At 40.9% G+C, this 263,563-nt stretch overlaps 1 protein-coding gene across 3 annotated transcripts; it reads left to right on the forward strand.

Annotated features, from left to right (window-relative positions):
• The first annotated feature begins 45,378 nt into the window (after positions 1–45,378).
• Positions 45,379–226,998, forward strand: ARHGAP24 (Rho GTPase activating protein 24). Of its 3 annotated transcripts, XM_021549220.3 has the most exons (10): positions 45,379–45,476; positions 73,915–74,114; positions 108,374–108,461; positions 197,020–197,142; positions 208,648–208,855; positions 218,945–219,077; positions 219,827–219,900; positions 220,306–220,427; positions 222,974–224,045; positions 226,265–226,998. In XM_021549220.3, the coding sequence occupies exons 1-10, from the start codon at positions 45,422–45,424 to the stop codon at positions 226,506–226,508; spliced, it is 2,319 nt and encodes a 772-aa protein (XP_021404895.1). In that variant the 5' UTR covers positions 45,379–45,421; the 3' UTR covers positions 226,509–226,998. The 3 variants fall into 3 exon arrangements, with proteins under 3 accessions (XP_021404895.1, XP_021404897.1, XP_021404896.1); XM_021549222.2 differs by lacking the exons at positions 45,379–45,476; positions 73,915–74,114; positions 108,374–108,461 and adding exons at positions 156,857–156,934; positions 157,129–157,230; XM_021549221.2 differs by lacking the exons at positions 45,379–45,476; positions 73,915–74,114; positions 108,374–108,461; positions 197,020–197,142 and adding an exon at positions 199,962–201,267.
• The last annotated feature ends 36,565 nt before the right edge of the window (positions 226,999–263,563 follow it).

Below are 263,563 nucleotides of genomic sequence, written 5' to 3' on the forward strand. Positions count from 1 at the left end.
CAGAATAAATACATATTATTGATCACTAATAGCCAGGTTTTACCTCCTGTATGCTCATGTGATAAATTACAAATACTTTCAAAAATAACTTAGCAGTAGAGACTTCAAATACCTCCTCTGCAGTCAGTCGAGTTCATAAAATGTGGTAAGCAGAGAAAGTTCTTGGTTAAATTAAATTAAAAACATTTGATGTCTAACAGGGTCATGACTAGAGTCTGTGCTTCAAATTTTTTTAAAAACTTTTTTGTTCTGCTTGACTGAGATGCCTGAAGCACAATTATGGTTTCCCACATTCAAATGAAAGCTCTGAGCAGCCTTTCTAGTGGTGATTTTCTGTGGGATGCTATAGTATAACAAAAAGATGCACCAGTTTGTAATATCATCTGCAGTTCTGATGCAACTTCAGCTGTAAGCTATGGATTATAATTTACCATGGCTTTAATGTCCATACTACTGATTCTAGGAAATGCTGATCAGTATTTTTCCCTTCCCTTCCCCAACAAAGCACCCAAACAAATATTTGTGCTTCCCTTTCCTCTCCTAGAACACAAGGTAATTTCTGAAGTTTAAATGTCTGTAAGGGTAGGTATGAATACATGGATTTTCCATCAGAATGATATATCTGCTTCCATTGGAATGGTCTAATAAATTTTCATCTCTGCAAGGGGAAAGTTAGAAAGTTACTATATTATTGCCTTGTTTTGAAAAGCAGTTGAGGAACAGCAAATAACACACAGTGTTTTCATACTCTTTCATAGAATGGTTTGGGTTGTAAGGGACCATAAAGATCTTATTCCTGCACATTTAGTGGTGGATGAAAAGAATGCTAAAGCATTCATATAATGGGCAGACCTTAAGGATCTGCATGATTTCTCCTGCAGGATCCACGGATCCTGTGCTGGTACCTCAGCTGAGCTGCAGTCAGAAGGGAAGGAGAAAGTGTTATTCATGAGAAGGACATGGACTGCTCACTGCTGGGGGCAGGTGAGTCAGATGATTCTGGCAATTCAAGGTGTTTGCAAAGAGAACAGACAAGAAAGAGAATATTTTAGAAGGGAACAGTCACAGAGTTCATGTTCCTGCTAGGACAAGTTTGTATTGTTCTGTTGATATAAATCATTCCTTAAGAGGTCTTGGGAATGCAGGCAGGCAAAAATGTTGACACCTCAGGATATTTGCCCAGGGTTTTTTCCTCAGAGGCTCTATCTTATTATACTGATCCTGATAAGGGAAAATCTTTCAAAGTAGAAAATGACCTTGCATGTAAACCAACTTTGACTTTTGTTATTCACTCAGTTCTGTGTTGCAGGGTTTAGTATTTTACAAAGTTCTTTTGGAAAGATCAACTGTACTACTTATGTAAGCTTTCTTTTGTCCTGTTCAGCTATTCCTTCTGCTTGGAGGAACATGTCATTTTCTCACTAAGTGCTGTCAGGGATACACTTCAAGGGCTGCAAGGAGTTTAATCAGTTTGGAACAAGACATCTATGAGGCATGATTATATCCAACAGGAAGAGTAGCAAAAGAAGCGTGTCTTGTGTGTTCACAGCAGTGCTCTGTGTCAGTTTTGCAGTTGGCATAATTGTGTATGGGACAGGGCTCCAGAGATGTAATTAGACACACTCTCATAGCTTAGGAGAGAGTATTTTGCATGTAAATAGTAAATAAATAAATCTTCAAATCTAAGGTTTTTCCTTTCAGCATGATCAGGAAAGGATCCTTCTCAGGTGGGTGATACATATGAAGCATTTCTCTAAGATTGTGTGGTCTGGTGACAGTGCCAGCTCTGCTACTGCCCAGCCACATCACCTGAAGAAAGTTGTGGGCCTCAGTTCTGATATATATATATGCATATATAATAGGGAGAGCCACTGCTTGCCTTCTCTAATCCTTTCTGCCCTGGTCCAGCCCATGCTGGAGGAGGAGGAGAGGGCCCCCAACCCCTCTGGGAGTGCCAGAGGAGCGAGTGAGCAGCTGTGTTGTACTTATTTCCCAGCTTGGGCGAAACCACAGCAATTCCACGTCTGTGGGGGAGAACATGGCATAAATAGAAGCAAGAAAAAAAATCTTTTCTTAAGTCCCACAACTGTTGTTGTCACAATCCTCACTTGAAAGTGTAATCTGTGGAAATATTCAGATCTCTGCTCAAGTAAAGGTTACCACTAATTCTGTTTTGTCCTGAGGAGAAGCTTTCTCCTAGAAACAGGAGAATACACATTTTTCTGTGCAGCAGGCTACACTTGCTTGTGGAGACAATGGACCATAAAGGCTTTGCTGTGGTGCTAAAGCAAATTTGAAGTTTCAAATTATTTCCTTCCAGAGTTGGTATCTATTATTCATCTGAGTGTAGCAGCTCTGAAATCAGAGATCTGCTCAGGGAGCTCCTGGCTTTCACTCAAGAAATAATAAAAGACTGGAAGAACAAAAAGAATGGTTTCTACAATATATGGAGCAATGGCACTTTGAGATGCTTCAGTAGACTTCTGTATCTTGAGTGCAGCCTTTTATGTTACCTCTGGCTGCACTCACTTATCTGCAGCCTCTCCCTCTTTGTCCTGGTTTGCTATTCTTCCCTTTGAAAGGACTTATATACATATATTTTTTTTTCCCCTGTATGAATTGTCTGGAATCCACTTCAAAGGCTTATTGATCTTGATGGAGTTTACTTGCTTTGGAACAAGCCTCTGATGAGGCATGATCTTAAGGTGCTTCCTACACTTTATGGTCTATAGATCATATTCTTTAATCTGCTTCCTCTGTAAACTTGCTGTGGCCAGGTTTTCCCTGGTCTCAGCTTGCTCCTACACCTCCACTGAAGTGTGAGGGTGCAGTGAACCCCATCTCTGTTGAAGGTGACTGGAGAGTAAGGCTTGTTTTAAAAGGAGTCATGCCAAGTTCCCCAAGATGTGTGAGTTTTGGAAACCATGCAAAAATGCCTCTTGCCTCTTAGTACTGTGCCAGTAACAAGCTCAAATAAGTTTAAGCTTTTTTTTTTTTTTCCTGCTGAAGAATATAGAAAGACAAGTTCCTTCTCATCTGTTGCTTCTTACTGAATTTTCCAGAGATTTATTTAGCTTCCCAATTAAGAGAAAGCTATCAAAGATTTAAAGAAATGTGACATGCAGTGGCAGATCCCAAACTTGGAGTCATGCAATTTCTTGTTAGAAGGAAAACAGGTTTTGCAGTAAATATTCAGAGGCCAATATATCCCAAATGGCAACCTCAGAGCTGCAGTGCAGATTCATGCTCTGGCTGGGCTGTGGCAGGACCTTTGTGCCACGGGTGGGCAGACAGGGTTGATGGCAACGGAGCAGCTGAACGAAATTTCACACCACAGAGCTGGATGAGGATAGCATGGCCCCTTGGGAAGAGTTCTGTGGCTATTTTGCTTACAGTGAGCATGTATTTTGTTGTTCAATGTTGGTATTAAACTCCTTTTGGAAGGTACAATCAAATAATATATGTGCATGATAGACAGGTGGTTTGCAGGTAGCTAAGCAAGAGATAATAACAATATTATTCAGTGTCAGTATTTCCGTGGCATTGCTGTTTCTGGTGCTGATGAGCAGTCTGCTAAGCTGTGTCCTAATTTCAATTTTACAATTGAATAAGCAGTTACTTGGTATATTTTAATTAATCAGAATTTCCTTACACTGATCTGTAAGATGCTACTGCATAGTAGTGAAGATAACTGTGGATGTGCTGATTAACCTTGCGACAATTCCATCAGCTGAAAATTCTGACAGTTTTGTTCTTTCGAAGTAACACAGTTTGCCTCTTCGAGTTGAAAACAATCAGTTCTTTGCTTGTGGTTTGCAGTGGATGACTCATTAGTGACAAGTGAAGAAGGCATGTGCAAATGTGTGCTCTGCTGTGTAGCACTGCTGTGATCTTATCTGACATGTGATGTGCCCAAGTGGCACATGCTGGATGGAAAAATCTGGTGCAGTTAGAGATGAGCTCATCCTTTTCTTTCACATCTTGTTCCTCTGAGAGAATATTCTGTGTTTTTTCTCATCTACAGCTTTTCTTTCCTTCCATCACTTTACAAATTGAAGAGAATAGCAGGTACCTGAAAAATGTATTTTCAATATCTGTGCTTCCTAAATACTTGAGTTTTTATTGTTTACTTTTTCACTGGTACTCAGCCTGTTCAGTTGGAATTAGGCTATTTCTATACCATTCTTAAAATTCAATTTCTCTGGTTAACCAGAACTGAGCTTTGAGGAGAAACTTTAATGTTAGCCTACAACTCCCTGAAGGGAGGCTCTAGCAAGGAGGGAGTCAGTCATTTCTCCCAGGAAAAAAGTGACAGGATGAGAGGAAGTGGCCTCAAGCTGCACAAGAGGGGGTTTAGATTGGATATTGTGAAAAATGTCTTTTCTGAAAGGGTGGTCAGGCATTGGAACAGGCTGCCCAGGGAAGTGGTGGAGTTTCAGACATCTACGTTGATGTCGTAGCTAGAAAGATATAAGTTATTAACTGTGCTTTTTACAGTAAGCATAGCTGACTTCATAGTTAAATTAGAGATTATTTCATTGATGAAAAATGCAGCTATTGTCTAGTTCACATAGCAAGGCAAGTGTTTAATGCCTTCTTGTTTTTCACACAGCTGAATGTCAAGTTGCATGAAAGATGCCCAGTGCGAGGCTGCAAGTCCCACTGAGCTCTGCGAGGTTTCATGTGTGCCTTTCACCAATGGCACTGAGAGATCAAGCACAATCCTGCAATTACACATTTCTTGCAGGAAGCAAGTTGGTGGGGGGAGGACTGTTTTGTTTTGCTGATAGGTTTTTACAAATGCATGAAGTCTGAGAAAAGTGCGGATTAAGTGTGGTGGATATTTAACTACACTTTAATCTCCTTAGTGCCTGTGCAATGGTCATATCAGCAGGAGGAAATCCCAAGAAGCAGAATTCTATGACATCTAGAATATCCTTAAAACACCAACTTAGCCAGAGGATCTCTGTTTCACCTGCATGGAAAATGAGTTATCATATCAGTCAGGTGTTATAAGTGCAGAATCACAAATGAGTTGTTTTCAGGGGAGGTACAACTGTTGTGTGTCTGACGTTTATGTGAGAGGTCAGACTTCCCCACTATAACTCTTTGTTCATCCTCTAAAAGCATGTGTTCAGGTAGACATGTGGAATTTGAGGGACCTTTGTGCTAAGGTATCAGACCTGGACATTGGTTTTGCACAAAGCAGTACATTCATCTAACACAGATTTAAATTCTCACTGGGAGGTTTTGCTGTTTTTTGTTTTGTTTTGTTTTGTTTTTTGTTGTTTTTTTTTTTTTTGTCACATGTTAATATTTATTCAGTACTCCTGTCAGAAAGTGATCAGTAGCTTTGGGGGGCTGGGGCCTTTGTACTTGAACAGGGTCACACAGAAGAGCAAAGGATGTAGATTGAGAAGTGAAAGATCTAGTTCTGGAAAACATTATGTGAAATAATATATTTAAATATATTTTAAAGAGTGCATGAGAAGCAAGAGTACCTCTAGCTGTAGCAAATCTTCTGTGAGTGCTGGAAGTAAATGGAGCTGGTTATGACTTTCTGCTCTAATATTTGGACTGGTAAGAAGCATTGTAGTCAAGTGAATATTTTTAGATTAAGAGTTTTAAATTCTTTTAGAACTGCAATAAATCTTTTAAATTGAAGTATTTTCATATTAATTGCAATATTTGATCTGGTTTGGACTGTGAGGACTGCTGAAATGCAAGAGTGTCATAAAGTTCAAGTGTGGAATTTTTGTGAGGACAGAAGCCTTTCTCTTCATATTTAGAAAACAGGTAAAAAAACCCTGCTCCAACAGTTTAAAGACAAAAATTAGTTTGGAGCATACCTACAGCTAAAAATGCAGTTTTACTCAGTAAGTTTTATGAATTTATTAAGTGACAATTTTATTCTCCTTGATGTTTTGACAATTATATTAACATTGTAATTTTACTAGATTTATTTGCTTGAAGAAATTAATTTTAATTGTAAAAGACCCAGCTGTGTCCTGTGGGCTTTCTCCCTGGTGTTGTTCTGTGTAGCTGCAGAGTGAGACATCAGTTATTAACCTCTGAGAAATGGGGGTTAGGATAAGGGAAAGGCTGGCACGTTGTCATTAGGGCCACAAGGAGTGCTACTGTAATAACAAGATCTTGTTTAGCTCTGTGAATATTGTGAAAAGAAACCTTCAGCTGCTCTGCTCCTTTTGAAAAACAAATTAAATTTATCACGGGAGAAACTTTGGGACAGGCAGCCCTTAAAGTGAAATACTGGATTTATTCATAGATGAGCTGTAATGTGGACAATAGAGGTGTGGGTTTCTTAGGACCAATAGGTAAAAGATGTGATTTTTTTAAAGGCTAGTTCTAGAGTATCATGGAATCACTTAGGCTGGGGAAGACCTTGTTGATTATAGATCATGTCATGTCATTGTTATAAAAGAAATATCTTGATTCAAAACTTTTTTTTTTTAAATTTTCAATTAAAATACAATGCAGCTTCTCACCAGAAATTATGCTTATGATCTGGTGCTGTGAGATGCAAAGTGAAAAACAAAGAAGATAAATTGACAAAATAAAATAAGGTTATATAACATAAAGGAGGACTGCAAAAACAGAAGGGAGTGTGGTACACTACAATGCAATATGAACAAGTTTAGTTTCAATTTTTGCTGGTAATGGAACTTTCTTTTTTTGGGATTGATGAGTCTCCTTAAGGTATACTTACCATGGAAATTCCATGATTGCTTTTACTAGCACAAATTCATACGGATATATAAAACAGTCTATTGCTAATACCAAGAAAACCTTTCCATTTAGCCTGAGTCTATTAAGTTTTTGTCATCATAGGGGAGCAATGAATGCCTTCTGAACCTGAACAAAAGACTTTTGTCTCCTGCTCTGAGCAAGGTTGGAGTGAGCATGTGCTGGCAATCCCTTTGAATTTCTCCTCTAAAAAGAAGAGAGAGGTTGCAGTAGCTGTATTTATAAAAGTTCACTAGAAACAGAGTGTGTGTGTTAGTGTCACAAAACAGTCTCATGATAGTTCTAGCTGAGATGTCTCTCCATGTTTTAAATTACTAGACTTTCATGGAATGTTTCTGTGATAAATGCAGCTTTTCAATGCATCTGATTTTCCCACCATTTTTTTCTGCTGGATCAAAAGTAGATCAAAGGGGAGATTTCTGGGGAGAAATAACATGGAAATTTAAGACAGTAGAACAAGGATCAGAAAAAAAAGAGGAGGGCTGGGAACTGCCTTGGGGATGATGACTGGACAGCAAGCTGTAGCAAATGTTTTGGGGTTGGAAGTGAATGTGAAGAATGGGAACCATGGTATTTTTGTCTTCCAGCTACTCCAGCCTGCAGAAGAGGAGGCATTTAGGGTGGATAGTGCAGCAATCCAACTGTCTCCAGGCAGAAGCAGGACTGCAGATGGAAAAACTGCCTCTCCATGGGCTCCCCTTGCTGCTTGGGTAGACCAGGCCTGGGAGATTACAGAAGGGTTTTGGAGGGAAAGCAGACTCTCCAGCAGAAAGGGAGGCGTCAATGCCACACCCCAAGAAACGCCGCCCAGGAGAACTTGGAGGAACCTGAGCCAGCCAGCCCCACCAAGAGCCTGCTAAACTGGTACTGCTGTGGGTGAGAGCTTGGCACAGAGCTGCAGGGGAAGCCAGATCCCTGAGCTTCTGTGTGTGTGGCAGTCAATATTTCTCACAGCAGAGAACAGAGCTTGGGGTTGCCCTCGGGGCAAAATGAGAGAATGCTTCAGAAGCCTTGTGGCTCAGCCTGTGCAATGAGTGGGAGTCAGAAAATGAAGCTTTCTGCTACAACAGAACACCAGAGCCCTGGATATTAAGCTGATGAAGTCAATTCTACAGCTAAAGCTTTAGCAAATTAGCAGTTTGAAACATTTTTATGCACCTAAAAGTGGAATATAATTTTCCTGATGGAAGTGGGCAACAGGAGGAAAAAAAAGGCTTGCCAGATTATCAGCAGTATGGCAATTGCTTCAGTTGTCTGCTTTGGTGTCCAGGGCACTGACAAGTGAATGCAGACATCCTCTGAAATGTGCAGACTCTTAGTCTAAAGAGTTTGTCACTTTAATAGTTTGTGCTTGTAATGGTTATTAGCATAAATAGCATGAATTAGTATATAAAAATTAAAGATCCGCTATTTAAATGAGAGTCTGACCTAAGGAAGGTGGTTTTCTATCAATTTTGAAATAATAGTAATATTTGAACATTTTTAGCAGAAATGTTTAAGGGTAAATTGCATTTCAGTCAATGCAATTGTGTATGCAAGTGCATGCAATTATTTTCACCTTGTTTTCATGCTGTTTTGGTGTTGGGCTGAGGGTTCAAACTATCAGACTCAATCTGGATTTCATATCCTGCATTTCAGGGGCACTGAAGTCTGAGGCTTTGCAGTTCAGCAGGTAGCAGACACCAACTTCTCTTTTAATCATTCTTGAGATGGAACTCATGTTTCTGTCCAGTTTAATTTTTTGGCCCTGACTTTTCCTTCACACTGATACTTTAGATGACTCTGTTAGCTCCAGAAAGTCATATGTGAACCATCTAAGAGTGAGGACCAAGGGCACTGTGTCTGGACTGAATGGAAGTCACTCAAAATCCCAGTGGGCACATGGTCTCAGTTCAGTGGTTCCACCCAGCTGCTCACAAATTAAAGCTGGTCTTACTTTCTTTAAAGTGGGGAGACAGGGTAGGGAAGAAGGAAATCAACATGTTACCTAAAAAATAGCTTGGCTTTTAAGCTTTTAATCTTCAAGCTGTACTGCAGCAAAAACAGAAACTCCAGTAATGGATTTCACAAGTACCAGATTTCAATTCATCCTTTTGTCTTGGTTACATAATTGGCTTTCATTGACTTGTTTCCTGAGTCCTTGCAGGGCTGGCTGCTGCTCTGAAATTTAGAGAAACGTTCATTCTTTCCAAGTCACATTCAGGGTAAAGGCAGAACTTTTAATGCAGGTAGGTCCTGTAGGCTGTATTTGCTCTATATTCAAGCAAATGTACTGTTAAAATCCTAAATTTGCTGAATAAATAACAAATTTTGTTATTAAGGTACCAAAGAAGCATAAAAGAAGCATGAAAAGTATTAAAGGGTATGATCAAGGGAGTAATGTTTTCTTTGAAAATGTGAAAATAGACAAAGAAATGTCCTCTTCAGTAGGGATTACCAATTATCTCAGAGGGAAGCAAAAACTACTCAGCTCAACAGGGCAAAGAGAAGGAAGTTTGTCAGAAGTTGCTAAGAACATCAAGCTTAAGCTTATTTAGGTAGCTACCTGTCCTACACTGTCATAACAGCTACAGAAAAACACTAACATAATTAGGTGCTTTAATGGAGTTGATATCTAATATCTTTCATCCTATCATGTCCTTCCCTTTGCCAGAGCAGAAATAAATATTAGTCAATGTGTTCTTGAGCTTGTTGAGTCTAGTTTTAAACGCTCCAAGTGCAGGATTCTGTGTGAACTTACCTGCAGGTAGCATCTGGTAAGTGTGTGAGAAGATGGTGTGAGTATTTGCCATTTCATTAGAAAAACAATGCTTTTTATCTTGTACTTCTCTGTATTAAGTTCTTTATTTTTTATTTTAATTTTTTTTACTGGTATGGTAAAATAATTGTACTTGCTGAATATGAGCACGGCTTAAACTGTTTGAATATGCCCATTTTAGTATTTCCTTTAAAAAAAAACAAAACCCACAACCTTTTAGTGTCTTTTTTGAGGGGAGGATTTGGACTTAGCAGTAGAGTAGGGAAGCTGCTAATTAAACACAGCCATCTTAAGTTTATCCTGTCTCCAGATCAGAGTAGTGGTTAGTTTTGGTAGTGTGTCTAACTAAAGACTATTCAAGTTTATAGTACAAGAAAATTTGGAAAAGAACCCCATTTCTGTGTTACCTGGCTAGCTTGTGAGGCGGACTGTTCTTCCCTGTGAATTCACTAAGCTCGTGTTTGTTTCAAGGCTAAATCAGAATTTTGGAGCTTCAAGCTGTTTTCATGCCTGCTGCTCAGCCTGTGCCTGCTTCTGGCAATTGTACATCCCTTTATCTTTGTATCAACTGAGTCAATTGTGCAGGTCTTGAAAAGAGGCTGGAAGTGCTGCTCACTCTCCTGTGCAGCTGAGACTTTGAGGTTGAATCATCTATTTTTCAGATGAAATAATCTATTTTATTCAGATGGGTCAAGCTTGCTTACCAAGCTTGGCTTTAAATTTAAGAGTAACTGGTTTTCATTTAGTTAATTCAACTTAGGTTTTATGGGATGTCTTCTGAGTAAAAGAAAATGTCATTTACAGGCACTAAAGGTGACAGAGCTAAATTGCTCTGCCTTACACCACTGAAAGGGCAAAAGGCAACAGATAAGAAATCTTTCTCCTGTGAAAGTGGTCAAGAAGGATCAGAGATTTCTCAAAAAGACTCCATTCTTGGAGTGAAATCTCCATTCTTGGGCTATTCAAGCCCCACATGAACCTGGTCCCAGGCAGTCTGTTATATCTGACCTATGTTAAATAGGGGCATTGGACCAGATGATCTCCAGAGGTCTCTTCCAGCTCAGTCCTCTGCTGTTTGGAGCAGGCTCCAACCACTTCCTCTGTAAGCATCTATGTGAGGTTGAAAGCTCATCATTTTGCTACAGTTAAGTGTTTTGTTTGGCAGTGCAAGAAAAAAGGACTCAGAAATGCTGCTCTTTTTTGTAGAAACTCATAACAATTAATTTCTTGTTCCGGGCTATAAAATTAGTTGAGGAATTCTAGGCTTTATAGTTTTACCTGTAAAATAGTCTGATTTGGTAGGATTCCGTACCTGCATGAAAAAGCCTATCAAGCACTGTTGTGATTTGCCACAGCCTGATTCATGACACATTTAAGCTGGTCTTCAGTTTTAAACTTGCAGGTTTTCAGTATCCTTTTCACTGACAGTACTGTTAAAATATGTGCATAAAAGCAGGTGCAACACTTGATTTGATACAAGTGGCTTTTTTATGTGCATGATTTTTAAATGGCAACCTCAGCTAAAACCATATCAGCAAGTCTTTCTATGGAGTTGATGCCTTTTTTACCTGACAATTCTTCCCATGGAATTAAAATTCCTTTAATACTGGTTTGCAGCTTGCTTAACTTGATCTATCACTAGGCTTAAACTCCAGAGTTTAAAGCTGGAGGTGGGTCTTTTGCTTCACTTCCAATATGTGTAGGTATTAAGAAACTTTAAATCATTTCTTGTTGAGTGCTAGCAGGAGATGGAGCATTGTAACAATTATTTTTGTCCTGAAGAGGATGAGTTGAGGAGCCTTAGTTTAGTTTCCAGAAGCATCAAGTAGGCACAAGTTTGCTGTGGTATTGAATTTAATTGGAATTCCATTAACCTCAAAATAGAAGCCGCTGTCATCTGCTATATGCCACTATTACTGGACAAGTACAACAGTGATGCTCCCATATCCTACAGTTTTCCTTCTGTTCTGCTAGGGTTTAAGAAAAATACAGGCAGAGAAATGAATGCTTTTAAGAGTTTGCAATTGTGTGCCTACTGCCTGTAGTGCAAGTCAGTTTGTTCTTTTTAAATAACTGAGGAAGGACAAGGTGATACTTGTATATCTCTTGTGCTTCTCTGAGTGAGGTAGGGTGGAGGTTAAGGTTTGTATTTTTTAAGAGACTTGGTAAAATAATGCAATAAAGAAGTGTAAACAATTAATTGAATATGTTTTCTGTTAAGGGACCAAGCTATTTGTAAGAATGTGAGTGTTGAGGGTTGAATTTGATTCTTAGCTTGTCATTTAGAACACAGCACTGGGCTGTCCATTTCTGCATCAATGCCTCTTGCTATGAGCTCTGCTTTGGCAGAGAACTTTTAATTAATATAATGTTAATTGTAATTAATATAAACAAGGTCTGACCATAGCAGGGCTCAGTTAAAGCTGTTCTGGCAGCACTGACACACAATTGTCTGTTTCTCTTAGTTCATGTTGTAACTTCATAGAATTCTTAAGGCTGGAAAAGACCTCCAGGATCAAGCACAACCTTTGACCAAAAACCACCCCACTGACTAAACCACAGCACTGAGTGCCATATTTAGTTGTTTTTCAAAACACTTCATCGCTCCCTGGGCAGCCCATTCCAATGCCCAATCACCCTTTCAGTGAAAAAATTCTTCCTGATGTCCAACTTGAACCTCCCCTGGCCCAGCTTCAGACTATTTGCTCTCATCCTACTGCTGGCTGTCCTGGAGAAGGTACCAACCCCACCTTTCTACCACCTCCTTTCAGGAGAGTGATAAGGTGTCCCTTGAGCCTCCTCTCCTCCAGGCTAAACAACCCCAGCCCGCTGAGCTTCTCCTGCCAGGACTGTCCTTCAGATCTTTTCTCAGGTCCATTGTCCTTCTCTGGATTTGCTCCATCGTGGTCCCTTCAAAATCTCTCTGTCTTCAAAATGTTATTTTTAAGCTTGTTGCCTTTGGTATTGCTGTGTTAAAGCTGAGCATTTGGGAACATGCAAGATAAAGCATGATGCCAAAAGAACTCTTCAGTACTTAAAGTCAGTAGACAGCTTTTTTGTGGAAATAAATGAGCTTTACTTTTCTTAGGAAAGCAGCAGAAAGTTGTCACAAACCTTGCTATAAACAGTGGGAGATGTATATGTACACAGCCAAGTTATCATTATTTAAATAAAAAAATATTGAGGAATGATTTATAAACATTTTTAAGAGGAACTCACGACATGTAGAATTTTATTTGGAAATAAACAGGAGTTAATATCTTCAGGAAAAAATTAATTCCTGATTTTGAATAACTTCTGCATTGACCCCAAATTATAAACAGAAAGTGTGCATGCAAGGAAGCTGACTTTATGGCATGAGAGAGGTGGAACAAAATGCAAGTTAGGCAGGGATAAGAGGAGAAAACTGGAACCAGCTGAGCATATTTACTGCTGTTTTGCTTGTTACAGCTACCTCATTCTGTTACTAATAGTCTTCAAGGTTATCTGGCCTAATGTTTCCAGTGCCACAGATGTTGGGAGGAAACATGCAGGTGATGAAGGCCTGGTCTTGTGCAGAAGCTTCCCACAAAAGCAAAATGCAGAAAGCATCATGTGTTTCCAAGGGTGTGATATGGATTAATTTTATGAAGGTCAACTTTGAGTGTTTGTAGCTCCATAGGATAAAACAGAAAGTGAAACTGGATCCCAGCTGTTGCACCTGGTCTGTGTATTCCTAGGGCCTCCATAAAAAACCCACAAGGATTGGCAGTAGAAGGATCTGGAAAAATGGTTCAAATGAAATTTAGAATTACAAAATTCCACAGTAAGCAGAACCATTACATTTTTTTCACTAAATGCAACAATGATAGTTGTACTTAATGGGGTATAAAGGTATGTGTCTATATAGCATAACTTTTATTTTACTAGTCTTGCTTCAGTGATATTTGAATTTAGTGATGGATGCAGAAGTTTCTGGCATTGGCTGAGATGATTATTCTTTTAGCTTTCTCAATTACCTAGTGTTTTTGATACAGAAGATAAAGTGTCTTTTGAGCTGATTATTTAAAAAAAGGTACTGAGAAAATGGATAAAGACCTCTTCATATTTTTTTTTTGGATCCATGATTGCAGAGTTGGTATTTACCATTATATTGCATCATTAGGCAGAACATAGAGTAATGCAAAGGTGGAAAGAAAACTTTGCAAGCATTTTTAGATCTGATATTACTCACAATCTTTTAGGTCAGTAATGATTGAGAAGCCTTTTCATGTTATGAAGGCTTGTTTAGCAGCTTGTATCAGGCACAGGTGAAGATGTCAGAGGAGGTCTTTCAACTTTTTGTGGGCAAAATAACCAGAGCTTGCCTGAAGTGATACAACAAAGCAGACAGGAGTTTGCTCCTTCTGTCAAGTAATTCTTCCCAAGCTGCTTTTATGGAACATATTTGTATTTCCATGCTTTCCTTTAGAAGATAAGTTTAGCATCTTGCACATCAGGCCTCTTTTGGGATTAAAGTGGGAGAGTTAAGGACACAGTGAGCAGGGCTCACTGGTGCAGTGTGTGAGCAGCTGCCTGCTTTCAGTGACAGAAAATAAACAGCTTGTGTTAACAAACCAAACACATGCAGGTGCTCCAGAATTCATGGTACCATGGGTGATGGATTTCAAGGGGATGGAGAGGACTCTTAGGATTACAAGGAGACTAAATATATTTTTTTTTTGAGATATTAAAAAAAAACAACTTGAGAAATGAGACCTGTGTACTGCTTAATGTGATGGAACATATGTCTCATTTTAGGAAGCTGTACTAATATACGAGTTTGGCATCTGTAGGTCTAGATTGATTTTGAGGCTGTAAAATTCACAAACAAAACTTAATCCAGGCCCAGCTCTTAATCAGTTTCTGTTGTTTTAAGTGTCTTGCATAAGGCTCAGGCAATTGAATGCCCAGGAAAATCAACAGTTCCACATACAGCTATTTGCTCATTAAATGTACTACTCAGTGGCCAGGGTTTTATCTGATTTTTGGGCTGGTATTTTAGCCCTGATGTACTATAAGGAATAAAAAGTCATGTTTCAGTAGTTCTAGCAGAGGACTTGTAGCAAGGCCTGCTTCATTCTGGGCTGCAGTGCAGGTGTTATCATGGTAACTTCTTAAATATCAAAGTACTATGTGGGTGTGATGCCTATTGATTTTTGCTTTTTTTGTTTTATATATTCTCTGCATTCTTTACACATATATTTGTAATTCTGTAGTCTATATATTGTTTTAATTTATTTTTCCCCCAGGACCCCCCCAGAATCCATCCAGGACCATCCAAAATCCCTCCAGGACCCCTTGACCTGCCCCCCAAAAAGTTCAGTTCAGATGTAATTCAGGGTGTTGGGCACCAGCGACTCCAGCTCCAGAAGCCATTTGGAGTATTTGTTGGGCTATGTGTGGATGAAATGATTTCACATTCTGGCCAGAAAAAGTAATGCCTTGTTTTTCTAACACTAAAAATATTGTTGGAGGGCTTTTGATTTTCCTGCAGTTTCAGTGACAGTGGGAAGGTACAGCCTTCCCAAACCACCTACCACGTTTCCTCCTTGAACCTGTTATTTTACCCCAAAGTTCAGAAGTTCAGGCTTGTGTAGACCCTTGACTGTTTCAGGAGCCAAGTTGTCCTGGCTCTGCAACAAACCTGCTGCCCAAAGTTAGTAGAGACCCATTAGTTAGTTAAGACCCATTTCGAAGACATAAACACCCACACCTTCACCCATCAAATAGTTTAAGACATTAGCTTTCCTCTCACTTCTGACTGCGTCACCTCTTGTGCTCCTAATTGGTGGTTTTTGACAATTATGCTAATTTACTAAACTTGTAAGACTGAGTGCACCATTGTGAGGGGGGAACCTTTGTGGACATTTGTCCATAACTGCCTCTGGAGGCTTCCAATGACGACCAGCTTCTCTATTACCTCCTATACTAATATTACCTTGAAAATGTGTGTTGTTTCATTTCTCAGTTGAAAAGGCATCAGGTGCAGAAACTTTCCCAGGAGAGGTCTGGGAGACACTTGGTTCTGTCCATTTGAGATACACGCTCTGAGATCTATGACAGCTGGGCATCTTACTGAAAGCCAGTGGAATTAGGAGCTAAATGAGCTTTTGGAAAGCTAATTCATGAATAACACGTTTTCTCAGTAGTTAATGCAAGTGGATTAAATAATACATGTGAGGGTGGCATGATTGGCCCTTAACTAAAAGAGCAGTGGGGAAAGGCAGTATCCTTGATCTGAGCCATGATCTGAGGGTTTCATTGGCCAATCACCTCTGTATCCCAAATTATTCCTTGAAGACCTTCTGAAGGCAGCTGTTGAGGGAAGGATGAATGTTTCCAAACCTGTGCTATGCAAGAGGTTCATAGGCTGCCTCAGCTGACTTCCATTTAATTCTCACCGTGGTCTCCAGCAGACTTGGCACAGGATATGGGTAGCTGATGGAAAAGGCAGCACACCTGTCTTCTGCTGACTTTAATCCTTGAAGCTGTTTGTCATTGGTGGAATATGAGACCCCTGGCACATCAAATCCATGTTTGCTTTCCCAGAACACAAGAAAGCTGGCTCCCTGGCAATTGTTATGATCTCAAAAATCATCTGAGATTTTTATGGGGCAGAACATTTTGTGCTGGTTTTGCTGCCACTTGATATCTTGGTGAAGGGACTGAAAAAACCCTGATCTGTTTGTGTGTACCCATGTCCTGTCCAAAACAGGGAGTGCAAGGATGATTTCCTTCCATATGGTAACTGGCTACTAAGAAACACCTATCAAAAGCAGCACTGGTGTAAATGTTCCCAGGCACCCTCTAGAATGCTCTACCTGTGCAGCTCTCTGGGGGTTCTCTCTAAAGCAGGCAGAGCTGGTGTTGGAATAACACCCAGGCTTCTCCCTGCTCCTTCAAGAGGATTTACTGTAGTCTCCCTCCTCAACAGAGGTCAGACCAAGTGAAATCCACCAAAGGATTATTAATGACACTTGCCAGGACAGAGGAGTCAAAAGGCCACAGAATTCCCTCATATGAACTTGTCAGGCCCATGAATGAAACAGCTCAGCCTCCTGATGCTTCTCTGCCCAAGTGTAAGGTTTTCAGTTGTTCCAGCTTCCTGGAATAGCAGCACGACACACAGTGACCCATAGAGATGACTTCTGTCTGGGTAGCCAGAGGGCCCATAAAAAACTGCAGACCTAGTGGGAGATGGTTCATAGGACTTTTGGCTGGTGAGCTCATCAGGTGAAGAGCTGGAGGACTGGAGGTGGCTGCCACCCACTGTTTGCTGGCCATTCTCCCACCCGTCATCTTCTGCCTGAAGACTTCCACATCAGATGTCATGGGAGCACTCTAAAGCTCAGGGCTTTTTTTTGACTAATGCAAAGTTGCTTGACCATTGTATGTTGTGTATTGAAAACTGCTGTATGTCAGTTCAGGGACTTGTTTTTTGCCGTGAGTTCCAGATCTGTTTCCTTGCAAGTGATACAAATTCTGAAACAAAGAATATGAAATTATGCATAGTGCCCTTCAGGTACAAACACCTTTTTACTGTAGGTTAGTGCAGGTTATAGAAGGGAAGATGTAAGGCTAGGGTATTTCAGGTTACATAACCAGCTCTAGGTTAAATGTCTTATGCATGTTTTGGCAAAAAATTCAGGCATTGCTGCTCCTTTTATTAATTAGTATCTGAGATCTCTATACCAGTTATATGTACATTATTTCAAATGTAAGTTCACAGATGGGGGTGGTTTGCATTAATTTTCATACCTGCTCTGTGTCATAATTTTCATACAGTTATAGGAATGAACTTGTTTGAACATTCCTAGTTAAGTGTAAAAAAATATTTTCCCATGAGTATCATCTTTCTGGCAAAAACTTATGTGAAAAGGAACTGATGTGGAGACTGTTCTATGTGCTTGGGAAGATTTTACTTTGAAATCCTTTCATAATGCAGAAAAAAAATTCACTGTCAGTCATGACACAGAAGCTCTGTGGAAATAGAAACTTTACCCAATTATCTGGGGTACTGACAAATAGCACAATATTTTACAAGATTCTTGGGAGTGAAGCTGAAGCTAAGGGCCATCTTTTTCAACAATATCTGAGGAAACCTTGTGACCTATTTGAACAATCAGGATCTGCTTTTTGGTTTTGTATGGGCCAATCACATCTTTTTTTGTTATGATTAAGTAACATAAAATTTGATGCTTGTTTCTTGGGATGGGATGGGTTCAGCCAGGTTCAATTGTTATATGCTAATTTTACTAATGTAAGCACTGTCTTAATAATGGTATCACCATGTGCTACTGTGACTGTAGCTGAACTCTGGTGTGCTTTTGGTTTGTCAGGTAACATCATACTGAGGGAAAGCTGCATTTTGTCTGGGATCCTGACTGCAGTTTCCCCTGCTTTGTTTTTGATCTGAGGTCTCTAGGAGGTCAGTGGGGATGATGGCTGGGAAGAAATGAAAGTGTGCCAGCACAGAAAGCTGCAGTGCTGTAATCGAGCATCTGTTGCTGCAATGTGTGAATGCCTGGCATTCTGAGAGCTGGGACACAGATTGTTGCTAGCTCCTTCCCAAGGTTATTTCGGAAGTGCACAGAGCAGCTGGTGAGGTCTGGGGCAGGTTTAACTCTCTCATGGCTTCCAAGTGCATGCTGCATTAAAAGTTAACTACACATCAAGAAGCAGTTTTTCTCAGCATAAGATTTTTCTCTTCTGTAACTTGTTTGACCTCAACCCTAAATCCTTTGGTCACCATCTGAATCAATTACATAGTGTGAGACATCCAAAACCAGAAAATAGAAAACTGAGTAAGTTTTGATGGGGTTGGGTGATTGTTTTTGAAAGGAGATTGTTGAGCAGAACTGAGGAAAATAATGAGATGTTTATTGGGAGCTAACATTATTGCCCTGGAAACAACCTGTAGGATGCAAGGAGAAAGTTTTCATCAGCCATCACTGTGCTATCCAACTAGATAACTGAGGAGACAGCTTGCCATTCTTCCTACAAAATGCTTATTCCACAACTGCACACTGTCTGCTAATAAGATGTAGACTATAACATCGTTTTCTCTAGCGTTTGATCTGAACTTTTTAGCTGTTTAGTAAACTGATTTGGTATAATGAAATATTAATAGGCAGGAGAAAGTATCATTCATATGGGAAACAAAGTGACATTGCTACTTAATATGCTGTTAGACCTATCTTGTTCCTCTACAATTCAAATGTGGTTGTAGGATTAGTTGCTGAAAAGCTACAGTGTGAAGTTAGGGAGACAGATGAGTAAATCGAGTGAAATACAAAAATTATTAGTGACAGCATTTTTCATGGCTTCTTAAGACTTAGCGCTTTTGAAACTTGAATTTCCTGTTTTAGTGGCATGTTTTTGTACAGAGAATAAAATGGTAGAGAAAAATTGATGAGTGTGACGAGTCACTGTGGACATTTGCTCTGCTTAACAAAGAAGTTGCTCATGGATGTCCCCGCTTTGTTGCACTTTCAAATGTCTTGAGATGATCATGGTCATTAAAAATTTAGAGAGATGAGCAAATCAAGGTGTCTAGATGTGTACAGAAGCCATGAGTCAGTGCATAAAAGAAATGAGGCAGTCTTTCAGCACTCATGTGCTGGGTGCTTTTTATTAGTTGCTTATTGTACAGAATTTTCTGCTGCCCAGTTTGCTTGGAGGCACAGTTGCAGGGTGCCATCTCAGTCCCCAAAGGCTGTTAATGCTGTTCATTCTTTAATGTTGAATATGATCATATTTAATGTGATTTTAACTTTTTTTTGTTTTAATCCTTAGGTAAGTTTCCTGTCTTCTGATAGCATCTGTCTGAACTGTTTGAGGGAAGGGAAGGCAACTTGGCTGGCAAATACTCTACAGTAAAGAAAACTGATTTTCTCCGTAGGTGTTACATAAACACAACGCTGGCCACAGAAGAGCTCAGTTTCCCCATGGCCTGGTCCTGTAGGCGTTCCTGTATCTGATGGAAGCGCTTACATCCCACTTACTCTATTTCCCTGGTGTTTCCATTGAGATCTGTGCTGACTGATAAGAAGCATGAGAATAGTGTGGTGCTGCAAGTACTTCTGCGGTAGAACTGTTTATTTTTCACTTTTTCTTTCTCTAGGAGAGAAAGTTCCTTTCAATACTGTATATAGAAACATATGTTCGTTTTATGCCAAAGGTTTAACCTCTCCTAGGTACTCTTGTTTGACTTGAGACATGAGAACTGAATCCCCACATGAGGAACAAGTTGAAAGTATAAACGAAATTGTTCAGTCAGTGCAGGATATGGTTTATAAACCAAACTGAAACATGGTGGTGGTTCTCTGGTGGTTGATGGAGCGTTGTTCTCTGCATTAAATTTTTTTTTTTTACTTTTTGTTTTTTGCTGCTTTAGGCTCTATTTCTCCCTGTTCTAAACCTTACAGATTGCCTGCAAGTATTTTTCTATTAATAAATTGTAGGCTTTGAAAAAATAAAAAAGATGAAGCACAGTTTATTTTTCATCCTGCCTCTGCTGTAAGGGAAATATAAGCAAAATACTAATTTTCAGATCACACAGTAATTGTCAGCATGTGTTGTCCAGCACCATCTATAATGAGCAACTCTTTGTCCCTTCTTTTTTTCTCAGGGAGTCTCAGGTCTACCTTGCCAGACTGAAACACATTAGGTACATGCGTGATGTGTGAACATTTTGTATTGATATTCTTCCATAAACTTGGAACTAAAAGAAATGCTTATGTATTGGCAAGTCTCAGAAGACATCCCTGTGTTGACTTAATGCCATGCTCAGTAATACAAGAAATGTTTCCAGTGTACTTTCCAAGAAATTATGTACTGGATTTCTTTCTGTATGAACATGACGGAAAAGAAGAGGTTTTGTTTGCTAAAGGTCAGATTATATAAGAAAGATGCACTGTTTTTGGAGGATTTTTCTTGCACATGTGCACTTTTACTGGGTCAGATGTGGGTGGCCTGCATTGATAAAATCAAATATCTGAGTAGGCTGCTTGTGGACTGCTCAGTAAACAGCTCAAGTACTGTGTCTAGAAGTGCCTTAAAACACAGCCATGTAATATTTTTAGCTCAGTATATTGCAAAATCTTTGGTAGTTTCTTTACAATAATCTGTTTGCCCTAACCATACTGTTAAATCTCTGTAGCATTATTGGAAAAAAAGTCTCTCTGGTAACACTGAAAGTAGTTTATTCTCTCTTGATCAACTTTTCATCTTGTGTATCAGAACCCCTTAAAGGGCTATCATGGGCCAGATTATCAGCATATTAATGCAGTGCTCTCCTTCCTAACAGCCTTCATGTTATTTGCTGTACTTATATTTTTTTCCTCTTCCCATTCCCTGAGTGTGCACAGGATATTGCAAATGACAGGCAGCTCTATTTTCAGGCACTGAAAAGTTTCACAGTTTACACTTCTTTTTTCATGGTTAATTTGATGATAACTTGATGTTTTCAGGATAGGTCAAAATATAGGTAACTTGGTAAGCGCCTTGTTTTGTGAGGGAGGAAAGTATAAAGATGGTGTTCCAGGAAACTGTGAGAACACCTAGAATTACTTTTATATGTATTGGGCATGTCTTTTTTTTTTTTTTTTTTTTTTTTTTGTTTTGTTTTGTTTTGGCTTTGTGGGTTGTTCTTTGTTTGGAGGGTTTTTGTGGTTTTGTTGCTGTTGGTTGTCTGATTTCAGGCACATGGATTTTATAATACAGGATGAAATTTGACTTTGAGCTCTGTATTTGATGAGCTGCTCTTCCATGGTGATATTAACACATTGGTGATGCAAGGAGGCATACATTTTCCTTCCTTGTATATCAGCCCAATACATGATCTACCAAGTTAAATATTTAAAAAATTAACTCGACAGCTCACCTGCTCTTACTCCTCTTACAGTTGAGATGCTTGATTATCAAGTGTTACCACAAAGCTGAACTCAAATATTCATGTATCATCAGTGAAGAATAATCTTGCTGCATCTTTCACTGCATGCTTCCTTGCCACGACTGTTTTGGGAGGGATGTTCTGTCTGGCGCAGTGATAGAAGCAGAAAGTCCAGACTACAAACTAAGTTTGGTATTCCAGTAGTGTGAACCATGTAGCAGAAGAAAACAGGCACATTCCACATCTATTGAGTGGCACCAGCTGGAATTAGTTTGAAACTGATGCGGTTTAAACCAATCCTAAGTGGATTTAGGCACACTGATCTTAAGTGAAGATCAAAACTCTCTGTGTCACACAATGGTAAAGCTGGAACAATTTATCTAGGTTCTTGTTTGTTTTGTCAGCATGGTGTTTGCAGCTGTTCTTGGTTATCTTTATTTTATAATAGAGCTCATATTCAGCTGTAACAAACTTGATTCAGTGTGGTTGCTGCCTTTCAATTTTTCTTCCACTCACACCCAATCTTAGGCTGCCTCAAAAGCCTGGGTTAACTGGGGCTGTCTGCAGGAAAGGTGCTGTGAGCTTGAACAGGCAGGGAGAGCCTCCAAGAGTTAGGTGAAAAACAAAAATTGAGTTTAAAAATCTCACAGAAGGCGGAAGTTTGGGCTGAGCCAGTATAAAACTCCGTCTGAACCAGAATCACAAGAGTACTGGACACATTTTAGCTTGTAATTTAATGAAAACTCAAAGATGAAAAGGAAGTTTTTAAAAATCTTTGTATTAATAAAATAAAGTGTTTGGGAAGATGTATCCTGGAGGTAGCAGCCACCAAGAATTAAGGAATTAAATTAAAAACAAACCAACCAAACAAAAAAATCCAATCAATTTACCAGTACTTTTGGAATAAAAGCAATGTAACTAATCCAAAACCCATCCTCTTTGATAGAAAGTTGACCGAGCTTTAAGTATGACATGGCTTAGTGTCATCCATGGAAATAAATAGGAAGTATATCTGTTTTCATCATTTGGGAAATGGATGTTATCAGGTTTGACTTTTCAGATTTTTTGTTCATCAAACACTGAGGCAGGAGCCAGGATGAAAATCTAACTTACTGATTAAAGCAGCAATAACCCTCCCCATAGCTGTAATAATAAAGTTATTTTCTGATTTAAAAGGACAGCATGTTGAAGCATTAAATTTTCCAGATGAAGAAAAGACATTAAAATAAATGAAATTAACTGAGAAGCTTCTGATTTATCTTACTGATGGATACAGAGCTTTAGAGGAATGTCTTGTTCAGAAGCTTAAAATTAGAATATCAGTTTTATTGTGGGAAACTGTTTCCTTGCAAAACTGAAAAGACAAATTCCTTACTAGTGTTATCATCTATTTATTTTTCCTATTATGATTCAGACAAATCAAGGGCTAAAAAGCCAGCATTTAATATTTGACAATCTGTGACTCAGCTCAATTAAAAAAAAATCATACATTCAATGAAAAACAGCACTCTAGACTGCCTTTGGTACACAGAATTCTTAAGAATTGCTGGTTCTTTTTGTGCATACACATGAAAATGTATTAGCTGGTATTTACAGTTTTTTCCTTCCAGGGCTTACTGCCCTTCTTGTGGGTGCCAAGCAAGATTAACTTTTCCCACAAAAAAAAAAAGTTGTAAGGGCAGTAAGGTCAGCTGAACTGCTTGGATGCAGGAGTGTCATCAGTCTTTTATTAAGTAAATGTGTCTTTAAACTTTACTGCCTTCACAAAGAGCTTCATAGGAAATGTACAGCACCAATTAATGGCATTTAGCAAGTACTGTTCTCTGAAGAAATTTCTTGATTTATTTTCCTCTGCAATCAATTTCTCCATTGTACTTTTTAGTAGCATGTCTGATTGGTTTGAATGAAGCAGTAATCATGTGTTCTTCCATTTACTATTTAGAATTGAGAGTATTTTATGAGCATGTAACTTATTATTTTCCTGTCCCTTTACTTATGTGTATGTTCTACAATTAGAAAACCCAACAAAAATTATATACATTAAATTTAAATATATTTTGTGTGCTACCCTGGCATGCAAACTTCTGTGTAATGGAAATAGGGTTAAATATTTTCTTTAGTAAAGGACATCTGTGTAGTTGCATGTGTTTTATAAGCAAACCTATTCAGTTCCACTGATGCAGAGATTATACTGCTGCAGCAGATTTCTCCAGCGTTAAACATTGCTGGCATTTAGCCTGTAGAGTTTTTAGTGGGATTTCAGACCCCCCTTAAATATTTTTTTTTTAGAAAGTCAGAATAATGTGCAATTTTAAAATCTAAAAATGGTAGTTAGGACACAAAATACCAGTTTTCATTTCTAAAAGGATTTACACCTCTGAGGTGTTCTGGTAATTTCTTATATTCCATTTGTACAGGTTAAATGGCTTCATTAAAAGTCCAATGAAAAACCTTGATATGTTTCTCCTGTGTAAAGATAAAGTGACTCCAGTAATAGGAAGGCAGAAAATAAATATTTTACCTAGTAAGTGATGAGCCCAAGTGTCAATCTTAACTGTTTAAAACTCAGCATTATTTGATGACAGTGATGTACATGTGCAAAGTCTGTCCCCCTATTAGAAATAATTAGAAATTATGTTCTTCATATGCTTCCTGAGTTGTTTCAGAAACTGAGAAAACTCTGGGATCACAATATAACTCAGGTTGCAGATTAGTATCTAGTCTAACTATAGTTCAAAGGTTTCCCTGGATTAAGTAGAACGTGAATATTGTCCCATATTGGCATGCCCAGAGAACATTCCTGAGTTGTGTGCTCCAGTACCTGAGGGCTGCTTGGTTAGGAGATGCAGGAGATGTTTTTCAAGAGTAGAAATGCAAATTTTGGGCCTCTTGCCAGCTTTGTGACCCTTTGTCTCCTGCAGTCTGCTTTTTCTGTTCTCATACCTGGAGAGTATTTGGATTTCTGATTTGGTGCAGGTGAATCACACCTGAAAATAAATTTTGTGTAAGAGTTTAATTGAGAAAAAGATTAAGGAGAGGCTTGAGTTTATGCCTGATTTAGGTGACCTGTCCTACAATTGGGAGTGCCAGCACCACCCAAGGGGGAGCCTGCTGTGTGCAGTTAAAGTCTTTTTTTGCTACCTTCCCATTCTGATAAACTGAACTAGCTCTGACTGCTTGCTCATATGCCTCTGCAGTTTGTCTCAGTCAAGACTGCCCTTTCTAAAACAGTTCATGATTTAAGCACCAGATACTGCAGTAAAAAGAAAAACAACTGAACAAGCGAGTGATGGATCCTGAGATGAGATCATTGGGCAAGATAATGAACAACTCCTTTCAGAGATGAAATACTACTGTAATTCAGCAATGTTCTGGCTATCAGAACTGAGTTACTATTGCCTTGGAGGTTTTGCAATCAGCCTGCTGGAGTGCAGCCTCCTGCCTGCTAAAACACTGCAGTCAAGTGACTGTCTCGGTGCAGTTGTGCTCCTTTGTCAGACATTCACCTTCACTGGCAGCAGAGACACGAGGGCAATGTTCTGTGAGGGATAATCACAGCTGGACAGGCAGCATTCGGAGAGAAGACCAGCAAAAGTGGAAGGGTGAAAAAGTCTCCCATGAGTCTGGCTGAGTGGCTGTCTCTGGACCTGCTCCAGAACCTCAGTTTTCCTTCCAGAATGGAGAGGCTCAGAACATCTTGGCCATCTGGTCACAGCGGGCTCATGTTCAGCTGATATCAACCAGCACCCCCAGGTCCTTTTCCACTCATCCCTCAGACTGTGATGCTGCCTAGACTTGTTGTGACTTATCTGCAACCTGGCGTTTGGTCTTGTGCCACAAGACCTCATGCTGTTGGCCTCAGCCTGAGTATCCAGCCTGTCCAGATCCCTCTGCAAAGATTTCCTACCCTACAGCAGATAGATGCTCCCACCCAGCTTGGAGTCATCTGCAGATTTGCTAATAGTAGACTCAATCCCCTCATGCAGATCATCATTAAACATATTAAACAGGACAAGAAAACTGGACACCTCTCTGGTCTTGTGCAATCTGTTGAAGCTGCAGGTTCATCAGTGAAAATCTGTGCTTGAAATGCTCGGTTTTCCTCACCTAAAGAGTCAATGCTTTACATAATTTATGTTTTGCGCTCATATTTTGGTGCTGTGGGATGCTGTAACTGGAGCCCTCATCAACTTTAAAGCAGCAACCATTTTCTGTGTAATGTTGTGAAGTAGAGATTGAAAAAGTCAAGCTACTAATGTAGACAAGGTTGAGGAAAAAAGGTCATTCTCAAATCGTTCTAACTAGTGAAGCTGCTGCTTTTTTGTCTGTATGCTTTGGATGAAGGACAAACAGTAGTTGGTGGGGCCAGGCCAGGCCTGTAATAGAGTTGGGGAATATCTCAAGTTGGAAGGGTCCCATAAGGATCATCAAGTCCAATTCCCTGCTCATCACAGGACAATTTAAAACTAAACCATATGACTAAGAGCATCATCCTTGAACTCTGTCAGGCTTGGTGCCATGACCACTTCTCTGGGGAGCCTGTTCCACTGACCACTCACTTTCTCACTGGACCACTCTTAGAATCTTCTCCTGATGTCCAATCTGAACTCCCAGGATGCAGTCTCAGCAAGTGATTGAGTAAAACAACTGTTAAGACATACATTTGACCTAATTTAAAACACTCCTGTGGGTAACAGACACCTGCTGAGTCTCAGAAATTTGTCTAGCTATACTTGTTCATGTCTGTCTTGTCTTCACCAAGGATTGCCTGTTACTGTAATTTTTTTTAGAACAAGTTTATTGGTATGTATTTCCTCTCTGATGAAATAATTTAATGATGACTGGATGTTGCTTAGTTTTTCTTCTCGGTATGCCTTACCAAATGTTTCAGCTCCGTGTTGTTTCCATTGTATTCTAATGTTAATATAATTCTTGTGCAAGATGATTTTTTTTTTGCCAGCAATTTGCTGACCCTTTTTCTAGTATCTCTTAATTTTTCTCATGGACCATTACTTCATAGACTGCAGGAAATTCCTAATTATGGTTAGACAGAGCATTGAGTAGTTCCTTAGCAGCTTCCAGAGTCAGCTCAGATGATTTTCAACCATGCTCTGATACATTTTTTTACATTTTCAGGCTTCAATTTTTCAGCCAGTTGCATTTGCTTGTTTATTATGTAGATTAAAGATTAGCATGAATGCAAGAGCAGTTATGATTTCTGTAATAGGGATGGGAAAAGGAATTTTGAAGACAAAATGAAATGAGCAGTTCAGGTATCCATGATGCAGGTCTACCTAGAGCCATTGCTTATGTGAATTCCAGTCTTAGTGTGGCATTTTGTAAAGGATAAATCAGAAGAAAACAATTCAACATACTTCAGTGAATTCTAAATCTGTGTTTTACTACATCTTTTCAGAACTGTGGATGATCTGGTCTCCAGCTTGCTGAGGTACAAAGGTACTACTAATTACTGAGGAAAAAAAATGTCAGTGTGTTGTTGTGAGCTAGCAAGGCTTTCTAGAAATAATGCTTGAACTGTAGGTTCTTTAAAAAATATTTGGTTTACCCTTCTCTTTCTTTAAAGCTGAGGTAAACCTTTACCTCTTTGGAAACACTGATACAAAGGAGATTCAGGCTGTTGCTCTGATGTTGTTGTTTTGTCAGTTTTCTTACAGTGAAAATTGCAGTAGAGTTAATAGTCAGTACAGATTAAAAAAAAAATCCAATATTTTACACAGATGAGCATTGAACCCTGCTTTTGCAGAGCACAGCTTAAGACGTGTTTTATAGTCCTGCTCTGTGTGAGTTTCTTGGTCTGTCTGACGTTTCTGAAGTTACTCAGCTCAAAATGGATTCTGTTGGTGAAGTCAAGCAGATGAATGGCCCTCTTCCATTCATATGTGTGCCAGCAGCTCAGCTGAACCACTGGGCATCAGCATCAGCCCTTAAAAGCAGAGCTCTGGAGGTGCTCTGTGTGATGGTGCTGATGGAGGAAGTGCTGTAGAAGAAGTGGATCATAAAAATTACATGTGACAGCCAGTAGGGAAACTGCAAGGCTGAGTAATGCTAAATAACACTGGTGAAATATTGCTGCTGATACAAACAGGAGGCCTGGAGGCTGATCTTGCAGATACTTGTCTGTATACTCTTTTTAATACAAAGAAGTAATTTATCAACAGGAGTAGCTTCAAATGTAGCTAGAAGAGCTCTGCAACAAATGGCCCAGAATCAGAATGTGAATGTGGGCATGGAGTTTAGTCTAATTAGCAAAGACAAATTGTAGCATGTTAGTGCAATTATTGCCTGCAAAGGAAACCATGGTCATTGAATGTTGTTTTTCTTTTTTTTTTTTTTTTTTTAACACCTGGAAGGTGGGGATATAACTTGAGCTATTGTTTTGCTAATACCTGTGAAAGTTAAGACAGAGCACAAAATAAATGAAAAAGATTTTGTAGGAATCTTGCCAATGTTGTCTGTTTCTTGGAAAATGGTAAAGGAGGATATTTACATTTTTTGGTAAGGGACTTTGGGCTGGGAGGAAAATTAGCCGTAATTTTCCATTAAACATTGCTTGAAATTGGAAGAGCAAAGAAAATGGAGAGTCCTAACACCAAGGAATGCTCAGATTGCATCATGCAGACTGCAAAGTTCTTGAGTTACTTTAGGTCATAAAGGGTTATTAAAGCTACATAAAATTATGTTCTAAGTAAACCTCCTAAAATCAGCTATTGGAACAGGCTTACTGCTGTACATCAGCAGTTCCCACTGATAAGGCAATTTCCACTGTAGGAGCCTGTACTAATTAAAGGTGAAAGGTACTGTGCTTTTAGGGGAGCTTAAATGTGGTAGAGACCCCTTACAGAAGAACTTATTCTAAGATGGTAATGATGGATCTAGAAATACAGAGATGAAGAACAGGTGGAAACACTTTTGATGGGTATCTGAAATGTTAGATCATTGTTGTAAGGAAAAAACATGGGGAGGAGTATTTGTGGAAGGAAGATTTTCTGCATTTAACAAATAACAATTTGCATGGCATTCTGAATATGGGATTTTCATCCTAGCTAAGGCCAATTTTTAAATTGCTGTCAGTGCTATCAGAAATATGAATTTTTGGCTCCTCAGGGAAAAGCTGTGTCAGATGTTCTTCCTAACCACAACAGCCATACTTTGATGCTTGGCAGAGCAGAGCTTGGGTACTGTTCCAGTGGCACAGCAGCCCTGGACTCCAAGATCCTGTCTTCATTTTGTTCAAGCTCTGAACTGGATGTTCCGAGTGAACAGGATGGTAAACTCATTGTCATTGAGTAAATGGACAACCAAATAATATCCAGTACATAATTACATTGCTATAGCATATGCTTTTATTTTATTTTGAGAATGGCCTTTTACATGTGCTGCTCTTGTCATGACACAGACAGAAGAGAACCTTATCTAAAAGTCTGTATGATGCACTGAATTGTTTAATCCATTTTAGAGTAAGGGCACAACTGCTGTACAGGGCAGTGTTTTAGCATGTGGCACAGAATGTATGTATTCTTTTTACAGTTTCTGCTGTAAGCATTTTGCTTGTTTGTACATCGTCCCAGGGTGGCACGTGGCTAAGAGAGCAATATACCTGTCTGGGAAATAACTGTTTCCTATGTCCCAAAGCCCAAAAGCAGAAAAATGAAGTTTTTTACTGAACAATCGTGGCTGCATTTGTATTAGCTTTTAAAGCTGACTTTTCTGTGTGTCTGTAGCAAAAGAATACACTGCCTGTGTTGACAGGGTGGCTATAGCATTCAGGAGGAATGCTGAGCTGTTAGGTTGTATAAATGAGTAATGTCTTGCAACAGTTGGCCTTGACAGCCTTACACTTTCTTAAGCGGATTTACAATCATCTAATATTTGCACACCTCCTTTCAGCACTTAAAGCATCAGCTTCTCTTCAGTCATTGTAAATCTAGGGCTTTTCTTTCAGGAGGAAGTTTCCCCCCAAGTGATTTCAATGACCTGATATGCTAAGTGAGATGGCTGCACCTTTAATGAGAGAGATATTTCTTAGTTCATCACCAGTTCTGTCGTAAGAGAACATTTGCATTCTTATTTGGCCAACAAGAGTCTCATAATAGCAATTTCCAGATAGAAAAGAGCTGAATACTGAAGCTCAGCTTTAATTATGTGTGCTACATCTAGCTTAGCTTCTCTAACAGGCTTAGATGAAGAAACACCAAATAATTAAAGGGATAAAGTAGAGTAATGACTAGGAGTTGTAACAAAGAACCAAGTCTGGTTTCTTTTAATCATGACATGTTTTTCTTTTTTTATGAACATTGAACATTTCAGCCCTTGTGGCTCAGTTCACTCAGCAGAAGAAAAAAAAAATGTTATAATGTTTCTGAAGAAGTGAAAAATAGTTGATACAAGACTTTTTTTTTTTTTTTTTTTTTTTTTTTTTTTTTTTTATGTTGCCACAGGGGAAAACATCATATGGTGATGGTATGGATGAATTTATGGATGAATTTTTGAAAGGATAGCACTTAGATGGTTGCTGTAAGGACAATTACAGTTGCTGTGGGTTTGATCACAAAGAAATCTGGACATTTGTTATGGTTTTGTGACAATGCAAATTGTGGTAATCTGTTGCCAGAATTCTCTCATGCTGTAGTTTTCACATTTACTCCTTCATAGTGCAGTTGAAAATTACAAAAAAAAGTAAAAAAAACCTCCAAATGAATATCAGTTGTAGATAAAAGCATCATTGAAATGCTACAATTCCCAATAATTTAGAGACCATAGAGCAACACCATTATTTGATTCAGACATTTCCAGGCTCTGGACAGTGGATTGATTCCAATCTTTCCTCTTTGTTATCCAGATTTTAATTTCATGCTTTGTAAAGTTGCTGTGAGATGCTAATTATTACCTTGTGGTCAGCTTTGGATCAGCTCCGATAGTGCTGTGGCCCCAATGGTTTGCAGGAGCATAAAACATACTCTAGTTCTTTTTTCCAACAAACTGAGTTCTTGCAAGAAACACATCTTCCTGCTAGTGCTCCCACTGTATTAGTGTATTCTAAGCAAAAAAGTCCCAAAGGAAAGCCACACTTCTTTGAAGTTGAGCAAGGGAAGATGAAACACAGATGCTATTGTAGGGCAAGGTTCTATTTAAAAAGAACACCAGCAAGAGAAGTTCAGCAGCATGGATTCAGTCTTTCTCTTGTTTTTCCATCCTCCTGGTAGTGAAATAATTGCAGTAGCTATTTAAATATGTACTATGTCTTCCTGTCATGTCCTGAGGGGGTTCTAGAAGGGTAAGAAACAGAGAGGGATAGTCCAGAGGAAAATGAACAATGGAACAGCACAGAGGGAAGTCACTGTCTACTTAATTTCACTCTGTTGCAAACTGTTGAGGGCTTTGTAGTTTGACAACAATGACAGAGCTGTCATCAGTCCCCACTGTCAAACCTGAGACTTGTGCTTCAACTAGTTCACCACTGGCAACATAAACAGGAGGTTGTGATCAAATAATGTGTTATGTCTTGTGACAAAGCTGAGGTAGACAGAACACCCTGCAATTGTACAAAGAATCATGAAAATATAAAGAAAAGGATCCCAGATGAAAATGAGGACACATTTATTTGCTTAGGAGTTAATTATAGTTTTTAACTTTGACTTGTGTATGTCACAAGTCAAAGTAAAAAATAAAGCACTTACACACCAGTAATTTGCTCAATTTATGCATCTGAAAATCTTATGTGTGGAGCTTGGAGCAGCCTATTTCTAGTGACAGAAAGGGAAACTCTGGTGTGAAGTTTTTCAGCACCTTGGGCTGTAAATGCCACCGGTGTGCTCTCATTTAATGAGGCATTCTGTACTTTATCACAGAAATGGGAGACGTGCACAGTTTGTACCACTGAGATAATTGTCAAACATGTTCATGCTTGGCAGCTGAATGTTAACTAGTGCTGACCTGTGCTGATGAAGCCAACAACTGGCTTTGCTTGACGTTCTGGAAAAGAATATATTTTTGTTACAGGTTCAGAAATATCAATTAAGTGTTGGAAATGTGCTTGAGGCTATGAAATGGCCACTTTGATCCAGGATTCCTTGTTGTTTGGACTTGTTCAAGTGATGGAGTTTGGTATGGCCCCTTGTGGGGATAGCCTGAATAGAAGTAACTGTAGTTTAGATAACAATTATTGTTTTCATCAATAGATCTGATCATTGAGGCATAGGTTTTCACTTAGGTCCATTTCAGTGCTCTTGTCCATTTTGCTTGATCATTAGATTTATTTCACAAGGCAGAAATGGTAAAATACTTAGAGAAGTGATGTTACAACACTGGAAGTGTGAGTTGAGTGGAAAAAGGCAGGAACCAACTGCCCTGAACATCTCAGATTGGCCTTGGAATCTTGGGTTTGATGAAAGGAGAGTGAGAAGAGTTGGGAAATTTTGAGTCTTAGGAAAATGGTGTGTCATTAAGATTTTGAGAGGCTGTAGGTATGTAAGTTGTATCAGTGACTTACATGGTTTCCTGGGATTGCTGCTTTAAGGCAGCAAATCTGTAATTTTAGGAAAAAAAAATGGGATCTACAGAGAAAAGGCTTGAAGAGAGGTGTGAAGGAAAAAAACATTGAAAGGGTCCAGGTGATATTGTAACCCACCAGACCATGTCTGAGTGCTTTATCATGTCACTAAAAATTCCCCATTTCTAGTTTAGATTATATGCTTCATGGAAATTGAAAATCTGGCCTTGAAATATATTTAGAAATCTCTCAGGATTTATTGTCTGATATAACATTAATGTTTTTTTTCCCTTGGCTTGACAAACACCTCCAAAAAAACCCCTGCCTCTCAGCCACCTCAAACCACTGGAGTCTTTCCATCCTGTTCTTGTCAATGAAATAAAAACTTTTTTATTTGACAGGAAAGCTGCTAAGCAAAAGTACCCTAAGCAAATCAATCCTTCCTAAAAAATCTGGAAACAAAATAGAATTGGATATTGAGCTGTGGACATCCTACCCATATTAGGAAATCAATTACAGCTTTTCAGAAGCCAATCTATTTAAAAGTCAATTAAATTGTTTACTTTTCTATCCAGGTCATCTCTTTCCTGTCCATTGCATTCTGTCACAGTTATCACTGGCTGCATCTCACCCCATGCTCATAACAAAATGTGCCATACATCATTTCATACACAAGATATTTGGATTTTCCATTACAAGTGAACAGCCAATATAAATGCATACGTGCTTTCAGCCTGCAAAGAATATAAACAGTTCTTATTTGACAATAATATTCACAAAAGCAACTCACGGAATTACTGACGCCTCAGCCTGTATCATCAAGGAGCACCCACAAAATAGGTGGGTGCCTCTCCTTGTAAAAGGAGACTGTGGACTAAAATTCTGTAACAGTATATTTCAAGATAAAGACCTGGTGAGTTTACCTTATGGTCTGGTGAAGTTTTCCCGTGGACTGTTCCTGGTAATGTGAATAATACTAATGGCTATCTTTTCAGCTTTGAGTGACAAAGGTAAAACAAGGACAAAAAGCTCTTCTCTCATTCTGCTAAAAAGATTTTCATGCTCTGTGATGTCACTGTAGTTTGGTTTGCTTTTTCTTCCCTAGGAAATGTCCAACTGATTAATGTAATTACATTTTACTAAAATCAACGGTGATTCACTCATATTAGATCTTTGCTTTGCCACTTCATCATATGAAGCCAAAGCTTATAATTCACCCTCTCAGTTATTCTATTTACCAGTCCTGTATTTCTTATCCTATATTTCTTATGATGACACATGCTCAGTGTAATTAATAGAAACATTTCCTTGTACAGAGAAAGGTCTGCAGGTGGTGTGTGAGAACACTTAACCTTTGAGTTCATTTGAGACAGGGTGATGGATAAAGTAATTTAAAATATTTTAAAAGTAGTATTAAAGCAGCATCAGGGCAGTGCATTTTGGCAGGAGATAATAGGCCTATCTAGCAGTACATATCTGACTGAGCAGTAGTACAATGATAATGCTTTCTCCTCTGAACCCTGATCTGTGCTGTGGATATCCATTTCCCCTTTGGTAGCCCCCTCCTTTGTCCATTTGTCGGTATCTTTTTAATCATCAGGATGTTGCTGCAGGTAGATTCCCACAGATAGGTCAGTGAAGCACTGGTGGATTTTAGTAGGGCTTTTATTGCCCTCCTGCAGCACTTAGCTGGTTCATAGGCTTTGAACTAAACTGAGTAACTAAACTCAATTTAGTTACCGAGTCCACTTCTCATTTGCTCTTTTGAGACTGTTTATCCCACAAAGTGGGACCAATACTGCGTTGCTTTTTACTTCCCTTTTCCAGGTCATCTACATACCACCAAATATGGGAAAAAATGAATTGTCTCTGATTTTTATGGTCTGGGTAAAAGTTGGCAAGGTATTATTTACTTGTGCTCTATACAGTTACTTGAAGATGCATTGCCTGATCTGTTGAGATGGGATTCACAGTCCAAATTCCTCTTTACTTTGCTTCCAGTGCAATGAGTGGGTGACTTCATCCTGTTTCCCTGCAGGAGAAAATACAGAAAATAAAATCCTGTGCCAGAATCTTTGAGAACTAAGCCTGGGTATCCTATAGTCATGTTATGCATATAAGGTTTTTGTTGCTTCCTAATGGAAGCACGACATGACGGGCACTGTAGCAACAGAGAGTCATTGTCCTGGAGAGCTTAAGTTGAAACAGATGTGTTAGAAGTGGGGGAGGAAGAAGAAAGACATAGAATAGCAGCATGGGTTTCCCAGATCTGCTTGGCTGGCAGAAACTTGGACTAGAACTCAAATCTCAAGGCCCCTAGCTCATTGCTTTTTTTGGGCTGGATCCTGCTCTCTGTTTATACCCCTCATGATATCTGTCTCATTTTTGAGACTTGCCAGGTAGGTTGAAGAAAAGAAATCAACGGGACATTACCACTGCAGTATCCATAAGTTCCCAAAACCACAATTACAATTTTTTTTGAAGGAGGAGAAATAACAGTGTTTTTTTTGTTTTGGGTTTTTTTTAGCATCCAGTTTTGCTGAAAAGTTCCAGTTACAGGATTGACTTTGCATGACTTGTATGCAAGCATCAGGTAGGAATGGTTTTACAGTCTGGGATGCATTTTCCTACCCTGAATTTTTCAGCTTTGTTACCACTTTAGCAGTGTAGCTATTTGCTGGGAGTGGTGGGGAAGGCCAGTCACAAAAGTGTTGCGTTTTCTGTCGCTTCTGGTCCCCAAGGTCTGGCAAGCAGGAAGGCTTGGGTTGCTACAAAGCTCTGGTCTGTGTTTGACAGCTTGGTTCTGGCTGAGAGCTGGCAAGGGTTTTGGCAGCCTCTCTGAAAGGGATTTGAATCCCACTGTGGGCTTAATGGTAGATGCAGTGTGATCTGGTTCCTCAGAAAGTTTCTTTCCTTGTGTAACCAATTACATTTTCTTCCTACTCCACAGTCTGTACTGTTTGATCAAAATCAGATGGGTGATGGAAGCTTGGGTGGGCAAAGGGAACCTGGATGAAATAGGGCTCAGTAAGTATTATCATCCCACAGCTCCTCTGTCACTTATAGGGACTAGTCTGTCATTTATTTGTGTCTGATGGCAGAAGTTTTACCTCAGAGATTCACAAAATACAGCCTCATGGACCTTTATTGTAACATCCTAGCCTGGTGCAGGGGGAAAGTGTTACCAGGAAAAAGAGTTAAAAAGAGGAGAAACTTTTAACTTGTTAGTGCTTGGAATTTCCTGTGAAAGGCTAGGTGTAGATGAGGCATATGATGCTATTTCCTCAGTCAGCCATCATTTGCATGGAAAATGCTTCTTGCAGGTCTCCTTCTACATGGACAATTTCTGTTTGCTGCTGTCTAAAAGTCTTCCAAAACTGCTTCTCCCTAAATGGAGATAAACAGACCTCTAGTAGCAAAGACAGAGGATCAGAAGAGACATGTAAGGCTGCAGAGGTGGTCAGACAGATAAGGAAAGGAAACCTGAAGGTAGTTTCTGAAGTGTAATTTCTGCTTAGTATTATTTATCTGATTTACTCTCGCTTGCTGTTGGGTTCAGTTTGCATTCTTATCCATTAGTTTCTGTTCCTCCACACCAGATACAGACAGTGATACACCATGTAGGCCAGGTGTGAATCACTGTGAGCCTCTGCCAGATCACTCCTTTGTTTTTCAGAATTTGCTGTAGAGTCTAAATGCTGGAATTGTGTATTGGCTTAGAAATATCTTCAAAGAGTGAGAGGCATCAGCTTCCCTCACAATGAGAAAAACTACCTGACCAAGGCCTTCTGGGAGCAGCTGTGAGTTTCTTAATTTTGGAGATACCAGGTGTGATCTCAGTTTTGCCATTTTTGAATCTTTGGATGTTTGCCACAGGAGCCTTCTTCCACAGCACTGAAGGACTGAGGAGCAGCAAGTGTTTGCTGTTGTAGCCTGCTTGTGAGGGACAAACAGTAACCTCAGTGCCTGCAGTGCATACTGCAAAAATGAGATTAAATTAAAAAGAAAAAACCCCAACATAAACTGTAGGCCAGGTCCTTTATATACGTATTTAATACAAACTTTACCAGGTTAAATTGCACGATGAAATAGTGGGGCCAAAAAATGAGGAGTCTGTCATCTGTCCTAGATTGTACTGTGCAAAGTAGTAATCCCCACTGTTTTTGTGACTTTAAAGCATTATTCTGAGTAATTAAGGAAGGGAAGCATTTTTTCTTCTAGAAGAAATAGCTTTAATTACCTCATTGTTACAAGAAGTGACCCATTTCACTGCTTGCCTAGAGGAGGAGGTTGTTTGCCATGACACTTTGATAAAATCTCTGGAATTAAAAACTTTGAGTACACAGGTCATCAGGCATACATTAGGTTCTGGAAAATACTCATAAAACTAAATGAGGCATGTGGAGATTTGTGCAGCAGCCTTTGTCATGATTAGGTATCCAGTCATGTTGCCTCATTTGACTCTCTGACTTCATGTAGCCTCTGCTCATGGCATCATGAAATTGTGACAGGGGCTTAAGATAGACTTCTGTGGCAACCAGAATATAGACACTTTAAAGCATTTAAATATAAAAATCCTGTTCTTGTTGGCATGGTTATTCTTGGGTAAAAGGTCTTGATGAAGAGGGGAGTATCCATAGGGAGCTCTAAAGGGAAAAAGAACAGAAGACAATGGTATTGCAAGAGAAACCCAAGAGCTAGTTGAGTTGTTTTTTTTTTCCTGCTGCAAGGTTTATTAAGCACCTGGAAGGCATAAAATACATCTCAGAAGTACCCGGAGTCAATTGACTGACCTTGAAAACAGCTTATGTGTAGGAGAATAATGGACAGTCACTAGAATGGCTTTTATGTATAGGATAGCTGAAAGAGGTTCCTATTTTTGCTTGATCCAAAGGGAGTGTGCTGAGTGGCAAATGGGGCTTTTTGACTCTAAAGGTAAAAGCCTTACTTTTGCTATTAAAATCAAATGGCTTAAGAACTCTCTCTAGTCTTTTGAAGTAAATGCCAGTGTTTGAGACGGAGGTTTCTCTGTCAGTCATGCCTCAGGATGCATCCAAAAGAAAGGGAGGGAAATTATTTTGGACTCCTGTGCTTTCTGTTAACGCTTAATCTGTTGCTAGAACTATCTGTCGCTTGAACCACCTGCTGGAATTTGAAGGCTTTAATTGGGATATCCTCAGGCTTTCCTTACCTGTAGTTCCTGTGAAATGCATGCTGAGGAATGGCAAACACTGCTGCAGCTTTGAGTGCTCAGTTTCCCAGCACTTCAGGGGGAACCAAGCTTAGCATGAAAATGTGATTAAACTAATTGGGATCAGCAAGCCACAAATATGAATGGGATTGTGTCCTATCTTTTCAGATGAGATCTCACCTTTTGACTTACTCTGTAAGTCTCTGGTCAGATTTACAGTATTGCAAAGCTGTCACACATTAAACATAAAGTGCAGCAAGAACTCCTAGTGGAACTTAGGAAGCAAACAGCCCACTAGTGAAATGCATGCAAGCTGTAATAATTTTATTTTGGTTTTTTTTTTTTTCTAGTCAGAATCACAGTGGAACCGAAGCAGTAGACAACCAAGTCCACGTGATCCATGTTTTGGTGAGGCATTGAACAATTCTTAACTGTTTCTTCCCCTGGATGCTTAACTAGAGTAACTGCAGAGATATGCCTTAATATGTGATGGAAAGAAGAAGTTCAGACAGTTTCACCAATAAAATAAAACTTTAAGAAAGCAACAGCAGCCTTAATGAAAGCATTTTCAGTGCTAGGGTAATAAGAGTGCATCATAACAGCAACAGAAATGGTGAGTCTCCTGGGAGGATTTAGATGAAACAAATATTGTGCACCGCAGATGTCAATCAGTAATGTTAACACATCATGATACATTAGTCAATGGCACACTGACAGGGTAAGCTATTTGGAGGGGTAGAAAATTATAACTTATCTGGAAACCTCTGGTGCAGCAGTAAGATTCTGGGTGTTATTCAGCCACTGACACAGCCTACTTGCATCTGCCTTGAAGGAAGTCCTGATGGATATTCCAGGACCACACTTCAATTATTGCAGAACCATAGATATAGCAGGCAATGTCCTGCAAGAAAATGATCTGTGGTTTTGTTAAAGAACTGAGGTTCCCTTGATATACAATGTTTTGGTAATAGAAGGTCCAGATTTTATGCAAGTACCATATTCAAGACACCTAGGCTGTGACAATTGGTATCATGATGATGCAGAAATGCTAGAAAGGAAACTTGCACCTGGAAGAATGCCTGAGAAAAGGTGAGATTTCCACAATCTGGGAAATGGTATGCTCAATTTTTAAGGCATTGTGCAAGTCCTGATTGTAGCAGTCTTGACACAGCAAGTTTATTGGATGAGTTGAGGATATTTTAGTGCTCCTTTTTGAATCACTCTTTAAAAATTCCTTCAGTAATATGGGACAGAGTAATTTGTTTCCATCATTCTTGCTTTTGCTCACTAATGAAAGCTGACCCAAAAAGCTATTTGTGAGTTTTTTACTGCCTTATCCAAGTCGTCAAGAGCAAAATTTCTAATTTCTCCCTGGTGGCTAAGGCTGTTGTCTTGTGCAGGAGAGTGTTTTGTTGGCAAAGTGGGTAACAATTGTCTTCAGTTTTTGCTCTCTTGTTTTTTTGTTCTGGTCATGGTCATCTTACGTCTGTTGCCCTTTGCACCTTAAATGATGCAGTTCATGAGGTGTGGGGTTTTGTCACTTCAGAGCTGAAGTCCAAGAGGTTAGGACTGACTTCTGGGAATCTGTGTTGGGGTGAAACATGGGTATTGCTAGATCCCCCCTCCTCCCATGCCACCAGGGTAAATATAATGCAATGGTCGTACTGGTTTTCTCAACTAAAAAAAAATACAGACGTTTCCTAGTGCAAATTATTTGAGACACTGACTTCCTATCCCTCTGTGCTTATTCTTTACTGATCTAATGTACCTGTGACTGACTCAGAAGGTGATTTCTGGCTGCAGATATCACCAGAAGCAATTGCTGTGATAGATATGGACTTAAGCATTTTTAAACAGACACAAATTGTGCCTTGTGCAATAACTGTACCTGTACATTTTATACAGGCTTTTTGTTACAAGAAAGCATAGGAATGAGAACATGGTTGCCTGAAGAGTACATGCTCTGTGGTGTTTTCATATTTCTCCTCAGATCAGCCTTGACATGTGAATGAGTGTCCCCTGCACAGGGCATGCAGACAGCTTGTTAGAATGGGAATTGCAAAGCACAGACACAGTGGCACATAATTTCATTGTTTAGGGTTTTCTGAATTCTTTACCTGCTGCCTTAACTGTTAAATTCATCACATTTCTTGCTGTTATCCCTGTGTATTATTCCATGTTCACCATGGGCTGCTGTTTTTCCCTTGTAAATGTACTGCTGCTTTATGGAGTGGCTGTTCCTGTTTTTCCATCCATCCTATTGAGAGGCCACATAAACTGGAGCTGCTGTTTACTGTTGATGAGGAACATGCACTTCTCAGTGATTTGAGAAGATTGCTTGGCCAATGGTAAACTCCTCTGAGCTCTGAGGGCTTGGTTTTTTCTTTCCCCTACTGCTTGCTTTCTACTGCTTTCTTTCCTACTGATTTTCTGCTACAGCTGTAGCTGTGTTGCTTATGAGAGTGAAGTTGCTCAGAGTCTGCATCTTTGAGTAGGTGAGACTATGTATTTAAACATGACATAGCAGGAACATAACTCTAAATTAAGTTATGCTTGTGTTCCTACATATATGAATTTTAAGTGCATCACCAAAAATTAACCCTGACACAGTATTTTTGGGTTTGCTAATTTCATCTTGGCTGCTCCAACTGCTAAATAGACAACTGAGGAGTTTTCTGTAATGTATTGCAGAATATAAGGGTAGATGTTAATTTTTAAGGGGAAGAAGTCTTGTTTTGCAATGTCAGTGTTTCCAAGAGGTACTGACAAACCCCCCTTTATTTCCATGTGAATTTCAGCTTCTAGGAAGATGCCATTATATGGGGTTTTTAAACTTACTTTAAAAAATCACAACATTACTTTTGCAAAGCACCAATTACTCTGCAAAATGCCCATTGTCAAATTTGGAAGAAAACACATGTTATATTTGTATATTTGAGGTTTTACTCTCTATATAGAAAGGAACAGAGGTAAAACATCCAGTTCTAAACTGTCCTGTGCAAACATGATCCAGAATTTGCTGCTTTGAGCTGTGTCCCACAATAGTAAATCAAGATTCATTGATGGAATGACTACATTAGGAAGGGTTTTTAAATTTTTATTTCTTCCTACAAGGGATGGCAGCAGGTAAAGATGTATTTGCTTGTGTTCTCTGCTTCTAACCAAAGACAAGGTCAGTTACCATCTGCCTGTCCTGTGAGTCCAAATGAAATTGTTTTATAGCTGGGAAAGAATAGTATGTTTATACAAGTAAGGGCTAATTCCAAAGTAATATTGGAGAAAAACTGGAAGATGTTTAGGAAATCAAAGCCAAGTGGTGTAATCTAATCTGAGATCCTGGCAACAGCCTTGTGAAAGAGTCAAGTCTTGTAGTGAGTGAGTGCTTTAACAAAAACATTAGTTTTAAAGCCTTGTGTTGATATTCCTGATCTTGGTTGTCTTGTTTTTATATTTCTGCATCCATTTGCCACACTTTATCATCACTTTATCTACTGAAGCTCTATTCTGTGTCCTCTAATGCCTTCTCAGTTATAAGACATTAATGTAATTTGAAATACATATTACATGGGTGACTGTCTTTTCCTCAGTCAGGACACAGGGGAATCAGCTTCCTTCTGTGTGTCCAGAATAACCTTGTTTTGTTTTTCATAATAATTTTAGTATATCTCTAGACTCAACAATCTGGACTTGAAGGAAGTAGACCAGATAAAATTGTTTGGACTCTTATAAGAGGAGGAAAAATTCTCTGCTGAATACTGACATCCAATCTAAACATGAGGTTACTCTGAGCACTTGCACAGAAAGAATAGAGAAGTGATGAAAAGCACTTTTTTAAAAAAATGGAGTATTATCACAATTTCTTGGGATTTGATGTATGACACACACATCTTAAGAGTCCCACATTAGTCCCAGTTATTCATTCTGGAAAACATGTAGCTAGGAATTATAATATTGAGTGTAACTATTGTTGTGTGTGAGGTTCAGTTGTCGAACACAGCGATGGAGCAAGTTATAAGGCAGGGAAAGCAGAAAAATCTACAATCTGGTAAGGAATAGTTTGCTGCAGTTGGAGGAAATGGATATGTAAGTTGCAGGATGCCCATGGGTTATTTGAGATAAAATGATTCTCAGCTGAATAGCTAGAGTTTTGATAGATTTGAAGAACCAGAAATTATTCAAACATGCTTGAGGACTTTGAGTAGAAGTGTCCTGTATGTGGAAGGAAGAACTTAACACTTTTCAAACCATTTTCAACATGTAAGGTTTTGGCCCTGTCTCTGAGGACTTGCATGTCTGTGCTTTATGGCTGTCAGTGTGAGCAACTTTACTCATTCGTGAAACATCTTGCAGAACCTGCCCCTAGAGAAACAGTAAAGATTTAAGCCACTGTTCTGGGTGGTGTCTTTTAATTCTGAGTGTGGCTTGTCCTTTTCTTGCTGAGGACTAAAGATAGAGGAGTATATTTATTCAGTGACCTGTAGTTGTTTTCTGCCTTGTGGCCTTAAATTTTGATGACACTTGCTATTTGAAATTCCAGTTCTTTCCTTATTGTCAGCTGTACCATTGAATAAACAAAGGAAGTAGTGGTAAGCCAGTACTCAAAATCCACCAAAAGTTAAAACACTAGTGTTAAAAAAAAAATACTGCCTCTTCCAAAATAATCCAGGCACTGGGGGAATATGACAGAGTTTGTCTCTGAGTGAGTTAATAAGGTGAATTGATTTCCATTAAAATGAGAATAGGAAGTGACTGTCTATCTTGTTCTATTGAAGAACATAACCAGTGAGAATAGGATGAGAAGATATTTCCTGAAGTGTAGAGTGAATTTAGTACAGTCTTCTCTGTTGGTATCAGACAACAGAATCTGCGGGGGCAGCAGATGCCTTCTGGGTTTAGTTACATTGAAAAAAAAAAGTGGTGTTGTTTCCTACTTGCTTAGACTTCTGCCCACTTTGCTCACCAGACTGCACAGGTGTCTGCAGAGAAGTTGTGTTCCAAATATTGTGTATATGTACATTTATCTGGATACTTGCCTTAGGAACATGTTTGCCCAGAGCAGGGGGATTATCTTTGGAACTGCTTGCACTTGGCCAAGAGTATTCCATGCCTCAGCAGGGCCAAACACTCTGTGGCAAATGCAGATTTCTTCCTTCCTGTTTGATTGTTTGGTAAAGTGTTGCTAGTTTTTGTCATTAAATGTTCTGGAAAAAACCAATGTATTGTTCTTCCAGAGGCAAAGATTCAAAATCTTAGCTCCCTGCCATGCAAAGGTCAAGTCTTTGAAGTGTCTCAGTCTTAGGCTTGCTATCTAAAGAGTTATATCGAAGCAGTTCTGACATGAGCTGGTAACTGCTGGCACCAAAACAGGCTTTTCTTTCCCTGATTGTGCATTGCATGGAGTTGGATAAGCTGTTTCCAGTTATAGGCCTGCTCCTACTGTTTTTTTCCTAACATAGCTGATGAATGACTGGATATCGATGATGCATATGTAAAAAAGACAGCTCAGGCTGAAGAAATTCAATGCTCATAAAACTGCAAATATGAACTGGTTTATGCTCTAGACTTCAGCTTTACAATGGCATCAGCTAGCAAACCATAAACAGAGAGATCAGGAGCAAGTGAACACCCATAAGCCAAGTAAGGAAGGAAAGTTGATTACAAAGGGTCTCCTCATTGTTATTGTTTGTAATTTTGTATTGCTAGCCAGACTTCATATCATCAGTTGTTCAAGGACACGAGTGGCTTTGCAGCTCAGCTTTTGAAAGCACCTGTGTTGTGGGCACAAGGCTGTGAGCTGCCTGCAGGAGTAGGTCTGGCACAGGACCAGGGGGTTTACTCAGTGTTTACCCAGTGCTGCAGCCAGCAGTACCAGTTTGCCCTGCAGCTTGCTTCCTGTGTGTCCCTGTGCTTAGGAAGTGCATTGTACCACTCTCCTTTCTCTACGGTAGCTGGAAATTTCCCTGGGGTTACTTCTCTGTTGAGAGAACAGCACACTAACAGAACAGTAATTTCCTATAATTTAAACAGGAGGTCTTATGTCTTAATATGGCTGTTGTTCAGATAAAGGCAGTACTGCAAAGACAAAATTTACAGAAGTGTCTGGGTTAAATTTTTGTATAATATCGATAAATGTGACACATAAAGTGAGGCTGCCATACATACAGGCCCCTCATCAGAGCAGGCATGGTCCTTGATGGTGAAAGGCTTTCCAGCCCACTAAAAAATGTTTTTTCTAGTGTGTCATTCTGGCTGTTCTCCCTCAAAGCCTGAATTTGGCAGCCAAGCAAACTGAAGGCCAGAATAGGTATCCTGCTGTGCATGTGTTTAATTCTGCTCTCCTCACCATCTAAAGTTTGTGCACGTTTATTTTCACTTCCTGAGCAGCCATGTATGATACACCCTGTTTATCCTTTTAAAATTACATTGGCAGAGAGTCAGTAAGACTCAGTGGTTTCTTCAAAATGGTATGGCTCCTGGGAGAAGCTGAATTTTGGTGGGGTGCAGCATGCTGTTCCAGATGCTGAGGACCTCTGTTAGCCAAATCTCTCAAATTGGCAGGGAGATCACAGGAATGAGCTTGCTCTGCCTCCTCCTTGCTTTGTCTCTGTGGATTTCTTTTCCAGAGCCAGATGCGAGGACCAGCCCTCATGCTTAATGGCTTGCTTAGTTCTCTTTTCTGGCTGGTTATCTCATGAAAAGCTGGGAAGCTGAGGAAAGTGTCTTGGGTATACCCCTTCAAAAACGTAGTGATACTGACTGCTGCAGGCCTCAGCCCTTCCTGTAGCATTAGTAAGAAGCAGAGTTCAGAGGTTTGACTCAGTAGGGTCACCAGGTACCTGAATTATTTTGTTTCTGTTAAAAGTAGAAACTTCTCCAGTGCAGTGGTATTCCATTTTTTACTGCTGCAACCTGCTACACTACAGAAATAATCTTCAGACCTTATCTATTGAAAAAGCTGATAAATCTGAAGAATAAATCAGAAAACGGATTGCCTTCAAAAGGTTGTACCTATTCTTGTGGTACTGAGGACTTTTTAGTGCTTTCACATTGGGTGGAGCTGGAACCAGCAAACACTGAATTGTGAGAAATGGGTCATAGGAGGGAAGTTGGTGGGAGTGTGCCTACATCTGTCCAAGCTGCACTCATCAGATATTGAAATTCTCATGCAAAACTTATTTCTAGCTTCTACAGATGTTCTAGCTCCAGTCATTAGAGGAATGCCACGTGCCTGGGATGTGCTGCTGAAAATGTGCAAGATTTTGTTTTTAGTGTGTACAGTCAGCTGAACCCTGCTTGAGCTTCAAAATGTCATATTGTGCCATCTTTAACTACCATTTTTAGTAACTTTTTTCTTATGCTCTCATGGTGGTATCGTATTAGAAACTGCTTTTTGTCTTGTGATGGGGATCTGAAAGAAGAGACCAGGAAATGCATCATCTCATTTCTGAGAGGCTGTTTCGACCAAAACCAATACTGTGGTGTGGTGGAAGGGAGGACGGAGGTTCCATGCCAGTCACTGCCCTCTGACTGTGGGGAAAAGCAGAGCACAGCCCCATGATTCCTGAGTCACCCGGGAGCAAGCATCGCTCCTGCTGTGCGGGGAGCGGACAGCAGCTCCCGAAACCCCAGCACGGCTGCCGTTTCCATCCTAATTCCCCGATTTCTGCTGTGAACGTGAGTCAGAGTCGGGCCTTTGGACCCTCGTTGTGCAGGCCCTCGGATGGGTAAAATCCCGAGTCCTTCTTAAGGAGCGCTAAGCCGTGCTAAGTCGCAGAGGTGCTGTTGGAAGTGGATGAGTCGGGGCTGCTCAGACTGCGTTCAATCGACTAAAGCCGCACCACAGGCACAAAGGAGAGAGGAGAGGGGGCGGCAAAACTCTGCCTAGGATCTCGGGCTGTCCATGTGTCCCCTCAGGGGGACGGCAGGGAGCCCGGCCGGCTCCCGGCGGGTGTCCCGGCGCTGGCATTCCCAGAGCGTCTGGGCAGGCAGGCGCGTTCCTCCGGCGGCGCGCCCCGGGGCTGCCAGCTGCCCGTGAAACCCGAAACCCGGGGGCTGGCCTGAGGGGCCGGCGCTCACGGCACATCGCACGCCATCCATCACCCCCGCACGCCGCCGCTCCCGGGGCACCGCGGCACCCCCGCGGGATGCTGGCGGCGGCAGCCCCGCCTGCGCACGGGTCGCCTGAGCGGCTGAGGGAGGGGGCGGGAGGAGAAACTTGTGAGCGCAGCCGGGCTGCAAGCGGCTGCCGGCGGTGCCGAGCGTGCCCGAGCCGCGGCCGCGTGTATGGGGAGCGGGGCGGCCCTGCGTGAGGCGGCCCTGCTGCGGCGGGCGGCGCCGGGTGAGTAGCGCGGCTCGGCGGGGACCGGCCCGGGCTCCGCGCCGGCCGGAGCGCTGGCAGCGGCTGTGTGTGAGACTGCTGTGCTGGTCCGCTCTCTGCCTGCCGGCGTCTTGCAGTGCTCTTCGGCGCTGTTAGTTCGTGCCAGTGCTAAAGGCTTCCTAACAGGATGCGTTTCTGTTGGTTTCAGGGGTCCGGGCTGAGTGTGGGTCATCCGGCTGCTTGTTGACTTGAATATAAATCAGACCCCTTTATGCTTTCTGCAGTTTTGGGTTTTGTGATGGACAGATCTTGAAAGGAGGACTTTGCCTAACTCTTTTGCGATTATGGTATTCCATGGATTTTTACAGCCACTGAGTGGATTTCTTTTTAACATGAAGGAGTAGTTGGCTTGTCTTTTTTTCTTCTCTGTGAAGGAAATTGAAGGTAACATTGGTCTCTATCTTCCTTTGCAGTAATATGTATGTATGTTGTCAGTTTGGGAGTTTTCTTCTTCCAGCAGGGTGGAGAGTATTAAATAATTCATGTTTGATGATGATAGAAAAATTTTTCCAAGAGATGACTGGAAGTAAACAGCAGGTTTGTTTTTTTTTTTTTTTAGATAGGTACCTTTGTCCTGAGTAGTCAGAAATGAGAAAACAAATTTCCCGTGTAGCACAGTGACTTCATAACACAGAATTTATCTAATATTAAGCTGAATTCTGTTTGTCTGTTCAGTAGCATGGTTGCAGAGAGAGGATGATGGTAACTCTTAGATCAGCAGGTATTAGGATGCTGTTAAGTTCTTCTGTTGCACAGTAGTTCTGTACCTAGGAGGTGACAGCAACTTCTGAACATTCAGGATTCCTCCTGAGGTAAGAATTATGGGAGTGGGACTGAGCAGTACAGCGAGCAAAGTATTTTGTCCTAGCTAAAAGTCATTTAAATTCAATATCACAGTCACAGAAGACATTAAGTGTTACAGGCAGAGGTAGAGAGAAGGAAGGATTGAGAGTCAAGTGCCTGTTACCAGTCCCATGAAATTTTCATATTGTGGCAGGTTTTGTTATTGCAAAAGGCATCTTCCAGTGTGTGATAGAGTGACTTAACATTAAAAATAAATGTGCTTAAAGCGTGTTTCCTTGTGCATGGTATCTAAAGTTATTAGACTTGCCTCTTCTTTCATTGTTGTCCTGTCTCTCAGCTACATTTTCCTGCTCCTGTTCTTTACTTGACTTTCAGTATTTTATGAAACTAACTAGATTTAGTTTGGAATAAGTGGAGTGCCCATCGCAAAAGTACCCAATCAAACAAACAAACAAACAAACAAAAAAAACCCCAGCAAACAACATGCTAACTAAGTAAAAAATATACAGCCATGTAGAAAATTCAACTGAAAACGTGGTTCTATGTGGAAGGCATGACTTCTTTTGTGCTGTAAGGTGATGTGCTGCTGGAGTCAGGTGAAAGGAAGGCTGTTGTTCCTTTGATGTGTGTCTCTCCTGGGTTTGCAGACTGGTTCATGAAGATCACTTCTATTAGTGGTTCTGTAACTAGGTTCATTTTTCTGAAGATGGAGTTTAGAAGGACAGAAATCAGGATTCTGTTAAGAAATGGACCAGGTAATAGTTTGAAGTCCTGATAAGGTCATGTCTTCAGAAGCAGCCAGAATCAAACCCCTCTGTGACCTCCATGTACAGCTGTAGCACACAATCATGTTTTGCTGCTTGATTCAAAATCTTGGTGGTTTTTTTTAAGCACACCAGGCAGAAGAAAAAAAAAAATAGTTGAAATTCATGGTGGGTAGTTCGAAGTGATTTTTATCTGCTAACTTTAATTGTCTTCTGTGTAGACTTTTTTGTGATTATTGTGATCTGATGGCCTTTGGAAGTATGTTTCATTTCTGGAACTATTAATGGGCTTTCTCTATATTGGACAGAGGGAATGCTTGATGCAATTTTTATTTTAAAATAATCTCTTGGAACAGCGTGTAATACGTAATAATACTCGGTGGCATTTGTGTTCTATGCTGTTTTGAGGGTGAATGTATGTTAGCTTTCAGCCAGGGAGAAAAACAAAAGTTTGTCTTCTCTTGGTGTTGTAAACCAAGAGAAACATGGCAGGAATGTATCTGGTACAGCTCCAAGTCTGGAACTTGGTGTTCTGTTATGTCAAAGAACTCCAGGTAAAGTGAGTGGCTCATAGTGTTGGATGATAAGGAAACACACAGCTTTTAAATGACATTTGCTACTATGCTGCCAGTCCTAGGAGAAACTTAAAAATGCAATAGAGGCCAAATTCCCAAGTTTAGATTATCTTCTTTCATGTAAGACTGTAGAAAGTGTGAGTGGTAGGATTTAGTGTGTTAGTTTCTATTATTACGCTAAAGCAAGGATTTCAAGTTAGCATTGTTTTTAATAGTTGTTGCCTGCATTTATTAAGAAAAATATTGATTAGGTTGCAGTTTTTTTAGCTGAAAGCATTCAAAAATACATGAAAATACCAGGCCTGTCAAAGATGGATGTACTTCAGCTTCAGCAGCATAGCAGTTTCTTGTACATTTCCTGACTCTTTTTTTGTGCTTCACCATTTTGCTAGTTACGTTTGGGCGATGAAAATCGGTTATGGTAAGCACTGGAGTGAAGCTGTAAATTTATTTTGTATTTAATTGATTATGCATCCAGAATAAACCATAATAGGCCTTGATTAGCTTCCATTATAAGCTAGATTGTTTAGTTGTGAAGACTACCCTGTTTTGCCAACAAAGTAATTTGATAGACTCTCCAATATATTCATATGGTGTAATTATCATCAGTCAGCTTTACTGTGTGTTTTTGACCACCAGCTTTGTTAGCTTTGGTTCTTACTAGCTTTTTGTAAGTTTAACAGCCTTCTCTATCCGGATTTCTACTTTCTCTAGAGTTACTGTTTTATTTACCTTCTCTTTTTAAAAGTGGAAAATACAGTTTCTTCATTTCTTCATTTTCTTCTCCCTTTCTCTATTCCAGCACTTTTTAAAATGGTTTCCAGAGAAGATGCTCTCAGGTACTGTGAATTCTCCCCAGCTTGAGCACCTGCTGAACAAGGAGACATGGACTGGTGCACAGACAGACAGATGGCTGGCTGTCAGTGGCCTTTCCTCTTTGTAAATAGCAACTTCTTTGGTATTTGTTACCTGCACAACTTTGCAGTCATTTTTTTTTTTTTTCTTCAATTTTCTTCCGAGTCGCTGGTTACACTGCAAAATAAGATAATTGCTTGGAGACTGGAATCCACCTGCAGTGTGGTGCTTTTTTTTTTTTGTTTATGGTCATGGTCTTTGACTTATCTGTTAAATATTTGAATTAATTTTGTCTGTTTGGCTCAGCTCTACTTTCATTGGGCTTTTCTAATGAAAATGTCATGCACCATCAGGCCAGGGATCTTGCAGGAACACACAAGCTCATTGCTTTTAACTTTAACAAACTTGTATTGTTTGCTATTGTACTTAGTTTGGAGGGGCTCTCATGCTCCATTGCTCAATGAAACAAATCTCAGCACATGCTGAATTCCTTGGCAATGTGTACAGTTTCTTGTAGTGAAATACCTTTCATTTTTCTATATTGAATTTTATGTGATTTTGTGTAATGGCAATTATGATTAGTAGCTTTTTAGCAAAGGCATTTTTCATTTGTGTGACTTCCAAGTAGTAGTTGGTGTATTTCCATGGTTCTTTTCCCACATTTACCTTTGCTTTTAGAACAGTAATTTGTTAACAAAGAAAAGAAAATACAACTTGAATTTTAAGTGGACTGATACTCTAGACCTATCAAATTGAACAATCATAAAGCATTAGTAAAACCCAGCAATTTGCCTCCTTGCAAACAGGTAAATAGCTCAAAATAAGGAAATAGCCAACACATTTTGGCCCAGACCACCCTAATCAAAGAAAAAGCATGTTTGGTTCTCTCAGTGATATCTGGAGGGATCTTACTGCCTCCCAGGTGCAGGCAGGGTGCTCCTGCAGCAGGCAGAGAAAGCCTTGCTTGGTTGACTCGACCTCAGCTCTGGCAGCAGCATCCTGGACTTTCCATAAGCTGCCTTTTCAGTTGTATCTTTGACCTCCCCCAGCTGCCACGTGCTGTGCTGTGAGAAGAAAAATGTGAAGGAGGATAGAGGGGAGGAAGGTTCTGCTAATTGACAGCTGAAGCTGGAAAAAGTCTTAAAAAGAACAAAAAGAATGGTCAAGGACAGCTTCTGTGCAAAAACAGTGCAGCAGGAAGAAACTTTTCAGTGTGGAGATGAAATGACTCAGAAACTTCACTAACAAGTGGCAGGAAAGGGGTAAACAGACAATTTCTTCCTCCCTTATTTTTCAGTAGAGAAGTCCCAGGTTGTGTCCAGGAGTGATGGTGAAATGAAAGGAGGTTAGTACTGTGCACAAGATGTAATTAATAAGTACTTGCAGTGTATGGGTTAGTGAAAAGAAAACCCAGCTTTAAGGGGTAGCTAGCCCAGGGTATTGCTGCTTGCTTGTCTTAGCAATCCTGTTTCCCTGAGATTTTACTTCAGTCACAGTTGGAGATGGGCTGGATGGATTATCTCTGTCCCATTGTAGCCATCCATTTGTTCAGTTCTGACCCTCTGTCGTTTTAATATTACTAATATGGGGTGGAAAAAGATCTGATATTCTGTTTGTGGCTTGATGAAAAGGAGCTGAATGACCTCAGATCATGAAGGGCTGCCTTCTTCAGCTAGGAATGTGTGGACACAAGAAAAGATAAGAGCTGCTGGTGCAAAGCAGGTTGTGGTCTTTAAAAATCAAAAGCAGAAAGATTGATCACCATTTTGTTTCCAGGCAGTGCTGTGAGAATGTGTAGGCACGGTTTTACAGGATGAGTCTTTATTGAATGAAGTACCATGGGTCATATCAATTCAAGTGGAGCAGAGACCCCCTGAAGCCTGCTGGAACTTGGACAAGTAAGGCTTTTTCTGTACCCATCCTGAGAGCTGACTGTGTAGAGGTGGAAGATGAAGAAGCTCAAGTGCTGCAGCAATCCTAGTGTGCTAAATGACTGTTTAGAAAATGGGAGAGTGCTACAGTCAAGGGTGACTTAAAGTATGCTTAAAGCCCCTCTTGAGTTTCTTGAGAAAGAAAAATGATGCAGAGACTGCAGGCAATTAACTTTGCTTCTCATTCTTCAAATCCTGCTTTGTGAATCAGCTGGATGAGGTGACTTCCCTCCATGGCCATATTGGTTGATTATTCTTTCAGTATTTTGGAGGGGGAAAAATGTTTCAGTAATTCCTAAACAAATTGTGCATTGTACAGTAGCTTCAAGATATTGTTGCTGTGTGTACTTAGAAGTAGTGACTTTAGTTGATTATTACTGTAATGGAGTTTTAATCATATTTACCTTACCTACTTGGGCATGGACTGGGAAATAAGAATTGTGCAGTTACCAACATATAGCACACAACATGATAAAACTAATTTTTAATCTATCCTGTTGGAGCATAGCAGATTGCTGCAGTTCAAAGACAAGTATGTGAACACAGACATGTATCTAGGAGATGAAGACAGACTTCTGGAAATCTTGTTTATTTAGTGACATCATTGGCTTATTTCAGACTGTCTTGGAAAGTGTTCTGAGTAATTTGGGGTCTTGTTGTTAAAGGTGAGATAATGATGAAGGGAAAAGCTGTGCTGTACCTTTGCTTAAGATTGTAAACTAGCTACCATGGAATTTTGATTGTCCAGAAGTTGGAGCAAGCAGCTTACTTGCTGTATAAGCTTTTTTGTTGTGGAGCCTCTAGACAATTCTTTCAAGAGTTTGGGTTTCTGGATGCTTTTCTCTGTGTGTTTGTATGTCTGTGGTGGGCTGGTGTTGAGCTCTTGCCTCTTATCCGTGATTGAGATCAAAATCATGTGTCACATGCATGGATAGTCATTGTGATTATCCACTACTAAGTGTTGCAACACACAAACCCAGAAATCCTGGATGCTAGAAAGAAATTATTCCTCTGGCAGTTGCAATATTTGTGCAGCTGTTCCCACAGATGTTTCTTCTTTCTTGGTTTTTTTTTTTTTTTTTTTTTTTTTTTTTAATTTTTAAATTTCTCCTGAGAAGTAAGCAAACCGAGGCAGAAATGTTAAAGGGTCTGCCTGGAGAAGGAGAGAAAAAATGCAATACCTTTTAGTTTGGACATAGTAATTTACGTTCTTTCAAAATGACTGTGAATTCTTGCTTTGTTTGCTGAGTCCAAAGCCTGCTTAGGCTCTGCAGAGCTGAATGGAAGTGTCCTAAAATTGAAGCTTTGCAAATAGACTTTGAGAGTAAGAATCTGCTTGGGGTAATTTGGGATCTTAATAGCATTGCTGGAACCCAAATGGACCCAACTTCAATGTCTAATTTGCTCATTTTAATGAATAGGAAAGATACTGGTCAGAAAACGTATTCTGACAGAGCTCTGCCCTGTGGCTAGAAGTGAAATTTTGGAATGAAAACATCTTGGCGAAAGCCCCCCACTCCTCAGTCAACAACTGATTGCAAGATTGAGGACTAACTCTGTTCATATGTTTTTACTGTTTTGAAAAAGGCAAACACAGTTCTGATATATGACAGTGGGAAGTCTTGAAGCTGCTATTTTATCTACAGCTCAAGTAAAAATTCTATAGACGTCAATAAGTTAATTGAAATGTAGAACATTATTAACATTTGATGCATGATGGTGAAACCCCTTCTTCTCCTAGGCGAATACAGAGCTCAAACTGGAATCTGTTAACCACATCCCCCAGAAATGTTTAATAAATGATATTTAGGAAAATACATATTTGTATCAATAGAAATCTATGTCTTGGTGCCAGCAGCTTTCTTATGTTGGGTTTTTCTTTTGGGGTTCACAACTGAGTAAGCAGGAAGAAGCTCTGAGAAGGCACACGTTGTAAGTAGTGGTTTTGAGGAGTGTAAACCTATGAGAAACAATACATATCTGTCTGTAAGTGTATGAGACCTGGTGCTTTTGAGCTGTTTAGTTTTCCATGTAACCTGGTATGTGTGTGATGGCTGCTGCCTAGACTTCACCAGCTGTGTTTGAGTCCTCTTTCTTCAGAGAAGTTCAGACCTGGTTTTGTGTATTCTGTGAAAATGAGAAAGCAGCCTTAGACTCTACACGTAAATATGTCAGGTGTGTAAACATCAGGGAGAGAAGAGAACTATTTTGGGGTGATGAGGAATAAGTTGGAGTAGCCTGTCCATGAGCATGCTGCAATGAAAGAAAAAAATTCTAACATGGTAAGGAATTCCTGGGAAGCCTTGCTACTGCTGCGCTGGGGGTGAGGGGATATGTTAAAATAGCTGGTGATGTTTTTTTCTGTCAGAAAGTGACTATGTTGCTGGCTTCCATGGGGTTTTAGAAGTTGGGCTTAATGAGTAGGGAGATCCTTTCCTGTCCTGCCTGCTTGTCTTATGTGGACAGCTGGGAAAAATAAGTCTAGTTCTGAACCATGGGAATATTTTACAAGTATTGTAGGATGTGCCAGGACAAAAATATAATTGACATCAACATGCTTATAGTAGGGCCCTTATTATTTTCACTGTGATGATTCTGTCCTGCAGTGAGTCAACTATTAATTAATTTAATAGAATCATAGAGCTATTTAGGTTGGAACAGACCTCCAATATAATTGAGTCCAATTTTTGAACACCAGCCACTGTGCTGACTAAACCACAGCACTAAGACACACATCCAGTCACTACTTGAATGCTTTCAGGGATAGTGACTTCACTTCTTTCTTTCTTAACAGCTTTACTTCTTTTGAAGAATTTCCTAGGTTTTAGCACTGATGTTAGAATTTTGGCCACTTGCCATGGTGATTCAGCTCCTGAACTGGTTGGCTGGTATTCCTGGTAGGATTTACCACACTGGGAAAGGGTTATTGGCTCTGCCCTTTGCAGTGGTCAGTGGCTCTTTGTATGGGAGTCGTTAGTCCCTTGAAATGCTGCCTTCTGCCAGGCGTGAGGGGAGAGAGATGCTTCTGGGCAGTGATAGCTGTGATGATGATGCTGTGAGCTGGGGAGCTTGGGAGTTTCTCATGCACACTCTTTAAGTCTCTTGTGTTTGGCTGTTCTTCTGTTTAGTATGTGTTGAATTCCCATGTGCTGAATTCCTGCCTCTTGCTGTCAGGCTGGGCTCACAGAGCTCCCAGAGCACTCAGCTGACACCAGGAAAGGACTAAAGCAGCCAGTTGAGCGTGCAGCACATGGCAAGTTCAGTGACAAGACTGTTTATCATGTAATGAGATTAAGCCTCTGTGCAGCACTGCTGTACACCTTTCCTTGGCTACTGGGAAAGTGCAAAAGGCGAGCTGGGCATAGGTGTGATCCTCTGCCAGCACTGGAAATAAAATCCTAAATTCTCTCTGACTTCCTCCAGATGTTTGTATCATGTTTGATGGTGTCACTTCTGGGACACTGCTTTGGAGATGTTCATCTCCCAGCACCCACAGGAAGGCTCTGAAACGTGAGTTTTACCATTTCTTACTTTCATAGGGACTGCTAGAAAAAATGGCAGATTAGCCAAAACAGCATAACAGGTATTGTTAGTCCACATATGACTACGCAGTATTTTGTACATTATTTAGGTGTCTAGTAAGTAAGAAAAAAATATTGTGCATTACTTGGTGGAAATACCCAGGAAAGGAAATAATTTCTAGTGTGGCAAGGGTAGGTCTGTGCTGCTGTGCTGTGCACCAAGCCTACCTCCATTTTGGAGGGGGAAGGAAGGGTTTATAGCTCAGAAGAGATATTTTTGAGGTCATGCTGCTCAAAATGCATGCCTAGGTCAAGCCTCTGGTGTCCCATTAGCTCAGACTTCTGAGAAAAAGTTAGCTCTGGTAACTGAGGTCTCCATTGTGGTACTATGATGTACCATGAAGGAGGTGAATATCCTCCTGTGTCTTGGAGCTGAATATCTTAGGCTGGAGGGATTATACAGAAATAAACCAAAACTCAAAACTGTGATACCACTCAATTATGAACATAAATTAATTCATACTTATTTTCTAACACCATAAAATATCCAACAGCTTTCTATACAACATGGCTCTTGGAGGGGGAAATATAAGCTGCAAGATAATTTCTTTTTTTTTTTTTTTTTTTTTTTTCCCCTGTTCTTTTTGTACATTCTCCTTGGACAAAAAGTAGAAAATTTTTCTTCTGAGTCATGGAGGTGCCACATTTTGGACTAATGTATGTGTGACAAGCTTCCCTGGTGTCATGTACGTGAAAAAGAGAGTCACGTGTGTGCAGTGTCATGTTCTGTGCTGACTCATGTGGTTCATTCTTCTCTAGCTGAGGATCAAAGGTCCATGGTGAGAGATGGTTTGCAGGTATTTTATGCAAAGCAGTCTTGTACTCAGAAAATTCATGTGATACTTCTTGTTAAATCTGCATCTTTCTCTCATGGAACACTTTTTACTGTGTTTCTGAGCTTTTAGGTATTAGGGAATTTCCTAGAAACACGAAAATCAAATAGCAGATTTGCATGGGGAGGCTGCTGACAGTTTCAGACAGTATATCCATGTATTTTCCATGGCATGACAGTACAGCAGTCTTGGATGCCTACTTGGAAAATATCTAGTGTGGAGCGGGTGGTAGGAAGGTCCTCTATAAATTAATGTGAAGTTACTATTTGTGCTTAAAAAATAGGGTGAAAACTTGAGCTCAGAAGCAAGCTGTATGTGCTGTTGGAGGTCCAGAAGGAGTAGATTTTAGCTATTTTGGCATCTGATACATAGATTGCAAGCAATGAAGGGTTGAAGTCTTATCACAAAACCAGAAAGAAGATTTATTGGAAATGTCAAGAAATCAATCATAGACCTAATAAGCCAGTTAAGCAAGCTTTTCAGTTTGGGTATGTTTAAAAGCAAGGAGTCTTGAATGGTTCTTGTTGATAAACTTGGATGCCTAGACAGATTGCTTGGAAACTGATAAGAGCAAATAGTTTGTTCTGAGTCTCACTGAAAGTAGAACAAGAACAAAATGATTTTGGCTAGTCTGTAATTTGCAGATTTTTTTTTTTTTTTTTTTTTTTTTTTTGGCTAATAAGGTAGGAATAAGTAAAGTAGTGTGGAAATTGGGACAAGATCCTGTAATTTTTCCCCCTTGATGAGCCATTAAAATTTAACAGAGCTCTTTGGAGAGCATTTTTAAGCTCTAACTTGTCATATTTTTGGTGATGGTAGTGCTGAAACACCTCTACAGACAGTGTTCCATCTCTACAGAACAAGTGTGTGTTTAGCTGAAAGCTTTTGTGAAAATAGGTTCATATTGACCAAGTTGTCATGAAAAGGTTACAGAATTCTAAGACAGAATATACTCATTTGCCATCCTGACAAAAGAGCACGGGTAAAATTGCTGATGGCTTGGAGTGGTCTGAGTGTTATTTTTTTGCTGGCAATGTTTAATATACTTGATGACATAGCATATATATGTTAATAAAATTGTCAGTTTAATTGGTTTAAGTTACCTTTGGAATAATAAAAAAAATTTACTATTAAGTAGCATTTCTCATTAAGATCTTTGGGTTCCTTTGTAACATTAGAATGATTGTTCATTTTTCATAATAAACATGAATTTTGTGGATCAGTAAATAAGGGATGGAAAAATGTCTCATAGTAAGTGTTCTAGAGAGGGGAGAATAATACCGAGGTACTCTCCTTTGAGGTGGGGAACTGGGAAGAAGGCCTTGGTTTTTAAACATTTACACAGGACAGGATTAAATAACTTGATAAAGTGTTCTTTTTCAGATAAAAAGCCTATGGACAAGGTGAGAGGGATTTCTGTGGCATGTTTTGTGTATTTGTAGATGCACCAGAGCTACTTTGGTTTAGAGATCCTCAAAACACAGATCCACAAACCAGATCTGTTGTTGCCAGTTCCTGCTAGTTGCATCTAGACTTAAATTTGGCTTTGTGAATAAATTGCAGCTTTTTTGTTTGACTTGGCACCATTTCATCAGCTAACAAATGGCTTTCAGATGCTTGTGATTGATTCTTGTTGCCCATATCATTATATTTTTAGCATTATGTATTTTCTTATGTGCAGTCTAAAAGTGCTTAATTTTCTAATTATAATGTTTTTCTACCAATTTATCTTTTGTCTCCCATTGGTCTGCCATAGGCAATGCTAGTTTACTCTGGGAAAATCTTGTAAAATTACCTTGATTTGCAGAGAGATAAGTGAATGTGGCTGTCTGCAAAATGATGTGTAAGAATAGGGTTCTACAAAACTCTCTGCTAAAAATGAATAGTGGAGTCTTGAAAACATATTACAGGAAAACAAAGACACTTCTAGTTGCCTCCTCTAAAAGTGTAATTGTTGAACTGTTTTAAAAACTGTTATTCTGGTCGTCCATAGAGATGAAAAATTTAAATGGAATTATGAACTGTGTCATTTGCAGAGCTGAAGGTGGGCGGGGATCTCCTTGGTAGTAGAAAGTCAATAATTCTACATCTTTCCCAGGTTTTGTGCCACTTGACTTCACCTTACTCAAGCTGGCTCTTACTGCATTTGCTTCTTCTTAATTATTATGCTCAATGTCATTTAGTAGCATGAATGTATGACTCCACACTGCTGTTAAACTTTATAAGGCATTTGTGAAAAGGAAATATTAGATGTGTACAGTTTGCAAGTGTTCCCTTGAAAGAAAATAAATTCTCTATAGTCAGCAGACACTGTAGTGTTATTGATCACAAATACCGAGAACAACCAAGCAAAACACTGTATTTTGTCTTGCTGTAGAACTTGGGAAAACATGGCATAGTTCAGTATGATATTTTACAGAAATGCTTCATTAATTTGAGCATGCGGGATGGGGGAATGGAAAGTTAAATAAAGTGATTACAAATGATTTTAAGTGTTTTAATGCCTTGAGAATTTTCTTAAATGTTGTGGTGAGCTTGAAACTGCTGCTTTTTTTGAGCAATGATGAAAACGGGTCCCCTGTTGTTTCAATTAACCATCCATAGTTTCCTGTTACCAGTTAGGATATAGTGCAATGTTTTTAAAGCCACACAAATAAGCTTAAACACAAAAAAAAGATAAAGTATGTTATGAATGGTTCAGTCGCTTCTCAATTATTAATAAGATCTTCAGGATAATTTAGGCTTTTTTGCAGAGTTGTGCTAATTTTGTGGTGTGTTTTTTGCAGTTAAAATGAATTAACTGTGTATGAGGAAAGTTTTACTTGCTATCAAAGTAAAAACATTTCTTGTAAGCTGGTGTGATGGCTAAATACAATATACTATAATAGAGGCAGATTTTCATCATTCTTGACTGGCCCATTTGTGGGTGTGAAGGATTGGCAAATGGAAAAAGCCTTCTGCAGATGGCACAGGATGAGCTTCCAAGAGCCTTTGTGTTTGGAACTACCTGAGGGCTGGTTGGAATTGCAGACTCCATGCATGACAGACCAGAAGAAATAATATTTCATTACTGTGTTGGTTCAGTCAGGTGAGGTACTGGGCACAGGTTTAACAGAGGACAGTGCTCTGAGAATTTCATTAGCAGGTTTTCACGTGTGGTGAAATTGTGGGCCTTTTCCACAGAGCACCTATCCTCTCTCTCTAGCAGGATGTTTTGCAGTTTTGCCACATTTGTTTTCAGACATGTTCTTATAAATTGCCAGAGACTTAGAAAACCCAGTGGCTGCTGTGCAGGAAACTGGGATCAGTTAGGTGTCAATACTTAAGTGCCTCCAGCACTTTTTCTGACTTACTGTTGCTCAGCATGTTGACCTGCTGTAGAGTTTGGTGGCAGCAGCTCTATAATCCATGCTATTGTGCCAATTTATCTTGGCACATCTTTCTTTCAAAAAAGCTGTCACCATTGGACTAAGTATTGATGTTGTTATCTGAAGTGTTGCTGACACTGTCTTGGTGTTCTATTTGCATGAGGGATCTAGTTTATGACCAGAAGATCCATTTGTTCTGGGCTTTTGATAGCTGAGATGATTTTTCCCTAAAGAAAACTTCCATTTATATTGTGTTCAATATCTATTGAAACGAAATGAAAAGGGCAGAAAAAGTATTGCTGAGAAAAAAAGGCAACACATCCCAATAAAAGAAGAATCATGTGAGCAGAGTAAAATAATCTGAGTATTGAGTCAGTAGTGAGTTGAAAAATGTGCAACACAGTTTTTTGGTAATTCCACCTGTTTGTTACAGTTTGCAGACTGAAAGAGGAAAACTTCCTGCAAATAAAGTCATGCAGTTCATGGAATACAAATTATTTTAATTGTTCACAGGTAAAAACGCTTATCATTACTGCTGTTTTGTCTATCACACATCCATGAATTTGTTCATATGCTTGAATCTTTTGGTTTGACCTGTGCAGGGTAGGTGATGTCATAATACAAAACAGTATAAAAATGGGATGATTTCTTTCCATAAAGTGGAATTAATTAGTGAGACGGTTTGTACAATTGTTACTGTCAGCTTTGGGTTTATGGAATTGTCATCTGGATGATGAAAATGTTTGAGTGCTATTCAGGGCACCTTTTTGTAGTACAAATTGGGATGCAGGTGTGGAGCATGGACGAGCTGAATTTGTGTTGCATGGTGTGCATGAATTTCTGGCTCTGAAGAAATGATTTGATTTCAGAGGAGTAGTCCTCACTAAACTCTTGGAGGCTTTTGCTGTACAGTAGAAAGTGGTGCTTGTTTTTGTTCTCTGAACAAGGGGCTATTTGCTCACTCAGGCTTGTTGTGGGAAGGTAACTTTGGTTTCTGTTGCTGCCAGTGATACTTGTGGTGTATTTATTTAGCCACTGATTTGCGTGCCTTAGTGAGCCGACGTGTGTCACCCCCCCCCCCCCCCCCCCACTCCCCCATTAAAGCTGTTTTTGCTCCTTGCTGTTTGCACCCTTCCAACATTTGTGGAATGTTCTGTGTTCTTGGCTGTCAGGGTGTCAGTCTGACCAAATGCTCATCTTCCTTCCCCTGCCCTGAATGCCTGCCAAGCTGGCATTTTTGTGGAGAAAAATGGAACTTGGTAAACAAGATGTTGATGTATTGATATGGCATATTGTTTTCCATATTGAATTGGAAAGCAAGTTTGCAAATAGCTTGTTATATATTACCACTGTTAGGGAACTTAGTGCAGAGAAAAGATCTATATTTATGCTGTATTCCTTCCAGGCTGTTTTTATCAGAGAAGGTAAACAGTATTTTTCAAATGAGAATCTTGTGAGAAATAGGTCAGAGTTGCAGTGTGTTCTCTGTTTATTTTGTCCTTCAAATGTGATTTTTGCAGTTCTCGTGAGGATCAGATTATCTTATAAATCTTAAAGGCAAGCTGTCTATCCAAGAGCAATCACCTCACTGCCTTGGGATAGGAAGATAGGAAGGGAAAATTCATGTTAGTTTTTGCAAATTGTTCCATCACTTCCAAATTACCACTAGCCGAACCTTTTTTTTTTTTTTTTTTTTTTTTTTTTGCAAGGATGTTAGTACAGCTTGTTATGGTTCTGCTTTGCAGATTTGAACTTGAATGGGCTGCTTGAATGGTGGGTTCTTCCAGAAACCTGGACCATGAGATGAATTTTATGCCAGGATGCCCCCAGGTCCCAGACTTGAGATATCTTTTGGGAAACCCCAGGTTCCTTGGCAGTCTCTCAGGAGATGTCATGGTGCTGTGAGAGCTACTTTTGTCCTTCCTTCCTTACAGGAAAAAGAAAGTAAAATTCTCCAGTGAACCAGAATAAAGATAATAAAACCACCTTTGTTCTGGAAGGCTGAAATCTTACAACTGTTTGTGTTGAAATCTTACAACTGTTTCCGAATTTTTAAAAATTCCATTGCACACTGTGCTGCTTATGGGATTTTTTCCCAGCAGAAAATTTCTCCCCTCTGCTCTTCTTTTTTTTTTTCCCCTGGTGATGGTGTTTTTTTGGTCTGTATTTATAAACTTAATCCAAATAATTTGGGATTAGATTTTAGGACATCTAATGCATATTTGCCAAAGAGAAGAACTGGAGATCATGTTAAAAATATTTAGCTTTCATGATATCCAGATGTGTCTAAACTTTCCTTTGTCTATCAGATGTGGTGACATCTGGTTTCTTTTTTTTTTCCTTTCCCTTTGTGTTCTTCACAGTTGAGTAATTCAAAGGATAAATTGTGGCTTAGTCCTCCATATAAACTGTAGCACAGGGACATGGTCAGGTTCCCCTCAGCATCTGCTGTGAGTTGAAGTTGAGTTCTGCCTGCACAGGGGAGCTGTTGTTAAGTGTGTCACTTTTTCATGTTGTTGGGTTCCTATTGGTGCAATCATTGCTTGATTTTGAGAGCATGTTGTAAACTAATATAATAAATAACATAGTGTGTGTTCACTTTGAAGATAATGGAACATATCTGAAATGATGAGGTTAAATGAAAAGTAGGACTCAGATTCAAGTTTGAGATGAGAAAAGCATGAGAGAGGTGACGGGGGTTCTTGACAATTTCTTAAAGCTCAGTAAGAATGCAATAATTGCACTTTTAACAGTCTTCTCAGGAGCTCTTATGTGTACTTGAGCTTGTACCTGGATTTGGCAGTAATTCACATACAGAAATGTACTACTAGGTGATTGCCATGACAGATATAGCTGCTTCTTCTTTATATACTGTTCTTCAGTTTTTTTGTGCCATTTTCTGCCATAAATGGTGTACCCATGACTGTGGTAGATATTGTCACTCTTACTACAGAACTAGCCAATGAAAACGGCAAAAGGGACAGCAGGCAGGTTTTTCTTTTGGGTTACAAAACCTGTGCATTCTTAGCTCATTACCCTCCTTTGAGAAATGAACCGCTTAGTGTGGACAGGAAGATTTTCTTACACTGTTCTTTCTGGTGTGCAGGTCTGGGGGGAGGTGGGGGTAGAAGGCTGGACTGGTTTTAGCTTCCCTGGCACTGTCTGAGAGGACTTTCAGCCCTACCTCCCTTACATTACTGTGCTGTGGAACCAGGTGTGGAGCTGTGGAGGGCTGAGCACAGCTGTGCCAGTGTTGTGGTGGGATCCTCTGTGTGGGTATTTGTGCAGGAAAAGCTGTGTGACTGAGCTGCATGAAAGACTACTAGCCAAATAATTGCCTAGTAAATTCCTGGGAATGTATTTCCCTTGTACAAAAATATTTATAAAGGGAATACTTATTTGCCAGTTTTGAGCAGAAGAAAATAAACTGAGGTGAAATTAGGAAAGAACAGTTTGAAGAGGGGGCAGGGCAAAAGGTGATGCTTTGAAATCCATCACACACTCTCCTCTTCCACCTACAGTTTCTTTGATCCAGAAAATGAACTGATGCCTCATTTCCACTCATAATAGTTTTTCAGAATGGTTTTAGAACAACTAAAAAAAAGTCCTAAAACAAACCTACCAAAACAGTCTATAAAACTATTAAAAATAATATTAAAAAAGATGTTCAAACTTTATAGGTTCTTCGACAAGCTTTAAATAGCAGTGTGTAATTTTTCAGTTTGCTTAGTGAGTAAAAGACGTATTTATTTTTTTTTTTTTAATTAAAACTGCTTACTGGATCTTTTCCCACTCTGCCAGAAGAAAACATTGATTAATTTCAAGCCTAGGGATAACTTTGGTGCAGTCTCTACAGAGATCTGATAATAGTGATGGAAATTAAATAGAAGTACTTAATGGTGATTTAGCTCTCTATGCCTTGCACTTAGCTTTAAAACTGACTGTATTTTTCAGTGAGTTTTGGTGAAGGTTCCAGATGAATTTAGTCATATCTGTCTTGTCACTGGAGTTGAGAAGGAGGAAGAGTTAGCAATGCACAGATAAGTTTTCAAGGATTTTGGAAGGAAATAAACTTATGCAATTTCTTAATTAGATTCATCTTCTGAAATCTGTCTCAGTGTGAACAGGATTATCTGTGTGGCTAAATCACTAATACTTACCACATTAATATGTTTTGGTCATGTGAATTGTTCCAGTGAAGTGTATATATATCTGATAAGAAATATTTGACACTCTCCAAGCATCAGAGTGAGTGTGTTCTTGCAAATGCAGTGGTAATGGTTGAACTTTCAGGCTAGTCACAAGATTTTTGTGCCACTGAAGGCAGAAATAACTGCTCCTTTGGAGCAATTTCAAACATATTCTGTGTAAGGACTAAAGCATCAACTCACAGCATGGATAGACAAAATTCTGAGTAATCAGCAAATACAGCAAGGTATCTCATGAACAATTTATTTCTGCTTCCAAGTGTCCAAACTACTTCCTGCAGAGCTTACAGATAAAACTAGTTCCTGTCAAGCTGTGTGCCAAAGGACGAAGCACCAGAAGAAGAATTTGTTCACCGTTAAATAACTTCTATGTGTAGATATTCAGAATATGGGGTGGAGGGTGAAGCATCGGAAGCTGGGACTTAACTCTGCTTTTCATGTTTTGGATTCAGTCACGGTGGTCACTGTTATGTTAATATTTGAGGACAGACTAAACATTGAGAAAATTAAACGTACATGCTGCCTGCAACACCAATTAAAACAAGAAAGCCACCTACACTTGGTGGAGGGAATGGCTTCTTTTCAAAGCAATAAGCAGGTTACATTAGCAGTGGATGTACAGAAATGTTTTTTGCTATGCTGTAGCTACTCAAAAAAATAGAATGAGCTAAGTTTATGTACTGGTGGCTGAGAGTGAGGACTGCAAATGCTTGTGCTTTTATTTCTCTCTTGGTTAAACATCTTGTAGGCTTGTCTGTCTTGGGGGTGTTGGAAAAGTGATGGATTTTGTCCTTTGGTCCTGGGTTTCCTGGGGCTTCCAGTACTGAGAGGTGTACATTCTTTTCCCTTTTGTCTAATTTCCTCCCTTTGAAGTGGAGATCAGGCTTCCATTGAAAGCAGAGATTGTCCAGATACATGGCACATGAACATCTGACTTTATTTGAGAGTACATGAAAGGCTTTTATTAGTTTCTTTTAACATTTCTGTCTCATAATATCCTCTTAAATCACACTCTGAAATGAAATCATAATAGTTGCTGCCTAGATTCCTTCTGTGTTGTAGAAAGCTTAATGCCTTATGTACAGGATCTCTCAAGGCCTAGCTGAGATTTCAGCTGCCCTGTCTTCCATATGTTTGGAAAAAAACCCTTCATCATCTGCATCCAATTTAGCAGAGAGCTGGAATGCTGGAAACATGTTTTTGTTCCTGGTGAAACAGAGCTGCAAGCGCAGTGCGAGTGAGAGCATCACAGTGGAGCTGTTCCTCTGTACAAAGCGGAGGTGTCCAAGTTTAGCTGCTTGTATTTATTCGTGGCTTTGGGTCCGTATCTCTTTGGTGTGGGCTGAGGTGGAGGGCTGTGGTGAGCCCACAACAAAGCTGAATGCCTTCCATAAACAATGTCTGACATCTGTTATCTCTGCTGGATTGGTGAATGATGGCTCAAGTTGATAAACTGCACAACTCTATGTAAAAATAGCTTTCTATGTGGTTGATACCTAGAGATTTTATTTTCCAACTTAGAAGAGCAGAGTTATTTTCCAAATCATTATCTGATCAAGAGAAGATGAAAAGTAAAGATGTAGTTATGGCTGCAGATACAGAGAAAGAGGAAGTAAGAAGTTACTGCTAGGAGGCTGGATTAATTTAATTGCCTTACACTGGCTTTTCTGCAGTGTCTGTTCTAGACCTTGGTTGTGAGTATGATTCCTTGGGAAAAATTGTCCATAACTGGTAGCTGAAAAATAATAAAAGCCACAGTTGTAGCTTTTACCCAGCTCTACTGAACTGGCTTTGCAAATGGAATAAACTGTGGTGCTGATTGTTTTAGCAGTCAACTCATGTAATTCATACTTTCCAGAATGCACCTTATTCTGCAAAAAGAAATCCTCAAACAATCTGTGCTTTGGCAAAGAAGGAGCTGCTTGAGTTTGTGAGACCCTGATTTAAACTTCATTTGGTTTCCTGCACTGAAGAAACATGTTGCTTTTGAAATGCAGGGTAGTGTTGGTACAGATCATAGATAATCTGAAGGTTACAAGCAAGGCAAAAAATATGTCCTTTTTGTTCTTCGTGAAAATAAAGAACAAAAAATCAAAAAGGCCACAGTGCAGAGCCATCATGGTCATATGGAGAGAGATGGGGCATTTTTGGGGTATGGGTGGCAAGGCTTCTCTGCTGTTTTGACTACAGTAATGTGAAATAGTAAAGCCTGTTGGACTGGAAGTGATAACTTCCTTTCCCTTTGGCATGCTGATGTTCTCCTCTTTAGATGGTGACTTAAAGTAGACACAAACTCTCCTTAATGTGAAGGGAGTTAATAAGAAAAGGGAGATTTTGCTGGTTTGTTCTTGATGCTATTTTATGCTGTTAATGAACTGCGTCATTCATGGTAGAAGAAATTTATATTCTCAGGATACCTTGCCTCTCTTAAATTTGATAAATTTAATAAATTGAACTCTGTAAATATGAACATGCTCAGTACCATCTCAAAGTGCCTACAGATCCAGGACCCGCTATCTTTGGATTACTTTTCTTTTCCTTTTACATCTATTTTTCTGAAGTGTTAGTTCTAGTTAGTGTCACTTTCTCTTTTTGTAGCCTGCCTAAAACCTGGAGAGTGCTCAATGATGTTTGGTACTAGTTGGTGCTTTTTTTAAAAAAAAGAATCTAAACATAATGTTTTCCTTAAGTTTTATGTAGGTAAGTAACATATACAAGTTTGCTGGTTTTGAATCCTTTTAGGTGGATAACTTAACGTGGTTTTCCCTTTTTTCATTTTGGGTGCAGCAGTGTCAGTAAAAGATGCTTACATGTTTTCATCTGGCTTTCAGGTCACTGAAAGTAACCAATTACTTGCTGAAGTGTTCTTGACTCTAGTTCTGCTTCTCCTTCAGCTCACATGGCACAGTAGTGACCAGAAAGAGACACATCAACATCAAATGCTTTTAAGGAAGGTATGCTCACCTTTTAACTGGGGTTATGATGGTGGAGTATAAAGACTGTTGATGCAACACAGCAGAGTTGGATTTGCTCTTAATGGTTCCTTTAGTACAAGCTGGAAAAGTAGATGTTAGCATTCATGCACAGATTGACCTTTTAAAGGATAAGGATCCCATGAATTTATTCAATTTCCCCATATGAATTAATTTTAGAGTCAAGGGATAATGTTTGTGCTGATTTAGGAATTCAGGGACAGTATTCACTTAATGTAGAGCTGTACTGGAAAGGGCAATACCGCAATGGTGTTATTTTTCATTTACTAATACATGATATTTTTTCATTTACTAAAACAATTTAGGTGGCATGACCCACACACTGCTGATTTCTGAAATACATAGGAAGGATTGTGGACTCTCTTTTTCTGATGTAAACTTGGTATTAAAAAAGTGAAAAGTTAGTTCTTTAAGTATGAATTAATGCTTTTCCTGGACAGAAGATGGAAATGTCAACTGCAAAGTAATGGTGCTTATTTAGAGTTGGCTTTTTCAGTGGAAAGACACACATCTGCTTCTAAAAATTTTGACTATATTGTCTCCAGTATTCTAGCATGGAAATTTATGTCAGTATGGTTAATGTTTTTAAGTGACAGAGGCAATTACCATAAAACATTTCTGAACAGCATTAAAAGGATACTGATTCCTGTTTAAAAGTAGGTCTATTTAAAGTTTAGGTCCTGCTGGGGTTGGCACGCAGAGAGGACACAAATCTTGGCTCTGGTACTAAGTTTAGTAGGAATGGAAGCAGATGCACCTCTGAGGTTGCCAAGTTTGAGCCTTTGGTTCTGACTTGCCTGTGTTTGAGTTGGGACAGTGTCAAGATACTCTCTGAGGCTGGGTGGGTGCTCACTACCTGTGTACAGTATGTGCCTACCTGCTTAATATCCTTGTACTCCTCTGGATGCATACAGGACAGCTGGGAAATGGGAATGGTAATTCTGGATGCAGTCAGGCACAGGCTGTAACTCCATCAGTTCCCCTGGTACACTGGGGGCAGGATGTTCCCACATGCACATCTGTGATGCCATGATCCTTCTGGGGAACACATGGAAGTGGGAGAGATTTGCTTCAGAGGAATCTCTCAGCAAATCACCAAGTGCTGCTGCTGCTTTAACTTCTTTTTACTGAAGGGGATAAACATTACATTGTGCATAACAAAGCAGAGGAACTAATTTTGCGTGAAATGTTCATAGCAAATAGGTTCAAAATAAGTCCATGGATTTCTGTTTGTCAAATGTGAACTAATGTAAGACTTTAAAGGTCATTGTGTGTTGAGTTGAGGTGGGTTGAGCCTTCCTTTGTTTCTCCTGAGGCTTCTATAGATGCACCAGAGATAAGGTTCCTACTTCTCTGAACATCTGAGTATCCGTAGAGATGTTGCCAGCTAGTACTTGCCAGTACTTTTTGCCAAAACTGGGACTTTGCTGGGACTACATTTGCTCTGACCAAGAGAGGAGTTTGAAGTGTGCTGCAGGCAGCACCACACTTGTCATTCTTCCTCCCACTCTCCAGCAGCTACAAGCTCTTTCTGCAGAGCCTGTGAGCTCCTTTGATTTGCAAGTACTGCAGCAGATTTGGGAGGAGGTTTTGCTACTGTAGACAAACTGAAATGTATTTTTGCTGCTTGGCAGCATATTTAGTGAATGTCATTTGTAGCATCTTAATTCTCTTGGTCAATTTTATAAGGAATGTGCAAGGTGTGAACTGCTGTGAATGGGACAACATGGAAAGTCCTGTTGTGTTGGATTTTCTAAAAAAGCATTTAGCCTTGTTTCATTCTCAGTGATTCACTAACAGAGGGCTGTTGACATCTGTACTCAGATGTCTTTTGCCACCAGTCTTTGAGAACAAAGAGTGGTGCTAGAGATTATTTTTATACTTTGAGAGATCATCTGTTGAGATCATGCTTGGACACAACTTTTAATCAATTCTTTTGTAAGTGAAGCTGTTATCTGCTGAAGTATTCACCACTCAAATATGGGAATTTAGTTACTTTTAAGCTGTCCTTATGACTACTTTTTCCATGTAAAGTATGAAGCTGTAAACAGGGTTTATGTATTTCCAGTGTCAGATATTCAGAGGCAGTGTTACCCTTTGGTTGGAAGAGACATCTGGGGCTTGAAATGTCTTTCAGATGTTCCAGATGCTGCTTTTGACTTGTTCCCTGACCTTTTCACTGCTCAGTATTTCATCTCCTGAGACTTGTCAGCTGTTCTGCATTTTTTTTGTCCATCTTGCATCACTTGACCCTTTCAGCTATCAGAGGCTCTTTATTGCCTTGTCTGTTGATTTTGAAGCTTCTACAGATAGTTACAGCTGATCTTCTGTTGTATACAGTTTACTTCTAGCATTGCTGGTTGTGCAGAATAACACACTTGAAATGGGAGTCTGGGCAGAAACCTGGAAGCTTAAGGACCACTCCATTCTAGTGATAGAATAGTTTTGTGTTGGGAGGGACCTTTTAAAGGTCACCTAGTCCAATCCTTCTGCAATGAACAGGGACACCTTCACTTTTCCAGTTGATTTGGTAGCAGCAACCTTGTCTTGCAACTGTGTGCTACCATGTGAGGAAAAAGCTGGGGGGGATATATACACAGTGGGTAGCATGCAAAAAAGCGTAACAGAGATAATGTTATCCTTGGAAGCTGTTGCTGAAGTTCTTCAAAACCCTTTCATGTGCTGTGACATTTTGGAGCCACTCTTAAATCAGGTATGGTGTATCTGTACCAGAGAAACGATACCCAGACAGATTGTTTGCAAATGTCTGCCAGTTACATGTCTTCTACAGGTGAACTCCATCTCCAGCCAAAAAAGTTAGTGGGCTTGGGAAGTGATGGTGAGAACCAAATGTCCTTTCTAGGTGTCAGGAGAGAATCTGTGATCAACAAAGTACTCTTTGCTTTGCAATTTTGTCATGACTTCTGCTGCCACAGCAGTGGTGGGAGGTCAAGAATGGAGAAAGCTGCTGTGTGGATTTTTACAGAATAGGACTGAATGGCAAGGGTATCAAAAGTTAAAGCTGTGAAAATTGCTCCAAATGCTGATCTGACAGTGTGATGTGATGCTGCAGTAACAGAAAGGCTGCAATTGCTTTGCTTTTACAAAACTATGTACACGTTTACTAACACTAGTCATTATCACAGAAAATAAATATACACATACAGAAGTGGATGTTTTCGAAAGTCCCTGACCAAATTTGTTAACTGATTCCTGTTGTAATTCACAAGAAGTTGAATGTCATCTTACATTCTTTATAAATCTTCATGTCTCATTTTATTTGGGTTGTTTAGAGCTGTGTCTGAATTCCTGTAAGAAAACAGCAGGCTTGTAAAGGTTTTGGTTGGTCTAAGAATGTGTTAGAAGGTTCTGACATGAAAATGCAAATGAGGTACTAAGAAGTTTTATTTGACCAAACCCTCAATTTTCTGGCAAAGTTATTTGGTCTTGGTTTTTGAACGGATCCCAAAATGTATTGAAAAAGTAATGGATGTCTTTCCCTCAGTTTCACCAGGCAGTGACGATCATCTGCTGCAGTTTGACTGCTGATAACACCTCTCACAGTTTTTTATTGCCTAAGGAGTAATTCTTTAGGCCTTGAAATCAAAATTCTTTCAAGCACAATATATTCAGGCTGTCTCTGTTAGGACAAAAGTGAGAGTGAGGAATGCAGAACAGCCAGATGATCTGTACCTAGGATCGTTACTGCCAGTGCTCCAAGAGGTTTGTTAGATGTCTGGGAAAACCTTTTGCATAAATGTATAATGTCTGTTCTAAAAGTTTGTGGCAGAAAGCTACTGGCAAGTGCACTGCTGCAGGTTTTGGAAAAGAGCAAGAAAGGAATGCTGTAAAATCTCTCCTTGCAGTGACAGAAACTGAGACATGCTCCATGCAATGTAAAAATGCTAAGCACAAACAGAATCAGCTTAGAAAGTTATGAAGTATGTTTTTACCTCTATGACATGTTTTTCCTTCTGTGTGCAATATCCCATTGACACAACAGATGAGTAGCAGTGATTTGAAGTATCCTGATGGTGGGAAATAGGCCAGTCTTCTGCTTCCTGCAGCAGTTGCTTACAAGCTCCTGCCTTTGTTGCAGCAGAGATTCAGTGCCATGGGATGTATTACAAGCAAGATGAATGCTGGCAGTGTTTTCACATACTAAATGATTTTAAGAAGGACTAGGACTAAATAAAAAATAAAGTGAAAAGAAACTCACTGTTTGAAGGCAGCAACTCTGAACCTGAAAGATACCAATAAACTCAGACTTATGCTCTGTGTAGCTTCTTAGGAGAAAGGGAACCCAAAACTGGACATCACTTGGAAAGATGTGTACATGCTGAAGTATTAATACAGTTTTACATAGCACCATTGTATCACAAAGACTTTTATGAATTTTGTGTGTATATGTATTTGGCAGATATGTTCATCAATAACCAAGCCTATTGTTGCTACAAAATTGCAGCCTCTTACTGCCTATCTGTCCATGTGTTTGGTGTAGAGAAGTCATGTTTGTGTAGTGCTGTGTGTACCTGCTCCTTTGTGAAAGCAAGGGAATTACTTGAGACAGGCTGAAAGAGTATGGATCTGGGGCAGGCACTCTAGCAGCTTCCATTTTGTACTGGGCTGACATTGGGCTGCAAAGAACAGCATTTGAGCAGTGGCAAAGATGAAGAGTTACTGGAAGTGAATTCTGCTGATATTTGGCATGCTTGAAATGTGCTATCTTGGCCATGAGAAATTTCAGTGAGAAGAAAAACATTGACTGCAAACCACTGGGGTTTCTTGCCAAACAGATCATCTTCATGCAGTCCTGTGACTACTCTTGTAGCTGGATTTGGTGCGCTTTAATGAGTTTCTCTGACTATTTCCTGGCAAAATGTTGGGATCTGGGGGAGATGCCCAATTTAATAATTGAAGTATTGAGTGAGTGGTAGCTGAGGAGAAACACTTCCCTGCTTTCTGTGCCTGCTGCCGGCACAGACCTTCCACATTGGCAAGGAGAACATAAGTGCAGTTAGTTGCCTTCTGGACAGACCAGTGAGAGAGGCAAGTGGCTTTATGGGAGCAGAAGAAGGTTGGATTGAGGCCAGCAGTGGTAGATGTTGATGGTCTCCGTGGACCAGGAGATGTTGATGCAGAGCCAATGTGTCAGGGAACATTTCTCATTTTGTTTGCTTTGCACTCCTGATGTCCAGACAAGCCCAGGAGAGTGAGCCCACAGGCAGCCCGAAATGAATATATAGTATAGAATTTATTCAGTTCTGGTCATTACCTAAGTTGGAGGCTGGCCAAGTCAGTAGAGTTGACTCTGGCAGCAAGTACAAGTTGTGTTTCCTGTTGAGAAGATGAGTTTGAGGAATATTCTCATTTAGTGCTGAAAATGCATGGTTTTCTGCCTCTGAGAGGACTTGGAGTATGTTGATGTAATTCCACACTTTGTCATGTGTTGTTTACATACTGTTTGCACCTCACTGTTCTCTGCATCCAGTGCCAGCACCCTGATATTTCTGCAATTTATTTTTATGATCTTAGTGTTGAAACAGCTGTAAAAACAAGTAGTGAAAGTGAGCCAGCTGCTGGAATTTCTGATTCCAAGTCTGGTTTGTAGTAGGCAGACATTGAAAGGGAAGGATATATGAAAAGCAACAAATAAACTTAATCTCAGGACTAAATGCAAACAAGTCAGATGGCTGAATTTTTTACTGCTAAAGAGAGTTAAATCACTAATGAATACAGCTTTTTTTTTTTTTTTTTTTTTTTTTTTTTTTTTTTTTTTTGTACAGAGCATGTCCTAGGATATGATATACTGCTGCTTTAAAGGAGATCTTTCACTGTTCTGTGAGGACTTGGGAGCAGTAGACCTGTTGTCTCTTCTACACCGCATGTGTTTTAATATTGCAGAAATAGATAGAAATTTTACCAAAGAGATAGAGATGTATTAACATCTTCCTTAGCTAGATAAAAATCCATATACTTTGTACACCGATATCGGCACCATTGACATGTGACTTCATGCAAGAAGATAAGTTATCTTTCATCCGAGCAGCTAATTGCTTTTGACTTTGGTATTTAGATTCTTGTTTGTGGTCCAAGTGTGATAGGGACCTAATGTCTTTTGCACTGCTGTGATACACATAGATACTGTATTTAAACTCCTTTGTTCCTGCCTTGAGGCTTGCCCTGGCAGCAGAGATGAGCTGATCAGCTTAGCAGTTGTGCACCAAGGAGCAGGGTAGCCTATGGGTAATGATTTTGTTCCTTTTTTCAGTTGCAGTAATTTACCTGCTGTTTACAATGCTTTCCATGAAATATTTCACTAATTCACCTTCTAAAGGTGTGAGTTGGAGGGCTGCTTCTTGGCATCTATGGTTGGTCCAAGCAAAACCTAGCAGCATCCAAAAGATTGCTGCTCGTATTCAGAAGATGCCAGTTATGAGTTGGGTGCATTTCCTTTTGGTGAGAGGGCAGTGTGGTCTGAGGATTTGTCATCAGGTTCATTTTTGTTCTTGCAATTATAACCACAGACACACATGCACACAAAAAATCTTGATCTGCTCTGCAGAGAGCCAGACATGTTTGTATGTTTTGTGATGCCACTTGTCTCAAGTAAATCTCACAGTACAAGTGTTCTGGGTGACTCTAGGTGAACTCTAAAAAGACAGGAGAAAGATTTCCTTTCTCTGAGAAGAATACCAAGTGATTAAGTTTTGATCCTGCAATTTGTACTTTGCTGAAACCTCTGTGCTTGTATTGAGGCCTGTTAACCTCAGTGGCGCAGGGCAGTGAGGAGTTGTACTCATGGCAAGCAGTCTCCAGGATCCAGCCCAGACCAGGGATGTGAAAACAGACTGTGTGTGGGTATTAAAAGAAAAAGCTGTAAACACACAACAGAGGTGGCAGCTGGAGAAGTTGTTCCAAAGGGGATGTGTGAGCAGTAGGAAGGAGGAGCCAAAGGAAAAAAAGGGCTGAAAACCATTTCTGATTGGAATCTATTGATTCCTTCTGTTATTGTGATTTATTTTATAGCGATGTAACACTGTGTATTAATTGTCAGAAGGATGGTCTCATCAAATGAGTGTGTTACCTGTGTTTCTAGTCTACCTTAGAAACTGAGTGCATCCCTTTGCAATGGCAATGCTGATACCCATTCATGATGTTCAGTGAAGGTCTTGTTGCTGTGTAGGGGACCCAGAGCAGGAGTGCCAGGTTTGGACTCACTAACCCACTTTGCCAAAGTGAGAACTTTGAAGCTTCTAAGTGTTGTAAGAGATGTTTGCTGCCTGCAATGTCACGAATATTTCATTCTTTTCCCCACCTGATACTTGGAAACAAAAAGCTATCTAAGAAGTCAGCTTTTCCGGGCTCTAACAGCAGTGCAAGCTCCTGATGAGGCAAGAGATTGCCAGTGGTAGTCTGGAAAGAAGAGAAACATGTTGTTCTTCAAACACTTAGTGAAATTTCATGACTGATTTTGCACACTGCTTTGCTTGTGGTCATAGTCACATTTTATTCTGTTTAGGTATAAACTCTTTGGTACATGTAGGTTTCAGTTTGATTTGTATTTTAACTGGAAATGCCAGAACTTGCAACTCAAAATTGTTTGCTTGTGCTCTAGACTTAATAAGAGATCAGGAAAAGTTTTTTGACTGAGAAGCTTAAGCATATTACTACATGATTATATGTACAAAATCCATCAGGAAGAGTCATGGCTATCCAGAAATGGTTAAAAGGTATAGTTTTAAGAAGGCCAAAATGTTGCATGAAACTTTGTCAAGTTTAGTTCCACAATTCAGCTGTAGTTTTGACACAGTTATTGTGCCTTAAGGTGGGCCAAAATTCTTCATGATTTGCCAGATGACTATAACAAGTGTCTAGGCACACACTCACTTCAATCAGAGGTTGCTTGTATGAGGTGATGTGCAACTATTGTTGCATCTTACTGGCCCCATTCCTTTAAATGAACTTCAGTAAAAGGAGTAACAACAATAATAACAAAATTGCCCCCCTCTTGTCTGGTGGGGTAAGATTAAACTTTGGTGAAGCAGAAGCTTTTTAAACATTCACTGAAAGCCCTAAGCTTTTTTTTTTAAATGGGGACCTCCAGTAGTCAGCTGATTTCCATAGTCTGAGGAAGTACTGTAAGTTCATTCCTTGTTACTGTCTGTAATGCAGCAGAACTCACCCTAAGAAACAGCTGATGTCTTCTTCAGTGCTGGTCAAAATGTCTTGCACAGCAGTTGAAAAAAATTTTTGCCTCTCGCCCGCTTTTTAGCAGTTCATTATTATTTTAGTGTTTTATAGGTGAGTAGTAGCTCTCTCAGCTGATGGGGTGCTAGTATGAGAACAAGCAGGCAGATGGCAAATGCTTTTCTAACACACTTCTTTAGTTGAGGCATGTTTCTTTTCCAGCTGTGTTGAAAGGAGTGAGTTACTGCCTGGATGATAATGTAATAATTTTACCTTTTCCTCTTGTTCGCCCAACAGGAGAGTTGCCTATTCCCAGTATGGAAGAACACAATGGCTCTTCAGAGACTCCTGCCCTGAGCCAAGGGCAGCACGTTGCCATCAAGTGTGGGTGGCTGCGGAAGCAGGGGGGCTTTGTCAAGACGTGGCACACGCGCTGGTTTGTCCTCAAGGGAGACCAGCTCTACTATTTCAAAGATGAAGATGAAACTAAGCCTTTGGTAAGTGAAAGGAGATAGGATGGGAGGTCAGGGAGAAAAGTAAGTTAATGCAAGCAGAATTGTCTGCAGTGTAAAGCACCAAACTTTTCCATCTCTGTTACTGACTCAGTGTTGGATTTGGGATTTTGATTACACTGAGTCAGGCCCTGGCAGTTAATGTGGTTTCCCCATCAGACTCATTTCTATAACTTCCTTTCCCAGGTCAGGTTTTCTCATTTCTGCATTTTAAAAGGAGAGAAATACACAGGAAGTTCAAGTAGCAAAAAATCATCAGTCAGATGGACTTGACTGAGGCAGATGAATAAGTTGTATTTGAAAAGATACTGCTATTTTTTAAAAAAGTTTTTTTTCTGCTTACTATGCAGAGTATCCCTGCTTTGTGTCTTCCCAAAAAAGACCCTAGCCTGAATACATTGCCATGTGTAATATGGAACAGACTGGTGTGTGCCTGGCTGCTTCTGTTGTGGTGATTTACTGCTCCTTAACCCTCATATCTTTTCCTATTTATTTAGCTTTTTTCATCAGCATGCTTCAGGGCTGCCTAGCCCTAGAATGCCATAGGAGTAGGGTTAAATAGTTCTTCCTCTTGGGTCAGGGCAGGCCTGAGCCTCTTTGATAGTAAGGATCTCCTGCTAGCACCTACAGGGGTATGATAGTTTAATGTATTAATGATTTTCCAGATGTTTGTGACTTCCAAAAAAACTTTGACATCTGTGAATTACTTCTGTGCAGGTACTAAAATACGATCATCACACTCATCTTTTTGATGGCTGCTAAATTTCTAATGGTATACGTTTTTTATGGAGTTTCACAGGGAGTTCTCAGAGACGTAAAACCCACCTGACCCTGTTTCCTGTATGGAACAGGCATGACACTTGGCTGAGCTTTACAGCTTGCATTATGGTGCATATAATGAAGAAAAGTATTCAGTCTTGAGGAAATGGTTTCCAAAGTGAGTTAATTTCTAAGTACCTATTTCACAGTCTTGGTAGCTGTTTTCCCAAAAAGTTATCTCAGATAGTATAGGTTAATCAAATAACACACTGTATATTTACATAAACTATATGATATTATGGATACTTTGAATATTAAATAGTTAACAATTTCTGGGAAATACAGCATATCTTCCACTATATATATTTTTAATCAAGGGTGTAAAAAGCAGCCATCAAAGTAAAATGTTTGGGCCAGATCCTCAGTTTCCAGAATATAACTCTGCTTCCTAGTACTTGATATCTGCTAGGATGTTTGCATGCAAAGACTTCATGACTTTTTAAGAGGTAGCATAATGCTGTATTTCATGGAACCTTCTACAGCCCAGAGCCCAAATTATCTTCTTGTCCATCTGCTACTGACCTGTGGAATAGCTTCAGATATATCCTATTGACTTTGCTGCTTCCCTTTTGGATGGAGATGTAATTCTGATCTGATACTTGAGATAGGTTAGGTATCAGCTTGTGAAATAATGAAAAGCTCATTTGAATTTTCCACTTTTGTCTCAAGCAAATTCATAAAGAAATATAAAGTAGGGTGGGAAAAGCACTGAGAGAAGTAACTTAAAGTATGCTGATGGGTTTGGAAAATTTATGGGCCTGTCCAAATTAGATTCAGTCAATAGCTCACCTTGGTGTAGCTTTTGAAATGTTTCCGAAACAAACTGCACAAGTGTCAGTGCCTGAAATATGTCCCAGGTTCAATGCCATATACAGAACTATTTTTTTCCCATTACGTTGAAGGGTTTGCTGCATTAACTGTGACAAGAAAATCACTATGACCTTCTGGGAACCCTGTTGTTCTTGCTGTGGAGAGCAAAAGCAAAGGACTCCGCTGATAACAAGAATTTTCAGTGCATAGGGATATTAGGAAATGGCAAGCATATTTTGTTATGTTGGATCTGTATTTAGGATAAATACCTCTTTGTTTACTACTGGATTGTACAGTCTGTGTAATTTATAGATGTACAGTAATTCTTTTAGACAATAATATAATGGAAGAAAGTTAATGAGGTTTTGTTCCAAATCAGATTATAGTTTTTATTTTGCAAGTTGGTTGGTTGTGTTTGGAAGGAGGCAGAGAGCAGTGATTACTTGTACTGAGGGATATTCTAATTGCACATAGTGTGTGTGTGTGTATATATATATATATATATATATATATATATATATATATTTATAGAAGGTGGAAGAACTATATTAGGAGAGGACAAGACAAACCAGTGAGCTTACGTTCATAGCTTATATTCATGTTAATGTGAATTGGAGAACAGCAGAATCCAGTTTGTGGTGCAAATTCAGCAGGTGTCCTGAGCACCAGTCTGCTTAACATTTGGGCTTGGCTTCTGTTCAGTCTGTAACAGATATTATGCCATGATGTTTGTGTTTTTGAAAGTGAGGGACATGTGAATGGAACCAAACTTTAAAGAAACCTTATGATCTGTCAGACTTCATTCTCCAAGTGATTGTGTATAATGGGAGTAAAGAGAAGGAGGAACATTTTGTGTCTAAACCATCAGTAAACGCCTTGGAATTCCTGAAGCAGGCTCGTTTCCTGCTAGTAGCAGAGATGGGTACCACATACGCTTTAGTCAGTGTGTGTACATCTTCTTGGCATCAAGGCTATTAAATTTAAAAGTCATTAACGATCAGTGTGAGAGTGGGGAATTGCCTCTGCCAAGCTGTGCCTACAGGCACACAGAGCTAGTGAAGAACAGAAGAAAAAGCAATGCACAGCTGTTATAGTCAAGGTCAGTGAATTGTCATTGATTCTTTATTATCATCAAACACATGAATCTTTCCCTTTAATGTTTTATCAATAAATTAGCATCTGTCATTTGCGCTGAAATCCCTGAAATATCTTTGAGGATCTGGCAAAGATGGCATTTCTGTTTACTGAAGATGTGTGTTTGGATAGCAATAATCTAGTTAATTCCACAGGAGAAAAAAAATCTAAAAAATCTAAAATCAAGCCATGTGAAGGAATAAAATCTGATTTCTGATAAATCTGTGTTATCTCTACTGCTTGGAAGTGATACTGGATTTTCCTTTCTTAATTTTTTTTAGTATTTTGTGTTTTAGAAAGCTAGTATTATGCTAGATATGAAGGTCAACTCTTGAAGCTTGAAATGTGGGCAGCTGAAAGAAATCAGAATTTAGGGTTCCCTGTCCAACAGTAAAGCTGTTGTTTAAATGCAGCTCATGAAAATTCATTTCTTCCTTTCTTCTCTCCTATGGTTAACCTCTCCAGCTGTGTCAGAGTTGACATGGTCTTGACTGAAGCCGGGATGAGGAAGTCAGTGCCAGCTCGTGAGACATAGTGCTTTTTCTGTGGTTTTTTGATCAATAGAAGGGAGATTTGGAGCATTTTTGCAGTTTTGCTGTCTCACTCTCCCTGATCTTTATAAGCTCTTAATGGTTCAGCTTAAGTAACTCAGTGGCTCACAGTATCTTAGGCAGGCCTTGGGATGGGACAGGGGATTGAAGTGGAAAAGTGTCAATCTTAAATGTGACATTTGAATTGGTTGTTGACTGAAAGTGAGTTAGTGGCAACTGCAGTCTTAAGTACAGGTCACTGTTCTGTCTGTAAGGGAAAGATGTTTTCTGATGTACAAAAATAATATATTTTGAAGTATTACTTTCTGGAAAAATCACAGAATGTAGTCATAGAATGATCTGGGTTGGAAGGACCTTGGAGATCATCCAGTTTCAACCTCCTGTGACTGATGTCCGTTAGGACTCAGCCCTTGACCACTACTGTCTGGATCCAGCCAATTCCTTATTCAACTAACAGTCCCACCATCAAATGCATTTATCTCCAATTTAGAGAGAAGGCTGCTATGGGGAACCATGTTAAGGACTTTACAGAAGGCCAGATAAATGACATCTGTAACCCTTCCTTGCCCACTGATGGAGTCACTCCATCACAGAAAGCCACAGGGTTGGTCAGGCAGACCTGCCCTCGGTGAAGTTGTGCTGGGTGTCTCAAATCACCTTCCCATCCTCTATATGCCCTAGCATAGTTTCCAGGAGGATCTCTTCCATGTTAGTCCCAGGCACAGGGCTAAGGCTGACAGGCTGGTAGCTCCCAGGGTCCTGCTTTCTGCCCTGTTTGAAGGTGAGTACAAAGTTTCCCTTTTTCCTGTCATCTGGGACTTCACCTGACTGCCATGGATTTTCAAATAGCATGGAGGGTGTCTTGGCATCTACATCAGCCAATTCCCTCAGCGCTCTGGGGTGCCTCTCATCAGGTCCCATAGACTCATGACATTCAGGTTCCTCAGTGGCCATGAACCTGATCTCTACTTGCAGTGGGAGGGACTTTGCTCCCCCAGTCCCTGTTGCTGTCCCTCCACTGCAGAGGTGTGGGAAGAGAGGTTGCCCCTGAGGACTGAGGCCGAGAAGTTGAGTACCTCAGTGTTCTCATCTGTTGTTAGCAGTGTACCAGTGTTGTTTATTGGGGTGGGTACGCCTTCTTTATCTTTTTGTTTTCACTTCTTTCCCTTTTTGATTAACATATTTGTAGAAGCCCCTCTTTGTTATTCTTTGTGTGTCTTGCCAGATTCAGTGCTTCCCATTTAATGCAATTTGCATAAAAATTTCATTGACCGATAAATCCATTTAATAGCATTAATAGAAAACTTGATAAACTGCAGTTGCATTTTTAAATTAAAATCAAGCTTCTAATGAATGCAAATAGAAATTACTATGATAAATACATATTTTTGTATCTTAGCCTGTCTGGGAAAATCCTTCAGTATTAGTATTGAATATGATTAAAGATTGAGCATCAGAATTTTTAGTAAGTTAAAAGGGAGTGGAAAACATTTCTGTGTGGAGGGCAAAAACCTAATTGGGACATGTACTTGAGAATTTCATCACAGGAACTGTGATCTCTCCTTGCTGCCTAGAGCATTTTCAGTCAAGGGAGATCAGAGTATATTCACTCTGATCCTTGTCTCTGCGAAGCAACAAGAACCAGCTTTTGTGTAAATATTGATGAACATCACAGCTATTTAAACTGCTTCTCAGTAGATTTTGCTTTAATTTTTAAGAGCAGCCCCTTCAGTCTTGCTGAGGGAAAGATGTGAAGCACCAAGTCCATGCTTGCCTTCATGGGGCTTGAAAATCCACAAAGCCAATTCAGGGACTTGGTGTGAAAACAGCAAGGAATATCCAAGCCATTGATAATGATTTTTCAATTTTTCCATTTCTAGGCAAAACATTTGTTATTAATCTAGGAAAGTAGAAACAGTTTTGGCATGGACATGTGCTGTAGGGTGAACTCTTGCCTGTACAAAGCTATTGTAAACTTAAAGGGAGAATTTAATCAATTATACAGGTGGCACAAGAAATGAGCAGGTGGGGTTGGGGTTTGATTAAGGGATGATTCTCAGAAATTTCACTAGAAACTTAATGTACTGGATGAAGTTAAATAGGATTTTCATGGCATCAGTACTGATGTTTGCCAGATATCAAGCTATTTACCAGGAAGACTTTATGTTACTGGATAGTGGTGAATATGGAACTTAAAAAAAAGACAAAGAAAAAGCCTCCATGAAAAAAATCCATTGAAAAGCACACCTTAAATGGCTCTGTGAATGCAGTGGAGTGGAAGGTGAAGGGAAAGGATCAAAACTACTTTGGGCTCTTTTATTGGGTGTTACATTAATGGCTCCTCAATGATATGAATATAAAAAGGCTTCTGCAACTAAAGCAGTGAAATCTCTGAAGTACAGGGAAGGTCATCAAAGGATAAGTCTTAGCTTTTATGTGCAGTAGAAAGTTCTACTATTTCTAATATCTCTATAAGTTTTTATGTAATTTACTGCTGCAGATTTCAGCAACTTACTTGTGGAGACATTTTTTTCTTCAATGGCTTATCTAAGTGCTTTTAAAGGTGTAATACACTTTGGTCAGTAGATACCCATGGGAATTTTGTTCATGAGAGATTGGTGTGATAAGACTGAGTTTATTTGATACCAGGGTACTTCTAGTGCCATTATTCTGTTGGTGGGGAAAGTTTTATCAAATTCATGGGACTGAATTTCTGTTCTCAGCCCAAGACAAATAGCAATAAGATCCATCACTGAGGTACTCAACTTGGAGGTGATCAAATTCCAACTTTAATCCTCTTTTCTGCTTCTTTCAGATCAAAAATGCTAACTTGAATTTTCAGTAGTTGTTCTTTGTATTCTTCCTTTAAAAAGTCTTTGGGCTTGGCCCAGTAGCAGTCTTCCAGATTTTTACAGGAATTAAAAAGGTTTTTCATGAAGCATTAACTACAGGAATGTTACTAAACACTGTGCAAGGAGTCTGTGCCAATATCAGGCAGTTCTTGCTCCATGTTTTGTCCCAGCTTATGCAGTTGAAAATGCAGTTCCCCTGTGAAGACGGTTTTTAGGTTTGAGTGCAATGCAAGGGGAATTCAGTGTCTCTTTTAGTAAGATTTGCATGTAGCTGTTGTGTCATTGCTGTGATCATACTGAAAACATCTACAAGCTGCTGTATCCTGCTATTATACCAATTTGTTTAAGTCTGTGCATGCTTCATTCCCAAGGGCTTGAAGCCTTTCATGCTCCCTGAACTTGACTGAATTTTCAAAACAGCTCTCAGGTGCAGTCTTTGTCCTTCTTACATTGCTGCTGTTCCCTTTCTTCATATCCAGCTCTGGCTCCCACTTCCCCTGGTCTTCCTTTGCCTCTGAATACACTGGCTAGTGACATGACTGTGCCCTTCTCCTCTCCCGGTGCCCGTAACATTCATAAAGAGCTGGCTTATATGATCCTTGCTCCCTAACATGATTCAGTGTCTCCCTCCCATTTGAAAGCTTGGAAAATAACAGATTAAAGGGTTGCCTCCCTGTTCCTCATGCCTCTAGCATCTGGCTGCCTGAGTAGATCTTCAGTTTAAAGTAAAAGTTTGTTTTTCTATAATCAGCCTTTTCAATGCGTTCTGACACCCACCTCCCCACAACCTTCAGCCTGGATGCCATGCCAAGCTATGCCAAACTGAGAATGTGTCTCTTTTATATTGGACCTCAGAAAACAGGTCCAGTGACTGAATTTCAGAATTCACTGAAATGAGACAGCTTTGTAGGTGGGAAATGTGAACCTTCTGTGGTGTTTCCACTTGTGTGCTCCACGGGGAATTTTTGTTGTTTTAACCAAACTCAAAATGTACAATGGTAATGGAAAGATGATCCCACATGAGTCTCCCTGTTGTGTGGCAGTCAGTATTGCCCCAAGTCCTCTTTCAGAGCTGTTTGGGAAAAATAAATACATGCTCCCAGACTTCTGTATCTTTAATTAATCCAAAGTGGGAAATTAGTTCCAGTAAATATTTTTATAATAGAACAAAGCAAGAATGCCTCGTGGCACTGACTGAAAGCGCCAGCACCATTGACCCATGTGTGTGCATTCAGAGCTGAAGCTCCCGAGTATGCTGCCATGTGTTGTATAAACTGTATGTGTCATTAGTCTCAGCCAACACCTGCTGTTAGATTGGAAAAGAGAGGCACTCTAATAAGATGTAAACTGGCCAACAGCTTAATTTCAGGTCTTGGCTGCCAGTGCATCTGCCTAGTCCAAATGTTCAGAGGGCTGCCCCCACCTTTCTCTTCCTGGGACCAGGGAACTGGCTTGTTTGTAAAAGCTTGCTAATGCTGAAGTTCATCCCTTGGTGTGCTTCCTTGCATTTCATAGATAGGCAGGACTTACAAATGTAAGAAGCTGCTACATGGTACAGAGCTGCTTTTCCAGTCTGTAGCTGTCTTGAGCTCTGTATTTCCCTTTATACTCACAGCATCTCTCCCTCCCTCCTTTCCTCTCTGTTTCTGACTCATGCTTGGGTTTGGGACAGGGAAGCAAGGGGAGATACTGTCTTTTGGTATTCTCTGTTGGCTGCTGAATGAAAAGTATATTTCTGGTGAATGCTAATGAACGTATATTTAATTGATTAATGAAGTTGAAGGAGTAAGGATGGTGTCAGGCTGGTTAAAAAACATACCTGATGTTATGTTGGATGGTTGTTACTGTTTCCTTACTAACACCTTATTGTCTGAAAGACACTGATATAAATTCCTAATCCTGTCAGTGGTTTATGAACTCCAGTGCAGTGTGCAATGCTTTGTGTCATATTCAGTGAGGCAGCAGTGGTCTGCTCTAGATGGTTCTCTTTATATTTCCTTGCTAAATAAAAGCAGCAAAGCAACTAATGTGAATACTGCTACACAGCATATGTGAGGCCATAGGATGAAATTCTGTGAAAATCAGCCTCTAGATTAATCTTTAAGTAAAGTTAATGCTTTTTCTTTGGAGCATATGTGGAACCTTAACCATTGTAAAATATGATCTTTTTTCACACTCCAATAATTTGGGCAGCAGAGGCTATGTGCTAAGTCTCTCTTATTTAAGGGCAAACATGTGGGGTAATGACTAGATGAGGATGTTTTGTTTTGGAGCCTGACACTTGAAATTCAGTAACATTTGATCAACTCATAACCTAAAGTTTCTCTTCATAGCTTTTATTTTAGCATATACTGTTAAGGGAAAACTGAGGTGTGGAAAAGTTCAGCTGGTTCTGTTACCTTGCACAGGCCACAGTTAATGTCCCAAAAGAAATCCTTCGCTTTTTTCCTTACATGTTGCTAAGGTATGTACTTAATGTTGTTGCTGCAATAATTGAGAACTTATTCGAGCAATAATTTTTAGCCTCATTCATACAAGTCCACTGATTTCATCTTGATTCAGGTGGACTGCATAAATGCTTTTGTATGGAAAATGACACGAATCCTGTACAAATTTGAACACATCAGTGTGGTGAAGATGTGCTAACATGGACACTCTAGGCAAGAAAAACCTTCCTGTATGTGTTGATTGTTAGAGCTTTTGGGCTGCCATGTGTTCCCTGATGAGCTGAGACAGACATTTCAAATCCCTTTGCATGGAACAAGTTTATGAGAATGGCCTTCACAGGTGGTATTTGTGTTGGCAGCCTCAGAAGGGAGTCCAGGAGTTGAATACTAACAGAAGCAGCTAAATTAACTTCTAATGATATAGGGACATCCTTTCCAGCAGGCTTGCAGCACAGAAGTTGAGCCAATGAGAACTTTTCTCTTTTACTGTTTGGACTGCAGAATGAAATCCATTAAAAGTCTATGCAGCTACCCACAAAGTGCTCCTGCTTTGAGTGAGTAATTGCAGTGTTTCCACTATTTTACTCTTGAATAATAACCACAAGCAATTGAGGAGTACTAAGGAGTTTCATGGACACAGACCTGTGTTTTGGAAGCTGGTTGACATGAACTGGGCATTAGTGTAATGATCTGGTCATGCAGGTGATAGAAAACAGACACAGGGCTGTGTTTCTAAGTATATGAGCTGATGCTTTAGTAAGCCACTATATGTGTATTTGCCAGAGTACAGTGGGGATCTCAAAAGAAACTTATTGAAATAAATAGAGAATTATTTACACTTTTTGGAGCCCAGTTAGAATGAGAGATGTGTGCAGTTTTTTCCCACTTCCTTCCTTTCCTTTTCCTCACTTAAAGAGCAATAAATAATGCTCCACATCTGAAGAAGAGGTTTAGTATTCCTGTGGAAAAAGGATATTATTAAAAACTTCAGCCTGTCATTCTTATTAGTTACTGTTTGCCATAAGCTGCCTAGTATTTAGATGCCAGATTTCCCAGTCCCCCCTGGACTTGGAAGTGATACCTATCCCACTGTGTACCAGCCATTACTGAAACTGCTGAGCTTTTGCAAGCTAAGCATGTATTTTGCAAATAATATATATATTGTGTTTCTCCTGGTATCTTTTCTGCAAATTAAGTTGTTGGTCAGTACACGTCATTATAAAACTTTTAATTTCTAATGCAGAATCACTAGCAGTATCTTGGAGTGAGCTTCACTGCTTTTCTTGATATCTTTTGTTGACTGCAGTATTACCTCTTCATCTGCATACTCTCAGATCCCCTGTAATGATGCAGTTTTATGTGGGTGTGACAGATGATTTGCTACATAAACCAACTTTTGCACCTTACAGAAATAATCCCTTTCAGCAGGGAAAACATTGCCTAGAGGGACTTTTTGAGAAAACACCCCATGAGAAATGCTAGCATGATTGGTGTTTCATAAAGGTCCTGCTAGCACATCTCTGAAAAAGACAAAGGAAAAAGACAGATTGAGATGATCTGTTTTCACAATTACTTATATAAATGTTTAAGAGCAGAGAGCTTGGCCATGGGTAGAGCTTGGATGAGGCACACAGTGGTGCTGGGAAAGGAAAGATGTAACAGTGTGAAGTTTGCTGTGCTGTAACCTTCTTCATACCTCTCAGAATTGCCAGATCAGTCTCAGGAGCACCAAACTGGCTTAATTTCCTTTAGTGAAGTTGTATTAAATTCTGTGCAGTATCCAAACTCTCCTGCCACCAAACATCTTTCCTGAAGAAAAAGCATCTTTCCTGTTGACAAAGAATGAAAAGCTCTCCATGAGGGTGAGGCTTAGCAAGCTCTGTGTGATGGTGGGCTCCTGAAGGGATGATGTTGGCATGAGAGTTCATGGGTTAGTCTAGGAGAAGCCTAGTGCTAGATTTCATTCACAGCCTAGGCTGTAAAGCACATGTTGCATTTAACTACCTTCCGATCAACAGAAGATCTTTTTCCTTTTGCTTCATAGGTTTGATTGTTATTCCAGGTGTGTTTCTTCATTTTCTTCAAGTATTTATATAACCAATGCTACCTGGGAAGAAGTATGAGTCATAACTGAAAAATAAAACACACAGATCCTATGTATCAGGTTTTTGATGTACTGAAGTTTTTTTACTTTAAATTTTCTGGCCATTTCTCTTGGTTTTTAATAGGTTAACCTAAGCTGAGGGTGGATGGTACAGAGGTAAGTAAATATTTGGCATTTATAAGAAGACAATAAGAAGAAATGCATAAGGTAATTTTCTACCCTCTGGTTTATACCAAGGAGAAGGTAAAGCATTCTCTGAGTAATCAAACTGTTCTGAGCCAGTTGGAAACAAAGGTTGATGTACTTTATGCTGAAAACACACTAGAGAGGAAATGGGGAGGTTTTTTCCCTTTAAAATAGTCTTCAATTTCAATTAAAGCACTTGTTCCAGTAAGAAGTCTAGCAGAAGTGAGTGTTATCACTGGTGGCTGTGGAGCAATTTTCACTGGGAAGATAAGGCCCAGTCCTTCTCACTTCTCCTCTGCAAACTGGAGGTTTATATTTCCCAAAGCACTTGTGAGTTTGGACTGTGAAAACATGGATTTTAGTCAAGTGTGAAATCACGATTTTAGGACCAGTGCACTATGACCCTTATTTTTCTCACAAGGCCTTTTTGTGATTGCAAGAAACAGACTACAACCAATTCTAAAAGCAAACAAGTGTGCCTGATGGCCTTTTTTAACCTCTTTAGTGTAACAGTTAGTTTACTAAGCACAGTGATTATATAGGTGTCCTTTTGTTACATTGGAAAGAACTGTCCAATTAACTGAGTGAAAAAAAACCTCATCCACTACTCTGAATGTTACAAAAGGCTGATTTAATTCTCATTTTGAGAGTATTTAACATTGTGAGTAGAGCTAATGAAGCTGTTAAGCTGACCTAGGAAGACACAAAACCAAGATTCCCATTCTTGACTTGAATTCACAACTCAGCTGTATTATTGGACTTTTTAAATATGAATCATAAATAAGTACATAGTTTTTCTAATAAAGCATTTAATTAAACAGAAGGAAGGTCTGCTACGTTAAGTTGTTGGTGCTTTTCTTGGTCTCCCAAAAGATGACAGTGTTGAGACTTCTTACAGTTATGTCCTGCTGAAAATATCCAGAATAGCTGTATATGTGAGTGGTTATTTGACTTGAAGCAGTGTTGTGTATGGACTCTGTACTACAGATGTGTCTCTGCCCTCTCCCTTGCTGGGGATCCTGCTCAGTTTGCTGCCTCTGGATATAACTGAGTTATAAAAGCAGCTGTACCAGTACTGCTGTTTGAAGAGACCTGTTTTTCAGAAGTTAAAAGGGTTTCATTAATTCAGTGATTCATGTTTGCTGTATTTACAAAAAACAATTAATTTATCCAAAATATTCTCACATTTCTCAAATACCTTCCTTCATGAATATGCTTAAGTCTGAGACATTTAGTGCAGCTCTCAAAAGTGGTGCATGGTTGCAGCTGTGTGATGTTCTCTGTAGTGGCAGCAGTATGACTTGGATTCGGCACAAGGATCAGCAGTTGTTTGTCTCCAGTATGCTACAGGACTATGAAATGCAAGATGCTTTCCAGAGCCTCTTCTCTTACTTTGAAGGTCTTGCGTTCATCACAGGTGAACTCATATTATTCCTTTTAAAGCTGTCAGATTGCCAAAAGAATGTACTACTGCTGAAATGTACTTGACTGACTGTTATGTAATCTGCTAGACAGTGTCCATTCTGTAGTTATAACTTGTGTTGCTTTTTTTTCCATGTCAGACATCCACAGGATGCTGCTGCTCCTCTCCCTCTCTGTCCCACTGCACTGTGCTTTGGGAGAGAAGCAGGACTGGGGAAATAGGAGCCAGGCAAGAGTGAAGGGCCGTTAAGCATTGGTCACTCTTGGCTTCCCCTGGCAGCATCCATGAATCAGGACTGATCAGGACTGAGACCATATGCAGGGCATGGATGATGGATTTCCATCACCCTGTGCTGCCATCTCTTTGCTGCTGGGAATGGAGTCCTGGTGCAAAGACAGAGGAGATGCTGCCCAGTACTGTGATTGCAGCACTAAAAGTGCTTTGAGGATATAGTTACTCAAATGTGAGCTAGTCAGGTTGGTGTTTGTAGCTTACAAACCTGAGCTGGTAGGGTTGAGGGGATGCAAGCAGGAATAATTTCAGAGAGGCTAATTACATGCATGTAAAGCTGTGCAGTCTCTTTCAGATCAGGGGCTTGAATGTGGTGCTGTGGGAGCTTGGACACATAGCATTTGACCTTGGGAGAGGGAGGGTGAAGTGGTCAGAGGGGGCTGTGGGAGAAAATTCAGCTGTGCTGTGTAGGCTCAAGGAATGTAACCAGAGCTCAAGGGAAGAGCGTGTTAAATGAGGGGCTGGAGAACTGCACCAGGGCTTCACAGCAGGTGTGAGGCGGAAGAGCTAAACTTCCAGATCTGAAATGTTGGCAGGACTTCCATTAATTTGTTAACCACTGTTCTTCACATTCTCTGTTTTCTTCAGAGGATAATTATTTGCTTGCATTATTCTGCTTGGCTCACCTTGTGAGCACAGAGAGCATCTGCAAATAGCATTTACATTCAGCATTTGACTTGTACTGTTTTCCCATAAAAGACTTCAGCTCTGTTGTTTTTAAAACCTTCAATGGCTCACAGTAGAGCTCATGAACGTATCCTCTATGGAAGATACAGGCAGAAAAAGGCTTTTTTGCAGGGTGGTCTCTAAATCTTGATGTGTAGGCACTTCTAAATTTGACAGTAGAAAAATAATGTTAAAGCAGACAGTAAAATGAGTTTTTAGAATAATTCCCATGCTTCTCTCAAATGGTGATATCGCCAGCAATGGTACATGACGCTGCTGGAGAATGAAACCAGCTAAAAGCAGCCCTGCTGCCAATTATCCAGTGGGCTGTGTCCAGCAGGTCCCCAATGTGCTGCAAATATTCAGGAAGAGCATAAAGGCTTTTTATGTAGGGTGACTGTGAATAATGGATACTCTCCAGAAAAGAATTGCTGTGCTTTGTGGAGTTTGCTAATGCCTCTGTAGTCAGCAGGAAGGTTCAATGATAGATTTCTCTATTAACTGCTTACACAGTTAATAAACTAACCACCGTGTGCACAGCAGGAGCGAGGTAGTAGAAGGTCCCTCAGAGAAAAATTCTGATGATCTGATTTGGGATGTACAATGGTCAGGGTTGGGAGAGAAAAGAAAGAGATATCTGCAAAAGTAAGTACTATGAGATAGCCTCTGACTGGACACCCAAAAGGTGATGTTGCAGGAAGGTAGGGTTCACTCTGTCTGAATAATTTCAGGAAGAGATTACCTAAGGGGTACAATTATCTGTCTGAAATTTTGAAAAGTTGACATAAATTACTGCATTTCTCTCAAATAGTAACAATGTTGCAGGCAATGCTATTATTGCCTGCCTTCTTTAGGGTATTGCGTGGAGGAGATGGGGAAATGTTCAGAAAGGGCTGCTGATCTCAGACTGCTGGTGAGTCTGGCTGGGTTTTGGGCAGTGGTGGAGTTGAGCTGGGGAGGTGGAAAGAAGCTGTTTTTCTTTGAGAGAATAGCTCTCATGTTAAGGACTGTCTGAAAAGAAAATGCTGAAGATAGTAGTTTAATGGAAGGGTACTGGAGATGTGTGTTTTGATTTCTTACCTGAAGTGAGAGTGATGCTTTGAAGATGTAAGTTCATGTTACTTTCAAAATGAGTCCAGTGTTTTTGTGGGAAGCCTTTCTAAGAAAACGCAAATTTTTGGGACAAGCCATTTTATATGTAGAGTCTGGTAAAAAGACTGGAAATAATTTTAGAACAGAGGCTCTAGGAAGCAGGTAGGTAAGAAGCAACCTTTGGGTTTTAGCCTTGTTTGTGTACATAAAAGCAAAAGGAAAAACTAAGACACACAAGTAAGAATGGGGCATGAATGTCAGAATAGATCACTACAACTTTTCCTGCATACTAGCAAAGGGACGGGAGGAATAACCACTGGAAAAAGGCATGCTTCAGGTGATTTCATGTCTGTATTTGTCCTGAGTGGCAAGCACTAGAATGCCTTTGTCATGTAGCTCTGGTGTCAAGTCCCATTTTGCATCTTGCATAGTGTGCAAAGCATGCTCAGGATACAATTGTGTTTTACTGTGGAATTGCTCCAAGTAACACTGTCCTTTCATATTCTTCCTACCCTTGTGTTGTTTAAGTGGAGGGGAAGGACAAAGTGCCAAAAAAAGCACTTGGGGTTTAGAGAGTATTGGGAATGTTCATAAGGAACAAAAGTGTCATGGGAGAGAGAAGGGTAGGAAGCCTAAGGGTATAGATCTGGGCAAATATTCATCCTTAAATGACCATCTGCCCTACCAAATCCTAGCAGGTATCTGAATGAACAGCAGGGCTTCTGAACTGTAGTTTCAGAAAATTTTACCTCTTGTCTGACTTGCAAAATACATGGAGACTTGTGCAGTCTTTCTGGGGAGGAATTTAGTATCCCAAAATGAGAAGCTTAGGCTTGTGGTTTTCAGGTATTTTCAATTATCCACAGTTTTAGTGTATGGATAATTTAATAAACACTTCTTAGCTTAAAAACACTGCAAAATTACTAAAAGCAGGTAGAGATAGTGTTTTAAATACAGTTTGGAAAGAAAATTCAATTGCATTTGGTATTTTGCAAATACACAGACATTTGTGAGGGGTTTGTAGAATATTAGAAAAATAGTTAAAAGTAATTGATGATCACTAATTTAGTTTCATTTGTAGATTACGTTCACAATAGGATGCACATATTCACTCACTGTGTGCATGTATTTTTGTTTAAGGTGATTTTTGTTTAAGAAAAAGGTGCAGACTCTGTCAGGGGCATGCTAAAACTTAAATAAGGTAAGAGCTCTTCAAAACTGTCAGATGCATAAACAGAAAAAATAGGTCACTTAAGTCAGTGGTGTTATAAAAGATGAGACACTGATTTTTAACCTAGGTTGGGATTGTCATTTCAGGAGAAATTGCAAATGCTAGGCTGTCTTCTGCAAGACAGGCAAATAAATATCCCTGGATTTTTTTTTTTTATAGTGAGTTCTGGGAATTACATTTTTGTTGTTGTCTCTTGAGGCCTGCCTTTTAGTGGAAAATAGGGGAAACATTCCTCAGAAGAAGGAATGAGAAGTTTCATGCATTCAGCTCTTGTATGTATAAGCAACCTAACGAGCCCTGTGAAAATGAGCAGATCAGTGAAGATTTTTTTATTCACATGAAAGAACTTGGGGATACTACAGCTAGTTGCTTCCTAGAAGAAAAATGTCATTTTAAACCCAAGGAGTATGTTTTGTAAGGAACAAAAAGGGTTGAGCTCCCTCTGGCTCAGAGAATGGGGGCAGTTTGTCACATAAAGACTCAGTGAAAATGATAATTATTCATTGCAGCCTGGCTCTTGCTATCCAGGATATCACCATGGTGGAAATGGCCTTTCTATATTTGCTTAGGAGCACATGGATCTGCATGAGCTTGGATGTGCTTTGTTGACATCTTTATGCTGACTTCATTGTGTTCTTAGTGGGTTAGGGAGGGTGCCAGAGCTGGGGAAAAGAAGTGGGATGAGTTTGTGCTTGAGGATAATAATACCCTCTTCCGCAGCGTGATAGGGTGGCTGCTGGTGGTGACAGTTCTGTGCCAGCCACCTGTGAGGAGAGCTGTAACCATTTTAAAGATGAGTAAGATGCTCTCTGTATTCTCTCTAAATTAGCAATAAGTTGGATATAAGCACAGCTGGCAGGAATTTAAATTTGCATTTGAAGTTTTGCAGCTCTTTGCTAGAGCACCTTCTTGTCTGATGATTGTTTCTTTGGTCTCCATTGCTTACTTCACTTACCTGTAGGAGGGAACCTCAGGCTTTATGTGGGGTTAACTGAAAAGAAAACTTACTGTAAAGTCATAATTTCTAATTTTTTGGAAAGAAACATTAATTACCCTGTCTAGAAATAAATGAGGGCCCTGTACCTTAGGGTACAGGGGCAGTAAAAATTAAGGACTTCTTATAACTTTCTGTGAGATTAGAAATGATATTTTACTATGAAGTGTAATGGTAAGTTACATTGGGCTTTACACAGTGTCTCATGGAGGGAGCTAGTGACACAGTGAAATAATACATGTATCAAGTGTTTGCATATGGGCAATTATGTGAAGTGTTTTTCTAAGATATGACATCTGTAGGAATTGCATAATAATACTGGGATGAATGCAGGCACTTTGCATCAGGTGAGGCCCATCTGCTCTGGTTTTGCCTCCTAACTTTATTGGTGGCTGACCAATAGTGAGTGACTGACTCTGACAGTAGCATATGAAGTGAATGGGCTGGGGAAAATCACATGAATGTAATGGAGCACTGCTACTGCCAGATCCCTTTCTTTGCCAAATGTATCCACTAATTTGTGTAAATATGTGCTCTTCAAGTCTAAGCCTATGTCATAAATGAAAATGAGCCTCTTCTCATATGCATGGTGTTACAGATATTACCACTGTGATATTAGAGACTGATGAGTAGATTTTCCTATTTTGGCATATACAGAGAATAATGAGTATTGTGCAAAAATGCTTTCTATGTAATGCTGAAGTAAAAGGGACATGACTTTGGGGTGTTAACATGTGTGGTCCAGGAACCTGCCCACTTCTTCTTTTCCTAAGACTTAGCACTTCTCATCACAGGATTTTTCTCTTATTTTTGTGTAGGTGAATACTGCTGCTGTGGTATTTTATCAGATTGTGAAACTGAGGCCTTGTTTCTGCTTAAAGAGAGGAACAAAGATTAACATTCAAACTTATTAGCCGTTTATTCCAACTATAAAATTCTTCATAAGCTTTATGGAAAGGTTGTCTATCACTTAAAAGGATGAAACAGAAATTTCACTGTTGTTTTATACTGGAAGTTTCTTGGAAATATACTGAAATGTTTCATGACCTCCAGACATTTCTATATAGAATATATAATCCCCTGTTGAATTCAGTGGAACAATTTAATCCAACCATTAACCACAGGATTTTTACTAGCACCTGCATGAGTTTTTCAGAAGTGTCTCCCTTGTCCCTTATTTCTAACACATAGAAAATGAGTGAGCAGGTGACAGCTCCAAACAGTTCTGCATTGAGAGAATAACAGTCCCAGTAAATTAGAGGTGACTTGTCACCTTCATCGTCCTCAGTATGAAATGAAGCTCAGTGGAGTAGAGGGGATGCCCTTGATTGTGGTGATGAGGCTCGTGGCAGGATTCCTAAGATAACAGGGAAGTGATGGGAAGGAAGTGTTAAAAACAAGGGGAGCATTCTTCCACATGACCCCCTGCCCTGAGCAGAGGCAGCGCAGGCACTTTCTGGGTCAGATCCCTTCTTGTGGGGAACCTGAGATAACACTGTAGGTTTCAGACAATACTCACAGTTTACAGACTGCTGGTTTTGCCAGATGGATTTTAGTAGGTAACTGCTATCTTTTATAAGGCAATTTTGATTTTGCTTCCATTTCTACTGCACACCAGAGGCTGATGTCTTCTCATAGACTAATACTAATTTCTTACTATGTTTACACTGACTCGTGAAAGACTACCTCAGTAGCCTGTGCATTCAGATTGGGAGTCAGATTGCTCTTTGCTTATTCAAAATTGCTTACCTGAATGTGCAAATGAAATTTGGGATAAACTTGTAAAGGTGTGGTTGATGAGTTTTCAGTGTTCAGGGGAAAACAGACAATATAAAAAAGAGGCTCCTTTCTCAGAGAAATTTAAAAACTAAAACTACAGTTCACTGCTTTATCATCTCAGCCCTGATGCTGCAGCAGATAATTAAAATACCTCAGTAAGTAATTAATGTTGAAAAAAGAATTCTTGGTTTGAAGAAAGCATGTGACCATGTGGAAATTATTCTGTATAAAATTGAACTAGTAAATGCTCAATGTCTGCTGAGCTGCCTGTCATGTTGGCTGGCTTGAGCTTCAGCAATGGCTTGGACTTGAAAGGGAGTCTTTCAGACATTTGAATTTCCCTTTTACTATTTCTTGATAATATTTCTGAAAATGGTGACTGTGTAGTAGCAGCTTTAGAGTCTGAGGACTTTGCGAAGAACTTTAGTTTATTTTGCTGTGAAAATTGATGGGAGTGGGAATGAGATGAAGCAAAATCGGTAGAAAAATATTTCCAGGCCGTGTGAAGCAGCTGAGGTGAGATGGAATGGTGGTGCATTTCTGCCACTGGCCATCCCTCTGCTCTCCACTCTGTGCAGGCATCCTTCACAGGCTGCCACCTATGTGCTGTAAACAGCCATGAGGAAAAGAAAAAGTGGCTGAAGGATTTCAGGTGTCAGGACTGAGCCAGCAGGAAATCAAATTAGGCTCAGAGAGCCATTTTGTCATGGCAGAAGAGAGAGGAGGGATCTGAAAGTACGCTGTGCATTGTGTGCTGGGCTAGCATTACATGTGGAACAGCCAGACGGAGCTAGAGGGGCACAAATCAAATAAGAGTGGCTTGGGAAATGGAAGTTTTATTTTGATGTCAGTAGCTTGAGGTGCAGCACTGAATCATGGCGTCTTAATTTGATCTTTTTGTTTGTTTGTTTGTTTCGTGTTTTCGGTAAAGCATTAAGAAGTTTTAGCAGCAGTACAGGCCGTATCATCAGTACCTGACTTAGCCAGGACTTAAATAAATTTGTTTAGTAGATGGAGAAATAGAATATAGAAAGTGCACAGATATTGAGAAAATAATAGGGTTTTCTTCTCCACACAAAATAAAGGCTGTCTTCCACCTTGCTTGAAACCCCAGAAATAATTTTCTGTCCTCCAGGGATTAGCAACCAAACCCCTTGTGTGCTTAAGTTTTTAAAGGTGTGATGGGAGGGTTGCGGCAGTGAAGCTTGGGTGGCCACAGAGGAAGATACAGTGGGTGTGTCCTCACAAGGACTCGAGTAACAGTGGTGCTGTTCCTTGTAATCTCACATAATCTCTTGATCTTGTTAGATAGGAGCACTTGTGCATTAGACTAATCATGATCAAGTCAATTATGAGTGGCCTGAGAAAACCAGAATTAAAGTTTGTTCCATCCCACAATCAGTCTCAATGCTGTAAAAATTTCCAAACAAGTAGGGACGAGAAGCAGCTGTGTGATAATCAGTCTTTTCTACAGCTTGACCTTTGTATGGGTGATGGGCTTTTGATGATCTTCCTGCCTTCCTGTTGGAAGGGAGGTTCAGCACTGTAGGAGGTCTGTGTCCATTAAAAGGGCCAAGTCATGATGACTTTTGTCTTCCTTCCTTTTATTTACTTTGATGTGGTACAAGTGTGCGTGGCTCATGGAAGTAGCAAAATGAATAGCTCACAGGAGAGCCTCATTAGTCTTCAAATTAAAATAATTGAGTTCTTTTAGCGTATTAGTGCTTAAGAATAGCCTTCTCTAAATCCATTACCTCTGGGATAAAAGCTGTATTTGCAGCTGAATAAGTAGCATGTACATGACTTGTTGCTAGGGGAAGAGGCTTTCTTAGTTCTTCAACAGGCTTGTGTAGTAGAGAAAAACTGAATGACCTCAAACTACATTCCTGAAATCCTCTTTACTCTTCAGTTAGCAGTCTGAAAATATTTCCATAAGTGACTCTGGCTTTCTGGAGCTGGTCTCGTTCCCTTTCCAGCTCAGACAGTCAGTGATGTGGCAAAAGAAGTTCCTTCTGCCAGCTGAGTCCAATTCTATGATGGCAATGCTCGCTTGTTTTTAATGGGTTGAACCCTGGTTTCTGTGGAGTCATTGATACAAGCCTCCATCAAGAACCATTCCAAGTTTCTTTAAATGGACCAAACAAGGTAAAAATGTGTTGAGAGAAATCTTGCCAGACTGCCTTTACCAAAACACTTAATTCTCTATCAGCAGCGAAGCACATAAAAATAATTTTGCTCTTTTAACAGCTGAAGTTTGTGACAATTGTGCAGAACACAGTGCAGTAGAGAAGAAACTGAGATGGGGCTGTACTGGTTAGTACAAGAAACTTGAATACAGCAGGTCAGCAGCAGTGCCTTTATACGTCTTGGGTTTATCTAATGAGTCCTTTTTCTGTACTAGGAATGAGGGTAGTTCAGTTTAAAATTAAGATTAACAATTTCAGGAATTTATAGTTGATGGGAGAAACAGTTTTTAAAAGTTTAAGTGCCAAAAAGCACTTTGTTGTTATTGTTCTGACATCTGCTGTCTTACTTTCAAATGTCTGTCTGTAGCAAAGACATTGCACAAATCAGCAGACTGCACTTCCCTTGATAGTTCCATGATATTAATAATAAAGAGGGACAGAAGTCCCAAAATCCTGACAGTGTCTACCACAAAACTATGTCCTTACCCACCCTTTGGATAGATATTGTAATGTATGTAACTTATTATTAAACTTCTCAGTTTAATAATAGAGGATGAGAATCCTGCAAAGCTGATGGTGACTGTCATTTGTTTGGCTGGCACTCATATTTAAGAGGCATCTTGGTCAGAAATGCCTGAAATCTTGAATAGGTGGTACTAAAGAGGTGTGTATTGGTTAAAAGGCCCTGAAACTCAGACTGTGAACTGAACATCGGACAGGCGTGTTTACAGCCTTTGGTACTTTATCTGGTTGTCTTAGATCATAAAGCCATTTGCATTTGAAAATAATTTTTTTTATCCTCAGTTCTTCTTAGCACCCACTCTTAGAACTTGAAATCTTTGTGTGAATGGGAACACAAGCATTACATAGAGGTCATTAAATTGTGGTACAAATTTATGTTTTAAAACAAAAACCTACTCAATCCCCTAGAGTAGAATATTGTCCTAGCAGTTGATCTTCTCTGCTTTAAAGGGGAAAGAGAAAAGAAAAGAGATCCAGAACAATCATTGATACAAGTGCCTCTTAGGAGATGATTTAGACATGGGTTTCTTCTTCAGAGTAGTGGAAAAGACTTTTGTTCCTTAACATAAACCTTGCTGAAAAGTGTTGGATTCTGTGGCTTCAAATGAACTTACTGCTGTTTATGTTTGAGTGACTGTGTGTCACATCCCAGACCCCATCCATCCAGCTAGGAACCTTTCACAAAGACTTGGTGTTTGTGAATCTTGCAATCTTGGTGAATCTTACAATTCAGTGGGACTCTCAGGCTGGAGAGCTTTATTGTTCTGTTTTGCTAAATGTGTTCCATGGGGTCCCACTTCTTGATTGGTGCTCTGACACTGGATCATAGCAGTAGAAATTTGGATAATTTGCTTCATTCTTCATAGCTCTGAGTCTCACTTCAGACACCTCTGCTGATATAGGCAGAAACTTAATCTGAATGTCTTCTCTCTGTTAAGTTTAGGCAGTTGCTCAGTGGCACTCTAGTTGGACTAGATTTTTGTAGTATATATATTTAAATGTTTGTTGGGCTGAATACCAAGTCTTTGTGAAAGGTTCCTAGCTTGATGTATGGGGTCTGGGATGTGAGACCCTGGCTTTTGTGCATCTGAGTACTTACACAAATAAGTTTGTGAACAAAAATTGAAACCATAGCAGTGTAATTACTTTCCCTTCAGACAAATGTTTCTGAGGAGAGCTGCCTAATGAAAAGCCTTGGAGTGGCTGAAATCTTGCCTTTCCATGAAAGCAGCCCTTCATTTCAATCTCTCAGGAAACTCCGAAAACCTGCTTGTGAGTCTAGATGTCTTTTTTTTTAGTTGCTATGAGACAGCAGCAGTGTGCCTGGCTGTCTGCTTTCCCCAGGGTATCTGTCCAGCCATTTTAAATGACTCAGCCAGTTTGTGTTTAGTACTTCCTTGACTATTGTAGATCCAAAATGTACAAAATACCTAAATTGGAGGGGAAACTAATGGAGAGAGCACCAAAGCTATAAATATGAGATGCTGTTTGTCAAAATTGATGCTAACATTTTTACAACATGATTTGATTGATGTAACACTTCAAACAGCAGCCTTGATCAGGATGCTTTTGTGAACAAGATAATTTATCTCAGCAAATGCGTTCACATAAATGTTTTAAAATGAAAGGCATGATAAATCTGTCTAGAGCCTGTACACAATAGAGCTGCCAAACCTGCCACCTGTTTAAGCTTTTAATGAACTGTTCTGTATTTAACAGAAAAAGTGTAATTAATATTGTCACTTTTCTTTGCTGAGTTTTCCCTTCTCTCAGGCACTCTGAGATACCATGTGTAGCAAATGCTTCTGAGTGGAGCAGCTCTGGTGTTTCAATTAGAATTCAAGCAAACCAGTTGAAGAAGCCACTGAATCTTAAATGTGGCTTTTTTGCAGCGCAGCCATGAGGACACGGTCCTTTCGTCCAAAGCCACAGGGAGAGATTGTTTTATTGGGAGTCAAAGGATGCTCAACCTCATGTTATGTTGTTAGATTAATGGGAAAGTAGTTGCTCTGGATTTGCTAAATAGAAGATGATGCTTTTCAGAGTAAACCAAAAATGTACCAGGATGTTATGCTTTCCATGTGTGTATGAGAGAGAAAGCTTTTGAGTGCGTTAGTGAGACCTCTAATACATTAAGGTGGGTTGGTGGAGGTTTTCTGGAGCAGGTGGGAAAAGTATCCAAAAGTCTTTCTCCATCCCTCTTGTAGACCCTCTATAGGTGCTGCAAAGCTCCTACAAGGACTCCCCATAACCTTCTCCTCTGAGAAACCCTAACAGGATGCTTTTTCCTATGTTCTTCAATGAATTCCCAATCTTTTTTTCATCCAGGAGCATACTGGATGCTCACTGTGTAGATCCTTAATTTACTTTGATTTACTGTGGATGTGGAAGACATTTCTGCCTGAGTAAAAAAACCTCAACTTTTATTTAAGCTATGCAGTGATCAGACTGAAGCTCACTGATGTTGCAGAAGGGATGTAGAAGGGCAGAAAGGAGCAAGAAAAAGTAAAAACAGTGGGTAAGGAGGCAGAAAGCTGTGTAGAGATTTGTGAGGTACATGGGCAAAGTTAGGAGCATGATCAGTAATAGCCATTGGTGGAAACGCTGGCATTGTAAAATTATACCCTTTAAAAATAGTAATGAAATGTTGTTATTACCTTCACTGTGTGTTCTGGCTTCAGAAAGCAGCTTGTGAAAGCAGTGACTCAAGTGGATATTAGAATTCAGAAGCTTTTCTGTTTCTCTTTTGGCTCAGTTATGTTTTGTCCCATGAGATAAAATAGTGTGATAGTTATCACAAACCACTATAAACTTGAGACACTCTTCCTTTTTCTTGCCACATCCTGATATAATGGGTATCTGGGTTTCCTGTGATGATCCCAGCTCCAGCTGGAGTCCCTATGCTCTGTAGCTGTGAGCATGCCAGAGAATGGGGCTCCTTCTGGTTCAGCTCCAGAGTAAAATTTTTTTTACTTGCATATTGGTGGGCTGACTAATTTGACATGTTTGCTCTGTGTTTTCACTTTGGAGAAAACAAATGTGCAACAGAAATAAATGTGCATCTAGAAATGCTTAAAGCTTCTGGAGCTGTCTCTCAAAAAAGCAGATTCCAAAGTGTTGACAGCAGATGACTGGTATGAACTACTTTTTCTTAATAGCTGCAAGAAAGGCCCCCTTTCAACAATAACTCCAGGCAGGGAACAGTTCAGTGGCTAAAATATTCCTGTGTTTGCCAGAAAACCTGGAGCTTTGTTTCTGTTCACCTGCTGTGTAAACACTGCTTGGTTTCTCCTCTTCCATAAACAGTGTTTTGTCCTCTTGCTTTTGTAAAGGTTTCTGCAGTTTCTCCTGCAGACTGTGAAGGCCTTCATGGTCATTTATATTTTGATAACTTATTAAAATAGCAACATGGAATCTAAGGTATTTATATTAATATGGTTGGAACAGAGCAGCTGCTGGAGTGCAGTTAATAATGCTGGCCTCCAGTCACCCTGAATCCATTTTTATTCCAGACTGTCTGGCACTCTGCAAGATACACCCCCCTCAACAGGTCTACAGAAAGCTTGTCATACTGTCTTGTGGAAAAGCAGATAAATTATGGTTTGATATTTAAGTCTGTAAAATTTTAAAAACCTGTAGTAAGCCCAAGTACACCGAATTGTTATTGCTGTACATTTAGAGAATATTGTAAAATACCTTTGGTGGTGGTATTCAGAGAACAGTGTAAAAATCTAGATTATGAGAGTCTTATTTATTCTCAGTGAAGTAAGTGATATTTTGAGACAGCATAGTCTTGAAAAATACTGGCTATTTTAAAAAGATATCTCTAATTAAAAAGGTCAGCCTCTCTGCAGACCCTGGTAAGGTGCAGGAGCAAGTCCTTCTGGTGACTTCAGCATACAGAGAGAGCAGCTCTATGGCTCAGCTTTGGCTTTGCTGTGGTCTCCCATAGTGTTCTTACAGCCAAACTGCTGAGCTAAAAGACAGAAAAGTGGACTTTTTTCCACATAGTTATATTTTAAATATAGCACCTTCCAATCTGTTATCCTGTGACACTGTGATTCTAATCATGCACCTGGTAAATTTGTCCTGGAGTAGCAAACTGTAGAAAGAGATATCCAAGGGGAAAAAATAGGTCAAATAAACTAGCACAGAGAGGAATTGTTTGCTATGGTCCTTGAGTGGTTGTTGCTTACCCTAGGTTGGTTTTGTGGTCCACATCAGTTCATGGTGTTGAAGTGATGTCAACAACTTGCCACAGCTTGAAATAGTTCTCACATTGTGGTAGCTGGAGATTATGAAGAAATCACGTGTGCAGAAAAAACCCGCACCCTGACTTGTGCAAGCAGAATTGCAGAAATGTGCATGTATTCTGCATAACTGAACTGATTCACTGATACTTGACTTGACCTAAACCAACTCCTCCTAAACTCTGCCTTGATTTTGTAGTTATTTAAATTGGGGATTTTCTGGCACCTTTTCTTACATAGCTTGTAATTTAAACCTTGTCATCAAAATACATGTTACTAATACACTAATAAGACTAATAATGAGCAGCTACATCTTATACGAAAGCTGTAAAAGTGTGTGCTTGTGATCAGTTATAAAGATGAAACCATCCAAGAACTCCAGTTTCAAATTGGAAACAGTATCACAGAATGAATGATGCAAATGAAGATGCTGAACTAAAAGTAAAATCTGGAAATATCTACTGTGCACTAATGGTACTGCAGGAGAAGCTACTTGTATTCAGGGAATCTGAGTTTTCCAGTTGTATTAATTGTTTAGGTGGCGCCTATTTTGTGTAGATAGCACAAAAGATATGTCCCTAGTCTCCCCCTGAGATAGGATCACTACTACTTAATGTAATCCCTTAAACAAGTACCAACAGAGTACCCTACACAGATGCCAGTAAGCTAACTGAACTGTTCCTTCTGTGTGATTGTGGTATTTGTAGGGTAGTAGCACTTTATCAGCTGTGCTCATAGAAAATTTACTGTATAGATTAAATATAAACGATGTATCTAGATATTAAAGCAACAGGCAGTATAGTCATTAAAAAACCTTGCAAAACAAATAGATAACCTTTGCCATTAACATCTGAAGTTTTTCCATGTGAAACTGAATTTTTTTCTTCCCTTAAAAAACTACAAGATAATAACTTAAAAAAGTTAGGCAGATTTCCCTGGGATGTTCTTGCTAGATAAAAGCTGACAAGAGTATTTGCACAGGAAAAAAAACAATTTTGGTGGAATTGTGGTCCCATTTCCATATCTCTCTGCCACCTTTTTTAAGGTGTTAAGATGGACTTTATGTATAATTCTTAGGAAATCTGCAGTAACTTCAGCCTTTACTTTGACACGGAAATTAGTCGTCCTAGGTGGAATAGTTGGCCTTATATAGATTTCCTGGAAAAAACATAGAGTTGGCCTTGTCCCATGGATCCAGCCTGTTCAGATCCCTCTTCAGATTCTTCCTACTCTCCAGCAGATGAACACCACTTGTAGCCATCTGCCAGCTGGATTTAACTCCATTTACACCATTCTCTGTGCCTAGCCATCCAGGCAGCTTTTTAACCCAGTGAAGAATGTCCCCATCCAAGCCAGGAGCAGCCAGTTTCTCCATGAGAATGTTGTGGGAAACTGTGTCAAAGGTTTTGTTGATGTCTTAGATCCAGAGCCCTTTCCTCATGCATTAAGGGAGTTTCCTTGTAATAGAGGGAAATCAAGTTAGTTGATCTGCCTTTCATAAATCTGTGCTGGCTGGTTCTGTTCCCAAAGAAGGGGTTGGCTACATCAGCCTTCATTATCCTTTGCCACTACATTTTACCCCACATCCAGTAAAGGGTGGAGATTTTCCTTAACCTTCCTTTGTTGCTAGTGTATTTATGCAATCACTTTTACTGTCTTTTTCAGCAGTAGCTGGATTAAATTCTAGTTGAGCTTTGGGCCTTCTGATTTACTCTCTGCATAATCTCACCACATCCTTGTAGTCCTCCTGAATTGCCTGCCCCTATTTCCAAAGATGATAAATGTTCCTTCTTTTTCACTCTCTGGCAAAGCTCTCTGTTCACCCAGGCTGGTAGTCTTCTCCACCATCTTGTCTTTTGGCACATGGGAACAGCCTGCTTCTGCATCTTTAAGATTTCTTCCTTGAAAAATGCCCAGCCTTCCTGGACTCCTTTGCCCTGCAGGAATGTCTCACAGGGAACTCACGTCAACCAGACTTCTAATCAGGCCAGAATCTCTCACAGTGTTGCTGTATCTGTCCAGACTGTCACTGGAGAGCTTTGTATAAAAATGAGAGGTCATATTTGAAATTTTCACCTTGTCAAATATTATCCTTTTGGGGAATAATTGCATTGTTTTAACCTAGATGTTCTCAGGACTGGAAGTTGGTAAATTTCCTTTGCGGAAAAGATCTGTAAAGCAAGACTTAGTCATTTGTGTTCTGGTGCTTTATTGGCTTTTTATCTTGGGAAAAGTTTTATCTAATTAAAAGGTGAATTTCTTAATGACCAGAGCTATTGGAAGCATTTTTTCTGTAGTAAAAATCTCTAAAAATTCAGTAGTGCTCAGTTTAATTTTTGTGTGTTGATCAAAATTTAATGAGTATTGCGAAGCCTAATTTTACCAAGACTTCCATGTGTGCATGTAATAATGCTCTTAGCTTGTATGCATGAGTTCTTAAACTCGGTGTACTGTCTGAATTTATTTATGCATCTTATTTTTTTTTCTTTGCTATTGGAAAATACCAAGGGACATTTCTGTGAGGAATATGGAAACTGCAGAGTGGGTTCCACAATAAGGCACCTCCTGCCCTTGAACCCTGTGACCTGTCCTCTTTTCCTGTTCTCTTTTCTTACCTGAGTTCAGTCTTATCATAGCTATTTCTTCTCTCTTGTCCTTACTAGAGAAATCAAAACCATAGGCATGCAGGATGGATCTAGCCTCTGGGTTTAGGCAAACTTAATTTTTTGTGCTGTCTGTAGCTTAATTTGGCATGAACTTGCTTTCTCTTATGGGACAAATAAGGGAGTTTTTTGCCTAGTGGTTGCTCAAGCCAAGATTGCTTCATTCTTGAGGAAAGAAGTTTCTCTCAAGCAGAGAAGCACTCAACCATGAAGTGAAATGTCTGGCAGGAGAGGAGAAAAATCTTTAAAGAAACTGTAATCACATAGTAATAAAACTGTCAGTTCTGTCTCTCATGTCAGAATAAATGTTCTGGTGCTCTGTATCAAGCAAACTGTATAGATGCTATTCACTACCACAGGAAAGAATTTACCTGGTTTTCTTTATTTATATTAAGCTATCAGGTAGGTTTGAACATTGCTTTAAGTAAAGGAAAGAAGATCTCCTGTTTGCAGAGTTTCTGAGAACTAAACATTAGTTCTCATTCTTCAATAGGAACGAACTCTAGAAATATGTTAACTTAGTGGGACAAGAAAATGTCAAATGCAACAGTATTTATGCTAGAAAAATGTATGCTGTGTCATTGCAAAACTGTAAATGGCTGCAAAAATTATGAGCCAAGGAGTGTATCACCTCCTGCAGTAAATACACTTCTTCCAATGCTTTGGTTCCTTATGTGGTATAAAAACACATTCTTATGATGAAAGTTTTAAAAATCTGCACTGACCCGGGGTTTGGAGCCAGCTGGAGAACTTGCTCAGGCCCACTTTGAAATACAGATATTTCTGTGTAGGCAGTCAGATGAAAGGGCTGGCTTTCAGAGTTGCTGTGCCCTTTTGCAGTTAGTGATTTCACTGGGATCTTGGAAATAAATTGTAATGGTGGCAGTAGAGTTGAATTTTTAAAAAAACTGTTGTAGTCAAACTGCTTGTGGTGAGTATAGTGCAGGTTTGATTCATTACTGTCCTCAGTACGAGTGGATTTCTGTCTGTAGGCTCCTGGTAGTGCAAAGGGCTCACTTGGACTTGATATCTATTTTTGTGGTAGCTTAAAAGCAGAAACAGCAATGGGAGGAACTAGAATTTATAAATAACTGAAAACTTGCATGTTCTTACTCCTTCTTTGTTATGCATTGCTTATTTATGAATTCACAGGTGCACATGTCAGTAAATACATGTAGAAATATACTTGTATTATGTGTTTTATTTAATTTACATTGATTAACAGGCTTCTCTATGAAATACAGTAGATACCTTTCTGTCAGTGATCTTGTAAATACTAGAGATGTTGAGAGTATTATTCACTAAAAGCAGCATTTTTAGTTTAAAAGTAGTATTTTTCATTTTTTCAGATGGCATTTTTCAGTTCAAGATGCCCTCTGAGCTTAAGACCACTGTTGTTGCAAAGTTTGATAGCCCAGACTTTGCAGAAACAGCAACAGTGAGAAAAGAAACTACAGAACACTGCTGTGTTGGATGTGGCTGTGAGTCCTAAGAGAAGACACAAGTGTTGTGGTGCCCGAAGATTCCTTCTGCCTCTTCATCCCCTCTATCAGCTGCCTCTTTCCTGGCTGATGACCTTCCTGCTTCTCTGAGAGCTGATGTGATGAGTTTTCCATGAAACCACAAAACCAGATGTGTAAATAAAATGCACCAAACTTGAAAGTCAAAGTAGAGTTCAGTGATCTTTTGATAAATAATCAAAGCTGTAAGGACAAGAACATCTGATATAACTAATGGTGCTCTGTACTTCTCATCCTTTTTTAAGGGGTAACAAGACAAACTACAGCAAGCAAATGGCCCTGGGAAAGTGTATTGGGATAAGATCTGAAAAGATTATTTTGCCAAGAAAGCACTTAATTGCCTCATGACTGTATGTGCTTTGTGAATAAAGTCCATCCAGAGATATTTAAAATCATGTATTTGTCTTCACATTTGCCAATCAGCATCCTCAAAGCATTGGAATTCCTTGTATCATAAGCTTTCTTGGGCAAAACCTGGTATCTCTTGGACAAGGTGGTAAGTCTGCTTCAGAAAACCGAGTTGAAATCAGGCAGGGGAGAGTGTACCTAGGGAAAAATAATGGAGCAGAGCCCACAGGAGGCACAGGGTCACTTCCCTGGTGCAGTGTGTTACACAGAGCGTGCAAACAGAAACACCATCTGTCAGCTGCTCCTCATGAAGCACTTGTGCGGTGGCCATCCTGTCTCCTCTTCCGTGCTTCCTCCTGAAATTCAGCTGCTGAATGGTGCTGAAAATGTTTTCAGGGACCAGCATGGGATAAAACATCTATTTGAGCATGACTGTATCATGCTGTGAGACTAATCCAAAGTAGATTGATGACATTCTTGCTGCACTACAGTGTTTTATCAAGCACTTAGTTAACGGAACAGGATTTTTTCTCAAGTTAAACACTTCATTTATGCAGATTTTTAATTGTAACAAACATGTTGCTCTGCTGTTTAGAAGATCTTTGGTTTGAAGCAACAATGTGCTATAGAACAATTGGTGTGTGTGAGAATCTCCTTTGAAAGTGGGCTTGTTACTCTGTTAGGGAGAAGGCCAGTGCTTATTGAGCAATCCAGATTTCTCCTGCATGCTGTGAGTCATCCTGAATGCTCAGCTAGAGAAGCAGAACTGCCCTGATAAGGACAGAAGTGTTGGAAATGGAAAAATAACTCGGGCATACTACAGTAGGAGGTCTGCAAAACACTGCTGACTTGGTGGAGGCACAGCCTGCAAACAGAATGGCAGTGGGAGCCAGGAGGGACTTGGGTCAGGGCCACATTTTTCTCTCACTTCCCTTTCTCCTGTATTTCTATAGATTGTGTGTCTTGATTCCTGCTGGCACCATGCTGGGTTTTTTGTTTTTTTTTTTTCTTTTTTGAAAGCAAAATATTAATCTGCTCCAGTCTGCAGTCTTGGGTTGAGATTTTTTAGTATTTTGAAAGATCTGAAGATTTTGATGTGAAGCAGTGTGAAGTTGCCTTATTATGGAACATTTGCATTCACACATTGCATGCACTGACAACTAAGTTAAAACACGTATTTCCTCTGGAAATCACCTTCCTCTTTTGGATGCAAATTACTGTCTTGTTGGGTGTCTTAAGGCTCTCTGGTTGGTTTTCTCCTTCCTCCTGGAATTAAGTACTCAAGGCAGAAAGCAGAGCTTGAACTTGTTGAAGCTTTGCAACTGATAGTCCATACTCACTGGAGTATCCAGGCTGTAAGGACAGGCCTAATGTTGCACCTTAAGGGCTTGGAAAGGCAACTGGGCAAGGGGACCAACAGTGATTTGTGGACCCCATTTGTATCAGATACCCTGCAGCCAGGGCTTTGTTACAGTACAGATGTGTTCCCTGGGCACCAGCTACTGAGAAACTCAGCCAAGGGACACTCCAGACAGCCTCAGTACAGTTATGTAAACAGCTACAAAACTTAGCAAGGGGGAAGTGTTGCTGTGTGGTGAAGGCAGACACATGGGTGTGAAAGCAGACAGAATAGGAAGTGAGAGAGCTGCAATTGCTCTCTTAAGGTTTTCTACACTAGAGTTGGGCACCCAGGTGCATGTTGCACAAACAAAACTATTATTTTAATTTAAAAAAACCCCCTCACATATGTATATTGAAGTATTTCATGTGCAGTGATGTTTGCAGTAATAGTTCTGGAAATAGTGAAATAAATCACCACTTGAGGACATTTTCTTTTTAAACTACAGCAATATTCTGTATGGTGTTACTGTCTGGGTTTTTCTTCATATTAACTTAGCTATTGTGTGTGGCCTTAGGCTTTACATTTTAGTAGATGGAATAGGTTTCATCTGTGAAACTAAGGCACTAGTGTTATAAATATAACACTCTTGTTTCTATGTTCTCAAAAATCTGTCATTGTGAGAGCTCCCTGTAAATGGTAAAAGAGTTTTGCATCAGAGAATCAGAAAACATCACGCTGTAATGAGTCTGCAGCATGCTTGTTGCTTATGAGTTGACAACAAAATTCAGTGCAGTTTTCATTTACCGTCTCAATAATTGATTTTAGTTTACAGTGCTGTAGGCTAGGTCTTGTTAATTTTGTATTTTTGTTTAACTGAGTAGCAAGACCTGTGATTGGCTTGAATATGTTGTATGCCCTCAGTGGTGCAAGCTCCCGAGATAGTGAAAACTCTAGCATGAAGAGTGATCTTCTCATCCAGTGTTCTGGGTGGAGCTTCTTCTGGGTAAAACCAGCTCAGTCTGAAAGTGGGCAAGAAAGTCTTATACCAGTCTTAATGGTCTGTTACACAGGACAAAAATATATTTAGTTAAAATGTCTTTTATAGATTCTTATTCCTGGTCTCCCATAAGTCTCAGAAAAAATGTATATTCCTTAGATCTCCTGTTTTTTCTTTAGGTGTTAATATGAGAATTTGCACTATATTGTGACTTACATTTTCCTGTTCACATGATTATTTTTGTTTATAATATTTTAGTGGTCTAATAAGGTATTTCACAGAAAACTTCAGTGTGACATGTACTAACATGTGCTGTTTGTGGCAGGGATGAAGGAAGATCGCTCCGAATGGAGCTGTTGGACCAAGGCACTTAATGCTTATGATACATTTGTATATGCAGCGAGTGCCCACAACTGCTAGTACCTGCACTTGTTCCACCTCAGCAGAAAGCTGTGCTGCTTCATCTGCTTTCAGCAGCATCAGAGTGTTTTATGGAGGTGATTCTCTATGTTCTGATGAAATTGCTGTGCACCCTTTCTTTGTCATCCTGTGATGACACTGTTCTTGCTGGCACACAGCACTGACAAGTTGGTATAGAGCCCAGGCTCCACATCAGTTGGTACAAATACTTATTTTGTGAAACATTTGTTACCTGTTCTTTCAGGTTTTTTCCTGTTGGTTTGTAATAGTTCCTTTATGAGAAGACTGTAGTGTTTCCACTTGTCTCGACTTCCCAATAATTGTGAATGGTTCTGCTGGTAGTGATGGTTCCAGGTCATAAAAATGAATTCTGAATAACAAAATTGATGTTTTTCATGTACAGGGATATCTTTAGGGCTGTTTAAATGAGGAGTCTGACATATTTGGGCATTTCGTTGAAACTACTATGGAAAATGGTGCTCCATGTTGGACTCAATGATCTCTCAGGAGATAAGGACCTTGTTCTGTATTTAAGATGTGTAAGTTAAGTAAGTTGTCTGTGTAAGTTTGTCATTTGGAAATGGGGGCCCCATTATGCTATAATTGGATAATATTACTAAGTGGATGTTACCTCCTATTAACAGTGGTGGAGAGCTTGTATCTAATACAATTCCTAGGATGCTGCTCTGAAAATTTATCCCTTGATAGCTATCCAGCATAATTTCACTGAGAAGTGCCTGCTGACTGAGGTTGAAATGGTACTAGGAGGAGCTGTGGTTTCTAAAAGTGAAAAAGGTCTCAGAGGAAAGGGGTGGTCTATCCATGCCATGTGTCAGCAGACCCAAAGGAGAGGTAATAAGCTGTGTCTTCAACACAGCCCCAGAAATGTTTTGAGGGTTGCAGGGGTTGGTTTTGTCTTTGGGTGTTACTAGAAGTATGCACTGCTAAAATTCTCCACTTCTCTCAAGATAGTAAAGTTGTAATAAAGGCTTTCAATGCCCATCAAAGAGATTTTCTGACATCTCTCTGCCTGTAGCAAACACATCTTTGGACAGGACCCTCTCTGTGCCTGCTGTGGCTTAGCACCAGCAGCCTGGCATGCTGCAGCCACTGGGTGGGAGTGGGATGTTTTCTCTCTATTTCTTCCCTGGGATGCTATGGGAAAAGGGCCCAGAGCAGGAACTGGATATGCACCGCACAAAATGAGGATCCTATGCTGTCCACACCCCCTTTGGCTTCAGCCAAGAAACCTGGATGCTCAGTTCACCTACCTCACTCATGCAGCTTCCTAGCTCTTCACCACCCCTTGCTTTTAAGTCTCAAATTTTGCCTCCAGAAGAGTGGGATTAGTATGTGTGATAAGTACAAAACTCTGCATAGTATCAAATACCCAAGAGATGAAAAAACCTTAAATCTGTTATCAAATGCCTTAGTTAGTTAAAGGGATCTATGATGTTGGCTTTTGGGATAATCTCTCAATCTCACTTTGGAAATTAGCTGCTCAGGTGTTTACAGTGAAAAACTAATGCTTAACACAGTCCAAAAAGAAGAAGCATTAGTCTGTCAGAAGTATGGTAACAGTTTTAATCGCATGTTTGTTGTTTTTTTTTTCTTTAGGGTACCATCTTTCTGCCTGGCAACAGAGTAATTGAGCATCCCTGCAATGAAGAAAGTCCAGGAAAGTTCCTTTTTGAGGTTGTTCCAGGTAGGATATTCTACTCCTTGTCAAAAGCCTTTGCAGTTTGTCCTCATTGACAAATGGCCACATCTGTTCTGCCAGAACAGAAGCTGAAGGTGATTAATGATTCAATTTAAGGGGAAAAAAAAAAAAAAAAAAGGTTTAATTTGTTAATAGGGTGGTTCATAATTTTTGCATTCACCCCTAGGCAGCATAGGAAAGGGATGTGTATTTTATTTGTTGGTGTAAAGCAGAATTCTTCAGGGCAAGGAAGTGCCAGGTCCTGCTCTTGGATCACAGCAGCTTCATGCAGCACTGTGGGTTGGCGGCAGAGTGGCCGGAAAACTTCCCTGCAGAAAAGGACCTGGGGGTGTTCAACAGCAGCTGAACACGAGCCAGCTGTGCCCAGGTGGTCAAGAAGGCCAATGGCATCCTGGCCTGGATCAGCAGTAGTGTAGCCAGCAGGACTAGGGCAGGGATTGTCCTCCTGAATTTGTCAGGGCCACACCTTGAGTGCTGTGTCCTGTTCTGGGCCCCTCACTAAAGAAAGTCACTGAGGGGCTGCAGTGAGCCCAGAGAAGGGCACTGGAGCTGGGGAAGGGTCTGGAGCACCGGGCTGAGGAACAGCTGGGGATGGTTTAGCCTGGAGAAAAGGAAGCTGGGTGGGGACCTTATTGCAGGTAACAAGTGACAGGATGAGAGGAAAGTTGCACCAGAGGAGATTTAGATGAGATATTGGGAAAAACTGCTTCACTGAAAGGGTTGTTAAGCATTCAGACTTCCCTTGTAGAAGGGAAGTAGGGGAGTCAACCTTGTCTGGAGTTATTAAAAGATTTACAGATGTGGTGCTTAGGGAGATGGTTCAGTGGTGGATGTTGCAGTGTTGGGTTAATAACTGGAACTTGATTTTAAGCATGTTTTCCAAACAAAATAATTCTGTTTCTACATCCAGTCAGCTCAGTGTGTTTATTCAATATGTTCTGTTAATCCTTGTATTACTTTTCAAATTGCCTCCTATCGTGGCTATTTGGAAAGGCAAATAGATGGTAATGTCGGTTGTTCCTGGTTTTAAAATGTCTTGGTATCAGGGCACAAATGTAGTTGTGTTCACTGATGTGCAAGTTATAATAAATTGTAAAAGTGTAAGAAATATGAAGTAGATTTCAAAGCTTGATTATGAAAGCCATGGGCAGCAAGGGATTATTATGCAAAGCCAGTGTGGTATCTCTGAGGTTTAAGACTCCCCCCAATCTTGAATCAGTCAGATTTGAAAAGTTTCTCACTGTCTCTTCTCAAAGTCCCTTTTTTATGTTTTCAAAATATTGAAAGATATTTCAATATGTTTTTTATATGTTCAAAATATTGCTATTTATTAGCATTGCAAATCTGGAGCAGACTAAAATCTTGTTTCTGTTGGAAATTAAGAGAATTCTCCATATGTCCTGATTTATATGACACCATAATCTGTGATAATGCTGACCCTGGGCATTTTTATCCTTCATGCACAAGTTAAGAGTGCGCCCCATTTCCCAAGATGTTTGTTACACCACCTTTCTATGGAGTCAAGTTAAAAAGTAATTAGTACTTACTTTTGAGATGAATTTGGTATTTATCAGGAGCATCCCTGAGAATCAGATAGGTTTTTTGTTTTGCTTGTTTGCAATTCTGAGAATGGGGTTTTCAATGTGTTTTAGGATAGCACCAGTGTATTTATCCCCCAGCCCTGGCCCCCCCTTGCTAACAAGCATGTGGCTACAGAGACTTCCTACTGTGTATCTTATGCCAAGAATTCATGACCAAAAAATGGTCTTTTTTGGAAAATCAGTGCTATTTCATGCCATAGCACTGGTCTTTGGGGGATGAAATGAAAGTGAAGGCTCAGACTGACTGTGAAGGAGATACCACAGTGCAGATGTGATGTAGAAGTTGACAAGTGTATTTTATGCAAAGATGAAGTGAGCGTTGCTGCTGTTGTCATGTCACTGTTGCTTCTCAAGTCAGGAATTTGTCAGCCTTCTGTAATGGAGCTGTTTGTCATCTGTATCCTCTTAGTGACTCAGTATAAAAGTCAATTTTATAGGCTGACAACTATAAACCACAACTGAGCTCATTGAGTATAACACAGAAAAATGTATTGTAGCTAAGGTTCTGTTTAGCCTTTGTTAGCTTTCATATGGGAAATCAGCTATGTAGCAACAGGATCTATTTGCATATTTTTAAAGATTTTGTGAACTGAGCATTGTGTTAAATCTATGATGCCAAAGCTCATGCTGCTCTTGCATTGTTTTCCCTGTATTAAAAGTTGAAGCATTTGTAGTTACTATCCCAAAAGCAAAAGTGACAAGTCGTCTTTTTGTCTCTCGCGTCTGTGGGCGGCCTGAAAATTTGTGTGTGTGTTTGTTTATTGGTAATACATGCAAATTATTTTGGGAATGTACGTGGGAGTAGGTTTATACTATGAAACTAATACTCTGTGTGCAGCCATCTCTGAAGATGAATGGAAAAATATGTGTGGAGACAAGTATCTTGCAGTTTTGGTGCTGTAATTAAAATATAGATGCCTTCAATTTGCATTTTGAAAACATTCTGTTCATTCCCTAGGTCATTAGATGATGTAATACTTAAAATTTTTCCTTTAAAAAAAAAATTCTGTGTGCTGACAAAGTTAATTTACAGGAGAGAAACCCCCTCCTGTACAGCACAAGGCCCATGCCACTCTTTTGTGTGGGAGTTTTTGTGCTGGAGTCAGTGACCATGAAATGATTAGTGTTGCTTCTGCCTGTGTAAGTTTCTCTTGCACTCAGAGGAATGCTTCATAGTCAACAAAAATCAGAAGAGGGTTTAAATTAAAACCTTTTAGTGGGACATGTGCTCACATAGATAAGTTGTGTGATTAGTTTTGAGTTGATTGCATTGTATTTTCTGATTGTTTTGAGCTTTATATATTAGATAAACTCTCATTCTGTGCATTGGTTGCGTTCTGAAGGAAAGTTGAATTTTTCCTCTTGGGGTGCAGGTGTAATGGGGGAAGGCATCTGTGCTACCAGGGAACTGAAACAGGTGACCTTGTTGTGCCTCGGTGGGTTACATGTCACCTGTAGCTGCAGGACGGGGCACAGCTGTGGCTTACATGTGTGATGCTTTGCAGACTGGCTTCTGCACCTCATTGGCACCAGGAGGAGCCAAGCATAGAGATGTGGGAAGCTCAGGCTCAGCCACTGTTTCTCACACAAGGCTTAAGTGTCTTTTTTAGAGTCCCCTGCACTCTCCAAGGGTGCTCCCTGAAGGCATTTTGAGCAAGTGCAGCAGGGGCCCGTGGCTCTCCCAGGGATGTCTGGATGCTTGTTGGAGCTCCAAGGACTTGTATCCTCATTTTCTGATGCTCTCAGGAAGCACCACCAGCTCATCTGGGCCTATGTAGGCAATTGGTCTAGGACAGATGGTGGTTATTGAATGGGCAAAGGAATGTGCTTCATCACTGATTGGACTTTGATCCTGGAAACTAAGCTGTTCATACTGCTACCCCAGCAGCTGCTTGAGATCCTTGTGTGCTAGCTGCTGTCCTTCTCTGAGTCTGCTAAATCATTTTGCAGCTTGGCCTCAGGTAAGAAGCCAGATCATCACTCCAGTGATACTTCACCACTTGAATGTTCCTGAATTGCATCTTTGTCCTTGTCCTGTATTAATGCAGATTTCATGAAAAATTAGCACAGAGGACAAGGTTACTTCCAGGACCATGCTCACTAGCAGATGACCTTGTTTGCATGCTCTGATCTAAATAATGAGTTCTCTTAGAGACACAAATATCTTAAAGAGTTCGCTGATGAGTTTTGCAGTTGCATGAATTTTAATATTTATTTAGTACTGTTTAAACTAGAACATAAATTTCCAAATACTGATCTTCAATATTCTTTGTAGAATCTTTTGCTTGTAAACTTTTTGCATCTGTATTGTGTTTTTTACCATTGACAAAGTATCATAGTCCAGCATGTGCATCTGTGTGTTTGAATTTGCACACTGAGGTACCAAAGTCAGTTCATCCCACTAAAAGCATTCTCTGTTCAGCCCCAAGTTATGTTTCTGAAGCTTAAATCAAAGTTTTGTGCTTAGGGATTATTCAGACTGTTAGGAAGAACTGTAATAATTCAACAATATCACTTGGAGAGTCTGCTGATGCTTTTTTCCTGCATTTGTGTCTGCTGATTTCTTGTGCTTGTGGATCCTGGGCTATATCACTTCCTATCAGGCAACATGAATTTTTTTGTCTTAAGTCATGGTTTGTGGAGACTGCAGAAGACAAGAATTACACTGTCCACTTCTGTTAAAGGTCAGTTTGTCAGGCTCTTAATTAAAACCTCTGTGAAGGAGTGAAATACTAAATTCCCAGAACTTTGAAATAGTTACAACTTTTTTCTCATTAGTCAGAGGAAAAGAGGCATCCAAAGACCAAAAAGGCCTTTCTTTCTTCATGTACTTAATTACATGCTGTATGGCAGATTACATTTCTTGCAGGTTAACTGTTCTGGTAGGGATTGTGAGATGGGTGTGAACGTTACGGTTTTTTAAACTTTTAAGCTTGGGGTTTATTATCCAATCTTTCACACACAGCTTTCCTCTTTGTGAAAGATGGGATAATAAACTATTTTGGTGCTTCTACTGCAGTAAGTTTTCACTGCTTTTAGTCAGCTGAGATGTCCATAGGTAGGTCTCTGCCCCTGTGACCAAGAGACAAGTGGGCTCTGTTTTGCATGTGTGTGCCACAATGATCTCCCTGTTAGTGAACAGCCCCTTTAGCCTTCACAAAGGCTTTGAGGTTTGAGAAGATAAATGACTGCCAGTTTGTTGTGAAGTTACCAAAACCTCTTGAGTTCCCTGTTGCTGGACAGTGTTTTGCCATGAGTTGTCAAACATCTGAAATGGGAAGGCCACACTGGGTGCTAGTTTTTTGCCATCTACGCATTCACAGGGATTTTAATTAAGGGTCCATGAAGGCCTGGAAAATGTGGAATTTGGTAAGTTCACTTATATTTTTTCCCTAAGGGACACAAGTAAGACAAAACAGGAATTACAGATATGTAGTTTTCAGCTAAAAAAGCAATGTTCTTGGTAGTGCTCCTATGTACCGTTCCAGGTGCTTATTGTAGCTTCTACTTCAATACCCTTCTCCTCTGATATCAGTACTTTTTAGTCCTGTAAGTCCTCTTGACAGCCACACTTCTGTGGGATGGGAAAGGTTGGAGTTTACAGTGAGGCACCAAGCAGGGCACACGATTAGCTGACACGTTTGACTGTGACTGACATGATGCAGCATCATGTCTCAGGGATAGAAATGTTTTAGAAGGTTTTGAGCCTGTTGTTTTGAAATAGAACTGTGTGTTTTCTGTAAGCATGGGAAAAAAGCTCCCTGCCTTGTCTTCTCAGGAGTAATTGGCCATGTCCTAAGTGAGGATACACCCACACATGCAGCAAACAGCTTTCCTTGAAGGCTTAGCAGAGTATCAGTAACACAGTGCAATAAGCAAATTCTCTTTTGTTGACTTGAGGAGAAAATTGTTTGTGTATTAAGGGGTTCCTGTCCTTATGCAAAAAAAGACTTTCCACAGCGCACGTGTGCACACACCTGAGCACTGCGGGTGCTCTCTGCCTTCGCTGTCAGGCAGATTCTCTGTATTCCCTTTGCCATCAGCATACCTAGCACAATTGATTCCCTTTTCTCCACAATATAAAACCCCAAATCGAAGTGTTAAACCATTCAGCTGCTCTGACTCCTTCCCGGTGCTGGATTCCTGAATCCCTGACTCCCGGTATGATGCGGGTGGATTTAATTGATGCTGCCAGGAAGATGAATGCCTCCCCCTGTACATGCTGACAGCCAGCAGTGCCTCTTCATTAGTCGTCAGGAGCACAGCACCTCAAGGGCATTGCTGATAGCACTGACTGAACTAATTGTACCTCTGATATCTTGTGGAGGGAGCAGACAGGCTGTTTAATCAAATGGGCACCAGCCTCGCTGCACAGATATCTCCGTGTAATCGCCTATTGCGCTAAAGCAGCTCTGAGCGCCGCTCGTTCCTTGTCGAAGATCTCCTGAAAGCATTGCCATCCTTGTTAAGGGTGATACATTCCTCAGAAATGTATCTGGTTGAGAGCCACCTCTCTACACTTGAACACATTGGTATGCATTGCCTCATTCTCATCCTCTGAAAGGTGATTCAAAACTGATTTTTTGTTTTTTAAGTGAGTCTTAGAGGTTTATGGAGTCAGCAAGCCAGGGAAATGAAGCTGGCTGAAGCCGTGCTGCATGTTTCTCACAAGGTTAATGGTGAGGGCTCACTGGGAAGGAACGCTTTCCATCTTGAACAGCAGCTCTTGTGATGCGGAATTAGTTGATGTGCCTGTAACAGTTTTGTCTCCGTAGTAGTTTTCAGAAAAACAAAACCCAAACCATCCTCAATCCTACATCCCTGTGAAGTAGATGATGGGTCATGCCACTGAGCTGTTATGCTGCCACCATAAAATCTGCTCATTTCAAGTCAATGCACATGAAACTCCTTTTTTTCCTGCCTTTCTTGCATGTCTACTGAGCAACAGCTGGATGAAGGCACCAAGTTTAAGAAACCACCTTTTTGTTCCATTTCCTCCTTCTGTGACATTGGACCAGGTCTTACCTTTCTGTGCCTGTGTCCCCGCATATTTGAAATGATACCTGCAGAATAAGCCTTGCATATTAATGGTGTCAGTCTGAATTAATGACAACCTATATACAAGGGCTTTGGGGGAGAGAGGCAAGGCTGAGTAGTGACACACATTTCCAGAGTGACATGAGTGTTTCTGCCTCATCTCCTTCATATGGAAGATCCCCTCATGATGCTGCATCTGATTAAAGATTGATATTGGTGTGACTCAGATTTGGGCTACTAAAGGACTACCAAAAATGTCCTCTTAAATCATGCAAGGGGAGATGAGGCACCTTTTCCCATTCAGAAGATTAGGTTGCTTTTCTGGTAGAACTCAAGCTCTGGTATGTAGCAAAGAAGAACTTGAAATAACTGGTTTACACATAATTTCTTTAAATATGGAAACATTAATTCATAGGGTTTTTTTCCACCCAGAATTATCTGATAGTAGAAGTTTAGGTCATCTGATTTTGAAGTGAAGGAATTAAATCTAGATGCAAAAACTATTTAAAAGAAAAATCAAAGAAGAGCCTTCTCTGAATATCTTCTCTGAGATATGCAGCATGTGCAGAATAAACACATTTCTCCTTGCTCAGATGGCTTGGGTGTGTAACATCACAAATTTCTATATATAAAACCCATTATCTTGAATCCCTTCTATCTTGGTAAATGAGTGAAGATTATAGGTTGAAAGTTTGTTTATGGTAGAAGTAGTAGTAATGTTACCTGTTTTCTGAATGCTTTTCTAGTTGCAGTCTATTTTGAAAATAAGTGAGAGAGGTGAATAATTTCTGAAATCTACTGAACAATTGTATATTTCATTTTCTTTTATCTAAAGTAATTCTGCTTAATCATCTGTTCTCAGTGACATTAATTTCACATGGCAGAAGACTGTACAGACTCTCTAAAAATTCACCCATACTCCATAAAAATATACCATTACTCAAGCATGGTGTATGAAGCTGAAGTTAAAATGTTATTTTTCACTTGTGTCATTTAATTTAGAAGTGGATTGCTTTTATTGATCCTGCTTAGCCTGTGGTGCATGTGATCTGAGGTGTGTTAAGTTAGAAATATTGATCATTTATGACCCACTGCTGTCATTCTGGAGGTCATCTGCTGCACAGAAGAATTTAGAACACAATGGCAGTGGCATCTCAAAACTTAAGTGGCAAAAAAACAGACTTAGTGGTTGAGTTTGTGTTAAACTTATTCCACCATTGTTGTGTATGCGCACCAGATTCACTCCTACTGAGGGTGTAGCTCACAGTGAAAAGTACATTGAGGGATATGGCTTATTTCCACCCTGTTTTAAATACTACCAGTTGTAATTGCAGCAACAATGAGATGTCTTTTCTCTCCCTCAGCTCTGCAGTGGCACTGGATTTTGATGATCATTTATAGTGTTAGAAAATGGTTTAAGTGGTGCCAGAAATGCAGAGAGTTCCTGCAAAGCCAAGTGAGAAGTGATAAAGTTATTTGGAATGAGAGCTTGTTGCTTGGACCATTTCGGATAGTGATTTGGGGGACCAAATTATAGGTGTGGGGAGGCACAATATTGGCTTTTTCCATTGTTCTGTTAACAGGTGTGAGAAAATCTCTGAACTTTGAGTGTGCAGACTCTGTGGGGCTAAAGATAAAGATAAATCGCACTCCAAAGGTATGGCTGGAATGAGTTGTGAAGCTACAGCAGGTCATCAGTAAGGTCTGTGTCCATTAACCTTGCATCCATGGCTGTTTTATTTGCCAGTGCATATTCTTGTGCATTGATACTTTTGGCATTCTCTGGGGTGGAAGTAGAAACTCTGCCTCAAAAGAAGCAAAATGCCTTTTTCTAAATACCCGAAGGGCATTTGTGACAGCTAATGAGGTTTTTTGCTTGGTTGGTTGTTGGGGGTTTTTTTTCAGCTTCATGTAAATCCCTCTAGTGGGGACATTAAAAAGTCCAGTGAAGTAATAGATGTTCTTGTGTCTGGGATACCCTGTCCAGGGCTTCTGTTTGTAGCTGCATTATTGCTTTTTGGAATAGCCTTGACATATCATGAAGCACAGTTTGAAACTTAGATTCCCAGATAAATCCTGCGAAGTAGGAAGAAAGTACTGAGAAAAAAGTGAAAAGTCAGAGGCAGTGATAATTCAAGCTTCTTTTGAGAAAAAATGCCCATACTGATAGTTTTTGGATGGCTTGTCATGATGATTATTTCACTCACAGAATTGAGGATCTATCAGCTTTATTCAACGTGAAAGGTTTAAGACAATGTTTTCATTACAATTGTCTGTGTGCACTTTCTGTATTTCAGTTATTAAAAGACTCTGTATTCTATTAGGTAATGAAAATAACATTGTAGGGAGAAGCGAGACAGAAATGTGATGGAGGCAAGCTCCAAAGCACAGAAACTCAAGATGTCACCATTTGATGGGGCAATTTCTAGTACAGATGTTTGCCAGTCTTTTGTAATAGTATTTTATAGTAATAAAAACCAACATAAAATTCCCATGCTTATTCCCATTTTCAGAAAGAAAATTTGCAGCTGCAAAATGTAACTCAGTTAAGATGCATGTCACCTCTTCCATAAAACAGCTGGTGGGGTTCTACTGTAAATGGCATGAAAGCCAGAGAGGAAGTGACTTGCCTGAAGCTGTCTGGGAAGCTGGTGTCTGAATCTGAAGGCTGATCTTGCCTCCTTGATGCACCAAAGACCTGTGCCTCTGATGTGGGATGAAAAGGATACAAGTTTGTGAAGTCCTCTTATCTCTGAAAGTAGTAGGGAAATCCAAGTTCCACTTGGATTAAATGATGGTTTAGCAAAGCATCCTCAAAATATGTTACTTCATAGTGCCTAGGTCAGCTGAATAGGAATTGGATTATTTTCCAGAAGTTTGCAGATCCCACGGCAGACAACTCAATGTTTTCTCAAATGCTTGGATGTTTCTGCCTGACTAAAACCTCCACCCTGTGGCTGTGGCAGTACGAGGCTCCCAAGTTCTTTGCTCTTTATCCCGCCCTTCTGCAGACTTTTTCATCTTCCCCCTTTTCCATTACTAGTGCCTTGGGAACACTGATCCTTACTTAAAATAAGGCATCATCTTTCTTCTTTTCCAGCCTTGTATTAAAAGGGTGGGAAAAATTTTCAAATCCATGGTGACTGCAAGGACCTCACTTGTTTCTTCAGTATGGGTGTCAAATTTAATGCTGAAAAGGCAGATTATCAGCCAGTTTCAGAGTTACATCATACTAGTACATGGTTATGCAGCATGTTAAAAGTGAAGTTAGGCTGATTCCTTCCCTTTGACAGGAAAGGAAAATCTTTCTGTGAAATGTGAATGTCTCTTCCTAGGCCAACATTGTCTCATCTCTCCTTATGGAGTCACAGCTTATACTGCTACCTCTGGAGGTGGAAATCTCTGCTAATTAAACTCTGTCTCTTATAAATCTGATGGGCATAACTTGTGAAATCGTGATGTTCTGTGCTGTATTTCAAATCCCTGCTATATCCATAAATTTAGTGAGCTCTTAAGTTTTATTTTCTGGAAGAAATAGCAAGGAGGAACATGTGATTGATGTGTGTTCGTGAAGAGATTGCATCAAACTGCAAGCCCATGACTGACTGTCAGGTTTTAATGGAGCAGGCCTGCAATTTAGGTGATGACTAATGAAAGCGTGAAGTCAAGGAGCATTGTTTGATGGAATTACGTGGATTCCTGCTGCAGACTGAACATTCTCTGCTGTGGGAGGAGTGGAACTGCTTGCACTGGATTGAAATGAGCCAAACCCAGCAGCCAATGTTCCCTCTCCGGCGTGTGTCGGGAGCAGCCTGCCCTTTGTCTGTGTGCTGTTGGATCTGTTCTGCAAAGGGCTCCTTTCAGAGTGACAGCGGAAAATGTGACAGCCGTGGCAGCCACTCCGCTGTGTGCCAGCGTGGAGGAGGAGGACACCCCGGGATGGGTGATTTTTGTGACTTGCCAAGTGCAGTGCTGCAGCCATGGGGTCTGGGGGGAAGGTGCCATATGCTACCATTTGGCATTGTAGCTGTGGGGGTACAAAGCACATCATTGTCCTCGACCTTGGTGGAAGGGGCTGGCAGCGTGCCTGCTGGGATGCTGCCTTTGGCAAGAGATGGGAGCGGGAGGGCCGTGGTGGTAAAAGGGCAAACGTGTCTGTGCCTCGCATGCCACCGTGCTGCAAGTGCTGGGGGAGAGGGACAGGGTGCCTGGGACACCATGTGCCTCCTTCATTCTGCCATGGAAGGACTGGCTGCAGCAGCAGTGAGTGGGGTCAGCATGGAGCTCCCAAACCATGGTGGGGTAATGTGTCTGTAAGGAACCATGACTCCATTCAGGCTCTTAATGTTAGAGTGGTAATAACAGGAGGCTTATGCCAGCTGATAGGAGAACAAGCTGGCTCTGTGGAGACCTTGCTGAACTTGGATGAACATCCCCAAACCAGATCAGGTACACCAGGGGCTGGTTTCCTTTGGAAGGACATGACACCTGGAGCTTCATGCCTTTCACTTTGTGTTGTGACTTACTAGGTGTGCACCTCATTTGCTAGGGACAGAGGAGAAAGCAGGGGCCTAAGGAAAAACTTCAAATAAACTGCCTAAACCACCCGATATATTTTTGCTCAGGGAACAAAATACTAATGTCTCAGCAATGAGAAGAAAGGGGCACCGAGGTAGGAGAGTGTATTTTCAGCTGCAGGCAAGCCAAACATTAAAATCAAGGCACAAGATAACAATAATGGCTGGAGCTAAGGAGAGCAAATAATGGAACTATGCAGTAGGCTACTGAAAAGGGAGAGTGTTTGCACCAGATTGCATCAGAGGAACATGAAATAATATGTGCCATACCCTTGTTATTTCCTTATCTATTGAGAGTCAAGCTTGTGGTAAATGCTCAAGAACAGCCCCAGTATAAAGTCTGCTCCTGCCTGTGCATGCCTGTGCTGTCCTTCTGTTTGCAGGATTGCAGAAGAGAGAATTCTGGCAGGGAGGGCAGCCTGCAGTTCGTTATGGGCCTGGGATGGATAAAAGCACTTTTAGCTTCCATCTGTTCAGGTTTGGATGATTCTGATAGAAGGGTCATAGTTTTGTCACTGATGGATGTCTGAAGTCATTGCCATTTTTAGCTTGTCCAGAATTTTCCCCCTTCTGTTTACTGGACATCTGTCTTTCTTTTTGACATGTATTGCCAGATAGACTGCAGGTGGTGATGAACTACAGGTGTTAGAATCTCCCCTTGCTGTTTCTCCCTCTTTCACTGCTGCATGTGGTACAGAAAGGATGGGGAATGGAAATAGTTAGGGATATGCTTTGGCACCGTTCAGATAACTGTAATTTTGCTTTCCTGAAATCATATGCATAATTACCTTACAGTTTTTGAGATATCATTAAAGCATGAATGTGGCTGGAAAGTAATAAGGAACATAGATGTTCAACTATAATGCAATTCAAGAAATGGATTACCTGTCACATACTTTATTTTCTGCATACTGAAATGTGAACATTTTTCATATATTTTTTTTTTACATCTGTGCTGCCTTGTGATTAAATAAAGGCATTGAGGTATGTCTGAAATAATTCTCCTTTAAATAAAAATAAAAACCTGTTGTGATTATGGAAAATGGTGCACCATACACTGAGTACCCAGTCATATCAATCAGTAGTTCTTCCTGGAAATCAGCAAGAGCCTAGCATTCTACTTTGGAAAGTTATCATGATGATAGGAGCTGGGCCCATGGACAAGCATGTATTTCCTTCAGAGAGGTTCATCCTTCCTGTGTATCTCTAGAGGCAGTCTCTATGGACTGAAGAGTAGTATTTTGCCACAAAAGATTGCAAATCCATTTATTGTGGTTCCATATTATTAATCCTTGTGAACTTTTGTGATACCCAACCCAGTACAAAGCCTGTATTGAAAATGCTGTAATTGCTGTTTTAACTCGAAGTGCATATTTGTGTTTCTCATTTAAAAACCTTGTCAAAGGTGAATTAGACTCCAGTGTGCTAAAACCTATTTAAAGAATCCCCAAAGGCTTTTTATGTGGCAGACTTTTTAAAGCCGCATCAATTTGCAGAGAAGTGGGCTCTCTTAAAGAAGGTGCTGTAATAAGTGTGAAGGTATATATTATTTTGCTTTTGGTACAGCTTTGTCCACATGCACAGATGATGGGAGAAGAAAAACGTGGAAGTCACATCCCACTTGAAAGAGCTTTAGATCTCGTGGGACTCCTACACACTTCAGTGATAAAACCACAGGTCAGATAGATTTGGCAGTGTGTCAGCACTGGAGCTGGGATAAACTGAGGTTTACATTCTCAGAGTACCAATAAGTTCTGTTGGGTCTGCAGCTGTTTTTAATGCATCAGCTCTCTTTTAATTCCATGACATGTGTGACACACCCTCAAGCCATGCTGGCCCATGAACTCAACAGTTCTCCTGTCTGAAATGCAGGCAGTAATGCATAATACTTTTCATAAGGTGTTCTGTGGTTTTTTTTTCTCTACAAGTGAATTTGAGACAAGTGTAGTGCTACTGAGTTATGTGAAATCAACCTTAAAATTGTAATTGGTCATCATACCTATTCCTTGATTTTTATTTTTTTTTATTATTCTTTGTTTTAATATTTGTATAGGTATTGTATTCTAAAGCAGATGATTCATACAATTCAGTTAGCCTTACTAATCAGCAGAATTTTGCAGCAGAATTGCTGTAAAAGTAATGGAAAATTTCTTTTTGGGAAGTGATAGGGAGATCAATGTAACGTGAAGTGTGTGGCAGTTCTTTAATTGATCATTTCACTAATTTATGTACTTAAGTGATTAATCTTGGCCAGCTCTTACACAAAACAAAGTTGAAATCCAAGCTCAATTTTTGCTGTACCTGAGGCAGTGGTGCATGACCTCTGTGCTTTACAGCAGTGTTTTGTTCTGCTGTGTGGCAGAGAACCCCTCTCCTACTAAACAGACCTCCTGAATAGTTTTTCTATGCTTAAAACTAATCTCAGTGCTTACAAATCAGCTTCTCTTAATTCATTTAGTATTTCTACTGAGGGGGATGACAAAGTAGTAGATAAAGACCTCTCAGCTGCAAGGACCTTGCAAACAGGCTGAGCAGTGCCCTGCTGTGGTGCCAGCTGATGAGCAGAGAGCACCCTTGTTTGCTGCTGCTTCCAGTTTCCTTCAGATTTTGTATCCGGTGGCTGCAAGCATTGGTACTGTTGTCAGGCCTTTGGCTGTTCCTGTACTTTTTCCAGTTCTCCCTTTGTCTTGCTAAGGGAAAGAATTGCAATCCCCTTTTCATCCCTGATGAGTCTTTGCTTCCCCTCTCCTACATCTTCCTGCCTTAGAGCTAGTGGAGTTTTTGCCCTCACTGTGTTCTCTGAGAGTTGTCAATGCCTGTCCTGTCCTGTCCTCCACGCCCCAGCTACCCTTTGCAGACCACCCTGGTCTGAGTGACCAAAGCATTCATGTAGTCTTGCAAAAGTTGCTCCCGAAAGTCTTGTAATGAGGCTTATAGGCAGGACTGAAAGGAGTGTTCTCCCAGCTTTTGTCACGAAGGGCCAGTTATGGTTCAGTCAGCATGAACAAAGTCTAATACCATTGAGAATCCACTGGTTTCCAGGGAGACCTTAAAATCAAGGAAATTTTATGATCCGTGCAGCCATGAAGTTAATAAAGTTAACGTTTCATTTTTATTGGCTGTGCTGTACCAGGATGGGTAATGCATGGCAGTGCTGCCCTCTGCAGCCTCCTGTTCTGTGGCCACAGGCATCGTGGGAGCTGTTTTAGGGCAGCTCTGTCCGGGTAAGGCTGGAAAGCTTCTTCCCACCCTCAGCCAAGAGCGAGCATTCACTCCTGTTGTCACCATGCTCATGTGCTTTCCCAGGGGAGGCTGTTGTCCCTGCCAGTCAGTGAGCCTCTCCTGGTGTGGCTAGGCAGACTTGACTTGTCAGGTTTCTGGGGGATGCTCTAAGCCTTAGCTCATGTTAATGATGCTCCTCCCAATTATCAGTGCAGGCTCTGGTGAGAGTGGTGAGTAGGTAGGCATCCTCACACATAGTCACAGCTGTCTTAGTCCCTGTTATTCTTTTTCTGAAAGTTTGAGCTTTTTGTGCCTGTCACCAGTTCTGTAAACCCATGGCAAGAAAACTTACTGCTTTATAGGCGGCATATTTTTGTAGAGTACACTTCTTTACTTGAAAATTTTTGAACTTTTTTTTTTTGGAAAATGGATTCTATGTCCTTAGTGTGGTTTGTTCATTTGTCTGGACTGTGCACTAGGATGATGTTTTGAAGAAGAGGGGGGGAGTTCTGTGTATTCTTCACTGAAGTAACCTTTGAGTGTACTGAAGATAAGTAGTTAAATCTGTTGAAATAGCTTTGAAAGAGCCAAACAACATTTTCCTGCTCTATTTTTGTTTCTGTATTGGATAACCAAGTCTATTAAACTCATTATCTGTCTCATGTGAGGAAAGAACATTGTATTCTGTCACCAGATACACTTGGTCACCTCATCTGTATTTGCTGGTGTATTTAGTTGTAGTGGTCACTTAATGTAATTCAGCTATGGATTCTTTTCTGAATGTGAAAGTTTTGTGTTTAGTCTTAGTTACAGTGTCTACGTGAAGTCACCCTTCATTTTCTTGTGGGTAAGAAGAGAGTTTGGCCTTGGTGTAATTAATTTAAATTTATCCCAGCAACATAATCAACTTCCTAGTAAATTATGTGAAGCCCCACAGTTGTCCGTATGACGGCTTGGAAGAATTGAGCCAAGCCTTGACTTTCAGGCTGGGGAATTCACTTTTAACCTATCCATCATGTCCTCACTGCATGTTTCTCAGCAGAAAAGCATTCAGTGTTTCTTGACTTTATTATTACTGTTCTTTCTTGTGTGACTATTTTATGTCCAGAAATGAAACATGAGCAAGGATAATCTTTTTGGGAAGCCAGTAGGGAAGCTTCAGAAATGTATTAAATTTAGTAAATGGAAATGATAACACACAAAGCTTGAAGAACCGAAGTAGGATGCTGACTACAGTTTTGGTATTGACTTTACTGTTCTGTACTCTCAGTTGTGAGTACAGCTGACAGAGAGAGAAAAACATGTCTTTTGGTAGCTAAAATAAAACCACAATGCTGTGTGCTGGAAAGACAGGAAGCATTGATTCCATATATTATGAGCTGTGTCAAAGTAGTGTGTCTCAGCTGTGCCAGGATTTTATCAAGGTGAATCATGCCATTCAAAAGTCACCATTGAGTAAGAAGCAGTCCAAAAAATTGGAGAGTTTTTCCTTAAAATGTTGTATCAGGTTCTGTAAACAAAACTAGGAAGAAAGCAAAAGCAGTGCATGTTTAATGGAATTTTTCACTAGTATAATCTCAAAGCTGGCAAGTTATAAAAGGCAGCAAGTGGTTGCATACTTGGATAGACTGTTTTCCCTCTCTCTTGACAAGCATATATCTGTCTTTAATTAATATATGTATTACAAGAAGAGAAAATAAATACGTAAACAGTTTCTTAAATTTACATTGAAATTACAGATTATTTTGAAATTTGAAAAACTACTGATTTATGCAAGCATACAGCTTTCATATATGAATATAAGTTTATTTCAGTGGGCAGCTCACTTTCTGCTCACTTGATTTGTATAAAAGGTTTTTCAATTGTATTTCTGGTTGGCACTTGTTGGCACTAAATGCTCTCTATGCTATTCTATAGCTAAAAATAATAACATAATGATACTGTGCTAACAACACTGTAGGTGTCTTGTTGTCCAGGGTTGCTTGAAAACTGGAGAGTATTTGAAGCAGCACAGGAGCTGCTGTAACCATTTGGTAAGATGAACAACTAGGGTTTGAAAAAAGCTCAGTCTGGCTGCTAGGCTGAATTTCAAGAGGTGTTGGCAGACAACAGCTATAAAGCCCAATTCATCCCTATGTACCAGAAAAAAAAAATCAAGATAATCAGAAAAAGCCCACCTTCTGGAAGGTGATGGTAGTTCAGCCACATAGCAGATGGAAGTAGTTAATAGAATATAAGTACAAGAATTAAAAAGCATACTAAGAACAAAATTTCAGAATCAGGTGGTGTTAATCAGATGGATTTAAAACACATAATATCTATGTGCTTTAAAATCAAGCACATAGATGCCATGAGCTGCTAAATTAATTAAAACTATTTATTTTATATTTTTGTATGTGTTTATATGCTGAAGATATTTTGCATTGTGAACAGTAGTCAAATGGAAAATGAAGTTTGGTCTTTGCATTATGTTTTCACTTTGATTATCCGTTGCATCCTGTTTGAATAAAATGGGATAGTTTGCACCTCTCTAAGGTACAGTTCTCTCCTTGTCCTTGATGGCTCTCAGTGATTTGAAAAAGAGCATGAGAACTGTGGTGTTAGAAAAGCTCACCTGAGGCACAATAACTTCAATTTGTTTTCCATCTGCAAGATGTCCTGAGAAGCAGTGTAGGCTTGTGTTGCTGCTCAACAGATTGGCTTCTGAAATTACTCTCAGCCTCAATGGGCAGCTGTCTCCCCTCCTCTTTGCTTTCAGGATGTCTGCAGGAGAGCGCAGAAGCTTCCAAACTGTAACATAAATACTGCTTCATAATTGCCATAGAACTTTGGGACAATGACCAGCAACAGGAATGGAGCCTACACTGGCTTATGCTGAAAGAGAATGCCAAAAATTACCTTACCTTTACTTTTTACATCTCTGTCTTAAAGGATTTCTATATCTAGGTCTCTCTAGGAGAATCCTGGAGGATATGCTTCCTCATCTCCCAGCCACGTCAAAGCAGCCAGTTCTGCTAAGTATCTCCTGAAGCAAAGTTCATGACAAATGCCAGATATTTTGGGGTTGTAGTGCTCTGCCCAGCTCTAACACATCTTAATTCTGGAGCTGGCAGTGGCCTGCTCACTTGAGCTAGTCCTAGTGTGGGGCAGGCTTGCAAGCCAAGATGCAGTAGTGTCACAGCAATCACATGCAGTCTAAAGGGTAAATCTGGAATGGTGGTTTTGATTGGATAAGGATAACCATTTTCAGTTCTGAAATAAGTTTTATATTGCCATATTCTTCCTGTTAGTATGTTGCACAGAATTGTGTATGCACAAGAGTGGTGCTGCACACTGCAGTCACAGGATTTCTGTGATTGATTGTACCCATGTGGATGTAGATTCTTTACCTAGGATATATCTTGAATGTGCAGCCATTTTAGATTTTTTTTTCTTGAATATCTGTGTATTAAATTTTGAATCATAAAAATTGTTCTACCTTGTATTAATATATTTCAAAATTGTATTTCAAAACTAGTGTATGTTGAAGAGGATGAGTAACTCTTTTTTCAAAGAGAAGTTCACCCTCACAGTTACTGAAGGTTGCTGAATGTTAAGTGTTTGTTGTGACACTTGACCTTAATGTCTGTGTAGCTCTGTGAATACTGAAAGTCTGATCCCAAATGGCCTCTGGGCACCTCGGATGTTGTTTTGATTTTTGTTCTTTTCCCATTCCACTATTAAGCATATAAACATTCAATGGTTAGGGTAAATTTTTCAGATGCTACACTGTTCTAGCAAGTATTTAACCCATGTGATGTAAGGAAAAGAAGCATAATTCCTAAACTGAGGAATTTCATAATCTTTTGGAAGTGTTTTACAGGAGACATCTTGTAGATTTTGGTTTTGATGTAATGTTTTAATGTTCTGGCTGTGGATACTGTCTCTGACTGACCCCATTGCACAGACAAATAACAGAAAATCCAAAGCAGAAAGGCTGACAAGGAGTGGGAGAGTTTCCCTCCAGATACCCAGCCTGGGGAGCGAGGAGAGTGTGCAGCTCCATGGATGCAGGCATTGACTTGTCAGAGGATCTGGGGCTGCTGCTTCCCTGTGCACTTTGAGGGACAGTCCTGGATCTGTCTTTGGCAGGGTGGATGGAATTGAAATATACTTCAAACATACTACAAAAGATTAATTTAAAATAAGCAGAGTAGATGGTGGAGCTGGAGGGAAAATTACACCTCTCTGGGGGTGCTGGGATCAGATTTCAGCCTCCTGTGCCTCAGTTCAGCTGGAGTTCTTATTCTCTGGCATATTTGCAATATAAATAAAGCTACGTGTTTAAGAAAAAGTGTGTACTATAGTGCCCAGGACTGTTTAAATTTTAAGAGCAGATTTACAGTGCAAACTAAAATAGTTCTTCTTGCCTCTTCTTCTGTGGTGTCTCTTAAATCTTCTTGAGAAATTTTTACATTGAAACACACCACATTAAAAAAATAATCCCAAGTGCAATTGGAGTCAGTCTCGGTTTACAAGGTTGGAATGTTCAGCAAACTGGTTAAGTTATGCCAAATTCTCTCAAAGACAGTGGGATTTAGGCTTGAGTTTTTGAGCAAAATAGGTTAACTGTAAATACAGGTTCTGGTTGTTGTGGTTTTTGGTGGGTTTTTTGGTTTATTTGCTTGTTTTGTTTGTTTGTTTGTTTTTGTTGGTTTTTTTTCCCTCTGTGGAGGTTTAGGATGAATATGTGGAAAAGGCTCTTCACCTAGAGGGTGGTTGGGGGAACAGGCTCCCCAGGGAAGTAGGAAGTGGTCACAGCTTGTCATGGTTTGACACTGGCACAATGCCAGTGCCCTCATGAAAATGTGATTTCTCTCTTGAACGCTGTGAAGTGGAATTTAGAACAGGGTAAAGCAGGTTCAAGCTTAATAACAGGGAAAAAAACTTTATTAAGCTATTCCTATAAAAGAAATAAAAGGAAAAAAAGAAAAAACAACACACAAAGATTAAATGAAAATTTTGCAAAGCATTCTTCCCTCCACTACCTAATTCTAACAAACTATAGTGAGACACAATCTGGACCTTAATTAGGTTTCTACCCTCTAGATAATTGATACTCAGGCCTTCGAGGGAACAGAGTCTTTCTTGTGCCACAGACCCCCCCAAGAAACACAGCTCTACATCCTGTGTTTCCATGTCACACATGGCACCGCCCGGAGAAAAGTTTGCCATGGTGACCCCTCTCCTTTCTATGCACAGTGCTTTCACTACTAATGTATGGATGGACAGACTGCTTTTAGGATTTTTCCTTTCAAGGATGTCCTGCCAAGAGGGGAGAAAACAACAGTTCAGTTTTTTATTGTTTGGGACCACAGTCCCCCCCATTTTCCCCTGGGGCCGAGGGCTCAAGAACAGAGATCTTCTTCTCTTCTCTTTCCTTTCCAGGACAGGGGGCACCACCACAAACCCCCTAACCTTTTCTCTCTTCACTCCACTTTTGTCTTTTTCCCAGCTGAAGCAGGTCTCTTGACTCACTGGCATCCTCCCAAATACAGTCTCTCTTGGAGGAGAAGATTGGTTCAGGTTGTGGCTGACACGGAAAAGTCCAGCCAAAAGCCACTCCTTGTCCCCCTCCCATCTAGAATTCCTCCTTCTAACATCCCAGGGCCTAAGGTGTCCCTCTTCCTCTCTTTTAAATTGAGGAGGGGAAGGAAAAATTTATAAGCTTTCATTTCTCAAGGAAGGGTTAAAAGTCCGAACTCCCAGGGATGGCTCGATGCCCGGACATCCAGCAACTTCCACGCACTGGGCACCTTGGAGCTCCCCCCGCTCCTCCTTCCCCACGGTGGAATTGCTGACAGAACTGCCGATGTCTCTTTCTCTCTCCCTCTTGGGAGAGAAACTCTGGGGGGGGGGGAATGGAGACATCCCAGATTTCTTCCACCCTTCCATCTGCAGGGGCCAGCCCAGTTCCAGTCCTTCCACCACCCTTGGGGCCTACCTTTATCAGGCCATGGGGCTTCCCCTCCCCCACCCAGCTCGTGCCTGGGCAGGGGAGAGGCTGCACTGCACGCTGACCGGAACCAAAAAGAGCGAGTTCCCCTGGGAATTCTGCTTTTAACCCCTCTGTGTTCTCAGAGGCATGTCCACCTTCAATTGGTCAATATCCAAATTGACCTCTTCCTTCCGAGAAAAATTCTCTTTCCGTGTCAAACCACGACACAGCTTCAAGCCTGCCAGTGCCCAGTGTGAATTTGGACAAGGCTCTCAGGTGCAGGAGTTAGACTTAATGATTTTTGAGGGTCCCTTCCAACTCAGAATATTCTGTGTTTTTATGACCTGAAATTGGTTGCCTCCTGCTTCAGGTTGCAGAGGGATGGAAACAGAACTTGAATGAACACAGAGGTCATGCTGTGACTATTTCTGGTCTTTGAACCACTTCTCTTTTCATGTAGTTTTGTAGTAAGTGGACAAATTTATCAGGGCTTGTTCTGGAAAGTCAGTATTTATGATCTGAGAAGCTGCAGATGTGTTGGTCAGTGCTGCTGCACCTCATCTATCAAATATGTGAAAATGTTTGGCAAAATGTACTTCTCCGTGGAAATGAATCTACATTTTTATTAGTATTGCAAAGCTACTGCTTCTTCTTCTTCTTCTTCTTCTTCTTCTTCTTCTTCTTCTTCTTCTTCTTCTTCTTCTTCTTCTTCTTCTTCTTCTTCTTCTTCTTCTTCTTCTTCTTCTTCTTCTTCTTCTTAATAATAATAATAATAATAATAATAATGTTCCCCAGAAAGGAAAATTTGTGACAAATCAGAATCTTGTCACAAAGTTGTTTTGTGGTTTAGCATCTTGCAAGAGAGTATTTGGTCTGCTTGTTCTTATGTTTAGCTGCCAGTATTTCAATGTTTACATAAGAGACAATATTATAAATAAAGCATACAGTTTCATTAATGTAGAGGGACAACTCAGTTGTCAACACAAAATGCTTTTGTGTCGATCCTACTTGTGACTGGCTCACTGATTCCAGTAATAATTTGCCCAAATATTCAAAAAATCTTATAGACTCTTTTTTTTGGATCAACTGGAAATGACCTCTGTCTGGAAAATGACCACTTAGAATTTTGCAGCATTACATCTGACTCCTGATCCCGGTGGCAAAGTTCCCAGCAACTTAATATAAACAAGAAGCAGCCCAATTATGAGAGTATTATGGAAAATACTATAATACACTGAAACGGGAAAGAAGATTTTAGGTTAAAACTGCTTAGTATCACATCTTCATTTCACTTTAACAGCTATGTTTAAACATCCCCTCTCCCCCATTTGCCTGCATGAATGTTTTGGGGGGTAAAAGCATTGCAAGGACTTGAGTAACAGCATGTGGTCAGGAAGTCTGTTCCAGATTTTCAGTTTGCATCCAAAAGCCTTATATGTAATAAGATATACCACAGCTCTGAGAGTATGCTCTTACGTGGAAAATCAAACAATAACATTAGAAGCTAGTCTGTTGTTCTTTGTGTAGCTTATTGTATTATTGAACTCCATGAGAGACCCACACTGCCATGCCCTCTCTAAGATGTTCCTTACCCATAATCTATTATAATTAAAAAAGAAAAAAAAAAAAAAAAAGGAAAAAAAGATGAGGGCTCTCTGGTTGAGTTACCTGTGAAACGTGTTGACCTTTTAATAAGAATGGTATCTAGGATTTCACTTTTGCTGCCTAGAAACTTTCTCTTTTATTGACTTAGAACAAGGTTTTCAAAGATCCTGTCCTGTTTCAGAAGTAAGCAACACAAAATAATGAAAGCATCTATGGGGTATGTTTATATTCAGCAGAAGGGATGTGTATGCACACATAAATAGAAGGATGTATACTTGGTATTGTTTATTTATATATGTAATGATATGTTTAAAAACACTTTGTCCTTTTCAAGTTCAGAATTTATGCCTACTATAGAGAAAATCCATCTACAGGGGTGATTGTTTTCAAAAACTTCAAAGAAGCAGTGCAACATCATAACTCTTCCACTCCTCCTGTCCTCCATGCAGGAATCCTCTTGGGAAGCTTTTTTGCCTTTAATCAATACATACAATTCAGTGTTGCACCTAGTGTAAGATTTCTAGTGTTAGATTTTTTTTCAACAAAGGATTTTTTTTTCCAAAAGATCAACTTTTGCATACTTTTCATTATATAGAAAAACACATTTTAAAATGAGCAAGTGTGGTATCATCTTTAAAAACTTTCATCAGTTACAGAAATGCACTTCAAACATGGCGTGTAGCTGTTCTTTACCTTTTTTGCTTGTACCTAGAATTTGACAAGATTCTGGCACTGGAAGAATGTTATTCTGGACGTTTGGTGGTGGTGAGGAGGGTGATTGCACGTTTTCCCTTGATATAGTAGAATTTTGGGGGGGCTAATAAGGAAATAAAGATTTTTGTCCTACCCTGTATCTAACCAGCCACATATTTGACAGTGTTCTGCATATTATGAAATCATATCAGTATGTCCCATGAGGCTCAGCCAAAGATGAACTTTGTGTTCCTTTAATGGCAGGAAGCACAAGAAAAAGGAAAAGGGCATTCATATACTAATGCTTCCCATTCTAAGCTGACTCTATTTTTTTTTTTTTTCCTCCCAGATGATTTAGTGGTGTAGCCACTTAATGGCCTCAAATAGCACTAAAATAAACAGCTGCTTTCAGTACTTTCTAGCTAATGCAGCCTATCAGGCTCAACGAGTCATGGCAGAGCCATTAGATTCACATCATTACTGACAGAGTAACTGGGAGACTGCAATCAAAGGTGTTTCCAAGAATGGCAGGCAATTTAACATCAACCTGATGTCTCAAAAGTCCTGGATGTTTTTCAGTGGATTTGTTTCGGGAATCAGAGGGAAGAAAATCTGGGAGTATGCCTAGTTTCTGAGAAGTGTTGACAGTAAATTATGATACCTCCCTGAGTTTGTATAGTACTCTTAGGATCTTGGTCATCTTCAGAAGCTGCTTTTTAGAGGGGCCAAGTGAAGAAGCTCTGAAAAAGTTACACTTTCAGCTGGGGAAGTGTCTGGGTGAATAAGGTCTAAGTTAAAGAGAAGTCTTAAAGATCATCCTCTTTCTCAATCTGCACTGCCTGGGAAACAAGTCTGTACAACGTTTGGGAAAAAAAGTGGTAAAGAAATCTCTAGCAGATGTATATGCTTTTGTTCTCAGAACTCATGAATGTTGGAGCCAACACTTAGTTGGTGAAATATGCATCCTGGAAGCATGCATTCGGACCTTTCAGTGACTGCTGTTGGATACTAAATGAATAAAACATGCGGTTCAGTACAATGGTTGCTCTCTGCAGTCTCACAGACAGGGAGGCCAAGCTCTTGCTGACATCCAGCAGGAACTGGGAGCACTGCAGCTCATGGAGCTGCCTTTTCACTGCCATCTATCAGTGTCCCGTGCTCCCAGGGCCATCTCTTTGTCCTGGACCTTCTTCCTCTTGTTCTTAAATTTTGCTGGGAACATCAGTGTAGCCAAACCATCCCCACTGGGGACTGGGGTGCTCAACTCTTCTCATGTAGTGTGTGGGATTGCTGTGAATCTCATTTAAATAGTTTTTGTGCTGTTGCTGAAACTTACTGTCAATCAGCTACCCTTGTGGATCTTCTTTTGTTCTTAATCCTTCCTGGCTTTCCTGCTTTGGAGCCTGTCCAGCTCTCCTTAGCTCGCTTGTGTTGGTCAAACACTGCTGCCTTGTGATGCTGAGTGGCCCTTCTGCAGCTGTGCTGGGAGCACATGTCCCATTTCAGATTGCACAGGCTGATAGGAAACAAAAGCCAAGCATATTTCTCCTTGAGGAATGGATGCTTGCTGGAGTGAAAGTGTTGGCCAGATAAATGTAAGAAAAAATGTTGCTCCTTTTTTTCTCTCCTCCTACTTTATGTGGCCATCCTATTCCAAATGCTGCTTGGACCTTGTAGTTCCTTGCTTGTTTGTGGTTGTGGATATAGTGTGACACCTTTATCTTGGGGGTTAGAACATGCTTGGGAGCCATGAGAGTATAATTTATTAAAGTCTCTGAAATAAAAGAAGAAAGTAGTGGATTGAAAGGGAATTCAAAATCCAGGAAGTAAAAATTGTCTGGTTTCAGTTCCAGGTGTTAGGAAGCCCATAGAGTTTGTAAACAGAGGCACAGTGCTGTTTCTGCTGACATGTAAAAGAGTGCGCCTGGAGTCTGCATCCAACCTGGATGGTTATTCACTTGCTGCACTATAGTAAATGCCTTGACCTAAATAATTATTAGCCCACTTATTTAGACTTGCAAAAACGTATGACAGCAATGGAAAAAACCTCCACCTCCATTATATTCTTCATAGCATAATAGTTATTAGGCCATTATCTGATTTTGGGGTCCTTGCAACTGTGTCTGACTGTTATTTCTCCCAAGGAGACATTTTTTTTTTTTTCTGGGAGTAGGAATGTAGCCTAAAGATGTAGTGAGGATATACTTTTCTTCAGTGCCACGTAAATGTTAGGTTGATCTCTTCCAAGAGAAATGTTTCTTGACAAATGGAAGTACTAATGCTCTAGTACAGGAAGTTTTCCTAAGGGATTTCAGGTTTAGGAAAATATATTTTGACTTCTAGGAGAGAAAATTCATATCTGCAAACTGTAGTGCCAGATGGACACTTGTGTTCCCCAAAGCTGATGTTTCTGAAGGCCATTTGAAGGTTTTACATTAACTCAGTAAATAAAAGAGTATGACTAGGTGGAAAGTTAATTCCTTGTAAGTTTTGTTGTCTCTTGACTGTGATCCAAGTTGCATTCATGGGGTATTTGATATACCTGCAGATAATAGTTTTATGCTACAGTCAGAAACTTGAATGTTTGCATGACTGATATTGCAGACACATGGGCAAAACAAGGCTAAGCTCATCATTTTTTATTGATAAAGGAAAAGCATACAAGTTTATGCTGCATTATTAAGACAGTAAATGTGAATGGGATTTTATAATTTGATTTATTATTACATTTTTTCTTTTGAGAACTAAAATTTGAGGTATCTTATCCTACCATGTCTATTAATTCTATTCAGTGAAAGACTCAGAGGGAAAATTAAGGCACGTGTCCTGCCTTTCTGTGTGTCTGGAAGTTGTCCTTGGAAGCCATTAAGATTCATATATGAACAAATCCAGTTTTAAAGATTATTCCATGGAGTACTGTGCATGACATAGAGTGTGCTATCAAAAATACTGAAATACTTGTTGGAGCTAAGTGATACTTGTCACACATGAAGGAACAGGCACTCCCAGTGTGTGAAATGTGAGTTCTCAGTGCAGCTCTGGCAGGGTGGCTGCTGTGTGCCCACACTTGGAGAGGGGAGCTGTGCTTTCTCTGTTAGTACTTAAAAACTTAGTTCTGTTAAACTTGAAGATCATTTGGTGTCACCAGACTAAGACAGGGTCAATTGGAAAATAAAAGCACTTTTTCTGTCTGTGAGTCCTAATCTTTTTTGCTGCCTTATAGCAGTGGCCAGCTAAGCCTGTTGTAAGCCTGGAATTAAAGGGTATGATCCCTAAGTATTTTCCCTGCTAGTAGCACGCATGGAACAAGCCCTTCCTTTCTGGCACAATACTTTCCTTCAGCCTGGTTGCATGTGAAGCATGAGCTGTGCCCCAGGATAGATGTGAGCACTGTGTGGAAGTCCTTAAGATTTGTGTACCATGCATAGGGAAGCCTTAGCACCAGTCAGGGTATTAGGTACCCTGAATAATAAAGGATTTGCCATAAGGTGGAAGAGAGGAAAACACGATGTAAGCTGGGATTTTCCAGTCTGCTGAGCCTTGTTCTTCCAGACTTTCTCACATAATAAAAGAGCTAAAAGTATCTGTTGAGGGGTTTAATAAAGATTTATTAAATAAGAGAGAAGTAGCCTTCAGACATTTATTCGCTGCCTTTCCCCCTTCCTGTGCTGACTTTAAGGTACTGTTATAAATAGCTGAGTGCACAACCAAGCAGCAGCTTGAAGAGGCTCCTCACTGGGCTCAAAACTGTAAGCATGGGCAATTTAAAGTCTGGGATTTTAAAATGTAGCAGGTTTCTGCAGAGAGCAAGAAAGTTTGGACTCTGGGTGCTATTTCTAACTACTAAAATATCTTAGATACTGATAGACTGCATTCAGCACATGAGGCTGAAATCATCCTTCTGGCAGCATGTCCCAGGGAATGCTTCAGGATTATGATCTTTATGCTTAGATTTTTATGGATCTGTGTTTGGGATACATGGATGTGGTGTTTTCCTAAGTCTTTCCTACATGGGAAGCCTGCATACTGTTAATACCAGAAACCCCTGAGCAGACATAGAATACTGCAGGTGCCAGCTGGAAACTGAAAGACAATTAGAACAGAGTTAATAAATCTGATGGAAAAATCTGTTATAGGAGGGTCAGCTTGTAATGAGCACTTCTTCCCAGAAGAAGCAAGGAAATTGCAAAACCCAGGAAAAACCCACTCTTAAAATTGGAAGCCCAGGACCTAAAACTTACTAAATAATGTAGCTTGCTGGAGAACTCAGAATCAATACAGAGCAGCCCTGGATGGGAGATTGAATTATCTATAAAACTGCCAGCGTGAAATGGTTTGCTTTCCACTTCCAAAAATGTAATAAACATGTTTAAAGTACAATTTTTCTTCTAGTCTTGAAGCATCAGTGACTGAAACAGTACCAGGTAAAATTGTCAGTAATGGGAAGACAATACTGTCGTGGGTCTGCTATTTCAATTAGTTGAACTTACTGTATTTAAGGAAACAGTGAAGCCAGGAAGCCTGGGAAATAAATGGTAACACAGACTCCCCTTAGTTCCTGTTTAGAGAAATAGTTTCTCTTTTCGGCTATTAAAATGTCTCCAGAGCATCAGCTGTGCATTTAATGTCTGAAGAGATTGGCAGTTAATAACTTGAATTTAGGAGAGGCAGAGATAAAACTGTCCATCTGTGTTGATAGTGTTATGTCTTCTGATTTGTGTTCACAGCTCATATTTCCTGTGGTGTGGGAGGACAGAAGTAGTTCACACACATTTCTAAAGACATCGAAATATGCACATGCTGGAATGTAAAAGATTATTAAAATATCACAATTTGCTCTCCTTACTATAACTAGTCAGCCCAGTCCACTGCATTTCTGAATCCCTCATTGATGGAGTTCTAATAAGGTTTTTAGTGAAAATGCTGAAATTGTGTATAAAATTATGTATTTCACTACTGTATATTTTGTAAAGTCAAGTCATGGTCACAAAAAATGAAGTACTACATTTCTCTGAAAGATTGATGGAGATTTTACAAAAATATTTTTGTAATGCCCATTACTTTTTCTGCTCTCAATGGAGAAGGAAAGGATTTGAAGCTGTTGTTTTATTTGTCTTCTGTTACTTTGCCTGCTGTAACCCAAGAGGTTTTGCTGGTCTGCTTTTCCTGGATGAGCCATTAAAAAAAATAGTGCCTTATCTGTTGTTTCTGGAAAATTTGGATGAGAAAATACTGATTTACACATCATGATGCCTGTGCTTGAGATAGAAGTTAAAGGGAATGTAGTTTGTCTTTTCAAGTTACAGACTACTTTTAATTGTCATTTGGTATTAATTTTTTTTTCCCCACAATTTTTTTCCCCACTCTTTTATTTTCTATTTAGGATGACCAAATATTAGCAACCTGGAGTTGCCTAACCCTGGAAGATGCCAGTTGGTCTGAGACTTGATTCTCTTCCCTCTATTGAAACTGTTTGTGAATGATGTTGAAAAGGCTTGGAAGAAGTGCTGACATTCATTGGCATTAATTTTGAAAACTTAAAATTATTTTGGGCCTACAGTGTTCTTGTTATGCCACCTGGTGCAAGGCAGACATGAAGAGATGCAATGTAATGGAAAGGTTACATGATCAGTGTGCACTTCTGCTGCGTCCTGGAGTAGCAGGAAAACCTGAAGCACTGCTAGATAGTAATACATTCTAAAAATCAATAGTATTTTCAGAAATCAGAAGTAGCATGGCATTATACAGCAAAAAGTAGCAGAAATGTGGGTAATTTAGTGTGTCACTACATTTTTTAAGGTCGTATGGTCTCTGAATTCTTCTGCATTAATTCCTCTGCAGGCAGTGTACTGAGTGTTCTCCCATTGCTTTTTGAAATTGGATTAATACCACTGAAGGCTGTTGTCTACCCAGGCTGCTGACATGAAACATGAACTGTGCGCCAACATTTAGATGGAAATTCCTGCCTTTCCTCCGGAGCTAAGGGAAATCAACTAGTCGTTGTAGCTTTAAAAATATTTATTCAATATTAGACAACCCAAAAAATTTCCTAGAGACTCATGCTTCCTAATAGGAATGTACAACCACCCTGGCTGGGTGAGCACAGCTTGGAGATGGCACAGGCATCACTCGTTCTGCTGAAGTTTCTGTGGGGCTCTGCACTTCTCACTTGGCTTGGCAGCTGTTCTCTGCATGAACAAATCCATCTTCCCTTTCCCAAACCACATCCTACTGGCAACCTGACCACAGGAAGCTAACAAAAGGAAACATACAGAATACCTTTTTCAGGGTGCTCTGAGAGTTAGGGACTTTACACAAATTCCAGATTTATATCTGGAATTCTTCTTGTAGTAGAGAAGCTTATGCCCAAATTTCTGTCAAGGAATGCTGGCCTGGTGGACATGGTGGGCAGGCAGCCCACCAGGCATCAGCTGGACATTCTGGGGCCAGAGAGGCCAGCTGTGTTGTCAGCACGTTCAGTCCAGTTTGGGCTCTCCAGTAAAAGAAAGACCCTCATGTGCTAAAGTGTACAGGAGATGCTGGAGGGGAGAAGCTGAGGGAGCTACATTTTTTCAGCCCTGAGGAGATAAAAGGGGATGTTTAATGCTGTCTGTGGATAAATGCTGGAGGGAGGGTACAGATAAGGGAAGAGATACAGAAATAAGCTTTCCCACCCCATTCCTAGGTGAGCATTTGTGTATTGTTTACAGAAGATTTTTGATACCATGAGTAGCAGAACAAAAGTTTTGCCACACAGGGATAAGGCAAAGGGGATGCATATGCTTTATTTGCACCAGTATAATTGCATGATGTTTATTTTCATCCCGCCAAAGCATGCTGAATCCCACAGCATCACACCAGCTTCCTCCTTTCTACTCTGACTTACCCTTTCTTTGAAAGGGAGCCAATTGCCATTTGCATTCAGGGGGACAGGGTGCTCACGTGGCTTCAGTGCTTCCAGAGATCCTCCTGGATTTGTGCTGTGCCCCAGCTGGGGCCAGCCAGCAACAGGCATCCATATGGGAGGAATTTATATTGTCTGAGGGGCCTGAACACTGAAGTACTGTAAATGGTGTTTTCACACGGCGCAGCTAATTCCCACAGTTTCCATTGCTTTGGGCTGCTGCTTCTGATGAAAAACAAACAGCACAGTCTGGGAGCTGAGGAATGCAGTCTGCAGCACAGTCAGCACGAGGTCTGGCCTCTGCTGGGATGGACAGATGGAGCTGGACGGGGATATGTGTGGCCCCTGGACAAAACAGGGGTGTCCAAGCACAGTCAGTGCTCAGGGCTCCTCAGTGTCAGGGCCACAGCTCTTAGAGACTCTTGGAGCTTTATGGACTCAGCAGGGTAATTCACTGTAGGAATGTAAAAAGGTAAAAGAATTCACTTCAGGGCTGGATGCTTTACCTTTTCACCAAATGGAAGGGATTCCTTGAAGGCACAGCGACTTCCAGCTGTACAGTAGAGCAGTTTTCTAGTCAGGAGCAAGTAAATAGAAATGCTCACTAGTGCAGAGTCTCTGCTGAGTTTCCTAATGATTGTAGGCTAGAGGCAGTTTTTGGGGGTAAACTGAGCAAGCACAGTAAATGTACTATGTGGCTTTATCATGTTAGGATGACATAATGATGTGGATGTCATAATGATGCAGCTCCTCCTTATTGCCTGCCTTTTTCTTAGGTCTTTGTGCTCCTCTCTCAATTTTTGGTCTTTCCTACTGTTGTGTGAGTCCCCTTTGCAATTTGCATGCTGCATTTTCTCTTGAAGTGAAATGTGTGATTAAAAAACAGTCTGGTTTGGACATTACTTAATAATTCTTCTAGTGTACAAGGCACATAGTTTCAAATGCTGATATTGGTGATCAGCACACATTTATCACACCAATAAATAATTCTCTACTTCTTGCACAGGACAAACTCAGCCTTTTTTGGAGGCTCCCCGTGCACAGGAAAATACCTTGCGCTTTGTGCAGTATCTAGGAATTTTTCCTTGGCTAATTCTGGAAGACATACGGAATTGCCCTCTATAACATGCATTCTGTCTATCCACCATGCTCTGGTTTAACATGAAAACAAATTGAATAATCTTTTCCATGAGTTACTGTTGGACATCAGCCAAGTCATTTTCACAGGATCCATCCACCTGTTGGGAGAAATTAACAGTGGGGTTTGGTTGTTTTTTTGTTTTTTTGAGAAAACCCTTTTATATTTTACTTAGATGCTAAAATAACTTTGTACACAAAGAGCTTGCGGCCATTGCTACAGAGATCTTTTCATTTTTCCCTGTGAAAAAGTAGAGATCATAAAATGAAACTTTAAAAGAGCAGATTGTATTATCAGTGGAAGTTCAGACACTGCACATCTGCCTTTGCTTATTTGAGTGCTTGGAAATGCAGGTAAATTTGTTTTACGTAGAATATCACACAAGGACCAGACTTTGTCAGAAGTGAGTTATCAGGGTTCAGCTGTGTGTTCGTGACCAGGACTGGCTGATACCTGGCCATCAAATGGCTTTTTGACAACCACGGATGCCCAAAGGCCTGCAGCATCTTCCTGACTAACTTTAATGTGTTTACAGTCTTGCAGAAGGCTCCTTGTAGGTGAATGCCACACACTTGCACAGCTCATACAGCCTAAGCTGAAATGTGTGAGTCAGCCCTGGGCCGAGAAGGAAACCAGTTCTGGGTAATGATGTGATGAATGTCTCTGAGCTGTCTGGGAATGCCACAGCCAGCACTCACTCCCCTTTCACTCCCGCTGGGAAATGCCATAGCTGTGTGCATGGATGTCTGCCACAGAGGTCAGGGGAAAGGAGTGTGTGCAGTTTTGACTGGTGTTCCTCCTCTTTACTGCATTTTGGGAAAAGAAGAGGGGATATTTTTGTCACATTGACCGGATCAGATGTGACAGCTTAGTATTACCAGTAGTGCCCCGTGAATGCGACGTGAGTTCCCAGCAGGACAGCATGGGCTATTAAGACAAGCAATCCATGGGGAGAGAGTATTCAGTGCTTAATATGTTTAGGAGTATTTCCCCTGTGATCTGTAGCACTTCTTCTTTTGGCCATGGTACTTGGAAATTTCATTTGAGGTTACAGAAGTTCCTAAGTGTTGTCTGCTTGGGATGGTTGAATTGTTTCAAGGTACAGATGCTACTAAACAATCTCTGTGTAGGGCTGACCTCCTGTCCTTTTGTAGGTAAAAACAACAAAACCAAAAATACAGTCCTCTGACATGGAAAGAATTTGTGCGTTACAACGCTGCCTGTGTATATGCATCTATAAAATATTTGCATTAAGATTAAAATATAAAATATTTTAATTAAGAGATGAGTGTAGAAGGGAATTTTGGAGAAGGGTATTGTCTTGCACACATGCAGGAAGTTGAGTTGTTAATAACTACAGTTATGAAGTTGCTATGCTAAGTTCCCTCTCAGGAACCTCTCTTGGTTTCCAAGCCAGTGCTCTTTTTTTTCTGTCACAGCAGCTGGCTGACTATCGTTAACACACCTGATATATACAGGGAAATTGGGGTGGGGTAGGGGGATAAGGTACCATGAAATCTCTGCTGGCTGCACCAGTGTAGTTGCAAAGTGCATGGATCTGTATTTGTGATGGCATTACAGAGCATGAAGTTGAAAAGTCCATCACCAAAAACCTGAGTACCTCTTGCAATGCATGCAGTAAATGTAGTATTTTTCCCAAGTTAATGAAGATGCTGAGCAGATCAGGGACAATGCTAAGTTCTCCCTTCTGGCCTGTCAATTCCTAGAACTGCTTCAGCTCTGCAGTTGTCATAGATGCAGCCATGGCAGGCTATATTCAAGTGGCGCAATAAAAGGGGAAGTTATCCACTTGGAGGCACATTTTTTCCCATAAACCTTCAACCTTTAATCCTACTAACTCTAAACAAACCCTGACCTGGAAAAATCTTTTCAGTTTCTTTTTTTTCCCCTTCAAGTGTGGGAAGAGAAGTCCCACTCCTTAACCTTTGCACAACCACATATTAATCTCATTTCCTACTCATCATGACCTAGTCATTTGGAAATTGCAACTACACTTAATTTGATTTTCTTTTCTATATTTTTTATGTTTTGTTGTTTCCCTGACTCTTGTTTTTTGGTTCAGCCCTGGCTCATTAAACTTAAGTCACAAATACCAGCTGGAGGGCTCACAGCTTTTTGTAATTTCAGCTAATCAGACATTTGTAGATCACAAGGAGTTACTGCATATGCATGTGAAAACTAGGGCTCTCTCCTATTGTTCCTTCTCTTTCTTGGGAGACTGTGGCTGATCACTGCTTTTCTTTATGTTGGCCCACCAGGATACACTTTCCTGAGAGCTTAGCATAATAATATTATTTTTTTTCTAGCTGATTCCAGAAGCTGTGCCATGCTCTGCTCCCTGCTGCTACTGTTGTCCTTGTGCAGTATTTTGGAAGTTAGCACAGGCATTTTAGGATGTTAGAATGCACCTTAGGTTTTGCTGTACTTTCTGTCAGCAGGTAAAATCCAACTGTTGTATCTCATCACTTAATTGAATAATTAAAGACAGAATTAAATTTACTTCAGAAATAAAAATAGTATTTTGTACTGCTGTGAGAAATATTTTAAGTTGCAGTTAAGCTATAATGGCAGTAGTTTTGAGTGATCAGTAGCTGCCACTAGGTTTGATTTAAACCATTAACAGCAAATGCTGAGATCTCAAGAGATGTAACCTTCCATAGCATAAACGTTGTAGGAAAATCAGAAACTTATGCTGTTTTGAATTAAAAAGAAATAATAAACAAATTGAGTTATGGATTATGATGGGCAATTGACGCAAGTATTGTTTTTAGGGACATACACTTCTCCAAAGAGGGAAGGAGGTGACTATTTTCCTCATATATCTTCCATTTGCTGAAGGCTTCACAAAAGATTTTCACTTGAAACCTAATATTAGCACCATTCCTTTAACTCCCTGAAACTGCATAGCATGACATCTTTTCCCATGCCTGTGTTTAATTGCTGCAAATCCAGCAGTTCCCATGACTTGTTACAAATTCTTTCCACTAAAATTGCTGAATCTTGGAATTCAAGCTATCAAAAATTGCATCTGTGAAAGTAATGAATCTTACATCAAATCCTGAGTGATTTGACATCACTTCCTTAACTGTTTTCCATGTTCTCCCTCCCACTGCATGTTTAATTTTTTTTTTTTTTTTTTCTTGGTAGAACTTTGCTCTCCCATCTGGGAGCAATATTCTTTTTTTTTTTTTCCTCTCTGAAGGCTTTAATGCTTAGATTGGAAGGGCAGTGTCATATCATGCACAGTTGCTGTTTTGTTACTTTGATTGCAGTAGAACAACACATTCAAAACTTTGTATGAGCAGAAAGTATCTCTGTAGGGCTTTCAAAAGTCCCACAGTTACAGATTTCTTGTGACCAGCAGGTACAACCCAAGTGTGCTGACAGCATGCCTTAGGGGAGCAGGCTGCCTCTAGCAAGCTTCAGTGGCTAAATTGGAAGACAAGCAAGTTTAAGTGACAGTAGAAATTGTGAACAGCTAAGTTATATTGCAGTGGGTTTTTTAAATCATACCAGACATTATTTTTAATGGAAATAGTAGCTTTGCTGGGAGCTGTTTTAATAATGCAGTAGATGGCAGCTGAGATTGTCTCTGCACGTTCACATTACAGCACACACAGAGATATATATGTGTGTATATATATATATATATATACACACTGAAAATTCAGTAGCCTGCTGGCTCCCAAAGGAGTTGACTGCATAATCAGATCACTGTACAGCTGAGCAGTCTCTAAACCCCAGAGTTCAGCAGATGTCTTGCTCCTCCAGAGCATATGTATCAGAGAAAGGAAAAATGTAGGAAAAGTGGCCTGACTTCTTTCAGTGGTGTTGGAGATGTGCCTGATTATTCTAAGAAGTAAAACAAGATGTCCCTGCGAGATTACTCTGTCCTGTATTGACTTTTCTTCTTTTTTGATTTCTCCCTTAATGTAAATGAGGTCAACTTGAGCTTTTTAAAACCCTTATTGGAAATCTTTTTCCCAGAGTTAAATGAAGTGTTTGAATGAGTTTCTAATTAAGAAAAAAAAGCCCCATAGTAATATAAATTAGTTAACACCCACCAAAATAGTAAAAAAAAACCGCAAACAAACATCAAGCCTTCCCTTGTCCAGCATAAAGCAGGTAATAGTTGAAAGTCTTGGTAGCTGTGGGCCTGGCCCAGGAGTGTTTTGAGGGAAGATGCAAGTGGTTTTTATAGCAATAGTTCTATGTTAGAAACCTTCCACAGGGTATTTGCATATTCCATACAAGATCACAACAATGCCATAATAATTCCAGTTCATTCTACTTACAGCTACATTGGAGGAGAGCTGTATATGCTGTAACATGTGCTTCCCTGCATTCACATCTTCCTTGATTATCCCCAGATATTATACATTATCCAAAGAAATTACTGCTCAGCTATTTCCCTGCAAGGGTAATATCTATGTTAACAGACTTTGATTCAGATGGTTGCCCCCTAGTTCAAAGCTGGGACAACAGGGAGTGCATCTACTTAGAATTATCTTTATTATTAAATTAGCAAACAAATAATAACTTAAGAATATTTTTGAAACAGCAGGATGTACAGGGAGCAAAGCTGGATTCTTATTACCCAATACCCATAGTATTCACCATGCCACTATACAAATGAATAGTTTCAGGTGATCCATCTCTGCCCTATGTGCAAATAGATGACACATTAAAATGGGGGAAGATTAAGATCACATTTGAAATTGCTCACCATTTATCTTCTTCTTGAAACATTTATGGTTCATGAAACATTTATACCCATTTATGCTAAGAAGCAAGTAGAAAATAAGTGATTGCACAGGATCTTAGTTTTGTGAGGCAAAAGTACACAATGTGTTCAGTAAACTTGACGATGAAGGAATAATTTACCCACTTTCTTAGAGAGATGTGGACATTGTAGCATTACCTCCTGTTCTCCTGCAGAGAGGTACTTTTTCTTCTTTAAGAGCAGAGCACAGTGGGATTTTGTTGTAAAGTAGCTGAGAATAAGTGCTTAATAAAGAAGGAGTAAGTCCTGGTGAAATTATGCACAAACAGCCAGTCCCTAATTCATCAGGGAACTTCCTCCATGCTCATTCCCTTTATGTTGGCCCTTAGGACATTATCTTTGAGCAGAAAAAAAAATAAAAATACTGTGCTTATGGGACACAACTGGAGGATCCATGATGGCAGAGTAATGTGATTTGCGGATCCCCAGCACTGACTTTCTCCCTTATGGTGGCAGAGCAGGGCTGGACCAGCCTTTTAGTCCTGCTCTTTTGCATTTTAATCTACCTTCTTGTGCACAGCTCATCTCCAGGCTCCATCAAGATGAAACACTTTCCTGGGCTGAAAAGAAATCCATTCTAGCTCCTTAACACATCCACTATGTGCTTCCTTGTACGAACTACTAGGTCATATCCTCTCTCCTTGTGTTGTGGGCATGGCAAACTCTACCTGCTGAAGGCAGGAGAGACTAGGGCCAAGCCAGGGCAGCTTTGATGACAAGCAGTGTCTTAAAACCCAAGTTTGATAGAACCTTCAAAAGGAGGCTGTTCACTTTGTAGGTCTGTGTAAGTCATGCTTAAATAATGTCAAATGATTTGGCATTTGCAGGTTTCCAGCTGAGTATAGTCCAAGGAGGGTGTAAAAGGAAAAAGAAAAGTTGTACAGTAATTTCATGAATGAGTTTCACAGGATCAATTATGTTGAAATATGCCGAAGTTCCTTTTGAGGTTTTGATCCTCTTTTATTTTTTTTTTTTTTTTGCACCTTCCCATGTGCTATAAAGCATAACTTTATATTGACAGCTTATGAATCACCTTAGCATGGACCCAGGTTGTTTTTCAACCTTTCATTATCTTTTAATATGCACTTGATCAAGTGAGCCACTTACTGACTAATTGCTCTAATTTGCATATTGATAAACTGAAGTGATGGTAACTGAGCTTGAAAAGCTCTCTGAGCAATTCTTGTGGAAGACAGGGAATATCTCTGTTAATATTGCTTTCATAAACTGTAGTTGCTCTCATTATCTTGGAACATCTTTGATTCAAAGGGCATTTGCTTAGAATCACAAGAATGAGAAAACTTGCTTGCTCAGCCTGGAGTGGTTTTTGTTCAGAGAGGCAGATCTCTGGTAAGAGAGGATTGTACTCCTGCATGCTGCCTCTGTTGACAGTGCTTGCTGTTTCTTTTGAAAGCCCTTTGCCCTTCTCCATTGTGTGGCTGACCCTGCAGCATTCCTGTGTGCCTCTGGCTCTTTGAGCAGTATTTTGAGATCAAACTGTTCACTCTGATACATTGCATATTATAGCCTTTGGAAGTGTAACTTCCCTAACTGGAAAACAAAATACTACTCAATCAAAATGTGCTATTTTCTTACATAATTCAGATAACCTGCTCTATAAACAGAGCTAAGGGTCACATTTGCTTTAAACAGCTGTGTCCTCTCTTTAACATTGCAGGCAATTACTTTGCCTTCACTGGTAACTGGATTGCTTTTTGTAATGCAAGCATTTCAAAGTGTTTCATTAATGTGGTTCAGTGCCTGGGGCAAAGGCTTGCTGGCTCCTCTGCCCTCGTCCAGATGTGCTCTGCACAGGACAGGTGGATCACCCATGGGCTGTGCCTCTGGTTGGATGCCAGCATGCACGGTGAGACTCTTCTGTGCACCTGCAGGTTTAACTTTGCCCTGGACGCTCTTGATGCCACCAAAATGTGGATTATGATACAGGCCTTTCCTTGTCCAGGACTTCCCTTGAGTGGCCAAGCTGATCTCAAAGTATTTTTTTCCTGTCTTAACTCACAACCATGGTTTGGCAAGGGAATCCTGAACAGATAAAACAGAAGAAAATATGGAGGAAGACCTATTTCAAATTAAGGCATGCTTTCCATCATTAAAGGTTTTCCCCATGAAATCTTGAAAAGGGCTGCCTGTAATTATATGGTATTTTCTCAAAGCAGATGACTTTAACCAAGAAATTTGGCTTATGCCTTCCTGTAGGGCAGCCAAATATTTACCAGATTTGACATGAGAGATCAGTAGGAATGTAAATAGAGTAGTCCTCCAAAAGACACTAAAGCCAGAGCAATCATCCTGCAGCTTTGACAAATTTGCTAACATCTGTTCTGGTGCCATTTCTGCTGTACAGACCTGCCATTAACCATGGAGATGAAAAGGCTTTAATTAAATGAGCAGATTGACATGTTAAACTTTGATAGCATTATGCCATCTGGGTGGGTTATATTTGCAATTCTCTCCATACCTTCTTAGATTTAGTGTATATTTCAGTGCTGCCCCACTTATTTTTGGGAAGATATGCTGACCCTAGAGCTCTGGAGTTCCTAAGGCAAGGTGTCAGGCTCTAGGTATGTGTAACAAGATGTATATTGCAGCATCGCACTTCTGAGCTGCATAACTTCTGTTTTACAGTTTTGGTTTTGCAGTTAGGTCTGGTTTTACTAACACATTGCTACCTAGTCCTGGCTGCAACTGCTACTGTAGATTTCAGATAATAGGAGCAAAAAACCACTTATTTATCATAACTAAACTTCAGTCAATAGGTAGTCAGGATGGGCTACAGATTAAGAAACCTTTAAGATGTGCCTTAAAACCCCCACACTGTTCATAGATTCATTCCCTCCTGGCAACTGGGAACGCTGGGTTCATACAAAGTAGTCAGTTCAAGAGAAGATTGCTCTTAATTAAGGTGGAAATTGATAAGTAAAATTTTGCACTGCTTTAGATGCCTAATGTGCTGAGTGTATTCAGCTTACACTGTAGTATTTGTCATCCCCTCAACTTGTAACAGATTGGAGCAGGGTGTTTATTATGATGAGATCCTGATATAAATAAAAGGCTTTTATAGCTTCAGAGAAAATCTTTATACAGCTTAATTGTGTAGACAGGTTCAATTCCCAGGAAGGCCAAGAGGGAAATCAGTTGATAATTTTAATCCAGAATCAATTTTTCTTTAAACTTTTGAAACGTACTCATCCAAGTTTTTCATGCAGCAGTTGGTTTCTGCTGAAGTAGCAGGTGGAGTGTGGCTAGTGTGTTACTTGAGCTGGGCTTCCCTTTACACAAAACTGAATCTCTGGTGAAGAGATGAACCTGTTGGTGTTCAGGTAAATACCTAGCTGTTTGCCAATACTTTTGTTTCTGAGTGAGATAATCTTTCTGCTGCAACATATGAGTCAATGCTAAAAGTACTGTTGCTAAATGCTGCCTTTCTGCCTTTTCATCTGCAGGATGCTCTGTCAAATGTTTCAGGAACCTAAAGGAAAGGATTTGTTTGTCAGGACTTGAAGAGGTTTTACTGTCTGAAAAACTGCATGGGAGGCTATAAAATCTAGTGGTCTGAGTAGATTGCAGGAAAACAACTTCAGACTCTCCCTCTTCTGTGATAATGACACTTGAAAAACTTTATAACTTGTACTTTAGTTTTTATTTATCTGGTTTCTTTGGAGTTCAAGATGCAAGGTTGTCTTTGACCAGTTAAGCAACCTTTTATCCAAGAGGGAACAAGCTTCCTGACGAATGCCTATGACTTGCACTGTTTTTCATCTCCATTTTTGTGTAATCACTGTTTGCAGGAAGGATGTCAGCTATGACAGGTGTGTTTGCAAATCCCGATGATGTCAGACTGTAGCTCATTTAGTATGGGAAAGGACACTGGGGGTTTTAAGTGCTGTTAGTCTGGCTGTAATACCATGCCTGTGTACACATTTTGACTGGATTAGGCTTTAAAGAGAAATCAATATGGGCATCAAATGAAGGAGTCGTGCTACCAAATGTAGGTATAAAGCCAAGGAACAGGGAGAAGGATACACAAAATATGGGATATTTACGCTTCTGATAGTGAATGCACATCTGCAGTTTGGAACACGCTGCATTTGTAGTATTAATGAGAAATTGCTGTATGCTTTTGAAGTCCTCTTACTCCACTTGAAGTTATTTAAATGATTTTTGCAGGACATCACATATCCTGTGTGTCACACTGTGTCTGAAGGTTGCTGCTCTACAACTGTACTGGTTGGAAACATTTTGATTATTTATCCTTCAGTAAACAGTACTGGCTGCTTCCAAATGTTGCTGAACAGTTGTGACTCCTGGTGTGGTAATGTGTAGTGTATAGATGCATATAGAATATCTGAGCCAAGGCTTGTGGATTTTCTATGTGCATGTGTTTCATTTGGGGAGAATGGTCCTACTTTACAGAGCTGGGGTTGATTTGGCTTAGTTCCTCAAAGTTCCCAACATGCATGTAATTGACACAGATACATTTAGGATGTAGCATGCTTCAGGGTATTTAATTTCTTAGTGCTCCCAAAGAATGATGTGTTTGTAATGGGAAAACCAAATATGCTTTGTTTCCTTTGAAAAGCGTGCAGTTGTAGGAAGTACAGGAAAAGGTCATCTAAACAGTGTAAGACCATGGAGCTATATTGGATTGGTATAAGGGTAGTGATTACAGTCTAAGTAATCACGTTCTTGTTTCCCAGAGGACGTGGCAAAGCTGCATCTTGTGTTCCATAGACATCAGGACTGCAGTGAACCTGCAGCACAGGTCAGGGGAGCACGGCACTGGGGAATGCTCTAATAAGCCCTGTCAAATTAAAAAGCTCATAAATATCACTGGAGCAGTGAATCTATCCCCAAGCGTGTGTTTGGCTGTAACATAGATCATTCATGAAGTGCTGGCAGCAAGCCGAGTTTTTTGACAGGGCTCTGCTCTCAGCACCTTTTGATCCTGCCCTTTGGAAGATACTCATTGCTTGTTTCTTCTTCAGCCTGGACTGACCAAGAAATTAAGGATTTTTTTAGTAGCTGCCAAAAGTTGTGCAGTGAGTCTGACAGTTCAGCTCCAACAGTCAGCAAAAATGGGCTGCTCAGGTAGGAGGCTGTGTGGAGTGGTAGATTCCAGGATTCCTCAGGGATGCCCACTCCATATTGCAGCTGAGCAAGCCAAATTGGAATTTCCATAAGCTCATGACTATACCCTGCTATCAGTTCAGAATGTGGGTGTCTACTGAGGACATCTCTACCCTGGGCAAAGCAAATAATTAATTTATTTTTAGCCTTGTTAGTGATGGAGTGAGTAGTGGCAACAAACAGGGAATAAATACACTGCATTTCTGTTCCTGGAGCTGCCTCTCTCGGGTCTGTTTTAGATATTTCACTGTTACTCCATTACATATTCAGCTCTTTCATTCCCAGCACAGTAGCAAGTCCAGAGGGATACCACTCTGAGCTACTTGGCCTCGTGAAAGCTGTCTCTACCCATGGCAGAGGAATTTGAACTACATGATCTTTAAGGTCTCTTCCAAACCCTTTTATGAGTCTATGATATATTCATTTTGCTGTTTGTGAAAAAGGATACTTACTCGCTTAGTGTAGCCTAGAGGAATAATATGTTTATATAACTATCTTCTCAAATATATTTTATTAGTATTAGCCACTGGAAAAACTGTTCTCTTGTCTTGGTCCCTGGAAGACAACAGTTATACCTAGTATTTTAGGACTTACCTATGTGGGATATGGAAAATTAGTTTTCACTACTCCTATTTTGTCTCAGCTTATGAACTGCATAAAAGCCTCTGTGGACAGAAGCAAGCTTTCTGCTTTCTTGCTGTGTTTTTCCTTGACCCTTTATCAGAGTTAGACCAATGCAAAGCACAGAAACTTTACTTTCCAGCTTGCTGTTGAGTCTGTGATTTATGAATAATATACTGATCCTAGCTGCCAAGTTGTAGCTGATGCGCCTCTCTGTGTGTGAGTTGTGAAATAGTGGTGCACAGCTAATTCTTACCCTGTCCTTGCTATCCTCTCCCAGGACCTTTGGAATAAACATAAGCTTATGGGAAGGAACAGGGATCTCCTGACAGAAACTAAGTTACACAGGATGAAACAAGTCTCTCACTGTAACCTAGGTAAACTCCTGGAGGCTGTATGTGTGATTTGTGTATTATTAATCTTTTATAAACTATAGTTGGAAGTCATTTTTTTGTAGGATCTTTGAAGGTCCCACAGATGACCTATAAAGACAAAGCCCCTTTTATTGAGCTGGATATCAGAGGTGCTACTGATTACAGTCATTTTTATTGTGATGCTTCTCCAGCACCCATGGAAGTGAAGTCAGTCTTATTTCATTGGTGCTGATTTACAGGTGTCAGGCTATGGCAAATTTCAATCATCTCAGACTAGGGCTGTGTTTGAGCTGATGACCCAGGAGGGAGCAGCTTTAAAGAACTGGATTCATAGTCACTGATGCTGCAGATGTCCTGTACCATCCTGGTGCATGTGGCGGTGAGCTGTTGGAAAAATTGCTGGGAAAAAACCCAGAGGATGTGCTGTCTGTTTGTCAGAGGCTAAGAGTTTGAGAAGTTTTGTTTGCCATATAAGAGCAAATAATGTGCTTTTCTGGCTCACATGGAGGGTTGTTTTCCATGGTGAAACCCCAAAACCATGTTCACCTTCAGAACATCTGCTTATTTTTTGACTCCATCTCTGGATTGGAAACCAAGATGTTGCTGTCACCAGCATTTATTTCACTGTGATTCAGAGGGAGACACAGGTCCCATGTGCTCTCCTTGGCTGAAAGTTGACATGATTGTGTAATAAGTCTTGAATCCACATCTGAGCTTTCTGAATTCCATGTTTAATTAATAAATTTTTATTTACTTCTTTTGTAAACCAAGGAAATAACAGCTGGTGTTTACTTATGTCAAGTAGACAGATGCATCACACAAACACCATACTTTTCCAGCATCAAAACTGAAAGGGAGTTAATATCTGAAGGGCAGTTTGTGGATGCATCTGTGTTTATGAACCTGTTCATTCCAAATGTAACAACAGATATAAGGGGAAGATAGAAAAGTGTTGTACTTACGGATTACAATTTCATGGTAATTTTTTTTTCTGATGTTTTCTTCCAGACCTCCTATAATGCTTCTCCTATCTCCCATTCTCCTTAGGAATAGGTTCTTTGAAAAATAGCATATTTTGGCAATTTTTCTTGTGACCTAGCTTTTGGAGAGGGTTTCTCTAAGCTGCAAGGCAGAACAGCAGCCAAAAATGTAATTGGGCAAGTTAAATAGTGTGCAGCTGAGAGCCCTTTGCATGGTACAACTGACAGAAGCTTCCATGAGAAGATCTCAGCATGATACTCAGAGTTATTTGGGCATCCCTGGGGGCTGCACAAATACAACCAATTCAAAGCCCAAATACACAATGTATGGAGAAAGACTAATTTCTTACATATCAGCTGAACTTTATTTGGACTTCAGTGAAGTTGGAAGGAAATGGAGGAAAGCACTCTGGAAGATTTATTCTTGTGCTGGAATATGCAAAACCAGATGCTGCGTCTGTATCACAGACGAAATAATTTCTGTGATTGTAATGTCCTCTTTGCTGTTATGGTTGTGTTTGTGACTGACTTTTTACCTGTCTATGAAATGTGTACAGCAATTTTATCCAGCAGAGTAACTGAAAGGACAATGCAGCTTTTCCTAGGGCTGTCTAGTAATGCCTGTTGCTGCAATGCTGCCTTTAGTAATGCTGAGGGACAAGCTGACAGCTTTGCTTTCAACAGAGATTATTTTATTGACAGCAAGAGACTTGCTGATAAAGTGGAGGGCAGATTGAAATCTGGACATCCTCACATTTTCTAGATGCTTTTAACAAAGAACCCCAAGTGTTCTTGTCACACTGAATTCCCTAAGCAGTTGGGGATTTATGGGTATTTCAGGGATTCCCCTCGTAGTGTTCTGCAAGTTCCTACACTGCATAGCTGTCTTCCTCCATACCTCCTTCTTTAATGTAACTATGGTCATATTGTTAAAAACATGTCATAAAACACAAGGGATATGCTTAACAGCTAAATCAACATTAGATGATCCTTAATTCACATTTCTGGGTGTTACCCCCATTTGGCATGGGGGTTGCCCAGCAGGCACCTCTGAAAACAGTCCTGCCATGAAGTACTAAAAGTGAAGAGAAGAGAAGTAGAGGCTTAAATCCCAAATCACAGCATGCACTGTGAAGAAAAGGAGTTTGTTCTGAAGTCACATGAAGTATTAAAAATTATCCCAGTGTGCAAAGTTGCAGTCTCCAGAAATAAGGAAGAATCTTTTCAGTGGGACGTAAAGCAAATACTTGAAGTGGTAGATCCCAAACCTTAGAGGAAGAGCAGAAATCACTAAGCAGTTGGTTTCGTCAGTTAAGAAATTTAATTTATTGCTGGTCATGGTACTCGGGAAGAAAGTAAAATGTCTGGCAAAACAGCTTCCCTCACCTCAGCCAGCTGGCACGAAAAGAAAACTTGTTGAACTGTCTGGATTCAGCGAGCTGCAGTCAGGACCATGACATTTGCAGGCTGCAGAGTTGCTGCGTTTCCCATGTTGCTGTCCCTCCCCTTGTTCCCTGCCCACCTACACACACAGCTGCTCCCTGCCCAGGCGGCCCTGGTGTCCACCAGTGTCCAACAATTTGAGGAACGCAGCCCCACAGTGCTGGCCAGTGCTGCGCCAGCCACTGGAACACGTGCTGTTTAGAAAATACTCCTCTAAATATTCCCTGGTGCCACGGAGAACAGAATTGTGGGGCAACAAAGGCAACAGAAGGAGATTTTTTGCCTTTTTTATGAACTGCAGGAAAGGTAGGAGGTTGTTGCTAGCATAATTTTGACTGGGAGCAGTGACTTATGTAGGCAGTGATAACTTGCATTCAGACTCTGCTCCTCTGAGCCCTGGGGAGAGCAAGTGGACCCAGGGACTCTGCAGGCTTGTGGCACAACTTTTTTCTGGGTTTCTTCAGTGCCCAAGCCTAGCTGATTCACTTAGGTACAGTAACAGAGAGGATTAATGCTAAACCTGATTTGTAATAAAGGAATCCTACAGCACAAAGCCTTGGAATTTTGTCTCAAACAGTTAAAAAACAACAGCTGTTTTCCAGGGCATCATTCTTGCTCGTGTGCTTTTGACCAAAATATGCAGTATTCTTATAGGTTGGCTTCCAACCAAATTGATCTTGTAGTCTCTCCCACCACTGTATGGGACCGCCATACTCTGGTTTAGGTGGATGTTCAGAAATAAATTTTCTCAGGAGGACAGAGGTTTAACCTCAACAATTCAGATGGAAAATGGTGCATACTTGTTGTGATGTGGTTCAGCTGTCTGCAGGGCCTTGGCAGTAGCAGTCTTGTTGCGAATTCAGTAGTGGTCCAATGTTTCCACTTGCCTTTCCATGCATGGTGTCAGCCAACATCTGACCCTTTGGAGAGCGGCTGACTGTTGAATACTCGCATCACTGGCTGGCTATTAAACAGGAGAGGTGAATTAGTCACGAACAACACTGAAAAGTTCTCAGCACTCTCTTCACCTCCATCTCACCAGCACTGCTAGGTCCTAGGCTTTGGGAACAACAATCCAGATTGCTGCAAACACAAACCCACCACTGTTGGGGGAGGAAGAGTTGGTGTGTGAACTGTTTCAGTAGCTTGACCCCACAGTTCAATGGGCCTTGACAATATCCATTTGAGGGTGTTGAGATAGCTGGATGGTTTCATTGTGAGTCTGCTCTCCCTTAGCTTTGAGATCAGGGGACATCAGAGAAGGCTACAAGAAGGCTAAACTCACCTGGATATACAAGAAGAACTTAACAGAGGATCCAGGAGATTACAGGCCCATTAGTGATACTTCAGTTCCCGGGAAAGTTACCAAAGGAATCTTCCTAGGAGCTATCACAATATACATGAAGCAGGGCATTGGGAAAAGCCAGGATGGATTCACCAAGGGCAAGTGGTGCTTGACAGAGCGGATCACCTTCTATGGCAAAGGAACTGCTCAGTCCAAGTGGGGCAGGCGGTGGACATTGTTTACCTGGATTTCTGCAGGGATTTCCATTTGGTTTCCCACAGCCTCCTCCTGGACAAACAGACACATTATGGTCTAGACAAGTGGTCCTTGCAGTGCGTGGGGAACTGGCTGGCAGGAAGCACCCAGGGGGTGCCACTAAACAGCTCCTCTTCAGGCTGGTGACCTGTCACAAGTGGGGTCCAGCAAGGATCAATACTGGGCCCAAAGCTGTTTAATATCCTCACAGTGATCTGTGTGATGGGACCAAGTGCACCCTGCTGAGGTTTGCCAATGATTCCAAACTGAGTGGGAAGGGGGCACTTCAGAAGGGAGACCCACCCTGTGGAAGGGGAAGATAGAAGCCTGGATAAGGCTGGAGAGTGGGCTGCCTGAAACTTATGGAGCTCAACAAGGCCAAGTATAAGGTCTTGTACCTCGGAAAAAACATAATCCAGGGGTGCAGCACAGGCTGTGCGTGATCTGCCTGGTGGGAAGCAGCTGTGTGGAAAGGGCCCAAGGGATCCTTGTGGACAACAAGCTCAGTATGATCAAACACTGTGGCAGAAATCCAACGGGATGGTGAGATGCACCAACAAGGGCCCCACCAGCAGAGATAAAGGATTGTTATCCAGTTCTACTCATTGCTTGTCAGGCCACACCTGGAATACTATGTTCAGTTTTGGTCCCCACAATACAAAAATATGTAGACAAGCTGGAGGGTATCCAGAGAAGGGCCACAAAGATGATCAAAGGACTGCCATATGAGGAAAGGCTGAGAGAGATGGGTTTGTTTAGCACTGAGAAAAGAAGGTGTAAGGGAGGCCTTATATCACCATGTTCCAGTATTTATAAAGAGTGCCTATAAAGATGGAGACTCCTTTTTACAAGGAGTTGCATGGAAAAGGTATGGGGTAATGGTCATATGTTATTCCTGGGGAGATTCCAATTTCTGTGATCATTCCATGAACTCGCTGGAGGAAAAGCAGCTCCAAGAAAGCAGGCTGCTCAGACCTGGGGGACGGATGTCTGTAACTCTCTCATTGCCCTTCCAACTGGGTAGAATTGTGAATTTCTCAGAAAAACAGTGTTGAGTGTGATACTTGCTCAATATGACTGCAAGAGGCTGTGACGTAGGGCTGTGTTTGTATTAACAGCAGTGTTCCCATGGATTTTGGTAGGGAAGGAACTGCTATGTACCATTGGAATATGATGTATTAGGAGGGGACTATTTCTCTCCTATGGTGACTTCACTGGGTGCAGCTGGTCCTCAAATGTGTTTTTGAAGTAGTTTCTCATTAGGATCAACTCATGGGAAGTAACAGATGGTGAAGTGAGACTAAATTAGTGAGAACATTGTGCTCAGTTAATGCTCTCTCTCTCTATAAATAATAGCTGGGGAGTGGAGCAGGAATGAAGACACTTATGTTTGTGGCTACCTCTGCTGCTACATAGATGTTATATGATGCCTTCCAGCGTATTTGGTCAGCACTAGAAAAGAGTAGAAAGAATTTGTCAGCCCTTTCATGAGGGCAAAAATACTGCAATTCTGCTGCAGAACAAATAAAATCCAAGGAATGCTCAAAGGCTTATGAGGGGAAAAAGTGTGGGAGACAATTTTACATTAACAATCAGCTTCTTCATATGAAAGTGAAAGAAAACACAGCATCTGTACTCTGATATTCCCAGTAAGTCTCCAACTTTTTAGTGTTTACTTATATCCTAAAATCTTCCTTTGAAATAGATGTATTTTAGTAAGACTTAACTTGCTGTGGTTCAGACATCCTGGCTTGTTGTCAGGCACACTTCACGGCTGGAGCAACCACCAGGAGAATCACTTTTAGAATGCCATGAATGGCTGCTGCCAGCCGTCACCTGCCCCTTCCCATTTCTTTGTGTGACACAGTGTGAATATGTGTGAGGCTGGTATCCACAGACTGGAAGTTTTACATTCAAATCTTCATCTGGCATCCCAGCTCAGATATTGGCAGCAGCTCTGGCATTTTGTCTTGAATGACATCTTCTGCAACTTAGGTCTTCAGTGATTTTTCTCTGGACACAGCAGTGAAAAGGTTTGCAGAAAGTAATTCCTCCTGAGAATTTTTTCTGGACTTGTCAGCCTGTGCTGTAAACTTTCCTTATGGGCCATTTTTTTGACTTTTTTGCAGATCTTACTCAGTGCTCCACAGGACATATGCTTCTGTTAGCGATCTTCTTGAGGTGTTGGCCAGGGTAAAATCCTTCTCTGTTTCCCATGCTAGTCCTAATTCCTCAGTGGAAGCAGGTGCTCATAGTATTACAAACAAACGACACAAATCCTAACAGTGTGAAACTTTTATTTGCAAGAGGACATACGGAGCTCTGAACAGCTCAGGGACTAAGGAGATATACTTCCTCCAGGGATCTTTTATCATAAAAGCAGCTTAAGTGACTCACTCTTTCCCAAGGATATTCTTTAAACAACCTCACTCAGTTCTTCTTTTAGTGATCAGAAAGAAGATTTATTTTGTGCTGTCTTTCAAAAAAAAAAAAAAAATCTTTTGAAAAAGGTCAATGGCTGTATTTCCAAGAGGATTTGGGCTGTATTAGAAGTCTGTACGGCTCACTAATGCATGGGCTGACTGGCACTATCTTCACTCAAGCAAGTGCTCCAGTGAAAAATTCAGTGCTATTTTTAGTTCCCTTACAACAAACTGCTTGATTGTAAGGCCTGGGGAACCGTGACACCGTGATCCTGGGGGGTCTGCTGGAAAAGGCAGAAGGACGAGGCACGGCAGCGTGCTGGCTACGCCGGGGACTCCGGCTGATGCACAGAGGAACACGCCAGGAGCAGGTATTTTAAATCATCTCCTAAGCCTTGGTCTGCCCACGAAATGAAGCTGCTGGCCAGAGTCAGGGCATGAAAGCGTTAGCTGGCTGGCTCTATCTGCTCCTGCCCTTAAAGATTTCATTCCATAAATTCCTGTCCTGACCGTCAGCTTTTAAGTCGTCTCCTCTCGTTTCCTAGCCTTTTCTGGGTTTTTGCAGGATCTTTAGGCAAGTTAGCAAATGGCAGTAGCGGGAGAGAGATAAGTTTCCCAAGCGGAAGGCGTCGTGCTGCGGTGGAAGCCCCGCCGTGGCAGTGCCTGGGTGAGTAGCCGGGACCCAGCAGGAGCCGCAGCCGGCCGGGGTCGGTGCGAGCGGCCGGAGGGGCTGGAGCGCTGCCCGGGCCGTGTCCGAGCGCGGGCGGCCCCCGGCCCCAGCGCCGCTGACCCCCGGCCCGCCGGACCCCGCCTCGGCGCTCCCGCAGGTCGGTCCCGGCGCGGGCAGCCGGTCCCGGGGCTCAGGGGCTGGTCCTGGGCGCGGTGCCGCCATTCCCGGGCGGTGGAGTCCCGGGCGGGACGGGCGGGCAGGGCGCGCCCGGCCGCGGCTGCCCGGGCTCGGCCGGCGCTGCCAGGTGAGCGGCGGAGGCTCCGCAGCCTCCTGCCCCGCGGGGACGGCAGCCCGACCCCGGCTGCGTCCCGCCCGCCTCCTGCCCGCCTGCTTCCAAGCGCTGCTGCTGTGTCACAGCCTCTGCCAGCGTGCCTTGGGAAGGAGGATCCTGGCCTGCTGCAGCGGCAGCGGGGCTCGGCAGGGAAAGTTGTGCTTGTGTGAAGTGCCGTGGGCAGCGGGGCACTGCTTTGCTCTCGCATTTGCGCGCTTTTGTTTCAGCTCGGCTGTGCGGTGCTTGTAAATTCCTTGCTTCAGAGTCAGACCCCGTCTTCGGAGTGAGCGTGGATGCAGCTTAGCTGCATTGCTTTGTTTTAAAATAACTACATGTGTTTCACCCTTAATGATACCATTATCTTAAAATAGCTCGAAGTGCTGCGTCCCTTGAGTTACTTGGTAGAAAAAACAAGGAAGGGGAGCTGCTGAATTCCCATGAACTTTGTGTTCTTAGATCCTGCTAGGATTTCAGCATGCTGACCTGCCGTAGCAGCCTTCTCCATGTACTAGAAATGTGTATTACCAAACTACTCTCTGCTGCTGGAGTCACATTCTCTGCCCTAGCTGTGCTTAAGGTACATTTGAAAAGACAGGTGGAGTGGCACTTCCATAATGGGGGTTTTAGTGTACTCCTGTTAGATCTGTGCATCTGTATATTAACAGTGCAGATGGTGCAAGCAGAGTAGCTGTAGCATGTGTTGTAGCTTGTGCATTAAATCAGTTCATATAATTAGCTGATAATCAGTCATGCTCATGTGAGATGAAACAGTTAATGTTTTGGTGCTTCTCTAAAAAAAAATTCAAATACCCTGTTTTGTTCTCACTGGTTCTGGCCAATCCAGATTTTTATCCTCCAGAAATAGTCTTCATCACTAGTTGCCAGTTTCAGCACTAGTTACTAAAACAAAGGCAAGTAGAATGAAAAGTCAGTTACTCCCTGGCCTGAATTCAGTAAACTGAGTCTGCATGGTTTAGAACTTGTTAGACTTTCAGAGGAATTAAGATGAATTATTTGGGTTTTCTTTTGGCAAAAAGTAGAGATGGATGAGATTTTATTAAAACTTCAGTGACAAATGTTTTAGTGTTAGGGCACTTCTCTGGGACATGCTGCACATGTCAGTGTAGATGAAAGCTCTGTGTTTGCTTATGGTGATCAAATAAACAAATTTTACCAAAGTGCTGGAAAGGCCGACTGGGTGGTTCTTAATCAGTGTTGTGTCTTTCCATCTACTTGTCTGGCACATGCTGGAATCAGCCTGGTACAAGGGACATTCTGCGTGAATAACTACATTGCCTAATTTTGATACTCTGGTATCTCTATTGGAAAGACACATGGCCCTCAAAAGAAAACTCCATTACCTCAGGGATACTGCAGTCCTTCTCAGCTATCTATAGATGCTGTCCATACCCTGCTTGAGGACAGCTCAAAGTAGCAACAGTTCAGTTGGTGTTTGGTAGTGTGAATATGAGAGGTAAAGGGATGCAATGCTTCTGAGAACTGTTAATAAGTGAGTATGTGTTTATACAATTTTGGATATAAAGCCCCTCTTTTCCCTCACACCCTTTAAGCCTTTTAGTTAGGTGAGTGGGTGAGATGCTCTGCTGCTGGTCACACATCATGCCTGGAGTGCAGGAGAAGGTGGCCCTGCAGGGTGTGTTGGAACACCCTAATTTTGGAGCTGCTCATGGATAGAACTCCCTTGCTGTGCTCTGCAGGATGACCTGTTGATGCCACTGGGCTTCTCTTCCCTAAATGGGGTTACACTTGTACTTCAGTGTTTGTGCAGGTTCTGAGACAGGTCAGAAATCTCATTTGAAGGAGGTGAGGTATCTTTCTGGCTTTATTGTACCAGTTAGGAGGTGATGGATTGCACATAAGATCTGCACCTGATATCTCTCGCAGGCTGTAAATCCAAGAGATGCAGCTCAAAAGCAAACTGTAAAGTCCAGACTGACAATATCATTTAAATGTCAATTCAGAGAAATACTGGTTTCTGAGCTATGGCTAAAGATGAGCAGGTGTCAGATTCTTTCCCATGTCCTCTGAATGCAGTGCAGTAAGTCGCAATTATCTCATCTATTTTAAAACAGCTTTCTGTGTTTTTTCATTTTTGTTTCTCCCTGATCTTTGTTAGCTAATTCAAGAAGTGGCTTATAAATTAAACATAATTTTCTAATTAATTCCAGCTCATCCTTCTTAAGCCAAGTCTGATACAAAACCAAACTCATTTTAATCATTAAATGAAATCATTGACTTTTTTGTCTGTGAATGTCAGATGGTAGCAGATTACTGAAGTACTTAACCTGAACATTATCCATAGACTGCAGCTCCCTCTTTTTTCAAGACACAGTTATGAAGTGTGCTAATACCATGCATGTAGAAAGTTGCAAGTTCTCAGTATTCATTCCTGCTGGCAGAGGAGCAGTTGGAACCCTCTCTTGGCAACACATTTTATGAATAATGTGGGGGTTTTATTTAGTGATAAAAGTAAGTGTCAGACTCTGAAAATGACCAGGAACACGTTGAGGTCATTTGGGTTGTCATAAGAGCTGCTCTATCTATGATGCCTGTGAAACCTTCCCCCTTTCCAGGTATGCATCTAGATCTGGGACCAGTGTGCTTTTCAGCCTATCTGGCAGCAGGGCAAAGAGGGAGATTTTGTACACAAAACTAAAAAAGTCCAGTTTCTGTGGATGAGAAAGGTGTGAGAGAATACCTGAACTGATGTTTTACACTCAGCCATAAATAAAAGAGGGGTAGCTAGTATCAGCAAAGAATGTTTGTGAAAAATAAGCATCATATGTTTAGAGATGGCATGGGCTAGAATAGACTAGGAATAGAAGAGAGTTTTTCATTTGGAAGGGACCTGTAAATGCTCATTCAGTCCAACTGCCTGACCACTTCACTTGACCAAAAGTTAAAACCTGTTATTGAGGGCACTGTCAAAATGCATCAGTCTTGGGGCAACAACCACGTCTGTGGGAAGCCTATTCTAGTGTTTAACTGTCCTCTGAGTAAAGAAATGCTTCCTAATGTCCAGTCTAAATGTCCCCTAATGCAGCTTTGAACCATTCTCATGCAGGAAAATACAGGTAGTACTCAGCTGTCTGTGTGCTAAGAGTGTTTCCTGAAAATGTGTGGAAGAGCTAACAACATCCAGCAGTTGTTTCAGCTTCCTGGTTTACAAGTCTGCTTCAGGCTTCACTTGGTTTCCTTTATTCTCCCCCATGGGATATCTCCATTGCAAATGTGTTGGATTTGTAATGAGGAAGCACTAGCTTTCCAATACTAAGTGAACAAACCTCTAAAATGTTTCCTCTAACAGTAAGAATTCACCATGCTTGTCTGTGGATTTTAAATTTCAGCCAGTTAGGGAGCCAATTCGTGGTGTTGTGTTACCAGAGGAAAGAGATAGTGTATTTTGGCACCATTTGTTCATGTCCCTCTATGGCCTGCCATTGAGGTCTTTGTTTCAGTATAAAAGGAGGATTAGTGGCTTTGGACATCTCTGTTACTGCGTGCTACTAACATGAAAACTAATACAATGATAGGTTGAAGGTGTAAAATATAGGCCCAGAGTGACTTAAAATAAGGGAGAGATGGAGGTACAATTGGAGCTTGCAATAAATGGTCAAAGAGAAAATGGAAAAATCTATCCTTATTTAAAGTGGTGTGTGCAATATATTTATTTAGGCACTCGGAATCAGGAGAGATGTGGCTGCTTCAAATGAGAAATGTGTTCTAAGGAAACACTTTCTTCATTTAAATTTAATTTGAGGAGGTTTGAAAGTAGAATTCATTCTTGTGGAATTAGATTATGCCCTGGTTGTTATATTTCCCTCTTCCACATCATCTTGTCTTTCTCATTTCCACAAATAGCTTTTTCATCTCGGTTGCCACTGGCAAAAACCTCTAAGTAGGATTTTTGGACACATATGAGTGAATCAGAAATACTGTGGTTGGAAGTTTTGCAGTCATTAGATGGAGGAGGCAGAGTTATAGAAGGTCACTTGGTCAGATTTAAGCAAACTATAAGTATTGGGGGTTTTTTTAGAAACAGGATGATAATGGTGAGGAGATAGTGCCAGCGAGCAACCTCAGTGTTGAATCATAGTGTCATCTGCCTTTCTGCAGTCCATGGAAGCTGCATCTCACATGCTCTTCCTTCAGAAATCAGGGTGCACACCTTACCCAGATCACCCTGTGATCACCAGTACTGGTAGGAATGAATCTTGGGCCACAACCAGTGCATTTAAATACTGACATCTGAGAGGAACAAATGAACATGGGCTTATCTTTGTCTTTTTCCTGCCTCCAAATGAGGGGAGATTGACCGGGAAAGGCAGATCTCATTTTGCCTTTCCCCTGGGGTACTCTGGTACATGGCAGAGCCTGTGTCTTTGTAGCTGAGAGAGGTGAGGGATAGGACGCTGCCTAAGAGCAGAAGGAGCTGATGGAAGCAGTGTAGCAATAGAAGAAAGATGCTGAGATCCTTTACCAAAGAAGTTCTTACCTTAAACAGTCCTTGTCTGGTCCTGAAAGGATGTGAGGCCACTGGTGGGATCTGTCTGCTTTGTGAAGGGCTTTGAATGCCCTGAAGAGTGGGATGTTCATCAGGCAAAACAGGAAAGACAGCTGTGCAAGTGCATCAGCCTTACTCCTCTACTCCTTCCCAGCCTTACAAAACCTGACCTAATACTCTGAGGTTGACATGTGGAATAGAGAGGACTCTTAGGGGAAAGAAACAAATGTTTTGGGGGTTTGGGGCAGAGAAGATGACAAATTGCATACACTTTTAGTAACCTTAAGGGCTACTAAGTGAACTGTCAAAAGCATTTTGTGGGCCAGCTTTCCCAAAGGAGTACAACTGCGCAGTGCCATCCTCTCCTCGGAGGGTCATCCTCACCTGCCAGCCCTCCCTCTCTCAAGGTGGTCAGGTTGTGGTCCCAGCTGCGTTTGAATCCTTCTGCTTAGCAAAAGGATAGCGAGGCAGCAGTGGGTACTTGAGAAATGGTGCAGTCACTGCTGTGTAATGATTACATCAAGGCCTCTAAGGTATGTGCCCTGATCCGTGACTTGACTTGTGATGCTGGCGGGGCCCGGCTGGCAGCTGGCACGTTGTTAAGTCGGGGCATGGGATCTTGCTTTAGTGTGAAATCCCTTGGGGGCAAAATCTACAGCTAACCCAGCAGACTGCGTGGTAGAAGCAGCAGCCCTGCCCTTGCAACCTCCCTGCCCCTGTCTGCCTGTTGTTTGCTCCCCTGCAGCTCAGAGATCCTGTCCTTCGACCCTGTAAGAACCTGGCAGCTTTCAGCTGCTGTACTGAAAGGAGCTGATTTCTGCTTTTAACACCAATTCTGAAGGGAGGCTTTAACTTAAAGATAGCAATAGGTAGTAGTGAGAGACATTTCTGCTTCTCCTTGTGTGGGCACTCACTTTGTCTTTTTAAAGCAGATAATAAACCAACATTTATAGTTAGTGGTTTCTAACAGTTATCACTGATTACAAATCACCTTATTCATCTATTTAGATTCCTTCCAGTTCACCAAGTAGCATGTGAAATTACTGAGTTTCTGATAAGTGTCCTGTAAAATCTCAGTTAAGGTATGGTAGGACAGCATCTTGTAGTTATTTAAATGACAACTTTTTTTCTTTAAACGGGATACTTACTTGACATACTTCACTTCAGGTATGATCTTTGTGTCTGTGCTGGTGCATTTTCTGAGTTTATGACGCACTCCTCATTCCTATAAAGCCTTTCACTGGGTGTTCTTAGAGTCTTTACAAGATATAATTAACGGAAATACTGTCTCTCCCCTGTGAGGTAAGTAAATATTCTTAATTGCTTTTTGCAGAACGAGGAAAATATGGTAGAGTAATTTTAAAGGAATTCACCAATGGTGGGTGAAAAGCTACTGAAAAGGCAGCAGCGGAGGCTGGGATTCCTGAACCCTCTTTGGTGTGCACCATTTCTCTTTCTTACATAAGCATGCATAGGAACGATGTAACCCAGCAGAGTGAGGCAAGATGTAGGTCAGGTTTCTATTGTCAGGATATCTTCTGCTTTTTGACCTGTAAGTTGCTGAAAGCAACAAAAGCCTACGGATGAGGGAGCCTTTTCAGAACTAGTTAAAAAAGCAACAAGCAACCCCTGAAAGCCTCAATTCCTTCTGAAGAGCTATTTTTGGGAAGCTAAATCAAAGAAAAGTCCCCTGGGGGGTGGTCTGTACACAAAGTTTCTGTCTGGCTGCCTTCGGATAGCTTAAAGTTTTAATGCACTTGTCAGGCTGTCACCTTTTGTGCCTGGTGAAAACAGAGACCAGACTGAACGGGCTGTCGGGGGCAGACCCTTCTTCCAGGCTGCTCAAGGCTGCTGGTGCCAGACCCAGTCACTGGAGGTTTTGGGAAGAGGGAATGTACAGTGTTAAGATGACTTTCAGTCCCATTTCGATCAAAAGATATTCACTCTGTCCCGAGTGAAAGGGGAAACAGATTTCCACTTTGTTGTTGTTGGTTACTTTATCAGAAAAATGGCAGCACATAGAACCTTGAGCAGAAATTACCATATGTACTGATAATGATATAAATGTGATGTCTAGGTTTAAGGACCACCAAGGAAGGAAGCTTAACAGGGCATCATTGTCCATTCACAGCTGTGTGAAAAATATGTGTCTGTCCTTTCAACTGTGCTCCACACCACGTGGAAGTTCTTTTTTACCCTTGAGTACCTGGTGGTTTATTTTCCCTGAAAGTAGAATGACTCTAATGACAAGGTTGGAAAGACTTTGAGGCTTTATTCTGCATTTTAACATCCTGAATGCAAAGGCAAGAAGGGACAGCACAAGAACCAGTGTCAGAGTGGCAGTGCAGAAGTGCCAGGGGAAGACAGTCCTTGCTGCTGGTGTTCTGAAAAACACTTCACTAGGAGCTGAAGCACTTCTGGCTTTGTACAAAGCAGGCTCTTGACTGTGAAAGTTGCAAAGAAGCCAGGAGCGGCTGGGACAAGGAAGGCAAAACCTTCATTTCCTGAAGCATTTGCCACTTTCTTTTATCCAGCATATGTTAAATAGATATAATAGTAAAGGCAGTCATGCAGCAACAAATTGGATGAGCTGATTTAGGTGAAATGAGAATTGATGAGGAGTTAACTCTAAATTATTACTGCTTTGATGTTTGCAGCTCACATATTTTTTTCCTAGAAAATAAATCACCTTTTTTCTACAGGGACACTAGAAAGAAGGCTTGGACACAATTTGTTTTTATTTCAGCTCAGTAGATCAGGAGTAAAGGTATGTCCCTGTCATGAGAGCTTCTTTGACCCAAAAAAGCCTCCTTAAAGGAGGGAAAGCAGGAGACACTAGAGATTCCTGTGACCTTGAACTGTGCTGACACAGGATAGTTGTTGAAACAGCAGTTACCACTTAGAATTGTTTGGAATTCTTGCCTAGAGACTTCAACAGAATTACCAACTGATAATTCTGGCTGATAGTGAAGAATTGTGATAGGTCAGGGGGTGACTTAAAACAATCTAAAACAAGAGCAAGTGCTGGTGACACTCATTAAAACCCACAGGAAAGCAGGGATGAAATGAAGAGGGGCAGGCCCACTATCTGCTGTGTAAATACTGGGAAGCACTTTATTAGCAAACAAACCATCCCAGTCAGCCAGCTGAACTGCAGGAGGCTGGAGTGGGGAGTGTATCACCTATGGCATGGGAAGACATAGCTGAAGCTTTCATCCCATTGTTTCACAAAACATAGGTTTGTTAGGTGTTCTGTAAGAAATTGGTGTGGTGACTCTGCTTTAAGGACACTCTGCCTTATCTCCTGTGGTTATTGCTGTTAAATTTGGAATGTGAGAGTGCTTTGGACTTGGTGCTTGCTGTAGCACTGCATCCGTAGCCATCTGATGATGCAGCAAACCCAAACGAGCCCTGCTGCAGCCAGAATAGGCATTGGCCTCACACCTGGCCATGCCTCTGCTGGGTGTCAGGCCTCCAGTGTTAGCAAGCTGAATGCCTTAGTGCTTGTCAGCCAATTCCAGGTATATTCCAGAAAGTTTGAAATTTCCTTTTTTGTGACAGCAGGAAATTCGTAATACAGGCAGGGGGACCTACATGTGAGAACTCTTCTGGCTTGTAAAATATTGGGATTTCTTTGGGTGGGAAAGTCCCACAAACCCTCCTGCTGCTTATCCCTTTTTCCTGTAGTCTACCTGTGTTGTCTGCTGTTTTGCAGATGGAACCAATGTTTCTCTTGCATCTTATTATGAGCTAGTGGAAGTGTGTTGACTTAAACAGCCAGGAACCAGGGTCAGGACAGAGTGGACCTGACCTTTATTTTTGATGGTCTGTCTTCAGAGTTCATGGTAGTATTCCCAGTGGTGGAATACCTACAAAAGGATAAGAATAATTACTTTTTTTTTACTTTTTCTGTAACTTATATGACTAAAGCCATCATTTAACAGCAGCCAAAGACAGTCTGGATCAGGAAGGGCTACTTAGCCATAAGCAGTCAAGATGCAGGACTGCTTAGCTGATTAATTATTGGATCTGGGAGAGGAAATGCTGAGATGTCACTGTTTAAAATTTTCTATAGTGCTTTGTTACCTTCCAGCTTGGCAAGAACTTACAGGCTTGAGGTTAAAAATGTAGGTTTAGTCTAGAAAATGTAATTTACTGAATAACATCCTGTTGGTGGCAGGTACCTGAGAATTTTCAGCACTGAGATCCAAGCATTGCAAAACCAGATGATAGGGATGTTCATATTCTGTAACCTGTAGGATTGACCTCAGCGTTACGATAACAAAATCATTGCTTTGTTGTCCATCCCTTCTGTTACATGCCCCTGTGGGTTTTCTAGCTACTTCTGCAGCTACCAACTCATATTAGATCAGTATTTTGGCTAATTCTGAGCACATTGTATATATTCAGAGCACTCAAAATTGTCTCCTAGTGCAACTGAAACTACACTGGGGTTTGAATTGCGTGACTAAAGGGAAAGAATCCCCTTAAGATTCATTGCTTGACACTTAATAGCCAGAGAAGATGGTGGTTGTATACTCATATACCATAAAAGAAATAAGTATGTTTAAACCTGTGGAATTAAGTAGTTTGCCATCCCCTTTGCCACTTTTACATCTGGCAAATCAAAGCTGCTGTTTGTAAAGTGGGATTTAAAAAAGCCTCAGCCAGCAGCCTCAAAGGAATTGCTGCTCTCCTGTGGCTGGCAGCCAGCTGCCTGGGAGGCAGCTCCATCCCACTCCCCCTGCCCATTTCCAGGGCACGGAGCTGTGTGAAGCAGCTCCACGCTGCTGCAGACATCAGAGGCTTTAACAAGAAATGTCTCTTCCGCCTAGAAACCGCTGTGGCAGCGTAATCTTTGTCCAGGGCTGCTCAGGCAGCAGTCTGAGCTGCCCTAATGGGAGTAAAACATACATTGAACCAGTGCTGGAGAGCTGCACTGATAAGGTCTGTTGGTAGCTGAAGGTGGGACTGAGCTGGGACAAACCAGGGCATCCACACCGTCCTGGAAAACTGGAAAAGAGGTTGGGACTGGAAAGGAACAGCAGCAGTAAGGAGCAGAGGTACTCTGTGTACTCTTTGGTTTTGTCCTGGGCAAGTAAAAGCAGCAGCAGCTTTTAAAAGGACATTGTGTTCATGGTGAGGTGGAAAAGTCCCTTTTCCAAAAATCTATACTACAAGTTCTCCCAGCATAAGTATCACCAGATGAAGTTTGTTGTATTTTGTTTTATTGTATTCCTTTTGAATGGGTTTGTCGGCATTGTGATCTGTAGTCTTACAAAGATGTTTACATCACTTGAGCATACGCTGGAATCTCTTTCCAAAAGCTTGGATCTGCTGAAACTTATCTGTATTGTGGGAATTTCAACTTTGGTCAGTTCCTTGGAGTGAGCATGTGGGGCCTGTGGCTATAATGCAGTTCCAGCTGAGGGGCAGGGCAATGCTTCCTGATGAGAAATTTCCACTGTGTCTGCTCTGGAAGAGCCTGTGCATATGGTATCATGTGCTCCTGACAGAAGAGAAGCCTGGTTCTGGAGTCTCCATTTTTTAGAGAGCAGAAATAGAAATTACTTTTCTTTCTTGGAGAAAATTGTTTTAAGTAAGTCCTACAATGAGGCAGGATTATTTATGGATGTGTTTTGGATTTTTTTTTTTCCAATCAAGAATGAATCACAAGGTTAAGGAAAAAGCCTCTCAACTTTCCCAAAATAAGATCAGAATTAGAACAAGCCAAGAATGTGTTAAATATGTTCTGTAGTCGTGCTCTAGCTGTTAGAGATCACAGGGGCATAGAATTGTGGTAGTTTGAAAAGTTGTCAGCAAACAGGAAAATTAATGTAACTCTCATACTTCAAACAAAATATCAGCTTCTTTTGTCAGAGACTTCACAAAAATCACTGTTTTTTAACATAAGCCTGCTATAAGACAGATTTTAATGCAGCAAAGCAGATATGCTCAGATTTAGAAATGGATGAAGTGAAAAAGAATTAGAGGGTAAACTGTTGTTCTTGTAAATAGACAGGAAATAACATACTGAAGTATGATAGTTTTCCAGGGTAGTCTTATACACAGCTCTGAGGAAAGAGCTGGTAATATAACTCAAGAAAGAAATTGGGATTTATTGTGTTTGTCTCTTGGAGACAGTTTTCAGATGACCTGGAGGTTTATTTGTGGCACCTTCTCTTTCCAGTGCTATAGTTCAGCTGTCAGCATTTTTATCTGAATAGAGTGGTTGGTGAGATGGGAGCTGTTAGAAAGGAATCATGGCAGAATAATCCAGAAGGAATAGCTGCACCTGTATCAGCTCTATACCTGCCTATACCAAAGATCAGGGCAGTTGCCCAAAAGCATAGCTGCAGAGGTTTGGGAAGAAGTAAAAGTGGCAGAGTAATTTGCAGTGATGGTGTTTTGTATAATTTCAGCAATCTACAAGTCTCTTGCTGGATGGAATTAGAGCTGTGTTTGGTGGTAACTTGTTAGATCTGGATGGAAAATACTCCTTGCTTTTATAATTAAATTCTCAATTTTTTTCCATTGAAATTTTCAGTCTTCCTTCTGCTATCTTTGGTGTTACACTGCATGTAAGCTTTTCTTCCATCCTCATTGCTGACACCAAGTTGGAAGGAACTGACTCCTCTGGTTTGTCCAGTTTGACTTTGATTCTAGCCCAGATGCTGAAGAAGGCAGTTCTGTTCATGGGTCAGCTCCCTCAGCACAGCAGTGTGCAGGGGAACTTGTCCTTTGTAACTCCTTTGGTATCTCATGCTTGAATTGTCTCATTTTTGAGGGTTAGACTGTACAATATGTGCAGAGAGGACAGTGGCATCTCTGACCTGCCCTCCCCTTAGCGCTCCTGCTAAGCACATCTGCACTGAGGTTACACAGTGGGAACTCTAAAATGGGACCTGGATCAGCTGAGGCCAGTCCCTCTGGAGAAAGCAGGATCCCAAGGTGTGTAAAAGTCATGCAAACACTGATAGTCTGAAGAGTCTGTATTGTTGTGGTTCTGCTCTTTGTTGTGTACTGTGGTGTAGTTCAGTTACAAGATTTAGGTCACCAATTCTACTAGGAGCTAGAGGAATTTCTCAAGGATAATCTAGAGGATGGGATCTAAAAATTTTTTGAGGCTCAACTTAAATGCTTGGGGTATTGGAGACAAGAAAAGTTCTGCTTTTGCACTAGTGTTCACAAAAATGTGTTTATTTCTATTTATCAGGCCCTTCAAGCCTTTGTTCTCTAAACCACATGTCTATCAAATCCAATTATTAATGGCTCATTTTTTTCATAGCTTGATAGCTCAATACAAGGAATGTATGGAGTGCCTGGGACAAATGAGTCCTTTACAGCAGCTGCACATTGTACTTTCCTGCCCTTTTCCTAGCACCTGCATCTTTATATTCCTTAGTTTGTGCTTGTTTTGCTGTGAACAGAGGCTCATATTCAGGAGCTTGCTGTTCAGCATGGCTTTCCAGGAGAAATGTGAACGTGATGAGCGTCCCTGACCTTTTTGTCCTTGGCAATAAAAATCTTTCCTTTGTATGCAGCTGCATGTGCAGCAGGTTGGTGTTTGCCTCTTTGAAACACGTTAGGGATTAACCTTTTGCAAAAGCAAATTGCAGACAGCAGACAGCAATTGTAACCTGCCCAGCTGTGAACCCTCTCACCTCTCTCCTTCATGAGGCAGACATTTGCCCCTGGTTTGGGACTCTGTTTTTTTTTTTTTTTTGTTTGTTTGTTTTTTGTTTTGTTTTTTTTTTTTTTTTTTTTTTTTTTTTTTTTTTTTTTTTTTGTTTTTTTTTTGGCAAATAAAAACATCTGTCTTGCCCCAGTGAAAGGAGAACTTTAATGAGGTTCTTGGAGACCTTCTGCACTCTGCCTTGAAATGTAAATTTACTCAGGAATGGAGATTATTTTGGAAGAGAGGGAGCAAGAAAGTGATGCCTTTGTCACAAAGATGGAGAAAGCAGCCTGGTGGCTATGTTAAAATGCCTGTGCCTTTAATTAATATTGACTGAGTCTGCTCAGAAGAGAATGGTTATATTATGTGCTGTGGCTGAGGGGATGTTGAAATACAGGAATTATCAGACAGGTTTCTGTCAGAGCTGTCGTCACTGTTGTGTTTCTCTTTGGCTTTTAAATCCTTTCCCTGTTTGTTAAAAGAGCAATTGAAAGAACATCTTTCCTGGTGGAAGCTTGTTTCACAGTCTTGGGACCTAGCTTTCCCTTCCCAGCTGAAGAACTTCGGAAAAATGTAAGAGATGGATGACTGTAAGAATAACAAAGTGTTAATTAGTTGAAAATAAACATTTTGCAGTATGCTAAATACTGTCTTGTGGGCTAAGACACACTCACCCTTTAGTGGAGATGTATGGAAGCATTTCTGAGAAAAACAGGACTGGTTCCTATGGGGGAATGGGTGGAAGAGAGGGAGAGGAGAAATGAGACCAGTAGAAGCTGTTAACTGCCCAAAGGGGCTTCGTGCAGGCAAGTGCAGATAAAGGGGTAGAGCAGAGGGAAAGGGGCCATGCTGCAGATCACCTGCATTAGCTCTGGAGGTCAGATCTGAATGCTAGAATTGAAGGACCAGGTGCTGCAATTTTGGCTCCTGTGGCTGCAGGTGAGCTCCAAAGTAATACCCCCCAAACAATCAGTATGGTAGTGCTGGCCCCTGAGCTCAACCAGCAAAAGGCACCAGTTTGGGATATTAAACAGTATTTGTGATCATTTCCACCTCAGTGATTATGGCTTTGATTTTAGCTTGGCTATTAAGTATACATTGAGTTCAAAGCTGGGACGGCAGAAACATTTGTTTGCATAATGAACAGAAAGATCATTTGCAAACATTGAGATTCAGATCAGCTTTCATGCTGGCAGGTAGTTGCTTGACCCAGGTCAAAAAAATGGGAAGCATTTCATGGGCTTCAGCCCAGACTGGCCCAGCTGGCCCAGGGAGTCAGGTTCCATCTCCTTTCTTGCTGCTGGGATCCTTCTGCTAAACCAAACAACACAAACACATCTGTCTGGTTCTGTACAGCAACAGACCAGAGAAATTGCTGCTGCTCTTTATGCCTTACATTTAATTCCCCATATAATGGATTTAATTGCCCATCTTAATGGTTTGTTACTAGAATTACAAAATGCCATCTTGCTTATAAAATAAGCAAAATGCCACAGTTGGCAGCTAGGTCTCAGGTAATGTGTTGGCATGATGTCAAAACGACTTGGTAGCAATCATTGTGCCCGTGGACAAGGTATCAGTGTGATAATGAATGTTTAAGTGATTACACTAGTTTTACTGTAGTCATAAAACAGGTGAAGATGGAGGAAAGCAGAGGAAGTGAGGAATGGAACAGGAGTCACTGCCTGGGGAGCTGCACTCAGACTGTGGATGCTGCCTGCAGCCACAGGGAGCTTTGGGTATTGCCCTGACCACACAAGACCAGATAAAGTATTTTGTTACTCAGGGCTTGGGTGCTCTAGTAGAAGAGGGCTGGAACACTTGCCTGATACTCTTAGTTAACTAAAGTCGTACATGGAGTGCATTTGAATTTCCCAAAGGGGTCAGGTAAAAATTATGAGTAGATTTTGTATGATGTTTTCAACTAGTAACAGGTCAGGCATTTCTCCTTTTGAAAGAACCTCATATTGCTTCTAACATTATCAAGATTGCTATTAAAATATGGCATTACATGAACAAAATACTTTAAATATTATTTTATGGTGCATTTTTACTGCCCTGAAATGAGCATTTGCAGTTTTGTTTTACCAAGGAAGCCAAAAAGCTTGTCATTTTCAGTCAGTGAAAGGACCGTTTGGCTTTCTTTGGCCAGCTTTCCACAAACTCACTTATTCACACAGCTATAAATACCTTAATATTTTCCTATCTACACATTTTGATATATAACAGCTAAAGAAAATAACTGTTTTCCCAGTCTACAGTAAACTGCTGAAAAATATTCTCACATATGTGTCTTTTCCTTTCTTAACTGAATTATATACATGACAGAAAAAACCTGATGATAAGAAGTGTGTTGTCTTTGGGCTTCAGCCTGTGATGCATATACACATAAAAAGATTTATGTGGGGATCAAAGGTATTTGTTGAGAGAGATATTTGAGAGGTATTTGTTGTTCCATAAACAACAGCAATGAAGGCTGAGGTCCCTGAATGCCCAGGGACAGAGCAGACTGAACCCCCTCCCTAGGTATGGGGGGAGTTAAAGCAATACTGACTTCACATTTTCAACCTCTTCCCGAGGTAAGAACAGGTTCAATTAGAAGCAGACCTGATTTCTGTAGCTGCCTGAACCATGTTTTCCTTCTCCCTTCCTCTCTTTGCCATGCAAATGTGTGTGTGTGAGTGACACAGAGCTTGAGGACCTCTCCTCAAGTCTCCTCATATATTGCTTTCCTAGGCAGGGTGTTAGAGGAGTCTCAGTTTGTCCTTCTACCTCACAGCCTCATTCAGGGAACCTGTTGTGCTTTGTTGGCTGGACTGCCAATGCATTTCAAAAAATGAAAGCATAATTCTTTGGTGCATCACAGGTCACATCTTCCTGTGGAAGGTTAATTGACAGATCCTGGGGCAGGCTGTTGATACCAGGCTGGAGAGAGGACGAGGGGAAAAGGCATGTTGGTGGTGCTAAATGTAATCAGTAGAGCAGAGGGCTTTGCTTGGGATGGAGCCATTTGTTTTCTCTTCTTTCATATTTTTCTTAGGTAAGCAGAGGTTTGTTTCGTGACTCTTCTTCTGAAATAGGAGTTGATAGTTTAATGAAAATGAAGCAGCAGTATTTCAAGGACAACAGAGATCTGATGTTGACGTTCCTGCTCTCGCACAGCCCCCTAAATATTAGGCTAGCCCAGAGGTCCAAGGCTGTGAGGGGAGGAATATCAGGAGATGGCAAAGATTTCCAAAAGAGGCTCTTACCCTGAAATACGTTGGTTCAGCTCTCTTTATTCTGTGGTGTCCAAGGGGAGAGCGAGGCAAAAGAGGACAAACAGGAAATTTCAGGGGTCTGTACAGACTTTGGACAGGGTGGGCTTCCCTGGCTCTCTGCCAACCCCATTGGGGCAGGAAGGAGGGGTTCAGGGTTATCTGATCAGAGTACAGGGTACCGGGGAAGGGGAAATAGAGTGCCCATGAGCTCACTGTAACGTGATGTATTATTTTAATTGTTGCAGCCCCAGAGGGGATGAACAGCTACATGGGTGGGTGTGAAGCTGGCTGGACAGCGTTGCTGCCACACAAAGGTTTCTGTCATTGAGGCAGAGCTGTCACTGCTTCTGGTGCATCCCCTCCTCTTGCTCCAAGAGAGCCAGGCCCAATGGCATCTGCTGAGGCTATTAGCTGGTTAAGCCCTGGCTCTTATTTCATCTTTGTGGGGACCTTAGCAACTTGGCATCTGCTAGCAGCTAGCTTCTTCATCTTCTCATAATGGGCTTTTGTTATCATTACAGTTACGGGGCCTCTTGTAAAGGGGAGCTCCACACGTGCATTACAATAAATAGCTGTATGCCAGAGCTATTTGGAGGTAGTTGTTGTCACCCTGAGAGCTGAAAGTTAAGTCTCCTCTTCCCTGTGTGATCACAAAACTTGGCTTACAAGTGAATGTTACATGAAAAGTAGCATGGGCTCAAGGCACGAAGTCCTGATTCTCAGCTCCAACTAAGTGTTTCTAGGGGAAGGGGCTCAGGTGCTGCTTTCTGGTGCAGGGCAGTCACTAATGAAAATGCTTCACTTGGGTAGTTTCTGCATTTCTGTCTTTGTGATTTCATCTGCCTTGATGCTCTGTTGTTGTCTGGGTTGCTATGGCTGTGCCAGCATGAGGCTGGCTCCCCTGCAAGAAGTCACGAAAAGAAGTGGCTGCCTTTCTGTTCTTATCAAAATATGCCAGGGGTGCTCAGCAACCTTGGAAGGCCTCTGCTTGTTAATAATCCATGTCTGCAGCAACCAGTTGTTCAGCACGTCTCCATGCCTGTTCACTGTGCTAGTTGTGATGACTGCTAATGCCTTTTGCAGGTTCTGAGAATAGAGCTGCTGTTGTTCAGCAGCTCTTTAGAAGTAATCCCTGTGTGAGGCAGCCATGGCTATTTAACGTGGTTTTGGGGTCTCTATTTAGGAATGATGTCTCCAGTGAAACAGCAGTGCTGATGGCAGGCAGCAGGCTGCCTGGTTCACTTGTTGTGACTGCAGTATTTCCTTGGGGTATCACCAACAGCACAAGGCACTGTTAAAGCTGCTGGGTTTATGGAGAGAGTGGGACATCCGCTTCCTACAAAAGCTGTTGCCATAGCAGCTGTGTGCCTTAAGAATGGCTTCCTAATACAGTCAAGGTATTTAATGTGTACCATAAGGGTTAAATGAAGTACAAAGCAATCAGCTCAAGAGCCAACATAGTTGGGCCTTGTGCTAAATCATGAGCATAACTGGAATCAAGCCTTTAGGGCCGGCAGTCCTCAGCCAAGCATCTCCACACCCATCACATCAGCAGTACGTGGGCATGTCATGTTCAGAACTGCCTTCTGTAAGCTGAACTTAGATGGAAGCAGAAATGGGGATGGGGAAGCCAAGACAGAGACTGGTTTGCACATTTTTCTGCTGCACTTATAGGAGAAGATGTGCTCAAAGAAATGAGGCTGGAGCTGCAAATGCAAGCCACAGCATGGTTAAATTCCTGAACTGACTTTTTTTGGTTTTTAACTATGTCATGTATGATTGATCTCTAATTTCTGCCTACTGGGATAAGGAATTTCAGTGTCAACTGTGTTTTCATTCTCCTCTTGCCACTTTAGTGTGGAAAATGGTAAAATGTCATTTGTTTGTATAAATATTTTACATTCTCATTTTTCATTTGTGTTGTCTTAAACAAATCAAGATTGCTTGGGACTGTAATAGCCTCATTTTACTGAGGCACTTTTGTGAATCTGTAATGAGATTCATAAAAGTGGCTAAATGAACAGAGAAGAGGGGAAATAAGAGTTTTGTCAGATTGTTGCACATAATACAAGTTCAGTGGTGCTTCATTGCATTTGGAGTCCAAGGGCTGGGTGTAGTGCAGGGTTTCATTCTGAGTAAAATCCTCATCAAGTTAGAAACATCATCTGTAGCTGGCCAATGGGATGGAGTGCTCCTTCTTCTGTGGGCCTTTGTGTGCCAGCTTTGGGCTGAGCACTATGAGCCCTGTCACCTGTTAGCCCTCATTTTCTTGAACTAGACCAAACCATGCACGTGCACGTATTTCTAGGCCAGTTGCTTTCCTCCCCTGGTTTCTCTGCTGTAGTCAGTAGGTTTTGAAGGCCCATCTGCAATCTTTATGGCTGCACATATTTATCCAAATGCTTTAAAGCACCTGGTAGAAACTGTAGCTGCCAGTTAACATTTCTTTTCAGTCTCTTGAACATAGGAAGGCTCTTCTCCTTCCTTCTTCTATCATTGATTTTAGCTGTGCAGGTAAAATCCGTGGTATACAGCCCCTGTGAATAGTGCCAAAGAAGAGTTCATGTACATGGACTATGCACTGTCTGGTGCTGGTCAGCAGCAGATAAACTGCTTTGCCACCATGGCCACTGAGTGACCTGGATGGAGCCTGTGCCTCTGCAGCCTGTCCACTACAGCTTAGTTTGCACAGACCTCTTGCAAGTTTGGGCTGGGAGCTGTGAGATGAGGTACATTATTACATTTCCAGCCCCAGGCACTCAGTCTTCACTCTCTTGATCTCACAATTTACCAACTGTGTGTTTTTCTCAAATATGTCAGAGTAAAGTAAATTTGTAATTCCATCTCATTTTTCTTTTGCAATTATACCGTTCAGGGTTATATGTTACCAAGTTGAATTACAGACACAGTGTGTTGAGTTGGAAGTATCACTGTCAATAGATACTGCAGTTTCTGTGCAGTAATAACATACCTGTCACATCAAGAGGTAGGGAACCATAACAGCATGGTTTAAAGCCTTTTTCGTTGTGCTCCTTCTACCACAACTTAGTGTGACAATTACATGAATCAAAACCAAAGCAAAGTGTCTAAGGATGTAAAACCTGGCAGACAACTTTACTCCAGCTTGAAATGCTTAGAACAGTTTGGTGTGTTTTGACATGTGCTTTACATGATCTGAAGGGCTGGAAATATATCTGAAAGAATGAGTTCTGAATGAACAGAAGAGGGAAGCTCTTTTTTAATAAATGATAGCCAGAAATCTGCTTTCTTCCCTTCAGAGCTTTGGATGCTAGTGCTGTCTTCATAGCTGGATCCCTGCTGCCCTCTAGGAATTTTTATTGAAATATTGTCAGCAGTACCACCATACCTGTATTGCAAGCTAGGGATTCCTTTACTAGTTTTCAATAATAATGTTATTGAAAATACTCCAGATTTCTACAGGGACTGCTGAATTATTGTATCTTATTTTTGTAAGATCTTCAGGAGTTCTGCAGAGCCTCTCCATTACTGTGGTGTTCCTCAAGGCGCTGGCAAAGTAAGCAGAAAGTGACTTTAAATAAATTAATAGATAAATCAGATTTTTCATGCATTGAGCAACACTCAGTGTCAGATTTCCAGTAGAGAGATGGTGTGCAGCAACTCTAATAGAAATGTAATTTCCATAATTAGAAAGGTGTTCTGCCCTAAGTACCCTGTAGCAGGATATTTAGCATTGCATAGCATTGGACATGTTATAATGAGATCTAGAGTCAAAGCAAAACCCAAACTGGGAAGGAAGTTTAATTGCAAACTGGCATTTTGTAGCTCTGATAATTAGGACCAGTATTGATGCCTCATCATCCTTCTTCCTGTCATAGGAGAGAATAAGTGATGTGGCAACATTGTGTGGGATCCGGCCCCTGTTATGAAAATAGTGGATTAAGTAATTGTCTGTGGTTAATGAATGCAGCTTGGTTAGCTGGGTTTAGTCCAGAGAGAAGTGCAATGAAAATGCCTAACCCCGGGCAACTGAGTATCCTGGAAGGTCCTTTTTAAAGGATTATAAATTTCACTCTAAGAAATACATTGGAATATGTTTCAGAGATAGATACTCAACAAGTTATTTAAGAAAATATTGTAATTAATACTAAGAAGTGGAATAAACTCAGAGGCACAGAGCATCAAATATAAGACTTGAGTATTCTGTATTCTCTGCCCAGAAATGGCACATGGACAGCAGAGCACAGCCTGGCTGTTGGCAAGGCCCATTCTGCCCTTACATCCTGGCTTCTCAGGGCAGCAGGAGACAGTGGGGGAATCACAAGGTAGAGTTTGTGTGCTGCAAAGATGAGGGATGGATCAGTTGCCTGGTCTCCAGCCCTGGTTTCTCAGGATTCATGCACTGAAATTAGCTTGATGGGTACCCAGGTGCTTCTCAGCAGCAGGAAGGTTTTCTGGAGCAGGTCCTAACACAGTGTGCACGTTGTGTAGAACTGCAAGAGCTGCCTGCAGAGCTGCCTGCCTGCCTCTGATAGTTAAATTTTTACAGGTGACTGAAAGAAAAACATTTGTTCATCTTTTATGAAGATCAGCTGAGAAGGACTGCAGTGTCTTCCATAAAATTGAAAATTAATGATTTTTTGAATAATGTGTTTTGTTCAAGTATATTCAGTTGTACATTCTTTCATGGCACGATTATCATTGATATCAGTAGTTATTGAGAAATAACAGGAGTGAGATTTACATTTTCATTGTAAGTTAAAAATCAGCATGCAAAAGCCTTCTATGAATATGTTTGGACAAATTTAACCCTACTGTTCTCAGTGGAAATATTCCAAACTTGCACTTCATATTGGGGTTGGAATTGTCTGGTTACTTCTTGTGTAGTCCCATAGGACATCTGTCATCCTATGCAATACAGAAGAAGTCTTGATGCAGAAACACATTTCTATTTATATGTTTTAATCAATGAAACAGTGATGTCTGAGGTGAAATAAGCAGCTTAAAGTCAAGGCTGGTGGAAGCTAATACAAATCCCTGTAGTGAAATTAGGGATTTAATTTGGTATGGACTGATTTACAGGAGGGAAAATATATCACCTACCCAGAGTTGGTAAGACACAAAATGGATTTATGCTTATCGCTGCTAATGGATGTCCTGAAAACTCAGTGTCTTGCTTCTGGCTCCTGCAGTCTAGCACATGAGGTTGTTAGGGAATTTATTTGTTCAGAAGCAGATTAATTCCCAGCACCTCTTTGAGCAGCTGGGACAAATTTTTGGCAAGTCTCAAATTGAAGAGGACCACCCTGGGCAGCCTCTGTGAGCAGAGCATGGTGCGGGGACTGGGTCACACTGTGGCTGTAGTGAGGTCTGTGCCTCACTGGTTATCACCATTGTTTCTGTGTAACACTCGGATTTCTGTCCCAAATTATTCACGTTGCAATGTAGCATTGCTGCAGTCTCTGGTTCCTGGGGGTGTAGACTTCCGTTTTTTAAAACTTGAAATATCCCCATGGTATTTCACACAGTTCAGTGGCTGTCCACCCAGACAGGTTCTCTGTGCCCAGTTTTCTGTTCACAGACTTTATAAGCATCACTTGGGACCTGCCCTTCTTCTGCCTTTGAGGCTATGGATGCTGCTATCAGGTCTCACACACCTGGCTAGTGATTTTGGAAACCTCAGGTGCTTCCTATGTCCTCCCACTGCTGTGTTTCAGTCCTGGCTGTGTTTTCAAGGGGAGTGCAAGGACCTAGGTCTGGTTAAAGGCACAGAAACAAATCTCAGTCCACTGCTGATGGGCAGGTACAGCCTGCTGGAGTCCTTAAGTCTGTCCTTCAGGAAGCACTGGGGTCTAAATGCCATTTATTCCCGGTGCACAAGGAGCCAGATTCTTATCTTCCTGGGGCACATACCTGAGGCTTTTGTTCTCACAGAAGAAATTCATGCTGCTCCTGATAAGTGTGGCTCCCTCCTGCTGTGTGGTCAATGCACCCCACCAGCCAGAGGGGAGTCAGGAGCTGTGTTGATTCCTAGCTCAGCTTTCCTGTTGATTGAAATGGATCCTGAAGCTAGGAATGGAATGGAGGTTCCCACTAAGCAACTGAGCTTGAAATGCCTCCACTGCTACCCACTCAGGGAGACTTGGAGAGCTGCTGAGTCGGTTCTTTGCACGATTTGCCATTATTTTTAGGAGTCTGTAATTTCATTAATTTCTCTGATGGAGGAGTTATGTTTTGGGTTTACTTTGAATTTCTGTTCTTGTTGGAGACATTTTGTTTCTATTTTATGAATTAGATAATTGTTCACTTTGAATTTCAAGCACAGACTGTTTGTGTATGGTGTGTTTACAATATTTTTAGCACAGGATTTAGGCTGAGAACAGCTTCATGACCGCATGCAATATGCAGTTCTTTCAGAACTGTGTTTTTGTATCAATAACCATCATATGTGCCTTGAAAACTGGTGTGTCAGTAAATATCTGTTCTTGTGGTAGGCCAGTGAAAAGTTTGTGCTTACTTGATAGGGGTAAATTCTGCTTGTTTTGTTGTCTGTAACGTCACAGACCACTCGTGGAGCTTATTTTGATCAGCAGTTGAAGTAGCTCTTTCTATTCTAAGTCATCACAGACAATGAAATATTCACAATGAAATATTCATTAAATATATCTGATTATCTTGGATCATTTGCAGATTACATGATAGAAAAAACATTGAGATTGTGTGCAGTAAAGGCTGTATTGCACATCAGTATAGCAGCCTTTTTTTTTCCAGTGCACTGAGCTTCTGGTAGTGCCATGAGGAAACCATAGCAGTGTGTACATTCAGGGTATGGAAAGGACAATGTATGTCTTGGGTAAGTGTACCCAGGTTCATCACCAGGTGGACAGGATGACAGTATACTTATTCATCACACTGTCATCTGAAATTTTATGTAGCCAATTTCCTATGTTTTGGTGAGTCTTTCATAAATTTCTAATGCAATGAAGCTTCTGGATCCTGGCATCCACAAATGACCAAGTAAATTGCTGGTTCCCTAAACCTGGCTGTGTCACTTGTCTGTTTCTCCAGTATCTCTTCCAAAAATACTCTGTGAACAATTTATGTTTATGGAGTCCATGGTCAGAATCAGGAACTCCTTTATGTTTAAATTAACATTTCTGGAACTAAAGACTGAGGAAGTGGGTTTGAGTATAGAAAACATGTTTGCTTGTTTTTTAAATAAAGTGTCTCTACACTTGCCCAGGTGAGAAAATGCAAGGTTTTCTTTCAGAACCTGAGCATTCTTCCTCCCTTTCCTGAATGCAGCCTGGGAACAATTTCAGTGTGGCTTGTCCTCAGAGAGGATTTGCTGTTTAAAATGGTTGGCTTATGCAAATCCCTCAGTCTCCCTCAACTTGCTCCTTTCTACAGTAGGGGTTTTGCCTTACACCGGATACTATATGCACCAGGATAACTTCTTTGGGTAGGATTTCATTCCTTCTAAAAAAACCCCAAATGCACACACACCCAGCAAAGATGTTTTTAGAGGACAGCTACATTTCAGTTCCCAGATGTATACCATAACTCCAGAATGAAGTTCCACTTTTCACTCAGCTGAAGTGCTTCACCTCACCCTCTCACTGCGGAGAATATTAGACCACTAAAGTTTGTGATGTGACACCAACCTGCCAGTTTCTTTCTAGCTCTCTATATTGGGGTAGGATTAGCAGTTTGTCCCAAGTGTAGTGTGGAAGCATAACTCTTCTCTAATGGAACTGCATATTGGTAGCCCAGCATTGGAATCAGACACTGAATTCTAAGGCTGGAAAGGCAAGTGATCCTAGTGATTAGGATGGCATGCAGTCAGCTGATTTGAGGATGCAGCCACCAACTTTCATGAATTAACTCTTGCAAATTTACTCTTGTAAATTTACTCTCGGATTGTTTTTCTGTGTGCAGGCAAGATTTTCCTGTGTGCAGTGAAGGTACTTCTGTCTCCCATGTTAAGTGTCCTTCCAACTAATCAGATACTCATACTGGGAATGAGATAAGATATGATTTTGTTTTGACTGCCTCCAAGGTCAGAGCTGTTGTTTGCACGGCTTCAAGCAGATTTGGTAGGCTGCTGATATCCCTGTCTTCTTTTGATGATAAGCCTCCTTTGTCCCTTGGAGGGAGGGGAGAAATGGAGAGGCCAACTGCAAAGAAGCATGTGTTGTGCAAGGTTCACTACAGGTGAATTCTGTGGATATCAGAGCAAAAAGCTGTGGAGCTGCCTGGAAGGTTGCTTGTGACTGAAGCTGCAGGCAGCACACAGCAGTAGTGCATTTTGAGCAGCGTTCCCCTGTCCCCACATGTTAAACAGCCAGGGTCTGTGAGAACTGCACATCTACGCTGGACATGAGCAAGGGCCAAGGTGAGCTGTTGGCAAGGTATGCAGAGCTTTCTGTGGTGTTCTGGAGTTGCAGCAAGCCATACTGTGATGGTGCTGGGCAGTGGTGGAAGCAGCCCAAATGCTGGACAGAGCCAAGTTCAGCTGGGGACCCTAGCAAGTGACAACAGGCAGACTGTTCCATGGTTGAGCTGGCACAGGTAACACATGTCTGTGTCCTCTGCAGTAGTGTGGGTAGCAGTAAAAGGGCTCTCTTGTGCATCCCAGTACACCTGAACTGAGCTGGGTGAGCACAGCCTGCTCTAGGATGGCTCTGAAGTGCTCTGCAGCAATGTCGTGCTGTGATTTCTTTTTCAGTGCCTTTAGAGAGAGGCCACATGAACGAAAGTCATGAGAATTACCATCTCCTGAAGGTGTGGGGCTGCTCTTCCTGCAGCAGTGTCTGAGGGAAATCTAACAGTCATCAGCATCTGACACAGCAGGTTTGGTGCCCAGCTCTGGGTTTTTCCCAGTTGGATGCTTAAATACTAATGGGAACTCAAGTGGTTCTGTTGCCATCTCTGAGAACAGACATGCTGTCTGAGAGGTTCCGTTTTGTTTGGCAGTGTCCCAGAGAAATTCAGTTTGCTTTGTGAACAAGCTCTTGTTCAGAGGTTTTACTGAGGCAGCGTGTAGCTGCTTCCATAGGCTTGAAGCCTTATTATAAAGCTAAGCAAAAGCAAATAAATGGATGTGTTGGTCAGACATGCCTGTGTTCCAGCTGCCCCACACCAGCAGACAGCAAGGTGGAATATTTCATGCAGGTTTGTATGTATACAGAATTTGCTGAATTTGCTGAATTGCTGTGGCTAATGTGGCCATAGTACATTGGGATGTGCAGTGGCAGTGTGCTGGTGTGTTGGTGATAGTGTTGTACCTTTTACAGTGAGGTGGCACATTATTTTTATAATAGCCTAGTTACCTGATGAGCAGATCTCTTCCTGAGCTGGTGTGTTTTATGGAGCTGTAAGGGAACCTTTCTGTGCTGCTGTCAGGAGGGGATTCCTGGAAGGAGATATTCCTCTCCAGTTTCAGGATGGCATCTCTCTCCTCTCTCTCCTGATGCAGTATGAATGGGTTATATGCATCTCTTGGTCTTTCTGTGAGATGTGGGATTTTGTCATGTCATGGGAGGATGAATGAAACTATTCCACATGTGCTGCAGTTGGTTGTTAGATTTCAATATGCTTTCAGCCTGGGAAAAATAATACACTAGCAAAAAAGGAAGAGGGAATATTGCAAATGGTTGGGTTTATAGGATAACTGAGGTAAACAGAGCAAAGCCAATTTTTATTGTTGGCTGGCTGTTCACATGTGTGTATCTGGAGGGTTGATCCAGTCATCCTGGAGTGGTTGGAGAATCTCAGGTACTTTAGATATCTGGAGCCTAAACAAAGTGTCTAAGTCCTGCTGTCACCCACCCCTCCCTTAGCATTTTCAGATGTGTGTCCTTGTCCAGTAAAGCCTCCTTGGAGCTGAAACTTGCATCCTCTTTATCCCATTCCCAGAGGTCACTCTTGAGATCCTATCTTAGCACAAACACAGTCTTTTGTGGCTCTCTCCACAAATAATAACTTTGCATTTTATGAGTTACTTCTTCAGATCTATGAGATCAGAAGAATGAATCACATTAAAAAAAAAGGGGCAAAACCAAGGTGGCTATACCTTGTATGGTAAAAGGGCCTCTCTTCTAATAATGGAAATAACATTCCCCATTTTAGCTAAGAGTTCAATTTTTTCCTGATGACTTGGGCTTCAGGAGCATCATGTGGTAGGAGACTTTTTCTTATTTATGGCAATTTTACTTTGTAAGCCTCCAGTTTTGATGTCTGGATGGATGTGTCAGGATTTCACCCCACAAACAAGGTTCCATTCCTACCCATCCATTCTAATGCTGATAAACACCTTCATTTCATTACTGCATACTGGAGCAGAGCTGTTGGATGTTATACCAGAGTCCTGCTGAGGAGTTACTAAAAGAATTAACCTTTCAGTGACCCAGCCTCTGTGGCAACAAATCTGTCTCCCAGACCTAGGAGTGTGATGTATATTTTAGTACAGTCATGGAAGTTGCCCTAGAAGGTCAAGAACAGAGATCTGTGGCTTAGTTACATGGCTAAGCAAAATCTGTTTTAGGGAGAAAAGCTATTAAACTGCAGAAATCTTATTAGCAGTCCTAAATGGTAGACTCTGCCATTCGTTTTTTGAATTGCAATCTTGGTTTGTTTGAGTTCTTCAGATTTATTTGAGACATTCTTCTGAGAATTGTGCCTACATGGTAGGAATGCATAGTGACATTTAGTTTAATAAATTGATTCATTACCTCTAGATTTGTTTACCACTCTAATTGTATCATTATATTTCCACTGTCGTTTTGAATTAACTTACACTGTCCCCTCAGATCGTGCTGCCACTTTCATTTTCTCTTCCATGGGATATTGTCTTCTTTATAATTATTTTATCAGCATTTAAATAGTGGTTTATGCCAGAATAATAAGCAGAGTAAGGAAGAAGCATTTGTTCCCATTTAGAGTATCTGAAGGTCAGGAAAATGGCACAACTTCCTTGAGATTCCTGAGTAAGTAGCAAAGAGCTCTGTGAACTGTGGAAAACAGGTTTTGCTCTTCTGTCCTGTGGCTGATTATTGGAATATTCACCTGGCAATTCAGGCCTACACAGCAGCATAACTACTACAGCAGCTGAGTACTGGGGAAAAGGACAACCTGGTCACTGGGGCACAGGACTGAATCTGTGAGCCTTTGGGACTGTGTTAATCCATTTGCTGATCTGTCAGTGTCCTCCCAGCTGGAACAGAAGTTATTTCTGTAAGTAGTCCAGGCCTCTAAGAAGGAAGGCTCATGGATTACTGCTGCCAGATGCCTTTCATGGCATTGATAGTTAATCCTTCATTAGAGGAGAAATCATCATGTTCTTTTATGTAAATGAAGTTTATTTACTCTGTGCATATCAGTTAGAGAACAGATGAATCTGAATGTCAAAAGGGCCATTTCCCCACTCAGTCTCTATCCAAGGGCTAAAACCTAATTCACTGGCAGTGATTCTGCATGAGTCTAGTCAGAGGCTGTAAAGAGAGAAATCACAGCAGAAAATGCACTCCCCTGCCACCGCAGACTCAGGCAAGAGCTCCATCCTACAACAGGTTGAGTGCAGCATTTCTCAGAGCCTGAGTAGCCTGAGTACAGGAATGACTTTTCCTGAAGTCTTGTCCCTGAAGTGCCACATGGGTGTACCCAGGTGAGGTCTTGCGTGGCTCACTCAGATGTGGCTTAGCAGCCTGGCCACAGCCAGCACAACTCTCATTACAGCCTTGTTCTTGTATTATGGACCCTGCTTCCCAGGTGGGGATTTTTATCCTGATTTGAGTCACTTCTTCCCTTAGTCATGTCACTTCTTTCTCCTTATGTGGGTACTGTAGCAGCTCCAGGTGGAGAAATATGGCTTTTTTGTCTTTTTTAGCAGAGTGTCCTTTGGTCATTCAGCTCAGTTTTCATGACAACCCTTTTCTGCTCAAAAAAATCCCCAGCTACTGGGCTGCCAAGGATAAGGACCTTCTTCCCTTTCAGTGCTGTGTAGTCACAGAATAATTTGCAATGCTGAGCATTGACTGATGTTGTATTTAATATGTAAGGAACATGATGAGATTAACTATACGTGACCATCTGTCAATCTGCAGAAATTAAGTTGTAGTAAATTTTAGTCTCTTTCCCTGTTTAACTAGCCATAATAAACTTGAGTTTTTCTTTTTGTAAGATTTTATTATGGAATAAAAGGTTCTCCTGTGAATTTTGTGCTTTCATCTTCAAAATGTAGCATGTTCAATGGAAGGTGTATTCCTGTTCAGTTTGTGATCAGTAAGTGTTTTTACAGTAGAATAATCACAGAGAACAGAGTTCCAGGGAAATTGCTTAAATCCTTGAACATTCAAAGTGACTTTGTATCCAGTTTACTTTCTTGACAGTTTAGAAAGTGACAGAGGGATGTATGTTTGCAAAGAGATGTTTTGAAGAGGAATTCTTTGAAAGGAAGTGAAATTTGCAGTGCAAGCACCAGCATGTGGTTGGGTCTCATCTAACAATCCCCTTTCCAGTATTTTCCTTTGCTCGCCTTCATTTTTTCATTTTGAAAACCTAAGCAGATGCTGGTAGCTAGGAAAACACTTCTGTAACCCCAAGCACTGGCTGAGCAGCCCTTCAGAGATGGGTTTGATGAAACTGATTGCCCTCCATGTCTGTGTAATGAAATGAAGGTAGAAACAAGGAGACCTTAATCCACAGCCATTCCTGTAGACTAAGGCTGTTCTAAGGCTGCTGTATGCCTGTTGTTGCCTTTGGGCAAGGTGAATTAGAGCTGGAATTCAGCTCTTGGGAGTGCATCTATGCCTCTAGTGGAGCTGTGCCACCTAAAAACACCCTGTTTTTAGGGTAGTATCCCTCTCTCTACATGCTTAGTGCCTGGGTACACTCCAGAGGGACTCAGCAGTTCAGCTTGGATAAGCATCAGAATGTGTGTCCCTGTCAGAGGACTTAATGTGGGAAACCTTACAAGAGCTGGCTCTCACCCAGACTTTGTGGTAACCGCCAGTTCTAGCTGTGCCACTGATACTGAGAGTCTTTCTAAGATACCAGAGTCACCTTTCCAAAAAATCATTCAGGATTTGGCAACTTTTATGTACAACCTGATATGAGGTCCTACAGTTCTCTCTATATTTTAAATCGGTGATGAATCTTGGTGATGCATTGGTAATCTCACTGGCAAATACTTCTCTCTTATTGACTTATATCTTAAAACATTTTTTTTTTTATTTCGTTCCTGTTCTTTTAAAGTATCTTCTGCCATATATGCTGTATGGCTTAGTGACAGTTGCTTGTCCGTGCTCAGCACACTTAACAAAAAAATATTCCATACCCTCCAGTAGAAATAACATCCTCAGTGAATGGTAACCTGTCAATTGAATGAATTACCTTTCTTTTGAATGTTTAAACTTAGTCTAATCATAAGGCAGAATTTTAAAGAATGTGCCATAACTTGGCATTCAACAGTTTTGTCAATTCTAACATAGCTAGAAAATCTTGTTAAACTTCAGTGAAATCTCTTTGTCTAACTCCTAGCTAATATTGGCATGCTCTTCTATTGTTCTGTGAGGACATCAGCTTCTGTAGAGTGGCCTCGGTTTACAGTGGACATGGTGGTTATGAGCAGTAAACTTTTCAAAGCTGAGCTGATCATAGTTAAATGCCTGTCTCCTCTTTTATCAGTAATAGGTATTTATATGTCATTGTTAGGTCCTTATCCTAATCTTATAATTTCCTCTGGGTTAAGTCTCTATGTTTCAAGAGAGGGCAGTGATTACCTGAAGGATAGATGCTGTCTCTTCAGTATTAGCTAATGTCTGCTGAGTGGGTGGCTTTGTTGGTTAATGCATTGTTGTTGTCCAGGTTGTCAGTGATGGCTTTTTTGATTGCCTTCTCATTATCAGACTTAGAATCCCTTCACTGATGCACAAAAATTTGCCAATAATTGTGTACCAAAATTAGAAATGGCTGCCAGTAACCTCTCAGGTTTGTCATGCAGTCATGACTTTACTATACAAAGTCCGTGTTTCTTTCCTACCAGAAAAATCAAGCATCTTGAATAACCTTTTCTGCTTAAATGCAGATTACTTCATAGATTTACTGCTATTTCTTAACAAGTAAATGGTTTGTAGGTACTCACTGTATAATGTCCTTTAAAAAAGAATACTTTGAAATACACTGCAAGCACTTTCTGTTAGTGCACTCTGCCAGAAATGAGACCCAAGTGATTTTTGTGTGAAAAAAACATTCTGTGGTATATGGGCTCCAGCTGTCAAGGCAAAGGTATAGACCTACCCAGACTGGTAGCAAGTTCACTCTGGGATCATTCTGTGCTCATTATTGAGAGGGGAAATGCAGACCATACTATGGACATGTGTGTGCCATAAATACAGCAGAACAAGGCTGAAATGAGGTTTCTGTTCATCCTGCTCTATTGCAAGGCATGGAAGTGTACAGAACACTGTTTGTGCTTTGCAGATAACTGGTGTTTGATTGCTCTTTCCACATGAAAGCTGTGCTTGAATCTGACATTTCAGACACTGAAATGTCTAAAGGACTGGAGAGTTGAACTGATAATTCATTTAGCGGCATACTTTTGTTTGAGTCAATATTGAATTGATATCCCAAAATAGTGCTAAGAGGCACAGTGTTTCTGGAAATGGCTGATTTTAGATGAGCTGTGGAACTCACGTCCTGAAATGATGACTAAAATCTCCAGCTATTTTAGATAAGCAAGGCTGTACTATGCTGAGACCTAACACTCTATTAGGTAATTGTTTTTGGCATATGTCAATTAGCCCACATGCTTTATTGAATAACTTATTCTTGATTTATTTACTGAACTGCTAAAACATGAATTTGCATTATTAAATAAGTGATGCTTCAATGAAATTACATGTATGCATAATATATACTTGCTAATATAGGATATTTGCATCCTTTTGCTTTTGTATCTGTGTCACAAAGAGCATTTTTTTTATCTCTGATCAAATTTGAATGAACTAAAAGGACTGGCTGCTCTCTGGGGAAATGAAATGTTTCTATGTTTGAGTCTAACTCAGTGCAGACTGGAAAGCACCATGTCCAGAAGCAGGGAAGAGTATGGTCAGTTCCTGATGGAGAAAGGAAACTGTTTTTCTTGGAAGCTTTTGGAAAGACATTATCTTTTCTGTCTGTTTACAAAATAATTGTCTGTAAAATTAGAAGACATGCAATGTTTTCTGTGTTTGGGGCAGATCACTCTACTTGTGAGTAAGCCACTGTATGAAACAGAATTTTAAAGAGTGTCTCAAGTTACAGCTTAGCCACTATTCACTGTCCTGGGATACTGGATGGCTATCTCCCGATGGAAGTTCTTTTGGCGGAACTCTGAAGAAATAACACCTGAATTCAACTTTTTGTACTGAGTTAATTCCCTGCCTTGTGTTGTGCACACAAGAACATGTTTTAGACTGATAAAAGAGCATCTCGATTTTTACCTGCTGAAGGCTCAGGGTGTTCCATATTCATGAGGAACAGAGAGCTTAATGAATGGATGCTGAGAGCTGGAGAGCTTAATGAGTAAATGCTGAGAGCTGAAGTGAGCATGTGCTTTGAATGTTGTTCTGTTCTTGTTAGTCTCTGAGCACAACCTTGCTCTGACTCTTGACATGCTGGCTTTGCAGCCTGAAGTTCACATGCCAGTGTGTATATAGGTAGGTGCTGCCAGTCCCTGGGTGAATTTACACCTGAAAACCTCCATTCAGGTATCGATCCTTCCTTTCTTAAAATCATCAGAAGTTTTAATTTCCTGCTAGATCAAATGCCATACAAATACGTGCTGTGGACCTGACCTTTCAGAAAAATCCATTTCAGGTTGAGTGTTTGCACTTCAGTGCAATTCATGATGAGAGGCTGAAGAGCAAAGAAAGAATTCAGCAATGCAGGGCAGTCATTTCCCCAGCAGCAAAAGCTCCAGGATCTTGTTTTTTCCCAAAACAGAGTCCTAACAGTCAAATTATTTTAAAGCATTTTTTACGTGTTTGACTATGACTACACCAGCAAATGAATGGAACTTTTCCCCATTTTTCCTTAGAAGCATAGATAAGTTTGCAGACTTCCCTAAAATCAGCTTGGAGATTGGCCAGATTTCAAATAACATAATGGTCATTTTGGTGTCCAACTTGAGATGCTTCAAAGAAGGTTCTTAATCTCAAATGACAGTAATTTATCTTCAAGATGTGTCATGTGAGGCAGAGAAAATAAGTTGCTGTAGTAATTTGAATTTATGCTTTTCTCTTAGATTAAATTAGTTACAACAGGTAACAGTGAAGTCATCCACAAGTTCTTGCACTATCAATGATGTTTGACATTATGTGACTTTCAAGCTCCTCCCTTCACAGATCACTGAAAAACTCACGTTCATCTCTCTCTGCTGTTTATTCTAGGAGGTCCCAAACAAGTTCTGCTGTCTGATAGGAACAAAGATATTGTTTAGGAAATAAATCTCTCCTGTCTCTGTCCCCAGGAAACAAGCACTGACAATTTGGTATCTTTTGTGTGTACGAGTTTTAACTAAAAAAGCCACAGTAGGTTTTTAATAGTTTGTGGCATTAGGCAAAACTCTGCTTTATTTTTACTTTCTTTAAATCAAAATTTCAGAGGAAAGCACTTTGTGGTTGAAGTTTTGGAAATAGGGCACTGTAACAGCACTATACATTTATATAGACAAATGTGGCATGCAATGTTTTTTTTTTTTCTCTAACTCAATCAATATTTTATATGTCTCAAGTCCTAGTAGCAATGAAGGATATAGAGGAGTGAATTTCTTATGGCCAGTCTCTTGGCTTTTGTTTATTTATGCTTTCCCCATCTTTCTATCAGAATAAAAAGCCCACATGAAATTCCGTTGCAAGAGGCAATGTGTACTGAGGGGCTGATAAAGTGCAGAGCTGTGATGGGGTCCACACAGATTGATGGACTTCTATTAAAACCTGTAAACAAACTGTTCTGTGTGGTGTGCCCTGAGCAAGAAGAGAGATTAGATTTTTTTTTTTTTTTTTTTTCAAGTGAGAATGGCAGAGGGAAAGGGCAAGATACAAAAGTGAACTGTGTTGGCACCAACATCTTAGAGACAGGAAGGGTAAGATGAGCAGACTCTATAAAATAGGTACTGCTTGGGATCTGTGTCTGAGGATGAGGTGGAGGATTGTGAAATCTGTTTGAAGCATAGTAGAAATTCAAATTAGGAATAAAGGAAGGGCAGCAAAAACAGGGGGGAAGGATAAGACATGCCTGAAAAGATTCAAGGGCTCTGAAACAATTGGAGCTCTTACATTTTGTGAGGGACGGTTTGAATTCACATCTCTTTCCTCATTAACGATCTCTTTCTCACACAATGATAACTGCTGATGAGCAAGCATCACAGTTCTTTGCTCAGGTATTTAAGCAATAATTACAGCTAGGCAAATGTAAAATGCTTAAATATGGCTCTGCTTTTATGCTTTTATCGTGCAAAACACTGAACTTATTCTTACAGACTGATGGTGCTGCCGTTGTAGCCCTGCAGCACGGGAGGGAGAGCTACCTGTACAGAGTGTTCATTGTGTTACACACGAGGAATTCATTTCCTGAGCCCGATTTCAGATACTTGACAGCAACTGGTTCAGTGCTTCATGAAAACTGCTCATTCTGTTGCAAAAGCCCTGCTGTCTTCCAGGCATTCTGCAAGTGGGGAAATTGTGCTAGAGCACAATGCCCACCAGGGAATGTACTTGTGTTAGCAATCTTTTGCCACTTAGCACTTAAATTAGGCTTCAGCTTTTATGTTGAAAAGCTGAATATGCCCCCTTCAAAAAATACACCCATAGTTTAGAGCACTGCTGTTGCAGATTATTAATGCAAAAGATTGGCTGGATACGAGCAAGAGAAAATTATCTTTTTACTGAAGTATTTAAAAAGCAGTATCCTCATTACTGACTTGTTCACAGTTACTTAATTCCCTTTCTAGGAAAATGTGTTAATTCTTTGTGAAGAGAGAAATTTAATAGGACACCTGATGTGGTTTGCTAGTAAAAAATGGGGATTTTTAGCTCTGTATTTCAAAGCTGAGATTTCTCAGTGGTGGTGGCATCAGTTAAAGCACAAGTGTTTCTCCAGCCACGTCTTTATCCTTTAGATGACTAAGCAACCTTGAGCCAAACAATTAGAGCAGATAGAACAGGGCAGTCCTGGGAAATTGTAATTGTAATTGTAGTTTGTAGATCTCTCTCAACCCAATCTAATACCTGTCATCAAGGCTTTAGAGGTAATGCAGCTGTGTAGCATTCTTCTGATGACATGAGTTTTTGCATGATCATTAAGAACTTGGTGGTCTGGACTTTCTTTTTTGCAGTAAAAAAAGAGGGCAGTGACTTGTGCTTGTTTCTTCATTCTCAGATGAACTAAGAGGGAAGGCTGTAAATTCTTGATAAAGTTTTACACGGGAAGAACAGGACCAATTACTAGGCATATGCAGAATAAATAAGCTTTTTAGAATTCTAAATAAACAAACAAAAACACAGAAAAATTTCCAAATACAGAGAAAGCAAGTTTCAAGTAGCTTTGTCTCTTTTGGTTTTCAGATTGGTCTTTTGAGATGCAGCAGTTGCTCAGCCTTCAACATAGATTGTCACTTGCTATAAAGAAAAGTTCTCAATGAATCCTGGACCCAAGAAGACATTAAAATCTCATTAAAATGCAACTGCATTCTGCAGTTTAGCTTCTTAGTTTTTCTTGCTCAGCCTATGCTTCAGCCAAGCTTTTTTGCAGTTAGGTTTTTCCACTATCCCAGCTAGGATGAGCATAAAACATTTTAGTGTTTAAACTCATCTACCAGTTCAATGGCAGTTTGAAGGATAAATTGTCAGCTCAGTGCAGGAACCCAAATCATCCTTGAAAGAAGCCATGTGTGATTTTCATCACACTCAAGGTGCACAGGGTTCATGAACAGGAGTGGCCAGCAGAATAGTTCTTACATTTCATTAAAGTTTTAACAGCTACAATGGGGTTCCTTGTCTCATTTGAGGATGGCTGGATCCCATAGTTTCCAACTTTGGTCTATAGAAGACAAACATGTGGATTTGAACTGTAGCACATCAGTGTGTCAAGTCAGACCTGTGCTTAAAGCAGCAGTGCTTAATACTGTTTTACTATAAAGGCTGGGGAACCAAAATTTTCTGCCTTTTTTTTTTTTTTTTTTTTTTTTTTTTTTTTTTTTTTTAACAAAGAGTTTCATTAGGAGAAAAGGAGAATAAGGTTGTTCATCTTGTTCTCTGATATTCTGTCTCCACAATTTGCTGAGATGAATTCTGCTTTGGATTAAAATCTCTGAATAGAAATGCCTTACAATGAAAGTTAATGAAGGAAATCCAGGTGGGTTTTTCTAGCGATATAGATTAAATATGTCAGTTAGTGTGCAGTTCATTTGCAGCAGAGGGTAAAATTGAGGAACACAAAGTGTAGTGGAAGAGCTGTGAATGATTATTGGTGTTTCGCTTGTAAAGAAATACTAACTGGAGTTCTGATCTTGAATAATAAGTCACAGTCTTACCATCTACCTGAACAGAGAAGAGTATGCTGGGAGGTGGTGAGTAGCCAGGAGTTTCTGCTTGAATACCATAGGGAGGTGCATTTGGTGTATTCATCTGAAGCATCAGAAGGCTAAAATTTTACTATTTAGCATTTTCCTGACAAGACAAAGATAAAGCATCCAAGCAGGAGGATGTTTCTAGAGAAAACTCAGTGAGTTCTCTTGTAAGCCCAGTCTGCCTTTCATAATCATTCAGTTCCCAAGCTGAAGAGAGTATGGGTTTCAGAAACTGTGGCTAAGAGAAATGCACAAGGGAGTAGAAAACTGTTTCACCTTGAAATTGGTCCCCGGTTTTATTTTACTTTTTTGTTTAGAATGAGAATATTCTTGTGAGGTTGGCCATGACATTCTCAGCTCAGAAAAAATCGGATTAATCCTAGTTTTTTGATGTTACTCCTGGGAGAAAATTCTCTCTTAAACAGTTGGCATTAATTTAATCCTTTCGCATTCCAGTCTCAAGAAATGCTGGAACCACTGTTCACAGGAAATCCAAGATCCTTTTAAAAGGATGGAGGCAGTACTTTGTGCAGAATTCAGCCTGGGTACATCCAGGTAAAGGCAAGGTGTTGGCTTAGACAGGAAGTGTCTACGAAGTAGTAAAAACACCTTTCAGGACAGGATGCCAGAATGTCTGTGCCTTCTCCTTTAATGGGTGGGTGATAAGGAGCTGCAGAGCTCTTGAGCCTGGTCCTTCAGAGCAGTCCCCCCCTTAAATGCAGTCCCTGCTCCCAGTGCCTCTCCAAGTGTGAGCTGTGATGCTGCATCACCAGCACAGCCTGGTCCCTCTCTTTTCACCCTGCAGAGTGGATCCCTGCCAGAGGAACTGGCCTCTTTGTATTTTAATTGTAGTGGTTTTTTATGGTGGGTTTTTTTTTTTTTTCCTGGATGCTGGCAATAGATCTTAAAATCTCTTGCTGGTACTAGGGGTACCAGCAGCATCAGTGTGTGGGCCAGAGAGCTCCTGAGCAGGCAGGACAGAGCACTGGGCACCCATATAGGTGTTATGGATAGATCCCTTTAATGAATAAGAGTTTGTTTCTGGTGCTGCCAAGGAAATAAAGCGGATTAGGGTCTGGTTAGGCCCACAGGAGTAACATTATGTGATGGTACATTGTCCTTCTGAGACTCCAAATAGTGTAGATCCAATTACTCCTGGCCAGAAGCTGGAATGTACAGGATATACACATCAGGGGTGCAAACAGCAGCTTTTCATCTCAGACATGCCAGAGTCAGCTTCTTTGGTCAGGTAGTCTGGGTTCTGTTTATTCCAGCTCCTGTGACACCTGCAAAGTAACAAAGGGAAAAAGATGGGGGGGAAAAGTGGAGCTCATATTCCAGCCCCTTGAGTTGGCTGTTGACACCCAGGCCACATCACACAGGCTCAGGCATTTCTTGGATTGCGAATGCAGGCACAGAAAATTGAGAAGGCATAATCTGAAGCTAGAAAACAGTATAGGTACAATAGGTTTGCACATGGAAAAGAGTATGGATTCACATCTGCAATATGTCTTCATTTTCAAATTGATGTTTTTAATGGTGGTATCTGTGGCATGAATAGATGTCTGATTTTTGGAGATTGTAATCTCCTCATGCTTCATTGTAATCATAACAAAAGTATTAAAAGGAAAAAAGAGTGGAAGTGGATGTCTTTCACAAGTGTCCTGCAGACCTACTAAAGATTCAGAAAGGTCCTAATTCTGTTTTTGTTTTTCTGATATTTCATATGTGAGATGACTTCCAAATAATGGTCATTTCTTCTTGTCTCATCTTGTAAATTTTGCATTTAAGATATAGTCTCACTAAAAATTAATATTAGGAGTAAAACACAAATCCAAGTGCTATTGTGTCCCAAAAAAATCTTTTAATGAGGCTTTAATTAATGAATAATATCTACATTAACACACAAGTAGGAGAACCCTGCAAGATCCAGTATTGTTTGTGAAAGAAAGGGATGCTACGATTTATGAAGTAGCTATAAAATGATGAAGCTCTTTCTGTTAGGAAAACTTCACTTTCTCATAACATGGTAATGTAACCAAATATTATGCTTTCCTTCTCTGCAAAATCAAGATGATTGTGTGATGGCTCACTGGGTGTTTACCTGAGCTGAAGTACTGCTCTGGAATTCACACTGTAAATAAGCTAGCTAGACTTCTGGGATTAATCCACTCTATCTGGAGAACACCCTCCAATTTGTCATAATATGATAACTTGGTAAATACTACATCATCTGCTAAGCAAGTATTACATAATCTGTTGAATTTAAATATGCAGGCTATTAAAAGAATATGGATCAATCTGGGAGCACCTGAGGGGACCATCACATGTTACATTTTTTGTTGTCTCTTTATTGAAAAAAACACATTGCCACTTTTTTTTTTTTTTTATTGCTGGATCTGATCTATATTATGTTTATGCATGTTTTTTGGGATTTATTTTGTGTGGCACCTTGCAGGATTCTAGTCCACTGAAATGAAAAGGAGCTACAGTGTAATAATATTGGATAAATAATTTCTTCAGGTTTTATAAACCACAGAAAGGACTCAATTGTGGTACATTATTTTTCTCTATGCTGTATTTATTACTATTATATTTAATAGCTCTAAAAATATATTGAGGCTTTATGCTTCTATCCTTATTTTTGGTCTTTTTAGGACTGTAACTGTAGATGGTGTGTAAAATAGGCCTGTTGAAGTAAACTGAAGATAGTATCATGTCTCCTTTTTGCCCTTGAATGAGAAATCTGTCCCTTCTCTGGTCAAAATGGATATGTAAAAGGTAAAAATGGGGAGCAAGTTGTCAGGGTCTGACTGTGTGTTTTCTGCAGGGCAGGGTTGATATGGAGTATTAAGGTCTGGGATTCTGATGCTTCCATGTCTCCTTACCCTCATTCTCTGTGGTAAAAAGGATGGCACGTAGCATGGAAGTAAGACCCATGTTTTGTACTGATCTTGGGCTAGTCAGTGGAAAGATTTTAAAAAAAAAAATTTAATCTTAGTATTTCTCTAGTACTGATACTTAACCTAGGTTCGTCTTTGCTATATCTTAGGGAAAAAAACAGTCTTCTTTAGACTTTTAAATTGTGGCGTGATCTAAAATGTACTGTTGGTTCAGGTTGTTGCATTATTTGTTTTGATGCCTTTTTGGGGATCATAGAGCATATGAATGGCTGAGTTTTGACTGTAGAAATCCAGAACCTCTGTTTACCTCCAAGTTAAAATTTAAGTGTTGAATAATGATGCAATCCTTAAGAATAAATTTTCAGTAGAATCTGCCAGTGTATGGCTTTTGCATTCATTGAGTTTTGGTTAAATCCCTTTTACAGTTGTGTGTCCTAGTTCTGTAAAGCATGGTCTACAGGAGTAGATTAATACAGAACACTTGGGCCAGGATTTTCTAGTCCTTAAGAAATTTCTCTTTAAAATCCTAGCTGTTTGAATGCCAGCACTAAGCATAGCACTCTTCCAGAAGCAGTATTCCTGCTGTAATAAGCAGAGATATTTATTTTAGATATGACTAGGATAAAAAATGGGAATGTAAGAAGCTGGAAAGTTGTGAATACAGGATTGACAGGATTTCTAGGTACACTGCATTTGTGTATAAAGTACTTGTGTATGCCCTTGGCTCAGTGAAAGGGCATCAAAATGCCACTCTTTTTCTGGAAGGGTTTGGCATTCTGCAGTGCTGGAAAGGTGGTTGGAATCCCCAGTGCCCTTGCACTAGCATGGTACCTCTTAGAACGGAGATGAAACAGTACTACAAGTCTGAAAACATGGAGTTGTGGCAAGTCAAGTTCTGGTTTTGATCTTCTTAGTGTGGGCCCATTCTTTAAAGAAAGGATAAAAAGGCAGTGCGTTCCCTTTTAATATAATCCTCATCAGACCCGTCCAAGTCAGCGGGTTGTACTGTGTTGTCTGCCTTCTCCTTAGGGAGTCACAGCAGCACTTGGGTGTATCAAGTGTTATTGCCCTGAATGTGGCACAGTGTGTTCCTGAAAATAAGAATGGAGTCATCCCCACTTGTTCAAAGCAGCCTTATCAGTCTCTGCATTTATTCTCTCTGTGGTACAGTAACTGCTGCAAAATTTCCAGTGCGTGTATCAAGTTACAGATTAGTGCAGGCCCCTGTGGTTCTTGGAACAGCATGGGGCTGTTTTTGTTTACTGATGACATTTATCCTCTCATTTCCTTTTGGACGCATGACAGCTTCTCAGTGTCTCATGGGGAATGTACTTACAGGACCTTCTTTTCATGCCATGTCTGTCAGCAAGCACTGCACCGCACAGTATCCATGACTGCTTGCTATGGAGCCGCTGCTGGTGCTTCCAGCAGCCAGACTGGCAGGAGCTTGGCTGGGCATGGAAGCAAAAGGGTTTCTAAGTGCAATTCTCTTGTCTTGCAGGAGGAGACCGAGAGCGGATGACGGCTAATCATGAGACCTACCTACTCATGGCGAGCACGCAGAATGACATGGAGGATTGGGTGAAATCCATCCGCAGGGTTATATGGGCACCGTTTGGAGGAGGTGAGTCACTGAGGGAACATGCAGTGCTCACAGATGCACAAAGACTCACAGGAGTGCTTCTGTTATCTCTGAGTCACAGCCAGAGTTTTGAAGTAAAGACAAAAATGGTCTCGATCTTTCCAGAAAAGTGGAGTAAACATGTTTCCAATCAGAGGGCTCAATTAAAAGACTTTGAACTGTCTGGAACCGCTTCCCTTGATGAGGAGAGCACATGATACTGTGAGGGGAAGTTTTCAAAGAAGACTGGTCTTGTATGAAATTGGCTTTCCTGCCGGGAAAGGCAGGGTAATTCCTTTGGCCACCAGCTGAAAAACCATCCATGATGTTTCTTAAATGCCTGCTGGAAAAGCTGTCAGCAGTTCTCCTGCCAGTGACAGCTAAGACCAGTAATAGTGTTATATAAAGCTGTGCCTCAGAATATTAGCACTAACAGTGTGGGAATTTGAGTGTCATCTCCAATGATTTCAGAAGTACTGGACCAAAACTTATTGTTGGGAGTCTACTTGTCTTTTTAAAAAGCTCTCTTATGTTGAATGGGCTGCAAATTATTGTAATAATTTTCATCATTACTATTCTGGTGATAATACCTATATTGTAATACAAGTATGATTGATACCCTAGTACAAAATGTCTGTATGTTAATCAGTCTGTTCCATGGAGTTCTCAAATCTCTAAATCTGAGGAGATAAGTATTTTCCTACAATGGAAGACCACCTGTACTGCAGCAAAGGATTGATCTTGTCTGCAGGTTGCTGGAAAAAAGTCAGGAGAGCAGGATTGTCTGTGTTGTTTCACGATCAAGAAGTGCAGTTATCACTGAAAACTCTCACTGCTGACTTCTTTCTCTTAACTGCTGGGTAGAACACAGGAGGGAGAAGGGAGACACTAATGGAAATTTTGAAGAAAACTTTTCTTGTAAGCCACTTATCTTCCTTTGTGCTTTATTCTGGTCACACAGTGTTTAGGAGAGGACTTTGGCCTCAGTGGTGGGCTGCACTGAGGGACTTGGCCAGCTAGGGCCTGCCTGGTATCTCTGAAATATGACTGCCTTCTCCTTGACTTCTCCTGGGGAAATGTGCCTTGAAAAGATGGTGCAAAGCATCATCTGGCATCTAGCCCTGTATGTTAAATAAGATGGCACAATCCTGAATTGGGGAATGTAGGTCTTAGAAGGCTTAAAAAAAAAAAAAAGAAAACAACATGCGAAAAAATCCCAAAACTCACAAAATGAAAGGTTTATCTTAAGAGGCATGAACTACTACAGGTATATGGAGTTGGTTTGGAAAAGGGAAGGTACAAGTAGCACAATCTTCTGTAATTAGGCTAGGTAAGACACATGTTTTTTATATAGCACAAAGATTACCCATCCCAGCTTTCTTTGCAGAAAGTAGGCCTTGTGTAGAGCTCCTCAGTATTCTCCTACTCTAGTTCAGTAGCATCATAAGCTGCTGTGGCAGTAATAAAATTGGAGGCTTAGCAGAAATGGATTTTTCAAAGAGTATCTTTGTGGATTTTTGCACTTGGCTTCCTGCACCACAGTATCTTTCTGTGGCAGATAATAAGGAAAGGCAGCCTTGCTGTTCCTCTGCAAGTGGAGGTGTCTCCACATGTCACAGGCAGGGAGCTGCGATTAGGTGAAACTAAATTCTAGCCCAAGTCAGTGAACAGGTCTACAAATAGAAACCAAATCTCTCAAGTCCTGACCCTGTGCTTTCTTCACCAGCTCCTCATTTGCTTTTATAGGGCAAGAGCTATTTGTGATTTGCAATTGGGAATCATTCCAGCCACCAAGAAAATTCTCTGGACGCCATCATTGTTGTAGGAATGTTTAATGCCAGTTACTGAGGGAAGCACCTTGCTGAGGATTTTACTTGCTGATTTGCATAAAACTAGAGGGGTGCAATCCTTGCATTATCTTTCCAATTCATTTGCAGTTAAAACACTTCCAAGTATGTTCTTATTTTTATTTTTGGTTTTCTTGAGCAAGTATACTGATTCAGAGTTGTCTGCATTGGGAAGCAAACAGTTAACTCCTTGGAAAATGCAGAAATAGCTGGCACATAATTTAGGATGCAGTGTTCATGGAGAAGGTTTGACTGTGATAACAAGGCAAAGGCAGTATCATGGGATGTTTCACCATTAAGAACAGAGTTTCCATCATGTTCTCCATTTTATTAGCTATTTGATAGTCAGAGCTATCTTAACAAGTATAAATAAATCCTGTTAACTGTTCTGTAATTATGAATGACCAGTCACACTCAGATTTTTATTATCCTTGCTATGTGGATGTTGCTACAGCTGCTGCAACAGTCTGACTCTTCTTAAGACAGGCACTTCTGACTCTAAGATGTCCTAAGAGCCCGCCTTTATGATCTGTATCTGCTGAAGTTAAAAATGGCTTTACATATTAAAAAAGATACAGGAAAGTTGTATGATGACGTGATGATAACTAGCCAGTACCGAGTAATTACTTGGAACACAAAATTATTTCAGACAGCTAATGAATCAAAACCCTTGTTTTATATCAGCTTCCTGAATTTCAGTCCTTAATGTTAAACTACAATAGCCTGGTGTCACAAAAGTCAAGTGCCACTTTGAGTAACATGTGAATTTTCTGGTTCTTTTAAGCATTGGAAGTAAGCTCTATGTGTGTGTGTGTGTGTTTGTGCAAGTGGATGTCTCCAAGCCTTGCTGAGCCACTAATATTTAAAGTTTGTGTGGCAGTGGGAGAGGACTCCTGGTACCAGAGTGAGGAGCTCTGTGAATAATTAACCTTATCATTAAATTGTTATTTGTTAACCTGTGTTGGAAGGAGAAGGTGGGAGGAGGGCAGGTGGGAATCTGCTAAGCTCATCAGAAACAGGTTGTTTTCTGCACCAGAAGAATAAGGTGGCTGTGGAAAGAAAAATCTGAAAGGGAAAAGAAGTGTAAATGAGGCAGGGCATGTAATGCCTGTTTGCACATGAAATTCCCTTCCTGATTAGATTAAAAAGGCAATTTTTTTACAGAGCCTGCAAGTAAGGGAGGAGGGAGGAGGCGAGAAGAAGGAGCATGAGCATTTTAGCAGGGGTAGTAGTGTAAGGTCTGGCACCTCCTGCAGGAGCCAGGCACAGCCTGCTCGCTTTCCCCGCCGCCGCACATGACACGCACAGCCTGAAGTCAACTCAAAGTCACCCGAGGAGACACAAACCTGCGCTGCGGCTGCCGCGCCGCGGGAGCAGCGCAGCCCTGCCAGCCTTGCCGCCAGAGCATCCCCGCTGCAGGCGGATTCCTCAGCAGCTCCCGGGATCCTGCCGGCAAGGATGCGCCGCTGCCGCATCTGACGCGCCTCTCCCGGGAGAGCTCCTGCTAGTTGGAAGGCGATAAAACAAGCGAGAAGCCCATGAGAGCATCACACGAGGAGCTGGCCGTATAAGAGGACATTTGAGAGGAGTCTGGTATGGACAAAGAGCCTTTCGGGCAAAGGGACTGTTATTTTTGCTTCTTGCTTGCAGAAATAAAGGGTGCCAGCGAGGAGTGTTGTATCCTGAAGGATTCTTCCGTGGCCTTTTTGGTATTGTTCTGCTCTTTCCCCTTGCACACCGCATAGTGCTGAGCTTTTACTGTGGAATTGGAGTCTCTGCCACTCAGCCTCCTGTTCCAGCCGGGAGGAAGAGGTCTTTCACCCCCTCCATCTGTGCAGGCACTTCTGTTTGAATGGAAGATACATCTTTTTGCTGAAACTCTTTTGTTGTGACATTGCATAATAGGCAGTTGTCTCACTGCAGGAAATAAAAGAAACTAAAGGAAAGAAATTGTTCCCTAAAGCAAAACTGAAGCAGGGAAGAGAACATCAAAATCGTTTCGAGCCCTACTCAAGATCTAGAAGACCACAAATCTCCTAGCTCCAGAGGAAAATAACACTATTGCAAAAACTCCTCAGCAGTCAGTAACGATGAGTAATCGTGGCGTTTCGTCTGGATACTGCTGGTAAAGGAGAGCTTTGGAGGGACGTGGGGGCTCTGGCCTGTATGATGCCCGAAGACAGAAATGCTGGAGTCCGCAGCCCAGGTGCCTTAGCAGCAGCTCCTTTCATTCCCAAAACTACTTACAGGAGAATTAAGCGGTGTTTTAGTTTCCGCAAAGGTAGGTCTGCTCTTTCGCTGTGTTCTGCTGTGCCGGTGAAGCCATGGCTTCTGAGAAGTCCAGGGGGCTCTGTGTGCAGGGGCAGATGAGAGCACCAAACAAAAGGCATTAAACAATGCAGATGCCAACGTTCCACGAATGATTTATTTACTCCTTTGTTCATTTGTTTGTAGCTGGCCAGTGATACTGTCTCCTCTACATAATAGCCCATGAATGCAGGAATGAGGTGGAATGAGACAGGATCATTGCATGCTCTGAGCAGAATTGACTGAGAACACTGAGGGAATTAGACCGATGATGCTCTCAGTTCCTCATTCGGCAGAACATTAGGAAAAAGTTTATATTTGCATTTTGTCTGTGTGGGAGGAGGGCAGGAGAAGAGAGGGAGCAAAGCAAGGTGATAAATGTTTATCTGTGCAGAAGCTTGAGTCCTTGATTTCAGAGGTTTCTGATGGAATGAAGTATAGCTCTACAATGCACTGTCCTGGTGGAAGGGCTGCATTGCCACTTCATCGTGCTGCCTGCATTTGCCTTTTCACCTGCTGCATAGAGAGGTTTATAGCCAGTTTTTTTTTTGCACTGCACATACTCCTGCTGAAGCAGAGCATGGAAATACTCGGAGTATGAGGGCAAACAGGAGGCTGGATGTCATAATATGTCAGCTGAAAGCACTGGAAGGGAAACACATGTCTGAGACAGGGATACAACGAGTGATAGTAAGGTGCTAGGGCACTTGGGATGGGTGGGAAAAAACTGTTTCCATGACAAGGACAAAAACTTTGTGTGAGGGAAGAAGAGGATGGATATTAGTGCTGTTTTAAAAGCTCCGCTGGACTGAGAAATCCAAGCAAAAGGGCTAAATTGTCATGTTCTTCTGAAGCGTGAGAAATTATTTTACAAATTATACAAATAATATGTACAGATTATACAAATTCTGTCACGTTCTTCTGCTGCTCCTTCCTCAGCTGTTCCCCCGTGCTGCCATTTGCCCTTTTGCAGGACCACGCAGCTCTTTGCTCCCAAGCCTCAGCAGCAGTGCAGTGACATCATTGCTTTCGAGGGTTGGCGAGCAGGCAGTCAGGGGCGATGTCTTGGAACGAAGGATCAGAGGCAGTGAGGGGCTCACTGCAGAGCTGCTGCAGAGATCAGCTATCCCCTGCAGCCGAGGTAGCACTGGGAGATGTTTCTCCCCTTACCCCCCCCTCCCCTCCCCAAGACCCTTGGCTGCTGGAGTTCAGTCCTGCTGGAGGCTGGCCAGGAGGATGTGCATGTGTATTGCATTTCAAGGTGTCGGTGTGAATTAGAGCTGCCTGTGCCCCGTTTATACCCTTAACTATTTGAGAAATGTTTGGAAGTTGAATAAAGGATTAACTGATAATTTTGCAGACAGCTGCCTTTGTGCCTGGACACAGCCTTAGCTGCTCCAAGAAGAGTTTCAGCTGTTGATTCTTTCCCCATATGTTCTGATACAGAAACTCTCCATGTCTAAAACTACCAAGTGAAGCAGTAGCACTTGGGGCAAAAGACAGAGTGATGGAGGTGATGCTGCTAATTTGCATTCCTGTATCTAAAATTTGTTTTGTTTGATTTCTTATATATATTTACTGTCAAGACCCTTAGATCAGAGCTGCAGAATGCTGGGGCATGTATTTAACTTGGTCCATGTTCCACTGAAATCAACAGAAAGATTAACAGACATTAACTGAACTCAGTCAAGCCCTTATTATGGTGGCACTGGCACATTAGGCTAACTACACTTGTCTTATTAATTGGTTTACTGAATTATTGCTACTTCATTTGCAGATTGTATACCTTAGTATAAAAAAAGGCAAAATTAGCCTTCTATAAACCTAATTCATAATTGCATAAAGCAGATCAATCTGATCTAAGCTGTGCAACATGATGCAGAAAATAAAATTAGCAGGGGAAAACACTGGCTAGTCATGGGAAGAAGTGTAAGAGAATCATGACATCATCTTCATCAATGATATCAGGTATAGAACCCTTCCTGGAAATCCAGATGAAAGCTCCATTGTGGTTGACACCAAAAAACTAGATGCCAGACTTTTGGGGTTTGGGAGTCACATCACAGGAGAAGTCAAAGCTCAGAGGGCAGCATCTGAACAGAGACAGAGCCATACAACTTTAAACTCCAGCTTAAAGCAGATGCTCTCTGTTTAGGTACCACCACAGGAATTTCCATAGAGAGCATGCAGTGTCAATGCAGAAAGCAGTATCTGAGGAGGCATGCAATGTTGAGAACATTCCATGATGTGGTGAAATTGGGTGGACAGAGTTGTGGAGAAGGAGGTGGCATTGGCTGTGGCCAGAAAAATACTGCAGGCTCTGATCTGATCGACTGTGATAAATTCCTGGTGATTTTTTCCAAGATTTTCTCCTTTCATTTCCTGTATCTAATTCTGCTCTTGTATCAGAGTTGTTTTTGCAAGCAGATTATTAGGGTGTGAAAATATTCTAAACTCCAGGCTGGGCATTTATCTTACCTTCTCTACTGCCTGCATCAAACTGACTGTGGGGTTGGGAGAAGTCTTGAAGAGAAGAAAATTCTGCTACTACTGGTTTTGGTGGGTTTTTTCCTCTCCTGTACGTTGTAAAATTCTGTAGAGATGAAAATACTCCCTGTCTTTGATCCACTCAAAATAGCACTTACTGCTGGAGAACATCTGAGCAGAAAGGTGATGGAAAATAATGATTAAAAGCTCCTTACTAGGTGTTACGTGGTCATGGTAGCCACTTCTTTGTGTTATTGCAGGACCTTTGTTCCCAGCCCTGCTGTTGAAAGCTATTCATCTGATCTGCTATTTTCTGTCAGTGAATTATTGATGAAGAATTAAGAGCTGTTCAAAACTTCACTCCCAGATTCTAAGCTGAGATCTGTTCCTTTAACCTTAGCTGACCCTTTCTGATCAGTACAGCCCATGAAACCAGAACTTGTTTGGGAAGCACCAGGCTTCCTTGATCATGTGCTGCACATGTACAGGTGTGGGCCATCTATGTAAACATCAGCCCTCAGTGCCTTTTGCTGTCTGAAACCTTCTGGCTCACTAAATGTGTGTGCTGTGGTAGATCCTAGAGTGGCAGGTGGTCTGTTTTGAGATAGTCCTTATTTCAAGCCATTCATTATGAGCAGAATGGCCACCTAGATTTTTCTCCTTTTTTCCTCCTGAATCAGAAGTTCATGGGCTTTAGATGTGACACCTCCTATGTTCAGTTAGCTGAGGAAATCATTGACTAATAGCATTCTTAGATTTTAAAGCCATACTGTAACTATGACTATGTACCATGAAAAATAACCACAGCTCCTAAGAAGACATATGCAGAATTTGCATACAGCACTGTAGTGTTTTTCATAAGGTTTCTGGGTATCTGTTAAGCATGGAAACCCAGTTTTTCAAAGTGTTTACAAAACTTCTGCCACGGGAATGTTCTAGTTAATGAATAACTCTCAGCATGCCCTTTACTAGCATGTGATTTTGCTCTTTGATGTTATGCGTGATCTTGGCTTAATTGGATATAGCTTTCCAGACCTGCAAGGGCTCTCTGAAAAAGCAGTTCTGCTGATTAAATCTAATGACTGGTCAGAACTGGATCCTGTGCATTTCCCTGCCTTCCACCAGCTGTGGGGACCAGTGCTGTTATGAGTCTCATGGTTTCTTGCTGATTTGTTTCTCCTCTGGTACCCTATCCCAAGGATAAACCAAGCCACAGGTCAGCTCTTGTGCATTTGTGCATTTCTGGACTTTGGAGACATTGCGATTTATGAGGAGCCACTTGAGTTTGGATAATTAGAACATAAGTTATGAGGGTTCTCTTTTACTTCATTCTCCAACAGAGATGTTCTTGTTTAATTACTGTAGTGGAAATTTAAGAAACAGCATTTGAGATTATCTCCATGGTTTTGGTTATAATCTAGTCTCCATAGCTTGGACTGTCTTTTCCTTTCTTTTTTGTAAAGGAGTTGCAAGTTGTTACCAATTATAGCTGACAGTGTTTGTCATTTTCTCTGCCAAACATTATGGAGCTGCAGTTTTCACAGGAATGCTTTTGCTTCTGAATAGTCAACCTCTTAATGCTTGTAGGCTGTTTGTCTGCAGCATCTCTGTAGCAGTTAGCTGTGGCATGGGAGAGCATAAAAGGATTAACAGGGGTAGTGGGAGAAGGTACACCTTACCTGGGAGACACCAGAAGGATGATGAGCCGGGTAGAAGCTATAGAAACATGACATGGGAGCAGAGTTGTCATGTCCCTTCTGCCCCTGGCAATAGCGTACCTTTGCCATAAGGCATCAGCAGGTCTGTAACTTCAAGTCAATATTTGTGCAGGTTTATCATGACTAATTCATTTCATGGCCAAATCCTGCCTGGTGCTGTGTTCTGTTTGTTAGGTGGAGGTAGTGCTTCCTTTGGAGAATCTTGTTCAGCTACACTTGGATACCAACCTAAGCCTTCCTGAGATAATTCCAATGCCAAACAAATTGAAAAATAATGTTTAATTCCAGTTGCAGGCATCTTCCTGGTTCCCAGCTGTTTTCAGTACATTTTGTGTTGTGGTGCATCAGCAATTTATAATAATACAGGGTTTTTGCTCACACTGCACAAAATGCCCTTATTCTGATTTTATTCATTATCTATTATATGTGCTTTGAAAACCAATTTTAAAATGAACAACAACAAAAGAAAAAAAAAGGCAGCATCAAAAACTGTATTAATAGAAAGTGATATATTTTGATTGTAGTGTCATTGCTAATAGGAGTTCCAAAGCACTGTGGTCTAAGAATTTACTTTCTCCTACAAATGGAAGCTGCAATAGGCACATTACTGATTAAAGAAAATTAGCATGGTGGGAAGAAGGTATAACCAGTAGCAGAAAGCTTGTTTCTGCTAATTGTACTGTCAGTGGGCATGAAGTGTAGTTATGTGTACATTCTGGTAGTATAATTGGAATATCCTATCATATTTTGTTTGAAAAGAGGCAAAAAGTCTTGTGTTTAAAACCAGGAAATCTCATGCATTATTGCAAGGAGGCTTAGGCTGTATGTTCATAGGGCAAACTGGAGTAGGATGGCCCAGTCCTGTACCTAAGAAGAACTAACCCCGGGGAAACAGCTCTGGGGAAGGGACCTGGGTGCCCTGGGGGACAGTAAGCTGGACACAAGCCAGCAGTGGACCTGGCTGCAAGGAAGATTTGACAGCAGTCTGGGCAGTATCAGCAGAAGCAGAGCTAGCAGAAGGAAGGAAGGTGATTAATGTCTCCTGCTGGACATTTTTTAGACCATATCCAAATATTGTATCCTTTAACAAACAAAAACCCACCAAACCCAGGAGGTGGAGTTAATACTAGCATGAGTTGAGTCACTAAAGGGTTGAGGATCTAGAACACTTACCCTTTGAGGTGAGGCAGAGAAAATGGGGCTGCTTCAGCTGGGAGAAGGGACAGACTGGGAGGCGCTGAAGTGCAGCCTTTTCTTATATTAACAGCTTTGAAATCCCCAGACTCCTATAATCACACAGATTCCTTAACTGAGTTTCAGTGGCCCTTCCTCCTTAATTCCAATACTTTGAGAGGGAGAGTGTAGCAGTGGAGGGAACTTGAGGATTTTCTGTGTGTCAAACAGCTGCAACTCTTGACTTGGAAAAATACAGGAGACACAAATTCAATGAATACTCCTCCCATCCCCATAGTCAGTTTTTAGGAGGTTAGGAAGGTACAAAAGAATTAAGAAAACATACTTAGCATACTTAAGTCCACTGGCAACCTCAAGGCCCCAAACTCTGTGGATGCTGCTTCAGTCAGTATTCTTCTAAGCTTGAATCTGAAATTGCAAGAATTCCTTCTTTAACTGCTAATTGTTGGGCTCTGGGTTTTGTACCCAGCATGAAAAAAAGAGAGCTGATAAGGAGTCATGTGTGATGTTCATTCCCCTTACCTACTGCTGGTTTTGGCATCTCTAAGTGTGGGTACCATGGAAATCACAAAATACACTGCTCTGCATCTCAGAGATTCTCTGGATGTCTTAGCAGGACATCATTTACTCTCTCCAGTTACTTCCTCTGCTACAGTAAAAATAATTGCTTCTAACTACAAACCTCAGACCTTGCATATGGGTAACTTGAGACCTGCCCTACATCCTTGAGCATTTGCAAGGCAGCTGTCTTACCTACAACTGAGGTGTAAGTTACCTTTCTGTTAAAGGAAAAACAGAAAAAAGGTTACCTGGATGGATGCTTCAGTGTGAATTGAAATCTATGGGTGAATTAAGCTTTTAGGTCAAAATCAAAAGCTGTCTAGCTCAATTTTGGGCTTTTTTCTTTTTTAGAAAAAGCAAACCAAAATAATGTTGTTTTTCTTGTTGAATATTTCATATTTTTTAAATGAGCAGGAACAGTGTGCTCAGTGAATGGTACAATTTACTGCCTCTTTTTTTTAATATACTTTACAGTGTATGTCATTGCAAAAGTGAGGTAGTCATTTGGTCTTTAATTTCTGATCGTGACTGCCTTAGAACTATTCATTGTCTTGCTATATATAGAAATTGAATTGCCTTCCTTCAGCCCTAGTACTGTTCAGCAAGTGGTGGTCTCAAGAGAGAGTTTCCAGCACAGATGACATGCCTGAACATTATTGTGCTACTCTGCACTTTGAAAGGAGAGGCAAAATAAGCTGTAAAGAGTAGCTGTTGTTCTAGTGGTAGCGCTAATACCCTCAGATCAAGGTTGAAATTAATTCTGTCAAAAAACCTCCATTTTTTTTTCTGAGCTTAAGGATGAATTCAGGTTTCCTGCAGATCACCTGATATATTTCACTTTTCATGTCAGGAACTTCTTTTTGTACACAAAATTTATTATTGCTAAAGCAAATGGTGATAATACAGTTAGTAATGCATAATGGATTTATCATTGTCTACTTGGAGAACAAAATAGTAATTTCATTTAGTAGCAACAAAATTCTGAGTTATAAATATTTTTTCCCTCCATGTGTACAGATAATGTTTATATGTCTTTGGAACTGATACAGGAGGTACTTAATAATTAGGCATTAACCAGAAAAGATTGAGATGTGCATCACTTTTGAATCATTCAAGAAGTTTTGTGACAGAGAATCCTCTTTATGTTATTTCTGTGTTTTCTGTGCCTGTGGTCTCACAAATAATGTTTTTGAGCCTTGTTGGAAAATATGTCGGCACTGTATTTCCAGAAGAGTGTCAATGGTGAAATTGAGCATTCTGTTATTAAGAAAGGAGGAGGTTAATTGTCCAGGCATTTAAATGACCTGCAAATTGCGTGGGTTGTAACAGGAGGCGTGGGCTCCTCAGATGTGTTTGGGATGCTCAGCTGAGTCAGAGCTCTGTTTTTGGTGCAGGTATCTTTGGGCAGAAGCTGGAAGACACTGTCCGGTACGAGAAGCGCTATGGGAACCGCCTGGCTCCCATGCTGGTGGAGCAGTGCGTGGACTTCATCCGACAGTGGGGGCTGAAGGAGGAAGGCCTTTTCCGACTGCCTGGGCAGGCTAATCTCGTCAAGGAGCTACAGGATGCATTTGACTGTGGAGAAAAGCCTTCTTTTGACAGGTAAAACCCTGCAGCTGTTCCAGCTGTTCCCCACTCCCTGCAGCTGAGGCGGGACACGGTGTGCTGACCCACAGTGCTGTAAAACACACGGCTGCAGCAGATAGAATGACATGTTTTTGTAGGTTTCTCTGTGTGTTTCCTATTACCGCTCTGCAATGTCTTCTTTTTTGTTCTGACTTTGATGTCTGATTTCAAAGCGTTTCTGGGGAATTTCCTTTAGTGGAAAGTTGGTTAGGAGAAGTATTGCTAATGTTTTGGTTTAATCAAAAATATCTGGATTGCCTTTATCTTAATATCATTTGAAATGCAGTGGTGATGCTGGCATTTAGTCAGTTCCACAAAGGAAGAATTTCTGTTATCACCAATCAGTGTGTTCTGTTATGTATAAAGCTGATTGAAAGGGAAGATACTTTCATGCATTTCTTTATAATTTTGGGCCTTTGGTCTTATAATGAAAGTCACTCTGACAATAAAAACAAACCTATGTGATCTTGAGGGTCCTGGTCTGATTTGTATTCCAGTATTTATGCAATTTTATGGAGTTAATGAGTGTTTCTGGGCCAAGGAAAACCTGGTCCTGTTCACATAGCTGGATGTGACTTTACACTCCTGTAAGTAATTGTAGTCTCCTGTGATTTTTGTACTGTCTTCCTGTAAGCATTGGCAGCAGTAGTCACATATCCAGCGTGCAGAGAAAGAGAACCAGTGCATTATGAGTGCCACATAGACTTCTTAACTCTGACCAGAATTGGTAGGATGGTCATGAAATTCCAATTGAAGAGACTGTTAAACAGTGGTTGTCCTCAGCATGTGCCCTGACATCCATATCACACTCCTACAATGGCACTGGCATGCTTCACTGCAATTGTGGGCCCAATGGGAATCAGGAGGAAGAGGCAGATTGCATTTATTATGTGAGACCTTTGTCTGATAGCAATCCAAGTAACAGGAAGGAAAGTGTAGCTTGATCTTTTAGTGCAGAAACACGCCATAATTCAAACCTGATTTCTGGAAATCATTTAGGTGCCTCCATTCCCTATTCCTGTGAAGTGAGCAGATTCATTAAGCTCGAAGGTTTGTGCATCAGATGCACAGAAGGCAGACACCTGTAATGCTCTTTCATCTCCAACAGTTTCCTCAGTCCTAACCCTCTCTTTAAGAAAAGTTAAGAATTTATAATGCTCTGGAAAAGTGACTTGTCTTCCTATGAGGTTTATTCATTTCTCGTTTGAAGGTGAGTTAGGACAATTGATGAGTAAATGGCTTTATGGAGCGAGAGGACTATGGAAAGTGACTGTGTTCGCAGATAAATGTTTATGGCACTCTCACTCACTGTTCAAATACCATGAAGCTTATTTCAAATGATGAAGAAGCATCTACTGGGTATGTTTCTTTACTTGGACATTATGATAAATTACTGATAATGTCTGTCTCTACCAAAGGGTAGGCGAGTGGCAGAAACAAAAGGTTACTTTTTCTGTGCCTGTAAACCAAATAATTGTGGAGGAAATGCTTAAGAAAACAAGCCACTCTGAACTGTGGGAAGATGATGTACTGAACACCCCACTGAGAGGTACAGCTTGAAGGAAGTGCACAAATTCTAACTACTCCACACAAATGAGACCAGGGCTCAGTTGCACTAATTTTTTTTCAAGGTTATCTAGCAACATCTGTAGCACAGACTAATGAGCCCCATGAACAGGTATACTGGCTGAGCTTTAGCAGATGAAAAGGAGAAGAGATTTTACATGCTACTGCTGTGAAGGATGCACGTAATTTCTACTCTAACAATTACAAACAGCAGCAGGAGCTGCCTATAAATTGCTGGTCCTGCAGTTCTGCTTCTGAAGCTCAGAATTTATAGAACACTGACCTTGTATGTCCCCATGTCTTGCACAGGGGGCTTTTGCTGTTTACTTTTTCACATTTGAGTTTGGAGTACCTGTGTGATGACCTTGGCTTGGGGTAACTTTTCATTGTGCTGAGCAGCAGCATGGGCTCTGGGGTTTGATGCAGCCTGTTTGGTAAGCTGAGCTCTTGGAAAGTGGCCACAGTATGAAGAGTGCTGTAGAGAAAGAAAAAACCACATACATTAGGCATCCATGCTTACTTTTTCTTGTGAACCTCTAGATCCACTGTGTTTAATATGTAATTAATTGCATGTTATTATTTGCCAAAAGTCCCGTCATGCAAAATCTACACACGTTCTATTAATTTCCATCCATATTAATAGAGATTTTTGCAGTTAGAGCAGAGCTGACATTTTTGTTCCTGGGGCATGGAACACAATGGAATACATGTCACACTTCCATAGCTGTGCTGGGTCACTGGCTCTGACAGGGAGAAAGACTGGCTGCTGTCATCAGTGCTGGAACTAACACAAAGAGCTGGTGTTTGAGGAGTTTGGCATTTTTCATACTCATATTTTTTCCATGTGCAAGTGCACATAAGTTAGACAAACATTTTGGAACACATGAGAAACATTGAAATATATGTGTAGGCTTTATTTTTGTGTGATAAATTGCTATTAAATAATTCTTCTTCTCTTAATGCCTCCATAGCCAAGTCAGTAAAATATGTAACATAGAAGTGAAGGAAAACCCAAAGGAAAGATCATAATACGCCCATGGTTAGTACTTCTTTAAAATGTCATCTGTGTTTTAACATGGTTTCACACCTTAAATCACCATCCAGGTGTTGGGAGGTGGAGTTCAGAGACACAGATCTGCTCTTTGCCCAGAGTTCAGCTTCTGTCCACAGTTCTGTGGAGCCCCTATCCTTCTTTGTCCCCTCCCTGTCTGCACCCCCCTGGCAGAGAAGACCACAGAGCAAGCAAAAGCAGAGTGAATAAAGCAAATTAGAAACAAAAAGGGGATTATCTTCACTCAAAAGAAAATGCAGCCCAATTTTGAAACATATAAAACATATCTGAGAAATGGTTGCTCTCATGTGAGTTAGGGGCTGGGTGTTCTAATACTGAAGTCAGTTATAAAAAAACAGTGGAAAAAACCTCCATTTAGTAGTTTTGATCTTGATCTTATGGTTGGAATAAGGTGTTGCTGAAGAATTGTGTATGAGAATGGAACAAGTGTTTAAAAATTTTCAATTTCACAAACTGAGAAAATCCTGTGTCTGATCTAAGACATCCAACACCCGAGGCCCCCTCTTAAAAAAAACTGGAGGACCATCATTTCTTGATGATCAATATTGGAAAGGTGAGGTGCAGCTGCTGCAGCTGAAAATTGCTGAGGCCTTTCGTCTGAAGAAAAACACGCCTCAGAACTGTGTGCGAGTTTAGAAACAAAAATCAATAAATACCTCATTCCTTCTAAATGTATCTGCACATATTGTGAAATTTGCTTTAAGGAACTAGCTGTGCAATTAGGCAATCACTCATGCTTGCTACTATTTGAAATATCCTTGGTATTTCCAGTACAGCTGGAAATTGCCCCCTCCAGGGAATCTATTTTCTTTGCCCTTGGGGTATCTGCTTCTCTCTTCTTGTGTGGTTTATGTTTTACTTACAAAGTCCCTCATCTCCTTTACAACTCATACTTTTGTAATGACACAAAGTGAATTTGGACTATTTGTTCTGTGAAATTAGCACAGAGAACATGGCACTGCATAAGGAAAATTGCATAAGCATTTATTCTTCAGTTTTTACCTTGGAGGGGTAAAAATTGGATTTCTTTTTCTATATTGGCCCTTTTAATCTGCTGTTCGTCACAATTACTACCAGATGACATGTGAGATAAGTTTGCTCAGGGAGAAAAAATATTTGAAATGTCACTGAAACAAATATTAATAAAAAAATTAATATGATTGATGTGTGTGGCTTGGATTTTCATAACTATTACTAATGTACATAGTTTAGTGGTTCAGAGAGTTTAAAAGTTACACAGCTCACCCGCCAGCATTTGTGTGCACAAGAGAGAAGGAAAGCTCTTAAATGCATATTTAGTAAAATAAAATCCCTAACACATTCTCTTATGGGTATGAATTACTCTAAAGAAGGAACAAAATGTTGCAGCTCTGGTCACCATTGCAGTCAGCTGAGAAAAAAGTACCTAAGTTGGTGATAGCTGGCAAATGCTTATTCACTGGAGCCAAATAATCCAAAATGTAAGACTGCTATTTCGTATACATTTAATCCCTGGGATAGTTGAAGCAGAATAAGACAGTGACGAGGATGAGGTGAGAAGGAGCACATACACAATTCTTTTTCTCTTGCAAAGGAGGAGAAAATTTAATTTAAAAGAATGTTTTAAAAATTTGGTGAATGCTGGAAATGGGACATGTTTCATTTGGGCTGCGGTCTGCATTGGCACTGTGCAGATGGCAAGCAGAATACACTGGATGTGAAAATTGTTCAATGTTTTTCAGATCCAAGCCTGTACATAAGAATTTATTTAGGAGCAAATAGTTTCCCACAAAGAAGGGGCTTCATATGCCTTCCAACTGGCAAAGTGCAGTAATCTCTTAAACTCCACATTTTTATGTGAAATTAAGTCTTTACTCTAAAGCTTGTTCCTGCCAAACACAAATGGCCTTAGGCCTGTGAAAGTTCCTGTTTGTTTCTGCTGGTTCCAGACTTTCTTCCCTGATCTTCTCAATCTGCTCATCAGCTATGCCTCTGGACCCACTTCCATGTCCTTTCCAATTCCAGTCCTTACTCTAACCAGCTAACAGAAATAATCTCTGCATATGGCACAACTTAAAGACCTAGTCTAGCAATTAAATACACATTAGGAGACATATCTAGTGTGATGCAAGGTCATTACATCAGTTTAATTGGTGTCCTGTTGTGTTTTTAGTTGGGTTGGCTGTCCTCAGAGTGTTTTTAGCTACTGGCAGTGAATGAACATTCGTAGTTACTTTGCATGAATTTCAGTTCCAGAAATGGTTGGTTTGTCAGCTCTGATTAAAACAAAAAAAAAAAAAAAAAAAAAAAAAAAAAAAAAAAGAAAAGGCAGATGCATATTTCATTTGCCAGTGACCAATGATTTCTTAGAGACCCATGGTCACCTTTAAGAAAGGATGACATTTTATTATTATGTGCAAGGTCTGAGAGAGTGGTTTTTTCAAGCATTCTTGTCCAGGTTACAACATTTGTGTCTTTCTCTTCCAGTAAACAAGAACAGGAGGGTTATTTTGGGGGGGTTTCTGTGTTTTTACATATGCTTTCAATCCCTGAAAAATTTTGGAGAAACTTAACAGTTTTTAAGAACAATCTATCAAGAGAAAATAATTACCAGTTCATTCAGTGGAGCTGGTTGATCTTTTTCCTAGAGGAAACCCAGCTGTTTCTTAGACCTCTGCCCACCTTACCCGAAAGCACTTGTGTCTCTTTAAGGAGCTATATTTTTTGAAGTAATTTTTAACATCTTTCCCCAAAGAGTTTGTCTTTTTCCTTGTCCTAAATTGCTGTCTTCATTGCTGTTTTTAAAGCCTTTATAGACCTGCTGTTACAATTACTGCAGTTGGTACCTTACTTGGAAATAGAGTCTGCCAGTCTTCACTATTCCTTGTGGACTGTGGAAGGTAGCATGCTTTGTAAAAATGCTGAGCACTAGGACAAAGGAGCAGGATAGGTTTGGTTTATTTCTCTGTCTAAACCAAAAAAACAAGAATAGAAATCAGTTGTTAACTTATACTTCTGCATATGTTTCACATGGTGTAGGCAAAATTTAATCTAGTACTTAAATGAGGCACAGGACTGCCTGTACTAGATCTCTACATTATGTAGGAAAATTACATAGAGTAATGCTTTGAAGATACCCACATAGGGGAAGAAAAATGATATAGCACTTTAAGTTAACCTGACCTTTGAATTTCTGGACCAAAGTCTGTCTTCCAAAATCAGTCAAACTGGTACACAAACTGTAATGTTCTCTTTTGTTTTATTACCAGGACTCCTAAATTGAATTATAGCCTCACAGCTTATTGTTCCCTACTGTTTGTTCTTCATGCAAACTGTTTAATGTGCCAGCATGATCTAGAGCTATTTTTGGCGCGGCTTTAATCTTTTTGTAATGTGACCGTGCCTTGTTAATACTTCCTCTTGGAGAGTTTATGAGGGGCTTGCTGGCTTTGTGCTCTGAAGCGCTGACTCCAGCTCTCTGAGCAGTCTGCTGGCCTGGGTGCGAGGGTTATGCCTGCGTTTCTGGTGACCTGCTGGGCTTCAGGCATATTGTTTATGGTAGAGAGAGTGGAAAACTCCAGGGAGTGTAATCAGACTGACAGCCACTTCCACGGTGTCTGTGGTATCACAAAGGAAAACGCTGTCAAAACAGCAACGGCGTGAGAGATCTTAATGACAAAGTTCAGATGAATGGGGCTTTGAATATGATGACTAAGGAGAGGCTGGGACACATTTGCATTTGTCATGCCTGTGCATGAACAGTGCTGAAGTGGGGGCATGCTCCTTTGGAAATGACACCATGAATGCAGTATTAATATTTTGGTGAGATAAGTCATCTTATTAATACCTCCCACCACAACATGCCAAAATAGCTGTTCCTCAGCTTGCTGATGTTTTTTATGTTACATTACATTCCTCACTTTGTGCTTACTCATTCCCATTTTCAAGCATGTAATTGTGGACTTGGAGAAAGTCTGCCTCAGTTAATAAGAGTTGTTCCAATTTAGATAACAGAGGATTTTCTGCCAGAATTGACATCCTGTGTTTTAATAAAAATTAATGAATACTTCTAATCGTGTTAATAATGAACGTGTAATCATGAAACACTTTGATATTACACAGTCAGATAGCAAAAGAAATATGATGATAGGTATAATCATTAAATTTCTGTAGCTGTAATGATTCTGGAATGTAGGCAAGGATAGGGCTCAAGGGGGAAATTCTGCCCTGTCTTAAGATGATCAGTTGTAACTGAAAAAAGTCCATGAGGAAAAGGTCCTCCATAGGCCTGCAAAGATCCATGTTTTGAAAACTACACTAATTATCCTCGAGGCTGAAATCTAAGTTCTGTTGTTTGACTTAGACTGTCAATAGAACACTGTAGACTAAAAAGGGAAATAAATGCTCCCAGTCCTCCAGTGCAGCACTTCTCTGAAACCTACAGCTGTGCTCTGTGGCTGAAAAGTGCTTCTTGGTATTTGTGGACTAAAATACCCAAAACACAGATGCATTAGGACTGGAGTCTGCCATTTTAAAATTTTACCCTGTAATTTAAAGCAAAAGGTCAAAAAAATAATACTGCCTTGCAAGGTCTAAACAAGTCTCAGATTTTGAGAGACAGTTAAATTATTTATAAAAGTATTGACATTTTTATACCCACAGTTGCACTCAAGAAAGTTGCTAGCTTTTGTCTAAATGTTGATAAAGCAGAATTTTAAAATCCAGTACTTAAAGAGCTTGGCAAGTAGTATGTCTGTGTATGCTGGCTGTATTTATTTTGTTTGTGCTGCCCAAATCTGTATCATGATTTCTGTACAGAGAGATTTAATTTTAAGAAGTGGTCCAGTACAGTTAAGGGGAAAAAATAACAAATGTTCCAAAATCTTCCTTTGCGACCCCACCATCTCGTGGCAGTCTGTGGTATTGCCATAGAAAATAATTATAGAAAAATTAGTTCAAAATATTGTATATGGTCTCTCTGTCTTGCTGATTGTGACCTGGGTTTCTAATCCCATTTTATAAAACACCTTTCTGTATACTTTTAAATACTTAATGTGCTTCAGGAAGTTAATTTGAGAGCAACACTTCCCAGTTTCCCTCCTCCTCAGCATCCCGCCTCTGTTTCTCTCTCAGTTCTTCCATGGTAGACCCACAATTTTTGGCACTCAGTTTACCTCTCGCAGTGATAACCTAACAGCATTTCACACCGAAAAAAGGAAGTTTAGAAATGGCATTAATTTTCAAGGCTTCTGTCCCCTTCTTCATCCTTTTTTATCCTTCAGCTGCTGTGCTGTCTAGGAACGAGTATTCCACAGCAAGGACTGATGTAAAATTATTCTAACATGCTACATGAAGCATGATCCTGGCAGCATAAAGAAGGGAAGATGTTACTGCATAATCCCAATCCCTTTACTGAGAGACCTGTGTGCCAACGTCTAATAGTTCTTCAATAATTTCCCTCACTTAACCGGTTTGATTCTTGTATTTTGGAAAGACCTCTCCAGTTTTATGCAAATAGACTCTGTACAGATGTGGTTAAGTCCTTCAGCAAGGTGTGAGGAGTTTCCTTGTTTAAATAAAAAAAGCCGTAATAATAAAATCTTCAGAAAGACGATCAATGCCGAGCTGAGATTAGGTAGAGCAGAAAGAATAGAGGCCAAATCTGAGCTAGCATTTGAAATCTATTTTAAGAGCACAATCATACCTAGTTTCATGCTAGTAGTTCCCCACATTTGTTACATATATTTCCAGAATGTGGGGGGCAGGGGTAGGTGAACAATGTTTTTAATTCAAGGCACTCTAAAACAGAAGTGCCTACTCACTCTTTACAACAGAAGGTTGCAGTCAAAATTTAGAATTTGAACTTTATTTTAAAATGTGGGTTTGCATTAGTGTTTCTCTAGAAACTCTAGAAACTACTATTTTTCTGGTTTCTCTAGAAACTCTATCATCTCTCTTCTTCTGACATACCATACCACATTACTCTAAGGCTGTTCCCACCATTCTTGTTAAGATTTAACTTTGTAAAAGCCATTACTGTTTCAACAGATCATTCCAAAATAATGATTAACATACCTCTAGCAAAGCTTAAATGTGTCAAATACCAATGGCTCCCTTTGAGACATTGTGAGTTTGAAAAAATACTCCATGTGTGAAGTCTTCAAAGAAAAAAAAAATACATAATAATGCACATTGTAGGCATGTGTGTGCATTTCCTGTGTCTTATTAATGAAATGAGCAAAATTTAGTGATTTTTCTGTGATTTTTCAGAAATCAGAGGGAAAGATAGCAGCTTGCAGTACAGTTCTTTATCTGAGCCAGGGAAAGCATGTGGACCATTCCAGTCAGGATTTGAATAAATGCCTGAATAGCTAAACCCAGGGATGGAACCAGACATAATGCAAGAGAGATTTCTTCATGTTGACTTGTGCTTTACATCTAATTTATACTTAGTTATTTTTAGGTAAGTACTCCTAAGTTAACAAGAGTGTAATTTACACACCACAGAAACATTGGAACAAGTGTGATTGCAGTGTTTGAACTTGTGATTGTGACCCTTCTCCCTGTGTTACTTCTGGTGTGCCTGATAAACAACTGAGGCTCCTACTAGCTGTATCCAGAAGTCCCTTAAATTTCTGCAAATGCAGTTATGGGAAGCACATATGGGAAGACCTTTGACTGTTGGCCCTGTGATGTTACCTGTTCTACAAGCATTCAGACATTTTATGTTTGGTTCCTCATCTTATTTGGTACAGGATAGAGCTAAAACTCACTTCCCAGGGAGGGATTTGTGGTTCTCAGTGTTAAGTATATCCAGGTTTTCAGTGTAAGAGTACAGCTAAAAGGCACAGTAGTTATTTAGTGGGATCCCATAGGAAAAATTCATGTCAGGGAAAGAGCTGTAATTCCAGTAGGTAGATTTCAACTAAATACCTGTGGTATATATACTTTCCTTTAAAACCTGCTTCTTGAATACTGGTAACAAAGGATGTGGTGATAAAATGGAATTGAGACACACTAGGCATGTTATGGGAGCTGGGGCCATTTCTAGTTGGAGAAAAATTCCCAGTGTGTAAACGCCTTGTTTCTAGCTCAGGTGAAAATGAAAAGTGTCATTTAGGATGAATTTTGCATGTCTGAAGGGAGATGCTTGTCAACAAGAGGCAGGATCTATCTCCTTAATACCTATCTGTGCAAACAGGGCCTTCTGTGTAATTATTTATGGTAATAAATCACTAGAGTTGACAGACATATGCCTATGGGTATCTGAGTTCTTTACAGGAAAAAAAAATCCAACAAAAAATAGATTACAGGTAGGGTTTGTAATTGTATATATTGCTGATGAGTAAAATGTGGGGTTGCAGTGGAAAAGTGGCAGGTTTTAGCTTGTCAGTCTCACAGTATCATTCTCATTCACATTAATGACTTCTTGTATTCCACCCCAACAGCAACACAGATGTGCACACCGTGGCTTCACTGCTCAAGCTGTACCTGAGGGAGCTCCCAGAACCAGTTGTACCATATGCAAAATATGAAGATTTTCTTTCCTGTGCCAAAATGCTCAGCAAGGAGGAGGAAACGGTGAGTTGGTAACTCAAGTAAGGTGAAATAAAAGGCTGCTCCAGTTTTCAGGAGGAGAGAAGCTGGCAGTTGTCCTAATTTAAATGAGCATCTATTAATTGAAGCAGGTCTTGTATGAAAATTGTTGCCACCTGGGTCTAAATAAAAGTGTGTAGCATAACCTTAGCTGTATTTATTGCATGTCACTGAATTCAGTTAAGTAAACATGATTGTAGTCAATAGCTTCCATTTTGCATGGAAGAGATGTATATTTTCATGGATTAGACTCTGAACTGTAAGAGGAAGGGTCTTGATGGTTGCTGTTAAACTCCTGCTGTTAAATCAGGAGATATTTATTAGTAATAATCTAACATGGACCAGAACTGGGTAAAATAACAAAGCAGTTTCTTGTACAAAATGCCAGCTAGCTCAAACCAGAACTGCTCCTGGAAGGCTTAGCCTTGTTATCAGCAGGAAGAATGGAGCTGCTGGTCAAAAAAAGAAAGAATGAAAGAAAGAGAAAAGATGTGATGAAACCAAGATAGTTATTTTCTTGATTTTTTTTTCCTGTGCTAATCCATGTTAGCCTAATCCAAAAGGGGTTCTACAAGGTGTTTGTTCCTTATCACAACCTGTATTTAATGCTGCAGTTTCAGTGGTATCTGTTGTCTTGTAATTGTAATTGCTGACCTTTTTTATTTCTTAATCTCTGATAAAATATTAAAAAACTGTGCCTACTCACTTTTTATTTTTCCTTAAATCTCTTAAAGGGCCTGAAAGAACTGGTGAAGCAAGTGAAGAGCCTGCCAGCTGTCAATTACAATCTGCTGAAATACATCTGTAGGTAAGTGTTCTTGCAAGAATATTACAATGGTATTTATAAGTGTGAGCTGACAGACCTGTCTGTCTGTGTGCCCTGAAGGAAAAACATTACTCACACTTGGAGGACTGGAGAACTCAAGGGAAGGTACTAAACTGGTAGGTTTACTGCATGACTAATTAGTAATTTGCTCTGTCATGATTCTGACTTTTCTTTCATAAGTAGGCACAGAGTGCAAGAAAGTAGAAGTGAATATATTCTATCCTCTTGACAGGACCTTGTTTTTCCCATTTCTAACTGTAATTATTGGCTTTGTTTGCATTTGGAATGCAATACTTAAACTATGTTAAGAAACAATCACATTATTTGACTTTTTTTTTCTAATTTTCCTCCTTACATGTTCCTTAAGGACCTCTTTCTTCCCCACAGATTCCTTGATGAAGTCCAGTCGTATTCAGGTGTAAACAAAATGAGTGTGCAAAACCTGGCTACAGTTTTTGGCCCAAACATCCTGCGCCCCAAAGTGGAAGATCCTCTGACTATCATGGAGGGTGAGCTTATGTACATAACTTGTAAGAGAAAAGAAGAAATATCTTTAGGTTTATTACCAGCACATACCTGTCTGTGCAGTAAGTTCTATATATCTGTTATATAGAGACAGAAATTTTCAACCTGAATGAGCTTTTGGATTAAATCTTGCAGGCTAGTGTGAAAGCTACTGAAACATGCAGCATTGCAAACAGACTTTGCATGAGATTGTTCTGCCTTGGCAGCTTCACTAAACATGGACTTTCTCTCTCAAAACATCCTGCAAGCATGGCATGTTCTTACTCAGCACGTGCAGTTGGAGTGCAGTTAATATTTCACCTGTGGATCTCGAGGACAAGGAAGAGCTCAGGTTCACACTGCAGTGACCCATGTAGAACCCCCACAAGGCAGTGGTGTACTACATGCCTTCCTGAACAACAGGAATCAGTTTACCAGCTGCATGCTCTCAGTTACAGACATGTTCAGCTGTAGCATTTTGCTGTGATTAAGACAAAAATATGAACGTGACAATGTCCTCCTGTAACTGACTTCCTTCTAGTCTTAGTCTTTGTGACTTTAACTCTGCATGAAGTACACGATGACTTTTCTGCCATCAAACATGTTTTGTTTAATGTAGAGGGATTACTGAGCTTTCTTGAAAATTGGGGCTGTACATAGACTGAGCACTGAAAATTAAAAAAAATGCAGTTTTCACAGATTATTTCATAGCATTTGAAATTATTCTTTCCCTGTGAGTATGATGCTTTTTCTCTTCCCAGATACAATTCCCCCTAGAATTTATTCATTCACTTGTTTTTCTGAAGCCTTATTTTTTCTCCTCCTTCTTTTTAATTCTTACGACAATGACCATATTGTTGTGAACAGAAACATGGCATTTCCAAATCGTGTATGAAATCTGTGAATACTGTCTGGAGCAACTCTCCACCCTGCTTATCAACAGCCCTTAGAATTAAAATTATGGTGCCTGTTGCAGGAAATGGGACAGATACTACATTCTCTGTAGGAAAACACATAACACTTTTTTAACTATTGAGAAACAGGTTTGATTAAACAGATTCATGACCTCTTCTAAACATTACTATAAGATTTGACTCAAGACAGTGCTGATTTGCAATTGGGCTACACATATTTAAATGTATAAGGACTTCAAACAGACTACACATTGATTGGTGCTCATGGCTAGCTTTGTCATTTCTCTTTGCCTTTTGGAAGATACAGAATGCTTTTCTTACACAATCATTCAAAATAAAACATGTAGCTCTGGGGAACCATGTCTTTATGATGGAGATGAGGAGTTGATTTTGTTTGATTCAGCAGAGATTTCCTTTAGAATTCCATCCATGGGGAAATTTTTTCCTGTCAAATGCAGTCATAAAAGTTGCCTAAGGACAAAGCAATGTTTGTAGTAAAGTTCTGCACACAACAGGTAATGTTCTCAGAAGGAATGCAGCTAAGGGTGCCAGGGGATTAGCTAAGTGAATTTTCCTACTGCCTAGTTCTAAAGTATCATTTTGCCTCAGCAGACAAGCAAGTGAGAACACCTAAAAAAGTTACTGAGTACCCACGTTGAATTGACTCTTCATACTTGTATTTTAAAAGGCTGGGATATAAAATCCAGAGTATTACAAAGGAGCTGATGTGAAATGATTTTGCTCAGTGGGCATTTATTGATTAGAAGAGCACAGCATGCCTCTCAAAACTTCTTAGCAGTTTAAAAATGAGGTGGTTATTATAACTACTTTGACCTTGTTCCTGAAATATTCTTAATGACCTTAATGAGGGTCTGCTTAGCAAAATAGAGTTGCACATCTTTATCATGCCAAGTCTGGTTTCTAAATGCTAGTGTGTAAAATTACAGTGCAGTCAAGTGGTGTGCACGCCAGGGGGCTGATCTTTCTGAGGAAAGGTGGCCATTTGTTACAGGAAGCAGCAAGCTGTGGTCCTGCATTACTTCCATAATGTGCTATAATGTGGCATAGTTCTCTGGCTGCATATAGCCTCACCATGGAGTGGTTAAATGCATTCACATTAAATTAATTCTGTCTTATTATTGCACTGTTTTGCTTCAGAGGACTAAAATGTCTGTTCCAGCAGGGCAAATCCCTTGCCTGCCCATTTGCTGTTAAACTATCAAACACAAGAGCTGTGCCAGAACGAGACTTTGGTTTTAGAATGTTCGCCACATTGAGTGGAAAGCCATCATATAGTATGATGTTACCATGTTCTGCTCATTATCTCCTCCTGTGGTCTTCATGGGATGCAGTTACTGTCATGGTAACAGCTTCTTTGCAAATATTCCCATTGTTTTTAGGGGGTCTGTGAGGCTTTGCTGTCTTGGTGTGATGGAAGGAAGAGATCATGCTGATGTGGCCCTGTAGCCAAGAGACACTTCAGCCTTGTTAAACGTTCAGGCTGTTGCACAGATGGCTGCATTGTGTCAATGTTTGTATAAGCTGAATGTTTGCTAAGTATTTCTGGGAGATAAAATGTATTTATGCCTTAAATAAAACAGGCCATTCACTACCATGTGCTTGATGTCCCCTTTCAGGTACAGTAGTAGTCCAGCAGCTCATGTCAGTGATGATTAGCAAACATGAAGAGCTGTTTCCCAAGGATATAGACCCACAGATGGGACCTGAGGTGTGCAACAACAACAATGAAATTCCAAAGAAAACCACTGCAGGGCAGCTACAGAACAAAGAGAACAACAATACCAAGGAGACAGCGGTGAGGCGCTGCTCTTGGGACACACCTGAGTCTCCCCAAAGGGGAAGCATGGACTGTGAGTCTCCGACTGCTCTGCCAGGCAGCAAGACAAACAGCCCCAGGAACAGCATCCAGAAACCAGATGTCACCAGGAGCCCACCACTCATGGTGAAAAAAAATCCTGCTTTTAATAAAGGTAGCGGCATAGTCACCAACGGGTCCTTCAGCAGCTCTGTGGAGGGCCCGGAGAAGAGCCAGGCTGTACCAAACTGCTCCCTGCAAGCCAGGAGAACGTCATCCCTGAAAGGGCCGGTGACCAAGATGGGGACACACAGTGTGCCGAACGGAGGGGTGCGGATGGGCGTGTCCAGCACCGACGGGCACACCAACACCCTCGGCAACCGCAGCCCGGGCTGGGCGCCCAATGGCCATGTCACTCTGAGGGACAACAAGCAGAGGGAGCCCTCGGTGGGTGAGTCAGGCCAGCACAACAGGCTTTCCACCTACGACAACGTCCACCAGCAGTTCTCTATGGTGAACTCTGATGACAAACAGAGCGTGGACAGTGCCACCTGGTCCACATCCTCATGTGAAATATCCCTCCCGGAGCACTCCAACTCCTGTCGCTCATCCACCACCACCTGCCCTGAGCAGGACTTTTATGTGGGCAACTTTGAAGACTCTGTGCTGGATGGGCCACCACACGAAGACCTCTCTAACCCAGGTGACTATGAGAACAAAAGTGACAGGCGGAGTGTGGGGGGCCATAGCAGTCGAGCCACCAGCAGCAGCGATAACAGTGAAACGTTTGTGCCCAACAGTACCAACAACCACAGTGCTTTGCACAGCCTGGTGTCCAGCTTGAAGCAAGAAATGGCCAAGCAAAAAATAGAATATGAGACAAGGATAAAAAGGTAAGATGGTTCGGTGCTCTATCATATGACTGCTTTTTGCAGAGTAAATCCAAGGTCTTCCTCTTGTGACTTGCACTAGCTGCAATCACTGCTGTGTTACTCACTAGGTGCTTGCCAATGGGTTTGTCATCTTTTAGTGTTGATGCTACTTCAATGATACTGTCATCCAGAGGAGTGTTTTTCAGAGCAGTTGTTTGCCATGGTTGTGACATATTGTTCTATTGGTGTCAAAAGTAAAGCCAGGATCTTGTGAGTGTCTATGTAAAATCTAACTAACAAAATCAGTAGTCTCTCACAGTGCTTCCATTAGCTTATGCCTTTCTCGAGAAAAAGGCAACTAAGTGTCACCTTTCAGAGAAGGCAATGTTGTGGCATATTCCACTTGTAGTTTTTGGGACTGGGGAGACTGCTAGACTCCTTTGCAGTCCTCATTCCTCTTGAGAAAGTGCAGCATCTGGGACTTACCTCTGCTCGTCATCGTGTCTTTGCTCTGCTGCTGAGCCTTTCCTTCAAAGCTCAGACCTGTTAAAAGAGGGCAAGGGAGGCATGTGTCTTTGTCTGCAGATGGTGCAGACTCTGCTCTTACAGAGCAAGGTTGCTGGGGTGGGTGGTTGTAACAACAGTGAATAACCTCAGAGTGTGGACTTAGCATTAAATAATGCACTCAGCAGTGCAGAGCTGAATGTGCTCTCTTTGTTATAAAGGTTCTTCAGTCAAACTGTTTGGGACTTTTTGTTCTCACCTCTGTTACACAGCAGTACTGTGCTGTGTATGCACTGGTACCTCTGGCACTGCAAGTCATAGATCACAGCGTGAGAGCTGCTGGCCGCAGCAGCTGCCAGTCAAAGTGCAGCACGCAAGCGTTGCAGTCTTTCACCTGCATCGCTATTTCCAGCATAGTGTGCAGTGCAGTAATGCACTTCATGTACAGTTCAGTATGTGTGCTGACTGTGTTCAGTGCCACTAACATCACAGGTGGGTTTGGGTTGGAATGGACCTTAAAGATCATCCAGGTGCAACCCCCTGCCATGGGCAGAGACACCTCCCACTAGACCAGATTGCTCAGAGGCCCATCCAGCCTGGATTTGAGCACTGCCAGGGATGGGGCATCCACAGCCTCTCTGGGCAAGCTGTGCCAGTGCCTCAGCACCATCACAGTAAAGAATTTCTTCCAAACATCTGATCTAAACCTACTCTCTTCCAGTCTGAAGCCATTCCCTGTTGTCCTATCACTACACTTCCTGATGAAGGATCCCTCTGGCTTCCTTGTAGGCCCCCTTCAGATAGTGGAAGGCTACAATGAGATCGCTATGCAGCCTTCCCTTCACCAGGCTGAACAGCCCAAACTTTCTCAGCCTGTCTTTGTAGGGGAGTGCTCCAGTCCTCTTTCAACTCCATGGTCCTCCTGTGGACTTGATCCAACAGGTCCATGTCCTTCTTATGCTGAGGGCACCAGAGCTGGACACAGTATTCCTGGTGAGGTCTCACTAGAGCAGAGCAGAGGTGCAGAATCCCCTCCCTCACCCTGCTGCCCACACTTTGGATGCAGCACAGGATACAACTACCTTTCTGGCCTGTGTACATACATCGCCAACTCATGTTGGATTATTCATCAATCATTACTCCCAGGTCCTCCTCAGCAGGGCTGCTCTCAGTCTCTTCTCTGCCCAGGCTGTAGGTGTGGCTGGGGTTGCCATAACAAAGGTGTAGGACCTCACTTTACTGAACTTCATGACAGCCATATTTACAGATACATGTAGGTCCATATTGGCAAATAGATACAGCAGGCAGGTCAGCTGGAGAAAGGAGATCAGCAGTGAAGCAAAGGCATTTAGGGCACTATTCTGACCTTGTAGTAACACTGCTGCAACTAGCAGCAGCTGGGTGTCAACACTTCAGGAAGTGAAGGGAATAGCTAGCCTACTCCTGGAGAATTAGATGGAGCTGTTTGCTTCTGTGCCTTTTGCTGTTCAAAGGTGTTTTCTAAATGAGCTACCAAAGAGACAAAGTTATTTTTTTAACAAACTGCCAAAGAGAACCATTCTCCCTGTGAGAACAGTTCATGGATGAAGCCATGGTTTGTAGATACGCTCATCGGAAGTTCAGTCTAAACCTTAGAAATGAAAGGACGTGTATGAATTTCTTGGTGGTGTGTATTTCTGATGGAGTGAGTGAGGAGTGCTGCTCAGGAGCTGTCTGCTTTTATTTCCTTCATGCAGCCTGGAGCAGAAAAATCTCACCCTGGAGACAGAAATGATGGCCTTGCATGAAGAGCTGGATCAAGAGCGGAAGAAGTTCACAATGGTAGAAATCAAAATGCGTAACGCAGAGCGGGCAAAGGAGGATGCAGAGAAGAGGAATGATATGCTGCAGAAGGAAATGGAGCAGTTTTTCTCTACTTTTGGGGAACTGACAGTGGAGTCTCGCAGACCAGAAAGAGGCAACACCATCTGGATCCAGTGAGCTGTGGAAGCATAGGCTGTGGGACTTGAGGAAGGGCTTGGGGGTATTATACTGTGTCAGGTGGCTGGTCACCTGTCTGAGGCTAGTACTCAACAAAATGTTACAAACTCTTGAAGGAAGAAATCATACATACATTAAGCACTCATATCTACAGTGTGTACTTACCAAGTTATACTCTTTGAATGCTTCATGAGACTACTGTCAAGTGTTACAACTGGATATGTGTATATAAATTTAAAAACCACCTTAGAGCAAGAGATGTATCTGAAGAAATATTTTAATGCAAGTCTTGTATTTAAACTGGTAAATTGAGATGTTGTTGCAATCAAGCTTTATATAAAGGCTTTTCTCCCTTGCACTTAACATAATAAGCTATTTTTGGCATTGTGTTACCATCAGCTTATTTTGTATATCAAATGTTTTTTCTTTTGTTTTTGTTTTGTTACCCCTTTTGCTGGGGAATGAAGATAAACGTATACGTTAAGGTAAATGTGTGGATGGTTAGCCCTGATTTGCGTCGCTTCCAAACAGAGGCAGGATTGAGAAACTGAAGTGTGCCATTGGCAAAATAAAGCAATACTGCTTTCACAGAATTGATGGCCAGGGGACAAAGTTCCAGGGCACCCCTATTGTTAAATAACATGGGAGGATATGAAGTCAGCCTAGACTGGGGACAGTGACAGAGGGGTAAACAACTGCTTGTTTGGGAGCAAATGTGGGTGACAGAGTAAGAGGAGAAAGGGGGACTTAAGGAGAAGTTAATCACATGACCAGAGTTTTTGGTGTACCCTGAAGAAGCCCTAAGAAGCCCTGTGTCTGATCACTGCAGTTCAGAGCAGGGATACAAACCAGTTGTTCAGACCATATTTGCCTCTGACTTGCCCCTGCCCTCTGGGTGAAGTTAAGTCCTTCTTGTAGTGCCAGTGAAGGGACACACAGGGAGGTTTAACTGGGGATTCTGGTAACCTTATTGAGTGATGGGTATCAAAAAAAATAACAAAAAAAAATGTCCATGGTAGAAGTTACTGGGGCAGCTGGCAACAAACAGTAAATAAGGAAGAAAACACACCAGCAAATTCACCACTTGTATTTACAGTGTATATTAGCGAGCTATCACTCTGTCTCAATGCTTCAAAAGATTACTGTAAAGTGTTAAAACTGTGAAAGTTACAGGCTTTCAGCATCACCAAGGGAGCACCTAGAGGGAACAGCCTGGAGTGTCACAGCATGCAGAATGCCAGTGGAAAAGAAACAGCATAGCCATCCTGTAAATTAATAATTTGTTTGGCGTCTTTAAACACAGTAAGTATAACCTGTATTTTCTACACCATGTTAAGGATATTTGGTTTTAACTTTGGGTTTAGGGCTGCAAGCAGTATTATTAGGGAGGGTTATTGAGGCATCTTGGCTTCCCTCTAGTGTCTCTTAAATATATTGCAATAGTTTTTAATTCCAGCTGAGAAAGAATGATGAGGGTGTCTTCAAAGAATCTCCTTGGTTATAGTATGGATATTAAACAAGTATTAATTGGGTGTGGGAATTACACTGGGAAGCAGACATGAGGTTTTCAATTTCAGAAAAATACAAAGCATTACATGTGGCACTTGGTGCATCATTTGTGTGTGGTGAGGTTCAAAGTCCTGTCAGGGCAGCTGTTGTATTGATTGCTGTGAACATGTTCAGTAAGCCTCCAATCTGTCTGTAAATCAGAAATAAAGTCAGGGAGAGATCAAGGTATGAGTTGGATGTTTTACATCAGTTAGCAGCAATCACAACATGTAGCCATAATGGTGAGAGAAGGAAACAGATTACTATGTTAATTCTGGTTTTTTAAATTGAATGAGAGATCTTGATAACTGATGCAGTAGGCTTCACAATCTGACATCTGTTGACGTGACATCAAAGCCTCTGAGATAAGTATTTTCTGAACTGGAATTCCTTTTTTTATACTAGATGTACACAGTAGTGAATGCTTCTATCAAACCTTGTGTTAGGCAGGATTTGTCTGTTTGTTTGAAGCTTGACTTTGCCTGTATTTGAAGCTTACCTTCATGTTTCAAAAGGTATTTAGTCAGTTCCTCAAAGAACATTCAAATTCCAGTTATATGGCTAAGCATTGACACCCAAATTTCTTGCTTTGCAGTCCAGAACAAGACTTCACCTCACTGTCTTGCAGAAATCATCTATGCAGAGGGAGAACTTGAGCAGACACAGCAAAATTAGAAAATATCACTGAAAACAGATGCCCATTTCCACCATGATCCATCCAGAGTACCTCACTCCACCTGTGAGACTGCAGCAGCATTTAGGCTGTGGTGGTAAAGTTTATTTATGTCCTTTAAATGGTCATCTCATGTTCCATGTTAGTGTCCTCGTTCTTCAAAAGCATGAAGTCCTTGATGTTTCTTATGTTCAGAGTCTAACACTTGTTCCCTTCTCAGCTGGCTTATACCATTCCCAGGTGGCCCACAACTCATGTGCTGCTCTGTTCCCTTCAGCATGTCCAGCCTGTATGTGAAGTGACCTGCTGTGGAGGGCATGCTGAAGGAGCCAAGTGGTCAGAAGATAAAACCACACTCCCTCTCATTCAGTGCAGTGGAAAGGGGCAAGATTTATTAATAAGATTAAGGTTAATGCAGACTGAACCCGAAGGCTGTGAAAAAAAACTACAAGGATTTAATGCAGTGCATTTGTAGATCAGTGTCTCTCATTAAGGCAGTTTTTAGTATTCCTAACTGCTAAGGTGCTGTATATAACTGAGACAACTGGTTTTATCACCAGTTTGTGTAATGAAACAAGTCATTTTAGGCCAAGCTAACAGTGTTACCTGCTGCAAGAGAGCACTAAGTTTTAAGTATTAATTAAAATAAGGTTAATAAATTTGCTTCCAGCTCTTTCTCACAGGTCTGTGAGTTCCCCAGGTTAATGGTCTGTTGTATGAGTTCACTAGCCAGTTCCAAGCTGAGAATGACAGAACAGCTCAGCTCTTCCAGCACATTGTCCCTCTGCCTCATGCACAGCTCATGAGAGACAAGGCTTTCACAGTTAATCAGCACAGATGGTGGGAAAAAAATATCTTGAGCTGATGACCTTATGCTCCAATCCCAAGGTTCACATTACATCCAAAGGCATCATTTCAGGACACACAAGCAGGCTAGAGCTGAGGCACAGAGAGTAAGAGAGTGATGCACACTTCCCACTGTTAATCCCATTTCTGACAACATCATGGGAGCATTGGGATGGGTGCTCATACTGTTACGTGCCTTTGCACAGCAGACTGGAGAAGTTGCCCATACCTCTTGGGTGTTAGATGCTCGTGTTCTACTTCGAAAAGCTTTGTCTCCCCTTCTGTTTGTGGGAGTCCTGCTACACATTTGGAGTATGCTCTGGTGCAGTAGAATAAATAAAGTTACTACACCTTTGCCACATGTTGTTATTTTAGCATCTCAAACTCACCAACTCAGCATCAGTTTCCCAAACACAAAGATTAATAAATAAAATATCGTGTGAAGGGAAACGCAAAACTGGTGTTAGGTTTTCAAAAGAACAAAGAGGAAAGGAACTTGCTGATATTACTGCTCTTAAGCAGTACTTGATCTAGTAGTTAAAGTGCTGGTCCAGGATTTTTTGAGAAAGATACAGTTTCCTAAAAAACCCTAATATTTAAGAATATTTCTTGTGCAGCATCCATAGTGGGGTGGAACAGAGGCAGGGTAAGGACAAAATGAATAAGCAGGTACAGTGATTTGCACATTTTGACAAGCCAGTCAAAAGAGTGATTTGCCTGCAGTTGCTCTACGTTTTAACACTTCATGGATGAGTGAAACTCCTAATTAATTTCCTTTCTCACTCTTGACTCCCTCTGGAGTCTGTCCATTGAAGAGGAGAGTGCAGACTCTGTGCCCCTGGCAAGTCTGCAAGGAAGTAGAGGAGATGGAAAGGGGAGATGGGCAAATAGAAATTAGCAGGTACTTGTGATGTGGGCATGCAAAAATAGAGGAAACAGATGGGAGAGATGAGGAAAACAAGGAAGTTAATATACCTGAAATTGCCACATGTAGGTGGTAGTAATCTGCCCTCAGTTAAGAGCATTCTTTCTCAGAACTTGTCTCTACAAATGGGTTATGCAGTTAATGTTGCGTTCTTCTTTCAGAGCTTTTTTGGCCCTAAATTGCTTTGTGGGCTGACAGCAGGAGCTGGCTCAGCTGTTCCACGATACCTGCCTTGCTTTTGTCAGTCCTGTGTGCCAGCAGCGCGATTCCTGCGGGGAAACACCCAGCCAAGCCATTGCTGTGGGAGTGCCGGGAAGCAGGGAGCCCAGAAGGTCGGGCAGCTCCCGTGGGTTGCCTGCACTCACTCTGGAAACTGCTAATGGCCCTGGGCTGTCGTGCAGCATCTCTGGAGCAGCGCTGCTCAGGAAATTAAACTCATGCGGCAGATGCCCTGCTGATGCAAATTGCCGTAGCTCTGCAGAGGTTCAGGAAGCGGTGGGAGATACTGAGAGCTCTCCCTGCCAGGCTTTTAGAAGCTGTCATAATGCGTGTAATTACAATTAGCGTTGGTGATCTAGTTTTATTGGAAAAAGGCTTGTCAGCAGTAAAACAGGTTTCTTTAGTATGCCGGTAATAATGGAGAGTGCAAAAAAATTTTTGAGGCCAGAAACATGATCGTGATGCAAATACATTCTTTGCTTTTTCCCAGAGGGATCCAGGATAATGAGCTTTATATGCAAGAATTCCACTTTTGAATGTTATAAATGCAAGAACGGAAAACCCTTCGTACCTCTGCGTATTACTCTCTTCATTAAAAAGGGGTTTAAAGTGATTAATGTTCAGTAGGACTTTGTGTTTAAAGTACTATTATGAGCATGGCTGTAATTTTTTAAGTGTGTGGTGTTTAGGAGGTGACTTGGCTTGGGACCAAAATAGGTAATTTTGAGCACCAGTATTTTCTCTGTTGTTCATGTGATAAAGGTGCAATATGGATTATTTTGACCTTAAAGTTAACATTTGCTGAAATGTAGTCTACAGTTCAGTAAAATAGTGGTGATTGTTGCATGTAGCACTACTTGCAAATCAGTTTCCTAAACTGCAAAAAAAACTTTCTCAAAATCTTCAGCATTGCTATTTTTGATTGCACATGCTGTGTATCAGGATGAATGACAAAATGTGGATTTTGGCAGAGCAGGATGACAAATGTCGTGCTGTTCCCAGTTTTAACCTAGACTGGTGACATTTTGCTTAATTTCATCTTGCAGATGTGTGCCGTGTGTAACAGTGAGACCTCACTCTGAGAATAAGTTGTGTGTGGAAAAAGTTACAAATTCAAACCTCCCTCATTCCATAGGAGTTCCCATGAGTAGACATGCCTTAGTACAAATAGGCATGTGGCTAATGGATATATTTGTATAGTTTAATGGTATTAATACTGAGTGTATCACAATAGACTTAATTTATATTCTTCTGCCTGACTGGAGGGACCTACATCAAAGGAGGCTGAAATGGAAAGTAAGCAGGGTATGAACCATGGCAGAAATGAAACATCTCTGGAGGCAATTCCAAAGGCCATTAAGAGAACAGTTCATGAACTATTAATGTATTTCTGTGCTGCCAGCTAGGCCTGTCTTTCCAAAGGCCCAAAAGCACACTAAGTTATTAAAAACCTTGCCTAACAAGGAAAGAGGTGGAGACCTGCTAGTATCTATTCAGGAGGATATGCTGAGTGAAGAAGGGCAGCTTTGGATGCTCTGCAGCTGCTGGGGCCTGGGTACATTTGCAGTAGTTTGCAGTACCAGGCACACATCCCAGATGGGGTTCTCAGTCCCCAGTCCAGCCAATAAGCCCAATGGCATCTATTTGAGGAGTAGCTGTTGAGAAGAACTTTCTTCTTCTCTGTGGATTCTGTGTTCTTCTGTATTGATCACACACACATTAGAGGTCTGTGGTGCTGTGGATTAATGGTGGACAAGTTTTTGTTCCCTGACAGTTTCTGGGCAATTTTTAAGAAAATGCAGACAAATTACTTGTGTTCTACTTCTCTACTATTCAAATTCTACTGACAAGGCAAACTGGAAGAAAGAAGGGGAAAAAAAATAGAAAACAGCTACAGTTGTAGTATCTGTTTCTTTGTTTAAACCTTATAATCTCAGTGGACCTGTATAAACCCTATTCTTTGCAAACTTGTGATTCCAATGCACTGAAGCACGCCTCAGGCAAGCCCTGCTCTCTGCTACTTTAGTTATGCATTGCAGTACTTAATAATAAACCTTGCTTTACTGTGGGGAGCCAAATCCATCACACCTCAGCAAAGGCAATTAAAAATGCAGATTAGCAGGAAACTAATGTCCACCCTGATGAACACAAGTCAACAGGCCTGTTGCAAAAACATTGCCTACTTAGGAATTTTTAAAAATTGCAAAGTAGTCAGTTGTGAATGTTAGGTATAATTTTGCATTGATTTTGATATGAAATAGAAGAGAGGTAGATAGATGGTTAATAGGTGTGTGCTCAACACATTAAAAGAGGTCAGCAGAATGGCTTTGATTTAGCCTGAGAAGCTGGAGTTGAATCAGTGACCCACATGAGAACACCAATAATGCATCACCTTTGTGTGATGGCTGACACTGAGGGTGATGATGTTTAACTGAAAGTCTGTGGTACTACAGAAATACAAATCTGCTGTTGTCCTCTACGGAGTCTCCTCTAAATCATGCATAGCCTAGTTGAAGGCCTTAGAGACTTAGTAAAGACTGAAATTTGGGATCAAATGCGGCCTACTATCAAGAGAAGATTGCAACCAGAAACTGCTTGGCCAAGGTCCAGAAAATTGGCCACAATCTTGACAACTTACTGGTTGTTCAGTGATTAATCTCTGGGCATCTTCTCTGTTGGATTTATTTCCTTCTTCCTGATCCACTTTTGCTGAACTCTTAATGCTGAAGCACCACTTAACAGTGAATATTCCCTAAGTTCTGATTAATGCACAGGATGTGTGAGATGGGGACACAGTCAGAAGGCAAGAGAGCTGTCATCCTGCTAGAAGCCATGTAGCCACAGACCCCTGTTCTGCAAAGAACTGCAAAGGCTTTCAGGTGGATTATCCTGCCCTCTGTGTGTACAGACACGCTGTCACAACCCTGACAGTGCCATGCAGACAGAATGTCTTCATTTTTGCAGACTGTTCAGTGCTGAATTGGCTGGTGTGGTGAAGGAGGAGGTGCCAGTGGATCACAGGAGCTTGTAGAACAAGTAGTAAAATCAACAGCTCCCTAATTCAGAGGGTGACTGCCCAGGAATTTAGAGATAAATGCAAAACTCTGCACCCCATCTTTTTTTGTCTTCTTTGTAGATATGGAGGGGCAATTGAAAGGCAATAAAGTGAAAGAAAGATACAAATGTATATTAAGACCAGAGTGTCTGAGATGATATAGTATTGGGGAATTTCTGTGTGCTGAGTACTGTGGTCTTCTAAAACAAGCCCTTTAAATGCTTCTTGGAAGATAGCTCCAGCCCTAGGTGCCTACAGGATTGGCCCAGGAAAACAAAACCCAGATGATGGCCGAATAATTGCCCAGGAATGCAGAGAGCAATCAGGTAAACAGTGGACTGTGTCTCTTTGTCCAGAGGCTGTGAAGTGATACCAAGAAAGTGAATGTCATGGAAGATTTCTTCCTACCTTGGGAATGTGTGTTGTGTTGATCACACAGCAGAACTTTCTTCTTCATGGGATGTGCCTGGCAAGGACAAGTTCCGTCTTCAAGGTAGACTTGAAGATGTCGTCTGCTCCTGCTAATTGTTTTGGCTCCAGAAGAGCCAAAAAAATCTTCTGTGAAAATTGATGGCACTCTAGGCAGTGACCATTTTTACCCTTATAAAATTTCCTCTTGGGCAATTGTAAATATCTTTAATAATCTTAACCCACAGGGTCCTAATAGCCTTTGCTAAAGTCTTTCTGGTCTTTTCACCTACTAACTCAGTCGATTCCCAAGGTTTTCTGTGGACCACTAACAACTTAGACCAAGTATCTGCACCACATAGAAGAAAATACTAGCCGAAGAAAAGCAGTCACAGAGTAAACCTTCAAATATAGATAGCTGTGATCCCAATCCAGGAACTGTGTGTTTGGATAAATCCTGGAGCCTTGAGCTTTTCATATGTATATATATTTTAGGAAGGATTGACCAACTCTGTTGAAATTATGTGAGCTTATTATCAGGCCAAGAATCACCTAAAAAACCCAACAAGAGAAGCAAAAACAAATCACAACACCAGAACCTACATCTATGTTTAACTGCTTTCTCACATGCAATTCAAGTGTTTGATGCTAACACTGAATGGCATTACTTGGCACATAAAACTTGTTAAATGTGTGAATTACTTGGTTTTTAAACTGATGTAGTGGAAGGAAAGGCTGGTCTCATCCTCTGCACTCTTCAGTGAGAATCGTGCTTTCAGAATAACTGCGAAGGATGGCAATGGTTTCAAGCTTTAAGGACTTCTGTAGAGGAGGAGTAGATAAATACACAGTGATATATAAATAGATAGTACTCCATCTATATATGAAAAGATAAGTGAGATTTCCTGAGACACACAAAACACGGCATTTTATTTTGTCCTGTTTGACTCTAGTAGCCACAGCATTTGTTGTTTGTGACCATCTATTCTTACTCAGAAGCTAAGGTTGTCTGCAGCAGCCACAATAACATAAATTATATTACCAGTGAGGCAGTTCCTCTGAATACTGATACAAAAAAGAAAACCCTCACAGCTTGCAATGCACTTTGAGGAGTCATTTTTGGTAGCAAGGGTCTTACCATGGGCTCTGTGCCTCTCCCTCCAAGGCTTCAGTCAGTGCTTACACACATGTTCTTGGAGTGTTTTGTTGGTCCTTTAGATCAGTGCTGTGTCAGTATAGAATATTAAGTTTATCTGGAACTACTGCAGTCTATAAATATTCAAGTGTCTGCTGCCAGTTTTGTGGATGTGAGACTCACATCGCACTAATGGAAATTATAAATTCAATCACAAATGAGGAGGACTTCTGAGAGATACTAAGTGCCCTGAAGTATTAGACATCTAACAAGTAAAAAATCCTAAGTTAAACTTCACAGCTAGTTCTACAAATATTCTTTCTCTGCACCAGAATTTCTAACTCTGAGAGTTCTCAAAAAAAAAAAAAAAAAGGAAAAATACTGCATTTTATATGTTTTATGAAATGTGATTATTTAGTATCATGTATATGCCATTGTGTGTTCAGAGAAAGGGATGTTGCTTACATGGTTCCTTCAATCTCTCTGGAAAGCCAGGCAGTCCTCCTCTGTGTCCTACAGAGGAGGAGAAAAGAAAATGGGGCGGAGCCTGGTGTAAGAGAGTTTGCCATGGAAGGACTGATCCATGCCTCAGCATTCTCTACTGGGAAATCTAATGCATTTTCAGTCTTTTACCCAGATTTAAATGTGTGGCCACTTTATTCTTAATATTCTTTTGTCTCCTTGTGCATTTCAGTGATTAGGAGTGATGGGATTCAGCCATATTCCTGCCTTATCACCTGTTCCAAGAGGTTTTCAGCATCAGTGCAAATGCTTTTGAAAGGGATTTCATTCTGCTAGCTATCAAGTGTTGCAGTAGGTGCTTCAAATGCAGTGTTGCATAACAGTGTGACTTGTTCAGAAAGCACATTGTAATGTGGGTTTTTAATCTGGGTACCAGTATCAGTGAAGGATAACAACAATTTCCACACTGTGTAGCTTCCTGAGGCTACAGCACAGGTTCCATTTAGCACAGCACAGCTCACATGCCAATAAAGTTCAGAGCTGTTAATTAAAAATTTATTGAAGGTTTATATGAGTGCATGTGAGCATGTCTGATAAAGCCTACATCTAATCCTGACGTGATGGGTGCTGATCACAGACACTTCATGATTGCCACGCTGGCATAGGAGTTTAGGAAGCACATTGCTATTTAGAAATAATTCCAGCATGTCCTGAGCAGCATTAGTGATCTGCTGGGCAGCCAGAGAAGGATTACTATTTTTATATATTGAAGATTCTCCAGTTTAATCTGTTGGGATTTTTTTTAATGGGAGACAGGAACTGGGAAAATTCTGTTTCTTGAATACTTGTAACCCCTTTGTTATTAAAAAAGTGAAAAATAACTTCTGAGTGTTCTCAATTCCAGAAAGTATTCCCTTCATATGCCATGTATCAGAGAGTAGTGGGCAACAATAATCACATTTATCAAATTCATTGGAAACCATCAAGTGCCTCTTAGCCTTTGTCATTCAAAAGGCATGCCACATTGCAAAATTCCAGGTTTCCACCATCTGTGGAAAGTCAAGTAATGAGTTAAGTTTGGAATTACTAGAGCTTTTTTATTGACCACCTCTTTTTATGTGCCTGTTAACTTTGTATCTTTCTTGGTGTTTCAATACTTGGCAATCTGATATGCTTTTCCTATGCAAAAAAAAATTACTGGATTGTAACAATACGAAGACATCCCTCTTTGCAGGTTCTTCTACTTCATTTTGCAGGAAGTATTCCATTAAATCATGTTACAGCTCCTATCATCAAAAGTGTGCTGAGAGCTCTGTACTGGTGCCAACAGTTTTCATATAGTGTTAATACCAGAAAGTTCAAAATGCCATGCAGAACACCTTCCTTGAGTTGCTGCAAAAGCCTTCATAGGGAAGGTGTTTACTGCTCAGCTCAGAGATTCACCCACTGAACTATGAGTAGAAAATACTGCTTTTTGTTTGCTTGTTTGTTCAGAAGAAAGGAAATTGTGTTTGCTGTTACAACATCTAGCAATGGCTGCCATGTGAACTAAAATTTGAAGCTTCTCAAATGGAAATAAGAATTGCAATCGCAAACTGAGCCCCTGCAGCTAAATCTTCTTGATGTGTTCATTAATTAATTACCCATAGCTGAAGGAGATTAGAGGAGAGTTCAAAGCTGAAAAATATGCAAAGGAAAATACTGTATTAGACAAGAAAATTAACTGAAAAAGTCTAGTTGAGTTTATTAGGGTCTTGCTCTTAGGAAAGTTTCACCAGCCATTCTAGTGAAGATTTAGTTTCACTAGAATTCCAGCTCTAGAAAGTGTTGGGGTCTCAGATGTTTGTGTAGTGTGCCTTTCAAAATATGTGCTGCCACAGCTAATTTAGTATGGTCTCCTGGAATTTATTTATAGCCAATCATACTTTTATGAGTTTGGGGTGGACTGAAGAAGCCCTGGAGCTTGTCATTCCTTCTGGAGTTTCTGGATGTGTAAAGCTATTGTGATGCGTCTAACCTAAGCCTGAAGATAATAAAAAAATATTACTTAAATTTAATTTTCTTTGTAATCCATAAAACCAGGCACAGACCCCAAGCTTCTAAAATAAGTTTACAGGTTAATTAAGATATTAATATTTTTATCTGTAATTTCTGGTAACTGCACGTGAAGCAGAACTATACAAAGGAAAGACGGATTACAGTAAAAATCTTACAACTCAGCTTTTTATTATATGATTTTACCAAACAAAAGAAAATTAAGCACAGAAGACCAGCAATGAAGCTGCAGACAATGAAGTGGTTTGCAAAGATGTATAATGGTTTTACTGAATAATCACATTGGGCTGAAACCAGCCAGCCAAACAAAGAAAACTTAAAATCAGATTTCCTCACTGTGGGATGGGCAGTGAGTTCATTAAGCTCATTTATGGTTTATTAAAGATAGTTTTACAATACAAAGGATACAAATCCCACATACTCTAGCCTCTCTTCTAAATAAAGGGCATTGGCCTATGCCTGCATTTATTGAATTCACTTGAAATACTTTAACTTCAGCTGTGAAATTTCCCAGTCTCCTCTTCCCCAAGTCAAGAAGGGGTTGGAGTAGTACAGCAGGTAGGTGTAATTTCTCTGATACAGACTTTTCTCCCTTCTTTGTCTCCTGTGACACTGTGTTTCCTTAAGTTCCATAGTTAATTAAGCATTGAAAGCAGGAGTATGTTGGCTTGAAATGCAGTGCAAGAAACCATCTTATTTCCTGCAAGATTAAAAAGTGACTAATGAAGCTTCCAGAGAGGAATCCCATAAGGTAGGATTAAACAGGAAGATGTTCTAGGGTGTTCCCTGCTATAATGAAAAGCTGTGGTAAATACTTGATTAGAAGTCTGAAACCACTGGAATTAGAATTTAGGGTGTTAGGGTTTCTTTAAGGGAGAGTTAATTTTTCACTTAGTGAGAAATCAGCTAGAAGAGACTAATGGATGCTAAATGGATTGAGACTACTTGTGGAAGAAGATTGTGTCAGCCAGGACTGAAAGGTGGAAATGCTGTTGTCTGACCAGAAATTCCTTCCCTCCTGCTTGTGGAAAGGTAAATATAGACTGGAGACAGGTGTGGAATGGAATATGGCTCTGGGTCTTGGAGGGGAAGAGCAGATTAATGTTCCAATAGCATGACAGGTTGGTGCTGCTGCAGGGCTCCTGCTCTGTGCACTTTTAAAGGTGGTTGGTGCTTCAAGGCACACTGGAGGAGAGAATTATGTCCTTAAAAGCTTTGACAACACAGTTTGAAAAATAGCCTGGGAGTGGGGCATAAGGATAGAGAGATAGTACTGAGGACCAAAATACTAGTGAGGTAATACTACCTGCCACCTCAGAGTAGATTGAAAAGCCACCTCAGGTAGAAGAAATCAAGGCCAGGGCCATGGGTGAGCTACTTTATCCTTGAAGATAATGGAGTGTGGATGCCAAAAAGTTGAACCAACTGCCTGGGATCTGAATAAAGTTTTAAAGTGTATTTACATATATATATATTTACATATACATACATACATACATATACATATATATATACATGGCTTATATAACTTCTTAAAATACAAGTCTTGCTGAAGTAACTGAGATGTGTTTCAGGGAGCCGAGATTGAAACTTTGCACGTATGTGTAAGAGCTGTGTGGTACTTCTTTTTCACTTCTATGCTAACAGAGAAAAGATTTCTCAATTACCCATTTTTTCCTAGCCTTTTTAGCAAAGACTCTCTAAAGAGTGGAAGTGTAGCTTTTTTTTCTCCTTTGATTATTTGCTATGGAATTCTATTTTTACAGTAGCAAGCACATCTTAATTTAGGATTTGTAGAAGAGAAAATGCAAAGGACTAGTTTCTAACTCATAATGTGCTGCTTACTGACAACATACTAATGATTCTGCAAGCAAATAAATTTCTCCCACCTATTCTATTTGTGTATGTATGTGTCCATTCAGCAGCTGGAATTTATGGCTGAATATGGCAGCAGCACAATAGAATATTTTCAGGTTAAGAAAATTATGTTTATTGGCTTTTTTGATGGAAATAAAATAAAAAACTTTGACCAAGCTCCATGTTATAAGCTGTGCTATGATACAGCTAACTCAGAAGTGGTCAGAGCTTTCTCTTGAAACTATCTAAATATTAAAAAAAAAAAAAAAAAAAAGTGTTTCATTTATCTGGGACATGTTTTCCAGACCAGAGTGTAGATACCATTAACTCAGAGCTACTACAGCATCCCTAAAGTGCCACAGGATGGCAGCCTTTCAGAGTAGTGCCTGGTTACACTGTGGAAAATCCACTAATTCATTTTCTGCCTGAAAATTGATGAGTGTTCTGATGTACTTCTTTGTTACAAAGACCACTGCCCAGCTGCATCATATTGTGTTTTGTCTGGATGGTCACAGAGCTTAAAAGGTTGTTCTCTGTGGTGCAGTCTGCATTTTAAGCTTGAAATGAGGTTAAAAAACAGGGGCAATCAAATATGGGTGTGGAATTCTGTGTTTTCATCTTTAACCTGTACTGTGCTTAACAGAGTCTGGAGAGTTAATCTCTTTTTCCTCTTGCATGCGAAGGGTTGCTTTGCTTTGTCACTCATATCCTTCAAATACTTTCAATGACATTTTGTTTAAGGAGAGATTGCAACCTCATAAAGTACTTTGAATAAAGACAGCCATTATTGTGGGTGGTATACAAAAAGCAGTCAATACTACTGGTTGTTGCTGAAGAGATTTCTGCACGTGTACAGGTCTCTACCAGAGACAATGAAGAAATTGTGTTTAGATGGAGCTGACTGTCTCCATAAATTCTGCAGGACTGTGTGACCTCAAAATTTATACAACTTCAATACTCATATAAAGAATTAATCAGTTCCACACGAGTTTGCAACTAACTGTGTTCACAGGACAAAAATAGCGAACTTTTAAAAAATCTTGAGCTAAGATTCCTTAGTACATGATTGTGATGTCAGAGAACAGCTTTGAGGTTACATTGAAGTTGATGATTGCGTCAATTGTGAAAATTCAGTCCTTAGGAAATGAAAACAATAGATCCTTCCACATAAGTCAACAGAAGTATCAGGAATTGAATTCTCTTGTGAAGCAGCTGTATGGGTCACATCAAAAAATGCGAGAGCAGCAGATTGAGGGAGGTAATTCTACCCCTCTACCCCACTCTTGTGAGACCCCACCTGGAGTGCTGCATTCATCAGGTCTAGATTAGATGTTAGGAATAAATGTGTTAGGAGGGTGGTGAGGAACTGGCACAGGTTGCCCAGAGAATCTGTGGATTCCCCATCCTTGGAAATGTTCAAGAACAGGTTGGATGGGACTCTGAGCAACCTGGTCTAGTAGAAGGTGTCTCTGCCTATGGTACTGGATGATCTTTAAGGTCCCAACCCAAACCATTTTGTGATTTTATGTTGGACCCAAGCCTCATTTCTGGGCATCAAGGCACATCGATCTTGCCATTCCCGAAGTCATCTTGTACATACTTTGTCTACTGAATACATAGCAGTCTTAAAAACAAACCTAGGTATTTTTTTTCCCCTGTTATAGGGATGACAGAATATTGCCAGCTGCCTACCTTTGTTCCAGCAGGGCATCATCCTGTTGAGTCAAGCTTCCTTCAGAGGCCCATCTTGAGCACCTCAACATCAGTGTGCAGGGCAATGTAATGAACCCGTGTGTATTCAGCAGGAACTTGCTGCCCACAGCCAACCTCTCTGTGGTGGAACCTGCTTGCCATGGACTCTAAAATAAGGCAATTATTTATGTTAGTGGGGATCAAAGGAGAAATGGGGCCAAATGCACAATTGTAATATATAAAGTTTTCTTGGGCTTCATGGGATTATTTTGACTGAGCTACTCTTAAGCACAATTCATGAGCCAAAGTGTCAATTTGCTTTGGTGCACCAAAGGGTGCAGATCATACTTAGAGCAAGCACACTCTGCAGGCTTAGACTTGCAGTCATAAAATCAGTGTCTAAGTTCACAAACAACCAATGCTTTATTAAAATAAGGACATAAAAAATTCAACAATCTCAGAAATTTTCCCATTATTAACATTTTCTGTGAAGAAACTCTCAAAAAGAGATGACTGCTTTATTCTTTGCTAATTCAGTTATGCTAATTTTAGCTGTAATATCTCACTGTTATGACTGCTATCTGTGTTAGGATGTGTTACTTTCTGTACTTTCCTTTGGGATTTGTTTTCAAGAGGTTTGCAGTTTGAAGAAAAAATGCAGTGAAACATTCATAGGCTGCAATGGAAGTGGGGCAGTACACTTGTAGTTCTTGCTTCAGTTTTGAGGAGACATGGTAACCAAAGCTGGGCAAATGGTTCACCTAGATTAAGAAAACTTCTGAGAAATCTCAATATTTAACCAGAATAGGGTGCAGCTTGTGCTGCAGCACGGTTCTGTGACCCTACAGCTTCTACCACATAGAAAAGCAGGACCTTTTAGAAGGGTGGGGCAGCTGCTTTGCCTCTTTGCCTTCTCTGTCCTGGTGATTTTCCAGATCCTCAGCTCACCTCCCACCCACGTGGGAAGGTGGTTCACAATTTATGTTGCACCTCAATTACCAACAAACCACAAGTTTTTCTCAGCTTCCAAGGCTTTCTGAATGCACTCATGGGTCAGCTGAAAGTAACTGCAAAGGCAGGATTTTCTACCTTTAACTTTCTGCCTTCCTAAGAAAAAGGGGTTCTCTCAGATATTCTGAGGGTTGGATATTTCTGGCCCAAACTTCCTCCAGCTACTGCCACATAAATCCAGGTGCTGCATTCCCAGAAGCGCTGATTGTATGGTAGGAATAGGATCATTTTTAACATAACTGAATTGGTTCTTTCCAAGCAGGTTAGATACATTTTGAATTACTAGTTCAGCTCTTTGCTTACACAATCAAGAGAAGGAAAAATGAGTCATCTCATTTTGAGAGCTTCTTCACAGAAGGAAAAATTCTGTCCTAATATATATATTATCCTCTGTGGACAGGCAAAATAAAAAGAGGAGTGATAGAAGGATTCAGTGGCCAGGATTGTTTCATAATGTGAAGGAGCTTGAAGAGAGCATATGAGAAAAGCCAGGAAGGTACTGTCAGAATCACTCTTTTTCTTTGCCCATTTCTAAAGAATTTCATGTAATGATGGGTGACATGATTTATCCTGTGAGGTAATACCAAGTTACAGTCTATCCTACAAGTTAATATCAAGTTGATTTCCCCACCCCCACCAGTGAGTGATTATATAAAACCTCAGTACAGTACTCCCCAGTCTTCTATGAAATGTGGAGTAAGTGGATATTTTATTATTTTGAGAGATTTTCTGGTATGTGTATTGTGAGAAACCTAAAAAAAGCAGAGATTGAGTGCTCCAAGGAGTCAGATAAACAAGTACTGATATTCATCTAATTTAGGTTTAAATAAAAAGGTAATCACATATTTCTCATTTACATTAAGAAAATAATTAATATAAGTAAATCGATAAATAGCTCTCTATTTTTTATTAGTGGAATTTTTGTCTTTGTTTTAGAGCATTCTCTTCAAGTCTCAAATTTCTCACAGGGCAGTAGTTCCCTGCTTCCCTTTTGAGAGCTTGGAATCGCAAGGAGATGCCACTGTCTGATTTAGGGTTGAGTTGTAGGTATTAGCCTGCTGCAATTTGTAACTTGTATATATAAGTATAATGATACCTGTTAGCCAGAAACTAGAGAACCTAAGTTATTTCTTGCCACTGTGTGGAGAAAAAAAGGAACCCCAAATGCAGCCTTTTAGTTCTGGAGATATTATCCATAGAATTACAAGCGTATTGTGCCTGGACTATAATTAGCCTATTAAAAATAATTCTGAAGGACATATAGAAATCAATGAATTTAAGTGAAGTTTAAATTAATCTCTGCACAAGAGAATAGTCTTCAAAAACTCTTAATAGTGATGCAGATATTTTGCCTTTTCTGAGTTGGGTTTTAGTCAACAGCATAAACAAATGAGTACCAACTCTTTTCTTGGGCAGGACTTTATGTGGTCAGTAGCTGCACTGCCATTCAGTTTCAAGCAATTGACTAGCAGAGACTGTGTGAATTGGTTTTTTTCCCCTGTCATATTAAGGGAAAAACACCATGCTTCCATTCCCAGTGGAGAATTTATCTACCTCTGTCGCTGTCTCCTAATATACTGCCAATTCTTCCTTAACATTAGCTTCACTAGAGGCATTTCCAGTGTCGAATATACAACCGTAGCCAATTCTAGAAAAGCAATTGGTATAAACTATCATTCTTCCTGAGCTTAACTTGCACCTTAATTAACTGTGTGTCTGTCCATAGCTCAGTGTAGTCCTGCTCTTTGACAGAGCGTGAAGTGCTACGGTGTTAGAAATAAATAATGCAGGCTAATGCACAAAGCTAGTTAATGCTTATGGCACTCCAAAAATATTTTAAAATCACCTGTTGTATTGTGCACTATGTTTTCTAGAACTTGGACAGCATTATGGTTTCTGCTTCTTGAAGAAGGCAGCAAATCAAGGTACATTTTCAGTCCTTACTTTCTTCACTTTGTTCTTCTCGGCTCTTGTAGGTATTTTTTGCTAGTAGCTCACAGTAGCAGGTAAGAGTTTCTGTGTACATCCTGAAGGATCACTTATTGCCTGGTTATACTGATTTTTGGTTCAAAAAATGCCTTGCTGGCTTCATGTCCCTGAGTAGAAAGCAGAATTTTTAAGGTTATTTAATTAATTTGGTATCATTGTTGTCTAGGTTTCAGTGAAAAGCCAGAACACCAAGCAGGCTGCAGATTGCCCCCAGGTGTTTCTGTGCGGGCCCAGTGTGGCGAAGCACCGGCAGCGCCCCTGGTTCAGAAAACAAATGAGCGACGGCGGCAGCTGCGCTGCTCCCTGCCGGGAGCGAGCACGGGGAATTCCGGGGCTCTTCTCCTCGGCACGCGCTGCCTTTGTGCTGTTCGCGGGCCGCGGTGGCTTTGGGAATGCCGGGCCGCGGGCACGGCGCGTTCCCGGTCTGCTCCGAGGGAGGGACGCGGCCCCGCACGGACCCCCGGCCTCCCCTCACGCCGCGGCTCCTTTAGGATGAAAAAAGGCTGGGAAGGGCCTCATTCCCAACGCGTCTGCCAGGAGCACAGCTGCGAGGAGTGTGGCAGGAAAGCTCTGCGTTTTAACCTTTATTTATTTATTTATTTACTTAACCCTTCGGTTCCCCACAGCAAGCGGTTGGTGGTGCTGTCAGAGCCTGTGTGTGTCTCAACACGCAGCTGACACCGGCGCATCCCACAGCTGAGTTAAATGGGAATCTGAGGAGAACACTGCTCCTCTTGCCTGCTGTGGAAAACGCCAATCACTTGGTTTTTAAAATTTTACAAGTTTAATAATAATAAAATGGTTATAAAAATAATAATGCAATTAGAGTATTAAAGTTTAGAGTTAGGACAGTTACAAGACAATAAAAAGCAAAGAATTTGGATGTCTGGATGCTCTCGGACACTAAGTCATGAAAAGCATGCCTTGTGAACAAAGGAATAACCTTAAAAGCAATAGCCTGTTGCATATTCATATATCTCATACATGATGTATAAATTCCTTGCAAATTAATAATTTTCTGGTTTTTGTCAACTTCTTCTCCTTAATCCTGGTGGTTCTATAAAGATGGAGAGAAGGTGGAAGACTGTCTTTTCTAATAAGGAGGCAGTAACTTTTTATGGGCCCCCTTCACTGACATCTCTGTGTGAAGAATTTCTTAATTATCTCGTCTTCCTGCTTGAGCTTGTAACAAATCCTATATCGCAGAGTTTCTATTTTAACATTATATTATAAGCTAAAACTACATTCAACACACTACGTAAGAGAATTAATACAGCATAACTTTCTAACATTACACATATAATATTAATTGTAACATTTGTGAAAAGCCAATCATAAAATATGCATTTTTCACACCTGCCGTGAGGTCAGATACTCCTGAGAGTTTTCTCTCATTTTCCTCTCTTCACAAATGACTTTTCTCTCATTTTCTTCTTCTTTTATGGTTGAGAAAACATTTGAATTCAGGAGAAGCTCTCAGTGAGTCCTGGGCATAGAAGAGATTTGCATTGGGTTTTTTTTTTGCTATGAGTTTTAGGAAAAAACCTTCAACAAAACAAAACCTTGACTTTCTGAAGGTGCTGACCACATGGTGAATAATGACTGTGGTTTTGCTAAGTGTTATAATAGATTTAGTTGTTACACTTGTTAATAATTTTATCTGGTGGCATTCTCTGAGATACTCTTTGTTTTTGTGCTCTTGGTCTATGTGCATTCCACAACAAAGTCACATTATATAAAACATAAATTATTTATTGTCTTGGTTAGACAAGACAGGAGTCTGTGAAAGAGGGCAAAGCCTCCTGTGCAATGGAGAACGGCAAACCCCCCTCCCTCTGAATTACGAGGATCTTTAAATTAAAAGGCTCTCAGGCAAAGATATGGGAGTGGGAGTAACAATTCTTTACTAGGAGAAAACTAGACAACAATTTAAAAAGGCAAATGCAATCGGTACAAACAAAACTAGTGAAAGAAAAAGTCTAGAACCTGAGGAATGCCAGTATCAGGTTTTGCTGGGACAATTGCTTTCCCTTGCAATAGTTGATGAGTTGCAGCTGAAGTGGTGATCTTTAGAAAGGGTATAATTTTCCTCTGAAGATCTGGTGGCAGTGGGGCCGGTCTTCCTCTGCGCCGGGGTTGCCTCTGAGCTCCGCTGCCGTCGCCTCTGCGCGCGCCGGCTGCTTCGCTGCGAGTGCCGCCGAAGAGAGAGAGAGCGAGAGCTGCTTTTCTGGGAATTCCGCGAAGAGAGAGAGAGAGCTGCTTCTCTCGGAGTCCCGCGAAGAAGAGGGAGAGCTGCTTCTCTCGGAATCCCGCGAAGAGAGAGAGAGCTGCTTCTCTCGGAATCCCGCGAAGAGAGAGAGAGAGAGCTGCTTCTCTCGGAGTCCCGCGAAGAAGAGGGAGAGCTGCTTCCCCCCTCTGGGTGGGACCCCTCACGGTGTTACATTTTTTTCAGCCTTTCATTGAATCAGTCAAAGGTGTATACACAAACCATTGTCTCTGAGAGAGATAACAAAAAAACCTGTCCAACCGGTTCGCCTTCGACAGATGGCAAATGGAATACAAGCTTATCTTACAACCCAGGACATTATCCACCCCTTATTCTATTTCCATCTGCACACCATGAAATCTTACACCCAGTTCTCTCTTAAGACTAAGTTTCCCTGTGGTACACAGCGGGTCTCCCCATCTTCCTGCATTACCCACCAAGTGTAACCAGGTCCTTGAGCAAAGACAATCCCACGAATGGGTTGGTCTTTGCCTGAGGTGGGATTAATCCAAACAGTTTTCCCTAAAATACCTTTCATATGTACTACAGGGACCTTATCTCCATCTACTGCGTGTAAGGGTTCTGACTGAGCAGGGCCAGCTCGATTGACAGACCCCCGGGTGTTGACCATCCAGGTTGCTTTTGCCAGGTTAATTTCCCAGTTTCTAAATGTTCCCCCACCGAGTGCCTTCAGGGTAGTCTTAAGGAGTCCGTTGCACCGTTCAACTTTGCCGGCAGCTGGAGCATGATAGGGAATATGATATATCCATTCGATACCATGTTCTCTGGCCCAGGTGTTGATAAGGCTGTTCTTGAAATGGGTGCCGTTGTCAGACTCAATTCTCTCAGGGGTGCCGTGTCTCCACAGGACTTGCTTTTCCAAGCCTAAGATGGTGTTCCGGGCAGTGGCATGAGGTACAGGGAAAGTCTCCAGCCATCCAGTGGTGGCTTCTACCATGGTCAGCACGTAGCGCTTGCCTTGGCGTGTCTGGGGCAGTGTGATGTAGTCAATCTGCCAGGCCTCCCCATACTTGTACTTGGACCACCGCCCACCATACCATAGGGGCTTCACCCTCTTGGCCTGTTTGATGGCAGCACATGTCTCACAGTCATGGATAACCTGGGAAACACTGTCCATGGTTAGATCCACCCCTCGGTCTCGTGCCCACTTGTAGGTGGCATCTCTGCCCTGATGACCTGAGGCATCATGAGCCCATCGAGCCAGGAACAACTCCCCCTTATGGTGCCAATCTAAGTCTATCTTTGACACCTCTATTTTTGCTGCCTGATCTACCTGCTCGTTGTTCCGGTGCTCCTCATTAGCCCGACTTTTGGGGACATGGGCATCTACATGACGGACTTTCACCGTCAGCTTTTCCACCCGAGAGGCAATGTCTTTCCATATATCAGCAGCCCAGATTGGCTTTCCTCTACGTTGCCAGTTGGCCTTTCTCCACCTTCCCAGCCAGCCCCACAGAGCATTGGCTACCATCCATGAATCAGTATAAAGGTAGAGCTTTGGCCACTTTTCCCTTTCAGCAATGTCCAGAGCCAGCTGAACGGCCTTGAGTTCAGCGAGTTGGCTCGATCCACCTTCTCCTTCGGTAGCTTGTGCAACTTGGCGTGTGGGGCTCCATACGGCTGCTTTCCACTTCCGGTTCATCCCTACGATGCGACAGGAACCGTCAGTGAAAAGAGCGTAGCAGGTCTCCTCTGCTGGTAGTTGGTTGTATGGTGGAGCTTCTTCAGCCCTTGCCACTTGTACCTGCTCCTCATCATCAGTGAGACCAAAGTTTTCACCTCCTGGCCAGTTCGTAATTATCTCCAAAATCCCAGGGCGATTCAGGTTTCCAATACGGGCGCGTTGAGTGATGAGGGCAATCCATTTGCTCCATGTGGCGTCAGTGGCATGGTGGGTAGTAGGAACCTTTCCTTTAAACATCCACCCCAGCACCGGTAGTCGGGGTGCCAGGAGGAGTTGTGTTTCTGTGCCAATTACTTCCGAGGCTGCTTGAACTCCTTCAAAGGCAGCCAAGATTTCCTTCTCTGTGGGAGTGTAGTTGGCTTCAGACCCTCTGTAACTTCGGCTCCAGAATCCCAGTGGTCGGCCTCGAGTCTCCCCAGGCACTTTCTGCCAAAGGCTCCAAGACAACCCATGGTTCCCGGCTGCAGAGTAGAGCACATTCTTGACCTCTGGTCCCGTTCTGACTGGGCCAAGGGCTACAGCATGAGCGATCTCCTGCTTGATCTGGGTGAAGGCTTGTTGCTGCTCAGGGCCCCAGTGGAAATCATTCTTCTTTCGGGTAACCAGATAAAGAGGGCTCACAATCTGGCTATACTCAGGAATGTGCATTCTCCAGAAACCTATGGCACCCAGGAAAGCTTGTGTTTCCTTTTTGCTGGTTGGTGGGGACATAGCTGTGATCTTGTTGATGACCTCAGTGGGAATCTGGCGCCGTCCATCTTGCCATTTCACTCCCAGGAACTGGATCTCTCGGGCAGGTCCCTTGACTTTGCTCTTCTTGATGGCAAAGCCAGCTTCTAGTAGTATCTGGATGATCCTCTCACCTTTCTCAAACACTTCTGCCGCTGTGCTCCCCCACACAATGATGTCATCAATGTATTGCAGGTGTTCTGGAGCCTCACCCTTTTCTAGTGCAGCCTGGATCAGTCCATGGCAGATGGTGGGGCTGTGTTTCCACCCCTGGGGCAGTCGGTTCCAGGTGTACTGCACGCCCCTCCAGGTGAAAGCAAACTGAGGCCTGCATTCTGCTGCCAGAGGAATGGAGAAAAACGCATTAGCAATATCAATGGTGGCATACCACTTTGCTGCCTTGGACTCCAGCTCGTACTGGAGTTCCAGCATGTCCGGCACAGCAGCGCTCAGCGGTGGAGTCACTTCATTTAAGCCACGATAGTCCACAGTCAATCTCCATTCTTTGTCAGATTTGCGCACAGGCCAGATGGGGCTGTTGAAGGGTGAGTGGGTTTTGCTGACCACCCCTTGGCTCTCCAGCTCCCGAATCATTTTGTGGATGGGGATCACGGCATCTCGATCCGTCCGATACTGCCGGCGGTGCACTGTCGAGGTCGCAATTGGCACGCGTTGTTCTTCCACCCTTAGGAGTCCTACTGCAGAGGGGTTTTCTGACAGTCCAGGCAAGGTGTTCAATTGCTTAATGTCTTCTGCCTCTACAGCGGCTATTCCAAAAGCCCACCTGAGTCCCTTTGGGTCTTTGTAATATCCGTTCCGGAGGAAGTCTATACCTAGGATACACGGAGCATCTGGGCCAGTCACTATAGGGTGTTTCTTCCACTCCTTCCCAGTCAGGCTCACCTCAGCTTCCACCAGAGTCAATTGTTGTGATCCCCCTGTCACACCAGCAATGGAAACAGGCTCTGCCCCCACATGTCCCGATGGTATCAGAGTACACTGTGCACCAGTATCAACTAAAGCATCATATTTTTGTGGCTCTGATGTGCCAGGCCATCGGATCCACACTGTCCAGAAGATCCGGTTTTCCCGTGCCTCTCCCTGGCTAGAGACAGGGCCCCTCTAACACTGGTTATCATTCCTTCCCTGGGCATACATACTAGAGGTCCCTTCAAGGGGGTCTGACAGATCGTACCCACAAGCTTGGTCACGGGAGGTTGAGGCTACCTTCACTTTGGTGGAACTCCCCCGGTTAGAGTTTCCCTCCTTGAGTTGACGGACCCGTGCTGCCAGGACAGAGGTGGGTTTCCCATCCCACCTCCCCATGTCTTCCCCATGGTCACGCAGGAAGAACCACAGATTAGCTCTTGGGGTGTACCCTCTCTCTCTAGCTGGGGATTGTTGGGTGCTGATTCTGGGGCCTGTGACTCTCACGGGTGCTGTATTAACCTTCCTTATCTCCTCCCTCATCTCCTCTTTAAACTCCTTAATCACAGCTGAGATATGAGCCTGCATTGGGCCATTAATCATACTCTCATAATTCCTAAGTTTGTTGGCAACAGAACCTATTGTCTCCCGGTGGGTGTCAGCATTGATCGTTGCAATGAAGGTGGCGTATTGAGATGGCCCAAGATTTGCCAGACTCCACAGCATTTGTCCCGTACACCTGACCTTGTCAGGGTCATTATTGTGTCGTCCATCCCTCCCAAAGAGTACCTCCAATACTGCCACTTCTCTCAGCTGTTGGATCCCTTCCTCGAGGGTCTTCCAGTGCATTCTATGATGGTGCTCTTGCATTCTCTCTCTGTGGATAAACCTCTCCCTGACACTCATTAAGAGCCGCTCCCAGAGAGAAAGGGACCCTGGTTCCCTTACAAAAACCTGATTTATACCCGAGTCCTGGGTCAAGGGTCCCAAGTTCCTTGCCTCACCACCGTCCAGCTGCACGCCTGTACCCATAAGATCCCAAACCCGGAGTAGCCAGGTAGCATAAGCCTCACGCCCTCGTCGCACAATGTCTTTATGCAGATTGCGAAGACTTTCGTACGTCAGGGACTCGGTGATGATAGCAATCTCTGGCTCCCCTGTGGGTTGTGAGGTTCCTCCATTCCTGTCCCTATCTGCAGGGTGCTCTGCTTTCACCTTAGACTTCCTTGTTTCTACCGGGGCCACTGCTGCTGACCGTGACTGCCCTTGTGGTTCAGCTGGAACCTGGACAGTTGTAACATTAGTGGGTTCCACAGCTGTACTATTAGACTGTCCCTCCTCAAGGCAAAGGGCCGGTTTCTCACCAGCTGGGGAAATGCACTCCTTCAGCATCTCTCGTATCTCCTTAACCAGAACCCTCACCCAATCTGGGCGGTTCATTTCTGAGGTGGGCTGTGGGGCAGGGTCAGGCTCTGGAGCAGCAGCATCTCGAGTCTGTGGTGTAGGTGTGAGGGTAGTTATCCAGGTTAATCTTCCCTTATCTCTGAATGCTAAATATAACAGGACTATCAGCAACACCACCCATTGTATGGTATCATTAGCACTTATAAAGGATCTTAACCCTTTGAGAACTGGTGGAACAGACCCAAAAAGATGGTTAAAAGGTTGAGAGAAAGTTTGCCCAGGTGCTATTTCCTCGCAGTAGGTACCGTTATTAAAGTAACCCCAAAAACATACAGTTAACGTGTGATAGCTATGAATCCATGTACCTGCCTTCCAGAGGAAATTAAAGATCCATGAATTCCTCACCCAATTAACCCAGAAGCCAAACTTGATAACAGACACCGTAGCCTTAGTCATAGGACCCATTTTTAGATAAGGGTCTGCAAATGGGAAAAGTATAGCTACGATCACATGCCACCCAAACCAAGGTAAACTAGACCACATGGTGATGCTGAAGATGTTTTTACACACAACAAAACCAAATTACTTAAGAACTGCTAATCCTTTTTCCCTCTCAATGCCCTCGGGCCCCACGTTGGGCGCCAAATTCTGTCTTGGTTAGACAAGACAGGAGTCTGTGAAAGAGGGCAAAGCCTCCTGTGCAATGGAGAACGGCAAACCCCCCTCCCTCTGAATTACGAGGATCTTTAAATTAAAAGGCTCTCAGGCAAAGATATGGGAGTGGGAGTAACAATTCTTTACTAGGAGAAAACTAGACAACAATTTAAAAAGGCAAATGCAATCGGTACAAACAAAACTAGTGAAAGAAAAAGTCTAGAACCTGAGGAATGCCAGTATCAGGTTTTGCTGGGACAATTGCTTTCCCTTGCAATAGTTGATGAGTTGCAGCTGAAGTGGTGATCTTTAGAAAGGGTATAATTTTCCTCTGAAGATCTGGTGGCAGTGGGGCCGGTCTTCCTCTGCGCCGGGGTTGCCTCTGAGCTCCGCTGCCGTCGCCTCTGCGCGCGCCGGCTGCTTCGCTGCGAGTGCCGCCGAAGAGAGAGAGAGCGAGAGCTGCTTTTCTGGGAATTCCGCGAAGAGAGAGAGAGAGCTGCTTCTCTCGGAGTCCCGCGAAGAAGAGGGAGAGCTGCTTCTCTCGGAATCCCGCGAAGAGAGAGAGAGCTGCTTCTCTCGGAATCCCGCGAAGAGAGAGAGAGAGAGCTGCTTCTCTCGGAGTCCCGCGAAGAAGAGGGAGAGCTGCTTCCCCCCTCTGGGTGGGACCCCTCACGGTGTTACATTTTTTTCAGCCTTTCATTGAATCAGTCAAAGGTGTATACACAAACCATTGTCTCTGAGAGAGATAACAAAAAAACCTGTCCAACCGGTTCGCCTTCGACAGATGGCAAATGGAATACAAGCTTATCTTACAACCCAGGACATTATGTATTAGTTTTGAAGCTTTTTAGGTATGAGTCTATCTTCCTTTACAAAACTGTTGTGTTTTCTGCTTTGTGGATTTTTTTTATTTATTGCTGCCATAGTCCAATTGTATTACAATACAACTGCTGTTAGTTTCATATGGAGAAGGACATTTGAGCTTTTTTGATTCCTCTTTCAATTGTATGAGCCTTGGACTTTTGTAGGATTATTTTATGAAAAAATTTATATTTTGTATTAGTATGATTTATGGTTGCCTTATCTTCCCTAAAAAAAAAAAAAAAAAGTTTTCTTATACCTTGTGTTTTCATTCTAAATTATCCTAAAATAATTAGTTTTACTAAAGTAACACAAATTGTTTTGAAGACCTTGTCAACAAAATCCACTAAAAACATGGGTCTGATAGCCCACAGAATTTAGGTTTTTAAATTGTACCCTGTTTATACAAAAGAAAATTCTTTTTCCTTAAACATTTCAAACATCTATCATTTTAAAAATCATTATTTCTATTCTTACTTACTGAAGGTAATATAAATGATAGTTTAAGTGGAAACCAAACTAAATCCCCCAGATTCAGAGTTATAATTTTGTAGTATACTTATTTCAGGAGGTTGAGTTAAGCTGGGTCATTTAGGGGTGAATTCAAGTGCCAGAGATAGAAGGGATTTCTTATTCAAACCTTTAAGGGACTGCCTGGTTTTACTGACAGGCAGATGTTCACAAAAGAGTATTTTCTATAAAACATTTCTCTCTGTGTGCAGTGGTTTTTTAGTGTAATTGTTGTCTTATTTTAGAGGTAGTGCAGCAGTTAATTTAGTCAGGTCCCAAAAACAATGTTTTGTTATGCCAATGTAATTCTGCAAAATTTGCATGTGATAGCATTAGTCTTATTCTGAGATGTGTTTATTTTTAATCCCTGCTATTGTCCCTGAATTTTCAGGTTTCCAGACTGCTTATCAGTTTTCTTAGACTGGTCTTGGGAATCTCCAGGTTTTGAAAGAAGTCTGTCACATAATTTGCCTGTTTTATCCTGCTTAGTTAGTGATTTAAATGCAGAAAGAGAACTGCTTACACTGAGCCACCACAAATACAATAAATAATAAAAAAAAACCCCAGAGATAATCATGTGCTGGTAAAATTCACCAAGAATCTTGCATCCTGCTATTTGAGTAGGTTTGTAACTGCAACTCTCTTTTTGATTTTTTATTATTCCCAGGATAAAGTTGGAGCAAAGAGATTTTTCTTGCAGCAATGTGTACTTGCCTTGTATGTGCATTAGTAAATAAATGTGAGCACTCACTATCATATCAGTAGTTATTTGCATGCACACTTGTCAGACAAAAGTGCCTTCTGTGGTGTGTGTAACACCAAACACTCTGTCCTTGAGGCTGGCCTCTTGAAGTAGGCTGGATACAGCAAGGATGAATCAACTGGGGCTTCCCCTGTCTAATCCTGCAGATACCTAGTAGGGCTGAATGCAGCAACTCCCATGTCATCCACTGGTGTTAGGATTTCGGAGTCCTATGCCTCCACCCACTACAGGCAGTAGTGTGAGGGATTCTGCTGCTCCTGGGTGAATTTGTATATAGCTGCCTGTGAATCCCTCTGGCAAAATCAATTTGGGAAGAGTTGCAGTTAAATGAGAACCTCTTGGTGATAATGCATTTATTAAAATCTTGCTTTAACAATTTGTTCAAATAAATGCATACTGTTGAGCATGAAGACTAACCATAAAAAACCAAACCCCAAACATTTGCTGTCACTCATGAAACAATGAATTTTAGTTCAAAGTTCTAGGTGGATCTGGTTCTGTTGGCTGTACTCCCTGTTTCCTGTACAAAGCTTTTGCACTCAAAAAGTGGAAATGGCAACGTGCCATACACCACATACTAAAATTGCACTGTTATAAAAGCAGGGGGAAAAGCACTTTGCAGTATTTTCACTTATCATTTAGTGCCAGCTGGCAGTGTGGGATTGGAAAGGCTATTGGTTCGTCTTTTATATTTGGTCTTGCTAGCTGTGTGATAAATAATAGGTCTATCTTCCCTGATCACCTTTTATCCAAGATCTTGAACTGTTTCAACTCTGCCTGTGGATGGGAAGGGTTTAATTACATAGGCCCTTTGCAGGTGTTGTACTCTACAGGCTTGTTTCATGCAGTTTCTTTACACGACTGTGCTGATATGCACACAGGTGCTGGTGCCAGTGAATCTGTGGAATGCTGCTTGCAGTGTGCGCACGTTTCACTGATCATAATCAAAACTAAATCAAAAGATGAAGCCCCAGGTGCTTTAGAAGTGCAGCACTCAGCCTATGCAAAGGGAGAATTTTTTTTTTTTCTTAAATACCTAAAATCTTTAAAACAGAGGCCTTGATGCTTTCATCATGCGGAGGAGCTGCCTGTGTGGAGGAACACCCTCAGTGGCAGTAGCTCGGTGAGCAGCTGCAGTGGGACCTGCAGGCTGTGCCCTGGGTGGGGTGAGCAGCTGGAACGCCAGGCAAGGGGCTGTGACCTGCCCAGGTGTCACTGCTGCATTCAGTGGGAGGCTGTTCCTTACTTGGTGTGTTCCAGAGCCTGTGTGTTCCCCCAGAGCCTGGTGCAGAGCAGTGGGATGTGAAGGTGTGCATGGACCCAGAGGTCTCACATAGAGTAAGAAGTAAGAGGTGGGTGGGAATACAAAGATATGACAGCAGTAGTTCAATGGTATGGGAATACAAAGATATGACAGCAGTAGTTCAATGTTATCTAATTTATCTATATATGCACTTATTTGTCGTGTGTGTGTGTGTATGGACAGACAGCAGAGGAGTGGGAGAGCTGCTGTGCTGGGATAAAAGGAGAAAGATCAGCAATGTAGGGCAAGGGAGACCTTAGACCCAACGGAGAACTCCTTTTAATACCAGTTGAAGTGGTGTGTATAATGTACTATGCAGGAACATCAGGGAATATCTTGGAGATCTCTCAGTGCTACCAGGTCACTGTTGGCATCCAGCCCAAAGCTGATGTGCAGTCACAGCCATTCTGGAATACCTGGGGGAAAATAGAAACCTTAAGTCTCTCTTCCCACAAGTGGAAGTCAAATTATACCATACTCAGCTGTAAAGAAACCTTTTAATTTGCATAGGAATCAGAAAAGTTCTATAACATGTCTATAATAGGATCACTGGAATATAATTTTGGCTTTAACATTATGGTTGGTCCTTTGAAATCCTACTTGGTGCCCCTGCCCATGGTAGGGGGGTTGGAACTAGATTATTTTTAAGGTCTGCCTCCCCCCCCCCCCCCCAACATTTCAAAATTCTATTGTATAAGGAGTTTGGAATCTGAAGTAGAAATCATTGTACCTTCAAACTACTTCACTGTAATCTTTACTGACTTGAGTACTTCTTTCCCATGTAGAGACAAGTGGGGAAAAAAGACTTGCTCATAATGGGCTAAAATAGATTTTGTAGTGGATGGTTGCATTGCATCTCTGTTTACCTGTCTGGAAAATGCATGCCTGCAAAGAATCTGGAAGTAAAAACATTACATTCTGAACATGGTTTCTGTAGTTTTGTGGAAATTGAGCATAAAACTTGTATGACATGGTCAAAGGGGTTTTTTTTGCTAGCTTTTGTGTGATTTTGATGTCTACATAGAAAGGGCTGCTATATATGGATCTATATGTGAAAAATAGATTAAAATTGAAAAATTAGTCATGTTTCTCCATGCATTTTCTAGGAAAGAAAAAAAGCAAGATAATTAATGCTTATTTTAGTTTAGATCTGGCTTTTCAAGAAGAGATGCAGTTACATAAAGGTGTGGTGGCTGCACATAACTGTGGTGTTTTCTGTGAAGATGAAAATGGACCAACTGCTCTTGTGGTAAATTATAACTGGCAAAAAGCAATAAGCATTGCTGAATAGAAATGGCCTCTCTGCCTAGAGAAATGTTAAGGGTCACAGAAAGTGATTTCTGGAATCTGTATTTCCAGCATTTTCTTTTAGGCACCAAGGTCTTGCTGAGGTTTTTAATTTCTGTGCTCTGGAAAGGCTGGAGAGTTACACAAGGTTTTTGTTGACAAGAAATCTCTCCGGTCCTGAGGATAACCACTGTAAAATGACATTCACTCAGCTGATCATGTCAGAACTGGCCTATTCTGATGAAATTTCAAACTGCTTTCAAGGATTTTAATCCAGGATATTAACAGTTTAAATAATCTTAGATTCACAAGTGTTAGGGTAGTTATAAAAATACCCAAACAAATGTAGTATTACATGAATACCAAATCAAGCCAGTGACTGGAGTTAAAGTTTATTTTTTTGTTGGTTCAGTTATCCAAGGGTCTGATTTACTCTATCACATCCAGAGACATCTGAATCATCCTCTTAGCTTGTCCAAGGCAAACAGCTTCAATACTGGGGTCACTGGGCTGATGGAAGCAGTCTTGTAGCTCTAGTTGGTTTATTCTGTACTGACAATAAATGTTTTACTGAAAGATCTTTCTTTAATAATATTGAAAAAACCCCAAACCTTAATTTGAAATAATTGAGGAATAATTAAATTCTAAATGTTTGCTTCTTTCTGAAATAATGAAGTTTTAAATGAAGGATACAAGCAAAAAGCAGAAGAGACAAAGTGAATGCACTAGAAAGGGAACAATAGGATAACTTTTTTTTTAACTTTTTTTTTTTATTATATCAGGCATAGCACATAACTGTTTTCTAGGGCAGGAAGTAAACTATTTGGTAATAACTGTTACCAGATATTGTTCATGAATACGTAATTAAACTAGGAAAATGGTATCCAGTCTGCAGCAATTGGAAACCATCAGATGACCTGAACCACACCTACAGTATCATGTATTTAATATTTGACTAGTATTTTTGATAAATGACTCATCTTCAGCTGTTAGGAGATGAGGATAAAATACAAAAAAAAACCTGTTTGGAATTTTGCAGCTGGTCTGTGGCTTATCCCTCATCCTCACTGCTGTTCAGAACAGTGGTGAGAAGGACAAGTGTTCACTATCTGAGGGTTTTTAAACACACAAAGATGTAAAGTCTTATCACTTCCTTATCTTGGCACCTGCAATTCTGTGTCCTTCTGTATGTATCAGATGAGATAATCACCTACATCTCTCTTAAATGTAGGGATTGAGAAAAAGGGTAGAGCTGAAAACATTCCTATCAGTTAAAATGGGCTCTTTGTGACTGCAGCTGCGAATACTTTATTTAGGAAAAGCAGGCAGAGAGAGAGAGGGATGTGAAAGACAGTGCCTGCTATCTTCGTGGCTTTGCAGATTCAGCGCAGGTCTGAGTTATTTTGATGCTCCAAAAACTGCTTCTCTCTGCTTAAATAGTCATAGGAATAAACCCAAGGATCCTCTGTTACCCCTTTTGCAGAACTGGACAAGTGAGTTTGGAACACAAACCCTGTGAGGGAGCTGGGGGTGTTTAGCCTGGAGAAAAGGAGACTCAGGGGTGACCTTATCACTCTCTACACCTTCCTGAGAGGTGGCTGTAGTCAGGTGGGGTTTGGTCTCTTTCACCAGGCAGCAAATGACAGAACCAGAGGACACAGTCTCAAGCTGTGCCAAGGGAAATATAGGTTGGATATTAGGAAAAAGTTTTTCATTGAAAGAGTGATAAAGTACTGGAATGGTCTGCCCTAGGAGGTGATGGAGTCACCATCCCTGGATATGTTTAAAAAAAAGACTGGATGTGGCACTTGGTGCCATAGTTTAGTTGAGGTGTCAGGGAACAGGTTGGACTTGATGGTCTTGAAGATCTCTTCCAGCCTTGTGAGTCTCTGATTCTGTGAGTTATTTCCCCTGTGCTTTATTTTTCTGACTTTGGGGTTTTGCATTCACTTCTATGCAATGAATCTAAGCCTGTCACTGCCTGGGAAAGTGGTTATGCCCCTGAGCTATTACCTAAAAGTGCTGCAACTTCTTCCATCTGTGCTTCAAAAATAAACAGGAGTGCTTCTCTGGCCATTCAAAGGAAAGCTGCAGGCAGCCAGGATTGCTAGAGGAGATCTGGACTGTCCATGTTCTGGACAGAGAAAGGAATTTGGATCAAGTGCAGTGGAAAATGCTTCCTCTGAGATAACTAGCTGGTTGTCATCCTTCACGCCTGCAGCTTGAGATAAGCTTGGCTTGAACGCCTGTTCCTCCCCAGTCGTACAGGAAGCCTTGGATCACAGCTCTGAGATCTGGATTCCATCCAAGGGAACAACAGGCCTGAAAGACAGATGTGTCACTGGGCCACTCCTAGGATGCAGCTTTCTCACTGAGCCCAGTGATTTTAAAAGAGGCTCTGTAGTAAATGTTGGGTTTGGTGAAGTGATCTGGGGCAGTTTTGAGGTGGCTATTTATGGCACATATTGAGTACAGTCCCCAGCATGAAGGTTTCGTTATATAGCATTTTGTCCATCTGTTGTGTGATTCTTTTATTTTTTTTTCTGTGATGGGAAAGAAGCTAAAATTACTTTGGAATTTGTTCTTCTTCCTTGGTGCTTGTCTAAGGAGGATAGTGAAGTGAAATGTCATGACTTTAATAGGAATTTCACGGCTTGGCAATGCTTTCTTTTCCAGTTAACATTTGAAGAATTGGGGTTTTTTTGCATGTCTTCTTTCCCAATCCTTTCACTGCCAATTAAAAAAAAAAGTGATTATTATAAATGTTTGCTGGGTAACCACTAAAAATTAAGATTTAGTTACTTTTGGCATCAATTTCCATGTTACCATTCTGCTGGCTGTAATGGTAACTCTTGGTAATGGTAACTTGCTTTTCTTTTTCATGCTTTTTTAGCATGAAACCTTTGAATTCCTCATCTAATTTATAAGAATTTTCTGCGTTAATGAGAGCACCTCTTCAGAAAGCAGTGCAACAATGCAGGTTATGAGATTCTTAGAAAACTGTTGGTTTGAAGATATAGGCAAAATATACTTCTATCCTAAAGAGAAAAAAAAAGGCTGACTAGAGGCAAAAGTGGAGCAGCTTTGAACTTTTTATAACAAGTGTTAAGATTATACCTACAGAAGCACTCAAAAGACAGCACAGCTATTTCTGTGCTGAGGTTAATAAAAATGCTTGCAATTGGAAATTATTAAAACTTTACTTGAGATAAGTCAGTTGAAACAAAGATATGCAAGCGCTCAAAAATTTCTCTTTGTGTAAACTTGATTTATTGAATCTGTGCAGTGATCACTGAATGTCCAGGGTAAGTAACTTTTGGCTGCCATCATCTATGTTTTTGTTTCCTTCAGGAGGCTTTCTTACTAAGTTCTGATTAATTCTATTATTTCATAGGACTTTTAAGTACTTTTCTTGATTTCAGGAATTAATTTTTAAAAATATTAGAATGTTCCTTTCCTATGAATCTTGCCATTCCAGAAAAGGGTGAATGTGTCATTCTTCATGTGAAGGTGCTACCAGTTCAGGAGTGATGTTATTAACAATTGTTATATTACAGTATTAAACTTTATGTTTTTTAATGCTTATAATGTCTTTCATCCCAAAGCCACTTTACAGAAAGTGTGTCAGCTGTCACCTGCTGGATGGTTTAATGCCTTGGTAATAACTTTTAGTGACACTGCATGCAGAGGAAAGAGCTTCACTGATTGACAAGGATTCATTGGGCCACCAGGTGCTTTGTTTCGGGAGGAAAAGTGCCGTGCTTGAGGGGATTCCATGTCAAGATTACACCTAGAATCTGGGATCAAAAGAAGAAGAAACAAAAGATGCTTCATGTGTGTCTTCCAAGCCATAGTTTCGTGTTGTTATCTTGCTTCATCAGTTGGTGATAACAATGGAAGGTAAGTTGGAGCATGTCATAAGTTGCAGCATGACTTGGGCTGACAACATGCAGCTGGCTGGTGTGGAGTTGATATCCAAGGACATGAGGTGCCCAAATCAGGTGCATAAACACAAATACCAGTGGGATGTGAAATGCCACAGGGAATTTTGCTTGTTATCTGGATGCTAATTCAGGAGGGATTTAGATCTCCTTGATGTCCAAGCCTGTGTAGATTGTCCTGGACTTCAAATGGTGTCTCAAATGCTATCAAGTGCTCATGAGATGACAGAATTGTGCTCCATAAGATGCAAGAAGTCCAGCTCACCTAAGAGGGTTGTTTGGATTCAAAGTGTATGATTTCCAAAATGTGTTTGTTTTGCTTGAGTCCAGGGCAAATAATACAAATCACTGAGGGGAAAACGCAGGAGAGAGACCTGTCAGGTAGGTGTCAGTCAGAAGTGTTTCTGGTTTTTGTCCTGGATTTCAGCTCCAGTAAAATAAACACAGGGTATCACAGGATTTTGTAGTGGCCCTCAATAAAAATCACTGTAGATAAAGCTATCCCCCCCAGTATGTTAATTCTTAGGATTCAAATACAGACACACAGTATTATTTCCTTCTCTAAAATGGTCAGTTGCTAAACTATGGTTTAGAGCCTCTTTCTCTATTGAAGGCAGATCATAGAATTTTCTGCAGATGCTGACATGGTTTTGGTTTTTTTATTCCCAGCAGTCAATGGCCTATTTCAGTAGCTATCAGTCCTGAATTTCTAAACTTTCTTAACCTCCTTTTGACTTAATAAATAGGAATATTTTTTCCCCCTGGAATATTTTGCCTCTTCCCCACTGTAAGCATACTAGGATTTTGCAGTCCCTCTTCAGTGATGTAATTAGATCAGTTATGAGAATAATCCTTGTGAATTGGCCTCTGCAAACTATTCTCAGTCAACAGAAGTGGCTAAGTCCTTAAACCTTGGGGCAGGTTATGGTCTTGACTTTCTGGCAGCAGAAATAATGCAGTATTAGACTGAAGCCTTCCAGGTGCTTTTGGCATAATTTTCAGAACATAGTGGTATGGATCTTTTTTTTATTTTTTTCATTTTCCAGCTTTGCCTAGATTGATATTCCAATTGCTGGCTGTAGATTTACCCTGATTTACAAGATTACATGACTGTCTAGAACAGATAATTTATTCCAGTGTAGGAAAACAGACATTGATCACACGATCTTTCTATTTTTTCAGTGAGGTAACAAATTAAGATCCTTATGTTTCTCTGGCCTTGGCAGGATTTTCACGAGTGTATAAATTTTTGGGGGTTTGGGGTTTTGTTTTTTTCTTCTTGCTGTTTCTGAGCATTCTTTGCAATATGGCAGGATAAAATGAAGAATGCTGAGGCAGTGAAGAAGGGGAAGGGCTAGAAGAACTAACAATGCCTAAGTGGAATGAGAATGCCTGGAAAACATGAGTAGCTCTCTTATCTCTGAGCTATTACTTCAATTCTGAAATTGAAATATGCTGCCTTGGAATTCCTCTCTTTTCACATCTCTATTCTGCACCTTTGGGCAATATAGAGCTGTCGAGCTCAGCCAGTTTGTGCATTGTCCTCACTTAGCTCTGCTTTGTTCCAGAATCAATATTGAAATATGGTGTTTAAAGAGTTGCTTTGACAGACCTGCACAATGCTGCATGATAGCAGCATCCCAGCACACCATGGAAGCAACAACCACAAGGGTTTTATTCTGTTTACCTTCAGATGGGTCTGCTGCTTTGTCTTGGCAAACAGTATCTGAGTGTGACATTAAACTGTGCTTGTACCCATTCCAGTAGGGACCTTGGATTACATGAGGAGTTGTGGGAGGAAGTGGAAATGTGGTTTTTCAGGTGGTTTCTCAGGCCCCATGCCAGCCTGTGTGACACAGAGAGATGCAGGGTGAGCTGCTCTTGCTGAGGTGAAGCAGCCAAGGCTCCCTCGGGCAGTGTTGCCTCAGGTGGGAAGGGTTCATGCAAATGCTGGTGCAGCATCACATATAATGCACACTCTCCTGCCTCTGTCCAGTGTTTGAGAGCATCACAAGCATTCCTGAGGCATCAAGTGCGGAAAGGAGGTGTGGTGAAGGGAATGTTTACATGCTTTGAGATGGTGCATCACATGTATGTTGCACTGGGTAATTACCCTACCTTATCTCGCTGTGTTTTGCTGTGAATGAATTTTGTACAAATCAAATGAAAGTTTAGCTGTTCTACTTCTTTTTAACTCACAGGCAATGCTGGAGTCCTTGGGACTAGTTTCTGTCCCTTTGAGCTGCAGCCCTTACAACTCCCTAGTTCAGTGAAATCTTTTTGACCTATTTCTTGGTTCAGGTCTGAGATAAAATACAACATCCAAAAATGCTTATTCCATTATGTGATCATTCTGCTCCCAAAGGGGAAAAAGAAGACCTTTGAAATCATGTATTTGGAAGAAATACTTGGAGGGAACTAAATGCACAGAGGCAGTCAGCTCAAATGCTTAAAAAAAATGATAATATACTGCTAATTCTGACATTAGATAATATTAGTGTACAGTCTTACTTGGAACTGTTTTATTTCCTTCTGGGAGCAGAGACTTGCTTATGTGCAGGAAGTTATCAGGACTTGGTAAGTGTAAGCATCACCTGGTGAGCTTGAGAAAAAAATCGATGTGTGGTCCAAGCTCTTATGTTAGAATTAAATTTGAGAAATGAAACAATTCCCAAGCAAGTAATGTACCAAGAAAGAATTTATAAGAAAAGGCAGTATATTAAAAGCTTTTGAAGCAACCCAGAAACTAGAGTTTTCATTAGCAGAGGCAGTTGAGCCATCTCTCAGCAGGGTGCTGCAATCCATGTAGTTCACTAAATCTACTAATGCA

The sequence above is a fragment of the Lonchura striata genome, chromosome 4 (genome assembly GCF_046129695.1).
Source record: "Lonchura striata isolate bLonStr1 chromosome 4, bLonStr1.mat, whole genome shotgun sequence".
In the NCBI taxonomy this organism is placed as follows: Eukaryota; Metazoa; Chordata; class Aves; order Passeriformes; family Estrildidae; genus Lonchura; species Lonchura striata.

What these genes read in the sequence shown, in the direction of transcription:
- ARHGAP24 (XM_021549220.3), top strand. Translation starts at nt 45,422, where the DNA reads ATGGGGAGCGGGGCGGCCCTGCGTGAGGCGGCCCTGCTGCGGCGGGCG. An exon ending in GCTGCGGCGGGCGGCGCCGG is followed by an intron (nt 45,477 to 73,914) that starts GTGAGTAGCGCG and finishes TTCGCCCAACAG; the next exon opens with GAGAGTTGCCTATTCCCAGT. An exon ending in ATGGGCACCGTTTGGAGGAG is followed by an intron (nt 197,143 to 208,647) that starts GTGAGTCACTGA and finishes TTTTTGGTGCAG; the next exon opens with GTATCTTTGGGCAGAAGCTG.